The 268,880-nt window shown below is 44.7% G+C and overlaps 4 protein-coding genes across 7 annotated transcripts in view; 2 read left to right on the plus strand and 2 right to left on the minus strand.

Annotated features, from left to right (window-relative positions):
- Positions 1 to 8,042, minus strand: part of LOC144492721 (mixed lineage kinase domain-like protein) — a 58,801-nt gene extending 50,759 nt beyond the window's left edge. The window contains exon 1 of one of the 2 annotated variants that reach the window (XM_078211077.1): positions 7,890 to 8,042. The gene's annotated coding sequence lies outside the window, so the exon portion shown is untranslated. The remainder of the gene's footprint in view (positions 1 to 7,889) is intronic. The other variant, XM_078211076.1, reaches the window with a different exon arrangement.
- Positions 8,043 to 35,618: 27,576 nt separating this feature from the next.
- On the plus strand, positions 35,619 to 119,890 carry wdr59 (WD repeat domain 59). 2 transcript variants are annotated; one of them, XM_078211078.1, is made up of 27 exons: positions 35,619 to 35,720; positions 42,381 to 42,430; positions 43,784 to 43,919; positions 45,594 to 45,679; positions 47,710 to 47,790; positions 54,153 to 54,190; positions 56,280 to 56,368; positions 57,532 to 57,648; positions 57,742 to 57,819; positions 58,706 to 58,865; positions 61,362 to 61,441; positions 62,299 to 62,434; positions 63,851 to 63,978; positions 66,262 to 66,426; positions 67,712 to 67,807; positions 70,872 to 71,037; positions 73,657 to 73,726; positions 74,483 to 74,636; positions 78,078 to 78,134; positions 83,627 to 83,760; positions 88,694 to 88,775; positions 97,486 to 97,598; positions 99,600 to 99,747; positions 100,515 to 100,587; positions 111,781 to 111,904; positions 112,913 to 113,055; positions 116,108 to 119,890. In XM_078211078.1, exons 1-27 carry the CDS (start codon positions 35,667 to 35,669, stop codon positions 116,341 to 116,343), a joined length of 2,994 nt encoding a protein of 997 aa, XP_078067204.1. In that variant the 5' UTR covers positions 35,619 to 35,666; the 3' UTR covers positions 116,344 to 119,890. The 2 variants fall into 2 exon arrangements, with proteins under 2 accessions (XP_078067204.1, XP_078067205.1); XM_078211079.1 differs by lacking the exon at positions 78,078 to 78,134.
- A 2,867-nt stretch (positions 119,891 to 122,757) lies between these two features.
- On the plus strand, positions 122,758 to 138,738 carry slc7a6os (solute carrier family 7 member 6 opposite strand). Of its 2 annotated transcripts, none has more exons than XM_078211080.1 (5): positions 122,758 to 122,970; positions 131,302 to 131,577; positions 132,992 to 133,120; positions 136,497 to 136,715; positions 137,028 to 138,738. In XM_078211080.1, exons 1-5 carry the CDS (start codon positions 122,803 to 122,805, stop codon positions 137,202 to 137,204), a joined length of 969 nt encoding a protein of 322 aa, XP_078067206.1. In that variant the 5' UTR covers positions 122,758 to 122,802; the 3' UTR covers positions 137,205 to 138,738. The 2 variants fall into 2 exon arrangements, with proteins under 2 accessions (XP_078067206.1, XP_078067207.1); XM_078211081.1 differs by having other exon boundaries at positions 122,767 to 122,970; positions 132,995 to 133,120.
- Positions 138,739 to 144,662: 5,924 nt separating this feature from the next.
- On the minus strand, positions 144,663 to 239,548 carry LOC144492421 (Y+L amino acid transporter 2-like). Its single transcript, XM_078210429.1, has 9 exons — positions 239,140 to 239,548; positions 219,649 to 219,774; positions 212,374 to 212,515; positions 197,712 to 197,835; positions 181,582 to 181,685; positions 178,676 to 178,772; positions 166,492 to 166,641; positions 146,156 to 146,336; positions 144,663 to 144,769 (listed from the first exon to the last, which is right to left on the minus strand). The coding sequence occupies exons 1-9, from the start codon at positions 239,546 to 239,548 to the stop codon at positions 144,663 to 144,665; spliced, it is 1,440 nt and encodes a 479-aa protein (XP_078066555.1).
- Between the last annotated feature and the right edge of the window lie 29,332 nt (positions 239,549 to 268,880).

Below are 268,880 nucleotides of genomic sequence, written 5' to 3' on the forward strand. Positions count from 1 at the left end.
CGAGGATTCCTGTCATATATCTCGAGGGCATACTTATGGTCATTGACTATCCAGGGACAGAAAATCTGGGCCATCACATTTTTTGAAGAAAATTACATACTAAAAAGCTGTTTGATGATGATATCTGATATCTATCTGATGATCTTACACTTGATCGTATGCAAATAAGTTTGAGTGGAAAAATCACTTTGTAAAAAAAATGTAATTCTGAGTCTAGTATCCACCCCTAGTGGAAATTCTTGACTATTGTTCTAGATCATTGTTCTGTCCCGAACTCTTCCTGGAATTTTTGTTTGGGTTCCTCTGCTAGTCCACTGTTAAAAAGTTAATACCTCTCATTAAAACGTCATAGCTTTTGTACAAACTAGCCATATCTCCATATTTATGGATCCCCTCACTATATAATCTGCTATCAGAACGTTTATAAGTAACTCCCACTAGAGTCCTGCAGCCTTAGTTTGAATCATCGTGTTTCCACCACCAGATCATCTCTACTGAAATTCTTTCTATAGCTTTTATTGTATCTTTCAGTCCTATTATTGCTCTTCCTTTTCCAATTTTTCTGTCCTTTCTAAAGATCCCAGTATCTGTAATATTTAGCTCGCAGTCATGCCCAGCTTGAAGATATGTCTAAACAAATGATACCACATAATTTGAAGCTGCATTTGGGCTTGCCATTAATAATGCTATTTGATAGGAGTAATTGGGAAAGGCAATTCTCTCTGGTTGGTAAGTAACTAACCACATATAGGTCAATAATTCAAAATTATCACTAAGGAAACTACTTTATGTGGAAAATAGTTAGATCAACTGAAGGGAGTAGCTGAGACAAGAAACTATTGCTTCTTTTAAGAGTTGAGCAAACATTTGAAGCAAAGGAAAATATGGGACTATGGAGCACATGGATTAGTTTTGTCTGGTGAAGAGTCAGCACCAAGTATGATGGGCTGATTGGTCTGTATCTGTGCTATAATAAATCAATTCAGACAGAGGAAACTTGCATTATATCAGTCCAGCGTGGATTTGAATCTAAATATTAAACAGCATATAATCCATTGCACTGCCCATCCCCACTGCCTGAGAAAGCACTAATTCTCCTATTTTGAGTAGAATGTACTGGGGCTGGGGTCTCTCTAGCATACCTGGGTTGTGATGAATTGCTCAAACTGAGTTACCATCAGCTGCATTTTACAGTGAGGAGCAGATTGCTGAAGTTTAATTAAGAGTCTGATATAGGGATGCTGAAATCAGAATGCTTCAATAAGCTTCTGCACACTTACCTCAAAAATATCTGGATTTTAACTGTTGATCATGATTCTATAACTCTTGATTTAAGCTACTCACATGGCAGTGGTGCCCGGCCATAGTCAAACAGCTCACCTACTACTTCCCAGGGTCTTGTCTGAAGGATGCCTGGCCATCGGAGCAAAGAATGAGAAGGCTACCAGTGCATGTCGGAATATACCCCATTTTAAAAAAGAACAGGCCCTTTAGTGACAAAAAGTTGGGCGTTTCCAGCCCAGGCCAGTGGAGTGAAATTAATTTGTGCATGATTCCAATTTCAAGCAGGTCATCAGAGCTTCAGACCTTTTGAGGCTCCTGTCATCTCCCGCTCTCAGGATTCCCCAATAATAATGGCATTTAAAAGTCTGAACAACAGATGCTGAACACGTGCTTCAGAACAAGACAGCAACAACACTGAACTCAATATGCTTGGGAGCTTTAGTGAATGAATCATGGAGTAGCAACTCTTTACGATGAAGCCTTTTTCATCTCTTCTTTCAAAGCTGGCAGGCCCAAGGCACTCCTGAAAACTCAATCGTCTGCCCCCTTGCTTTGAGTGCATATAATCTTTCATCATTTGACCTCCTGCCTCCAACTGCCTCATCCCATCACAGAGCCTTACCCCTACCCACCTGTCAGTTAAATGCACAAGCATTCCAGCCTTTCCACCTCCTTCCCCCATTACCAATGTTGTTTTATGTAATAAAAGATGTTGAAAGAAAATGAAACAATTAACAGACATTAATCTGATGCCCTTGTGTTTTTCCCTCTTTCCCTGTGGACACCAATGACATGGAGGGATATGGAGATAGTGAGGAAAAGTGGCATTGAGATGGATGATCAGCCATGATGTAAATGAATGACGGAGCAGGTTTGACGGGCCGAATGGCCTGTTCCTATACTCCCAGTAATGCCCAAGAAATTGATCTTCAATTCCTAGAAACTCCCAGGATAACTAAATTAATATTTTTCATTGGTATTCACACAGGAGAGGGACAGTGTTGTCGAGGGGAGCACTGAGATGCAGGCTGTTGGACTGGACGGGATTGAGGTTCATAAGGAGGAGGTGTTAGCAATTCTGAAAAGGGTAAAAATAGATAAGTCCCCTGGGCCGGTTGAGCTTTATCCTAGGATTCTCTGGGAGGCTAGAGAGGAGATTGCAGAGCCTTTGGCTTTGATCTTTGTGTCGCCATTGTCTACAGGAACAGTGCCAGAAGACTGGAGGATAGCAAATGTTGTCCCCTTGTTCAAGAAGGGGAGTAGGGACAACCCTGGTAATTATAGACCGGTGAGCCTTACTTCTGTTGTGGGCAAAGTTTTGGAAAGGATTATAAGAGATAGGATTTATAATCATCTAGAAAGGAATAATTTGATTAGGGATAGTCAGCACGGTTTTGTGAAGGGTAGGTCGTGCCTCACAAACCTTATAGAGTTCTTTGAGAAGGTGACCAAAGAGGTGGATGAGGGTAAAGCGATTGATGTGGTGTATATGGATTTCAGCAAAGCGTTTGATAAGATTCCCCATGGTAAGCTATTGCAGAAAATACGGACACATGGGATTGAGGGTGATTTAGTGGTTTGGATCAGGAATTGGCTAGCTGTAAGAAAACAGAGGGTGGTGGTTGATGGGAAATATTCATCCTGGAGTTCAGTTACTAGTGGTGTACCGCAAGGATCTGTTTTGGGGCCACTGCTGTTTGTCATTTTTATAAATGACCTGGATGGATGGATTAGTAAATTTGCGGATGACACTAAAGTCAGTGGAGTTGTAGACAGTGCGGAGGGAAGTGGCAGGTTACAGGGGGACATTGATAAGCTGCAGAGCTGGGCTGAGAGGTGGCAAATGGAGTTTAATGCGGAAAAGTGTGAGGTGATTCACTTTGGAAGGAGTAACAGGAATACAAAGTACTGGGCTAATGGTAAGATACTTGGTAGTGTGGATGAACAGGTTGATAGGGTTGTTAAGAAGGCATATGGTGTGTTAGGTTTTATTGGTAGAGGGATTGAGTTTCGGAGCCAGGAGGTCATGCTGCAGCTGTACAAAACTCTGGTGTGGCCGCACTTGGAGTATTGCGTACAGTTCTGGTCGCCGCATTATAGGAAGGATGTGGAAGTGTTGGAAAGGGTGCAGAGGAGATTTACCAGGATGTTGCCTGGTATGGTGGGAAGATCGTATGAGGAAAGGCTGAGGGACTTGAGGTTGTTTTCGTTAGAGAGAAGGTTAAGAAGTGACTTAATAGAGGCATACAAGATGATCAGAGGATTAGATAGGGTGGATAGTGAGAGCCTTTTTCCTCGGATGGTGATGGCTAACACGAGGGGACATAGCTTTAAATTGAGGGGTGACAGATATAGGACAGATGTTAGAGGTAGGTTCTTTACTCAGAGAGTAGTAAGGGTGTGGAATGCCCTGCCTGCAGCAGTAGTGGATTCGTCAACATTAAGAGCATTCAAATTGTTATTGGATAAACATATGGATGAAGGGCTCGGCGACAGGTGTGAGGGGGGAGGGGAGTGAACAATTAGTGGTGGGGTCACCTGTGGTTGTCCCCCTCCAAAACAAGTATATTGTTTTGGATAGTGTGGAGGAGGATGACTCTCCAGGGGTAAGCCACAGTGACCAGGTCACTGGCACACAGTCAGGCTCTGTGGCCCAGAAAGGAAAGAGAGGGATTAGGAGAGCAATAGTGGTCGGGGACGCATCGATTAGAGGCACGGACAAGCTTTCTGTGGGTGCGAACGGGACTCCAGGATGGTAGTCTGCCTACCTGGTGCTGGGGTACTGGATGTCTCCGAGCGGATAGGAGGCATATTAAAAGGGGAGGATAAAGAAACGGATGTCATTGTACACATTGGTGCAAATGACGTAGATAGGAAGAGCAGGGGGATCCTACGAGGGCAATTCAGGGAGTTGGGAAATAGGCTAAAAAGTAGGGCCTCCAGGGTGGCAATCTCTGGGCTGCTCCCAATGCCTAGGGCCAGTGAGGCTAGGAATAGGGAGATAGTACAATTGAACGCTTGGCTAAAGGACTGGTCCCGGAGGGAGGGCTTCATATTCCTGGATCACTGGGAAGTTTTCAAGAGAGGAGGGCACCTGTACAAGAAGGACGGGTCACAACTAAATTGGAAGGGCACGAATATCCTGGCTGGGAGTTTTGCTAGTGCAGTTCGGGTGGGTTTAAACTAATATGGCAGGGGGGTGGGGATCAAAAAATTATGTCTACAAGTGTAGAGGCTGGGGACAAGCTTGGGGCCAGGACAAGGCTGGCAAAGAAGAAGAGCACTCTGGGGGAGGATGACCTCACTGGGCCTGGAGGTCTGGAGTGCATCTACTTCAATGCAAGGAGCGTAGCAGGTAAGACAGACGAACCTAGGGCCTTAATGCTTACGAGTAATTTGGATGTGGTTGCGGTGACAGAGACTTGGTTGAAAGAGGGACAGGACTGGCAACTGAATATTCCAGGGTACAAGTGTTTTAGGCGAGACAGAGGAGAGGCCAGAAGAGGTGGGGGGTAGCAGTATTAGTTAGAGAGCATATTACAGCGGTGCAGAGGGAGGACAATTCTGAGGGGTCGTGTAACGAGTCACTGTGGGTGGAGCTCAGAAACAGGAAGGGCGCAGTCACTATGTTGGGGGTATACTACAGGCCCCCCAACAGCCCAAGGGAAGTGGAAGAACGGACATGTCAGGAGATAATGGATAGGTGCAGGAAAAATAGGGTTGTTGTAGTGGGAGACTTCAATTTCCCTGGTATAGACTGGAAATCGCGTAGGGCTGGGAGTCTGAATGGGGAGGAATTTGTAAAATGGGTACAGGAAGGTTCTTTGGAACAATATGTTGACAGTCCAACTAGAGAGGGGGCTATACTGGACCTGGTACTGGGGAATGAGCCCGGTCAGGTCTTCAAAGTTTCGGTAGGGGAACATGTGGCGAACAGTGACCACAATTCTGTTAGCTTTAGGATCGTGATGGAAAAGGATGAGTGGTGTCCCAAGGGTAAGGTGTTGGATTGGGGGAACGCTAACTTTAGTGGGATTAGGCAGAAATTGGCAGCTGTTGATTGGGAGAGGCTGTTTGAGGGTAAATCCACATCTGGCATGTGGGAGTCTTTTAAGGAACAATTGTTAGGGCTGCAGGATAGGCATGTGCCTGTAAAAAAGGATAGGAAGGGTAGGATTCGAGAACCGTGGATAACCAGGGAAATTGAGGGATTGGTCAAAAAGAAAAGAGAGGCATATGTTAGGTCCAGGCAGCTAAAAACGGAGGGAGCTCTGGAGGAATACAAAGAAAGTAGGAAAGAACTCAAACGAGGAATTAGAAGGGCTAAAAGGGGTCACGAAATGTCCTTGGCAGACAGGATTAAGGAGAATCCCAAGGCATTTTATTCATACGTTAGGAACAAAAGGGTTGTCAGGGAAAAAATCGGACCTCTCAGGGACAAAAGTGGGGAATTATGCTTGGAGCCCAAAGAAGTAGGGGAGATCCTAAATGAATACTTTGCGTCGGTATTCACAAAGGAGAGGGACGTGTTGACTGGGAGTGTTTCGGAGGGGAGTGTTAACCCGTTAGAGAAAATCTCCATTACAAGGGAGGAAGTGTTGGGTTTGTTAGAGAATATAAAGACTGACAAATCCCCAGGGCCTGGTGGAATCTATCCAAGGCTGCTCAGGGAGATGAGAGATGAAATCGCTGGGCCTCTGACGCAAATCTTTGTCTTGTCACTGGACACAGGTGAGGTCCCAGAGGATTGGAGGATAGCTAATGTGGTCCCGTTATTTAAGAAGGGTAGGAAGGATAACCCGGGAAATTATAGGCCGGTGAGCTTGACGTCCGTGGTAGGGAAGTTGTTGGAGAGGATTCTTAGAGATACGATATATGCGCATTTAGAAAGGAATAAACTCATTAACGATAGTCAGCATGGTTTTGAGAGAGGGAGGTCATGCCTCACTAACCTGGTGGAGTTTTTTGAAGAAGTGACTAGAATGGTTGATGAGGGAAGGGCCGTGGATGTCGTCTATATGGACTTTAGTAAAGCGTTTGACAAAGTCCCTCATGGTAGGTTGGTGCAAAAGGTTGGATCTCATGGGATAAAGGGGGAGGTGGCTAGATGGGTGGAGAACTGGCTTGGTCACAGAAGACAGAGGGTGGTAGTGGGAGGGTCTTTTTCCGGCTGGATGCCTGTGACTAGTGGTGTTCCGCAGGGCTCTGTATTGGGACCTCTGCTGTTTGTGATTTATATAAACGATCTGGAAGGTGTAACTGGGGTGATCAGTAAGTTTGCAGACAACACGAAAATGGCTGGACTTGGAGATAATGAGGAACATTGTCAGAGGCTACAGAAGGATATAGATAGGCTGGAAATTTGGGCAAAGAAATGGCAGATGGAGTTCAATCCAGATAAATGCGAAGTGATGCATTTTGGTAGAACTAACGTAGGGGGGAGCTATACGATAAATGGCAGAACCATAAAGGGCGTAGATACGCAGAGGGACCTGGGTGTGCAAGTCCACAGATCCTTGAAGGTGACGTCACAGGTGGAGAAGGTAGTGAATAAGGCATAAGGCATGCTTGCCTTCATAGGACGGGGCATAGAGTATAAAAGTTGGGGTCTGATGTTGCAGTTGTATAGAACGTTGGTTCGGCCGCATTTGGAATACTGCGCCCAGTTCTGGTCACCACACTACCAGAAGGACGTGGAGGCTTTAGAGAGAGTGCAGAGGAGGTTTACCAGGATGTTGTCTGGTATGGAAGGGCTTAGTTATGAGGAGAGATTGGGTAAACTGGGGTTGTTCTCACTGGAAAGACGGAGGATGAGGGGTGACCTAATAGAGGTGTATAAAATTATGAAAGGCATAGATAGGGTGAACGGTGGGAATCTTTTTCCCAGATCGGTGGTGATGTTCACGAGGGGTCATAGGTTCAAGGTGAGCGGGGGGGGGGGGGGGGGGAGGTTTAACACGGATATCAGAAGGACGTATTTTACACAGAGGGTGGTGGGGGCCTGGAATGCGCTGCCGGGCAAGGTGGTGGAGGCGGACACACTGGGAACGTTTAAGACTTATCTAGATAGCCACATGAACGGTGTGGGAATGGAGGGATTGAAAAGAATGGTCTAGTTTGGACCAGGGAGAGGCGCGGGCTTGGAGGGCCGAAGGGCCTGTTCCGTGCTGTATTGTTCTTTGTTCTATATTGGAATAGTGTCGATTAGAGGGCTTTAGATTGGTTTCACTGCTTGGCGCAACATCGAGGGCCGAAGGGCCTGTACTGCGCTGTAGTGTTCTATGTTTCTATTTTTTCTATGATAATTCTAGGGTGTGGAGGGGATGGGGATTCACAATTTGGATGGAAGTCACTGACCTGATTTTGAGAGAGTGAAAGAGTCCTGATCCCTTCCTTTAGTCACTCCACCCGCTCCCTTCCCACCCCACAAGCCGGGATTGGAAATGTTGTGAAATGTTTCCTGACTCGACGCAAGAGTGAGGGGCGAATCCAGCCTGGGCTGATCTCGGCATTGTTAGGGAAGGCGACCGGGACGCCAGGATGCCGATAGATGACCAGATTATCTGTTGGAAGGCTGCTTGCTGGCTGAGCAATGTGTAACTTACCGATTCACTCCGTTCCCAGGATAACAGTTAGTCAACTTGCTGAAAATTATCTATTCCAACTGCCCAAGCGCTCCGCACTGCCCAGTTTTCTATTTCTGTTTTCTCTAGGTCACAGTAACTTTCTAGAACTTCGATTTTTTTTCGATCTCTGACAGAACACTTCCTTCCCTTACTCAGCCACTCCCCTCACTCTCCCCTGAGAACCTGCGAATCTGTCACTCTGCTAGCGGCTCTGAGCTGAGACTGGGAGGTTTGGGGATGTGAAACCGCGGCTGGTCACCACCATGGTAACCAAGCGTGACTGGAGCCTCCAGGAACTACCGGCATAAACTTGAAGGACACAACGTGCATTCACACTCAGCCACACAAACAATGAAATAGAGCAGGTACACAACTCACAATACAGTGGGCCAAAACAATACAAAAGCAAATAAACGGGCAAACAATACACAACTCAAAGGATATAGGGTACAAAGAAGCATACACCGATTCACATACTGTACAAAAATGGAAGACAACACAAACACACACTCAAAAGACATAAGAACAGAAAACACTGGAACTACAGGGCCAGACAACATGGCAGGAAGAAAAGCAGCTAACTTGTACAGCCCTGGGAGGCAATTGTGCAGCGAGAGAGTCCTTTACCGTCCCTGTTGCTTGGCAATTACACACGCTAAGTTTTACCCAACCTGTTGGCATTTTTAGTGTAAGTTGTATACAATGTTGAATATGGATTGGATGCAAATATGGCCTTTAAGGTATTGGGATGTAATCCCACCAGAGAATTAAGAATCAACACAGTAGAGGGAATTTTCTCTATTTAGTTGAAGACTGGAGATAGTGACCAGTTATTGGCAGCAGCAATATGAAACCTGTTTTCTGAAATATTTCCTGAAATGTTGGGTGGGATTTTCCGGCCGCGCTCACCCCAAAGCTGTAAAATCCCGCCCGAGGTCAATGGACCTTTGCATGGTCCGTGTCCAACTCGCTACGATTCCTGTGGCGGACGGGACGGGAAATTTCCACCCATTGTCTCTAGTTCAGGAGTTCCGATCTCTAGAGGTCTTTTCCTGGAGGTGCCTCAGCGAATGCACTGGGGGCTCTCCTGGAAGTCCTCATGCAAAGATTGTACTGGAAGTTTAAACTGTCAGTGGACAATTTCCCCACACTGGGAATCAGCTGATATTCTAATTTAAATCAGAGTTTTCAGATGGTTAGGAAAGCAGAATAGTTATCAGGAAAAGTTAGAAGGATTAAAACCACTTTTAACTCCTGGGTACTGACACCACATTCCCCTGCCCCCCCCCTTTCCCTAATCACCACCCCCCCCCCCCTTCCCCTAATCACTACCCCATCCTCCCGACTATCTTCCCAACCCCTCCTACCCTATATTCCCCTCAACTAATCCTCCCTGCTAGCCCTCCACCCCCAACTAGTCACCCACCCCAGATTAACCTCCTAACATCTCCCCCCCCGACTAACTCCAATCCCCCAACTACCCCCTCTGACTAACCACCCAACTACACCCCGAATACCTCCACCTCCACTATCTCCCGACTACCCCCATTCCCCTCCTGATCTCCGACTACCTTCCCCTCAATTATCTCCTGCCCACTAGCTAGTGCTGACAAAGGGAGTATGGTTTCCTTTCCTCTGATGTTGTTGCCCTGCACTGAAAAAACTCAGGAACCAGGTGCACTGCACTTTTCGGAACTTCATGCAAGAAATGGGCAGCTCCTGACTAAGGAAAGCAAAAGGTCAGGAGTGGCAATCGGATAGTGATTGTCACTAACAGAAGTTATGGCCTTCTGTTTTTCTCTACACTGATCAGCTGAGTAGTTCCATCATTTTTGTTTCAGATATCCAGCATCTTTCTTTTGTATTGACTACTTACAATCTATATTAATGAAAGAATCAAGTTAACCGTAGCCAAAATTGCTGACAATACAAAGGTAGGTAGGAAAGAAAGTTGTGAGCAGGATAAAAAGAATCTGCAAGGTATGTAGGTACACTAACTGTCAACATTTTTGCAGATGGAATATATTGTGGAAAAATGTAAGTTTGTCCACCTTGGTAGGAAGAACAGAAACATCGAAAATAGAAGCAGGAGGAGGCCATTTTGCCCTCCGAGCCTGCTCCACCATTCATTTGACCATCAAATTCAATATCCTGAACCTGCCTTCCCTCCATATCCCTTGATCCTTTAGCCCTAAGAGCTATATCCAATTTCTTCTTGAAATCATATAACGCTTTGGCCTCAACTACTTTCTGTGGTAGTGAATTTCACAGATTCACCACTCCCTGGGTGAAGAAATTTCTCCTCACCTCAGTCCTAAAAGATCTACCCCTTATTCTCAAACTATGACCCCGAGTACTGGACTCCCCTACCACTGGGAACATTCTTCTGAATCTAGCCTGTCTAATCCTATTAGAATTTTTAAAGTTTCTATGAGATCCCCTCTCACTCTTCTAAGCTCCAATGAATACAATCCTAACCAACTTAGTCTCTCCTCATATGACAGATCTGCCATCCCAGGAATCAACCTGGTAAACTTTTGCTGCATGTTCTCTATGGCAAGGACATCCTTCCTTAGATAAGGACACCAAAACTGCACACAATACTCCAGGTGTGGCCTCACCAATGCCCTGTACAATTGCAGTAAAATATCCCTATCCCTATACTCAAATCCTCTTGCTATGAGGGCCGACATACCATTTGCCTTCTTTACTGCCTGCTGTACCTGTGCACTTACTTCCAGCAACTGATGCATAAGGACACAAAGGTCTTACTGAGTATCCAACTCTTTCAACTTACACCCATTCAAATAATAATCTGCTTTCCTATTTCTGCTACCAAAATGGATAACCTCACATTTATCCTCATTATACTGCATCTGCCATGTATATGCCACTCACTCAGCCTGTCCAGATCACGCTGAAACATTCCTGCATCCCCCACCAGCTCACCTTCCCATCCAACTTTGTATCATTTGAAAATTTAGAGATAACATTTAGTTCCCTCTTCCAAATTATTAATATACGATGTGAACAGTTGAGGTCCGAGCACAGATCCCCACCAGTCACTGCCTGCCAATCAGAAAAATGTCCCATTTATGCCAATTCTTTGCTTCCTGTCTGCTAACCAGCTTTCTATCCATCTCAAGACACTACTCACAATCCCATGCACTTTAACTCTACATTGTAATCTGTTATGTGAGACTTTGAAAAAAGCCTTCTGAAAGTCTAAATAAACCACTTCTACCAGTTCTCCCTAATCAATTCCACTAGTTGCATTCTCAAAGAATTCCAGCAGATTTGTCAAGCATGATTTCCCTATCGTAAATCCATGCTGACTTTGATTATACCATTGCTTTCCAAATACTGTGTTATGAAATCTTTGGTAATGGACTCTAGCAACTTCCCCGGTACTGACGTTAGGCTCACTAGTCTGTAGTTCTATGTTTTCTCTCTACCTCCCTTTTTGAATAATAGTTGGCTTACATTAGCTACCCTCCAATCTGTAGGAACCAGTCCAGAGTCCAAAGAATTTTAGAAAAGGACTACCAATAGATCTACTATTTCTAGTGCCACTTTCTTAAGATGAAGTTTATCATTAAGATGGAGATTTATGCAACTTCAATCCCATTAATTTCCCGAAAACCATTTCCCCACTAACACTGATTTCCTTTAGCTCCTCGCTAAATCTTTGAAGACAGAAGCAAAGTACAAATTTAATTCCTCAGCAATTTCTTTGTTCCCAGTTATGAATTCCCTTGTTTCTATTATAAGGGGCTTACATTTATTTTTGTCAAGCTTTTGCTCTTTACATACCCATAGAGACTTTTACAGTCTTTTTAAAAAATGTTTCTCACTAGCTCACTTTCATATTCTATTTTCCCCTTCTTAATCAATCCTTTGGTCCTCCTAATACAACCTCCAATTTCCCTTGTAAGCCATGGTTTGGCCACAGTTCCCTTTCCATTCTAGCGCCAAATATAAATAAACCAGTTTTGGAGTTCACCTATTCGTTCCTTAAATGCCTGTGCGCTTACTTTCAGCAACTGATGCACAAGGACACAAAGGTCTTGCTGAGTGCCCACCTTTTTCAATTTACACCCATTCAAATAATAATCTGCCTTCCTATTTCTAGTACTAAAATGGATAACCTCACATTTATCCACATTATACTGCAACTGCCATGCATATGCCACTCACTCAGCCTGTCCACTGTCCTTCCTTTCAGTAATGTTTCCCAGACCATCATAGCCAACTCATACCTCATTCCATCATAATTTCCTTTACTGAGATTCAGGACCCCGTTCTCAGAATCAACTACCTCACCATCCACTTTGATAAAGAATTGTATCATATTATTGTCACTCATGCCCAAGGATTCTCTCACAACTAGATTGCCAACTAATCTTTTCTCATTGTACAATACCCAGTCCAAGATTACCTGTTCGCTTGTTGGTTTCTCAATGTATTGGTCCAGAAAACCATCCCATATACACTCCAGAAAATCCCTCTCTCTTGTACTGTGATTAATTTGATTCACCCAATCTATATGCAGATTAAAGTTACCCATAATCACAGATGTTCCTTTATCATGTTCTATGTTATATGCATCTCCGATTTCCCGTCTGATGCTATTCCAAACATTACCACTACAGCTCGGTGATCTGCGTACCACCCCACAAATGTTTTCTGCCCCTTGGTGTTTCTTAAGTTGACCCATACAGATTCCATATCATGTGGTAATATCTTTCCTCAATATTGTATCAATATCTTCTTTGATTAACAATACAACTCCACCATCTTTTCCTTTCTGTCTGTCCTTCCTAAACACTGAATAGCCCTCAATGTTTAGTTTCCATTCTTGGTCACCTTGGAGCCATGTCTCTGTAATCCCAATTATACTCATACCGCTTTCCATCAAACTGTGCAACTAATTCATCCATTTTATTTTGAATGTTCTGAGCTTTCAGATACAAAAGCTTAAGGCTAGTCTTTTTAACGTTCCATGTCCCATTCCTATTATTTTTTACCATGTTCTTATCTGATTCTGGCCCTTGATCTTTCTGCCTAACATTTGGTGTCTAGATGCTGACTCATGTGAGACCCTGGCCTGTAACTGACCAATATTCAGAAGGTTCATTCAAGAAGGTACTGAACCCATCAAGAAACTTTGTTGGGAATGTACAGTGGCAATGTTGGTGTGTTGGATGGAGTACACAAATCTCCAACAACCAAGTCCCACATGGCAGAATCTACAGCTCTGACAAAGAATCATTCAGACTTGAAACGTTAGCTCTGTTCTCTCTCCATAGATGCTTTCAGACCTGCTGAGATTTTCCAGCATTTTCTGTTTTTGTTTCAGATTCCAGCATCTACAGTGATTTGGCTTTTATCTGCATTGTACTCACCAATCATCTCAAAACCTATCAAACCGGAATGAAAACAAGTCATTCTCAATCCCAAGTGATTATCTAAGAGAGAGTTAGCTGGAAGCAGGGTGATGTCTGACTGCAGGGAACAATATCTGATTATGGAATACAGGTTGAAATGCCCGACTCACAGAGCTTCTGCGGGTGTCTGGTAATGAGAAAGCGACAATTATGCACGTAATACATCAACATTTTCTTAACCTCTATGTTTTCACTGGTGCTGTATGCCTCACTTTTTATTTCTATATTTCCAAGAAGTATATGGAGATGTTGAGAAATAATGAGTTAACATAGGAACTACAATTATTTTAGAAAATGGGGAAGCAGTGCATCCTTTTTGTTTCAATCTTTACACAATGGAGGAAGAGGTAAGGGTCAGTTAGATTTTCTTAAATACCAGCTGCTATGTTTGCTTTGCCAGATGTCTTGATATTTGGGTTTCAAACCAGAGAAATTCATATAATGGTCTTGTTCTTTTTTTGATATGGAGTGCATATTCTCTTCAGCACTAAGAGTAGACTGACCAACAGAGATGCCGGCTGGAACTCTACCACCTCGCCTGCCATGGAGGGCGAGGGTCCGACAACAAAAATCTCTGTTGACCTTGGGCGGCAATTTCCAGTCTCGCCCGAGTGAGGTCGTAAAATCCCGCCCAATGTCTTTCAGTTAAATTGAGGTCCTGCCTGCTGTTTCAGACGGATATAAAATATCCTATTTCTAGAAGGTTGGGGAGCTACACCAGGAAATTGGCTGTCATTTATCTTGCAGTGGAGATGCCGGCGTTGGACTGGGGTAAACACAGTAAGAAGTCTCACAACACCAGGTTAAAGTCCAACAGGTTTATTTGGTAGCAAAAGCCACTCGCTCCGAAAGCTAGTGGCTTTTGCTACCAAATAAACCTGTTGGACTTTAACCTGGTGTTGTGAGACTTCTTACTGTATTTATCTTGCACCCAATGCCATCAAAACAAATTTTTGAGCATCTATCTCATTGTTGTTTGTAAGATCTCTCTGTGTGATACACTAAAAACATTAACATTTACTGCTCCTTTACTCGGAGAGATATACTGAAAATATATACTAAACATTGGAACAGGAGCAGGTTAGTCAGTCCCTGCTCCCCATTGTTCAATTAGATCAGAGCTCCTTTGTATTTTAGCTCCATTTTCCTGTCTTGGCTCCAAATCCCTTATACACTTACCTTACAAAAATCAATCTCAGTTTTGAAAGTTTCAATTGACCATCTTCAACAGCCTTTTGGAGTGGAGATCTCCAGATTACCACTAGCCTTTGTGTGAAATAGTCCATCACTGCTAAAATAGTCTTACTCTAATTTTAAAGTAATGACCTAGTTCTGGAATCGCCATACCCACCATAGACAGTAGTTTCTCTTTATCTACCTCATATACTCCATTAATCATTTCAAACACCTCAATTAGCATTCAATCTTCTGTTAGCAGCAGCCCAATTGGTTGCACCCTCATCTCTGAAAACAAAGTTGGGAGTTTAAGTTCCAGACCAGAGCTCTGAGCATAGAAATCTAGTCTGACATTCCCATCCAGTACTGAGGGGACGCTGAACCATCAGAGCTGTGGTCTTACGGATGAGATGTTAAATTACTCTCTAACGTGGACATAAAAGTCCCAGTGATACTATTTTAAGGCAAGTTATCCCTAGAGTCTAATATTTATTACTCAATCAACATCATAGATTATCGGGTCATGATTAGATTGCTTTTTGCTGTGCAGAAACTGATGGCAACATTTCCCACATTGCAACAATGCCTACACTTCAAAAGTATTTTGCTGGCTGCAATGTGCTTTGAGACATCCTGAGGTCATGAAAGATGCTACATAAATGTAAGTCTTTTCTTTCTATAATTGAGGGAATACATAGGAACAGAGGTCAACCATTAAGTTTCTCAAATCTGTTTGACCACTTAATGAGATCAGGCAGATCTGCAAACTAACTCCAAGCACACATACCTTTGCTCCAAAACCCTTCATACCTTTGGTTAACAAGAATCTATCAATCTCAGATTGAAAGGTAACAGTTGATCGAGCATCAATTGCTGCTTCGGAGACTTCAATCCTCTACCATCCTTTGTGTGTCGATGTACTTCCTAATTTCATTCCTGAAAGGTTTTGCTCTAACTTTTAGACTCTGCCCCTAGCCCTAGACTTCCAACCCAGCGGAAATAGTTTCTCCTTATCTACATTATGAATTTCCTTCAATATCTTGAAAACTTTGATCAAACCTTCCAGCTTCCAGGGAATTAATTTAACCTTTGAAGTCTAGATATCATTCTGTTAAAACCTATGCTGCACCTTCCTCAAGCCCAACATAAGTTGTGGCATGCCCAGAACTGCTCATTGAACTCCAGCTCTGGTCTAACCCATGGCTTTGGATAACCATAGCTGAACAACTAACTCGTTGTATTCTAAGCCTTTAGATGTAAAGACCAGCATCCCATTCACCTCTTCGATTATTTTTTGTACCTACTTGATGGCATTTCATTGATCTGTGCACCTGCACCCACAGATTTCTTTGTATTGCTACTGTTTCCAACTTTTCACAATTTACAAAGCATTCTGTTCCATCCTAGGTCTAAAGTGGATGACCTCACATTTGCCTATAGTGAAATCCATTTACCACAGTTTGCCCATTCATTTAATCTATCAAGATCTTATTGTAATTTTATGTTTCCATCCACAATCCCTTACTTGTGCCTCCAGGTCGAGCACCTCCTTCTCCAACTCCTTGAGCCTGGATTTCCGCCTCTTTGTCAACCCCCTCGAGTACTCCTGACAAAGTAGAAAGGGTCGAGAGCTTCAGGTTTTTGGGTATCCAGATCACCAACAACCTGTCCTGGTCCCCCATGCCAACACTATAGTTAAGAAAGCCCACCAGAAGACTAAGGAACACTAAGCCCACTCAGAAGACTAAGGAAATTTGGCATGTCAGCTACGACTCTCACCAACCTTTACAGATGCACCTTAGTAAGCATTCTTTCTGGTTGTATCACAGCTTGGTATGGCTCCTGCTCTGCCCAAGACTGCAGGGAATAACAAAAGGTCATGAATGTAGTCCAATCCATCACGCAAACCAGCCTCCCATCCATTGACTCTGTCTACACTTCCCGTTGCCTCGGCAAAGCAGCCAACATAATTAAGGACCCCACTCACCCTGGACATTCTCTCTTCCACCTTCTTCCTTCGGGAAAAAGATACAAAAATCTGAGGCCATGTACCAACCGACTCGAGAACAGCTTCTTCCCTGCTGCTGTCAGACTTTTGAATGGACTTACCTTGCACTAAGTTGATCTTTCTCTACACCCTAGCTATGACTGTAACACTACATTTTGCACTCTCTCATTTCCTTCTCTATGAGCAGTATGTTTTGTCTGTATAGCGCGCAAGAAACAATACTTTTCACTGTATGTTAATACATGTGACAATAATAAATCGAATCAAATCAAATTTTGTTTTTTTTTATTCATTCGTGGGATATGGGCATCACTGGCTGACCAGCATTTATTGCCCATTCCTAGTTGCCCTTGAGAAGGTGGTGGTGAGCTGTCTCCTTGAATCGCTGCAGTCCATGTTCTGTGGGTTGACCCACAATGCCATTAGGGAGGAAATTCTAGAATTTTGACCTAGCGACTGTGAGGGAACAGCGATATATTTCCAAGTCAGGATGGTGAGTGGCTTGGAGGGGGACTTGCAGGTGGTGGTGTTCCCATTTATCTGCTGCCCTTGTCCTTCTAGATCGAAGTGGTCATGGGTTTGGAAGATGCTCTCTAAGGATCTTTGGTGAATTGCTATAGTACATCTTTTAGATGGTACACACTGCTGCTTCTGAGATTCGGTGGTGGAGGGATTGAATGTTTGTAGATGTGGTGCCAATCAAGTGGACTGCTTTGTCCTGGTTGGTGTCAAGCTTCTTGAGTGTTGTTGGAGCTGCATCTATCCAGGCAAGTGGGGAGTATTCCATCACACTCCTGACTTGTGCCTTGTAGATGGTGGATAGGCTCTGGGGAGTCAGGAGGTGAGTTAGTTGCTGCAGCATTCCTAGCCTCTGACTTGCTCTTGTAGCCATTGTGTTTATGTGGTAAGTCCAATTGAGTTTCTGATCAATGGTAACCCCAAGGATGTTGACAGTGGGGGATTCAGTGATGGTTGCACCATTGAATGTTAAAGGGCGGTGGTTAGAGTGTCTCTTATTGGTGATGGTCATTGTCTGGCATCTGTGTGGCACGAATGTTATTTGCCACTTGTCAGCCCAAGCCTGGATATTGTCCAGATCTTGCTGCATTTGAACATGGACTACTTCAGTATCTGAGGAGTCGTGAATGGTGCTGAACATTGTGCAGTCATCGGTGAACATCCCCACTTTTGACCTTATGATGTAGGGAAGATCATTGATGAAGCAGCTGAAGATTGTTGGGCCTCGGACACTACCCTGAGGGACTCCTGCAGACATGTCGTGGAGCTGAGATGACCCTCCACAACCACAACCATCTTCCTATGTACCAGGTATGACTCCAACCAATGGAGAATTTGCCCCTGATACCTATTGATTCCAGTTTTGCTAGGACTCCTTGGTGCCACACTCGGTCGAATGCAACCTTGATGTCAAGGGCTGTCACTCTCACCTCACCTCTGGTATTCAGCTGTTTTGTCCATGTCTGAACCAAGGCTGTAATGAGGTCAGGAGCTGAGTGACCCTGGCAAAACCCAAACTAGGCGTCACTGAGCAGGTTATTGTTGAGCAGGTTGTGGTGAACCATAGTTGGTTACCACTATGAGTGCTGAGCCATGGATGGTCAGCACTATGGGTATTTGTAGATATGTTACTGTTGTCACCGTTGGGGTTAGGGTTGGGCTGTTCTACCTGTTGATATTGTTCTGTGGTACACTCCAGTTGGCTCCGCCTACCTGGGGAAGTATAAAGGTCACTGCACTGCCTGGTGACCCTTTAGTCTGGGATTGTATTGTATATAGTGTGCTCCATTCTTGTTAGTAATAAAAGCCTTTATTTCCTGGGTACGATCCAGCCTCCCGAGTGATTTAATCGCGCATCACAGGTGCTGCTTGATAGCTTGTTGATGACCCTTCCATCACTTTACTGATGATCGAGAGTAGACTGATTGCGCGGTAATTGGCCAGGTTGGATTTGTCCTGCTTTTTATGTACAGGACATGCCTGGGCAATTTTCCACATTGTTGGGTAGATGCCAGTGTTGTAACTGTACTAGAAGAGCTTGGCAAGGGGAGTGGCAAGTTCTGGAGCACAAGTTTTCAGTACTATTGCCGGAATGTTATCAGGGCCCATTGCCTTTGCAGTATCCAGTGCCACCAACCGTTTGTATTTAATAGTTGTTTGTATTTAATCTCAGTTGTTTGGATTTAATCTCAGTTTGGTTGGATTTAATCTCAGTTGTTTGGATTTAATCTCAGTTGTTTGGATTTAATCTCAGTTGTTTGGGCTTAATGTCAGTTGTTTGGATTTAATATCAGTTGTTTGGATTTAATATCAGTTGTTTGGATTTTATGTCAGTTTGGGTTTAATCTCAGTTGTTCGGATTGAATATCAGTTTTAGATTTAATCTCAGTTTGTTTGGTTTTAATCTCAGTTGGAGCAGCCTGGGGAAGGTTTAAAAAGGGCTAATTTAAAAAGGAGGTTTTTTTTTCAAAACAGGGAGTAGGCCCAGGAGCAGCCTGGGGAAGGTTTTTTGGAGGGTTTAAAAGCAGGCCGCACTTTTGAGCGGGCAGCGTCTGGAGCGGGCAGCGGAGTGAGCAGGGGGCAGAGTGAGAGATGAAGGGCTTTGGCTCACAGGGCTTCGGCGGAGGCGAGGAAGGTTGTTTGTTTTTCTTCTGTTACACCCCCTTTTTTGTTTTATCTCCCAAAAACTAAAAAGGACATGGCTGGTATAAGTGGGAGGCCAGTATACTGCATTCGGTGTGGGATGTGGGAGTTCCTGGAGACAACTTGCCTCCCGGAAGTCCATATCTGTGCCAGATGTGTGGAACTGCAACTCCTGAAGGATCGTGTAAGGGAGCTGGAGCTGAGGCTCGATGAACTTAGTTTAGTTAGGGAAAATGAGAGATTAATAGATAAAAGTTATAGTCAGGTAGTGACACCAGGGTCTCGGAAGGAAGACACGTGGGTCACAGTTAGGAGGGGTAATAGTCAGAAGGGTGATGTGCCAGAAAGTACCCCAGTGGCAGTCTCCCATAAAAGAAAGGGATGGGCAACAGATGGGAGAAGGGAAGGGAGTGAGCAGTCTGTGGACGGATCCCCTGTGGTTGTCCCCCTCCAAAATAGGTATATTGTTTTGGATTCTGTGGAGGGGGATGACCCTCCAGGGGTAAGCCACGAGGACCAGATCGCCTCCACGGAGACAGGCTCAGGGGTCCGGAAGGGAAAGAAGGGGTTTAGGAGAGCGATAGTTGTGGGGGACACAATGGTTAGAGGCACGGACAGGCGGTTCTGTGGGAGTGAACGAGAATCCAGGATGGTAGTCTGCCTCCCTGGTGCTGGGGTACTGGATGTCTCCGAGAGGGTAGGAAGCATATTTAAAAAGGAAGGTAGTCAAACGGATGTGATTATACACATTGGTGAAAATGATGTAGGTAGGAAGGGCAGGGGGGTCATACGAGAGAAATTCAGGGAGTTGGGTGCTAGGCTAAAAAGTAAGGCCTCCAGGGTAGCAATCTCTGGACTGCTCCCGGTGTCTAGTGCAAGTGAGGCTCGGAACAGGGAGATTCTACAGTTGAACGCGTGGCTAAAGGACTGGTGCAAGAGGGAGGGTTTTAAATTCATAGATAACTGGGAAATCTTCAAGTCAGGATGGCAACTGTGCAGAAAGGATGGGTTACACCTTAACTGGAAGGGAGCAAATATCCTGGCTGGGAGTTTTGCTAGAGTGTTTCGGCAGGATTTAAACTAGTATGGCAGGGGGGTGGGGAACAAAATAGTAGGTTAGTAAATACTGAGGCTGGGGTTGAGCTGGGGGCCAGGGCAAGGCTAGCTAAGAAGAGGAGCACTCTGGAGGAGGATGGCCTGAGTGGGCCTGGAGGTCTGGAGTGCATCTGCTTCAATGCGAGGAACGTAACGGGTAAAACAGACGAACTTAGGGCCTTAATACTTATGCGGAATTTGGATGTGGTTGCGGTGACGGAAACTTGGTTAAAAGAAGGACAGGACTGGCAGCTGAATATTCCGGGGTATAAGTGTTTTAGGCGAGACAGAGGAGGGGCTAAAAAAGGTGGGGGAGTAGCGATATTAGTTAAGGAGCATATTACCGTGGTGCAGAGGGTAGACAACTTAGAGGGGTCATGTACTGAGTCGCTGTGGGTGGAACTCAGAAACAGGAAGGGTGCAGTCACTATGCTGGGGGTGTACTACAGACCACCCAACAGCCCACGGGAAGTGGAGGAAAGGATATGTCAGGAGATTCTGGATAGGTGCAGAAAAAATAGGGTTGTTGTAGTGGGGGACTTTAATTTCCCTGGCACAGACTGGAAAGTGCTTAGAGCTGGGGGTCCGGACGGGGAGGAATTTGTAAAATGCGTACTGGAAGGTTCTTTGGAACAGTATGTAGATAGCCCAACTAGGGAGGGGGCTATACTGGACCTAGTTCTGGGAAATGAGCCCGGTCAGGTCATCAAAGTTTCGGTAGGGGAACATGTGGCAAATAGTGACCACAACTCTGTTAACTTTAGGATAGTAATGGACAAGGATGAGTGCTGTCCTACGGGCAGGGTGCTAAATTGGGGGAAGGCTAACTATAGCCGGATTAGGCAGGAATTGGTGGATGTTGATTGGGAGAGGATGTTCGAGGGTAAGTCCGCTTCTGGCATGTGGGAGTCTTTTAAGGAACTATTGATAAGGTTGCAGGATAGGCATGTGCCTGTAAAAAGGAAAGATAGGAAAGGTAGGATTCGAGAGCCGTGGATAACCAGGGAAATTGAGGATCTGATTAATATGAAAAGGGAGGCGTACGTTAAGTCCAGGCAACTGAAAACAGATGGAGCTCTGGAGGAATAGAGAGAGAGTAGGAAAGAACTCAAACGGGGAGTTAGAAGGGCAAAAAGAGGTCACGAGATGTTCTTGGCAGGCAGGATTAAGGAGAATCCTAAGGCATTCTATTCATACGTTAGGAACAAAAGAGTTGTCAGGGAGAAAATCGGTCCTCTCAGGGACAAAGAAGGGGAATTATGCTTAGAACCCAAGGGAATAGGGGAGATCCTAAATGAATACTTTGCATCGGTATTCACGAAGGAGAGGGGCGTGTTAACCGGGAGTGTCTCGGAGGGAGGTGTTGACCCGTTAGAGAAAATCTCCATTACAAGAGAGGAAGTGTTAGGTTTTTTAGGGAACATTAAAACTGACAAAGCCCCAGGGCCTGATGGCATCTATCCTCAACTGCTCAGGGAGACGAGAGATGAAATTGCTGGGCCTCTGACGGAAATCTTTGTCGCTTCTTTGGGCACGGGTGAGGTCCCTGAGGATTGGAGGATAGCGAATGTGGTCCCCTTGCTTAAGAAGGGTAGCAGGGATAACCCAGGAAATTATAGGCCGGTGAGCTTGACTTCCGTGGTAGGGAAGTTGTTGGAGAGGATTCTTAGAGACAGGATGTATGTGCATTTAGAACGGAACAATCTCATTAGTGACAGACAGCATGGTTTTGTAAGAGGGAGGTCGTGCCTTACAAATTTGGTGGAGTTTTTTGAGGAAGTGACAAAAACGGTTGATGAAGGAAGGGCCATGGATGTCGTCTATATAGATTTCAGTAAGGCATTTGACAAAGTCCCACATGGCAGGTTGGTTGAGAAGGTTAAGGCTCATGGGATACAAGGAGAAGTGGCTAGATGGGTGGAGAACTGGCTTGGCCATAGGAGACAGAGGGTAGTGGTCGAAGGGTCTTTTTCCGGCTGGAGGTCTGTGACCAGTGGTGTTCCGCAGGGCTCTGTACTGGGGCCTCTGCTATTTGTGATATATATAAATGATTTGGAAGAAGGTGTAACTGGTGTAATCAGCAAGTTTGCGGATGACACGAAGATGGCTGGACTTGCGGATAGCGATGAGCATTGCCGGGCAATACAGCAGGATATAGATAGGCTGGAAAATTGGGCGGAGAGGTGGCAGATGGAGTTTAATCCGGATAAATGCGAAGTGATGCATTTTGGAAGAAATAATGTAGGGAGGAGTTATACAATAAATGGCAGAGTCATCAGGAGTATAGAAACACAGAGGGACCTAGGTGTGCAAGTCCACAAATCCTTGAAGGTGGCAACACAGGTGGAGAAGGTGGTGAAGAAGGCATATGGTATGCTTGCCTTTATAGGACGGGGTATAGAGTATAAAAGCTGGAGTCTGATGATGCAGCTGTATAGAACGCTGGTTAGGCCACATTTGGAGTACTGCGTCCAGTTCTGGTCGCCGCACTACCAGAAGGACGTGGAGGCGTTAGAGAGAGTGCAGAGAAGGTTTACCAGGATGTTGCCTGGTATGGAGGGTCTTAGCTATGAGGAGAGATTGGGTAAACTGGGGTTGTTCTCCCTGGAAAGACGGAGAATGAGGGGAGATCTAATAGAGGTGTACAAGATTATGAAGGGTATAGATAGGGTGAACAGTGGGAAGCTTTTTCCCAGGTCGGAGGTGACGATCACGAGGGGTCACGGGCTCAAGGTGAGAGAGGCGAAGTATAACTCAGATATCAGAGGGACGTTTTTTACACAGAGGGTGGTGGGGGCCTGGAATGCGCTGCCAAGTAGGGTGGTGGAGGCAGGCACGCTGACATCGTTTAAGACTTACCTGGATAGTCACATGAGCAGCCTGGGAATGGAAGGATACAAACGATTGGTCTAGTTGGACCAAGGAGCGGCACAGGCCTGGAGGGCCGAAGGGCCTGTTTCCTGTGTTGTACTGTTCTTTGTTCTTTGTTCTTTGTTTCTTGGTATCACGTGGAGTGAATCGAATTGGGTGGAGACTGGCATCTGAGATGCTGGGGACCACTGGAGGAGGCCGAGATGGATCATCCACTCGTCACTTCTGGCTGAAGATTGTTGCGAATACTTCAGCCTTACCTTTTGCACTGATGTGCTGGGCTCCTCCATCATCGAGGATGGGGATATTTGTGGAGCCTCCTCCTCCAGTGAGTTGTTTAATTGTCCACCACCATTCATGGCTGGATGTGGAAGGACTGCAGAGCTTAAGATCTGATCCGTTGGTTGTGGGATCGCTTAGCTCTGTCTGTCACTTGCTGTTTTTGCTATTTGGCATGCAAGTAGTCCTGTTTGGTAGCTTCAGCAGGTTGACACCTCATTTTTAGATATGCCTGGTGCTGCCCCTGGCATGCCCTCCTGCACCCTCCATTGAACCAGGGTTGATCCCCTGGCTTGATGGTAATGGTTGAGTGGGGGATATGCTGGGCCATGAGGTTGCAGATTATGCTGGAGTCTAATACTGCTGCCGTTGATGGCTCACAGCGCCTCATGGATGCCTAGTTTTGAGTTGCTAGATCGGTTCAAAGTCTATCCCATTTAGCATGGTGATCGTGCCACAAAACACAATGGAAGTTATTCAATGTGAAGGCGGGACTTCGTCTCCACAAGGTTGGTGAACCTATTGGAATCTTTTGCAGATGTTAACAAATGAATTGTTAAAGGGGAGTTGGCGGATTTTCAGAAGGTTTTCAATAAAGTCCCCCACAAGAGGTTGAGTAGCAAAATTAAATCACATCAGATTGGAGATAGTACACTGGCATGGATTAAGGATTGGATAACAGTCGGAAAACAGAAAGTAGGAATAAACAGATCTGATAGGAGATAAGGATTTACTCCGATTCCCCAAGGACGAAACAAGGCCTAGAGTTTCTTTGTTCAGCTGGTTATTTAGCTGGATATGCTAGAAAACTCACACCCATCCAAGATGGCCATGATGTGGAGATGCCGGTGTTGGACTGGGGTGGGCACAGTAAGAAGTCTCACAACACCAGGTTAAAGTCCAACAGGTTCATTTGGTATCACGATGAAGGAGCAGCACTCCAAAAGCCCGTGATACCAAATAAACCTGTTGGACTTTAACCTGGTTTTGTGAGACTCCTTACTGCGCCCGCCATCCAAGATGGAGCATGAATTCGCTGAAAAACTACAAACTGTTAGTTTTATGATGAAATAAATAGAGAGGTTACACCAGTCAGCAATTTACACAGTAGTGCACTGTTATTTCAGCCCAATTATGTCTGCCAAACTAAATTACTTCATTACATTCCAAATGAAAACGTGATTATATCATCCAACCACGGCTAATACTACATCATCCAATCACTACCAAGGCACATATACATTGTAGCATGTGACTACCTGTGGTTAATCCTGCCCATTTCTCTGTCCTGCTGGCTGTTCAAATTTCTTTTAACCCCTTCAAGGTCATTCTTGCATTGGCAGGCTGTGACTCATGGTGTACTGCAAGGATCAGCACTTGGGCCCCAGTTGTTGACAATATATATCAATGATTTGGATGCGGGCACCAAATGTAATATTTCCAAGTTCACAGATGACATAAAGCTATGTGGGAATGTCTGTTGTGAGGAAGATGCAAAACAGCTTCAAGAGGATTTGGATAGTCTTAATGAGTGAGCAAGAACATGGCAGATGGAATATAAGATGAGTGGTTAGCACTGCTGCCTCACAGTGCCAGGGAACCAGATTCGAGTTTGCCTTGGGTAACTGTCTGTGTGGAGTTTGCACATTATCCCTGTGTCTGTGTGGGTTTTCTGCGGGTGCTCCAGTTTCCTCCTACAGTTCAAAGATGTACAGGTTAGGTGGATTGGCTGTTACAGGGATAGGGCAGAGGGGAGGACCTGGGTGGGGTACTCTTTTGGACAGTCGGTGCAGACTTGATGGGCTAGATGATCTCTTTCTGCACTGTAAGGATTCTATGGATAAAGGAGCCAGGTTTGTGGGCAATGGGAGGCGATTCTGTGCATCAATATTGGCTATCTGAGTTTCAGGTCAGTGTTCTAGAAAATATTCGTAGGCCGCCAATAACAAAGTCCATCGCTGTATCCGAGCAGAGGCGATTGGGGGGATTGCCTTGTTCTCGTTGAAAAGGCCCAATAAAGGTTTATGGTCAGTAACTATTTTAAAAATCTACCATAGACGTATTGATGGAACTTTATCACACCAAATACAACCACCAACCACCACCAATAAGGGGGAAGTCATTTAGGGTCAAGATGAGGAGAAATTTTCTGACTCAGGAGGCTGTCAATCTTTGGCATTCTCTACCCCAGGAGGCTATTGAAGCTCAGTGGAACCCAGACCTTAAAGTCTGCATATTCACTGCCTTTCCTTCAATTCACATCAAAAGGTTTAAAATTAGTCAGATACTCAAATTGTTGCTTATTTTAAATCTAATTGATGAGGTAAGATAACATGAACAGTTAAAGAAACCAAGCCAAGTCAATTAGAGTGTTGCATACTCCAGAATAAATTAGCCAAGACCTTGTCAGTCATCAAAAACAAAGTCAGGCATCATTAATATTCAATAAAATTAAATGTCAAGGAATACATGAAATACTTGAGCAATTATTGGCCTGGGTTTTGTGGTCAGTGATGAAGCAAGGGTGGTGACTTCTGATCTTGAAGAAAACCACCCACAAAGATCTTGTAATTTCCCCTTTCACAATGGCAGTTTAATTCTGCTCCCAAGACAGGGATGTCTTGGCATGCAGCAGTAACAATGACAGCAAGCAGGAAAGATCTAATCATATTGAAGTATGCAAACACAACATATAAGGAAATTATTGTTCCCAGGATGATGGGACTGTCCTATGAAGAGAGAATGGGCTTGGACCTGCCCTTCTATAGTCAAAGGATCATCCTCCACTATTTTCGCCAACTCCAGCATGATGCCACCACCAAACTCAAGTTCCCTTCAACCCCATGTCAGTATTCCATAGGTACAGTTTCTCCATGGAAACATGGTCCATTCCTCCATCACTCCCAACTCCTCATCCCCTTCCCATGACTAATCCCTGGATGGATTTCAACTCTGTGGTGTTCCTTGAGGTTGGTGCTTCCTTGATGGCCTTTACTTTATCCTCTACTGGATGTAACCCCTTGCCATCTATTCAGTAGTCGAAATAAATTACATTGGCCACTTGGAAAATGCACTTCTCCTTTTCAAGTGAACGCCTGCTCTGGAAAATCTCTACAAGACTTCTTCTAGGTTGGCCAGGAGTTCTTGTTCTGAAGCTCCTGTCGCCAAGAAGTCATCTAAGTATACTGTTACCTTGGGTAGCTCTTGGAGGATGTTCTCCATATCTCTTTGGAAGATGGCACAGGCTGACAAGACCACAAGGTCAAATGGGTATGCTCCTACAGTCCCTTATGTGTGTTGATCGGTAGCACAGTGGTTAGCACTGCTGCTTCACAGCTCCAGGGTCCCGGGTTCGATTCCCGGCTCGGGTCACTGTCTGTGTGGAGTTTGCACATTCTCCTCGTGTCTGCGTGGGTTTCCTCCGGGTGCTCCGGTTTCCTCCCACAGTCCAAAGATGTGCGGGTTAGGTTGATTGGCCAGGTTAAAAAAAAAAATGCCCCTTAGAGTCCTGGGATGCGTAGGTTAGAGGGATTAGCGGGTAAAATATGTGGGGGTAGGGCCTGGGTGGGATTGTGGTCGGTGCAGACTCGATGGGCCGAATGGCCTCCTTCTACACTGTAGGGTTTCTATGATTTCTATGATTCTATTTCTGGGGGGACTCATCCAATTCAAGCTGAAGACTCATGCCCAACTTGGAGAATGACCCTTTTGACTTTGGACGCCCGATTTACTGTTAGTTCATAGTCCCCACAGAGACAAACTTATTTGTTGGGCTTCAGAACCGGGACTACATGCATGCCCATTCTGCAAATTGCACAGGCCTTATCATATCTAACTTTCAAGGTGCCTTAGTTCTGTTTCCATCTTCTCCAACATGGAGTACGGGACTGGTCTTGTCCTGAAATATCTAAATGTAGCATTGGGATCAACGTAGATCTTATTTTTCCCAAGCCCTCTTGAAAAACTCCAGGGTGTCTACTAATAACTTTGTACATTCCCCCCACGCCTAGCCTGAAAATCTCCAACCAGTTCAGCTGGATCTGCTGGAGCCAATCTCTCTCCATAAGGCTTTGTCTGTGCCCCTGTACAAAACTGAGTGGGAGACAAAAGCTGATTGCTGATGGTACGTTACTGGGGCCATTGTGATGCCTTTTATATATAAAGGTTCCCCAGGGTAGGTGTCTAGTCTGGCCTTCGTATCTTCCAACCTCAAGAATTGGATGCCCGTTTGGAGGTGCTTATTGGTCTGTTCTTCAAAAACAGGGATGGCAGCTCTGTTGTCTACCTCCATCTACAAGGGATGACATTCACTAGTAATTCTACCACTATCAAGGCAATTTATGTGTAATAATTTGATTCAGTTGAAGTGTCCCTGTTTCTGGAAGAGCATGGTATGCTCAGGTACTGGCCTCAGCTTCCTAGACAGCATGCATTTTGCTTGTTCCAGAAACTTTGTGCTGTTTCTGTGTCTTTTGACAGTGATTGTAATAATCCGTCATCTGGCTACTGCACCTTTCTGGAGCAAGTTCTCTGATACACTTGGGGTTGTCATTGCCTTTCCTTGACTGTCTGGTGGTGTCATTGGCATTTCTATATCAAAAGGGTCCCTTTTACACCTGACCTACAGAAGCACTCTCCATTGAGGACTGATTACACAAAGTTTCTCCCTCTAATTGGAGCACATTACTGCCTGATGCGCCTTGTAGTTCCAGAGCTCATTTTCCTAAGCTCTCGAGTGACAAGGCTACTTCAACAGCCTTTTAAAATACAAATTGAGTTCTGCCAACAGCTTCTTTTGGGTGGTTGGGTCATTTATGCCACATACCAATCTTTCTCGCAACATTTCATTAAGAGGCAGTCCAAATTTGCAATATTCAGCTAATTTCTGCAACCCTAGCCAAGAACTTAGCGACAGATTCCCCATACGTTCTCCCAGCCAGATTGTAATTCTCCAGAAATATCACTTCAAAGGGCTTCGGGTTGTAGTGGTTTTTCACTAGGTCGATTAGCCATCAAATGTTTTTGAATCGGGAGCATCCGGATAGGTCAGACTTCTTTTACATTGAAAATCGGAGCCCCACATGCTGTCAACAATATAACTTTTTGTTTTATAGAATCCCTACAGTGCAGAAGGAGGCCATTTGGCCCATCGAGTCTGCACTGACACCAATCCCACCCAGGTACTATCCACACTTAGCTACCCTGCTAATCTCTCTAACCTCTCACATTCTGGGACAGTAGGGTCAATTTAGCACATCCAATCAACCTAACCCGCACATCTTTGGACTGTGGAAAGAAACCGGAGCACCCGGAGGAAACCCACGCAAACACGGGGAGGATGTGCAAACTCCACACAGACAGTGACCCAAGTCGGGAATTGAACCCGGGTCCCTGGAGCTGTGAGGCAGCAGTGTTAACCACTGTGTCACCGTGCCGCGTGTGCCGTATTTTTCCTTCAATGCTATTAGCACAGAAGAAGTAACCCATTGGTATCATAGGGCTTGAGTTTTCCTAAAAGAGACATAATGGCCTTTTCTTACTGAAGATTCTTGACTTATGGATTGTTTGGAGCGAAGGATTGGAGAGAAACATCTTTTCTCCTCGTCGCCAATGTAGTAATTCAACCAAATACCAGTTTCCTGTCGCCAAAAGAAAGGGCTGCACCTGTGGCTTACAGTAAGGTAGCCTTTACCTCAGGATCTACAACAACGGTTCGGGTAGAGTAACAGGTTTAAAAATCCTTACTGACCACCTCCCATTGGTCTTTGAGATCATCATAACACTGTCCATGGCCCCAAACGCTCCTTTAGGTGAAGCAGCAATTCACTTGTACCTCCTTCAATTTAGTCTACTCTATCTGCTTCTCACAATACTGTCTCCTCTACACTGGGGAGACTAATCGCAGACTGGGTGACCATTTTGCAGAGTACTTTCGCCAAATCCACAAGCATGACCCTGACCTTCCTATCGCTTGTCATTACAACCCATCATCTTGTCCTCATGTTCACATTTACGTCCTTGGCTTGATGCGTTGTTCCAGTGAAGCCCAACAAAACTGGAAGAACAGGACCTTAATTCCTATTAGGCGCTTTACAGCCTGGACTTAACACTGAGTTCAACAACTTCAGACCACGAATCTTCTCCTATATTTTGATTGTTTTTATCTTCATTTTTTTCCCTCAATCCTCTTTCCCTCCACAGAGTCATCTGTAATTTGTTCTTCCATTTTGCATTCCCAGAACGCTGACCCTTGTTCTGCTTTAACACATTCTGCTATCTTACCTTTACATCATATTCTTTAGTCTTTAACAGTATCATTAACACTCCCTTTGTCTTGTGTCCATGACACCTTTATCATACCTCTCCTTAGCTTCCTCCTACCCCTGACCTTTATCATGGTTATCACTTAATGGAAAATATATTTATATTTATTCATCAACTGGACAATTTTATGAAGTCATTTTTTTCTTGTGCTGTTAAAAATGGGGAAATTCTGAACTAACAAATAGTTCAGCCAGTCACCTAATGCCTTGCAGTAATTTTCAGGTAACAATGGCGACGAGGAGTCTGGACCAGCTACCTCCGTGCAAAGGAAAACCCTCACAAAATGTAATCTCCCATAATGGTGCTAATGGTTAAAACGTCATCAGACCTAACACCCTGGTTAAACACAAGGAGTCCCAACTCCAATTAAACAACTACATTCCAACCATGAAAATATACATCCTGGGTCCAACATCGAGGAGGTGTCGCATGACTTCCTGCCCTGCAAGCTGCACCGTTGTAATGTCTGTTGGAACTTAACTCCGGCAGTTCCTGTTTGACCAGCAAAGTGAATGGCAAAAGTCTGTGCTGATAACTTGCAAACCAACATTCCAGTTGACTCATGATTTCGGGCTCTGGACACATGTAGAAACGATACTTGTATTTTTCTTGTGGTTGTGCCCAGAACCCTTTTATTTTCATCTTGCCTCAAATTTACTGTGCTAGTAATTAATAGAGAATTGGAATCTTTTCAAATTTAAGGGTTGGGGAAAATACGCCACCAATTATAAAGGGAGAAGTTGGAATATATGAAGACTTCTCTGTTTACGGATGGGTAGTGAGTGGGGAAATCAAGGCAGTTTAAATTGACTCCCTCCTGTCTATTACACCTTTTTGCTCTATTTTGCTCGACCTGCTCCACTCACTCTTCAATAGTATAAAACATTTCTACCTGTCTTCAGCTGAAAAAATTAACTCTGTTTCTTTCTCCACAGATGCTGCCAGACCTGCTGAGTTTTCCCAGCAATTTCTGTGCATATATTTTATATTATATAAGGAAATTAAATTTGCTGAATCCTTTTATTTTTATTTAAATTTTTAGTCAGCAAATTAAATTAAACCGAGATTAAGGTAAAAAATAAAGATAATTAAACTTTTAAATCAAGATTTTTATTTTAAAAATGTGGATATATTTTGATTATGGAGAAATTTGACATTCCACAAATATAAAATTAGCTTTTCAAAACCAGGCTGTGCCTTCTAGATCATAACAATTCCTTACATAATATAAATTCTCCAAAATCCTCTCTGACTCTTCTGCCATTTATTTTACCTCTGTATCTTTCGGTTATCGATCTACCCACTTCAAGTGGGAACAGTTTTTCCTCGTTCATTCTATCCAATAATTCATAATTATAAAACCCACTCTTAAATCCTGCCTAACCTTCTTTGTTTTAAGGAGGACGCTTCCAGCTTCTCTGATCTCTCCACAGAACGATGGCCTGGTGGTACTATCACGAGACAATTAATTCAGAAACTCACTTAATGTTCTGGGGACCAGGGTTTGAATCCCGCCACAGCAGATGGTGGAATTTGAATTCAATAAAAAAATATCTCAAATTAAGAATCTACTGATGACCATGAAACCATTGTCAATCGTCAGAAAAACCCATCAGGCTCACTAATGTCCTTTAGGGAAGGAAACCTGTCATCCTTACCTGATCTGGCCTGCATGTGACTCCAGAGCCATAGCAATTTGGTTGACTCTCAACTGCCCTCTGAAATGGCCTTGCAAACCACTCAGTTGTATCAATCACTCAAGAAGGCAGCTGAGCATGACCTTCTGAAGGGCAACTAGGGATGGGCAAGAAATGCTGGCCAGCCAGCGACACTCTTGTCCCACAAATGAATAAAACAACTGAAATCACTTATCCCTGCTTTTACATTAATTCTTATTCATCCTGGCATGTCTAATTACATCTACTTAATGTTTTAAAACACGATCTACTGGATCCTGTGCTCTATTTCCACAATGGTGAAATAAAAAAATTCTCTGCATTTGCTGTTAAAATTATTTCCAAACTTTTTCATCTTGTGCCGTTATGGGAATCGTATCCTCGTTGTTTTGGATGTTATTCGCTCTCTTCATAAATGTGCCTGCTCTATTTGAATAAAGCTCCAGCTTGTTCTTTTTGTCTGCTTTTGTCAGCTTGGGCTTTCCACCATGCTATACACATCTATGCTTTTTGTAAGTTAAATTTAGTCTCCTCTCTTTATTGAATAGGTCTGCACTTGGTTGCCTCCAAAGGAATCACAGAATGGTTGCAGCACAGAAAAAGATCATTCGGCCTGTTGTGTCTGTGCTAACTCCATGAAGGAGAAATTCACTGAGTGCTGCTCTCCTGCCTTCTCCCCATAGCCTTGCACATTTTTCCTTCTTAGATAATAATCCAATTCCCTCTTGAATGCCCTCATTGAACCTGTCTCCACCATACTCTCAGGCAATGCATGCCAGATGCTAACCACTCTGTGAGAGACTGTTCTCTGGTTCTGAATCCTTCCACCAATGGGAAGTTTCTCTCGTCCTACTCTGTTCTAACCCTTCATGATTTTGAACACCTCCATCAAATCTCTTCTCAACTTTCTCTTCTCCAAGGAGAATATTTCCAACTTTTCCAATCTAACTGGATAACTGAAGTTAGTTATCCCTGGAACCATTCTTGTGAATCTTTTCTGCACCCTCTTTAATGTCTTCATATCCTTCCTGAAGTGTGGACGCAATACTCCAATTGAGGCTGAACCTGTGTCATATACAGGTCTAACGTGCTTTTGTACTTTGTGGCCCTATTGCTAAAGCCCGGGATGGAATTTGCTTCATTAACAGCTATCCCAACTTGTCCTGTCACCTTCAATTATTGATGCAAATATACACCCAGGTCCCTCTGCTCCTGCACCCCCTTTAGAATTGTAACCTTTATTTTATGTTGTCTCTCTGTTCTTCCTACTAAAATGAATCACTTTGCATTTCTCAGTATTAAATTCCATTTGCCACCTGGCAATCCATTCCACCCACCTACCTATGTCCTTTTGAAGGTCTGACTACCATTCTCACTGTGCACAATACTTCCAAGTTCCATTTTCTTGATTTTTATTTTGTTGCCTGTCATTTCAAAATATAGGATAGGATTCTCCCCCAAAAAATTTAAGTGTTGAGTTCGTGTAAAAACTGGAGTAAATCCAGCTGGTTTTTTCAGCAGGACTTTCAAAATGCAGACTGCACTAGTGTGAATATCATTAAAAATCAGGGGGCAGGGCCTATTCCTGCTGAAGAGGTTGGCAGCAGAGCGCTGAGCGGGCCACTGCACATGTGCTGATCTGTCAGCGCCGAGATCATCTCATGCGTAGTAGCCCTGCACTGCGGGCCTCCCGATCGCCCTGCAACCCTGCAATGCTGGCTGTACGACCCTTCCCAGCCCCGATTGCTGGCCCCACCCGGATATGTCCGCATGTCTGGACCAGCCTTGACCCATCTCTTCCCCAGGCCCACCTTGATCTCCCACCCACCCCTGCAGTCATGATCTCCCGATCTCCCCCCCCCCCCGCCCCCCCCAATCCGGAGCCCTCCCCACCGCAGACCCGACCTCGCCACCCCGAAGGCCAGCACCGATCGCTGGCCTCCCTCCCTCTGTCACCGCCGAGTGCAGAGTGGCAGTGGGATGCTCGCACCCGCACTGATCTTACCCCCTTTGATTTCACCGCCTAGAAGCTCCACCCCTTTGTCACTGCTTGATGCCTGTTGGGGCAGTGCCAAGGTGCCTGCACCCTGGGCATTGCCACACTGTCCCTTGGGCAGTGCCAGGGGATCAGGCTGGCACTGCCAAACTGGCAATGCCCAGGGGGCACCCTCCTTACCCCCAACCTCCTGGGGGAGGGGGCCTCCATTAACTCCCTTCAATTCAGCGAGGTCGGGCTGTCAGCTCCCCGCAAGTGGCGGGGAGAGGTTAGCGGGCCCAGAGACTAAATGCAGACTGGGTGACTGCTTTGCTGAACACCTTTGGTCCGTCCGCAAGCAGAACCCAGACTTTTCTGTTGCTTGGCACTTCAACACACCACCCTGCTCTCCTGCCTTTTGCAATGTTCTTGTGAACCCCAACGCAAGCTCGAGGAACAGCACCTCATCTTCCGATTGGGTACTTTACAGCCTTCTGGACTGAACATTGATTTCAATCACTTCAGAGCATGAACCCTCTCCTCCACCCCACTTCCATTTATTTTATTTCATATTCTCCATTTTATCATTCTCCTTTCCTCTCCCCCCCCCCCAACCCCACCCAACAACCCCCCCAACCACCCCCCCCCCTTGTTTCTCATTTGCTGTAATGAACTATAACTGCAAATCATCTGTATGAATCAACAGCATACCTAGCAGTACATTCCACTGCATATGTGTTCTCCTTGTGCACAAGTAATAAAGCTTGGAAGTTTGAGTACTCTTGGTGCCATACTGTTGATTGTACCTAAATCAATGACAGTCTTGCAGAACAGTTGGATTGCAAAACCCTTTGGATTGATATTTGACTGCTGTCTAACAGCAACGTAGTTGATTCTTCCTTGTTCAAATTGGGATGAATGACAAATCGCAGTCAAGTGAGGGTACCCATACTCATAATCAACAGTGCAACTTGAACACATTGATTATGTGTCTCTAAAAATGAATAACGTCAGTTTGTCACATGTCTGTGGCAGATCTGCAAAATAGGACAACCAGGGAGCCTTAATGGAATAATCTGAAAGTTGATTGTAAATAGCTGAGCATATTGAGCACAAACTGAACATTTAACTGAAGTCTAGTATGTTTATATACTGTCAATGATTCAATACCATTATATCATTATAATATGAAGTAAGAAGTCTCACAACACCAGGTTAATGTCCAACAGGTTTATTTGGTAGCATGAGCTTTTGGAGTGCTGCTCCTTCATCAGGTGAGTGGAGAGCTGGGTTCACAAACAGGGCATATGTAGACATAGACTCAATTGCAAGATAGTGGTTGGAATGTGAATCTTTACAGGTACAGACAATATGAGTGGAGAGAGGGTTAAGCACGGGTTAAAGTGGTGTGAATTGTCTCAAGCCAAGGCAGTTTGTAAGATTTTGCAAGCCCAGGCAAATCATGGGGGTTACAGGTAGTGTGACATGAACCCAAGATCCTGGTTGAGGCCATCCTCATGTGTGTGAAACTTGGCTATCAGTTTCTGCTCGGCGATTCTGCGTTCTGTGATTCAATCACCAGGCAGGAGTGCTCCCTTCCTGTCGGGGAACACTTCAGCAGTCGAGGGCATTCAGCCTCCCATCTTCGGGTAAGCGGCCTTCAAGACACATGACAACGCAGCATCATCGAACAGAAACTGTTTGCCAAGTTCCGCACACATGAGGACGGCCTCAACCAGGATCTTGGGTTCATGTCACACTATCTGTAACCCCCACGACTTGCCTGGGCTTGCAAAATCTCACTAACTGTCCTGGCTGGAGACAATACACATCTCTATAACCTGTGCTTAACCCTCTCTCCACTCACATTGTCTGTACCTCTTAAGGATTTGATTACCTGTTAAGACTCGCATTCCAACCATTATTTTGCAATTGAGTTGGTGTCAATGTACGCCCTGTTTGTGAACACACTCACCTGATGAAGGAGCAGCGCTCCGAAAGCTCGTGTTTCTAAATAAACCTGTTGGACTTTAACCTGGTGTTGTGAGACGTCATACTGTGCCCACCCCATGTCCAACGCCGGCAACTCCACATCAATCATAGGAAGGTTGAAGGAAAGGCTTCAACGGGCGGACAGGCCGCATCTGGGCGGGGCCACGCTTAGCTTACGCGATCACGTCTGCCGTTTACGCACAGCGCGATGACGTTCCGTGTTGTTGTTGGTCACTGGCTCCGTTCCGTGACATGGCGGCTCGGTGGAGCAGCGAGAATGTGGTGGTGGAGGTTAGGGACTCGCAGGTAACTTCCACGCCCAGCAGTCGTGGCGGTGTACGGGGCTCAGAGATCGCTTTTGGAGGACGAACGCCAGTCGAGCGCGGGCAGGGGCGAGGGCTGCCCGAGGATTAGCCTCAGGCCGGGCCCCAGGCAAGGAGAGCGCGCATGCGCGGGGCCAGCACTCACTCCTGAAAGACCCAATCCTCTTATTGTGGCTCAGTTAATTTAAACTGCTCAGCAAACTGCACTTCCGCTTTTGGGCAAGATTTGAAACTTGGCTGATTGAAGCTATTCTTGTGCATGGTCTGGTGATATACTGCGGAAAGTGCTGATTTAGGCATCATTTTGCTGTTTTTTTAAAAACCGCAAACAGTAACATTAGGCAACCACTGGTGCTAGTGTTTCCAAATTGACCCAGTGCCCAGGAGACGAGCTGGGATAAAAGAGTAATACTGCGGATGCTGGCATTCTGAAATAAACACTCAAATTCAGGCCTGGCATCACTTGAGAGGAGAGGAATAGTTAATGTTTCAAGTCCAACATGAATGACTCTTTGGGACTGACTGAAGAGCTGACTTTTATTCATTTTATTTATTAGTGTCACAAGTAGGTTTACGTTAACACTGCAATGAAATTACTGTGAAAATCCCCTAGTTGCTGCACTCTAGCGCCTGTTTGAGTACACTGAGGGAGAATTTAGCAGAGCCAATGCACCTAATCACATGTTTCGGATTCTGGGAGGACATTTGAGCACCCGGAGGTAACCCGGGGAGGGTTACAATGGGGAGAACATGCAAGCACCACACAGACAGTGACCCAAGCTGGGAATTGAACCTGGGTCCCTGGCGCTGTGCGGCAGCAGTGCTAGCCACTGTGCCACCGTGCTGCCCTTAATGGCTTCTTAATGTGTACTCTCTGAGAAAATGCTGTGGAGTTCAGAAGTTGTTTAAGGAGGGGGTCTGAATATGGAAATACAATAAATTATGTACATAAACACAAAGCTAAATAAATAGATTGATGAGCTGCGGGTGCTGAATGCAGAAGAGTAACAGCACAAAGGAGGCCATTTATCTTATTGTGTCTGTGGCAACAACTGCACCCTCAACATTTTTCTGTAGCCCTGTATTTTCTTCCCTCTTCAGATAATTGTCCGATTCTATTTTGAAAGCCACAATTGTATCTGCCTCCACCACATTTGCAGACTGTGCATTCCAGATCCGAACTACTCACTGCATAAGTTCATTTCTCCTGTCACCTTGGTTCTTATGCCATTCACCTTAAATTGTGTCCACCAGTTCTTGACCCTTCTGCCAATGGGAATAATTTATCTCTTCTACTCTGTCCAGAACTTCCTGATTTTTAAAACCTCAATCAAAACTTGTATAATTTTTATTTTGAAGAAACCCCTAATTCTCTATTCTATCCATGTAACTGAAATTTCTCAATACTGCATACATGCTTGTTTAAAAAAATTGCACACTCTCGAGTGCCTTTGCATCCTTTCCAAAGTGTGGTGCCCAGAATGACAGAACCTATTTAGAGTTGAGATTCCATAAAGAAACCATTACTGAATTGAGTGTACGCGATGGACCACCAACTAGTGGGAAAGATTTAGAAGAGCACATTTGAAGGCAAATTATGTGGAAAGACTGTAGAGTAGTATAATACTTTAATTATCCTAATATAGATGAGGATGGTAATAGTGTAAAGGGCAGAAAGAGAGATGAACTTCTGGAGTGCTTCAGGAGAATTTTCTTGATCAATGTGTTTCTAATTTAATTATTAAAGAGTGTAAAGGCAGGTTGAGAAAGGCATGCCCTGGATTTGAGGCAGAGAATACAAAAGCAAAGAAGTTATGATGAACCTTTGTGATCCACTAGCTCGGCCTCAACTGGAGTATTGGATTCAATTCTGGGCACCATGCTTTGGGAAGGATGTGAAGACTTTAAGGAGGGTGCATAAAAACATTAAGAGAAAGATTCTAGGAATGAGGGATTTTAGTTGCGTGGATAGTTTGGGGAAACTGGAATTGTTCTCCTGGAGAATAGAGGGTTGAGAGGTGATTTGAGAGATGCACTCAAATCATGAGGGGTCCATTCAAAGTGGACTGAGATGAACTGTTCCCATTGAAGGAAGGATCATGAACCAGAGGACACTGATTTAAAAGCAAGAAAGACGTGCATTTATATACTACTTTTAATGATCACGTCATGTCTTAAAGCACTTTAGAGCCAGTGGTGTACTTTTTAAAGAAAAGCCAATAGCGACATGAGGAGTGGTTAGGATCTGGAACACACTGCTTGAATTGTGTGATGGAGACAGATTCAATCTTAACTTTCAAAACGGAATTGACTAAACACCTTGATGGAGCAAATTTGTAGTGGTGTGTGGAATGGGCAGGGAGAAGGGCTGAAAGTCTGCCTTGTGTGCTGTAACCATTCTATGTTTGCCTTGCCAGTAATGATCTCATATTTTATTTGATCATAATTATGTACTCCATTAACAATCCAGAGGGTTTTATATATATTTATAGTGATAAATGCAGAGGAGTGGATATTCAAATCAAGATGTGTAGATAAATTTTCTATTTGGGCAGAAAAAGCTCCATTTTTTGGCCCCCTCTTGAAAACTTTATAACCACTTATTGGTACCTTTTCTAGGTGGCCACTATTATTGTGTGAATCCTGGTGGGTCATTCAATGTTTGGGGTGCAGGAATTGGCACCACAGCTGAGTATTATTCTGGCATTAACCAATATCCCACGCAGTGTTCCTGAGTAGAATCCTTGTCGCATTTTCCCTTCTTAGTCCAAGTGATTCCCAAGGCCAGTTCCAACCCTGCACTGGAGTGGACTGGTTGCTACCAATAAACTTTGTATAGAATTGGAATTTAGTCTGGGATATTCCTAATTATCATCGAATCCCTACAGTGCAGAAGGAGGCCTATCAAGTCTGCACTGACTCTCCGACAGAGCATCTTACCCAGGCCCACCTGCGCTCTATCTGTAACCCCACGCATTTATCCAGCTAACACCCCTAACCTACATATCTTTGGACACCAAGGGGCAATTTAGCATGGCCAATCCACCTAACCTGCACTGGACTGTGGGAGGAAACCAGAGCATCTGGAGGAACCCCATGCTGACACGGGGAGAACGTGCAGACTCCACGTAGTCGCCCAACTTATTCTATAATGGGTAGGAGGTGTTGCACACGTCTCAATTAATAGACTGGGCTAGATTTTGGTTTCACGCAGTGGCAGAGGGGTTAGCACTGCTGCCTCACAGCACCAGGGAACTGGGTTCACTTACGGCCTTGGGTGATTGTGTGGAGTTTGCATATTCTCCCCATGTCTGTGTTTGTTTACTCCAGTGCTCCGGTTTCCTCCCACAGTCCAAATATGTGCAGGTCAGATGGTTTAGCCATAGTAAATTGCCCCTTAGTGTCAGGGGGACTAGCAAGGTAAATATGTGGGGTTATGGGGATAGGGCCTGGTGGGATTGTTGTGGGTGTCGGCTCAATGGGCTGAATGACCTCCTTCTGTACTGTAGGGATTCAATGATGATTCTACATCTGGCCAATACCAAAGTTTGAAAAAAAAAGCTATGCTAAGGGATGAAAAATTCCTGAGACTTTGGAAATTCACCATTTTACATTTGTCTCAGAGCTTCACCTCATCAAATGAGGCAGAACGATTGAAAGTCTTTTTGAAATTGAAAGTGTCAATCACAGTGGGAAAATAATGTACGTACAGAATTGTGATTGGAGGAGTAGCAAGTGTGGGACAGTCAAGAATCTGTGAGGAGCTGCTTTTCCAATCGCAAATGAGCCCCAGCTCATCCAACCACAGGTTCCTTCTCCGCTGCTTTTCCAGAGACAGAATCTGTGATTGGAGATGAGGAGCAGTTATTCTGGCTGAATCGTTGGCACCATGCAAGAAACGTTTGGCTGCGCCGTCACCAATCACTCCCACCAACTGCTGGGTGATGAGTCCAACCCATTTCACATCTTCAGGGAGGCTGAAGAGAAAAAGCAGAATAAAAGGAGGTGGAATGGGTCCACCAGCAGCTTTTCTGCCTTTGCCTCCAATGTGGCCAAAGGGGGAGAGTGTGTGAGAGAGCCTGGAAAATTCTTGTCAGTAATGAAGCTGGGAGCAGGCCTAAAGGGGGCTGCCTGGACCGTGAATGTTTTCGCGGGCAGCAGCCAGCAGAGTGAAGGTCCGTCCCCCAGACGTGCAACTGCAGTATTGGACAGGGGAGGGCTTTATCAAAATCTCTGTTAATGTTTAACATACCACCAGGAGTTCTGAGTGTGCTCACCTTCCCCCTGCAAGTCCCATGCTGTGGAGAGCAGCAGGCTGGCTGGTAAATTGAACTTTATTCTGTTCCCAGAGGTGTCTTGGTCATATCATGAGGTGTGCAAATGTGGCTCACAGTTTAATTTTTACAGAAAAGGAACCAATGTCAACACACTGTTTGTAAGGTGCAGCATTCAGCAATAGTCTGCAGGATGGGTGGCTTTACCGCGCCGGCTGTTGCTTTCAATGTGCTGGGCTTTCTCTGTTCGAAGGATCATCCAGACTTGAAACGTTGGCTCTACTCTACTCTCCGCAGATGCTGTCAGACCTGCTGAGATTTTTCAGCATTTTTCTGATTGTGTGTGTGCCATTATCTGCCTGTGTAGTCTGCTCCATACGTTCACCACATTCTGTTTAGAGCTAAATCTGTGTTCCCGTCCTTGTTCTGACCTTGTCTGCTAGTTGCCAACTGTCTTGAGGGCTGTTGCCAAAACAGTGGTTTGGAGAGACTGGGAGGAAGAGTAAAGCAGAAACTGGGAATTTTGAAAAGATTGTGGATGGGAACCTGGTTATCAGGTGCAGGATATTGCTTTAGATGGCGCATATCCCACTCCTGCTGTGTAAGGCACAAAAGCCATCTACCTCCTTACCTCGAGATCAAAAATGGACCTTCTCCATCAGGATGTGACGTACAAATCTCCAGGCAATAACAGTGGGTTAAATTCTTTAAATGGCGGATTCAATTTGATAAGATAAGGCATCTTATGAAATGTCAAGACAGTTGGGTAAAATGGTTTTGGCTTCAAGCACTGTGCTGAACTCGTACAAAGTAATTTATAAATACAGGAGGTTATGCGGCACATTAGGTAGCATCCTTGTCTCTAAGTCAGAAGCGCTGGGTTTGTTACCCAGCCCAGTACTTGATTGCCACATAAGGTGCATTCATAATGTGACCAAACAGGATGATCATCAACCTGCAAATCCTTCCAACACACTCCAATGGCAGTCGGTAAGAGCAGGAGAAATTCCTGGTCAGTCATGAGATGAAAAGAAAGTTGGAGCCTCGACCATCATTATCTATAGCTCCAGACTACAGCATGCATGTAAAAACCACATTGCCATGGCAATTCAGACTTCTTGAGTGATCTGTAGCGCACGTACACCACAGATTCAGATGAATGTTAACAAAATTCTGTAAGTGCACAAAGGATAAAAGGATCACTTGTGCTTGATTGAAATTTCTTATGGAGATATGATTGGCAGTGATATACTTTTTTAAAAAGTACATTATTCTTATTCAAGGATTAGAATTGAATAAGTATCTGGAGAAAAAAAAAAGCAGGGATATGGGGAAAGAGTAAGAGAGAGAAACTAATTGAAGACCTGGTGCAGATTTGATGGGCCAGATGATTGCCGTCTATGCTGAAATATTCTATGACTCTATCAGGACAGTTTGCTCAGGAATATGATGTAGTTTCATACATTGCTGTGTTTAGCTTGCTCCCTCAATGCTTTTATTGGGGGGTTGCAAACAATTGATTGTACATTACCATCGTTAACCATCCACACACCCACTAAATTAAATCAAAGCAGCACAATGTTGGCCAATGACTTTTAACTCGAACATGAATCAGTTACTGTGCAGGATCACAGATATCAATTAATTTAAAATCAGGTCTGGGTGAAAAGTGGTTATCCAATTTGCCTAAGTATAATGTTTTAAATTAATTTGTGTGACGAGTGATCTTGGCCAGCATCTAGCATATAAAGGGTATCCTGAGTGTTAAGATGGGCCTTGGTCATTCCTTCCAAAACTCATGGATGTATCTGCGATTGATAGATTGGCAAGGGCAAGTCAAGTAGGCTCTTCCCTTACTGCATACCGCAGGCCCTGTCTGGCAGTTATGTCCTTCAGGATATTGCAAATGAGAGTTCCAACCATGTTTAAAGAGTTGGGATATGAGAGCAATTCTTGGATGTGGTCTGGATAAGAAAGTAGACCTGAATCCATGACAAAAGTGTTGACTCGGAATCATGCCCCCCTCAATCCCTTCCTCAAGTGGTTGCTTATTGGTTATAATGCACAATTAATTGTAACCATTGCACAAACCTTTCAGGATGACAGTGACAGACTTAGTACAGAACCACATGGATGGTTTTAAAGCTATTGTATGTGGTCCATATTTTTTGTACTGCCGTAGGTTATCTAAGTTGCTTTTTGCTAGACCAACTAGTTGAGGTCCTGTTGGGACTGTGTGATGTGAGAATCTGCAAGATGAAACAATTTTGACACTCAGTTGATCAATTGCTTCCATGTTTATGTTGTTCAGTGAATTGTTTTGATGCACTTTTGTTTAAAATGTTAATTTGTGATTTACTTATTTCTAGGCAACTGCGATGTCTGTGAACTGCCATGGCCAGCTTGCAGTGCTCTCTGGGTAAGCAGCTGTTCTGGGATGGGCAGTAACTGAGTGTAAACCAGGTGTTGGTTTTCATCCATTAATATATCCTCAGTTTTGTTGCCTACTAGCCTAATTACTGTGATGTGGGAATATAAAGAAGTACAGGACGCTGCATCATTTTTTGTAGTTTACATGCCTCTTAATGTTCCTGTTACAATTAATAGTCATAATGGACCCAAATGTTCAGTCTTATGCATATTAGAAAATGGGGATGAAGGCTCTATTTAGACAGTACCTACCCACTGAACACTGAAAAAGTGCTAGTTTTGTGTACTTTCTGCCTTTGCTTCAGGTAATATACTCTGATTAATTAACTTTATGAAGCTACAAAGCTATTTGACACTGAAGGATTGCTGACCATTGAACGGCAAATCAATACTACGAGAAAAGTAAATTGATAATGGCGTGTCTCCTTTCAGGAGAAAATCAGTACCATCGCTGGTGTTTTGCAGTCCTTTAGCTGTTTCAGTTTATGCATGAAAATTGCCAGATAGAGATGACTGGAGAAGTTGTTTCCTAGCCTGCGTCCCTCTGGCATGGTATCCAGCACATTATTTTGGAATTGTTGACTGATGTACCCACGAGTAGCATCGTTGCATTGTGTGGGGAAGAACTATTGCAGTCTCTCAATCTATGTGGGCATGGGGAATGGCGTAGATTTTTAAGGATTTATTATTAGTACTCTAAGGATGGGAATGGTCCTTGTACACTGAAGGTACCCACTGCATCCATCCACTTTTATTCAAACCTCTAAGTACCCCTATTATATCAGTGTTGTTTTCTCATTCCTCATGCCCCATCTGAATGTGATTAAAAATTGTAGACCAAATTGTTTTGAATTTTGAATCATTGTGTGCTCTGGATCTGTACTGAATAAGAATTTCTCAAATTCGTTTCACCCAGTTGTGATCAGATGGGCAACCACAGAAGTCCTTGCTGACATTGCCACTCTGATGCAGCCACTTGAAGCTGAGTGAGCTCCTTTTCCATTTCTGCCTCTATCTGTTGGGAACTGCTCGAATCTATTGGGTGCTTCTGCAGAACAATGTGCAAGGAAATCGGGAGCACTGGGCCATGTTCCATAAATTCTCAGTGAAGATAGGAGAGGAGCTGGAAAGATTCAATATTTTCTATTTAAATTTCCAGCAAGAATGGGAACTTGCTTGCTGTATTTTCAGTCACTCTACTTGATTTTTAATGAGCATAACTGCACACAATAGGAACAATTTTTCATTACGGTTTGGCGGGGGTGTGTAGAGATGGCAAAAGTTTCCTTTTTATGGATGCAGCAGTATTGGTTTGTCACTGCAAATGTTTATTTCTTCACAGGCGCCGTTTCTTGTATGTTATAAATTTAGATGCTCCCTCAGAAGTACCAAGAAAGATTGCAAGACAGAGCAAATGGGACATTGGAGCGGTGCAATGGAACCCACATGAGACCTCCTCCCACTATTTTGCAGCTTCAGTAAGTATTAAATTAGGTTTAACTCATTAGGGATCCTGGCATATGAGAATAAAGATAAAAGTATCACAAACTTCCTTCATCTTTATTACTGAGATGAAAAGGAAAAACTGTAAGGATCGGAAGTCTCAAATACGAAAAATTGGAAATGCACAGCTGGTTGATTAGATTCTGAGAGAGACAACTTAGTGTCTTTGGCAACATATTAGATAATGTAGAAGATAGACTTCATGATGCCAGGCAGGATGGTGAAATGGGCAGAAGTGTGGTAAATGGAGTTCAATGGGGAGAAATCGGAAATGATGCATTTTGGGAGGGCTAGTATAGAAAAACAATATACTCTCAATAGCATGATTTTGATAAAGGTAGATAAACAAGGAAGCCTTTGTCTTAAAGGTGGCAGCACAAATGATAAGGTGGTTTAAAGGATCTCTCAAGGTTACATGGGTTTATAAAATGAGGGCTGGAATATAGAATTAAATAGATCATGTAAGAAATTTATGAATAAAAGTTTAGGCTTCCCCTGGAATACTGTGGACTCTTTTGGGCTTCAGAAAACATGTAAAAGCATTGGAAATGTTTCAGAGGAGTTTTACCAGGGTTGAGGGAATTCCGTTATGAGGAGAGGTTAGAAAACTTAGGGCTGTATTCCTTTGAATAGACAAGGTTAAGAATTGACCCTCATAGAATTTTTAAGAAAAAACTGTTCCTTCTGGTGAGTGGATCAATACTAGACAACGTTGGCAAAAGATGAAGAGGGGAGAGGAGGAAAAATCTTTTCATTGAGCTGTTGGGATCTAGGATGTTCTATCTGGAATGGTGATTTTAAAAGGGAATTACACAGGTGCTTGAAGTTAGGAAATTGGAAAAATTAAAGAGGAAAAATGGGTAGGGGTTGGTGGTGATGGAGCTAAGCATTACAAAAAGCATTGCACTTCTTCCAAAGAGCCAGCCTGAACTAAATATTTCTATGATTCTTTTTAGGTTGTGATTCTTAAGTGAATTCAGGCAGTAAATCACTAGAATTTGTAAAGTAAGACAATTTATTACAGTGTCTACTGTAAACCTCAGGAACAGAGAGAGAATAAAATATATTTAAAAAGAAAAGACAATTGGTGTCTTGATAGGTTCGCAAACAGTGGTCTTACAGAGTTGTTGGAGGTCCAGGTAAAGATACAATGTCTGGTAATAATGCAGTATGCTCGATTGATGTGCTTACTTCAGGACTTTAGTCTGTGTCTCTTAGTGTGAGGGTGCGATGCTTTTGCTTCAGCATGACTTGAGGTGTTTGTTCAGATCTGCTGTACAATAGTCCCAACATTGTTGTGATCATGTGTCCACTTGTCTTGTTCATTTCAGCCACATGAGAGTAACAGCATATATGTCCTTCTATTATCAGCAGTTCTAATGTCCCATTCTGACACCAATATTGTGCCTTTTGGTGTCAGTGCACCTACTAGAGTTTGTAAATAAAATGCACACACAAGTAGGATTGTTCAAACCCACTTGGAGTTTTCAGATTAAACATTAATATCTCACAAGCATAAAACTGTGGCCCTGATAGTTCTGGGGATGGTAGAATGGAGATCTAATCCTGACTCAGCTTGCTGAGGTAGTGAACTGATGAAGTTTCTGTTTTGTAGTTAATGTGTGGTGATATCTGGATATATATTTCAGTGTAACCAACGAGTGGATCTCTACAAGTGGCATGATGGAAATGGCGAGATCCACACCTCACTGCAGGGTCATACTCGTGTTATAAGGTATTTTGTTTAGAATTACATCTTCTGCATAAGTAATGTGGATATATTACACTGACTCTTACAGCCTTACAGATTCTGTTAAATAAATAATTTTGATTTGAAGCAATTGTTTTCTCTTTAATTCTAGATTGAGTAATAAACAGTCACGTTGACACTCCTCTTCAGCGAAGGTTCGCCTAACTAATTCCTGGGATGGAGGGATTTTTCTTTGAGGAAAAACTAAATAGACTGGGCCTTTATTCTCTGGAGTTTAGAAGAATGAGAGGTGATCTCATTCAAACGTACAAACTTCTTGGGGCTTGTCAGGATAGTTGCAGGAAGGCTTTTTTCCTGGCTCGGATGTCTAGAAACAGGGGGGACAGTCTCAGAATAAAGGGCAAGCCATTTAGGACTGAGATGAGGACAGATTTCTTCACTCATGAATCTTTGGAATTCTCTGCCCCAGAGGGCTGTAGAAGTTCAGTCATTAAGTATGTTCAAGACTGAGATTGATAGATTTCTACATATTAAAAATATCAAGTTGATATGGGGATTGTGCAGGAAAATGGGGTTGAAGTAGAAAATCAGTCATGATCTCACTGAATGACAGAGTGGGCTCGAAGGACTGAATAATCTACTCAGTCTATTTTTTATTTCTATTCTTATTCCTGGAAAGAGAGGGATTGTTTCTGTTCTGTTGGTTCCAGTGACTCTTCCTGTTGGACCTTGTTTTCAATACTAAATGTCTGTAATCTCGAGCAGCTTCTGACAAGGAACTTGGACTTGCAGACTACTCTGAGAGCCTAAAACTGCTGTCCCTTTCAGTATTTACATTTGTTTAGGAAGGTGGAAATACCAGGGATGGGATGAAGAGCAGGATGTTGATTGATTAATTGTTTCCATCCTGGAATGCAAAATTAACCCTTAGCTTCTTTTCCCCTCTCCCTCATCCCATCCACCCTTAGCTCCAATGTTGTGGGCATAACTGGCAAAGCCATCTCTAATTGTTCTTGAACTGAAGGGTTTGGTAAGTAATTTCAGAGGGAAGTTAAGAGTCCACCATATTGCTGTGGATCTGGAATCACATGTAGACCAGGCCACACTGGTGAGGACATTAGTGAACTGGATGAAAATCAACTTTTTATGTACAATTAACTTTATATTTCAGATCTATTTATTGAATTTAAACTCTACCAACTCCAATAGTGGGATTTTAACCCAGGTTTCTGGAGCATTAGCCTGGCCTCTGGTTACTAGTCCAGTGATGTTACCACTATGCCAACATGCCCCCCCAGACTTTACTTTCCTAAGGTGTTTCTGGTCTCCTTACCGCATTCTATACTGCATCAGGTTGAGACCATCCAAAACTCTGCTCCAACTCTCACCAGATTCCATTGAAAGCTTTACTCCTGTTCTCACTGACCTACCCCAATGATTTGACTTCAGAATTCTCATCCTTGTTTACAAATTCCTCCATGGTCTCGCTCCTCCCACTCTCAATAATCTTTCTGATATCTGTGCTCCTTGATTTTCGGCCTCATGAGCGTTCCCAATTTCAATCACTTCACCATTAGTCACCTATCATCAGCTGCCTAGCCCTAAGCTCTGGAGTTCCCAACACCTCTCCAACTCTCGCCCTTGCTTTCCTTCTTTAAGGCACTCATTAAAACCTAATTGACCAAACTTTTAGTCATCTGCCCTAATATCTTGTGTGGCTCGGTCTCATATTTTGTCTTATAATATCGCCAGGATATTTTAATACTTTTTGGTTATTATATAAATTTGTCTGTATAGATAATCAAGAAAAAAGGGTTATTCTCTCAAAATAGGATATACGTAATCAAAATATGTGCAAAGCAAAGAATCATGAAATGTATGATTTTCTTGATGCTAGAAGTGATATTTGGTTGCGATGAATGTAATTCTGTTTGAATTCACTTCAATCTGTTCTAAGATACCCGCTTGCGAGCATGTATGGTTCCCTTGTTCTTTTACTGACATGTTCTCTGCACATAAATTCTTCAATTTCTTTTCTTCGTCTGCCCTTCTAGTGATTTGGAGTGGTCATGGTTTGAACCGGAGCTGCTTGTTACGAGCTCTGTTGACACTTACATCTACATTTGGGATATCAAGTAAGTCGAGGACTTTGGGAGTGGAGGTGGGTAAAAATTACAAACCTTTGCTGGTGTCGGAAAGAGGGCAATTATTTCTTTTATGCTGAATTATGAGCATATAAATTAGGGAAAGATGTTGTACAGAATTAGGTGCGAGACGTACTAGTAGTCCACCCACATGGCAGTAATTGCGATTAAGATTAATTCATTATATTTGAAGAGATTATCTGAACTACTCTGTTGTGGTAAATGTTGGAAGACTGGTGGAGGCACCTGATAATCTGCTCAGTGATGGATGCTGTTGTAACTATCACAATCCTGTTTAGTAGTGGGAATGAAGATGTTGAAATCCTTCTTGTTGGCAGGACGTGGATCAAATTCTCATCGTGTAAACATGCAGAAGGAAGCTATTTGACTTGTGCAGGATCTTTGAAGGAGTTTTCCAATTAGATCCCCACGCCTGCTCTTTCCCAGTAGGCTGCAAATTTTTCATGTTTTGGTCGTGGATGTTGCCTATCTTTTACCTTAGATTGGGGAGGTTTGCAAGATAATGCTAGGTTCACCTTCAGTGAAATTGATTCATTACTTGTCAACACCACCGACAGGTCATATTCCATTAGAGTTGAGATGGGATCACTTGTTTGATTTGATTTATTATTGTCACATGTATTAACATGCAGTGAAAAGTATTGTTTCTTGCGCGCTATACAGACAAAACATACCGTTCATAGAGAAGGAAACGAGAGAGTGCAGAATGTAGTGTCACAGTCATAGCTAGGGTGTAGAGAAAGATCAATGTAATAAAAGGTAAGTCCATTCAATGGACTTTCTGATGTATTGTTGATATATAGAGCTCCTTGCCTATGAGGCACATAGGCAGATGATAAAGAGCAGATTGAGCTATTCAGCTCAGCAGACAATATTAACTTGTTCATCAAGCCAGAGGCCTATGTCACATGATTCCCATGTGTATCCATCATTGGGAATGTGGCTGGATTTTGAAGATTGCTAAATGTCTCAGCCATTATGAGTGGGGCTTTTTGATGTAACACGCTATCAGTCATCACCTGGCAAGCATGAGTTATCAAAAGCAGATGGTCTTTGTATAGTTCTCTTTGAACTTGGGCTGGGTAGTCTACAGTTAGGTTGTTAGTGACTCCTCAGAGATAACAAGGTGCGAGTTTCTCTGAAACTGCAACATAGCTTCTTTTGTTCAGGGGCTACTGACAGACGGAGGTTTAGCCATTTTAAAGATTTTTTCAGTATTAAATGTTATGAAATAGCAATGAGGATATTTATATGTATTTTATGAAAGTATACAGGATGAGGTTTTAGTACCTCAAATTAACACGGAAAGAGGATTGGTTAGTTAACAGGAAGCAGAGGGTAGGGATAAATGGTGAATATTTGAGTAGTCAAGTTGTAACTAGTGGAATGTCACAGGGATCAGTGCTGGGGTCTCAACTATTTACCACTAATATTCGGCTTAACCAACCTTTACCACTGGGGAGCCATATTTCATTTTTTTCCTCACTCAAAGAGCCGATGATCAAATTTCAGTAGGATAGGATTCAGTAGGGATGCATGCAACATTAAACATGAATTTCAAAAATATTAGTGTCAAAGCAATAAATCTCAAAAAAAGAGTAATTAACAGAAGTATCCATTAAAATGTGCCAAGCAGCAGAGTTCGCCAATTAAACCTTTACTTTTGCCTTTTTGCATAAGAAGCAGAGTTAGAGAGACAAACTAGGCCCCAAGGTCACTAGGGAAGGGGTGAGGGCCAGGCCTTAGCTAAGGAGTTAGGTTCAACAAACAGTGACCTTGCATTCGCCTCTGGTGGTGCACATTTCATGCTGGCCTCGGCAGAATTCTTATGGAAGTAGGTTTTAGAAGCGGGTTGCCTTTCAGCCTGGGTTTTCCTCCTCTCCCGACCTGCTTTGTGGTTGGTTTTTGGGGAGGGGGGGGGTTTCTCGCTGTTGCACAGAAGCACACATGCACACACACATGTGCGCGCACTCAAGTTGATTAATAGGTGGTGGCCAGGTACACTTAGTGGGCCTACCTGACCTCCAGCCGGTCTCAGGCCTGGCCGCATCCAGGCAGGCTGTGCTCCCTGGCTGATCCGCTGACCCTGCCGACTCTCACAACTGTTCCGCCACATCCCTAACCTCCAGCCGCTCTGCACCTTTTCCAACCCCTTCTTGATTGCTGAGCACTTGTGCACTCTTTTGCCCACCTTCTGGCCCTCAGACGCTCCACAGACTTTCCAGAGCCCCTCTTGATTGCTGGACACTTGTTGTTTCCTGCTTCCCACCCTGCTTATTGCTCCGCTCCCGAGCCCTTGCACTCTGCTTTTCTTGGCCTTGCCACTCACTCTGCCATCTTGATCATATGCTCCTTCAGGGGCCAGTGCCTTTGCAGGTGGGCACGAGAGGTGCACTCTGTAAATAAAGGAGCCGCCAATCACCTTTGCAATACTCATTGTTCATCCACTCAGAATCTGATTCCCTGCTGAATTTACTGCTGATAGGCTCGCTGATGAGCTGATCATCTGCAAACACAGGAGAGAATCAGTCTCTGTTTGCACAAGCAGATCCTTGCAGATCTTTCATTAATTTATCCATAATTTGAAGCCTGAGTTCGTGGGGTGGGTATAGAGGATTTGGATCTCGGGTTGTGTCTCCTGGAGGTTGGACAAGCCTGATTTGAATAAATGGTTTGGATGAAGGAACTGAACATATGGTTGCTAAATTTGCTGCTGACACAATGATTGGTAGGCGAGTAAATTGTGAAAAGGACATAAGGAGTCAGTAAAGATAGGTTAAGCAAGTGTACAGTTTTGATTAGATTTATTATTGTCACATGTATTGGTATACAATGCAAAGTATTGTTTCTTGCGCACTATATAGACAAAGCATACCACACATAGAGAAGGAAAGGAGAGAGTGCAGATGTAGTGTTACAGTCATAGCTAGGGTGTAGAGAAAGATCAACTCCATTCAAAAGTCTGATAGCAGCAGGGAAGAAGCTGTTCTTAAGTCGGTGGTACGTGTCCTCAGACGGAGGAAGGTGGACGAGAGTATGTCTGGGGTGCGCGGGGTCCTTAGTTATGCTGGCTGTTTTGCCGAGGCAATGGGAAGTGTAGACGGGAGTCGATGGGTGGGAGGCTGGTTTGAGTGATGGACTGGGCTTCGTTCATGATCCTTTGTAGGTTCTTGTGGCCTTGGACAGAGCAGGAAACATACCAAGCTGTGATACAACCAGAAAGAATGCTTTCTATGGTGCATCTGTAAAGGTTGGTGAGAGTTGTAGCTGACATGCCAAATTTCCTTAGTCTTCTGAGAAAGTAGAGGAGTTGGTGGGCTTTCTTAACTATAGTGTTGGAATGGAGAGGCCAGGACAGGTTGTTGATGATCTGGACACCTAAAAACTTGAAGCTCTCGACAATTTTGACTTCGTCCCCATTGATGTAGACAGGAGCATGTCCTCCTCTACGCTTTGATAGTCTATGACTATCTCCTTCATTTTGTTGACATTGAGGGAGAGATACTGTTGCCAGATTCTCTGTCTCTTTCCTGTACTCCATCTCATCATTGTTTGAGATCTGACCCACTATGGTGGTGTCATCAACAAACTTGAAAATCAAGGTGGAGGGAATTTGGCCACACAGTCATAGGTGTATAAGGAGTATAGTAAGGGGTTGTGGACACAGCCTTGTGGGGCACCGGTGTTGAGGATGATCATGCAGGAGGTGTTGTTGCCTATCCTTGCTGATTGCGGTCTGTGGGTTAGGAAGTTCAGGATCCAGGTGCAGAGGGAGGAGCAGAGCCCCTGGCCACGGAGTTTGTCGATGAGTTTTGTAGGAATAATGGTATTGAAGGCTGAATATACATTAAGAAAGGATATAATTCCATGAGAAACAGTTCAGAGAAGGTTCACTTGACTGATCACTGGGATAATTGGGAAAAGTTGGACAGATTGGGCCTATATCCATTGAAGTTTAGAAGAATGAGAGGCGATCTTATTGAAACATATATGATCCTGAGGGGACTTCACAGGATGGATTCAAAGAGGATGTTTACCTTTGTGAGACCAGAACCAGGGACATAGTTTAAAAATAAAGGTCGCCCATTTAAGACCGAGATGAGGATAATTTCTCTGAGGGTTGTTAGTCTGTGGAATCCTTTTCCCAATGAACAATGAAGGCTGGACCATTGAATATTAAGGCCGAGTTAGATTATCAGTTGATAAGGGAGTCAAAAGCGTAAAAGAAAATGGGCAGTGTTGAGGCCACAATCTGATCAGCCATGATCTAACCAAATGCTGGAGTTGGCTTGAGGGGCTGAATGGCCTACTCCCGCCCGTAATTCCTATGGTCATATATAAGGTACTTTATAAATGTAGGTTCTTTTTGCAAGCAAGAAAATGCTGGAAGCATCACACCAATTGTGGAGATGGCTATTTTTGCTGAGTTTCAGCCCTTGGCTTTGTGACAGGGATTGGCCTACTTAAGATAGCGATAAAATTAAAGCAAAATATTACAGATGCTGGAAATCTGAAATCAAACAGAAAATGCTGAAAAAATAGGTCATGCAGCAACTGTGATGAGAGAAACAGTGTTTATGTTTCAATTCTCAGATGACTCTTCAAAACTGGGGAGAGATGGGAATGTTATAGGTTCTATGCTGTTGAGTAAGTGGGGAGGGGCAGGCGGAATGAAATAGAACTTCAGGGATAGGTTGAAAGTCAGCAGAGATTAAATGACAACGATGTGATGGAACCCAAGACAAAGGGAGTAGTGAAACCAAAAGAGAAAATGCTGGAAAATCTCAGCAGGTCTGGCAGCATCTGTAAGGATAGAAAAGAGCTGATGTTTCGAGTCCAGATGCCCCTTTGTCAAAGCTGGTCACCTGGACTCGAAACGTCAGCTCTTTTCTCTCCTTATAGATGCTGCCAGACTTGCTGAGATTTTACAGCATTTTCTCTTTTGCTTTCAGATTCCAGCATCCGCAGTAATTTGCTTTTATTACAAAGGGAGCAGTAATGATAGTATTAAAGACTAAAGCGGGTGTCAACAGCAGAATAAAGGTCAGTATCTTCTGAAAACAAAATAGCAGAAAGTGTCAATAATGGAAAAAAATGTCAGTGCTGTTTGAAAGCAAAAATTGAGAACAGGATACAGACTGGCACTTGGGGAGAGGCGGGTGTGAATCCAAATGGTGGACAGAGTTTATAGTTTGAAGTTGAACTCAATGTTAAAAGCTGTAAAGTGCTTCATTCGTAGATGAGGTGTGTTCTTCCACCTTGTATTGGTTGTCATTGGAACATTGTAGCAGGCCGATGACAGAAATATGAGAGGAAGATTGAGAATTGAAATGGCAAGCAACTGGAAGGTTGGGGTCATGCTTGCAGACTGACTGAAGGTGTTCCGTGAAGCGGTCACCCAGTCTGCATTTAGTCTCCCCAGTGTAGTTCCAGCAGAACCGCATTGTGAGCAGCAGCGAATACAGTAAACCAAATAGAAAGAAGTGCAAGTAAATCTCTACTTCACCTAGAAAGAGTGTTTAAGGCCTTGGATGGTGAGGAGGGAGGAAGACAGCAATATGATTACTTACGTATATAAAAGCCTGAAAGGGACTGCATCCACCTTAATCCATTTGACAGCTTGTGTTTTATACAAAGCCCAGTCCACATAACCACGTTTGTTCATCTGGAAAAACATTTCTGATTTTGTGACGCAAAAATACTTTGATAATGAGTTGGAACTGCATTAGCATGCATTTCTTGATGACTTTTCACAGCTTTCCGCATTGAAAGAGGCCTTCGGTGCATTATTGTGATATCCATCCAAAAGGTAATTGTTAATGAGAAATGAATTAGGCCACTGCTCGACGGATAAATTAGTCCCAGCTGGATAAGTAGTAGGAAGCATTCTATTGTTCAGTGTTGGGAAGCTGTGCAGTTTAATCAGGTTAAACTTGCTTAACACTACCCCAATGCAAACTTAGGGTTCCTAAGTCTTGACTTTGTTAACCTTTTAACAAGTTCTCTGTACATGAGTATAAAGGATGTTCCCCACAGGGAGAGAGTATGAACTCCATGTTGGCCAAACAAACTGTGAAGTGGGTGTAATTTTCTTATTGGTTTGATTTGCAAACTTTTAACCATCATGATAGATTTCTGTATATATTAAAAAATAGGATCATTGTTTATGTGAAATTGGAGTTTGGGGTTCCTATTTGCTGGCATACTGGAGGGTTGAACATAAAATCACCTGTTTGTAAAAGTCAGCTTTGAATTGATGTTCCTGAACGTACCTGTTACTATTACAGTCAAGGATCAAGTTACCCTCACCAAGTGTTTTTCTGTCTCTTTAGGGACACACGGAAGCCGTCAGTGTCTCTGTCAGCTGTAGGTGAGTAGTGTGTATGAGGCTGCACTAGCAAAAGAAGCAGTGAACACATTACGTGTGTAGTTGCACTGTTTCATTCTGTAACATCATTGTGAGTGACGTAGATCAGAACTCTATTCATTTCCCCAAACTTGTACTCGCCCTTTCCATTTAGTTTCTCTTTTAAGCAAAATCCAACAAACATGCAGCAATCTTAATGAGAACTGAAACTGAGAAGAAAATCAGTAAACCTAGAGGGTGGATTTTGGAGCTAGAAAGAGCTATTTTATTCAGAACAAAACAATACCCATTTTTGCCTAGGTAATCTCTTTTAGCTTTATCTTTTTCTATGGTATATTTTCAAACCCTGGCAGCTCACTCATTAATACCTGAAACATGCTGCTATTCTCTGCACTGTCTCTGTTTTTTTAATATAAAGGCAAATACAATCGACTTTTCTCTTTTACAAAATCTGTAACATACATAACTGTTAACAATATTCTAACCTTTTAAAACTGGATTGCATTTGCTGCTGGCGCATCCGGCCAATTATATCATTGGTTTTCTGTGCATACAAGGACAAATACATATGCGCAGAAATGGATAAAAGTTGTGGGAAATGAGTCAAATGGTAAAACAGTAGCATCTCATGGAATGTGAAATTAGATTGAAGCTGATGCATAAAATGTGACTGATCAGAATTATAGAATTCCTACAGTGCAGAACGAGGCCACTTTGCCCATCGCGTCTGCACTGACCACAATCCCACCCAGGCTCTATCCCCACAACCCCACGCATTTACCCTAGCTAGTCCCCCTGACACCAAGGGGCAATTTAGCACGGCCAATCCACCTAACCCGAGGGGCAATTTAGCACGGCCAATCCACCTAACCCGCACATCTTTGGACTGGGAGGAAACCCATGCAGACACGGGGAGAATGTGCAAACTCCACAGAGACAATGACCTGAGCCGGAAATCGAACCCAGGTCTCTGGCGCTGTGAGGCAGCAGTGCTAACCACTGTGCCACCCTGCTGCCCCAGCATTTATTCTTTCTTGGAAAGAAATGGTGTACTTGTCTGTAAGAGCGTGTTCTTCCATACTAAAGAAAGTTTGCAGTCCAGAAAGGCAGTGAGTTTGTGCTGGTTCAGTTTCCAGTGTCCAAGGTACCACAGCATAAAACTATTCTCCTCTCTTTTGCCAATTACCTTAATATGCATCCTCCTGGTTACTGATCTTCCTGATATTGGAAACAGTAAGAAGAAATTATTAAAATGCTTCATGAGTTTGAATATCTCCCTTCTCTGCTCTGAGGAAACTAGCTTCTATAGTCTATCCACATAACCGAAGCCCCTCAACCTTCATACCATTTTATTAAATCTCTTCTTAAAGTGTAATGCCCAGAATCGGATGCACTGTTACTGCAGAGGCTTAACCAATGATTCATTTTCTTGCATTTGTACTTTGTGTCTCTATTTATAATGCCAAGCCTGCATGGTCTTTTAGCTATCTTTTCAACTTGTCCTGCCATCTTCAAGGGTTTCTGTATATAAACCCCCATATCTTTCTATTTCTGCAGCTGATATACTTAGTTCTACCAAATCGATTTGATGAATAACTTCAATGCATTACAACCCTTATAGGGTACGTAACTTATAACGAGTTAGTCATCAAACGTTTGAATGAACCATGCAAACCAACCAAACAGTTGGAAGCTCCTAGTCCCTGCTTGCAGAAGCTAGCCTGAGTATTGTATGAAAGTTAAATGATACATGAGAGGTTTATAGTCTTGCTTGGGTTTCCTCCCATGATTAATGCTAGCTGACCTCTACACCAAATATCTGTAATAACCCCATTGGAAAAAACCTCAAGTTATGTTCTCTCACAGCAATATAGCTGTTGCTTTGCTGAGGCTGTCCAGTAGAAGCATTTTCCATGGCTTTGCAAGATTGGTGCACTCTCTACTGCATTGTATCAAGGGGATTAGGGAAGATATTTCTGCGGAATTGGGTTAAACAATGGGGTTAAACAATTGACGAGTAAGGGATTGTAATTAACCTGTGTTGCACAAGTGGCCTGTTTAGGTTTCTTTACCTATTTTCTACATTGTGTAGCTGGAGCTTCTCAGGTGAAATGGAACAAAAAGAACTCGTGCTGCTTGGCAACAAGCCATGATGGAGATGTCCGAATCTGGGACAAGCGGGTGAGTGTTGCATTGGTATGGCTGAACTTGGACATTGTTATTGTGTGTACCTGCAGATTTATTAAAATAAAACATCTGAACCCTTTTGAATTAGTTTTTTGCCTAGAGTTCATAAGCAGCGAGTTATGGTTTGATCTAATTCCCAATGGGCAGAATCACAAAGCGCAATATTAATTGCACCTGACTAATTTAGTAATTTCTTGTTTTGAGAGAACTGTGAAGAAATTTCTCACTGAACGATGTTTTAGGCAGACATCAATTCTAAAGTATGGTCATGCCGCATTCTCCAGCATCATCCAACCTCCCTTTTGTAGGTGAACTGGAAGAAGGCTAAATAACAAATGGCTGTCAAAGAAAACCAGGGTTGGACCTTTTGAGGACAGTGGGTTTCTGGACAAAGCTCCAGCTATTGAAATTTTAATCTCTTCATTTTAGAATACTTAAACAGTTGGGGGGAAAATTGTGTTACCTTTTTCTTTGAATATTTGCATTTTTAAAAAATTGCCAAATTGTTGGCACTGATTCAGAAAAAGAAAGGTAGTAAGGCATGGAGTAGTATTTTTCTGCACTAGGGAATACAAATCAAGGAGGTTTCTCTAGCCTTTCGGGGGAATACATAACAGGAAAGGAAGAGGACCACTGGGGGAAAAAGAACTGACCTTTCTGAGAAAACCATGAGCATAGCAGATATATTTGTTTATATTGGCAGTTTGGTAACGTCAGCTGGTTGAAACAACCAAAAAATTGAGCAAAGAATAACAATTTCCCGACAAGTGTTCAACATCATGATTCTATTAATGTGGAACCAATCTAGGTGAGAATATATAGAATGCTTAAGTGTGGTTGCTAGCACTGCATCGGAAGATAGTTGGGGTTGTTATTGGTAATAGATTGAAGCCAGAAAATAACAGCAATGCTGACTGAGTTGATGGAATGGACAACTGTAACATCAATGGGTGGGTATAGTCTATATTTGTGTAGATGGAAAGTAAGGCATGCACATTAGCTTCTTCAGAACAGACAAGGTACATTGACAGTGATCAGGTAAGTTATGAAGCTGGGAGCAGGGTTGATCAAGGCTTAGTGATGTTTTTTGCCTCAAGCACAGTTTGTGCAAATGTTTTAATGTAAGATCTTGACAAAACTACTTGTTTATTTTCCAGAAACCTAACACTGCAGTGGAGTATATAGCTGCTCACTTGTCAAAAATCCATGGACTAGACTGGCACCCAGAGAATGAGCACATCTTTGCTACATCAAGCCAAGACAACTCTGTCAGAGTAAGTGCTGGGCCCTGGTTCTTAGTTCATATCTGTTAAGAGGAAGGTATACATCTACTGAACACAAATTATTTTTCGCCTTCTGGTCTCTAGTTCTGGGATCATCGACAACCAAGGAAATATCTGAACATCCTCTCCTGTCAAGTGCCAGTGTGGAAGGCACGCTACACGGTAAGCAGTTTTCCCATTTGGTGTTAGTGGGTGAAAGTTGGTTATCTTCCTCAGCCTTATCCCCACCCATTTAATTTTAGTATTAACTATATGTTTTGTTGAGTGTACAGCTTTTAAGAAATTTGCTCTTGATCTTGAATAGTGAGGAGCTAGAAAGGACTGCCTGTTTGTTTTGATCCAAGCACAGGTTAAATTGACCAGAAAATTAATAAGATTTTTATGATCTGTAACTCTTTTCCTTCCTCCACGTCTTCTCAACTGCGCAAAAATTAGGATAATTGTCTGTTGAGATGTTAGCTGTTTTGGGTCTGTCCAAGAGCAGCTGAGAACTTGATTTTCTTTTGCCTTTTCTCTGGTAAGCACCCAGCTTCAACTTCATTCCATCCTTTCAGAGCACAGCAGAAAGCCTAACTTGCCATATCCAAAGATGTGCTGGTTAGGTTGATTGGCCATGCTAAAAATTGCCCTTAATGTCCTGAGATGCGTAGGTGGGTAAATATGTAGGGATATGGGGGTAGAGCCTGGGTGGGATTGTGGTCGGTGCAGACTCGATGGGCTGAATGGCCTCTTTCTGTGCTGTAGGGTTTCTATGATTCTATGATATCCTATCAGATTGGTGCAATGCATTGCACTGGTCATGTGGTAAGTTCCCTGGGGATATTCTACTCAAGTTCTGACAGGACACTGAAATAAGTAAGCTTGATTAGTTGAATTACTTCATTCACTATGTAACTTTGATCTGATATTTTGGTTTCCTCCTGTTAGCCTGAAGTAGATACTGTGGTGATTATTGTTTTTGAAAATTAGGCATGATTTATTTTAAGAGTTAACTGCAGTTTGCCTGGCTATTGTAATTTGCAGTAGAATTGTTTCTTGTCCTTCACAGCCATTCAGCAATGGCTTGGTGACAGTGATGGTCCCTCAACTGCGCCGTGGTGAAAATAGTCTCCTTCTCTGGAATGTTTTAGACCTGAACGTTCCTGTTCATACCTTCGTTGGACACGATGATGTGGTGCTAGAATTTCAGTGGCGAAAACAGAGGGAAGGTAAGAGCCCCAAAATAGAAACAAGCCTTAAGTCCTGAGGTGAGGCCCAATCACATGCATGACCTGTGAGGTATCCTTCTGTTCTAACCTTAATCTGTGAATAAATTTCCCATTTTTCTATTCTCTACTTCTCTTCCAATCTGGGCGAAAAGTCTTAATGCCTACATAAAATGAATAGACTCTAACTTATAACTTATGCACGTTAAATACTTGCTGAGTTAAAAGCATTCATAGAAGAAAAGGATACTAAGCAGCAGTTACAGTTTTCACATATGGGGAAGGTTAACAAACCCATATGTTAAACTGGCTCATGCTTTATGACATTGAGTGTTCCCCTACAACATTGACCGGGCTAATCTGTTATTTCCATTAGGTATTAGGTTCATCCTAAAGGTTATGAGATTGATTTAATTTCTGTTCTTGCAAACTATCAGCATTTTCCTCTCAGGCCCTTGAATTTGTTGTCTCTCAGATTCATGTTCATATCTCCTGCAGCTGCTTGTTTGAATTCCTCCAGGTTTGTGTCTGAGGTAAAATTATGAATAACATTCTATATGTGGACCATTGTGCAACATTCCTCCTCTCTGCAGCTTTTGTTATGGTCAACTACACTATCCTCTTCCAATGCATCTTCTCTCTTGTCCAGTTTGGTGAGATTGTTTCTTTCTTGCCTATTAATTTATAGCCAAAGCATCTCTTGCGATAGCTTCTCTTCCCCTTCCTGCATTGTCAGCGCCAGAGGTAGGTAAATGTTGATTACATCAATCCCCTCTTGTTCACCATCTCTCTCAACTCCTGCACAGTGAAGAAATTTCTCCTCATACAAGTCCTAAAAGGCCGCGGTCTTATCCTAAAATTATGACGCTGTAGTTCTAGACTTGTGAGCCAAGAGAAATGTTCTCTCAGCATCATTCTGTCAAGCCCTCTAAGAATTTTATAGATGTATAGATTTGTTAAACAAAACCATGTTGACTGTCTAATCATATTTTGATTATCCAAGCTTCTATTGCCACGTCCTTAATATATTCTAGCATTTTATGTCCTACTAATGCCAAGCAACCAATTGTTCCTCATTTTCTCCCTCCTTCCTTTCTTCAGTAGTGACGTCACATTAGGATGACACAGTGGTTAGCACTGCTGCCTCACAGCACCAGGGACCTGGGTTTGATTCCAGCCTTGGATGACTGCCTGTGTGGAGTTTGCATGTTCTCCTTGTGTCTGCATGGATTTCCTCTGGGTGTTCTGGTTTCCTCCCACAGTCCAAAGATGTGCAGGTTAAGTGAATTGGCCATGCTAAATTGCCCCTTTGTGTCCCAAGATGTGTAGGTTAGGGGAGTTAATGCGTGAGGTTAAGGGAATGGGGCAGAGGTAAGGTGCTCTATTAGAGAGTCAGTGCAGACTCAATGGGCCAAATGACTTCCTTCTGCATGGTAGGGATTCTCTGCTTCTTTGATTTGCTACCTTCCAATCCACAGGATTTTGCTCAAAGGAAGAGTATTCTGGAAGATCAAAACCAATGTATCCACTGTCTCGACAGACATTTCTTTTAAAACTGTAGAATACAAGCATCAGATCCCAGGGATTTGTTGGCTTTGAGTCCCATTAATTTTGCCAGTGCCTTTTGTTTACAAATATTAATTACTGAAGTTCCTCACTCATTAGACCTTTGATTCCCCACAATTTCCAGTATGTTCTTTATGTCTTCTATTGTGAGGATAGGCAAAAAATATTTGTTAATTGCCTCTGTAATTTCTTTATTTGCCATTGTAATCCCTCCTGTTTTGTGTTTGAGAGTTCAATGTTTACTTTCATTAATTCCTTTTCCTATTGTAAAAGCTCTTCGATTGTTGTTTTTGTATTTCTTGCTAGTTTACTCTTTTTTTCTCTTCTTCATTGTTAGCCATCTTTGCTGATTCATGAAATCCTCCCAATCCTTGGACTTGCTGTTCTTTTTGGCAACTTTGTCGAACCTCTTTTAATCTAATTCTGCCATAACTTGTCTAGTCAGTTGTGACTGTGGCACGTTTCCACTGGAGTCTTTATTCCTCAAGGGGATGTGTGTTCGTTGAAAATTTTTTTTTTTTAATGTTTGCCATTGTACCATAATTTTTTAATCTAATGTCCCAGTCTACCTCAGAAAATGTGCTCCTCCTACCACCACAATTGGCATTGTTTAAATTTATGACCCTAGTTTTGTACTTAACCACATTACTCTCCAACCTAATGTAGAATTCTAACATTTTCATCGTTCTTTCCAAGTCGATCCTTGTTCCATTACACAGTGCCAAGTCTAAAATTGCCTGTTCCCTGGTTGATTCCTCATCATAATCCTCAAAACTGTCTCAAATCCTTTCCATGAGCTTCTTGTGCCCTTCAAAGTCTGCCTCCAGGTTTTTCCTTTTTGTTCACAGATCGTTTCACAGTGATTGTAAGGAATGTTTTAGACGGGACTGAAGTCTGGCTGTATTCTAAATCTGCTTTCCTGCCTTTTTGTAGAATTGAAGGACTATCAGTTGGTTACCTGGTCACGTGACCAGACTTTACGGATGTGGCGGATTGATATGCAATTACAGCGGGTAAGTGGTTTTTCACTTAATGTGTCATCAGGTGGTATAAACTGTTATTCCAATGACACTGCCACGTGTGCATCTCATGCCTATCTTTATCTTCATGATAAAATATCCTTTGGCATCTCTCTCAGTACAGGAACCTGTTCAGAAATAGTTTTGTGTAGAGTGAGGGTCATTCCAATGATGGCAGGTTTGCATATAGATCTCCTTCCTCAATCACTATTCATTTATATGCATGGCTGGGGAAAAAATAGGTTAATTTTAGAAGATATATTCCATTTTACATTCAATCATTTGAATGTAATTTTAGGGTGCGATTGACATTTAAATGGGTGAATGTAACTTCAACACATCCCTTCAACTAAACATCTGAAGCCTGGGACTGGAATTGATATTGGTTATATATGGTAAGTTTGTTCTGTGATGCATTAGGGTGTATTGCACATGGAGCTTTCTCCCTAGCTTGCTCTGTTTTATTGAGTGTATTGATTGCAGAAAGAAAGTCAGGAGATGTTGACACCTGTTTGAAGGGAGCCAAAGCAAATGAGAGTAAGTGAATGTCTAGTAAAGGTTCTTTTCTCCTGGGTGGGGTCGGTGGATGTTTATTTTCTGTTTATTCACAAACTGAGCAGAGATTGAGCTTGTTGAGGGAAAGCAGTGGCTGGTAGCAATTCAGTGAAAAAGTGTGTGGCTGTATGCGAGTTAGGGTGGTGAGGGTGTCCTTGTATAATCATTGAATGGGGAGGGATATAACTATACTGGCACTTTGGTGTGAAAGATGTGATTATTTGACTTTAGTAGTTTAGTATTTGACTTCTCAACGTTTCACTGGCAGAATGTTTTGATCAGTTATTTTGTTGCAGCTCTGTGCAAATGACATGCTGGATGGCGATGAATTAACTGATGGCGTTTCCCTGCTCCCAGAGACAGATAAAGCCCTTCATTCACAGGATACTGATCCTCACCCAGCGCTAAGTCATGTAAATGAGGAGGATGAAGGTAAAGTAATCATTAACTTAGACGCTGACTTCTGTTTCAGTAAACTATTGCTCAAGCATAAGAAAAGTGGAGACTGGGAGACCAAATGTTAGAATTGAAGCTGATGAAAGGAGTTTTCTGAGAGTGACAGCCATTTGAAGTAGCAGAACTTGAGGGCCTAATCTATAACATTTCCACCACCAGTCCCAGCCTTCCTTTACTTCCCAGGCAATTGTCACTGTTGCTCAATTCTTATTCAGTGTTCTGACACTGCATCATGTGGAAGTAAAAATGCTTTTCTTCTATTGGGAGGTGGGGGAGGATATTTGCCTTAGTTTACCTAACTCTAGCCTATTATCAGCCATTGGCCACCGAGAGGTCTGTCTCTGGTTGCTGCTGAGGGATTGGGGGGGAAATTGGGCAAAAATGCCAGCCATTTTACAAGTCAATATTATTTGATTTGAATTTGATTTGAATAGTTTGAATGGTTTTTGTGTCAATCCTGTGCAGTGTTCAGGAGTGTACAATCACCCTGAGGTATTAACATTTCAACTCAGGTGCACAATTGTTCATCCATATAGAACCATAGGCAGTGTTATTGCAATTTAAAAAGTAATCTTTCTTTTCCTTTCTACTTCAGTTACTCATGAAGTGATTCTGTAATGGCTCTTGGCAATGGAGTTTACAGGGCCAATACCTGTGACATAGATCTATAGTTAGGCTGGGGAAGTCACTTTTGGAATTTTGTAGCAATAACCTAAGAGTGTGGACTTAAAATAGAGTGGGTGCAAAGTACCCATCAAGGCACAAGTTGTCTTCTTGACCTTGCTTTGGTTTGGAGTTCATTTCTTTAAATTTTCAAATCCGATTTAAAACTGGACTATGAAAAATAGATTGACTATTAAAAGCCATTGCCTGATTCAGGCAACTTTTAGCCTGCAGGTTATTTTCATGCTTTTTGTTATCATAATTCAAAAAGGAAGGTATTTCCACTGCAGTTAATTTGGAGGCATATATCCACATTAGGTGTTTGTTTGTATTTGGTTCAGTTAGACTGATAATTTTAGCTTAATATTGGCTTCCATTTTGAGGGAGCATGTTTGATCTACCAGTGCACTCAGGAGGGAGGAGTGTTTTTGTAATAAGATCTAGGTGCTGAATGTCTACAAAAATATTTGCAGACCATATATGTTAGGGAGCTCTTAATGGGTATTCTCCATTTTTCAGATTAAACTTGTTTAACGAAGCAACAGGGCTCTGAGTGAGTCTTTATACAACCAGTCCTTCTCCCGCTGTATTTTATGTGATAGGCATCTGTTTTCCCATGCTTGTTGACATCCCCTCTTTCCCCTGCCCAAATATGTTTCCTTTAGACAAGTATTTGCATTGCATGAATTGCAAGTCTCACACACACTGCATGTCCTTTTTTTACAACAGTACTAAGGGAAGAGTTTCATAACCATGTCACAATCAGCTCCAAACCTGATTACCTTGGACTACCGCAGACATTGCAACAAGAATTCTCATTGGTTAATCTACAAATCCGCAACGTGACAGTTGATGAGGTAAGTGTGAATGCAGTGAATCACTAATCCAGTGGTTGGGCTACCTTCTTTTGCCCCCTTCCTACCTGCTCTTGAATACTGTTTTTGGTGATCATGTCCTGTATCATTGGGTAACAAGAATACAATTATTTGACAGAAATTATAAGTTACATTTTTCTGTCTTTCCTTTGTATTCTGGTTAATTGTTCATAATAATAGTTCCAAGGAAATAGGCCGCTAATGAAAAGAAAACAGAAAATGCTGGATAAACTCAGCAGGTCTAGCAAAGTCTGTGGAGAAAAACAGAGTTTTGAATCTAAATGATCCTTCTACAGAACTCTGAATGAAAATGCAGGTCTCGGTGGTACTGGGTTTGAAGTTGTTGCACATTACTATGTAATGTTGACAGTTTTGCTGTCGAATCGTAGCCTATCAGGATGCCTCAATTTTTTTTAAAAAGGAACTGGGGTCAGCTCTGTGGCTATGAATTGAACTTTGAGTTTAGAGTATCAGGTAATAGGAACTTCAGTCAGGGTTTAGAGGAACGGATATTTTTCACATGACTGCTGTGTTTTTCTTTCTCTTCCCTCTGTTTCTTCCCTCCACTATACATTGCTTCACAGAGCATCTAAATAAGGATGGTCACTTTATATTTTTTAAAACTGACTGCTAAACTTGGTAGAAATAATGAGAGAATTAGGTGTAATATGCCATCAGTATACCCACACCCAGGCTTGCATATTAAGTTACTTTTGAAATGTTATTTTTCTTCGCAACTCTCTAAAGATATTTAGCTACAAACCTGGTGCAAGATGAGTTCCATTTTACATAGAAACATAGAAAACTACAGCACAAAACAGGCCCTTTGGCCCCACAAGTTGTGCCGAACATATCCCTACCTTTTAGGCCTACCTATAACCCTCCATCCTATTAAGTCCCATGTACTCATCCAGGAGTCTCTTAAAAGACCCTATTGTGTTTGCCTCCACCACCACTGACGGCAGCCGATTCCACTCGCCCACCACCCTCTGTGTGAAAAACTTCCCCCTAACATTTCCCCTGTACCTACACCCCAGCACCTTAAACCTGTGTCCTCTCATAGCAGACATTTCCACCCTGGGAAAAAGCCTCTGAGAATCCACCCAATCTATGCCTCTCAACATCTTATATACCTCTATTAGGTCTCCTCTCATCCTACGTCTCTCCAAGGAGAAAAGACCGAGCTCCCTCAGCCTATCCTCATAAGGCATACCACTCAATCCAGGCAACATCCTTGTAAATTGCCTCTGAACCCTTTCAATCTTTTCCACATCCTTCCTGTCGACCAGAACTGAGCACAGTACTCCAAGTGGGGTCTGACGAGAGTCTTCTATAGCTGCATCATTATCCCCGGACTCCTAAACTCAATCCCTCGATTGATAAAGGCCAGCACACCATACGCCGCCTTAACCATCTCCTCCACATGCGGGGCCGATTTTAGAGTCCTATGGACCCGGACCCCAAGGTCCTTCTGATCCTCTACAGTACTAAGAGTCTTTCCCTTTATATTGTACTCCTTCATCCCATTTGACCTGCCAAAATGGAGCACTATGCATTTATCTGGGTTGAAGTCCATCTGCCACTTGTCCGCCCAGTCTTGCATCCTATCGATGTCCCTCTGTAACTTCTGACATCCCTCCAGACTATCCACAACCCCACCAACCTTCGTGTCGTCAGCAAACTTACCAACCCATCCCTCCACTTCCTCATCCAGGTCATTTATGAAAATGACAAACAGCAAGGGTCCCAGAACAGATCCCTGGGGCACACCACTGGTGACCGACCTCCATTTAGAAAAAGACCCATCTATACACACTCTGCCTCCTTTGGGCAAGCCAGTTCTGGATCCACCGGGCAGCAGCCCCTTGGATCCCATGCCCTCTCACTTTTTCTAGAAGCCTTGCAAGGGGGACCTTATCGAACGCCTTGCTAAAATCCATATAAACCACATCTATCGCTTTCCCTTCGTCAATGTGTTAAGTCACATTTTCGAAGAACTCCACCAGGCTCGTAAGGCGTGATCTGCCTTTGACAAAGCCATGCTGAGTATTCTTGAGCATACTAAACCTCTCTAAATGCTCATAAATCTTGTCCCTCAGGATCTTCTCCATCAACTTACCAACCACTGAGGTTAGACTCACCAGTCTAAGTCTGAGTTTAATGAGAATGCAATTTTCCCCTGAACACCTTTTGAATCATGGTGTCTTTCATCATTGCTGCAACTGTGTGAATGGTATCAACACTATTATGTTCTGTATGGTACAGATGGATGCTGTAAATCGCAACTGCACAGTCTCAGTGAATTGTGGCAATCTACGGGTAAAGATGGTTGTGAGGTTTCCAGTCCAATATCCAAACAATGCTGCCCCCTCTTTCCAGTTCATTAATCCCACCACCATCAGCTCAAGCATGAGGACAAAACTCCTTAAGGTAAGCTGATCATGTGTGAAAAATAATTAATCTTATGAGAACTGGTCACAGTAGAGTATTTTTAAAATCTTGATTGTAGAATGTTTTGTCATAATATTGGAAATAAATCTGTATTGTTTGGGTGAAATGTTCGGGTGAAATGTTAGAGTCAAAGAGGTCATAGAGGTTTACAGCATGGAAACAGGCCCTTCGGCCCAACTTGTCCATGCCGCCCTTTTTTAAACCCCTAAGCTAGTCCCAATTGTCCGCATTTGGCCCATATCCTTCTATACTCATCGTACCCATGTAACCGTCTAAACGCTTTTTAAAAGACAAAATTGTACCCGCCTCTACTACTACTTCTGGCAGCTTGTTCCAGACACTCACCACCCTGTGTGAAAAAATTGCCCCTCTGGACCCTTTTGTATCACTCCCCTTTCACCTTAAACCTATACCCTCTAGTTTAGACACCCCTAACTTTAGGAAAAGATACTGACTATCTAGCTGATCTATGCTCCTCATTATTTTATAGACCTCTATAAGATCACCCCTCAGCCTTCTACGCTCTAGAGAAAAAAGTCCCAGTCTATCCAGCCTCTCATAACTCAAACCGTCAAGTCCCAGTAGCATCCTAGTAAATCTCTTCTGCACTCTTTCTAGTTTAATAATATCCTTTCGATAATAGAGTGACCAGAACTGTACACAGTATTTTAAGTGTGTTAAATGTTAAATTGGGATTCCACCTACATGTTAATGAAGAAGAGTACTTGTTCTCCTGGTGTCTTGATAACAGAATTTCCTCGGCCACCAGCATGAAACAGATCAATTGGTCAAATTTATATCCATGCTTTATGTGGAATCTTGTTGTGCACAAAATGGCTGTTTTTATAGATCACAGCAGTCAGTGCAATTTGAAATAATTCATTGCGAAATGCCTGGAGATATTTTGAAAACAGATGATAAATTGTGTAAATTTGTGTGTGTGTGCCTAGTTTTATTGCTCTGAATCTTGAGATATCTAGTTATGATGGTATTTATCTGGCCGATTGTTTGCATCCTATATGTGATTGGTTTTGTTGTTCTGTATGGTGTGTATTATATTTGCCTGTTTGGTTGGTGTCCCCTGTTTATTTGGGCCTATGTTTGTATATGTGTATGATTGTGTGTGCATGTGATTCTATCTAGTGGATTGTATTTTGCTCTGTATGGGAATCTGTTGTGTATTTAGCTGTGTATTACAGGCTTGTTGTATGCAATACTTCTGATCTAATAGGACTTTTGTAAACTATTTTCATATTTGCTTCAGCTCCTGAAAGATACATCCCTCCAGAAGGTGAAACGAAACCAGAGTTGTCTGGAACCTTGTTTGCGACAGCTAGTGTCCAGCCTGGAGGCTATAGTGGTAAGAGATCTTCGCACCTTGTTACTGTAGGGCAGATATAATTCCAAGATGCTGCTATATTGGAAGAGAGTGGTGATGGAAAACCATATGATTGAGTAGTCTTATTTGCATATTAAATGTGACTGTTACTTAAAAATTATGTCATAATCAAGTTTTATGAACTTGAGTGAATTTTGTTTTGCACTGAGAATTGGAAGAAGTGCAGTTGATGAAAATCCTGTCGCACAACCTTTCATGAAGTATCTTCTTACTCATTTCCAAAGTTTTTTTTATAAACTCAGAAAATGTTGGAAGTCCTCAGAAGTTCAGGCTGTGGCGATAAAGGAGTTAACGTTTCAGGTCAATGACTTTTCATCAGAACTGGAAACAGGTTTTAAGCAAGATCAAGGCAGGGAAAGTGTGGGGGAGGAAAGAAAGAAGTTCAAGTACAGGGTGGAGGCAGAAGGGATTAAACGATAAAAGGGATGATGGTGCAAGGCAAAAAATGGGACAAACAAAAAAGAAAAATAGAATCATCAACAAACGAAAAGTTATTTTGCCTTTGGTTTGTTTTGTGACACTTTTATAGCACTTTTAGAGTCCATCCTAGAATTATAAGTAATTAATACTGTAATTTTTATTTGCAGAATGTAATATTATAGATTAGGTTAAGGCTTTGGGATGTATAACCTGTCAATCATAAATCAATTTACCATCACTTGCCTCGAAAAAGAACTTATTAAGATTCCAACTATAATAGGTAGACTGTGACGCTTGTGAGCTTAGAAGATTTATATTCAGATAGGATAAGTTTAAAGTTAGTTTATTTATTAGTGTCACAAGGAGGCTTACATTAACACTGCAATGAAATTACTGTGAAAATCCCCTAGTTGCTACACTCCGGTGCCTGTTCGGGTACACTGAGGGAGAATTTCACATGGCCAATGCACCTAACCAGTGCGTCTTTTGGACTGTGGGAGGAAACCAGAGCACCCGGAGGAAAACCATGCAGACACGGGAAGAACGTACAGACTTTGCATAGACAGTTACCCAAGCCGGGAATTGACACTAGTCCTTGGCACTGTGAGGCAGCAGTGCTAACCACTGTGTCACCGTGTTGCTACATAAGACTCTTGATACAGAAGTTCTAGACTGAATGGATTCGGGCAGCACAGTGGTTAGCACTGCTGCCTCACAGTGCCAGGGACCCGGGTTCAGTTCCCGGCTTGAGTCATTGTCTATGTGGAGCTTGCACATTCTCCCCGGCTGTGTGTGTGTTTTCTCTGGTTTCCTCCCACAGTCCAAAGATGTGCAGGTTAGGTTGATTGGCCATGCTAAATTCTCCCTCAGTGTACCCGAACAGGCGTGGAGAGTGGTCACTAGGGGATTTTCACAGTAACTTCATTGCAGTGTTGATGTAAGCCTACTTTAAATAAACTTTACTTTACTCTTCTAATTAAGCAATATAGCACCAAAGGTGAAATTTAAATACTTAAACTCAATTCTTTCCTACTTTGAGATGACACAATCTGCAGACTTAGGTGAACCCTAGTGATCAGTTATTTAAATTTACCACCCTTTCTGATATAACACCAGCTAGCAAAGATGTTGCTCAGAATCTCTACTTTTAATTCTTGAATTACCATTACCTCATCTTTAATCAATTCTGTTGTAATTATATAATTGGACAACATTGTTAATTTTATTGCATTTAGCTGTTTATACTAATTGTTCCATTGAGCAGACAGAAAGACAGTTCATGTTCTTTTATCAGAGTTTGGATAAGTCTCCATTCATATCCTTGCACTTCCTCATGACAATCAGGATAGTAACTGAGTCCTCTCTGTTCCCAAAGGCAATCGCAGTACATTTAGAAAAACTGCAGCAAATGATTGCTTTAAACTTCAAACATTAGTCTAGTATCAATCTTAATTAAAAAATAATAATAGGATAAAGTTAAAGGATTTGTATTTGAATGTCCATAGCATTGATGTTTGCAAAACTGTAAATTCGTTCAAAAAACTCTCTAAGTAATAAAAGTACCTGTTCAACATGAAACATCATGGGGAAAGTGTCTGTCACTGAATAGGCTTACAGTTGCTTGCTGTTTGCAATTTAAAGTGTAGAAATATTCAGGTAACTTTCAGCCAAAGTGATCTGCTTGGAATCGATTGTTGAATTTGGAAATGGGATATTTTTCCTCTTCTCCTGAATTAGTGTGGAGATGTAAAGCAGTCTCAAAAGTAAATGACCTCACCACAGGCAATACATCTTTGTGCACCAGTTCCACTGCACAAGGCAAAATGCTCATTAGGAAATCCATGTAAATCATAATATTTACTTGGTAAAATGCCAGTATTTAGCATTCAGAGCACTTTGTATGGAAATACCTGTTTTTCTAATGATATTTGGTGGGTTAAACAATTGAAAAATCACATTTTGTTGAGTAATATAATAGTTCGAATGATAAATTGTGCAATGTATTATTCATCTTAGAGCATTACTTAAAATTGAGCTTATGTTCTTGTCGCACCTATGTTTTGCTGAAGTGTTGGTTTTGTCTCAGTGCTAGCACTCTTACTTCAGAGACAGATCCTATTCCAAAGACTTGAGCACATAATCTAGGCTGATAGTCCATTCCATTATTGAGGGATTACTGAACCGTTGAAGGACTGTCTTCTGGATGGGACCTTAAATTGGGGTCCATGTACTCTCTCTTGAGCAAATGTACGTGGCTCTGTGTAGGAGAACAGGAAGCTCTCTTGGTGTGCTCCTAACATTCTTTTCTCAATTAATATTAACATGGTGGCCATCTTGTCAATAGAGCTTTGCATAATTATGACCATATAACATCAGTGACTACAATGACATTTCTGAGAACGTGAAAAGGTGTCTTAACGTGACAAGTTGTCCTATTTTCAAATTGAGTCCTTGCAGAATTCAAGTCTTAATTTACTTGTGGTAAAAATTGCAGCAGTGCAATGTGTGATTAGGTGCTGACAATCGGGGTACTTGCCTGTTCTAATGAAGCTATGAAAGCTGCCACTTTTGAGATGCCATACTTTTCATGTTGGTTGATTTCTAGAATCAGGACAACAGTGGATCTGCAAACTCCCAGAATCCATTTGTCCTCGGAAACTCTGTGACACCACCGCTACCAACTTTTCCAAGGGCCACTAATACGTATGGTTCCTACCAGGATGCCAACATTCCCTTTCCTCGCACCTCGGGGGCACGTTTCTGTGGAGCTGGTGAGTAAACATTTATGGGAAACAGTCATTCCAAAATCATTGCCTACTTCTTAATGTTTTAGCATTGGGTTATTTCTGTTGTAACTGGTATTGATTACCTGAATTTGAGAGGAATAGGGTCCTGGTTATCACTCAAACACTAGCTTGAGTGAAGTAGGTTGTAAAACAACCCCTAATTTTGCGAAGGATAGCTGCCCGAGTAAGGTGTATAGGTACGGTGACCTCTAGTAGATTTGTCAGGATGCATCTAGAAATTATTCGACAGTAATAAAGCATGAATTTTGTTTAACCTGAGAACTAATTTGCATTGATGTGATACAATGGACTTTCATTAGAGCCTTGGTAGCCACCTAACTTCACTGGTACTATAGACACAAAATTAAATACCACATCTTATCTTGCAACTCCTGACAATTGCACGGTGTGTGGGAAGGGCTATAAACCAGGCAGGAAAATGTATTTATAATCTTTATGTTGATGGTGACACAACAGTTATTGAAAATAACTTCCACATGATTTGTGTTTGCAGGAGGCAGGATGGACTAGGACAATGTTGCCCAATAAACATTGCTAATGAGCCATAGGCTTGTTTATGATGCTACTGTTTTATCCATATACACTTCCAGCAGAATAAAAGCCTTGCATGCACTCACAGACTTGCATATATTCATTTGTGTGAATGTTTCCTAACAAAAACCCCTAACATTCAAGAACCTAGGAAAGTGAAGCATGAATTTGCAGAAAACATTTACTTTTTCTTCTTGGGGTTTTGTCAGCCAACCCAGAGGTTATAGTACACATGCACACGCTGCAAATATCAATTCAGTACGGAGATCACATATCAGTGACATTATTACCTGTTTTATTTAACTAATCAGAAGTGCAATTCTGGATTCCTTAGGGGAGATTGTGTTTTGTGGTAATGTGAACTAAACTAGCAATCCAGAAGCCCAGGCTAATGTTCTAGGGACATGAGATCATATCCCACCACAACTGCTGGTGGAATTTAAATTCAATTCTGAAATAAATCTGAAATAAATCAGTAATGGTGACCAACTATCATTGATTGTTAAAAATCCATCTGGTTACTAATGTCCTTTAGGCAAGGAAATCTGCCACCCTTTCCAGGTCTGGCCTACGTGTGTATCCAGCAAAGTTGTTGACCTTTAACTGCTCTCTGAAATGGCCTTACAAGCCACTCAGTTCAAGGGCAATTGGACAGCAAATACAGGCCTTTCCAGCAACACCCAGTTCCCATGAAGGAATTGAAATAATGCTAACTGATGGCACAATTGGACAACATGGTAGGATGTGCAGGATTTCAGCACAGACTAACGAGTTACCGATTTTATTCATGTTGAACTCTTGTCTTTCCTAGACCGCTCGTGTATCTATCATAATGCCTAATAATTAGGGATGTACATTTCCAGTGGAATTTTTGAACAAATTCAGTAACATTTGCAAATTCAGAAGTGATAAATTTTAATGAATGTGCGCCTATTTTGAACTGATGTTGGTACCCAGAAACTAACCAGCAGAGAGCCTATTTTCCACGTGGTGCTTGGCTCTTATTACATTGGAGTTCAGGATACACAGGTGAGGATAGGATGAGATTAGCTCCTATTCTCAAGCCACCAATAGGATGTGCGGTCTCAGTACTTCTGCTGACAAAATTATCTTATCACTGAGTATCTGGCGAACCTCTCAGATCAGGAGAGGAACAAAGTTTGATTAGAATAAATTTGAAAAAGCTTAATTCTTTGCTGCGAAGTGAATCAACCCAGTTGATTGTTGATAATAAGTGAGACCTGTTTGTTCCAGTTGTGAAAACTGATATGAAAGGAAACACCAGGCAAGGAATGCACAGAAGTTCAGAGGGGGGTAGAAGTCTATAAAACTGGACTGTAAAATCGAGCGTAGGGAGCGTCTGGGCTTGATTTCTTCATTCACTCACCTAGAGCACAGCATGTTATTTGGATCCTATTCAGAGAAACTTTGATATTGATGAATTTCACAGGGCCTCTGAAATTCACAGGCCCCTGTTATTGATACCTTTCATTCCCTCTAATGTAAGTGGAATCTGTCTTGGGATTCTTCATGTGGAATTGATATTCTTGTTTCAATATCCACACAGCCAAGTGTTATGATCACTGGTGTTTTGTGTTCTCATCGAGGAAATTAAACTTGAGATAATTCAATTTCCTGGTGGCTTGGTGAGTAGTTGACTTACACAGTCTAGACGGATCTGGTCATGTTGAATTAGCTGATCTTGATCAGTTGCTACAGTTAATGCCAGTGTTTTTCATGTTGAGAGGGGTAAATCAGCCATCACTTCCACGTGGACAGGATCACAATGGAGCTCAGCTGTGATGACTCCCACAGTTGAATATTCTGCTGACTGTTTTACTGTTGAGATTCTTGCATGAGGAATGGTCACTTGACGCATCCCGTAAGGTACCCAACATATGTAGGACATTGCAACAGGACAAGTCGGTAAAGGAGAAAGTTGTCAGAATAAGGATAAACACGTGAATTCAACCTGGTGTGTAAATTTAAATCTAGCTTGTGTGGTGCCCCATATCAGGTGATGACTAACTTGAATGCATTGATGTTGTTTAGGTTACCTTGTGTACTTCATGAGACCGATGACTCTTCACCGGACAGTGTCTCCAACAGAGCCCACACCCAGGTAAAGAAAGGCTCATGCATCATCAGTGAGTTTACATTGGGATGGTTCTCTTCAGGGTGCTTTGCAGATTGAATATGCTTGTCAGTTTTGGGTGGCAAATAATCTCTCAGCATTTTAAGATTGTTTTGCTTCTATAACCAAATATTGGGGTATACTGATGGTCTGTTTTATCCACATTACTGATGGATCTCCTGTGCATTTTCCTATCATAGGGCGGCACGGTAGCACAGTGGTTAGCACTGCTGCTTCACAGCTCCAGGGTCCCGGGTTCGACTCCCGGCTCGGGTCACTGTCTGTGTGGAGTTTGCACATTCTCCTCGTGTCTGCGTGGGTTTCCTCCGGGTGCTCCGGTTTCCTCCCACAGTCCAAAGATGTGCGGGTTAGGTTGATTGGCCAGGTTAAAAAAAATTGTCCCTTAGAGTCCTGGGATGTGTAGGTTAGAGGGATTAGCGGGTAAAATATGTGGGGGTAGGGCCTGGGTGGGATTGTGGTCGGTGCAGACTCGATGGGCCGAATGGCCTCCTTCTGCACTGTAGCGTTTCTATGATTTCTATAAGTGAGTCAAATATTACACACTTGCCTGGGGGTCAGAAGAATGTGGGGCGAGGTTCTCACTGTGTTGTTAGCTATTCCAATTAATTTATCTTTAGTCTCTCTCAACATCATTTTTGTTGTTGCTACTGAGACTTGAGTGATGTAATTTATTAAGATTCATACAGCCCATGACTGATCACAATTCTTGTATTGTGTATTTAGATCTCTGTCAGCACTCTCTGCCTATCACAGTGGAGGAATCACCCCGATGAAGATCCGTACAGAATCACAGAGTAACTTGAGGCTGTACAGTGGGAGCCCAACTCGTAGCGAAAAGGAGCCAGTCTCCATTAGCTCCTTCTATTACAAGGAGCGAGTGAGTATAGTGCACTGCACAGTCCACCTGTAACCAACTACGCAATCCATTGCCTGCTGTCTTTATCCCAGGCATCAGTTTGTCCAATGCCACTTGCATAACAAATAATTCATTGCATTTTTGACAGAATTTCTCACATTTCTGCAAGGAGTGGAACTTATCAGGCACAGAATGATTAAACTTTCAGTGCAATGTGGCTGAATTCTGCAGTACATGGTCACTCTGCCTCCCAGAGTGGTTTCGCTCACTCTCCAGAGAATTGGTGCAGTCATGGTCTTATGCTTTTTTCCTGTTATCCATTTCGGAAGTCCCAGCTAGCCAGTTGCTATACAAATGCATCTGTGTGGTCATTAAACAATATTGGAGAAAGAAAAAAAATGAGATGGGATTTGTAAAAGTGCAAACAATTGATTAAAAAATATATAGAGTACAAAATTTAATTAGGCACAATCAGATAAAAAAGGTTTAATTTTTTATTTTAATATTCTGACTTCTGCTGATAGCTAGCTATTGTGTCACCTGTGTGCATGTGTTTATTTTGGTTTTAACAGGTTAACTAATGAACAGATACTTTGGTCAAGGAGATCGCAGCTCCAAAGAACAAGCATTCTCTCGCAGATGGGGGCTCTTTATTTATGTGGCTTTTCTTTTTGATTTAAATCTGATGCACACCTGGCAACACTGTCCCACAAACTGGAAAATCTATGTTTGACATCTTTTGTCTGTTAAAATGGCACTGGGATCAGCTTTAGATCTCTTCACCGTTCTTGCAGATTTTGTGTTTTTGTTGCTGTTTGGCTATGCTTGCATTAACTTTGTCTAATGTATTTGTCAGGTCCTGACCCAATGCTGTATCTTTGCTGTGACAACAGATAAAAACCTGTTTGGGCAAACGGATGGTGTTGGATTATATGGCAGGGCGGTTGTAGCTCCCTTTTCCCTTCTCATTGACAGTGCTGTTAATGAACAGCTCACTGCCTCTCTCACCATCCCCTCCCATCCCCCATGGTTTTGCTTTACTGCTGTTTCTGTGTCTCATGTTTCTGTGTTGTAGTATATGAACTAGATTGACACCTCCTTCATATGGGGACGCTTTGTTTTGCAGCCCGTTACACACTCTGCTTCACTCCCTGCATATGCAAATGACACAGTCCAAGCAGGCAACAATGATCTGCCAATGGATTCTCTGCTCATTTCTCCATGCCTTGCCGTCTTGTACTTTCCTCTGCAGTTGTTCATAGTATCTTGTTGTTTATTGGAATTGAAAATGAGCCTATAATACTAAGTAAAAGAATACATGAGGCGGTTTCCCATTGCCTTCTTCATGCACACTTGAAGGAAATGCATCTCCTGGTCTGAAGGATCCTTCACCTGTAAGCAGTCATTGTCCTTCGAGGTTCTAGTTCTCCTGCTATCACCATAAATTAGCTGGTTCTGCTATTAGCCATGGCTTATAACCCTGAGCATGGCACACCATGTGCTGTTTACAGTGTAACTGTTTGGATTCTGGTGAGAATTTGCAGATCTGACGTTAATGAGCAGTTTAGAAAGATATTTTTAGAATGTGATAGTCTATGATTAGTGTACTGGCTGTGAATGCTGTACTGGAGTTGGTTACCTGAGGAACTACAGAGGTTTTCCACAACTGAGGAAGTGCTGAGTTTGTAAATACAGAAGTCATCAATGAGCTAATTTTCATGCTGAGAGTCATGAGTTACCCTCTCTGTTCCCCATCCTTTTTATTACCAAAATTGTACATGTGATGATTGTTGCGGGCTTTGATGTCCAGCCTTAATTGATCACAACTTTGTTCCCTTCAAGTAACCAGACCAAGTCACGAAGTTCTCTTAAACAGCTGTTTGAATACAAGCTATAGTAAGGACCCTAGAAAGTCACAGGTCACAGTCTGCAACTAGCCAGAGTATAGAATCCAGGAATACACAAGTTATAATTTCAAATTTGATTACAAGTAATATATATTAATCAAGATACAAGTTACCTCTATCCATTGATAGCTATTGATTAAGGTTACATCATGCATAAAGTACGATATTAAAACTAATCACAAACATTGTATGCTTGCTTAATTATAATATCCAATCAGCATGTGAGGTTTAATTACAGTAGTAGGCTATTTTTTAAACTATCTTTTGACACCCCAACGTGTCTGAGTTTTAACATCGCAATCAATCCTCCCATGTCCAAATGTCTGGTTCAGTGGCCACTGCCAGCCTGAGACATAAACATTCCCACACTATAGAGTCTTCCTCCCTACATTTATCTGAAGGCCACATCTGTCATTAGGACAGTCTTTGTCTTCCCGTCTAGAGTTATCAGCGTACAATTTTGATATGCTTGTCTTTGCAGTTAAAACTGTGTGCAGGCTTTTGTACTCAGTTTGCCTCTTTTAACCCTTTCATTGGACAGGGTTATTAATATAGCTACTATTTTCCTTCATGATTATTAGTATGGATATTATTCCCCCTCAACGTTGACTCTAGTTTTAATTGTCCAGAACAGTTCTGATGTTTTAGGATGTTGCTGTAAGATGAGAGAAACTGCAGAATATTCAGGAAGTGACAAATATCTTACAGGATTTATAAAGAACCTTCAGTATCCTGTGTTAAAAGACAGCACCAATGAAATAATGAGGCCAAGAAGTGTGAGAGGCAAGTGAGGAGCAAGTAAGGGTGATGCAGTGCATGAGTGGTCACTGAGTGTGCTGTGTGGCTAAAATACTTGGAGTGTTGGTGCGGACTTGATGGGCTGAATCGCCTCCTTCTGGACTGTAGGGATTCCATGATTCTGTATATGTTGTTGGTTAATATATTTCACACAGCAATGCAGAAATTTCATCTTTCCTATGTTCAGTTGTCTCGTGGAATATTTTAATGGTGAATGGGAATAATCAGCATCAGCCTAGTGATAGGAGAGGAATAAAATTAAAACATAATACGAACAATTGCTTGATAGTGCAGAACTTGAATGTTGTTGAAGTCTTTTGTCTTTGACTCATTGGGACAGCACAAGAATGGCGGGTTTCAAATGATCATAACATTTCATAGTACAGGAGAATAGGGTGGTATAAATTGCGATTATTTAATATTTATCATTCTTGTGTATGTCCTGATGAGAGCAAGATGAAAAACTTGAGCAACATGTCTCCCTTTTCAACAATAAAAAGTATTTATTGACTGATATACGTGTTTGTCACAGGTTTCTATCTGCAGTTACATACAGCTTGGGCCCTAACTGTCTATTGAGTAGATGTTGAAATGGAGAGCTCTTTTCAGCCAGCTTCTCACTGAGTGTCTGCGAATGAAGTTTATCTTTTCTGTGCATGTTATTTTGGTTTGGATCTTTCTGTGTGCTTTTTTTCTGTTGTGATTTGATTTATTTTTGTTTTCTTGGTGTTTTCTTTGGTGTTGTTCATACTTGCAGATGTCTCCTCTCTCCACCCGGCGGCGCTGGTCCATTCAAGCCGTTAATGAGTTCCCGGTACTGTGCACATTACCCATCCTGCATTGGTGCCCTTGTGTCTCTGGGATGGCCAGATGCCCTGCATCAGTAACAATCTCTTCACCACCAGTCAGCTCCATTAACACAAATGGACTCCCATTCACTTTTTGTGGTCCAACTTCTAAAGTCACTGACCCGTGTTGGGAATGGGGCTGCAAGTCTCACTCTCATGGAGACCCCTTCCTCACGAATGAGCCCCAACAGTGAATATCCTGTCAGAAGGGGTACCACAGTGGGGGATGTCATCTGACATCCACACTGAGTTACTTGCCATTGGAGTCACCTATAGCCTTTGGGCAGGAACCCTGGTTGAGATCATGTTTTCCTTTGTCTAGCACAAGGTTCACTGAGGACAATTATAGCTGTTCATCTTCAGTCCAAGTTAAGATCACCAAATTCAGTACAATCAGAAATTCCTAGTCTATGTGAATTAGTATTTTTGTCTAGATTGGTCTGAGAAAAGGTGCAGCTGGCCATCTCACATCCTTTGGGCAGTTCAAAGAATTCCAATGAATGTTGCTTGATGCAATTTTAATTTCACTAGATGGTTACTAATGGCTAAGTAACTCCGCACAATGTGCATGCTACTGACTGTGAACTGGGCTTGTAGTATATGTGCAGCTTTTAAAAAATGTGCTGTTTCATTCACAACTTTACAGGAGCATTTCTGTGCCATGTTAATCCAGGTGACTAGGTTACTTCATATCCCTCAGTTCAACAGTTGAGTTTGGCTTCCATAGGCACCCCGACATTCTCTATGCTTGTATAAAAGCTCCCATGATCCTTGCACATGTACTCCAGTGGAATTTAAATGGTGGCTAAAATGTCAAACAATGGTTTATATGCAGAAGTTGGCATGACCAGTGTTTCACCTACTGCATTGTGAAAAATGGTCTTCTTTGTGCTTATCAGATCACTGGAGAAAATGGGTAGATATGTATGCATTATTCTGCTAATGTTGTTCAAACTTTGCTTCTTGAAAAAGCACAGAACCTTGCTGCATTAAACGTTTTACTGTAGTTGGAAGAATCTGATGCATTTTCTACTCCAGTTCAGCCTGTTAGCTTCTGTGCTTGATTGAGGACATCTGTTGGACATAGTGTATGATGACTGTCTGGATATCTATGTTGAGGGGGCAGCCTAGGTGTCAATTTATGTTCCTGGTAGACACTGGTAGGATGCTTTTGTAAATTGGGTATCAAAATTCATGTGCTGAGTAAAATGTTTCTCTACAGCATGTATCACCTGTGCGGTGAAGTGGGAGACTTTAGCAGATCAATAACATTTCTGGAGTTTCAGACCTGAAAAGGGCTTTACACTCTGTATGGTAATTTTGTCTAATCTCTGTTAGCCCTTTGCTGAAATCCTGTTTAATCTATACATTTCTGTAGATAGTAACTTGCTTTTCTCTTTACTTTGGTAGTCTCTAGAATTCTCAAATTAGGTTGAAAAGATTATCATTTGGTTTTGCAGGTACTATCCATTTGACCAGGCCACGTGAAATAAAATAGCCATGTATCAATTTAGACTAATAGTAATGACTTCATAAAGGTTTCGGATATTGTAGGAATGTACCTGTTGTAATGCACATTTTGTTGTCTTCTGTGCACAGAACCTATACTAAGCAATTAAGGTAACTCCCTGATCAGTGCTATTTTCTCATAAGCTGCCAACTGAGTAGTCACTACTCCTGTCAGTAAGTGATTGATGAAACAGTGATGATTCCCCCATGAATTGCATTCCAGAGCATCATCAATACAAAACAAACTTGGTGACATTGAGTAATTAATCATAAATAAACTTGAATCTATATAGTGCTTTCAGGACCACTGGATATCTCAAAGTATTTTACAGCCAATGAAGTAGCTTTGAAGTATAGTCACTGTTGTAAGTTTGCACACAGCAAGCTCCACAAACATAATCTAATTTTGTGATGTTGATTGAGAGATAAATAATGACTTTGATGGGTCTCAATGGGCCTTATCTTCAGCTTTTCTCAGTTCTGATGGAGAGGGTGCGTTTTCAAGTTTCACTCCAATGACTTAAGCACATAATCTAGTCTGATGCTTTATTCCAGTACTGAAGGAGTGCTGCATTGTCAGAGATGCTGACTTGCAGAGGGGATGTTAATCTAAGGCTTTGTCTGCTGCTCATATGTACATAAAATAACCTATGGCATTATTTGCTGAAGAACAAGGGAGTTCTTCCCGGTGTCCTGGCCAATGTCTATCCCTCAACCAGTGTTAGAATGGTCTGGCCATTTTCTTGACGGCACAATACTTCAGAAGTACTTCATTGACATTGTGCTTTTGGACATCCTGAGTTGTGGAGGACACCATATAAATCCATTTTTTCCCCTTTATATTTCTTATTCAGAAACCTTTTTACTAATTCACATCACGTTTGTATAACCATGACCTGAGTAGAACCAGCTAATTACACCAAAATTCACTTCCAATGGCTACTTCATCCACATTCCTCATTCCATATGCACTATTAATGAATGGTCTTTTAACAACCAGTTCACTTGCACAGAGAACACAATCCTTGAATCCTCTCAAAATCAACTTGTTTATGTGAACACACAATCCCTGCACCTTCTTCCTTAAAAAAATTGATATCCTGCTATCATTTTCCTAGTAACCAGGCCATAGATTCCATTCCTGTATCCTCCTTTTAATCATATGGACACACATTGCAGCCCTCCATCCTCTTCCTAATAATTATTACACACCATTCTGGCTTCCACCTCAACCAGCACGTACACTCCATCCCTACATCATCTTCCTAAAAACCAATGTACATGCACACACTCCATCCTCTTCCTAGCAATCAGCACAATCAGTTGCATTGTTTTAGTGCTTTTAATATAAAGACTGTCCCAAGTAGTTTTATAGAAAGTTATAAGTAAAATGACAAGCAAATCAAGGAAGGCGAGACCAAGAAGTTAAGGCTTGGTGAAGAAATTGATTCTTGCAAAGTTTTATGAGGAGGAATATGAGTGTACGGTGGAAAGGCATGGAGTTTTAAGGAGGATAGTACAAAGAGTAGAACCTAGGAAGATAAAGACTCTGCTACCTATGGTCGAACGATAAGTAGGGGATGCACAAGAGGTCGTGCAAAGGAACAAGAGTTTAAAGTCACAAGAAGAATATTGAAGAATATTGTAGCGATGGGATCAGATGAGGCCCTAAGATATATCATGACTTGGACAAAGATTTTAAATTTAAAGATGCTGGGCATGGGAGAGCCTATTGGTCATGGAAGCCATAGACATCTGGTAAAGGGTGATTGGGTGATGGAACGTGTGTGCGTGCGTGCGCGCGAGCGCGTGCGTCGAACTTTGTAAAGGAACGGAGGCCAACATAGAGATTGCTAGAATGATTGAGTCCGCAGAAATATATTAGGGACACAGTGGAAGGAGATGAATAGTGGCGGCAGATACATGGGAACACCAGCAAGTCCCCCTCCAAGCCACTCGGCGTCCTGACTTGGTAATATATCTCAATTCCTGGAATTCCCTCCCTAATGGCATTGTGGGTCAACCCACAACACGTGGACTGCAGCGATTCAAGAAGGCAGCTCACCACCACCTTCTCAAAGGCAACTAGGGATGGGCAATAAATGCTGGCCAACCAGCGATGCCCATGTCCCATGAATGAATAAAAAAAGATGAAGCGGAGGAAAGCAATGTTACAGAGTTGGAAATAAGTGGTCTTTGTAGTAAGGAGGATATGGGCTCTAAATCAAAGCTCAAGGACATGAGATCAAGATGTCAAACTTCTAAGTTGAATCTAACACAGCAGCTGGGTGAGGGAAGGGCATTAAAGACAATAGCTTCTTGCTGATGTTGCACTGAAGGGAATAGTTATTGGAGTTTGAAGATTGAACAAGTGCAAAGGAGTTAAGGAAAGTGGTGGAAAGTAGGTGTCACTGACAGTGTGCAAGGTTCTCCCATTATTGGATATTATGTCACTCTTGGGCATCATGCAAGTAGGAAGAAGGAGGGTTAGATCCATCAACTACAAGATAAAGAGAGGTGTTGGAAGGGAGCTGACATTGGTAAGTTGTCCGATGCCGAAGAATGAGGAGAAATGAAGTGTCACAATTAGTCATGCAGAGTGTCCTTGTATACCAACACACTGCACCCTACATTCTCTTTCTGATAACCAGCACACACACACCATCACTTTGCCCTTCTTCTTAGAATCAGTCTACACATGGCATCTGTGCATCCTCTTCCTGATGATAGTGATCAAATAGAACTGATGATACAAGAATCATGGTGACTGGCACAGTGCCACAGTGGTTAGCACTGCTGCCTCTCAGTGCCAGGGACCCGGGTTTGATTCCCGGCTTGGGTCACTGTCTGTGCAGAGTCTGCACCTTTTCCCTGTGTCTGCATGGGTTTCCTCCGGATGCTCTGGTTTCCACCCACAGTCTGAAAGACGTGCTGGTTAGGTGCATTGGCCATGCTAAATTCTCCCTCAGTGTACCTGAATAGGCGCCGGAGTGTGGTGACCAGGGGATTTTCACAGTAACTTCATTGCAGTGTTAATATAAGCTTACCTGTGATGCTAATAAATAAACTAAATTATATATACACCGCCAAAATGGAACAAAACTCCACATGTAACCTGCAAACTTTTGTCTTTTGATGATAAAATGTTACAGGCCATGCATACCTATTCCACATCTGGAGATCAGGATTTCATTTGTTTAATAAACTTCATGCTTGATTTGTTTCCTTTTCAGTGTCTTCCAGTGCTGTTATTTCAGTTTAAATGCCATTGGTTTGGATCACTGAGTGAGAGGTTGATAGCTCCATACCTGGTTTTAAATAACTACAAACGCTGTACCAATGTTAAGCTGTTAACTAGATTTTCCTAGTTTTGATCACAAAGCAGGACAATCAAATGGGTCCCCTTTGGTTTGCTGTTCGCCAGTTTGGACTGTTGTGGACTTTAGGTAAACACTGTCAACAGCAAAATCTTTCTATTTGGCAGGCAGATTGTGAGCTTGTGTGTTCATAGACACCTCTGCATTTGTCCCGATAATTCTGTAGGATGCATGGTTTAATGGCTCTTTTAGTTTATATACTCTCCAATGCTTGGTCTTCAGCTATGAGGCCTAGAGTGGTCACTGAAAATTCAAAGAAAGCATATGAGAACACAGCAATGATTTCATTTAGGCCAGATGTAGGATTGTCCCCATAATTGTAAACCTTGTTAAAGAAGTCAGTATAGTTCTGCAAAGAACCCACAAAATAAAATACATAATGCATGTGGGTTTAACTAAATTAGAGTAAAATAACTTCTCAAAGACCCCAGAGCATTCTTTAATTAATGACAATTTTGCTTTAATTTATGATAATTTTGCTTAATTTAGATCCCCTAGAATAAAACAACACCCTCCCCTTCCTGACGGTACTGACAGAGCACCAAAAACTAAGAAGCTTTTCCGATTCACAGAAATCACGTCGATGGAAAGGAAAGCGCGAAGCCACGGACTCAAACAATCGTCCAATCAAAGCTGCAGGAAAAGTCATCATCCAAGACATCTCCTGCCTCCTTCCTGTGCACAAAGCACTGGGTGAATTGTACATGTAAGTGTCTGAAGCACATTCACCATTACGTCTAATTATAAATGGTGATGTACAACTCTTTAAATCTTCATTCCCCAAAACTTAAGAGTATAAGAACAGGGAGGTTATGCTAATACTCTATAAAATACTAGTTAGATCTCAGCTATAGTACTACGTACAGTTCTGATCACCTTAGAGGAAGGGTGTGATCAAACTTAAGGGTACAGAGGAAATTTACAAAAACATTACCAGGAATTGAGAATTTTATCTATGAAGATAGATTGATAGACTGTTGTTTCCTTTGGAACAGAGGAGACTAAGGGAGAATTGTATTGAGATGTATAGAATTATGAAGAACTTCGACTGGACAGGAAGGAACTATTTCCTTAGCATTGAGGTCAATAACCGGGGCAATAGCTGTAAAGTAATAAACGGAAGGATTGAAAGGGAATTGAGAATACCTTCTTTCGCCCAGAGATTGGTTGGAGTGGGAGAGGGAGTGTGTGGACAGGCGGGTTCTGAAACTCACTGCCTGAAAGGATGGTCGAGGCAGAATCCCTCCTTGCATTTAGAAAACACTTGGATATGCACTTGTGTTGTAACTTACAGGGCTATGGACCAAGAGCTGGGAGGTTGGATTAGACTGCAAAGCTTTTTTGTGGCAAGTTCAGACACAAATGGCTTCCTTGGGTGCTGTAAGGCTTTCTGATGCATAATTTTTGCCACCACCCTCCCAAGGACAACTAGGGATGAGCAATAAATACTGACCTTGTTAGCAACACATACATCCTGAGAATGAACGAAGAAGTGCAATTGTACAGATAAATTTGTATACTTCAAAATGGAGCATTTCTTTCCCTAGGAGATGCAATATTATTACTCGTTTTCCTTCAGTGTCCAATTTTTCTCCCCTCCACAGTAACTCATACTACTGCGTGATTTAATGAGTGATGGCAGCATTCTGCCATGTTGCCTTCATGTAGATACTAATTTTTTCCAGAACCAGCATCTCTCATGCACATAGTGGTGGGGGTTGGGTTGTGGTTCACCAGATAGTTGTCACTGTTTACCTTGCTTCAATTGCAAACTTTATTTTTCTCAATTAGCCTCTGTCCATGAGTCTTTGTAAGCTGTTTTCTTGCCAATTTAAAAACCCTTTGTTTGATTTCCAGGGTGTTTTTCAGCTGCTATTTTAGTTTCAAAAGTTCAAAGAATGTCAGAAATGAATACTATACTGTAAAATCATAGGCAAATTTGAAAGAAATTAATTTTCATTTGGGTAGTGAAAAAAACCAGTGAGGAACTAAAAATGAAAAAGCAGCTAAGATAAATGACAGTCCACATTTGTTTGCACATTTCACATGTAATTACCCACCAAACACAACGCTGCCAGAGGCACCATATTTAAGTTAAGGAGCAGTTAAGATGCAGTGCAACAGAAATAGAAACAGATCAAATATTTCTCAGTTCTATGATGGCTTTTAAGTCATTTATAGCTGTATATTTGAGGTTTTTACAATTGAACACCCAAAAGCTTTTAATCTTCCTTCCATATGGGATCACTATAACACGAGACATAACTTCTACTTCCTGGTCTTTGATATCAGTTTGTATTTTATGAAATACAAGGACTTTATAACACATTATTTGAAATTTACAGTGGTCAGTCCAGCAAAACATAACAGATTTAATCAACCTATCACTTTCTTGAGGGCCCAATTCGCAAGGTTGATAAGGGGCAACCAGTGGATATTAATGGTCCTGATCTTGAGATGGCGAAGTGCTGATCATATGAAAAAGTATGATCCTACCTGTTCTTTAGGCTGCAGCAGGAACTTGCTCTCCCAACTGCAGCATAGTCCAACCGTGAACTGACTCTGGAGTGGCCTAGAGGTGTGGCACATTGCTGGTGTAACCACGCCCCTCCATTGTCATGAGCTGAAGATGCACCCTTTGAGGTCTGTGTTTAGCTAGTCACAGGTAAGTGTTTCTTTTTAACGATTTTCAGTTTGTGACAATACTGTGCCTTTACTGTATTTATATCATGTTCCTTGTGAAGGGTTTGTTTAAAACTTAGCTCTGTTTACGGTGCTGGTTCATCTGCTGCATGCAGCCCACATGCTGAGAATGCAAAAGAATAATTGATCCTAGAAAATGAGTATTTTTAAAATTTGAGCTAATGCATTTTTGTATATTTTAGGGTTTTCCGAGTCGGGTTTAATTAAGTTAATTGATGAGAGAGTCATATGAATGGGTGGAGCTAAGCTTACAGAGAAAGGCAGATAGTTTCTGTCTGAATCTGTAAGGAGCAGGAGGTCTCTCTCTCTCTTTGGAGTCTGCTGTTTGGGACCCACTAGAAAATATGTCTCTCTCTCTCCAGAGGTGTTCTGGAGGCTTGAGAATAGGCAGCCTGCATACCAGCATGTAAGTCTGTGTTGTTTGCTAACTGATTTTGAAGAGGGGTTTAAGTCTATGAGGAATATTGCATAAATTGGAACTAATAGAGATAGATTAGCCGTTAAGAATTGTACCTCGTCATGTTTAAGTATCTCCATTGGTAAAGGTTAAACTCATTCATTTTGTTATAGTTAAACGGTATTGTTAAATGAAGTTTATTTTGACAAAAGCTTCCTAATGTGTCAATAGAATCACACCTGGAGTGAAACACCTTATCCTCACACCAATGCCAAAATCAAAAAATAGTTGGGATCTCGTCTAATTTCATAATGTACCTTGGGATTTCTGATCTGGTTCCTAACAAGTTTTTTGTTTGGGGTACTTGAAATACTGCACCCCGCCCTCAGCACGTGCCAGCTCCTCAGTCCCAAAAAATGAATATAAAAAGTGGTGTAACTGCTGAACAATTAGCCCAAATTCCTACATGACAAGCCTTGATGGAACCAAGTTGCACTGCAACTTCCAAATTTGAGAATTGGTGGGCCCCTTGGACGTTACAGTACCATGGCAGCCCTCAATTACAGTGAACTTTTTGGTGTTTTCTGCTTTTGGGACTGAAAAATCCAACTCATTATATTTAGATTTTTAGAAGGCATTTGATAAATTGGCCACCCATGTGGTTGCAACACAAGGCAAGAGCTCGTGGGATTGAGGGGTAACATACCCCCCCCTCCCCCCCCATGTCCCTTGATCCTTTTAGCCGCAAGAGCTATACCTAACTCCTTGAAATCAGACAATGTTTTGGCTTCAACTACATTCTGTGGTAGTAAATTCCACACATTTACCATCCTCTGGGTAAAGAAACCTCCATTCTAAAAGGTTTACCCTTTGTCCTCAAACTATGATCCCTAGTTCTGGACTCCCCCACCATTGGGAACATTCTTTCTGAATCTACCCTGTCTAACCCTGTTAGAATTTTATGAGTTTCTGTGAGATCCGCTCTCACTGTTCTAAACTTCAGGGAATATAATCCTAACTGATTTAGTCTCCTCATATGACTGACCTGCCAGCCCAGGAATCAGCCTGGTAAACCTTCACTGTACTCCCTCTATAGCAAGGACATCCTTCCTCAGATAAGGACACCAAAACTGCACACAATACTCCAGACGTGGCTTCACCAACACCCTATACAATTGCAGCAAAACATCCCTATCCCTATACTCAAATTCTCTTGCTATGAAGGCCAACATACCATTTGCCTTCTTTACTGCCTGCTGTACCTGCGCGCTTTCAGCGACTGATGCACGAGACTCCAAGGTCTCGTTGAGTATCCACCTCTCTCAATTTACACCCGTTCAAGTAATAAATCTGTCTTCCTATTATTGCTACCAAAGTGGATAACCTCACATTTATCCACACTATACTACATCTGCCATGCAGATGTGCCCACACACTCACACTGAAGCATCTTTGCATCCTCCTCACAGCTGACCCTCCCACCTAACTTTGTATCATCGGCACGGTAGCACAGTGGTTAGCACTGCTGCTTCACAGTGCCAGGGATCTGGGTTCGATTCCCGGCTTGGGTCACTGTCTGTGTGGAGTTTGCACATTCTCCTCGTGTCTGCGTGGGTTTCCTCCGGGTGCTCCGGTTTCCTCCCACAGTCTAAAGATGTGTGGGCTAGGTTGATTGGCCATGCTAAAATTGCCTCTTAGTGTCCTGAGATGTGTAGGTTAGAGCGATTAGTGGGTAAATGTGTAGGGATATGGGGGAAGGGCCTGGGTTGGATTGTGGTCAGTGCAGACTCGATGGGCCGAATGGCCTCTTTCTGCACTGTAGGGATTCTATGAAATTTGGAGATAATACATTCAGTTCCCTCTTCCAGATCATTAATATATAATGTGAACAGTTGAGGTCTTAGCACAGATCCCTTTGGCCCCACCAGTCACTGACTGCCAATCAGAACAGGAACCATTTATGCCAATTCTTTGCTTCCTATCTGCTAACTAGCTTTCTATCCATCTCAAGACATTACCTGCAATCCCATGTGCTTTAACTTTACATAGTAGTCTGTTATGTGAGATCTTGTCGAAAGCCTTCTGAAAGTCTAAGTAAACAACATCCACTAGTTCTCCTTGGTCAACTCTACTAGTTACATCCTCAAAAAATTCCAATAGATTTCTCAAGCATGATTTCCCTTTTGTAAATCCATGCTGACTTGTCTGATTATAATACTACTGCCTTCCAAATGCCGAGTTATGAAATCTTTGATTTCCCCAGTACCAACGTTAGGCTCACTGGTCTATAGTCCCTGTTTTCTCTCTACCTCCATTTTTGAATAGCGGGCTCACATTAGCTACCCTCCAACCTTCAGGAACTATTCCAGAGTCCAAAGAATTTTGGAAAATAATGACCAATGGATCTACTATTTCCAAGGCCACTTCCTTGTGTACTCTGGGATGAAGACAGACTGGGGGTATTTCCCTCTGGAATTTCTTAGTGACATTTTCTGTCATGAATAACCTCTGATATCAGTTTTCTTCTTTTGTCTTTCAGACTGAATGTGAATGACATCCAGGATACGTGTCAGAAGAATGCTGCAGCAGCTCTGTCGGTCGGACGACGAGACCTTGTACAGGTACTAACGCCATTCAATTAGTCTATTCAATTATTCTATCTATGAAGATATTAAGGGGAGAGGAAAAGTGCTGATTGAAGATTAGTAATTGGTTATGAGATTGGGTAGAGCTCTCTGGATATTTTGACTTTTGAATAAGTTTCAGTCAGCTCACAGAATATACAACACTGAAACAGACCATTTGCTGACATTTATGCTCTGCTCAAGTCTGCTTCCATCCTTCTTATGTAGCAATATTAACTTAACCCTCTACTCCCTTCTCAGCGACTTATTTAGTTTACTTTTAAATGCATCTACGCCATTCACCTCAACCACTCACTGTGGAAGCAGGTTTCACATTCTCACCATTCTCTTGAATTTCCCATTTTATTTTTCTGACTATCTTACATTGATGGCTTTCAGTTTTGCTCTCCCCCCAAAGTTAGAAATGTGCTCTCTATGTCTATTTTCTCACAACCTTTCATAATTTTAAAGATCTTTATTATTATACATATACATATGCGTGGAGTCAGAGGAAATGGATGAGGTATTAAATGAGTACTTTGCATCAGTATTCACCAAAGAGTAGGACTTGGTAGATGATGAGTCTGGGAAAAGGTGTGTAGATAGTTTGGATCATGTTAAGATCAAAAAGGAGGAGGTATTGGGATTCTTGAGAAACATTAAGGTAGCCAAGTCTCCAGGGCCTGATGGGATATACCCCAGAATACTGGGAGAAGCGAGGGAGGAAATTGCTGGGGCCTTGAGAGAAATCTTTCTATCATCACTGGCTACAGGGAAGGTCGCTGAAGATTGGAGAATAGCCAGTGTTGTTCCTTTGTTTAAGAAGGGTAGCAAGGATAATCCAGGTAATTTCCCTACCAAGTTAGTGGTAGGGAAATTATTGGAGAGGATACTTCGAGACAGGATTTATTCCCACTTGGAACTAAGTGAACGTATTAGCGAGAGGCAACATGGTTTTGTGAAGCAGTGGTCGTGTCTCACGAACTTGATCGAGTTTTTTGAGGAAGTGACGAAGATGATTGAAGGTAGGGCAGTGGATGTTGTCTACATGGACTTCAGTAAGGCCTTTGACAAGATCCCTCATGGCAGACTTGTATGGAAGGTGAAGTTGCATGGGGTCAGAGGTGAGCTGGCAAAATGGATACAGAACTGGCTCGGTCATGAAAGACAGAGGGTAGCAATGGAAGGGTGCGTTTCTGAATGGAAGGCTGTGACAAGTGGCGTTCCTCAGGGATCAGTACTGGGACCTTTCCTGTTTGTAATATATATATATATATAAATGATTTGGAGAAAATGATAACTGTTTTGATTAGTAAGTTTGCGGACGACACAAAGGTTGGTGGAATTGCGGATAGCGATGAGGACTGTCAGAGGATACAGCAGGATATAGATTGGTTGGGGACTTGGGCGGAGAGATGACAGATGGAGTTTAATCCGGACAAATGTGAGGTAATGCATTTTGGAAGGACTGATACAGATGGGAAATATACAGTAAATGGCAGAATCCTTAAGAGGGATCTGGGTGTACAGGTACACAGGTCACTGAAAGTGGCAATCCAGGTGGAGAAGGTAGTCAAGAAGTCATATGGCATGCTTGCCTCCATTGGCTGGGGCATTGAGTTTAAAAATTGGCAAGTCATGTTGCAGTTTTATAGAACCCTAGTTCGGCCGTACTTGGAATATAGTGTTCAATTCTAATCGCCACACTACCAGAAGGATGTGGAGGCTTTGGAGAGGGTACAGAAAAGATTTACCAAGATGTTGCCTGATATGGAGGGCATTAGCTATGAGGAGAGGTTGGAGAAACTTGGTTTGTTCTCACTGGAACAACGGAGGTTGAGGGGCGATCTGACAGAAATCTATAAGATTATGATGGGCATGGACATAGTGAATAGTCAGAAGCTTTTCCCCAGGGTGAAAGAGCCAATTACTAGGGGGCATAGGTTTAAGGTGCAAGGGGCAAGATTTAAAGGAGATGTACGAGGCAAATCTTTTACACGGAGGGTGGTGGTTGCCTGGAACTCGCTGCCGGAGGAGGTAGTGGAAGCAAATACGGTAGTGACTTTTAAGGGGCATCTTGACAAATACATGAATTGAATGGGAATAGAGGAACATGGTCCTGGGAAGGATAGGTGGTTTTAGTTCAGTCGGGCAGCATGGTCGGTGCAGTCTTGGAGGGCCGAAAGGCCTGTTCCTGTGCTGTAAATTTTCTTTGTTCTTAGGCCACCCCTCCAGACTCACTTGAGAAAAGAGATCAAGACACAAGGGCCAAACGGCATCCTTCTGCACTGTGACAATGATGTTTATCCTTTCCTGATGTGTTTAACCTCACATTTCTGATATCGTCATTGTAAAACTCTTTTGCAACTTCTCCTGTGCTTCTCTACTCTTTATAATATGATAACCAAAATAGTACACAGTACTCTAAAGGTCTTTGTGTGCTATGAATTTATGGTGGTGAGGCTTGCAAGTCCTCGGGTATCTAGGAGCTATACTGTTGGAGTTTAGGCCCCTGGCAGGTTTCAGGTGAGGGTCCAGACAAACACAGCACCTGATCCTCCAGGTTGGGCGTGGGGCCAACAACTGCACCCTGTAAAGCAACATCAAGTTACAGAAACTGTGACAAATTCAACAACATCATCATGATAGGGAACTGCAGCCGACACGTCGGCAATATGGTAGCTTCAGATGAAAACCCAACCAGGGAAGTCAGGAGTTCAATGAGGAGTTTTCTTGGGCCCAAAACAACAGAGTGTCTAGGAGCATAGAATTTCTGCATTATGTACGAAACAACAAAGACGGCACAAGTTATCAGAGAGATGCAGAGGTAAAATGGGCAAGGACAAAACCTAATATAGGACTGCAGTAACTGAACTGGAAGTGATGGAGCTTACATGGGGCAAGGCACAAGCCACAGCATAAGACAGGGCCCGATGGAGGAACATTGCTGTGGCCTTATGCCCCAACTGAGGTGAGGAGGATAACTAACTCAAAATGTGGTCTAGCCAAGATTCAATGCAAGTTGAACGTAACTTCTCTACTTTTCAATTTACTTCTCTGGAAATAAACCTTAGTTCCTGATTTGCTTTTTTTATGGCCTTATTAACCTACTCTTGGCCTTATTATCCAAGCTCTCCTCATAGCTAATACTTCTATTAACTTGTGTATTTGTACTCCCACATCGCTTTGCTCCTCTCTCCCTTTTAGATTCTTATTTTCCAAGAAATATGAGATCTCTTTATTTTTCTTACCCAAGTGTTACACTCAGTTATCTTTATTGAAATCCATGTGCTAATTGTGTTGAAAGCAAATTACTGTAGATGCTGGAATATGAAACAGAAAATGCTGGAGGATCTCAGCAGGTCTGATAGCATCTGTGGAGAGAGAACAGAGCTGGATGACCCTTTGTCAGGGCTTTTCTTGTTGTTTTCAGCTCTGACGAAGGGTCATCCAGACTCAACGTTAGATCTATTCTCTGTCCACAGATGCAGTTAGACCTGCTGAGATTCTCTGACATTTTTTGTTTTTGTTGCTAATTATATGCTAATTTTCAAATTTGCTAATATCTTCATGTGATTTGATGTAATCCTCCTCAGTGGTGATGAACCCCATGCCCCCCCCCCCCCCCCCCCCCCTTATCCCTACTGTGTTGTAGCCTGCTAGCTTTCCATATTATTACTTGTCCTGTGATTCTGAATGCTCTAAACATGTCCATTAGTCTGTTATGTGGTACCTTACCAAAAGTCTATGGAAATCTAGATGCATGGTAACTACTGTACTAACCTACCCTATTCTTCTGCCTCTTCAGATAATCCAATTAAATTGGTCAAGTGGGACTTTCCTTTTTGAAACTCATACAGATATTTTTGGCTTCTAGGAGTTTTTCTGTTCTCCCCTTCATATGGAATTCCATTATTTCTCCTACTATTGGTGTTAAGTTGGTTTATAGTTCTCTGGATATATTTGATTTGCCTTCTTAAACATTTGTATAATCTGCTAGTCCTTTGGCACAACACTCTTTTCTAACTATCCATTGTATATGTGTAATAGTGCTTCTACTATCATTTACCTAGATACATGTGTAATAGTGCCTCTGCTGTCATTTACCTAGATTCTTCTAAGATGCAGGGATGAAATACACCTGGACCAAGGTTTTATCATCTTTAAGTTTGATTCGTAAACGTTTCTCCCTTTTATTTTAAAAGCAGTTGCATCATTTGTAACCTTGTCTTCTGATGTCACGTCTATCTGATCTGTGTCTCTGGTAAATACTGAAACATTCTGTTGAATATTGTTTTAAATGTTCCCACTGCTGTTCTGCATCATTGTTTGCCAATATTGTTGTCCATTTTATCTTTTCAAATTCTATTCTCGGCCCATCCAAATCAACCTTTCCCCAATCAGTGAACACGATCTTTGCTTATGTCCTTCTCAATTATTATCTTAAACAGTATTGTATTATGATCACTACTTTCTAAATGCCCTCCTACTTTTACTACTTTTATCTGCTCTGCTCCAGGAGCAAATCCTCCCTTGTTGTACTTCTGACATAAAAAGGGATCCTGTACACTCAGTCCCTAGTCCGGATGGATTAGATCAACGCTATTTGGAAAGAATCAAGGGACGAGATGGCAGAGGCATTACTACTAATATTTAATAATTTGTTCGAGAAAGGTGTGGTGTCAAAGGACTGGAGGATAGGTAATGCAATTCTATATTTAAGAAGGCAGACAGAGTTATAGATTCTGAATTATAGATCAGGGAATTATAAATCAGTCAGCTTAACATTGGTGGTAGGAAAAATAATATCCTATCTGAAGAAGAACATCTAGACATAAGAAATATAATAATGAAATCAGCGTGGATTTCAAAAGGTAGAAATCCTGTTCAATCTTATTTTTTTTAGAAGGTAACAGAGCGAGAAAGCAATGCTAACACAGTAGGTGTAATTTATTTGGATTTTCAGAGATCTTTGATATGTTGCCCCATAATAGACTAATGAATAAGGTTGGAGAATGTGAAGTCAGGAAAAATGGCAAGATAGATTGCTAGCTGGCTTCAAGGGAAAAGCAGAGAGTGGGCATAAAGCAGTTATTTAGAATGACAGAGGGTGAGCATAGTGATGCACGAGGATCAGTTCTGGGACCACTGTTAACCATGTACATTAATGATTTGGACTTTGGTATCAAAAATACAAATTCTAAATTTGTGATGACACCAAATTTAGTTTGTCAATACTGAGGAAGACTACAACAAATTACAGAAGAGCATTAATAACCTTGCAGAATAGGTAAATACTTTTACTACTATTATCTGCTCTGCACAAAAAAGAAGTATGCAAGTTGTACTAAACCTATATCAAACCTTGGCTCGACATATTTAAGCACTGTGTCAGTTCTGGTTGCCATATTATAAAGAGAATATAGAGGCACTGAGAAGGCGCAGAGAAGATTTATATGGATAACAGAAGTGTGTGGGAATATATATCAGGAAAAATTTGACAAGTTGGGTCCCATTTCTCTTGAAAAAAGAAGAGTGAGGAGTGACTTAATAGAGTCATTTATGGCACAGTATGGTCCGTATGGTCCATTTAGTCGATTGCTCTTTAATATTAAGGAAAGTTTTGATAGTGTGGAGACAGTGAATGTTTCCTCTTGGGGAAGAGCATAACCAGAGGCCATCAATATTAGATGGTCATCAGAAAATCCAATAGAGAATTCTGAGGAAACTTATTTACACAAGAATGTAAAACTCACCACTTCAGGGAGTGGTTGAAGTGAATGGTATGGATGTATTTAAGGGGAAGACAGACAAGCATTTGAGAAATTGCATTTTATTTCTGTTATACTGGTGGCTGTATCACACTTTTTATCTATTGCCAATCTCTATTAAATACAACTACATCTCCCCCTATCCTCCATCTTTTCTGAATATGCAATATCCTGCAGTGATTAATTCCAGTCATGATTTTTTTCTGTAGCTATGTCCCAGTAATCTAGACTCTAGCACCCCTGTTTTATTACTGACACTGTGTGATCTACTTGCTGTTTGATACTTCTTACTGCCTTAGCACATCTGTATAGTTTAAAGTAAGGACTGTGGAGAGATTTCCCACTTCTGCATTCCCAGGCAAGTACTGGAAGCACCAGGAAATTCTGAATTCTCAGTCTGCAGTGCATTGGTCACTAATTTTAAAGGGTGGAAAATCACCGGCATGGATGCCGAGCCCATGCCTGGAAACCTGAAGTAGAAAACCTTGTAACACCTGTGCCCAACCATTCTTTATTGTTTGAATTATCCACTATGTGTTATATGAAAATTGTTAGTTTACATGCAGGATGTTTGTTTGCATTCCTTTAGTGCTTTCCTTTTAATCTGGGAAGGTGAAACAGTTTGGATCACACAAAATTCCAAACTGACCTGAAATGACTGAATGATTATTTGACAAGCTTACTGAGGCAATTAAACCATTCCTATGTATTTCTGTCTCATTCCCAAAGGTGGAGCAATTGCCTTCTGCTTGGCACCTCCCAGTAGCTTGGTGGCAATCAAAAAGTTCTTGTAACAATCATGGATAATTTCAGTCACCCACTCTGATGGAGTTCACTGAAGCATCAACATGCTAACAGCCAATCCCCCAATTTAAGTAATTTAATCTGTAATAGTGGAACTGCCCTGTCTTGTCCTTTTGCTCCACCAATTTATTTATAGAGGGGGGATTTATAGAGGGGGGATTTATAGAGGGGGGATTTATAGAGGGGGGATTTATAGAGGGGGGATTTATAGAGGGGGGATTTATAGAGGGGGGATTTATAGAGGGGGGATTTATAGAGGGGGGATTTATAGAGGGGGGATTTATAGAGGGGGGATTTATAGAGGGGGGATTTATAGAGGGGGGATTTATAGAGGGGGGATTTATAGAGGGGGGATTTATAGAGGGGGGATTTATAGAGGGGGGATTTATAGAGGGGGGATTTATAGAGGGGGGATTTATAAGTGGAAAACGAGGAAATGGCTGAGACTTTAAATAAGTTCTTTGTGTCGGTCTTCACGGTGGAAGACACAAATAGTTTGCCGAATATTGGAGATCAAGAGTTGGTGGGAGGGGAGGTCCTTAATACAATTACTGTTACTAAGGAGGTGGTGCTTGGTAGACTAATAGGACTGAAGGTAGACAAGTCCCCGGGCCCGGATGGAATGCATCCCAGGGTACTAAAAGAAATGGCTGAGGTAATAGCAGATGCGTTAGTAGTAATTTATCAAAATTCGCTGGACTCTGAGGTAGTGCCGGCTGACTGGAAAACAGCTACTGTTACGCCGCTGTTTAAAAAAGGAAGTAGACAAAAGGCGGGTAACTACAGGCCGGTTAGCTTAACGTCCGTAGTTGGGAAGATGCTAGAGTCCATTATTAAAGAGGAAATAACAGAGCACCTGAATAAGAATGGTTCGATCAAGCAGACGCAGCATGGATTCATGAAGGGAAAGTCGTGTTTGACGAATCTACTGGACTTTTATGAAGATGTCACTAGTGCGGTTGACAGAGGGGAACCGGTGGATGTGGTGTTTTTAGATTTCCAGAAGGCGTTCGATAAGGTGCCTCACAAAAGGTTGCTGCAGAAGATTGGGGTACACGGAGTTAGGGGTAAGGTGTTGGCGTGGATTGGGGATTGGCTATCTAACAGGAAGCAGAGTTGGGATAAATGGGTGCTTTTCTGGTTGGCAGTTGGTGACCAGTGGCATGCCGCAGGGATCGGTGCTGGGGCCTCAATTGTTTACCATTTACATAGATGATCTGGAGGAGGGGACTGAATGTAGGGTATTCAAGTTTGCTGATGACACGAAGGTGAGTGGGAAAGCGAATTGCGTGGAGGACGCGGAAAGTCTGCAGAGAGATTTGGATAGGCTGAGCGAGTGGGCGAGGAACTTCTTCTCTCAGAGGGTAGTGAATCTCTGGAATTCTCTGCCCATTGAAGTGGTGGAGGCTTCCTCGTTGAATATGTTTAAATCACGGGTAGATAGTTTTCTGATCGATAAGGGAATTAGGGGATATGGGGAGCAGGCGGGTAAGTGGAACTGATTCACTTCAGATCAGCCATGACCTTGTTGAATGGCGGGGCAGGCTCGAAGGGCCAGATGGCCTACTCCTGCTCCTATTTCTTATGTTCTTATGTTCTTAAACCATCCTTTGACAAAGAACAAAATTGCATTCATATAGTCCCTTTTATGTCCTCGGATTCTCCCAAATCACTTCACAGCCAGTTAATTACTTTCTGGAATTATAGTCACTCTTGTAATGTGGGCAAACACAGCAGCCAGCTGAATCACAGTAAAATTTCGCAAACAGCGATGAGATAAATGAGCAGCTAACCCGTATTTGGTGGTTTAGGTAAAGGCTCAAATGCAGGCAGGACACCCGGAGAACTCTCCCGCTCTTCTTCAGCTTATCTCATTGTAGAGATCTCTTTGATTCCTTAATTTATTTTTTAAACTGCAGACATAGCAACCAATGGTGGGATCCGTAATGTGGAAGCAGTTAGCTTAGAATCTCTGATTATATATAATAAAGTGGAAAAATGGTTCTACCAGTTAACTGGTAGCCAGACTAACTAATCCTTTTTTCACTGTATGGCACATTCCAGCTCATATCTCTACATTTTCCTATTTCTCGGAACATACTAATTTCAGTATACACTTCCTTGTGTTTTAGGTGTGGTCTCTGGCTGCTGTTGCTACAGACTCCTTCCTCAGTCCCCATCCGGACCCTGACATAGAAACACCGTGGGCACGACATCCATTTGGCCGACAGCTCCTGGAGTCACTGTAAGATTGATTTGCGTAGTAACAATAATTAAGGGCTGTAACAAACTGAACAAACCAGGGCATGGTTTGTCTGAAATGACCTCCAGCCTGTCTCTGTGTGAATCTCTATTCCTTTAACTATGTTATGTGGAGATGCTGGCGTTGGACTGGGGTGGGCACAGTAAGACGTCTTACAACACCAGGTTAAAGTCCAACAGGTTTATTTGGTATCACGAACTTTTGGAGTGCTGCTCCTTCATCTGGTGAGTGATCCATCCACCTGATGAAGGAGCAGCAGTGCTCCGAAAGCTCTTGATTCCAAATAAACCTGTTGGACTTTAACCTGGCATTGTTAGACTTCTTACTTTAAGTATATGAAATGTAGGAAAAATCAAAAACTTAATTTTTAAGAAACTATAATTTGTACACAGAAAGCTTTCAAATATAGAAATGTAATAATCAGATCATCTATTTTTAGTAATATTGGCTGAGGAATAAATGTTGGCCAGGACACCAGTGATAACTCATTTATTTCTTCAACGTACTGCCACGGTATGGTTTCTGTTCAGTTGAGAGAGACCTTGCTGAATGTTGTGTTTGAAATATGGTACCTTGGAGAGTGCAGCAGTTCCTTAGATTTTGTACTCCAGTCTCTGGATCGGGCTTAAAATCACAATCTTCTGACTCAGACCTGAGAGTGCTATCTCTGAACCCTGACTGACACCATCATATCAATTTTGTCAGTACTGGAATACTATATTGAAACTAGTTTCATCATTGGTAGCTCAGATATGATGGCTCTGCTAAATGTTTGAAACTTCATGTTCTAAATTGCTTTTCTAATTTTGATTTACTTAAAATAAAAATCTCCTGAAATTCCAATTCTGTGTAATTTGTTTTTGGGAGAAAGTCCACAATTGTTGACTTAGCTTGCTGTGCAGAGTTGAATACATCATTGTTTCCACACCCGGGATGGGATTCTGTGCTGTTGCAAAGCCCTCCATCCAGGGGCAGTTGTTTAGAAGAGTGGCCACATTCAGTGACCCCACATTTTGTGCGTGTCCGATCTACTGCCAAAATCATCAGTCTCTGAATGGCCTTTGCTGCCTTTTGCTTTGCCATTTCAAGTCATTTAGGACTGAGATGAGGAGAAAATTCTTTACTTAAAGTTGTGAAATTTAAGAATTCTCCAATCTAGAGGGCTGTGGATGGTCACTCGAAGCATAGAACCCCAGAAAACTTGCACCATGGAACGATACCGTTCAGACATTCGTATCTTTAACAGCTGCAAGAGAGCTCTCAGGTCTAATCCCACATTCCTGTCGGTTCTGGCACAATCCACTGCTCCTATACCTTTGCTACTAAAGAAAAGTATCCTGTAATCCATTTTAAGCCTATTTATCTGTTCTGGCGCCTCAAGCAATCTAGCCATGCACTCCAAGATTCCTCTGTTCCCCTACAGTTCCCAGTATCCTACCATTTATTGAGTATTCCCTTTCCTTGTTTGCCTCATCTCTCACACACTTTTAGGTTTGATTACTTTAAGAATTGTGTGTCCTTTTTTAACACTGATTTTTATTCCAGTTAATATTCAGGCAGTTGAAATCCCTACTGTTACTGCCCTGTTGTTTGGTGAGTGTATTCAAAATTGAGATTGATAGATTTTGAGTACGAAGGGAATTGAAGAATATGGGATAGAGCAGTAAATAGAGATAATCTTTTTGAATGGCAGGGTGTGTTTGAGGAATCATATAGCTTTCTCATGCTTTGATTTATTATATTCTTGTACACCAAGCTTGGTTAACCCCTAACAATTTAACAATTGGAGTGCGTACATATTTTGTTCGTTTCAAAGGAAGGATGATGATTTTATTCAGCTGATCTGGGTTGTGTGCAACCTAGATAGTTTATCATGGTTACATTTTAAAAAACTCAAAGCTGTAAATGAACAAGAGATGCCTAGTTCCACCTCCTGCACTGCTTCATTGATCTATCTTTAACTAGTTCTGTGTTTCTTCACAGCCTGACTCATTACAGCACAATACATGATGTTCAGACTCTAGCCATGCTATGCAGTGTATTTGAAGCCCAGTCCAGGCCACAGGATTACAGCAGCTTAGGACAGCAGGTCTACCAGCGCACTTCTACCTCCACTCCTCTTTTACACTATGTAAGTGTATATTTGCTACTTCCACGGTCTAGGGTATGTACCACATTCCACTCCTACTTTTAATTGCATTGTACAGATGTAATGAAGTACTTTTCAATCCAGTGCTACAGCTGCTTGCTATTAACCGTAGTGGCTTGAGTTTGAACGAACCTGATAAAAATCCCATGACAACTATGAGTGATGAAAGAGACCAAGAAGCTGATGGGATGTCCTACAACTGATCCCAGCCTTGAAGTGTTGCTGATGTTCTGTGCCTGTGTTGCGCCTGCTTTGGGTTTGATCTTGTGAGGGTAACCCTGACTGTTGATAAATAATGTCAGTGGCTGCCCTTGTCCAAACAAATAGTTCCAGCCCATCAGACACATACAGACCTATCAGTTCCCCCGAAACAACTTAATCCAGGACCACAAGATTCCTGAAAGAGCAGTACTTAAACTTTCCCATTAAGCAATTGCATGTTCACGGTCCATTGTTTTTTTGGATGTGTTGGTGCATTTGTTTGCAAGGAGATAAGTAGGGGCAGGGATGGGTTGAATTCTGTTTGTAGGGTAAATATTAAAACTATGTTGGGATAGTGAAGGGTTAAATCACTAAATCTGTTTTGTTTGTGACAGGGAAAGAGTTCATTTTCTGTTTGATGGATTGAATGTGGTTTCATACCTGAATGTTGTCTGTGTCCTGAATTCAAGTTCTGATCAGCACTGAACATTAACAATAGTGTTTCTATTGCCCTGCTCTATATAATAATTAATTCCCTGTTCTTTCAGTCAGGTTATGCATCTTCAGGATCCTATTCGAGCACATCTGAAACTATCGTCTGGTCTGCTGGATGGAACATAGGTAAAGCAGTCCTGGAAGAATCGGGCAATATGAACAGATGGCATGGGTGTAGACACGTTCTGACCTGAGGGGGGTAATTGGACTGGATGGAACAGAGTGTCCATGGAGACAATTCAGTCCCATTGCTGCTTCCTGTGATGGTGGAAAACAGAAAAATAATTAAAAACACCACTCTCTACCCATCCGTATGTTATGATGTTATTATGAGAGGGCAGCACGGTGGCACAGTGGTTAGGGCAGCACGGTGGCACAGTGGTTAGGGCAGCACAGTGGCACAGTGGTTAGGGCAGCACGGTGGCACAGTGGTTAGGGCAGCACGGTGGCACAGTGGTTAGGGCAGCACGGTGGCACAGTGGTTAGGGCAGCACGGTGGCACAGTAGTTAGGGCAGCACGGTGGCACAGTAGTTAGGGCAGCACGGTGGCACAGTAGTTAGGGCAGCACGGTGGCACAGTGGTTAGGGCAGCACGGTGGCACAGTGGTTAGGGCAGCACGGTGGCACAGTGGTTAGGGCAGCACGGTGGCACAGTGGTTAGGGCAGCACGGTGGCACAGTGGTTAGGGCAGCACGCTGGCACAGTGGGTAAGGCAGCACGGTGGCACAGTGGGTAAGGCAGCACGCTGGCACAGTGGGTAGGACAGCACGGTGGCACAGTGGTTAGGGCAGCACGGTGGCACAGTGGTTAGGGCAGTATGGTGGCACAGTAGTTAGGGCAGCACGGTGGCACAGTGGTTAGGGCAGCACGGTGGCACAGTGGTTAGGGCAGCACGGTGGCACAGTGGGTAAGGCAGCATGGTGGCACAGTGGTTAGGGCAGCACGCTGGCACAGTGGGTAAGGCAGCACGGTGGCACAGTGGGTAAGGCAGCACGCTGGCACAGTGGGTAGGACAGCACGGTGGCACAGTGGTTAGGGCAGCACGGTGGCACAGTGGTTAGGGCAGCACGGTGGCACAGTGGTTAGGGCAGCACGCTGGCACAGTGGGTAAGGCAGCACGGTGGCACAGTGGGTAAGGCAGCACGCTGGCACAGTGGGAAGGGCAGCACGGTGGCACAGTAGTTAGGGCAGCACGGTGGCACAGTGGTTAGGGCAGCACGGTGGCACAATGGGTAGGGCAGCACGGTGGCACAGTGGTTAGGGCAGCACGGTGGCACAGTGGGTAAGGCAGCACGCTGGCACAGTGGTTAGGGCAGCACGGTGGCACAGTGGTTAGGGCAGCACGCTGGCACAGTGGGTAAGGCAGCACGGTGGCACAGTGGGTAAGGCAGCACGCTGGCACAGTGGGAAGGGCAGCACGGTGGCACAGTAGTTAGGGCAGCACGGTGGCACAGTGGTTAGGGCAGCACGGTGGCACAGTAGTTAGGGCAGCACGGTGGCACAGTGGTTAGGGCAGCACGGTGGCACAGTAGTTAGGGCAGCACGGTGGCACAGTGGTTAGGGCAGCACGGTGGCACAATGGGTAGGGCAGCACGGTGGCACAGTGGTTAGGGCAGCACGGTGGCACAGTGGTTAGGGCAGCACGGTGGCACAGTGGGTAAGGCAGCACGGTGGCACAGTGGGTAAGGCAGCACGCTGGCACAGTGGGTAAGGCAGCACGGTGGCACAGTGGGTAAGGCAGCACGCTGGCACAGTGGGTAGGACAGCACGGTGGCACAGTGGTTAGGGCAGCACGGTGGCACAGTGGTTAGGGCAGCACGGTGGCACAGTGGTTAGGGCAGCACGCTGGCACAGTGGGTAAGGCAGCACGGTGGCACAGTGGGTAAGGCAGCACGGTGGCACAGTGGGTAAGGCAGCACGGTGGCACAGTGGGTAAGGCAGCACGCTGGCACAGTGGGAAGGGCAGCACGGTGGCACAGTAGTTAGGGCAGCACGGTGGCACAGTGGTTAGGGCAGCACGGTGGCACAGTAGTTAGGGCAGCACGGTGGCACAGTGGTTAGGGCAGCACGGTGGCACAGTAGTTAGGGCAGCACGGTGGCACAGTGGTTAGGGCAGCACGGTGGCACAGTGGTTAGGGCAGCACGGTGGCACAATGGGTAGGGCAGCACGGTGGCACAGTGGTTAGGGCAGCACGGTGGCACAGTGGTTAGGGCAGCACGGTGGCACAGTGGGTAAGGCAGCACGCTGGCACAGTGGGTAAGGCAGCACGCTGGCACAGTGGGTAAGGCAGCACGGTGGCACAGTGGGTAAGGCAGCACGGTGGCACAGTGGGTAAGGCAGCACGGTGGCACAGTGGGTAAGGCAGCACGCTGGCACAGTGGGTAAGGCAGCACGGTGGCACAGTGGGTAAGGCAGCACGGTGGCACAGTGGGTAGGACAGCACGGTGGCACAGTGGTTAGGGCAGCACGGTGGCACAGTGGTTAGGGCAGCACGGTGGCACAGTGGTTAGGGCAGCACGCTGGCACAGTGGGTAAGGCAGCACGGTGGCACAGTGGGTAAGGCAGCACGCTGGCACAGTGGGAAGGGCAGCACGGTGGCACAGTAGTTAGGGCAGCACGGTGGCACAGTGGTTAGGGCAGCACGGTGGCACAGTAGTTAGGGCAGCACGGTGGCACAGTGGTTAGGGCAGCACGGTGGCACAGTAGTTAGGGCAGCACGGTGGCACAGTGGTTAGGGCAGCATGGTGGCACAGTGGGTAAGGCAGCACGCTGGCACAGTGGTTAGGGCAGCACGGTGGCACAGTGGTTAGGGCAGCACGGTGGCACAGTGGTTAGGGCAGTATGGTGGCACAGTAGTTAGGGCAGCACGGTGGCACAGTGGTTAGGGCAGCACGGTGGCACAGTGGTTAGGGCAGCACGGTGGCACAGTGGGTAAGGCAGCATGGTGGCACAGTGGTTAGGGCAGCACGCTGGCACAGTGGGTAAGGCAGCACGGTGGCACAGTGGGTAAGGCAGCACGCTGGCACAGTGGGTAGGACAGCACGGTGGCACAGTGGTTAGGGCAGCACGGTGGCACAGTGGTTAGGGCAGCACGCTGGCACAGTGGGTAAGGCAGCACGGTGGCACAGTGGGTAAGGCAGCACGCTGGCACAGTGGGAAGGGCAGCACGGTGGCACAGTAGTTAGGGCAGCACGGTGGCACAGTGGTTAGGGCAGCACGGTGGCACAGTAGTTAGGGCAGCACGGTGGCACAGTGGTTAGGGCAGCACGGTGGCACAGTAGTTAGGGCAGCACGGTGGCACAGTGGTTAGGGCAGCACGGTGGCACAATGGGTAGGGCAGCACGGTGGCACAGTGGTTAGGGCAGCACGGTGGCACAATGGGTAGGGCAGCACGGTGGCACAGTGGTTAGGGCAGCACGGTGGCACAGTGGGTAAGGCAGCACGCTGGCACAGTGGGTAAGGCAGCACGCTGGCACAGTGGGTAAGGCAGCACGCTGGCACAGTTGGTAAGGCAGCACGGTGGCACAGTGGGTAAGGCAGCACGCTGGCACAGTGGGTAAGGCAGCACGCTGGCACAGTGGGTAAGGCAGCAGGGTGGCACAGTGGGTAAGGCAGCAGGGTGGCACAGTGGGTAAGGCAGCACGCTGGCACAGTGGGTAGGACAGCACGGTGGCACAGTGGTTAGGGCAGCACGGTGGCACAGTGGTTAGGGCAGCACGGTGGCACAGTGGGTAAGGCAGCACGCTGGCACAGTGGGTAAGGCAGCACGCTGGCACAGTGGGTAAGGCAGCACGGTGGCACAGTGGGTAAGGCAGCACGGTGGCACAGTGGGTAAGGCAGCACGCTGGCACAGTGGGTAAGGCAGCACGGTGGCACAGTGGGTAAGGCAGCACGCTGGCACAGTGGGTAGAACAGCACGGTGGCACAGTGGTTAGGGCAGCACGGTGGCACAGTGGTTAGGGCAGCACGGTGGCACAGTGGTTAGGGCAGCACGCTGGCACAGTGGGTAAGGCAGCACGGTGGCACAGTGGGTAAGGCAGCACGCTGGCACAGTGGGAAGGGCAGCACGGTGGCACAGTAGTTAGGGCAGCACGGTGGCACAGTGGTTAGGGCAGCACGGTGGCACAGTAGTTAGGGCAGCACGGTGGCACAGTGGTTAGGGCAGCACGGTGGCACAGTGGGTAAGGCAGCACGGTGGCACAGTGGGTAAGGCAGCATGGTGGCACAGTGGTTAGGGCAGCACGGTGGCACAGTGGTTAGGGCAGCATGGTGGCACAGTGGGTAAGGCAGCACGCTGGCACAGTGGTTAGGGCAGCACGGTGGCACAGTGGTTAGGGCAGCACGGTGGCACAGTGGTTAGGGCAGCATGGTGGCACAGTGGTTAGGGCAGCATGGTGGCACAGTGGGTAAGGCAGCACGCTGGCACAGTGGTTAGGGCAGCACGGTGGCACAGTGGTTAGGGCAGCACGGTGGCACAGTGGTTAGGGCAGTATGGTGGCACAGTAGTTAGGGCAGCACGGTGGCACAGTGGTTAGGGCAGCACGGTGGCACAGTGGTTAGGGCAGCACGGTGGCACAGTGGGTAAGGCAGCATGGTGGCACAGTGGTTAGGGCAGCACGCTGGCACAGTGGGTAAGGCAGCACGGTGGCACAGTGGGTAAGGCAGCACGCTGGCACAGTGGGTAGGACAGCACGGTGGCACAGTGGTTAGGGCAGCACGGTGGCACAGTGGTTAGGGCAGCACGGTGGCACAGTGGTTAGGGCAGCACGCTGGCACAGTGGGTAAGGCAGCACGGTGGCACAGTGGGTAAGGCAGCACGCTGGCACAGTGGGAAGGGCAGCACGGTGGCACAGTAGTTAGGGCAGCACGGTGGCACAGTGGTTAGGGCAGCACGGTGGCACAGTAGTTAGGGCAGCACGGTGGCACAGTGGTTAGGGCAGCACGGTGGCACAATGGGTAGGGCAGCACGGTGGCACAGTGGTTAGGGCAGCACGGTGGCACAGTGGGTAAGGCAGCACGCTGGCACAGTGGGTAAGGCAGCACGCTGGCACAGTGGGTAAGGCAGCACGGTGGCACAGTTGGTAAGGCAGCACGGTGGCACAGTGGGTAAGGCAGCACGCTGGCACAGTGGGTAAGGCAGCACGCTGGCACAGTGGGTAAGGCAGCAGGGTGGCACAGTGGGTAAGGCAGCAGGGTGGCACAGTGGGTAAGGCAGCACGCTGGCACAGTGGGTAGGACAGCACGGTGGCACAGTGGTTAGGGCAGCACGGTGGCACAGTGGTTAGGGCAGCACGGTGGCACAGTGGTTAGGGCAGCACGCTGGCACAGTGGGTAAGGCAGCACGGTGGCACAGTGGGTAAGGCAGCACGCTGGCACAGTGGGAAGGGCAGCACGGTGGCACAGTAGTTAGGGCAGCACGGTGGCACAGTGGTTAGGGCAGCACGGTGGCACAGTAGTTAGGGCAGCACGGTGGCACAGTGGTTAGGGCAGCACGGTGGCACAGTAGTTAGGGCAGCACGGTGGCACAGTGGTTAGGGCAGCACGGTGGCACAGTGGGTAAGGCAGCACGCTGGCACAGTGGTTAGGGCAGCACGGTGGCACAGTGGTTAGGGCAGCACGGTGGCACAGTGGTTAGGGCAGCACGGTGGCACAGTAGTTAGGGCAGCACGGTGGCACAGTGGTTAGGGCAGCACGGTGGCACAGTGGTTAGGGCAGCACGGTGGCACAGTGGGTAAGGCAGCATGGTGGCACAGTGGTTAGGGCAGCATGGTGGCACAGTGGTTAGGGCAGCATGGTGGCACAGTGGTTAGGGCGGCACGGTGGCACAGTGGTTAGGGTGGCACAGTGGGTAAAGCAGCACGCTGGCACAGTGGGTAAGGCAGCACGCTGGCACGTGGGTAAAGCAGCACGCTGGCACAGTGGGTAAGGCAGCACGCTGGCACAGTGGGTAAGGCAGCACGCTGGCACAGTGGTTAGGGCAGCACGCTGGCACAGTGGGTAAGGCAGCACGCTGGCACAGTGGTTAGGGCAGCACGCTGGCACAGTGGTTAGTGCAGCACGGTGGCACAGTGGTTAGGGCAGTACGGTGACAGTGGTTAGTGCAGCACGGTGACAGTGGTTAGTGCAGCACGGTGGCACAGTGGTTAGGGCAGTACGGTGACAGTGGTTAGGGCAGTACGGTGACAGTGGTTAGTGCAGCACGGTGACACAGTGGTTAGTGCAGCACGGTGGCACAGTGGTTAGGGCAGTACGGTGACCGTGGTTAGGGCAGCACGGTGGCACAGTGGGTAGGGCGGCACAGTGGTTAGGGCAGCACGGTGGCACAGTGGTTAGGGCAGCACGGTGGCACAGTGGTTAGGGCAGCACGGTGGCACAGTAGTTAGGGCAGCACGGTGGCACAGTGGTTAGGGCAGCACGGTGGCACAGTGGTTAGGGCAGCACGGTGGCACAGTGGGTAAGGCAGCATGGTGGCACAGTGGTTAGGGCAGCATGGTGGCACAGTGGTTAGGGCAGCATGGTGGCACAGTGGTTAGGGCGGCACGGTGGCACAGTGGTTAGGGTGGCACAGTGGGTAAAGCAGCACGCTGGCACAGTGGGTAAGGCAGCACGCTGGCACAGTGGGTAAGGCAGCACGCTGGCACAGTGGTTAGTGCAGCACGGTGGCACAGTGGTTAGGGCAGCACGCTGGCACAGTGGTTAGTGCAGCACGGTGGCACAGTGGTTAGGGCAGTACGGTGACAGTGGTTAGTGCAGCACGGTGACAGTGGTTAGTGCAGCACGGTGGCACAGTGGTTAGGGCAGTACGGTGACAGTGGTTAGTGCAGCACGGTGACACAGTGGTTAGTGCAGCACGGTGGCACAGTGGTTAGGGCAGTACGGTGACCGTGGTTAGGGCAGCACGGTGGCACAGTGGGTAGGGCGGCACAGTGGTTAGGGCAGCACGGTGGCACAGTGGTTAGGGCGGCACAGTGGCACAGTGGTTAGGGTGGCACAGTGGGTAAGGCAGCACGCTGGCACAGTGGGAAGGGCAGCACGGTGGCACAGTAGTTAGGGCAGCACGGTGGCACAGTGGTTAGGGCAGCACGGTGGCACAGTAGTTAGGGCAGCACGGTGGCACAGTGGTTAGGGCAGCACGGTGGCACAGTAGTTAGGGCAGCACGGTGGCACAGTGGTTAGGGCAGCACGGTGGCACAATGGGTAGGGCAGCACGCTGGCACAGTGGGTAGGACAGCACGGTGGCACAGTGGTTAGGGCAGCACGGTGGCACAGTGGTTAGGGCAGCACGCTGGCACAGTGGGTAAGGCAGCACGCTGGCACAGTGGGTAAGGCAGCACGCTGGCACAGTGGGTAAGGCAGCACGCTGGCACAGTGGGTAAGGCAGCACGGTGGCACAGTGGTTAGGGCAGCACGGTGGTTAGGGCAGCACGGTGGCACAGTGGGTAAGGCAGCACGCTGGCACAGTGGGTAGGACAGCACGGTGGCACAGTGGTTAGGGCAGCACGGTGGCACAGTGGTTAGGGCAGCACGCTGGCACAGTGGTTAGGGCAGCACGCTGGCACAGTGGGTAAGGCAGCACGGTGGCACAGTGGGTAAGGCAGCACGCTGGCACAGTGGGAAGGGCAGCACGGTGGCACAGTAGTTAGGGCAGCACGGTGGCACAGTGGTTAGGGCAGCACGGTGGCACAGTAGTTAGGGCAGCACGGTGGCACAGTGGTTAGGGCAGCACGGTGGCACAGTAGTTAGGGCAGCACGGTGGCACAGTGGTTAGGGCAGCATGGTGGCACAGTGGGTAAGGCAGCACGCTGGCACAGTGGTTAGGGCAGCACGGTGGCACAGTGGTTAGGGCAGCACGGTGGCACAGTGGTTAGGGCAGCATGGTGGCACAGTAGTTAGGGCAGCACGGTGGCACAGTGGTTAGGGCAGCACGGTGGCACAGTGGTTAGGGCAGCACGGTGGCACAGTGGGTAAGGCAGCATGGTGGCACAGTGGTTAGGGCAGCATGGTGGCACAGTGGTTAGGGCAGCATGGTGGCACAGTGGTTAGGGCGGCACGGTGGCACAGTGGTTAGGGTGGCACAGTGGGTAAAGCAGCACGCTGGCACGGTGGGTAAGGCAGCACGCTGGCACAGTGGGTAAGGCAGCATGGTGGCACAGTAGTTAGGGCAGCACGCTGGCACAGTGGTTAGTGCAGCACGGTGGCACAGTGGTTAGGGCAGTACGGTGACAGTGGTTAGTGCAGCACGGTGACAGTGGTTAGTGCAGCACGGTGACACAGTGGTTAGTGCAGCACGGTGACACAGTGGTTAGTGCAGCACGGTGGCACAGTGGTTAGGGCAGTACAGTGACAGTGGTTAGGGCAGCACGGTGACACAGTGGTTAGTGCAGCACGGTGACACAGTGGTTAGTGCAGCACGGTGGCACAGTGGTTAGGGCAGTACGGTGACAGTGGTTAGGGCAGCACGGTGGCACAGTGGGTAGGGCGGCACAGTGGTTAGGGCAGCACGGTGGCACAGTGGTTAGGGCGGCACAGTGGCACAGTGGTTAGGGTGGCACAGTGGGTAAAGCAGCACGCTGGCACAGTGGGTAAGGCAGCACGCTGGCACAGTGGGTAAGGCAGCATGCTGGCACAGTGGTTAGGGCAGCACGGTGGCACAGTGGGTAGGGCGGCACAGTGGTTAGGGCAGCACGGTGGCACAATGCTCCCCCTCTCCCCCTCGCCCCCCCGGCTCCCCCTCGCCCCCCCGGCTCCCCCTCGCCCCCCCGGCTCCCCCTCGCCCCCCCGGCTCCCCCTCGCCCCCCCGGCTCCCCCTCGCCCCCCCGGCTCCCCCTCGCCCCCCCGGCTCCCCCTCGCCCCCCCGGCTCCCCCTCGCCCCCCCGGCTCCCCCTCGCCCCCCCGGCTCCCCCTCGCCCCCCCGGCTCCCCCTCGCCCCCCCCGGCTCCCCCTCGCCCCCCCGGCTCCCCCTCGCCCCCCCGGCTCCCCCTCGCCCCCCCGGCTCCCCCTCGCCCCCCCCGGCTCCCCCTCGCCCCCCCCGGCTCCCCCTCGCCCCCCCGGCTCCCCCTCGCCCCCCCGGCTCCCCCTCGCCCCCCCGGCTCCCCCTCGCCCCCCCCCGGCTCCCCCTCGCCCCCCCGGCTCCCCCTCGCCCCCCCGGCTCCCCCTCGCCCCCCCGGCTCCCCCTCGCCCCCCCGGCTCCCCCTCGCCCCCCCGGCTCCCCCTCGCCCCCCCGGCTCCCCCTCGCCCCCCCGGCTCCCCCTCGCCCCCCCGGCTCCCCCTCGCCCCCCCGGCTCCCCCTCGCCCCCCCGGCTCCCCCTCGCCCCCCCGGCTCCCCCTCGCCCCCCCGGCTCCCCCTCGCCCCCCCGGCTCCCCCTCGCCCCCCCGGCTCCCCCTCGCCCCCCCGGCTCCCCCTCGCCCCCCCGGCTCCCCCTCGCCCCCCCGGCTCCCCCTCGCCCCCCCGGCTCCCCCTCGCCCCCCCGGCTCCCCCTCGCCCCCCCGGCTCCCCCTCGCCCCCCCGGCTCCCCCTCGCCCCCCCGGCTCCCCCTCGCCCCCCCGGCTCCCCCTCGCCCCCCCGGCTCCCCCTCGCCCCCCCGGCTCCCCCTCGCCCCCCCGGCTCCCCCTCGCCCCCCCGGCTCCCCCTCGCCCCCCCGGCTCCCCCTCGCCCCCCCGGCTCCCCCTCGCCCCCCCGGCTCCCCCTCGCCCCCCCGGCTCCCCCTCGCCCCCCCGGCTCCCCCTCGCCCCCCCGGCTCCCCCTCGCCCCCCCGGCTCCCCCTCGCCCCCCCGGCTCCCCCTCGCCCCCCCGGCTCCCCCTCGCCCCCCCGGCTCCCCCTCGCCCCCCCGGCTCCCCCTCGCCCCCCCGGCTCCCCCTCGCCCCCCCGGCTCCCCCTCGCCCCCCCGGCTCCCCCTCGCCCCCCCGGCTCCCCCTCGCCCCCCCGGCTCCCCCTCGCCCCCCCGGCTCCCCCTCGCCCCCCCGGCTCCCCCTCGCCCCCCCGGCTCCCCCTCGCCCCCCCGGCTCCCCCTCGCCCCCCCGGCTCCCCCTCGCCCCCCCGGCTCCCCCTCGCCCCCCCGGCTCCCCCTCGCCCCCCCGGCTCCCCCTCGCCCCCCCGGCTCCCCCTCGCCCCCCCGGCTCCCCCTCGCCCCCCCGGCTCCCCCTCGCCCCCCCGGCTCCCCCTCGCCCCCCCGGCTCCCCCTCGCCCCCCCGGCTCCCCCTCGCCCCCCCGGCTCCCCCTCGCCCCCCCGGCTCCCCCTCGCCCCCCCGGCTCCCCCTCGCCCCCCCGGCTCCCCCTCGCCCCCCCGGCTCCCCCTCGCCCCCCCGGCTCCCCCTCGCCCCCCCGGCTCCCCCTCGCCCCCCCGGCTCCCCCTCGCCCCCCCGGCTCCCCCTCGCCCCCCCGGCTCCCCCTCGCCCCCCCGGCTCCCCCTCGCCCCCCCGGCTCCCCCTCGCCCCCCCGGCTCCCCCTCGCCCCCCCGGCTCCCCCTCGCCCCCCCGGCTCCCCCTCGCCCCCCCGGCTCCCCCTCGCCCCCCCGGCTCCCCCTCGCCCCCCCGGCTCCCCCTCGCCCCCCCGGCTCCCCCTCGCCCCCCCGGCTCCCCCTCGCCCCCCCGGCTCCCCCTCGCCCCCCCGGCTCCCCCTCGCCCCCCCGGCTCCCCCTCGCCCCCTCCCCTCGCCCCCTCCCCTCGCCCCCTCCCCTCGCCCCCTCCCCTCGCCCCCTCCCCTCGCCCCCTCCCCTCGCCCCCTCCCCTCGCCCCCTCCCCTCGCCCCCTCCCCTCGCCCCCTCCCCTCGCCCCCTCCCCTCGCCCCCTCCCCTCGCCCCCTCCCCTCGCCCCCTCCCCTCGCCCCCTCCCCTCGCCCCCTCCCCTCGCCCCCTCCCCTCGCCCCCTCCCCTCGCCCCCTCCCCTCGCCCCCTCCCCTCGCCCCCTCCCCTCGCCCCCTCCCCTCGCCCCCTCCCCTCGCCCCCTCCCCTCGCCCCCTCCCCTCGCCCCCTCCCCTCGCCCCCTCCCCTCGCCCCCTCCCCTCGCCCCCTCCCCTCGCCCCCTCCCCTCGCCCCCTCCCCTCGCCCCCTCCCCTCGCCCCCTCCCCTCGCCCCCTCCCCTCGCCCCCTCCCCTCGCCCCCTCCCCTCGCCCCCTCCCCTCGCGCTCCCTCGCCTCCCATTGCGTTGAGGCGCCGTGGCCCGTTTTCACCCTGAGCTCTATATATTTGTTGAGATGCCATTGGTTTGTACAAAACCTTTAGGCTCAGTAATGGTACTTCAGGGTTCCAGGCTTCATCCAGTGGGTTATTGCTGCACTGACCCCAGTTAATGAATAACATGTACGCTCACACTGTTTCAGTGAATCGGGAATCAGAACACCTTAACTTGTGGTGCTACGACTCACCAGATGACTTTCGTCATGGAAATCAAATCTACACTGATCCAAAGGAACGAGAGAAGGAGCAACATGAAAAGAACAAAAAGTGAGCAAATTTATTATCTGCCGTAAATGGAATAAAATGAATACGGGAAATATCTGCTCACTATTTCAGCATTATTTTTCAAAACATGTCCTCCATCCCTCTTATCTGCCTTGACTGCTGGGCTCCAGGAACATACTCTTAACCACTCAGTAACTTATCCAAAGATACTGGAAATCAAAGACTGGCCATAGTTCGCTATAATAACTATTTGAGTGAAAGGCATTCTATGAAATCCTAATCAGGCCCTCATGCTGTCCATAAAGTGCACTTTTCAGGAGGAGTTGCTAGTTATTATCCAGGTGCAGGAACTTTGGCTAAATATCTTCGAGCTCTTCGTGTTGTGGCCTTTTAGGTGTGTGGCAGAAAGAAAGATTAGAGACCCAATTGATGCATTGTGATTTAATTCTTGTCAATTTATATTGGACTGGGAATGCTTTGGTGGGAGGTAGATTGGAAGTATAAAAATAAGCCATGGGTGATGAAAAGAAGTTTGATCCATAATGGTGTCTTGCTGCTTCAGTGTATGCTTTTACCAGACTTTGTTAATTTTCAATTTACTAGATATTGTGTAATTCAAAGAACAAATATTAGCACTGACTATATCATCTTCCCCGTTTAATGACCCTGAAAGAATGCCACTTGTGTTACATTGTGAGTAACAATAATGTGCAGCAACATGGAGTGATGTGGAACATAGTTTGCATTGTGATCCCCACACCATGAAATACTTACCTCAACATCATCATTATAAGCAAGGACTGAAACCAAGAATATCTGTGCAGAGAGGGAGGGACGTCTTGTCATTTGTAGAGACCCTGGGATGTGACTTTTATCTTGTCAAATTTGCAATACAAGGGAAGATTCGGTTGAGGAAAGAGGAGAAACTGGAAGAGTGTAACCAAAGCACTGAATGGAAGATCTGGCAGTGTATTTCTCATGCTAAGATAATAAATATTGTTTGCAATGATTTTGAATTTGAGAGTTAACCTCCCTTCACTCAATCACCAGGTTACTTGACCCAGCCAATGTGCTGCAATATGATGACTTTAAGAAGTGTTATGGAGAGATCCTGTATCGCTGGGGTCTGCGAGAGAAGCGAGCAGAGGTGTTGAAGTTTGTTTCCTGCCCTCCAGACCCTCACAAGGGGATTGGTAAGTATAGATTGTTGAGCAATAGCCGAATTTTGGTCTGGATTTATACTTGTTGGTGCAATGGAGGTACATGAAACACAAAATGGTGATACGTCAGGACCCAGTATGAGTTTACTCTGGGGAATGCTATAGTGGTGTTTTTTGTTAGTTTGGCTCAAGTATGTTCAGGTTGAATGGGCTGTTCTACAAAAGGCCAGTTCTGTAATTCATAATGGGGATGTTGCAGATGCTTAAAGGTGAAAGACTACAAACTGTGAAGGAGCAAAGGATTTGGGTGTTCAGGTGTACAAATCACTAAAGATAGGAACACAAAAGATGAAGTAGGCAATTGGAATTTTGGCCTTTATTGCAAGGATGCTGGAATATAAAAAGGAGGAAGTTACGCTTCTGTTATTGAGAGTCTTGGTCAGGCATCATCTGCAGTAGATCCTTTTGGTCATCTCAGGAATAATATATTAGTCTTGAACGAGATCGAGTGCACATTCACCAGAATGAACCAGGACTTACAGGGTTAAATTATAAGGATACGTTGTATAAAGTTGCTTGAATTCTCTTGAGTTCAGAAAGTCGAGGCATGATCTAACTAAGTTCCAAAATAATGGTCTTGGATTCCTTGCATTTTGTGTTCAGAGAGGCCTGCAAACCAAATCTGCAGCCTAAGAGATCATAGTGTATTGGGAACAGGGAGCTGCACAGAACTGCAATACACCCAAACCTTGTCAAAATTTCACTATTGCCTGTGTGTCCTTCCACCCGAATGTCCAACCTCCGCAAATAAAATTTCTATGTCCCAGTTTACAGAGGTTCGTGTACAAAGATGGAAGTGTCAATTACAAGGGGGCATAGGTTCAAGGTGAGGGAGAATGTTTAAGGGAGATGTGCAAAGGAAGCTTTTCATGCAGAGAGTGGTGGGGGCCTGGAACGTGTTGCCAGAGGAGGTGGTGGAAGCGGGCACATTAGCAATATTTAACAGGCACCTGGATGGCTACATGAATAGAGGGATACGGACCGGGTAAGAGCAGAAGATTTTTTATAATTTAGTTAGGACATCATGATTGGCACAGGCTTGGAGGACCGAAGGTCCTGTTCCTGTGCTGTACTTTTCTTTGTTCTTTGTAATGTGAATGATGTTTGAGTCACTTGTGTCTTTCATTTTTGTATCTAAAGAAGGGACCTATTGTGTGAATTAAGCATTTTCCTTGTAATCGAACTTTGAGCATAACTTTATATTGGTCCAATGGGCACATTTTCAGCTTTAATCTCCTGAGTTGTGGCCACAGAGGAAATCCTCGGTCGATGTTTTGGTTTGCTGAGATGGATACCAAAAAGCTTTTCTCTTAGGGGGAGGTCCAAAACAAGGGAGAACAATGTTAAAATTTGAGGTAGGCCATTCAGGGCTGAAATTAAGAGGCTTTTCTACATAAAAGTCAATGGAAATATGAAATTTCTCCCTCGCCCTCCCAAAAAACACAGTTGTTGATGTTGTGTCGATTGAAATTTCCAAATCAGTTCCATTTATTTTGGGATTTTTGTTAGGCAAGGGCATTATTTAACTGTAGTGATCTTGAGCAATCTTGATGGACTGAATGGGGGGTTCCGGTTCCTGTGTAAAATAAAGTTGTGTATTTGGATTACTGAAAGCTACATTTCTGGAACTTGATCTTGTGATTTGGAGAGCTGAACTGTTGCTGAATAATCTAGCCAAATATCCTCCATCAGACACCACTAAATCATAGAATTTTACAGCACAGAAGAAGGCCATTTGGCCCATCGTGCCTGCACTGGTTCCTGAAAGAGAAATAGTTGAGTTTGTAACTGAGCTTTCATCCTCCTTCAATTAGGGATAAGCTCTACATTTAACATTTTCAAATGACTTTCGATGAAAGTAAATAATCCGCTTCAGCTCGCTGAAATGGGTACATAGGATAGATTATGTGATGGGGGTGAGTGCCCACAATGGTTTAGAAATACTGTTTTCATTAAGAGGTGAACAGTCTTTGTTCTCAGTGCCAGTACATATATTCAAACTGATCAGGTTGGCGCATGTTTGGCAGATGGATCATTCTGCTTTGAAATCGAAAAGAAAAGTGAGGTGGGATGGGAATTTAAAAAATTAACAATATGAAATGTTGAGCCATCAAATAAGCTTTGTCCTAAGATAAATCAAAAACAAATGCATCATCAGGTTGTCAGGAGTCCACTGCTCTTAATGTATCCATTGAAGCATAGGAAATAGTTAATATCTTAATTGCCTGTCAGTTGCGAAGGATTTATTTAATCATCAAATCAGCCTGCATTAATATCAAGGACAGCAGTGTCTTTGAGAGGCAGCTGAGTGGTCCCGAAGTAGCTGTTCACAGTGCTTCAGCTGCCAGAGGCCCAACAGTTCTCCTGAGAGATAATTCATTACGTACTTCCTCATTTGGAAACTAATAGAAATAACCAGGCCTCCAGGCCTTCCCTGTTGTTTTAAAAAGTTTTATATATTGTACAAGTTGGATAATGCAGACTGTTTCCTGTTGTGTCTTTTTACTTTGATGTGATTACCTTGCTAGTAAATACGTCTGCCCTTTAGGCTGAAAATAACAGTTTTGTCATGTAGTATTTGCTGAATAAAGTTGTGGAGTCTCCTGTAGTTTGCTGTGTGCAACTTTATAATTAAGGACATTTGTGAGTTCCAGCATGTGCTGTACCACACATTGCACATTTCCAGGGTATAGGTTGCAATTCACATGAGACTTTTTTCACTAATGACTCTCAATGTTGTGAGCTCAAGATAAAGATGTTAGGAGGAAACTAACAGAAGGGCATGTCAGTGCTGCTGGTGTAGGGAGAATGGTACTTAATATAGGGAGTGATGGTGGACTAGAATATTAATTACAGAGAAAGAATGGCGACCTGGATTGATTATGTAGATTATATTTATCCTATTTTCTGGCACAAGAAGTAGCTATAAACCAAGCTTAGGGTAGAACTATTTGGATAACAATGGGCTACTTTACATAATAAATGTTTTGGGTACAGTTAACTTTTTCTCTACTATCTCCTTCAGAGTTTGGTGTGTACTGCTGTCATTGCCGCAGTGAAGTACGAGGGACACAGTGTGCTATTTGCAAAGGCTTCACCTTCCAGTGTGCCATCTGCCATGTTGCTGTTCGGGGATCTGCCAACTTCTGTCTCACCTGTGGGCATGGTGGCCATACAAGTCACATGATGGAGTGGTTTCGGACCCAGGAAGTGTGCCCCACGGGCTGTGGCTGTCATTGTCTGCTCGAGAGCACATTCTGAAATAAGCCTACCATCACTGCTCACAATAAGAGGCCTTGAATACTGTTCCAGGATATCTTAATTGAAATTGTGACTGTCAATGGAACAGATGTGGAAACTTTAATCAGTAAGAGAACCTTGAGAGGCACAAGGACAAATTTTCAGACTTTCAAATTTTCTGAACTCTGCTTTCAAGAGTGGAGGAACATGGTTTGCACATATTCTCCAGCACAGCAACAATTCAAAAGCAAGACTTATTTATGAAAACGTATTTTTAAAATGAACTTTGTTTCATTGTTGACAGTAATCGCTGTCCAGCTGTTGATGAGGATTGTTGTCCAGCTGTTGACAAGGTGACCCTGAATATAACCATGTATGAACATAAGCACAGACTTGAAGCAACCGCAATTGTTCAAGCCATGATTGGTAAAACAGATCTTTTTTTAGAGGAAGTATTAACTCACTCAGTGGTTTGTGGACTTCCATTCCAGTTTTCATGGTTTGCTGCTGTTCTGTTTCCATACTGCTTGTGCGGTGTTTTACGAACAGCGATAGCTAAATTCAATAGAGGCATCTGTGGAATAGCCACTGGCTTCGCTCCTGGAAGCTGAATAAATATCCGGCCCAGACTGACACCTCTGTCCACTTGCTCTAAGCATCCTAATTGAAATAAGTTTGGGCACAAAATTGGGAATGTCATTCGTTGCAGAAAGGGTATTGTGAATAAATTGAAAAGTGTGTTGCATTAGTGCAATAGGGGTTTCTCTCTTAGACCCAGGGCTGAGGCACGTTACTGGATAGAATCGGGAGAGCTTTCATCTGTTTCTAACTGTGCAGCATTTAACCTAAAACTGCTACATTGTGATATTTGCTTGCTCAAAATGGAAAATGATCCATTTCTTAGCATTAATATCCTTCACCTCGAGCACAAAGTTCACAAGACAATGGAGAATTTCACTTGAGCAGTTCTTGAACCACATCAAATGCTCTGCCATCTTTTTATGGTAATTTGAGTGGGTCCTTCAGCAAAGTCGGCAGGTTCTGCTGGTCACTAAAGAACTGCTTGGTAACTAATTGGATGCTGAGATTGAACTAAGGTTTGAACATAAGTGGTAACCATAGTACTGAAATGTAATTTACCCAAGCTCTTTGCCAGCATTACTGGGGACAGAGCTCGCTTGATTTTGCAAGCTATGCACAGCTGTAGTGTAATTTCTTCTGTTTTACAACAGTAACTAGGAGTATGTTCTGCACTGCTAAGGATAAAGGACTTCAATTTCAGGCCTTCCATCTGCAGCAGCAACCTTCAGCCTTTTCTGGGAAGAGCAGGGTTGTGTTAATTCTCGATTGCAGTTTAATGAAAGTCATTGCACGTATATTCTGAAGATCTGGTATCCTGAGGAAACACTGAGCATATTTCCAAGGAGAGCAGCAGATTTCCAGCTCTGTATATTGGGGCAGTATCCATGTGACTGACATAGTAACTTCAGTTTCTAATGTTGACCGTAAAATGAATAGCAAATTCTTTATATATCCTGATTCGAGGAGCTACCTTGCTACTCCTGCTGTGTGCACATTGGCCAAGTTAAAGATTCACTCATGGATCATATAATCCACTAGTCCCATGAAAGAACTGAGCAACTAGAAGTATTATATGTGACAGTCATAGTATTACAGGCATTCAGCTATTTGCACATTTGTTTTTGGTTCAAATGGATCAGTTGTTTTCCCAACACTTCCCCACCTGCTTCCTGTTTTGGTGCTTTATAATTAGGTCAGCTAAGCTGCTGAATTGTTAATGCTGCATGATTACAATCCAGTATTGTATTTGTATGAAGTGAGCATTTTGCTGAAGTGCTTGATGTAAGCACCCATTTCTACTGTGTGGTAAACCAAGTGGCAAAACAGAATTCCCCCCACCCCCCCACTGATCTCCCACCGTCCTGGACTCACAACCTTTCGGACCCACCCTCACCCCATGGTGACACCTCCCATTCTCTATGTTAGCCCCTCCCTTCCCACAGTGACCTTTCATCATCCAATGTCCCTTAACTCTCACCCTTCAACCTTGCACAGTGTTCTCTAATTCTCTCACTGTCACTGCCCAGTGAATTCTGAGCCCTCAGCGTCCCTGCCCTGAACTCCAGCGCCCTGAGCAGTGATTTCTGATTCTCCACTGCCCCAGACCTCCTGCGCAGTGATCTCTGAACCACCCCCCCCAATTGTCCCAGTCTCTGTGGTTTCCATACAGCTCAATTTTCCCCTGAAACTTGCTGGAGCACAAAGTATAAACTAAAAATTAATTGCATGTTTTTAATGTGCATTGCTTCTGGAAGAAAGAGTTAATGCAAGTCATATAAAATATATGACATAGAGTGAAAAGATCAGTTGAGGCATTGACAGTGTGTCTCTGAGTTGATGGTTGAAACTGAAGGCTGAGGTGGGCTTGTGTTGACTCCACTATTTAATAATGGAAGAATCCATTGTACAGGAAGAGGAACTAGCAATCTGGCCATTCCATTAATGATAGAGAATGAAAAAGGAATGTGCTTTGTGCAGCATCATGAAGTAGGGGTTGGGGATGATTTGTTTGTCTTTACAAAGCTTAATTTTTATTTGCCTGCCATCTCGCCCTCTTTGTATTAGTCCATAGAGATACTACAAAATGGTGAGGGAGCTGCAGAGAAAAGCTTTTGGAGTTCTCCAGGTGGACAAATGTCTTCAGTGACCACCCAAGCGTCTGTGCTCATATCAGTTTTAATAACCTTACAAAAGTGATTATGTTTTTTAATCCCTATTAGTTGAATAAGCAACAGGCTGCGAGTCAAGGGTCAGGAGTCTAATTCCATCTTGTGTGGGCCATTCCAAAGCTATTAAGGGTGCCAGTTCTGGTTATACTTATTCCTGGAGGTTTTGATAAATGACCCAGTACCTCCAAATCCCCCACTTACCATGTTCTTGCCATTGATCACCCAACACACACATCCCCGTGGAGCACTGCAGTCTCTCACCAATTAGAACATGAAGTTTCCACTTTTTTTGATTGGTTGATTCTTGACTGTCAAGCAGCCATTTCTCTCCCAATCCCTAATAGCATAAGCTACTAAACCGAATTGTTGAGGGAAAACAAAAACAATACTTTTTTTAATACTCATATAATTTTCCATTTGGTTGCTCATAGCAATGTCCTGAAGATTCATTTTTAATTCCTTACGACTCCAGGACAATCCTGGAAGGTTAACAACCCTAAAAGATGCGCATCTTGATCATTTATCCTCGTGGTGATTTTATTTTTAGCCCTGCGTCCTCCTGAGGTGCCCCATTACACTTTTACTTGTATTCAGCTCAATGGGATACACCCCATTTCAGTAAGAATCCACTTAATGACTACATCATTCTAATTTTTGTCACTGTTTAAACTTGACATTGCTGCTCTATTTCTGTTGCAGGAACTGTATTGCTGAGCTGCTGAGTTCAGGAGCCGCAACTACGTTTTGTAACTAAGTTGTAAATTGTGTACAAAGATGACACTGTGACATACAATTCAAAGTAAACCTTTCTGCTATGATCTTGTTTTTGCTAACTGGCATTTGGTGACTTGACAGTACTGTTGATCATTATTTGAGTTCACCTTTGTTTCAAATCCATACCCTATCCAACAAATATATATTGGCTGTAGTTTCAATATTCATACATCATCCAAAAACTATGCGGGACCAGAAAAAGGTATCTTTGAGGCAGAAGGCATGGTGAAAGACGAAATGAATACATGACTTCATTAAACAAGAGGATGCTCCCAATGTCACAGTAAATGAGTAGTTTGTGAAGACATTGAATAAAAATAAATACACTTAAAAGGTTGGCCGCTTGTTGTACAAACATGTGGTAGGAGTGGGCCACACGTCCCCTCGAGCCTGCTCCACCATTCAATTAAATCATGGCTGATCTGATTGTAACCTCAACTCCAAATTCTTGCCTACATCTGATAACCTTTCCCCCCTTGTTAAACAAGAATCTTTCTAGTTCTGTCTTAAAAATACTCAAAGACACTGTCAAGGAAGAGTTCCAAAGCCTCAGGACCCTGGGAGAGAATTTCTCCTGATCGATCTTAAATGAGCGACTCCTTATTTTTAAACAGTTACCCTTTTGTTATCTCTCTCTCCACCACCTAAGGGTTCATGTTTTAAAAGAAAGGGAATCTAACATGTCAAACTGAGCCTAATGAGCATTGTAAACTGCAATCTTAAGACTTTCCTATCTTGCCAGTGAATGAAGTTGAATGTATGAATTAAAACATGATAACATGAACTTTTTTAATATTAGTTATAGAAATCCTTATACTTTAGGTTATTTCTTTTAGATAGCTCTCTTCCCGGGGAAACATTTTTATATTTTTAGAGCCTTGTTTTCTTCTTGTTAATTTTCTCCACTCCCAGATTTTTCTGCAATGTTTATTGCTTATCAGGCAACGGCTCCACTGGCTTGGCATTGTGTTGTTGGAACAGTGAAGCCAGAGTGTCATCGTGATCAAGTCTCAACCTGTTCTCTCATGTGCTTCAAATGATGATAACAGCATGGCCAAAATGAGTGGAAAACCTGAATAATTTCCCCAGTTGGTAGCTTTGTTTATTTAGGAATTGCTAACATTTATTTTCTCATTATCATCTCTTTATATAGGAACAAGATAATTAAAATAAAACATAGCTAATCTGTACCTAGGTCTCATTTATCCATCTTTGATTCACATTCCTATGATACCTTTAGCTAACAAATCTGTTGGTCACAGTCTTGGAGATTTCTGTTGACTCGGGTGATTTGGGAACCATAATTGCAAAGTTGCCTTTCTCTCCCAAATATGCTACATTTTACCACATGAATATTTTAAAATTTTCATACATTCTATCCCTGTGTTAATTTCTCATCTATCAAATGGGCGTTTACATGACTCATCACTGTTTCCAGCATTCCCCCTAGGATCAAGGAACCTATTCCACAGACTGGCCACTCACTGAAAGAAATATAGTTTCCTCCCCTTTCAAGGACAGGGCAAAGTGAAATAGTTTGCGATTGTCTATATTACCTAATCTCTTATAGAGTTTTAAAAGCAGCAATCATATCACCTCAGTATATTTTTCCCCAGCGAAAATGTGTACAATTTACAAAATCACAACCTACTGAGCCTCCTGTCAATATCATCTGCAAATTTGGATATGCAACTCTATTCCTTCATTGGCCGATGATATTATGTAGAAAGCTGAGGCGTCTACAAATTGCCTGACCACGTCCTGTCAGAATATAGTGTCTTTATCCCTACTCCTACCCTCAGGCTGTTTATTTTCATGCTTTATTGCCCTTGTGGCATTCCATCCTTCTTGGTGGATATGAATTTAAGAAAAAGGTGAGATCTCTTGTACCCTCCATAAAGTTTACACACTTAATCCTTTTCCATTTATTTGATAACATGTAATGTATATATCTAGATTTTAATAGATGCCTCATTATTTCTTAATTCAAAGACACAGCATTTGAGCACCAGGATCAATACAAACTTTGTCCTTGGTCAGCAAGGACCCCTTTCCTGTTCACTATATTTTTAAAATGTAGACAAGAATACTTGGTCTAGTTTAAGTTTCCATCATGTCCACAATCTGTCTCATTCAAATTAGTGCCTCTTTTCTTCTCTGACCTTGTTTTTTCATGCTTTCTATATTTATATTGTCATACCCAGGGTAGAGATATTGTGTTATGAACTTCCAATTAATACCTTTAAAAATAAATTGGTTGCAAACGTTAATGACCTCATAGTGAAGACACCTCGCGGTAGCAGTGATCACATGATTTAATATTGCATTCAGTTTGGAAGAATGGGTCTAATTAGGCTACAGGACAGTACTCTGTTTTTTGGGAAGGAGGTTGAAGCAGGCTGCTGGGGTTGAGGGACTATAAACTGGTGGAATCACCAACGAGCAATTATTCCCAGGACTGTGGCTGACCTCATTCTCTGGAGATCTTCATTTCAAATCTTAGTATTTCACATGGGAAGGGGGGAGTGATTGGGGGCGGAGTCAGTCTGTGGGGGCGGGGCCAGTCAGTGGGCGGGTCAGTATCTGGGGGCGGGGATCAGTGTCACGGATTAGGGGCGGGGTCAGCCTCGGGGAGGGATTGGGGTCAGTATCTGGGGGCGGGGTCGCTGTCGGGGCGGGGCCAGTGATTAGGGGTGGGGTCGGTATCGGGGCGGGGCCAGCGATTAGGGGCGGGGTCAGCCTCTGGGGGCGGGATCAAGGATTGGGGATAGTGTCTAGGGGCGGGGTCAGCATAGGGGGGCGGCGCCAGTGATTAGGGGCGGGGTCAGCATAGGGGGGCGGCGCCAGTGATTAGGGGCGGGGTCAGCATAGGGGGCGGCGCCAGTGATTAGGGGCGGGGTCAGCATAGGGGGGCGGCGCCAGTGATTAGGGGCGGGGTCAGTCTGTGGGTGCTGCCATGGCGGCTCCGGTGTTGCGGGTGAAGCGGAAACGCGGCGCCGAGCCGGCCGAGGCTTTCCTCCTCGCCTGTAAGCGGCTGCGGACCGGCGGCGAGGCCGGGGAGCCGGGCCCTGTGCAGCATGTTGTGCGCACCCTCTTCAGACTAGCGGCCACCGTGGGCGCTGGGGTAAGGCCGGGCCTGGGGACAGGGAGCCTGACCGGAATGAGAGTCTTTCCAGCGATTTAAACAAAACTTGTCGCTCATTAAGATTCTGTTTTTGGCAAAAAGAGTTATGGAAGAGAAACAATCTCTGCTGCCTCAGCTGTTAGAGCAGAGGGAGGAAATAGTCTGGTTTCCAGGAGCTGTTGGGTGACTGGCTGAATAATAAACTCCAAGCCGGATCCTACAGGCAGCAACGCCGCTGGAGGTTGGCCATATGGTGGGCTTGAACCCCACGCCCACCCCTGTCTGAATAGTACCAACACATCACCCCCTGTTCCCTTTTAAATTACAGCCAAACCTCAGCTTTGTCATGGACTCTATCTCAGGCTATAGAATCTATACAAAGAACAATACAGCACAGGAACAGGCCCTTCGGCCCTACAAGCCTGTGCCGCTCGTGCCCACTAGACCATTCTTTTGTATCCCTCTATTCACAGTCTGTTCATGTGGCTATCTAGATAAGTCTTAAACAATCCCAGCGTGTCCGCCTCAATCACCTTGCTTGGCAGTGCATTCCAGGCCCCCACCACCCTCTGTGTAAAATACGTCGCCCTGACATCTGTGTTGAATCTTTCCCCCCTCACCTTGAACCCGTGACCCCTTGTGTTCGTCACCTCCGACCTGGGAAAAAGCTTTCCACTGTTCACTCTATCAATGCCCTTCATAATTTTATACACCTCTATTAGGTCGCCCCTCATCCTCTGTCTTTCCAGGAGAACAACCCCAGCTTACCCAATCTCTCCTTATAGCTAAGACCCTCCATACCAGGCAACATCCTGGTAAACCTTTTCTGTACTCTCTCCAAAGCCTCCACGTCCTTCTGGTAGTGTGGCAACCAGAACTGGACGCAGTATTCCAAATGTGGCCTAACCATCGTTCGAGACAGCTGCAACATCATATGCCAACTTTTATATTCTATGCCCTGTCCAATAAAGGCAAGCATGCCATATGCCTTCTTCACCACCCTCTCCACCTGTGCTGCCACCTTTAAGGATCTGTGGACTTGTACACCCAGGTCCCTCTGTGTCTATACTCCTGATGGTTCTGCCATTTATTGTATAGCTCCCCCTTAGATCTACCGAAATGCATCACTTTGCATTTGTCTGGATTAAATTCCATCTGCCATTTCTCCGCCTAATGTTCCAGCCTATCTATATCCTGCTGTATTCTCTGACAATGTTCATCACTATCCGCAACTCCAGCAATCTTCGTGTCGTCCGCAAACTTACTGATCACACCGGCTACATCTTCCTCCAAATCATTTATATATGTCACAAACAGCAGAGGTCCCAGTACAGAGCCCTGCAGAACACCACTAGTCACAGACCTCCAACCGGAAAAAGACCCCTTCACTGCTACCCTCTGTCTTCTATATCTAAGCCAGTTCTCCACCCATCTAGCTAGCTCACCTTTTATCCCGTGAGATTTAACCTTTTGCACCAGCCTGCCTTGAGGAACCTTGTCAAACGCTTTACTAAAATCCATATAGACGACATCCACGGCCTTCCTTCGTCAGTCGTTTTTGTCACCACCTCAAAAAACTCAACCAAATTTGTGAGGCATGACCTCCCTCGTACAAAACCATGCTGTCTATCGCTAATGAGATTATTCATTTCTAAATGCACATATATCCTATCTCTAAGAATCTTCTCCAACAACTTCCCTACCACGGATGTCAAGCTCACCGGCCTATAATTACCCGGGTTATCCTTGCTACCCTTCTTAAATAACGGGACCACATTTGCTATCCTCCAATCCTCTGGGACCTCACCTGTGTCCAGTGAAGAGACACAGATTTCTGTTAGAGGCCCAGCAATTGCATCTCTCGCCTCCTTGAGGAGTCTAGGATAGATGCCATCCAGCCCTGGGGATTTGTCTGTCTTAATGTTTCCTAAAAAAACCTAACACTTCCTCCCTTGTAATTGAGATTTTTCTAACGGGTCAACACATCTCTCTGAGACACTACCAGTCAACATGTCCCTCTCCTTTGTGAATACTGATGCAAAGTATTCGTTTAGGATCTCACCTACTTCCTTTGGTTCTAAGTATAATTCCCCTCCTTTGTCCCTGAGAGGTGCGATTCTTTCCTGAACAACCCTCTTGTTCCTAACCTATGTATAAAATGCCTTAGGATTCTCTTTAATCCTGTCTGCCAATGACATTTCGTGACCACTTTTTGCCCTTCTAAGTCCCTGTTTGAGTTCTTTTCTACTTTCTCTGTATTCCTCCAGTGCTCCATCTGTTTTTAGCTGCCTGGACCTCATGTATGCCTCTTTTTTCTTTTTGATTCGACCCACAATTTCACTGGTTATCCACGGCTCCCGAATCCTACCTTTCCTATCCTTCCTCTTTACAGGCACATGCCTGTCCTGTAGTCCTATCAACTGCTCCTTAAAAGACTCCCACATGCCAGATGTGGATTTACCCTCGAACAGCCTCTCCCAATCAACTGCCATTAAATCCTGCCTAATCCGGCTGTAGTTAGCCTTCCCCCAATTCAGCACCTTACCCATAGGACAACACTCATCTTTTTCCATTACTATCCTAAAGTTTACAGAATTGTGGTCACTATTTGCCACATGTTCCCCTACTGCAACTTTGATGACCTGACCGGGCTCATTCCCCAGTACTAGGTCCAGTATAGCCCCCTCTCTAGTTGGACTGTCTACATATTGTTCCAAAGAACCTTCCTGTACACATTTTACAAATTCTTCCCCGTCCAGCCCCCAGCCCTAAGCGATTTCCAGTCTATGTGAGGGAAATTAAAGTCTCCCACTACAACAACCCTATTTTTTCTGCACCTGTCCAGAATCTCCTTGCATATCTGTTCCTCAACTTCCCGTGGGCTGTTGGGAGGCCTGTAGTATAACCCCAGCATAGTGACTGCGCCCTTCTTGTTTCTGAGCTCCACCTACAGTGACTCGTTATCTGACCCTTCCATATTGTCCACCCTCTGTACTGCTGTAATATGCTCCCTAACCAGCATTGCTACTCCCCCACCTCTCCTCGCCCCTCCTCTGTCTTGCCTAAAACACTTGTACCCCGGAATATTCAGCTGCCAGTCCTGTCCTTTTAACCAAGTCTCTGTCACTGCAACCACATCCAAGTTCCGCGCAAGCATTAAGGCTCTAAGCTCGTCTGTCTTGCCCGTGATGCTCCTTGCATTGAAGCAGATGCACTCCAGACCTCCAGGCCCACTGAGGTCATCCTCCCCCAGAATGCTCTTCCTCTTAGATAGCCTTGTCTTGGCCCCAACCTCGTCCCCAGCCTCTATGCATATTGACCTATTGTTCTGATCCCCACCCCCCTGCCACATTAGTTTAAACTCACCCGAACCACACTAGCAAAACTCCCAGCTAGGATATTCGTACCCCTCCAGTTTAGGTGCAACCCGTCCTTCTTGTACAGGTGCCATCCTCTCTCGAAGACTTCCCAGTGATCTACGAATTTGAAACCCTCCCTCCTGCACCAGTCCTTTAGCCACGCGTTCAGCTGTGCAGTCTCCCTGTTCTTAGCCTCACTAGCTTGTGGCACTGGGAGTAGTCCAGAGATCGCTACCCTAGAGGCCCTGCTTTTTAGCCTACTACCCAACTCCCTGAATTGCTCTCTCAGGACCTCCCTGCTCTTTCTGCCTACGTCATTTGCACCAATGTGAACAATGACGTCTGTCTGGTTACCCGCCTTTTTTAGGATGCTTCCTACCCGCTTGGAGACATCCAGGACCCCGGCACCAGGGAGGCAGACTACCATCCTGGAGTCTTGTTCACACCCACAGAACCGCCTGTCTGTGCCTCTAACCATTTCATCCCCCACTACTATTGCTCTCCTGGTTCCCCTCTTTCCCTTCTGAGCCACAGAGCCCGATTCCGTGCCAGTGACCTGGTCATACAGTGCAGAAGGAGGCCATTCAGCCCATCGGCAACACTGTTGTCTCCACCGGCAACAATCCCACCCAGGCACTATCCCTGTAACTCCATGTATTTACCCTTCTAGTCCCCCTGACACTAAGAGCCAATTTAGCGTAGCCAATTAACCTAACCCACATATCTTTGGAGTGTGGGAGGAGACCAGAGCATTCGGAGGAAACCCATGCAGACACGGGGAGAACGTGCCAACTCCACAGTCATCCAAGGCTGGAATGGAACCCAGGTCCCTAGTGCTGTGAGGCAGTAATACTAACCACTGTATCACCATGCTGCCCGAGTCAGCTGCTGTCACCAGGTGCCTCCTGAATGTTGATGCCAAATGCCAGGCCTTTTTTTTACTACAACATCCCATCAAAATCAGTAAGCACTTCCCCATCTGCAAGATTACCAGAGCAGCCAACCAGTGGGGAAAGCTCAAAATGATGGGGCACCATTAAAGAAGGAAATCTTTTTTTGAAAACTTTCTTTTTAGGTTGAGGTGTTAATGTGGGGAGTGGGGTGTTTACTGATTTTGATGGGATGTTTTATTGTGCGCTTTAGCTTGGCCACTATGCACCAATATGGAGCTACCTGACCCCATGTGGTTTGGTGGTTAGTCAGATACTTGACATGAAAGGGGTTTAGCATATTTATTTTGTTGTAATTTCCTTGAAAAAAGCACGTTGTGTATAGTCGGCAAAGGGCAGTTTTTGTTGGAGGAGTGAGAAAATGAGATGAGATCTTGAGAACGATTGACTAAAATTGCTGACGTGCATTTATTGTAGGTGAAAGAAAGATTTGAGGAAATATTCTTTGTTTTGTATTTCTCACTTTCATGCAAGAAAGAAGAGATGTTTGAAGCCACTCCAGCAGCATCACTGGAGGAGTAAATATCTAATATGTGTCCTGATGTGGTTTCATTTAAATGGACAACAGAACTTGTATCTTAATCCTTCAGGTCACCTGGATCCTGGAACCAATATTAATGACTGGGAATATACATTTCCAAAACATGACATTTTGACAGCAATATGAAGGTGGCCATGCATAAAATATTTTCTAATGTAAAATTAAAATACTGCTCAGCTGACAAAGAACAATACAGCACAGGAACAGGCCCTTCGGCCCTCCAAGCCCGCGCCGCTCCCTGGTCCAAACTAGACCATTCTTTTGTATCCCTCCATTCCCACTCCGTTCATATGGCTGTCTAGATAAGTCTTAAACGTTCCCAGTGTGTCCGCCTCCACCACCTTGCCTGGCAGCACATTCCAGGCCCCCACCACCCTCTGTGTAAAATATGTCCTTCTGATATCTGTGTTAAACCTCCCCCCCTTCACCTTGAACCTATGACCCCTCGTGAACGTCACCACCGACCTGGGGAAAAGCTTCCCACCGTTCACCCTATCTATGCCTTTCATAATTTTATACACCTCTATTAAGTCTCCCCTCATCCTCTGTCTTTCCAGGGAGAACAACCCCAGTTTACCCAATCTCTCCTCATAACTAAGCCCCTCCATACCAGGCAACATCCTGGTAAACCTCCTCTACTCTCTCCAAAGCCTCCACGTCCTTCTGGTAGTGTGGCGACCAGAACTGGACGCAGTATTCCAGATGCGGCCGAACCAACGTTCTATACATCTGCAACATCAGACCCCAACTTTTATACTCTATGCCCCATCCTATAAAGGCAAGCATGCCATATGCCTTCTTCACCACCTTCTCCACCTGTGACGTCACCTTCAAGGATCTGTGGACTTGCACACCCAGGTCCCTCTGCGTATCTACACCCTTTATGGTTCTGCCATTTATCGTATAGCTCCTCCCTACATTATTTCTACCAAAATGCATCACTTCGCATTTATCAGGATTGAACTCCATCTGCCATTTGTTTGCCCAAATTTCCAGCCTATCTATATCTTTCTGTAGCTTCTGACAATGCTCCTCACTATCTGCAAGTCCTGCCAATTTTGTGTCGTCCGCCAACTTACTGATCACCCCAGTTACATCTTCTTCCAGATCATTTATATAAATCACAAATAGCAGAGGTCCCAATACAGAGCCCTGCGGAACACCACTAGTCACAGGCCTCCAGCCGGAAAAAGACCCTTCCACTACTACCCTCTGTCTTCTGTGACCAAGATGTGGAGATGCCGGCGTTGGACTGGGGTAAACACAGTAAGAAGTTTAACAACACCAGGTTAAAGTCCAACAGGTTTATTTGGTAGCAAAAGCCACACAAGCTTTCGAGGCTCTGAGCCCCTTCTTCAGGTGAGTGGGAATTCTGTTCACAAACAGAACTTATAAGACACAGACTCAATTTACATGAATAATGGTTGGAATGCAAATACTTACAACTAATCCAGTCTTTAAGAAACAAAACAATGGGAGTGGAGAGAGCATCAAGACAGGCTAAAAAGATGTGTAGGTGACCAAGCCAGTTCTCCACCCATCTAGCCACCTCCTCCTTTATCCCATGAGATCCAACCTTTTTCACCAGCCTACCATGAGGGACTATGTCAAACGCTTTACTAAAGTCCATATAGACGACATCCACGGCCCTTCCCTCGTCAACCATTCTGGTCACTTCTTCAAAAAACTCCACCAGGTTAGTGAGGCATGACCTCCCTCTCACAAAACCATGCTGACTATCGTCAGTGAGTTTATTCCTTTCTAAATGCGCATACATCCTATCTCTAAGAATCTTCTCCAACAACTTCCCGACCACTGACGTCAAGCTCACCGGCCTATAATTACCCGGGTTATCCTTCCTACCCTTCTTAAATAACGGGACCACATTAGCTATCCTCCAATCCTCTGGGACCTCACCTGCGTCCAGTGACGAGACAAAGATTTGCGTCAGAGGCCCAGCGATTTCATCTCTCGTCTCCCTGAGCAGCCTTGGATAGATTCCATCAGGCCCTGGGGATTTGTCAGTCTTTATATTCTCTAACAAACCTAACACTTCCTCCTTTGTAATGGAGATTTTCTCCAACGGTTCAACACTCCCCTCCGAGACACTCCCAGTCAACACATCCCTCTCCTTTGTGAATACCGACGCAAAGTATTCATTTAGGATATCCCCTACTTCTTTGGGCTCCAAGCATAATTCCCCACTTTTGTCCCTGAGAGGTCCGATTTTTTTCCCTGACAACCCTTTTGTTCCTAACGTATGAATAAAATGCCTTGGGATTCTCCTTAATCCTGTCTGCCAAGAACATTTCGTGACCCCTTTTTGCTCTTCTAATTCCCCGTTTGAGTTCTTTCCTACTTTCTTTGTACTCCTCCAGAGCTCCCTCCGTTTTTAGCTGCCTGGACCTAACATACGCCTCTCTTTTCTTTTTGACCAGTCCCTCAATTTCCCTGGTTATCCACGGTTCTCGAATCCTACCCTTCCTATCCTTTTTTACAGGCACATGCCTGTCCTGTAGCCCTAACAACTGTTCCTTAAAAGACTCCCACATGCCAGATGTGGATTTACCCTCAAATAGCCTCTCCCAATCGAGAGCTGCCAATTTCTGCCTAATCCCACTAAAGTTAGCCTTCCCCCAATCCAACACCTTACCCTTGGGACACCACTCATCCTTTTCCATCACTATCCTAAAGCTAACAGAATTGTGGTCACTATTTGCCACATGTTCCCCTACCGAAACTTTGAAGACCTGACCGGGCTCATTCCCCAGTACGAGGTCCAGTATAGCCCCCTCTCTAGTCGGGCTATCTACATATTGTTCCAAAGAACCCTCCTGTACGCATTTTACAAATTCCTCCCCATTCAGAGTCCCAGCTCTCAGCGATTTCCAGTCTATATCAGGGAAATTGAAGTCTCCCACTACAACAACCCTATTTTTCCTGCACCTATCCTGTATCTCCTGACATATCCGTTCTTCCACTTCCCTTGGGCTGTTGGGGGGCCTGTAGTACACCCCCAACATAGTGACTGCGCCCTTCCTGTTTCTAAGCTCCACCCAGAGTGACTCGTTACACGACCCCTCTGAATTGTCCTCCCTCTGCACCGCTGTAATATGCCCTCCAACTAATACTGCTACTCCCCCACCTCTTTTGGCCCCTCCTCTGTCTCGCCTAAAACACTTGTACCCCGGAATATTCAGCTGCCAGTCCTGTCCCTCTTTCAACCAAGTCTCTGTCACCGCAACCACACCCAAATTCCTCGTGAGCATTAAGGCCCTAAGTTCGTCTGTCTGACCTGCTACGCTCCTTGCATTGAAGTAGAAGCACTCCAGACCTCCAGGCAAGTGAAGAGGATTTTTGACAGAAAGCATCAATCTTGGACTTTCCTCCCCCTTTAATGAGCGATTGATTTGGCCCCAGGCGATTTGAAAAATAGTAAAGTGTGAAAGCAGAGGGATTCACTGTGGTACTTTCTCTGTAGGATGACCTCGTTCAGAGGCACGTGAGAGAAGCCATCTCTAAAGACAAGGCCTTGCAGGCCCTTAAACCCTCTGAGACCAGTGCCCAACGTATCCAACTCTATGCAAGAGCATCTCGCCATGCGGCCAGTCAGGAGAATCGGTACAAAGTCATTGCTAGCCACAGAAGAGACTATTCTACAGAAGCTTCTGAATCTCAATCGGGTGTGAAACATGCACGCCAGTCTGGAACAGATACTTCTGGAGCTCAGTGTGAGCAAGACCAAGATAGCTGGAAGGTAATATTTACTGTTTTAACAATTGCCTGTCTGTGGTGAGTACTAGGTGATATAAGACTTGGTTGTAAATGGATATTATTGTTAACTAGTGATCTGGCAATTCGCTTCTCATATGATATTTTGAATTTATGATTTATCAGAAGCTCTGTTCTGTTTATCATTCTTCTGTTCCCCAGGTTTCTCCCATCCTCTCCTAAAGATACTGTGTTATACTGGAATACATGGATGGCAACAGCCTTCCAGCACCTTTACAAGCAGACATTCTTTATGTGTCAATGTGGGGCAAATTGTATTGATAAACTGTTTGACTGTGGGGGACATCTGAAGTTCCCAGCTGAGCTTGACTGTTTTTCATTCACCCATAAACTTGCACTCTTCAGCTTGAGAGTCATTGGATAGAAGGCAGAAGTAGAAGGCTGATCATTATTTGCTGCCCTCAACACCACCAATTCCCTAGCTTAAGGAACACTGCACTCTGTCAGCTTCCTGACTGAGATCAGAGCACAAACCATACCTATCCGTGCATTCACCCACTGAGCCATTGTAAAATGATGGTGACACAATAATATTATCAGATGTTTTTCTTTTTGCTCAGGAATTCACAGAGAAGGCAAATGAAATGTGATCATCTAGTTTGGGCTGTTGATAGATTAGCAGTTTAACTTGGACCAAAGCTGACGGTTAGATTCAGTGTTTAATATCATAAATCAAATTTAGTATCTTCGGAGCAAGGAAGCAGCAGGTAGTCTGATACAGTGAAGTCATGGTGGAGTTCCAGGAGACAGATACAAGGTTGTTCCTCAGTTTTCCCCTCCTATTCCAGTTCTTTAATGCAATGATCTAAGTTGTCCCTGAAAAGGAACTTTATAAAAGTGCGAACTATGTTAATGGCACGGAGAAGATTAATTTGGAGGATCATTTTAAAATATGAAAGGATACTGGACTAAGGTTAAAATTATTGAAAGGAATGTTTAGCACAAATGGGAAATAATTTATGCAAAGAATGACCTGCTCGTGGAATAATCTTCGGGGGCGGGAGGAGGGTGGTTTAAGGTGGAGAGGAAATGTTTGTTACTATTCAAGTCAGTTTGTTGATGTGATGTATCATTGTATGCCTTTAGTTCTGAAAGAATCAACTAATTTGGGGTGATTGGCTTTCCTCATTTGAATTGATCTTGTGTGAAAGGAGGGCCACAGGGACAGAGAGAGGAGAATAATGTTCTGTGGGAGAAGAGAACGATAGATGCTGTTCAGGTACAGTCCATGGAATAGGAAATGAGGCACTGAGTGATCTTCAGTCTTTCAGCAAGCTGAGATAAACCCAGCATTGAGTTCTTCCTGACTTGGGTGGACCTTGTTTTCACAAAGTTCATAAGTCTTTTAGAAGTTTATATTTCTGGTTCTTCTTTTAAAGAAGGCCTCCGCAACTTCTGGAAATAAAGATGGCACTGGGTCTGCAGCTGAAATTCAAGTGTTTGATATTGTCCAGCATGATGAACAAGTTGAAGATGATGAAAGAGGCTCAAAGCATAAAGGTTCTAAGGTAAGACCAGGAACCCGTGAAATTATCTAAGTTTTGCTTTCATGAATAACTGAATTATACAGCACAACCATTCTGCTCAATGTGTCTATGCCAGTTTGTCGAAAGTGCTATGTAATTTGTCCCAGTCTGTTGCTCCTCTCTGTTAGTCTGTATGTTTTTCCCATTGTCAAGCACTTACTCAGTTTCATTTTTAAATATCCTCCCATCACCCTTTCAGGCAGATCACAACTTTCCGAGAAAAAATCTCCATATTTACTCTTATCAAAACCATTATTGTAGAAACTTCTAAGTTTCACCTTCTCTGCTCTAGGGAGAATAATCCCAACTTTTCTATTCTCCACATAACTGTGGACTCACAGTCCTGACATTGTTCTAGCAAATTTATTCTGCATCTTCTCTGAAGCCTTGAGATCCTTGTTAATATCCTTGTGACCCAGAATTGGGCAGAATACTTGGCTGAGATATAATCAGTAATTTATCAAAGTCCAACATAACTTCCTTGCTTTTCTACTTCCAGTTATAAAGTTAATGATCGCGTATGCCTCATTTCGCTTCAGGCAGTAGAGTATTGTTTGTATGTTTTATGATTCCATTGGGTTGACTAGAGTGGGGCAGTTTCAGACCAATAGCTTAAGCCTAACATCGGTAGTGAGGAAAATTCTCAAATCCATTATCAAGGACTTTATAGCATTTAGAAAGCAGTGGCAGGATCAGACAGAGTTAGCATGGATTTATGAAGGGGAAATCATGTTTGACAGATCTGTTGGAATTCTTTGAAGTTGTAACTAGTAGAGTTGACAAGGGGGAGCCAGTCGATATGGTATATTTGGACTTTTAGAAAGCATTTGACAAAGTCCCGCATAAGAGATTATCATGCAAGATTAAAGCGCATGGGATTGGGGAAAGTGTATTGAGATGGATAGAGAACTGGTTGGCAGAGAAAGTTAAAGTTTATTTAATAGTCACAAGTAAGGCTTACATTAACACTGCAATGAAGTTACTGTGAAATTCCCCTAGTCGCCACAGTCTGGCGCCTGTTTGGGTCAATGCACCTAACCAGAAGAGGAAACAAAGAGTAGGAATTAATACGTCCTTTTCAAATTGACAGATAGTAACTAGTGGGGTGCCATAGGGATCGGTGCTGAGACCCCCAGCTAGTCACAATATATATTAATGATTTGGATGAGGGAATGAAATGTAACATCTCAATGTTTGCAGATGGACGGGAGGGTAAACTGTGATGGAGGATGCAGAGATTCTTCAGCATGATCTGGGCAGGTTGGGTGAATGGGAAAATCAATGGCAGATGCAGTATAATTTGGATAAATGTGAGGTTATTCACTTTGGAAGCAAAAACAAGAAGGCAGATTACTACCCGAGTGGCTGTAAATTGGGAGAGGGGAGTGTGCAGCGGGACTTGGATGCCCTTGTGCACTAGTTGCTGAAGGTAAGCATGCAGGTGCAGCAGGTGGCAAAGAAGACAAATGGTATGTTGGCCTTCATGGCAAGAGGTTTCGAGTACAGGAGCAGGGATGTGTTGTTGCAATTATACGTGGCCTTGGTGAGGCCACACCTAGAATATTGTGTGCAGTTTTGGCCTCCTTTTCTGAAGAAAGATATTCTTGCACTCGAGGGAGTGCAGTGAAGGTTTACCAGGCTCATTCCGGGGATGGCGGGACTGATGTATGAGGGTAGATTGACTAGGTTAGGATTGTTTTCTCTGAAGTTCAGACGAATGAGGGGCGGATCTCATAGAAACTTATAAAATTCTAACAGGGTAGATACAGGGAGCATGTTCCCAATGGTGGGGATGTCCAGAACCAGGGGTTACAGTGTGAAGATTCGGGGTAGACTATTTAGGATGGAGATGAGGAGCCATTTCTTTACCCAAAGAGTGATGAACCTGTGGAATTCATTACCACAGGAAGTAGTTGATGCCAAAACATTGAATGTATTCAAGAGACGGCTGGATATAGCACTTGGGGCAAATGGGATCAAAGGTTATGGGGAGAAAGCAGGATTAGGCTATTGAGTTGGACGATCAGCCATGATCGTGATGAATGGCAGAACAGGCTTGAAGGGCTGAATGGCCTCCTCCTGCTCTTATCTTCTATGTTTCTATGTATATTGACAATGGTGCTCTGTACAGCTTAGATCTGTTATCAGGGATACCTCATAGACATGCAGATTCTGAAGCAGGTATGTTCTTTGGTGAGTGTCTCATCTGTACTGAGGTTAAGATGGTCCACACCAAGATCAAATGAGAACCACGATGCTACGCAAGGCCACTCCTTATCTTGGGCAGAAAATACTTCTCCACAGAATTAAAATGCCAACTATCATGTGATCCAAGAAAGAGTTAGCTGCTGCCTTTCTGTTCATTCAGTAGGTTTTGAGGCTGATGTATGTTAAGATACTGTCTATTTTCAGGACTGGTTGTTTCATGCCACAACTCAGTGGAAAATAGTCTCCAGTGGTGCCTGATTGAGACTGAGTCTTTCAGCTCTGTGCATTTAATCATAAATAAAAAATCTTCCTGGCACCAACTAGTGCTGGTAAACTCGACATGAATACGAGCCGCATGCCATTTTTCTGTTTACCTAGCATGTAAGTTTGGCTAGAACAAGATATTTAATATACTTGTTTTTGGCTTGGGTCAAAAGTGGGCCACCTGACAGCTAGATCTCATTGGCCTGGTACACCATAGGAATAGAGATATGGTCCATGTATCTATAACAATGTCCTGAAAATGGGTCCTGATGTTTGAGGAAAAGGGTGGTCATTGACAGACATGCTTGCATTCATATTTCTGTTGGTGGAATAGTGTGAAGCTAATTTGGGAATTTAACCCTGATTTCCTTTCACAGTAACAACAGCAGCTACTGTTTTAGGTAGTGGGCCTTTTCTTATTTTGACTTTATCAGTCGCTTCTATTGTGGGGAGCTCTGCATGGTTCTGACCACAGCATTATTTCCTTGCTTACCAACTTTGAATTCTTGACCACTTTGCTTTCTGTCCTTCATGCCCTCTGTGGCAGCCAAACACTTCCTGTCCCTGTTGTTCCTTGTTTATGCCAGGTAAAATTTGATAATCTCACCTGTCTGGAATTTATGATTCTACTGCTGCTGGTTGATCTAAGGCAACCCTTGTGTCAATTGTGCAACCAGTGGCAAGTTGGCAAGCTGGGCCTGAGCCTGACTCTGTCATCGAGTTCTGATGAATGGTCATCAACCAGAAATGTTAAGAGTAAGAACAATATCTTCAGTTGATTTTTCTTTCTATCTAACCCAGTACCCCTATCGTGGCTAAGGTTAGTTGTGTTTTCTTCAGCAAATGAACTACCATTATCTATCTTGGAGGATTTGTTCCATTTTAGGATCCTGGTCCAAGGCAGGACGACCCCCAAGAAATTCTGTGTAATTCTGTACGAATGATTCGGGAGAAGCTTACAGTGTCAGATTCTGGTCTGGGGACAGAACACCGGGAGAATATGGAGGAGTACGTTTATGATATATATTGTACCGACGGCTACTTTACTGGAGGTGGAATCCAAGATATTCTCTCAGTGGTTCCATGTTATGAGGAGAATGAACTGGTGAGTTAGTAGTTGTGCACTCTGTCCTATGTCTTTTCTTCTTATGTGATTTTAGCAACAATTGAACATAGTCATTCAGTAGTTTTGCCTATTTGCTTCAAAACAAGGCAGGATTACACATAACTCTGAAGACTTGCAGGGTGATTTCAGGTTGTCTGATTAATGGTCCTTGGACCTAATATCACCAGAAGGCTTGAATTGAATATGCAGACTGATAAGCATCTTTGTGGCCTGGACATTGGTATGATAATGTGTTCTGATGGGCATATTCTTGGTACAATGTGTGACACTGTTACACTGCTTTTGTTGCAGGTTGGTGATGAAATGATTGCAGATGAAGTATATGAGGATGAAGATGATGAAAATGAAGAAAGTAATTGGCGGAATGATTACCCAGATGAGGATTCATTTGAAAATGACTGGAATAATGAAGAGGATTTGGCGGAAGATAACCACAGGCAATATATCAAAGATAGTGACTCCGATTAATTTCCATGGCAGTGACATTATATTTGTATAAATATCTTATCGTATGAATGGTGAAAAGCAACATTCAGTGCGTTGAAAATATTATTGATTTGTTTTGTGAGAATGACTGTTTTATCACAACTGTATATACTTCTTTTGTAAGTACCTCGCACCCAAAATGGGAGTATGGTTGGCTATTGTGAATGTTAGTAATTGAAGTCAGAAACCAATATCTGGAATTTCCATTTGTTCTTTGGAACTTTGGTGGAAGATTGAGGGAGCCTAAAGGAGCAATCAGTAATTCTGTTTCACTGAGGTTTCTACCAATAATGCGATGAAAGAGCTACATCCTCACTTAAAAGCACTGATTGTGTGGGGAGGCAGTTCAAAGAGTGTGGTTAGTCCTGTGATACCTTGCCCGTACAGTAACTTGTTATGTGTGAACATAGATATTAAATTCAACCATGATATTAAGTGTCATCATCACTTAATTATACACTAATTTTCCAAAATTGGAGTCGGAATGCTAGCTGCCTCTTCCTACCTTCTACCCATCTCGATTGTGAAGGGACCTTGAAGGCAGCTTTACAAATTCCAATGAGACCATTGCACTGAAGGGAGCAAGAGGACAGAATGTGCTCCAGCTCAGGGACTTCAACCATCACCAAGTGGCTCAGAAGCATCACTATTGAGTGAATTGGCCCTATGTTGGAAGGCTGTATCTGCCAGATAGGGTCTGTGGTGTGGCAGGGATTGAGAGGACCATCAAGAGGGAAGACCTACTTGACCTACTCAGCAAAACTGTTGCAGATGTATCTGCCTATGACAGTATTGAAAGATACAGGCATCGTGTAGCCCTTGTGGAGATAGATCGTGACCCTTTGAGCCGCCTTGGCCATTCAGTAAAATTATGGCTGATCCCATCATGGCCTTAACTCCACCTTGCTGCCCATAAATCTGTCTCATTCAGCCTTGCATATATTCAATTTCCCAGCCTCGGAGTAAAGAATTTCACTGATTCGTGACTCTCATGAGAAGAAATTCCACTTCGCCTCCATCATAAATGTGACCCCTTATTCTGAAACTGCTCGTTCAAAATTCTGTCACAAAAGGAAACTCCTCTCAGTATCCATCCTGTCAAGTCCCCTCAATGTTATGTTTCATTTCAACCACCTTCTGTTTTTGTATCATTAGCTAAGTGGAATACAGTACACTCAGTCTCTTCATTCAAGTCATTAATATAGTTTGTAAATAGTTGAGGCCCCAGTTCTGTTCCCCATGGCAATCCACGAGTTACAGTTTGCCAATCTGAAAATGACCCATTAATCCCAAATCTCTGTGGCCTGATGGTTAGACAATCTTCTATCCATCCTAATATTATTACCCATGAGCTCTTATGTGTGACCTCGTCAAATATTATGTGGCACCTTATCAAATGTCTTTTGGAAATTCAAACACGTTACATTTACTGGTTTCTCCTTTATCTATCCTGCTTGTTACATTCTTAAAGAACTCTAATAAATTTGTCAAACAAAATTTCCATTTCACAAAACAATGTTTACTCTGCCTGTTTGAATTATTTTCTAGATGACCTGTGACTACTCTAATAACAGATTCTAGCATTTTCCCAGTGAGAGATGTTATGCTAAGTTGCCCATAGTTTTCTGATTTCGGTCTCCCTACTTTCTTGAATGAGTGAGATAAAGTCTCATCTTTGCACCGGGAATACCAGATTGTAACCCCTGCCCAATTTTGTCAGACAGCTGTCGCTGCTGTTGATGGCCCACAGCACCTAATGAATACCCAGTTCTGAATCTATCCCATTTAGCTTGGTGATAATGTCACACAGTCATTATGAAGGTGAAGCCCCATCTTCACCCTCCATTGTGTGGCACCACAATGCTAAACAGATCCAGCAGCTCAAAATTGGATAACCATAAGGTGCTGTAGGCCATCAGCAGAATTGTATTCAACTACCATTTGTAACCTCGTGGCCCAACGTATCCCTCGCTCTACCATTGCTATCAAGCCAAAGGATGGATCCTGGTTCAATGAAGAGTGCAGAAGGGCATGCCAGGCGCATACCTAAAATTGAAGTGTGAAGTACTGCCAGATTTCATTCGTGAGTGGTGGTTGCCAATTAACTGGAGAAGGAATCTTCACAAATATTCCCATTCTCAGTGACATCAATACAAAAGACAAGGCTGAAGCATTTGCAGCTATCTACAGCCACCTTGGCCTTCTCCTGAGGTGCCCAGCTTCACAGATGCTAGCATTCAGCCAATTTGATTCACTCCATGCGATATCAAGAAACAGCTGAGGGCACTGGGTACTGCAAAGGCTATGGGCCATGACAACATTCCAGCAACAGCACTGAAGACTTGTGCTCCAGAACTAGCTTTAATTCTCGTCAAGCTGTTCCAGTACAGCTACAACACTGCCATCAACCTGACAATACGGAAAATTGCCCAGGTATGTTCTTTCCACAAAAGACAGGACAAATTCAGTCCTGCCATTTACAGGGGAGGCTGTGATGTCACAAGACTAATAATCCAGAGGCCCAGGGAAATGCTCTGGGGACATGGATTCAAATCCCATCACGGAAGATGGTGAAATTTGAATTAAGTAAAAATCTGCAATGAAACCACTGTCAATTGTTGTAAAAACCTATCTGGTTCACTAATGTCCTTTAAGGAAGGATATCAGCCATTCTTACCTGGTCTGGCCTATGTGTGACTCCAGATCCAGAGGGTGACGTGGTTGACGCTTAAATGTCCTTTGAAATTTCTTGCAAATCTTCAAAAGCAGCTAAGTGCTTTTCAGTTTCTCGTTTGTGTAAACGTTGTGCTCAAGAACAATTGAGGGGGAGAGGGGGTGGGCGGGAAGGGGTAATTTTGATGCAATCAACCGTGAAGGCAAAGATAAACTAACAGAGCAGGCTGCATGCTGTCTAAAAGCCATTAAACTGCCAATCAAAGGAGAATTAAAAGAACTGAAGTGAAATTGAATGGGAACAAGGCTTTTCAAAGGATCTGAAGGTATTTCGACAGCTTTCAGCTTTCTCTGAATGCAGTTGTGGAGAAAGATATTTGTGTCGTTCTCCCCTCCCAGTGAAAGTGACAGATGTTTGATGGTCAGGACTTGAAAGCCGTCTTCTCACACCTGCAGCTTCTTGGAGAAAAGGGAATCCTTTCTGCTGAATGGAGTGTTGCTGGGATTTGGAAGGTGTCCAGGGGGCATGGAGATTACAGTGACCAACCCACTTCAAGGTTTTCACAGTCCACAGACCAATCAACGAAATGCCTGAAATCACCATGCTAGGAATGATCTTCAGGTTTTCCAGGGCTAGAAGTGGCAATCTAGACCCCCATCCCAGGGTAGAGTGCCAAGATTCATCCCTTGGCCCCAGTGTGTGAACCCCAGGCTCCTTGGGAAAAACATCCCTCCGCAGCCTGGCAACAGCAGAGGGCACATGTGCACTGCATTTACCTCCTTGACCCCTCCCCACCCTGGGTCTAATGTGCCAAACCAAGGTGTCATTGCCAGATGGCAGTGCACCAATGGTACTGCTGAGAAGGGGGGTACCGGAGGGGATGTGGGACACCCTCATGCCTGTGTGGGGTGGGGGGGAGGTTGTCCCTCTTTCCTGAGAGGTTGATGGTGCTCTCCTGATCAACGTGGAGTTACCATTTCCACGGTGGGGGGAGGGAGGCCACTCTCTGAACATGGAGATTGGGGTATCCTTTAAAAATGGTGCCCCAATCTAGATGAAGATGGGCTGGCTGGAATGCCTCTCATTAGGCATAGTTTTACATGCTCAAGGTGATGGGTGAATCTGATTTTCCCTCTGCTTCTCCCCCTTAGCAATGGATTCTAGCGTTTTCCCAATGACAACATTGGTTGACAGCATGTTGAGAAGACTTATTTGATGAATAATTTAATGTTTTGAAGCAAATTCATAATTTTCAATAGGTGGCTCATAGAGATTATGGCCGGAATCTTCCCAAAAAATGCAGAGAGTGTTAGTTCAGGTGAGACAACCAGTGTGAAGCTCGTGGGCTACTCAGATGGCTTTTCTCGCTGTATTGAACTATGCAATTTCAAAGGAGAAGCGAGATTCACACCATCGACTGGAAGTGCGGGGCCTAAGAAAGCCGGCAATGCTGGAAATCCCAGGAGCGGGGGCTCCTTTTTTAAAAGATGCCCCAATCTCTGATTTAAATAAAAGACACACCTCTCATGGACCTCAACATCTTTCATGGAAATGGGGAACCCCTCCCCCACAGATATTCAGAGCCTGCACAGACACCTGCCCTCACACACAGCAGAAGGGCAACCATCCCCCACCCCACCCAGAGGGCACTGCCAGAGTGCCGGGGGGAAATGCCTAGGCATATTCCTCACCACCTGGGGACTATACTTACTGTGTGCAGGCGTGGTCATCTTGACTATGAAAAAAAAGATATTTGCACAGGTATGATATCAGGCAGGCTGGGTGGGTAGTGAGGGTGAGAGCAGAAGTGGTGTCGTCAAGACTGCTAATGTGATGTTAGTTAATGCAAATCAAATTCACGCCCCTCCTGGAGGAGGCGGAGAAGATCTTATTCCGAGATCTCACTGGCACAAATCCTGTTTGAGGCCTCTTGTGGGATTTTGCGTCTAATATGGGATTTGCACTCGCAGTCAATATGGCCAGTAGATCACAGCCTATCTTTCCAATTCAGAGGGAAATTTGAGAAATGCACAATATTTTTAAAAACTGATTATTCATTGTGGGATCATTTTTACTTCAAGGATAAACATTGTCAGTCATAAGGGGCTAGTTCTCTCTTGTAACCCTCTGGAGTGTTCTATTTTCAGGGATAGAGAGGAAAAATAGGTTGAGGTTTGTCCTGCTAGACATCTAGCAATATGAAATTGCCCTGAAATTTCTGTATAGACTCTTTTGTGTTAAAATGTAAGTAAGGTTCCTAGAATCTGTGGGAAGGAGTCACATGAATTATTTTCTGATCAATCAAGGATACACTCTATGTATTCCTGCGTTCATCTTGATGGCCTATTTGGAGGATGTGTTTGATTTTAAGAATGTGAACATAACAGGTAATTTTATTGTGCATTTTGACAGGCGCCTATATTAAAATCTAAAAGCTAGAACTCAGCATGCCTCATGCTTTCAGGAGAATAGTAAAGCAGTAAGACCAGAATTTTCATTTTTATTTAACAGCATTTTTTCTAGTTTTACAAAAGAACATAAACTTTCAGAGAGGAATAAAATACAGACCCACCATCTACACAATTGCATACCATGGAAGCCATGGATAGTTCTAATGTTCCTCAATAACATTAAAATAATTCAGACTAGCAATTTGAGAGTACTCTGTCTTAGACTTCTAAAAATATCAGTCCAGGAAGTTAACTATTTAGTAATAGTTAATTAATATGTTGTGCCAGAGCTTTGAAAGGTATACAAAGGACTGCAGTGGTTCATGGTGGCTCAACATCACCTTCTCCAGGATAATTCAGAATGGACCATAAATTCTGGCCGAGCCAGCAACACTTACATCTCGCGAAAGAATTTCAAAAGTATGACATTGCGAATAAAAGAACTCAGCTTTTACCTCAAAATATTTTTTCTTTTTTCCCAACTCTATTGTTTAATATGAGTACTTGCAGCTGGAAACCAGTACTGTATATCTAAGGAAACTGAGACGAAGGAAGTTCAGGGTGATTAGTGCTTGTGGAGTTCTGCAAAATTACATTGTCGCCTCACTTAACAAAATTACAATTTACATTTTTGACATACTTGTAGAAAATAACCTTTTCATTGAAGAAGTTCTGCAATAGCCTTGGTTCTTTCCTATGGGATTCAGCCGAATTAAAGTACGAACACGTTCCAAAGCAGCAACAATTATCTACAAACAACTGTTTGTAAGTGTTTTCGAAGTGCTGGATTTCCCCCAATTACAAGGGAAAGGACCATGTAGAAGTGAGAAATCAAATGTGGAATTTTTCCCAAAATTACTGAGTGTCATTTTGGGTGAGAAAACCGATCCAGTGTGAATCAGATCATGATCTTCCCACACTTAGCCATATTTTGGACGAGGGACGAGTTTTGCACCAGTTCTGAGGGCGGGGCCTAAACACGCCAACAAACCACAGAGCATCCTGATCTCAAAGTGAAATTGGACACTCCCCTCCCCCCACGTACAACTGGACCCCCAGCCCCTCGTTGAAGGTGTGTTTCCCCATCCCCTTCCCCAATATAGATCTCCGGCATCTGGATCCTCCCAATGGGACCCCTTCATGCCTCCCCCCCTTTGTGACCCCATTCATGTTCCAGCCACTTCATGACCCCACCCCCACACTTAATACATCCTCTTCGGGTCCCACCCCCTTGCCACTGCCTTTGATATTGTGGCAATGCATGCCCAGCAGTACACACCTGGCACTGCCCAGATATGTCTCCAACCACCTGGGAACAATGGCCTCCGGGACCCCCTGGCGTGGTCATCACAGATTCTCACTGGGTTCCCACTGCACCTGAGGGTCGGAGAATTCCGGGAGCAGGGTGAATCTGGCTTGGAAGAGACAAAGCATATTTAAATGCTTGAGGACAGCAACCAGATTACATCCGGGTGTGGTGGCTGGGAGAATCCCAATGGGAGTTCGGGTTGGTGCTAAACATGTTAGATCCCCTCCCCCGTGTATCTCTGACTCCACATTGCCCTAACGTGATCTGCACTGGCCACAATGCGTTGGGACCCTCACCCCCCCCGCGCCCCATCACCAAATCTGTGAACTGTAAGGACAACCAAAAAAATGTGACGGCTGAAATCAATGACAGCAATGGTTACTTTGTTGCTGTCCCATGCGCTTGCAAAGGTCGCAGTGTCATCCTATTTAAGTGCTGAACATGGAGCTGTTAGTAGTGGCAGTGTAATGAGGTAAAAGCAGAGTAAGTCAAATTAAAAACAGTGAAGGTAACTTTTTGGAATCGCGATTGTATCATGAATGAAAGTGGAAAAGTTGGACAGGCCAAATATCCTGGCATATTGTTACACAATAATAAAATACTCAGTTCCAGGACAAAGTGCTCAACTATTAAATAACATTCTATTTGGAAACTGCAACTTTCCCTTATAACTCAATACCTCATTAGGGAAAAGGTGAGCCACTGATATTTTAGAAGTATTAGAACATTTAATAGCTTTGACTGTAATTTACAATCTTTTCTCCAATGAACCTTTGCAACAAGTAAACTTACCAGACTTGCTTAACATTTGGCTTTAAAAAAAATTTGGAGGATGTTGTTAAAGTAAAACAAACTGCTTTTAAGATTCAGCTTGGAGAACCCTGGGTAGTTCACAGTGCAAAGCATTTAAATTCACAGATTTTATGTTGATCAGATTACTCAATCTGACCTCAAACTCAAACTCAAATTACAGGTGCTTTCAAGGGATGCAGTTGGTAATTTTCTTATCATTTCTGTTCCTTTGATATATTATCCAGCTCTGGTTTCAGCTCCGAGTCAGTCTTGTCAATCATGACACAGTAAAACATAAGCTGCAGGAATTTAACAGTTTTACCTGTGGAGGAAAGGAGTAATTCTCATTAAAGACCCAAAAACGGAGAAAGTAACCAAATTACTCAAATTTAAAATTGCCATCCCTTCCACATCTCTAATCTCTCTTGTACGCTCCTAAAACCCTCCAAAAATCTTTTCCTCTTGCTCAGACTTCTCAGATTTGTACTTGGTAGGCATACTTTAAGATATCTAGGCCCCATGCACTGGAATTTACACTAGAGACCTCTCTACCTGCTTTAGCGCCACTTCTTAAAGACCACTTTTCCTAAAGGTTTTTGTCATCCCTGCTAATGTCTCACCCTAAGGCTCAATGTAGTTTTCACTGAATATGTTTCTTTGAAACATCCTTAGGACCATTTTCAAAGTTAAAGATGTTATGTAAATGCAAGACATTGTAATTCTTTGTGGTGCAAGAATAGAATTAGACAGACCCCAGCATCATACTCCTTGCAATTGACACTGTTGTGCGTCAAATAGCTACTTGGTCAAGTAGCTAGAATGTGGATTATATGCAATGAAATTCTATCCAAATAAGATCTTAAGACAGATGAGAAAATTGATAAAAAAGGAAGACAAAAAGCTTGGGTGGTGGTGGTTGCAAACTATTTTAGTTCCAAACTATTTCATCTGTGGCAACCATGGAGGTTTTCTTAATTTTGCAATTACTTGAAACCATTTTTCTAATTTAGTGAATGCGCTCACTCTCAAATTCTAGTTCCATCTGTGATTTTTAAAACAAGAACTAAAAAGTTTATTACTGTTAAATAATTTCAAGGTTTTTTTTTGATTCAGTTGATGGCTTACATTTGTGAGAAAGATATTATTTGCAGGACGTGAGTGACAGCATGTACTCCATTTTCTCTAATCAGGTTATAAGTTAGTCTTCAAAAAGGCAACACTTTGTTTAACTTGCTGTGGAGCTTTGAAAATGGGAAGACTAGGGGGGTGGGGAGTGGCAGTCAAGCTTTGAATCATGTACAAGCTGCATGTACACTGGCTATTTTCCCCCAGTAGCATGACTAAAAGAAAGGTTTACAATTATATAGCACCTTTCACAACTGTTGGAAATCTCAAAGCACTTTACAGCCAATGAAGTAATTTTGGAGTGTACTGTTGTAACATAGGGCTCAGCTATGGCTCAGTTTGTAGTACATTTGCCTCTCAGTCAGAAGGTTGTGGTTCAAGTCACACTCCAGAGCTTGAGCATAAAAATCGTCAGTAACACAGTCTAAGGACTTCACTTGGTTGATGACTTTTTGAAATCAACAGTATGGCTGCAGGAAACTTTTGCTGTGAACATATTTAGCAAAATTAAGAGATGTAAGGAAACTATTGGTCACTAAAGAGCTCATTATTGGCAATCTTGTTGTTTAAATTTATAACCTACCTGTACATTTTTGGCAAATAAGCCATTTGAACTTTGACAAGAAGCTTCCCAAGGCATATATTGGTATTCCAGATAATGCAATTGCAATCCCAATCAGAGAATAAATACCATCAGTGTATATAGGCACTGCCATCAGGCCTACGCTGCATAGACAGTATATAATTGGGAAAAACAGTTTGATCTGATGGGAGAGCAAAAAAAGAGATCAGATTTCTAACAGCTACAAGAAATTTAATCAAGATAGTTACAACTGCATAATAAACTGCAAATTAATTAACTGCAATCAGAGAACTGGAATACTACATTAGTTCTGGGCTCTGCACCTGAGAGAAGATAAACTGGCCATGGAAAGAGTACAGATTCACTTAAATCATACTGAGGTTAAAAGGATTAAATCATGAGGGTGATTTGTATAGACTAAACTTGTATTCATTTGAGTGTAGAATATTAAGGTTGAGTTGTTCAAGATGATTAAGGATTTGATAGGATAGGTAGAAACTATTTCCTCTGGTGGGGAGTCCAGAAAAGAGCATGACCTTAAAGGTGGAGCAAAATGGTTGAAAGGTAAAGGCAGGGAACACTAAACTGGTGGTATGGTGCACTAAGACCATACGACATAGGAGTAGAAATAGGCCATCAGCCCATCACGTCTGCTCCGCCATTCAAAGATCATGACTGATCTGATATGATCATTCTCAATCCCACTTTCCCACCTTATCCTTGGTTCCTTTACTGATTAAAAATTTATGTATCTGAGCCTTGAACATTCTCAACAACCCAGTCCTCTGCAGTAAGAATTCCACAGATTCACTAACATTTGAGAGAAGAAATTCCTCCTCATCTCTGTCTTAATTGGGTGACCACTTACTCTGACATTATGCCCTCTGGTCCTAGACTCTCCCACAACGGGAGACAACCTCTCAGCATCTACCCTGTCAAGTCCCCTGAGTATTTTGTATATCTCAATAAAGTCAACTCTCATTCTTCTAAATTCCAATAATCACAAGCTCAACCTACTCAACTTCTCATCAGAAGATTCATCCATACCCAGGATCAGCCTAGTGAACCTCCTTTGGACTGCTTGCAATGCTAATATATCTTTCCATAGATAAAAGGACCAAAACTGTATTTCAGGTGTGATATAACTAGTGCCTTTGAACAAGACTTCCCTATTTTTATACACCTTTCCCTTTGAAATAAAGGCCAACATTCCATTTGCCATCTCTATTACCTGCTGAATTTTCATGTTAGCTTTTTGTAATTTATGCACAAGGACCCCCAAAACTGTGCAGCTCTCTGCAGTCTCTCCATTTAAATAATATGCAGCTCCTTTATTCTTCCCATCAAAGTGCATAATTTTACACTTTCCTACATTATATTCCGTCTGCCAAACTTTTGCCCACTCACTTAACCTGTCTATACCCTTCTGTAGACTCTGTGTCATCCTTACCACTTGCCTTTTGACCTATTTCAGTGACATCTGCAAACTTGGCAATAATACATTCACTTTCTTTGTCCAAGTCATTTATATATTGCAAATAATTGTGGCTCCAGCATTCCACTAGTTACAGGTTGCCATCCTGAAAATGCCCCTCTTATCCCAACTCTGTCTTCTGTTAGTTAACCAATCCTCTCTCCATGCTAATATACTACCACGAATACCATGGGCTCTTATTAAGTAGCCTTTTGTGTAGTACTTTATCAAATGCTTTTTGGAAATCCAAGTATAGGACATCTACTGGTTTCCCTTTATCTATCCGACTTATTACCATCTCAAAGAACATTCTTCCCCCAAAAGATGTTGTGGTTAGGTCAATGAAAATTTTAAAACAGGCTTTTGTTATTGAAAGAGTGTTGAACGAAATTGAACCAATAAAGTTAAGGTACACATCAGCTGTGATCTGGTTGAATGGTGAAACACATTTGAAGGGCTCATCAGCAAATCATGATAATATGAAAAATCAACAAAATCCAGTAATTGGGAATGTGTTCTGCTGGTTGTACTTTTTTAAACTATTTAAGATGGTACCTGTGCAATCGTAGAGTCAATTTGGCTAGATTGATGGAACTAGTGCTTTTGACATGTTGATCAGCCTAGCAACACTGTAAAGAGAGGCAAGCTGCTAACAACGGAGAATAGAATGTCAAAGCTTTGACCATAGATGTTAGAATTTGAAAGGAGCGGATGAGGTCTGAACTTCACAATTACGTTCTAAAAGGTGGACTCGTGAAATGAAGATAATTGGGAGTGACCTCTGAGGAGGTTAGTTTAGTTAAGGGAAAATCAAAATAGGAAACAGCAATTTCAACCTATGCAAGTTGGCTGTTTTGAGAACTCAGCCTGCAGCATGAAAAGCTGTGTGAACTTCCAGCAACCTGTGTCTGTAGAAACGCCTGTTTGAAAAACCAGCTGTTCTGCCCTACTTCAGAAGCAATCCCGAGAGATATAAGTGCTTGGTGTGGTAACTATTACCATGTTTTGCCTAGAGTTTGTAAAACCTTAAAGGATGTTATTTGGGAGAATTAGCTCTGAGATCAGGGAAATACAAACATTTGGAACTGGATAATATTTAAGATACTGTGTACAGCCATTGAATTAGTTAAATGTATTTCCGGTCAACTTTCTTGGTATATTTTATTATTTAATAAACCTTTATTTTGTTTAAAATAATCAAGAGACATTTGGGACGTCTTTCTCTTGTTCTTACATTTTTCTTCATGTTATACCAAATTGCAAAAATACAATTGAGTGCAGGTGTTTCAAGCATCCCTTCTGGGATTTGGAAAACCCTGGCAGTTGACAACAGCTATGTTCTTAAGAGACTGAGTGGGTTATTGGTGTTCCTACGACTACTTTCTGATTACTGGAAGCAGTTTCCTTACCATTATTTCAAAAAGATTCCTCAAACATTTCTTGAAATACAGCATTCCACTTCATGTTATAAGCCATTCACAACACAATGTCCTTTATATGAAAACAATTGACGAATCACAAAGAGAAACAATTGGCAGAATCTTGTGAGGGGCCAGGGGTCTTGCCAGCGAGCTGTAGAGCTGGCTTGAAACCTACGCAGCCACTTTTTGGGAAGGCCCACCAAATCACAAGCCATCTTACAATGGCAAGGCCACCAGCGGGCCTTTCTCTGGAAAAAGAAGCTGGGGCGGGGGGTCTTGCTTGCCGGGAGTACCTCGTCAGTCAGAGGCCAGCAGCTCTTGTGTTCAGCAGTGTCACAGGAGAGTGTTATAATTCAAGTCAGAAACTCCATGCTATTTTACGAAGTCAGCCTAGTCCATAAGTTTTGCACTTAGAATTCAGCTAGGGTAATCATACAAGCGTATGATGTTTAATTGCATATATGATTCAAATGACCCACTGGGGAGCTTTTATCAAACAAAATTTATTTAAGAATACAGTTAACACATAGAAAGAAAGTCAACAGTAACTTTTACCGATTACAAACAAGAAAAAAACCCAACTATGATTTATATACTTTAGTTGTATATTAACAACTAAATACACTGTTCCAACCAAACAAGCCCCATAAACAAACATCCTTTTTGGGATTAGAACAGGAAGCTCTTATGCTCATGTTTTGTTGTATTCTGCAGCTTTCTTGATACACATACACGGACAAGCAGACAAGCTTGAAGTTAGAACAGCTTCCCAAAACACCAGGGGGAGAGAGACAGAACACTGCATCCAGCCTTCTAACTAGCCAGCAGCCAAAAATTAGAGTAAAAGAACTTTTGGCAGAGAAACAAAATGGTCCCACCTGAGCTGTCAATCATTCTTCCCACAACAATTCAAAAGGTTGTAAACTCCCAGAAAGTGCATTAGGCCCAGAATAAAAATAAACAAAACCCCATTTAAAACATTTAAGCAGCAATAAAATTTAATCAGGCAGCTGGTGCAACAATTAAAAATCAAGCTGCTTATAACTGCAGAGAACATGACTAAAATGCATTAAAGGCACAGTAGTGTCACATCTCCCCCCTCCCCTTAAGAAAAAAATCAACCATCAACATTCAGAGATGGTTTCATTTTTCAAACCCTTTCAGTTTCACATTACTAATATCCAACAATAAATTTATATATACATTTTACAAAATCAAAACATGCAAACTTAACATTAATATGGTCCATTTCAGTTTTTGTCTTCCACCATCAAAAACTCCTCTTCCTATCACATTCATGACAAACTGCTTCATCTCCAAGACTCTCCTTCAGTTCTTAATCCTGCTTTGATTCCAAATCTGATCTCACTTTTTTGTTGTTATGATGACAAATGAACACTGAAAATGTCCTCAGAGAATTGGGCAGGATCAGGAGGAGAACACAATGCATCTGTGTGGTCAGGACCATTCAGCAAGGTCACTTTACCTCTGTCCCCTTTCTTGTCAGTTGGCCTCCACTCCAAGCAATTTGATTCCTTTGTTTGCTCTAATCTGCACCATCAATTCCTGCACATTCTTTGGCAAAGACACACAGTAAATTGTCTTCCTTGATGCCAGAACCCATTTCGACCATGGTTCCAAGCATCACTGTGGCACTTACGCTGCTGCAAAAACCACCGTAGGTTATTGGAACACCAGCTATGTACAGCACTATTTCACAAGACATCCACGTCAGTCCTGACTGTATGGACTCATTATGCCAGCAGTTCATTTTAGATGATTGTACAATATTGGCAAACAGTCTCATTTCATGTTGTTATTTGATCCATAGTAGTACCATACTTCCACTCCTCAATTTCCTTTTTGAGATCACACATGACTGATGATTCATCTACACTTCTCTTTGCATGGATGATGAGCTGTTTTTGACAGTCCTGCAAATGATGTTCAGGCAATTTGAACAACTCAGGAACAAGTTCTAAAACAGTAAACCTGTCTTGTTTCTGTCTCTATATCTGCTCACTTTCTTTGTTCAGGTTATTATCCAGCAACTGGTTCTCCTTCTCCACCTCCACCAGTTTTATGTGATTGATTGAGCCCATTGACTGCTGCATCTCAGACTGAGTAAACATCAGCTACTCCTTCTGAACCTGTGCCAACTTTAGAAGGTAATGGCTGCAAGGATGTTGTTTAATTGGAACAGCATTTTCTACAATTGCATCATGTATAACCATTCTAATACTTTCCAACTTATTCCCACATACTTTAAAGTTAAACTGTATTCATTAGCCACAAATAAGGCTTACAGTAACACTGCAATGAAGTTACTGTGACATAGTCGCCATAGTCTGACACCTGTTCAGGACAATGCACCTAACCAGCATGTCTTTCAGAATGTGGGAGGAAACTGGAGCATCCGGAGGAAACCCACGTAAACAAGGGAAGAATGTGCAAACTCCACACAGTGACCCAAGCCGGGAATCGAACCCGGGTCCCTGGCACCGTGAAGCAGCAGTGCTAACCACTGTATTACCGTGCCGCCTCATACTTAGCCATGTGAAATTAATAATTCTTTCAGGTCATTTCAATTTTCCTCTGGAAGGTAACTCAATAATTTATCTCAATTTTTGATAACTTCCTCATTATCCAATTTAATTTGAGGAAGGTCAAATTCAGAGTCAACTGGATTCATTTCTTCACAATAATTTGTAACCCCTAACACACCCTTTTTCTGGTTTCCTTCCCTATCAAAATGTCTTTTAAGCACATTCACATGATACACTCTGAGTTTTCCTTCTATCTGGTGTACTTATCAAATAATTCATCTCACTCAATTTCCTTTCAATTTGATAATGCCCACTAAACCTTACTTTTAAAGGTTCACCTACCAATAGTAGTAGCAATGTTAAGACTTTATCTCCACTAGCAAAACTATTAATTTTTGATTTCTTATCTACTTCCTGTTTCATCACATGCTGTGCCACTTTTAAATGTAGTCTAGCCAATTCACCTGCTCTATTCAACCTTTCCCTAAAGTTTGACACGTAGACCGATAATATAGTCTCAGAATGCTGAGACAATCAATTTCTTTTTAATCAATTTAAGTGGTCCCTTTATCTCATGACCAGAAACCAATTCAAATGGACTGAATTTGATTGACTCAATAGGTGCATCCCGAATTGCAAAGAATACAAATGGAATTCCTTCATTCAAATCCTCTGGATAACCTTGACAATAAGCCCTCAACGTTGTCTTTAAAGTTTGATGCCATCGCTCTAACGCTCCTTGCGATTCTGAATGGTACACAGTTGATTTAAATTGTTTTATTCGTAACCTATCTGTAACCTCCTTGAATAACTTTGCTGTAAAATTTGATCCTTGATCTGATTGTATTTCTGTGGGTAGTCCATATCTAGTAAAAAATTGAAGTAACTCCTCTACAATCCTTTCAGCTGTAATATTGCGCAATGGAATGGCCTCTGCAAACCTAGTAGATGCATCCATTATAGTCAATAGATATTGATGCCCACTTTTTGTTTTAGGTAGGGGTGATACGAAATCAGTTAAGTACAAGGTTCCTCAAATGCTGGAATGGATATTCAGGGTGCTGGTTTTATCATCGCTTGAGGTTTCCCCATCACTTGATATGTGTGACATGACCGACAAAATTTAACCATCTCTTTATGCGGTCCAGGCCAATAAAAATGTTTTTGTTTTTAAGCTTGAGTTTTCCTTACTCCCAAATGACCTCCTACTGGTACCTCATGTGCTACCCACAACACTTCCTTTCTATACCCTACCAGCAATACCACTTGAACTTCTGCCCACTTTTCATCCGCTTGAATATGTAAAGGTCTCCATTTCCTCATTAAAACATCATTTTTAAGATGATAACATTCTGGTATACACTCAGATTCCTCTTCCTTGTAGGCTTTCTGATACAACTGTTTTATTTCTAGGTCCTTCTGTTGTAACTCTGCCAACTTTCCCGAACTGAAAATATCCACCTCATCCTCCCCCTGTCCTTGTTCTTTTCCAATCGTCTGATCAAAAATTGTTTCTGATAATTGAACTTCAACTTTATTATCTCACTCTTTGATTTCTCCTCGTCTTAACTTGTGACTTTGTGACCTTGTTACTATACAATCAGGAAAATCTCAGGATATGCGTCCTTCAACAACTCGGTTGTTTGCTTCTCCACTGGCTTTTCAACCACAGTAGGCATCACTCCCACCTGTGATCCAGCTATATCGTTACCCAAAATAAACTGTATTCCTGGAAAAGGCATTTTTTCTATTACTTCTACTATCACTTCACCACTCTTCAGTGGACTTCTTTGCCTACTCCTCCTTTACCCACACAAGTAAATTCTTTGAAGAGATCTGGCACTTTCTTCTCAATCAACTCCTGACCAGGCTGTACATTCTTTTGCATCTCTTTAGCTTCAACTGGGTTTTCCTTTCCCACTTTAACAATCCCCACTGGCTTATCCTATTTTACCACATCTGTCTTCCCAGTGCTTTTCTTAAACCACCAACTTTGTGTGGCCTACTTTATTACAGTGAAAACATCTGAGGCTTTTCATTTCTCTTCCACCCTCTTGCATTTCCTTTATAACCTGAGGTACACTGTCTTTATTATCTCCCACAGGAAGTTAATTTTTAAACTCCTCCAAAATAATAATTTCTCTAAGATTTTCATATGTCTGGTCTGTTTTCAAAGCCATTATCCACTTATCAAAATTACTTTGTTTGATCCTTTTAAAAGTCTACGTACTTTTGATGAGGTTCTTTCCATTGATTGTAGGCTTTTGGCACTAGTTCGTATGCAATTAAGATGGCTTTTTTTACCTCAGCATTATCCCCAGATACCTCCTCTGATGGTGATGCAAACACCTTACTAGCTTTACCTACCAACTTAGTTTGAATCAGTAATACCCACATGGTCTGTGACCATTTCATCTGTTTAGCCACCTTCTCAAATGAAATGAAAAAGGCTTCTACATCCTTCTCATCACACCATGGCAATGATTGGACATATTTAAATAGATCTCCACCAGGTCTTTAACTATGATGCTCTCGCTCTTCCTCACTGTCCTCATCACTACTCTCAACTTATACCTTTCCCTTTACCTCTGCCAATTTAAATTGATGTTCCCTTTTTATTGCCAGTTTCCGAAGTTCAAATTCTCCCTCTTTTTTTTTCTCTTCTTCCCTTGCCTGCAATTCAAACAGTCACATTTCTTTTTTGTTTTGTAATTCAAACTGTTTCAATTCTTCTGCTTATTGTTTTTCCTTTCCTCTGACTTTTTCTGCTGCAATGGCCTCCCTTTCTTTGGCTTTCACTACTTTCTCTTTTACCTCGGTTCAAATTCAAGCTGTTTTATTTGTAATTGAATTCGAGTCATTTCCAATTATTCTGACTGCGTTTCTGGCAACTTTAAATGCTGAGCTATTGCCACAATTATCTCCCCCTTCCTTACACTATCAGGTAATGTCAACTGCAATGTTTGTGCCAATTCCGAAAGCTTTGTTTTAATCACCTTCTGTAAACCACTCTGCCTTCTTCCACCCCCAGGAACGTCTTAGCCTCTGGCAGAGCCATTATTCCCCAAGGCAGTCCCTATTTAAATCTGAATACAACACCTGAAAAGAAAACACAAATATGCTCACCACTCACTGGCTTTGAGTCCAATAATCCCAATCAATCAAGGAATATAGATTTGAAAGAGCCCCAAATTATTATAATTCAGGTCAGAAACTCCAAGATATTTTATGAAGTCTGCCTGGATCATAAGTTTTGCACTTTGAATTTGGCTATGGTAAGCATGAGATGTTTTACTTCCAGTATGATTCAAATGACCCATAGGGAGCTTTTATCAAACAAAGTTTATTTAAGTTTATTTATTTAAGAATACAGTTAACACATAGAAAATTAGCAATAACTTTTACCGATTACAAACAAGAAACAAAAACAGCCATGATATTGTATAAACCTTAACAACTAAATGCACTGTTTCAACCAAACAAGCCCTATAAACAAACACCCTTTTTGGGATTAACACAGGAAGCTCTTATGCTCACATTTTGTTGTTGGATTCTGCAGCTTTCTTGATATACACACAGACAAGCTTGAAGTCAGAACAACTTCCCAAAACACGAGAGCGAAGAACACTGTATTCAGCCTGAAGTCTAAACATCTTCCAACTTGCCAGCAGCCAAAACTGAAAGTAAAAGCACTTTTGGCAGAGAAAAAAAACTGTCCCACCTGACCTGTCAATCATTCTTCCCACAACAATTCAAAAGGTTGTAAACTCCCTGAAAGTGCATTAGGCCGAGAGTAAAAATAAACAAAACCCCATTTAAACCATTTAAGCAGCAATAAAAGGTCTTCTAATCAGTGGCAGACTGTGCCACAACGAAAAAAACCCAAAGCTGCTTATAATTGCAGAGAACATGATTAAAAATACAATTCTTGAAGGCATATAGTAGTGTCACAAGAGGGAGTAGATGCTGCAGCAAAAATGGGAGTCATCGAATCATAAAGTGCATCGAGTTTGCACCGACACGTGAGAAACACCTGACCTCCCACCTGATCCTATTTCCTAGCACTTGGCCCATAGCTTTGAACGTTATGGCACGTCAAGTGCTCATCCAAGTACTTTTTAAAGGATGTGAGACAACTCACCTCTACCACCTTACCAGGCAGCGCATTCCAGACTGTCACTACCCACTGGGTAAAAATGTTTTTCCTCACATCCCCCCAAACCTCCTGCCCCTCACCTTGAACCTATGTCCCCTTGTGACTTACCCTTCAACTAAAGGGAACAGCTGCTCCTTATCTACTCTCTCCATGTCCATCATAATGTTGTACACCTCAATCAGGTCGCCCCTCAGTCTTCTCTGCTCCAATGAAAACAACTCAAGCCTGTCCAACCTCTCTTCATAAACTGAATGTTCCATCCCAGGCAGCATCCTGGTGAATCTCCTTTGCACCCCCTCCAGTGTAATTACATTTTTCCTATAATGTGGCAACCAGGACAGCACACAGCACTCTAGCTGTGGCCTCATCAAAGTTCTATATAACTCCAACATGACTTACCTGATTTTGTAATCTATGCCTCAATTGATAAAGGCAAGTATGTCACCATCCTACTAACATGTCCTTTCACCTTCAGAAATCTATGGACAAACACACCAAGTCCCTTTGGTCCATGGAACTTCCTAGTGTAATGCCATTCATTGGGTCCCAGGATTGCAAAACAAACCAGACCACAGGTAAATAATGTGGGAGGGGTTTTGTGAGGCTGGGGTCATGGTATTAGCTGTCATACATGCTGCGTGGCAACAGGTCTGCCTGCAGTTGGGTAAATACTAGCAGCAGTGGGATGAAGTTCTTTTATCAAACAATGTTTATTTAATAATATAAAGAACAAAGAACAGTACAGCACAGGAAACAGGCCCTTCGGCCCTCCAAGCCTGTGCCGCTCCTTGGTCCAACTAGACCAATCGGTTGTATCCCTCCTTGGTCCAACTAGACCAATCGTTTGTATCCCTCCATTCCCAGGCTGCTCATGTGACTATCCAGGTAAGTCTTAAACGATGTCAGCGTGCCTGCCTCCACCACCCTACTTGGCAGCGCATTCCAGGCCCCCACCACCCTCTGTGTAAAAAACGTTTTTTATAGTTAACATTATAGAAAGAAAATTAGCAAGAACTCTTATCAATTACAAACAAGAAACAAAATAACCACTATAATATATAACCCTTAATAAGTATATCTAATGTGTTCCAATCAAACCAATCCCATAGACAAAAGACTCTTTTCACAGGTTTAACATACCAAAGACTAATGCTCACGTGATACTGAACTTGAGACCTTTGGTTAAGTCTGCAGTTCTCTGGATAGACTCAGAACAGTTTGAAGTCAGAACAGCTTCCCAAAACACCAGGGACTCTAGGCAAATCGCCAACAGCTGATTCCCCCCATTCAGAAAGGCAAGACCTTACTTTCAGCTAACCAGCAGAATTTCCAAAACCAGGGAGAGAGAGAAACTTCTTTTGATGCCCCTTCTAAAACTAAAACTCAAACCTGCATCTCCGAACTGAAAAAAAAACTATCACCTGGCTTTGCCAACCAGTTTTTTTCCTAACAATGCAGTCATAAACATTCCAGTAAAAATAAACAAACCCCTGTTTAAGCAGCAATAAAAAGACTCTTGTAGACATCCCGGCAACAATGAGAAAAACAAACTGAAAAAGATTGCTTACAACTGTGAGTACATGATTAAAAAAAAAAATTCTTTAAGGTACACTAACGTCACACCTCCCCCCTTAAGAAAAAAATGAACCATCAACATTCAGAGATGGTTTTATTTTTCAAACCCTTTCAGTTTAACACCACTAGTACTCTACAATAAATATACATACATTTTGCAAAATCAAAACATGCAAACATAACAGTAACATAGTCCATTTCAGTCCTTGTCTTCTACCATCGAACACTCCTTTTATCACATTCATGACAAAGCATCCTCTCCAAAATTCTCCTTCAGTCTTTACTCCTGCGTTGATTTCAAGTCCAAACTCAGTTTGTTGTTGCAATGATAAATTAGCTCTGGTAATGTTCTCACAGAACTAGACAGGATCAGAAGGATAACACATTACATGTGTGTAGTCTGGGCCATTCAGAAAGGTCATTTGATCTCTGTTCCCCTTCTTGTTCATTGGCCTCAGCTCCTCCTCTGTCAAGCAATTTGACCCTTTGTTTGCTTTGGATCTGCACATCACATTCTGCACACTCTTTGGCAAAGATACATGGCAGAATGTCTTTCTTGGTGTCTGAACCCATTTTGACCATGGTTCTCTTTATGCAGTCCAGGCCAATAAAAATGTTTTCATATTTTAGCTTGAGTTTTCCTTACTCCCAATTGACCTCCTACTGGTACCTCATGTGCTACTCGCAACACCTCCTTTCTGTACTCTACCGGCAATAACACTTGATGAACCTCTGCCCACTTTTCATCCACCTGAATTTCCTCATTAAGACATCATTTTTAAGGTAATAACATTCTGGTATACACTCAGATTCTTCTTCCGTGTATGCTTTCTGATACAACTGTTTTACTTCTTTGTCTTTCTGTTGTAACTCTGCCACTTTCCTGAACTGAAGATATCCACCTCATCCTCCACCTGGTATTCTTTTCCAACCATCTGATCAAAAATTGTTTCTGGATAATTGAACTTCAACTTCCTTATCTTCACTCTTTGATTTATCCTCTTGTCTTAACCTGTGACTTTGTGACCTTGTTACTACACAATCAGGAAAAATCCCAGGATATGTGTCCTTCAACAACTCAGCTGTTTGATTCTTCACTGGCTTTTCAACCACAGTAGGCATCACTCCCACTTGTGATCCAGCTTTATTATTACCCAAAATAAACTGTATTCCTGGACAAGACAATTTTTCTATTACTCCTACTACCACTTCACCACTTTTCACTGGACTCTCCAACCTTACCTTATATAATGGAACATTACTCTTCTCACTCTGAAGTCCACATCTTACTATCTTTTCTGGCAATACCCCTTCCAAACTACAACTCCTCATCTCTTACCATCAAAGATGACTTGCTCCTGTATCTCTTAAAATTTTAACTTCTTTACCTATTCCTCCTGGTACACATGAGTAAACTTTACCCACACAAGTAAATTTGTTAAAGAGACCTGTCATCTTCTTATCAATCAATACCTGACCAGGCTGTACATCTTTTGCACCCCTTTCACTTCAACCGGGCTTTCCTTTACCACTTCAACAAACCCCACTAGTTTATCCTGTTTTACCACATCAGCCTTCTCAGTGCTTTTCTTAAACCACTAACACTGCGACTTTGCATGTCCTAATTTATTACAGTGAAAACACCTGAGGCTTTTCATTGCTCTTCCACCCTCCTGGATTTCCTTTTTAACCTGAGGTGCACTGTCTTTATTATATTCTACAAAATCTCCTTTACCTTTACCACTTGAGTATTTCTCTTTTCCCCAGTTTCCATCTCTCACAGGCTGAAACTGATGTCAGAAACCAAACTTTGATTTATGAACTAATTCATAATCATCTGCCATTTCTGTGGCTAACTTCACAGTTTTAAGCCTCTGCTCTTCCACATGAGCTCTCACTACATCAAGAAGTGAATTTTTAAACTCCTCCAAAGTAATCATATCTCCGAGAGCTTCATCTGGTCTATTTTCAAAGCCCTTATCCACCTATCAAAATTACTCTGTTTGATTCTTTCAATTCTATATACGTTTGACCAGGTTCTTTCCTTAGATTTCTAAACCATTGTCTGTAAACTTCTGGCACTAGTTCATATGCACCTAAGAAAGATTCTTTCACTTCATCACAATTCCCAGATACCTCCTTTGATGGTGATGCAAACACTTCACTAGCTCTACCTACCAACTTTGTTTGAATCAGTAATACCCACATGGTCTGTGATCATTTCATTTGTGTAGCCACATTCTCAAATGAAATAAAAAGGCTTCTACATCCTTCTCATCAAACCTTGGCAATGCTTAAGTAGATCCCCACCAAGCCTTTGACTATGAAGCTCTTGCTTCTACTCACTGTCCTCATCACTATACTCAACCTGTACTCTTGCCTTTACCTCTGCCAATTTTAACTGACGTTCACTTTTGATTGCCAGTTTCCAAAGTTCAAATTCTCTCTCTTTTTCTTTTTGTTCTGCTAGGGCTATCCTTTCTTTTTTATCTCTGATCTGTAATTCAAGCAGTCTCATTTATTTTTCTCGTTGTAATTCAAACTATTTCAATTCTTTTGCTTGCTATTCTTCCCTTTCTCCGGCTTTTTCTGCTGCAATTGCGTTCCTTTCCTTGGCTTTTGCTATTCTCTCTCTTTCCTTTATTTTGAATTCAAGCTGCTTTAATTCTTTTTCATCTTTAAGCTGTTTCATTTGTAATTGAATTCTAGCCATTTCCAATGATTCTGACCGTGTTTCTGGCAATTTTAAATACTAAGCTATTGCCACAATTATCTCCCCTTTCCTTACACTATCAGCAATATCAACTGCACCATTTTTGCCAAATTCAAAAGCTTTGTTTTAGTCACCTTTTGTAAACCACCTTGCATGACTTCCTCCACCTCCAAAGACATCTTAGCCTCTGAAAGAGCCATTATTCCACAAGAGACTCTCTACTTAAATCTGAATACAACTCCTGAAAAGAAAACACCAACATGCTCACCACTCACTGTCTTTGAGTTCAATATTCCCAAATCAAACAAGAGATATAGATTTAAATCCTGGACAAGCCCTCAACTGTTATGGTTCAGGTCAGAAACTCCAAAGTGTTTTATGGCGCCTGCCTGGATCATAAGGTTTGCATCTTGAAGTTTGCTAGGATAAGCATGATATGTTTCATTTCAGGTGTGTTTCAAATGACCCATTAGGGAGCTTTTATCAAACAAAGTTTATTTAAGAATATAGTTAACATGTATAGAAAGAAAATCAGCAAGAACTCTTATCAGTTACAAACAAGAATCAAAACAACCACAATAATTTATAACCCTTAACAAATATATCTAATGTGTCCCAATCAAACCAATCCCGTAGACAAAAGACCCTTTTCACAGTTGTAACACAGCAAAGATTAATGCTCACATGACATTGATTGAGACCTTTGGATGAAGTCTGCAGTTCTCTGGATAGATTCAGAACAGTTTGAAGTCACAACAACACCCCAAAACACCAGGTTTTCTAGTCAAGTCACCAGCAGCTGAACGCCCCCCTTCAGAAAGGCTAAAACCTTACTTTTAGCTAACCAGCAGAATTTCCAAAACCAAGGAGAGAGAGAGTCTTCTTTTCAGCTTGATGCTCCTTCTAAAACTAAAACTGCAAACTGAAAATGAAAAAAAAAGCTCCCATCACCTGATCTGCCAACCAGTTTTTCTCCTAACAATGCAGAGTCATAAATATCCCAGTAAAAATAAACAAACCCCGGTTTCAGCAGCAATAAAAAGACTCTCGTAGACAGCCTGGCAACAATGAGAAAAACAAACTGAAAAAGTTTGCTTACAACTGCAGAGTACATGATTAAAAAAAACACTTCTTAAAGCTACACTAACGTCACAATAGTTTCATAGTCGTCAATACCAAAGCTAACTTGCACTTCTAGATTATTTTATTAATTAATTGAATTTAATCTCCACCAACTGCCATGGTGGAATTTGAACCCATGTCCATAGAGCATTAGTCTGGGTCTTTTATGATTATGCAGTGACATTACTACAATGTCACTGACTCCTTCCAATTTTTGCAACAAAATTCTCTTCATTTTAGCCTCTTCTCTTTCCAGGCATTTACTCCTTACTTGGGTATGGTTCTACAGTATCCTGACCATGACAGAAGCCTTGATCAGGAATGTCTACATGCTTTTCCACAGGTGCATCACAGTCAAGTCTGTGATGCACCTGTGGAAAAGCATGTAGACATGTTGTTTGGATTTAGTATCGGTTGTTTGGGTTTAATATCAGTTGTTTGGGTTTAATATCAGTTGTTTGGATTTAGTATCAGTTGTTTGGGTTTAATCGCAGTTGTTTGGGTTTAATCTCAGTTGTTTGGATTTAATATCAGTTGTTTGGATTTAGTATCAGTTGTTTGGATTTAATATCAGTTGTTTGGATTTAGTATCAGTTGTTTGGGTTTAATCTCAGTTGTTTGGATTTAATATCAGTTGTTTGGATTTAGTATCAGTTGTTTGGATTTAATATCAGTTGTTTGGATTTAGTATCAGTTGTTTGGGTTTAATATCAGTTGTTTGGATTTAGTATCAGTTGTTTGGGTTTAATATCAGTTGTTTAGGTTTAATCTCAGTTGTTTTGGGTTTAATCTCAGTTGTTTGGGTTTAATATCAGTTGTTCTGGGTTTAATCTCAGTTGTTCTGGGTTTAATATCAGTTGTTTGGGTTTAATCTCAGTTGTTTAGGTTTAATCTCAGTTGTTTGGGTTTAATATCAGTTGTTAATATCAGGGATTTGTTCCCAGGAGCAGGCTGAGGGTAAGAGAGTGGGTTTTCTGACTTTAATTAATTATTTATTTTTTTGTTTCCTTACACTCTTATTAACTTTTCACTGTCTTACTTGACATAAAGTGTCCAGTATGAGTGTGAAACCAGTGTGTTGTTCCCAGTGTAGGATGTGGGAGGTCCTGGAGGCATCTGGCCTCCCGGACATCCACATCTGTGAGGGGTGTGTCGAGCTGCGGTTCCTGAGGGACCGTGTTAGGGAGCTGGAACTGCAGCTCGAGGATCTTAGGCTGATGAGGGAGAATGAGGAGGTGATAGACAAGAGCTATCATCAGGTGGTCACACCAGGGCAACGGGAGGAGGCCAAGTGGGTGATGGCCAGGAAGGGTAAGGCTAGGGTGGTTGAGAGCACCCCAGTGGATTTGCCCCTGCACAACAAGTACTCCTGCTTGAGTACTGCTGGGGGGGACAGCCCGCCTGGGGGAAGCAGCAGTGGCCGTGTCTCCGCAGTGGAGTCCAGCCCTGTAACTCAGAGGGCTAAGGAAAAGAGGAGGAAGGCGGTATTAATCGGGGACTCGATGGTGAAGGGGACAGACAGGCGTTTCTGCGGAGGTAGGCGGGATTCTCGCATGGTGGTCTGCCTCCCTGGGGCCGGGATCCAGGATGTCGCTAGTCGCGTCCCGGAAATCCTGAGGTGGGAGGGAGAGGAGCCTGAGGTAGCAGTACATATTGGTACCGCTGATGTGGGTAGGAAGGGAGAAGGGGTCATGAAAAGGGAGTACAGGGAATTAGGGAGACAGCTGAGAAAGAGGAAAGCAAAGGTAGTAATCTCAGGATTACTGCCTGTGCCACGGGAAGGTGAGGGCAGGAATGGAGTGGGGTGGAAGATGAATGTGTGGCTGAGGGACTGGTGCAGGGGGCAGGGATTCAGGTTCCTGGACCATTGGGACCTCTTTAGGGGCAGGGGTGATCTGTATACAAAAAACGGGTGGAACTTGAATCACACGGGGACCAATATCCTGGCCGGTAGGTTGGCTAAAGTTACTGGGGAGAATTTAAACTAGATAGGTTGGGGGGAGGGGAGCTAGAAGAGTTGACTAGGATCAAGGAACTAATTGATGAGGTGGAGGATGCAGGGGTAAGGGGAATTACAAAATTAATGGTAGAGGAGAGGGTGCAAGTGAATGAAGGCGGTAATTTAGATAAGGGAGTAGAGGGAGAGGGTGTTCGCGACTCATCAAAGCGGGTCCAGATAAAAGCTGGAATAAGGACACTTTGCCTGAATGCACGAAGCATTCGGAACAAGGTATATGAGTTGATGGTGCAAATCAGCACGAGTGGGTACGATCTAGTGGCCATTACAGAAACGTGGCTGAAAGGTGACCAGGACTGGGAGATGAATATCCAGGGGTATCAGGCGTTTAGGAAGAATAGACAGGAAGGAAAAGGTGGTGGGGTCGCGCTATTAATAAGAGATAATATCAGGGTAGTACTGAGGGATGACATAGGCTCTGAGGAACAAAACGTGGAATCGTTATGGGTAGAGATGAGGAATAGTAGAGGGAGAAAGACACTAGTAGGTGTGGTATATAGGCCCCCAAATAATAATGTTGAGGTGGGGAGGGCTATAAACAAGCAGATAAGGGATGCGTGTAAAAACGGAACGGCAATAATCATGGGGGACTTCAACATGCACATTGACTGGCAGACTCAAGTCGGTAAGGGTGGAATGGAGGAAGAGTTCTTAGAATGCTGTCGGGATAGTTTCCTTGAACAGCATGTTACGGAACCGACGAGGGAACGAGCTATTTTGGATCTGGTATTGTGTAACGAGGTAGGTAGAATTAAGGATCTTATTGTGAAGGACCCTCTTGGGTCTAGTGACCACAATATGGTCGAATTTCTGATTCAGATGGAAGAGGAGAAAGTTTGGTCCCAAACCAGTGTCCTCTGTTTGAACAGAGGGAAATATGATAGGATGAGGGATGAATTGGCTAAGGTAGACTGGGAGAGCAGGCTGGCAGGTAGGATAGCTGAGGAACAGTGGAGGATTTTTAAGGAGATCCTTTTCAGTTCTCAGCAAAAATATATTCCAGCAAAAAACAAGGATTGTAAGAAAAGGGAGAACCAGCCGTGGATAACGAAGGAAATAAAGGAGAGTATTAAAATAAAAACAGCTGCGTACAGAGTGGCCAAAAATAGTGGAGAAACAAGTGATTGGGAAAAATTTAAGAAACAACAAAGAGAGACTAAGAAAGCGATAAAGAAAGGAAGGATAGACTATGAAGCTAGGCTAGCAATTAATATAAAAAATGATAGTAAAAGTTTTTATAAATATATAAAAAGGAATAGAGTGGCTAGAGTGAATGTTGGACCCTTGGAGGACGAGAGGGGGGAGTTAATAGTGGGAAATGAGGATATGGCTGAGTCTTTAAATAAGTTTTTTGTGTCGGTCTTCACGGTGGAGGACACAAATAGTTTGCCAAATATTAACGATAGAGGGTTGGCAGCAGGAGAAATACTTAATACAATTAATGTAACCAGAGAGGCAGTGCTGGGTAGACTAATGGGACTGAAGGTGGACAAGTCCCCGGGTCCGGATGGAATGCATCCCAGGGTATTGAAAGAAATGTCAGAGGTAATAGTGGATGCGTTAGTGATTATTTATCAAAACTCGTTGCATTCTGGGGTAGTGCCGGTTGATTGGAAAACGGCTAATGTTACGCCGCTGTTTAAAAAAGGAAGGAGACAAAAGGCGGGTAACTATAGGCCGGTCAGCTTAACGTCTGTAGTAGGGAAAATGCTGGAATCCATTATTAAAGAGGAGATAGCAGGGCATCTGGATAGAAATGGTTCGATCAATCAGACGCAGCATGGATTCATGAGGGGAAAGTCGTGCTTGACGAACATGTTGGATTTTTATGAAGATGTGACTAGGGCGGTTGATGGAGGAGAACCGGTGGATGCGGTGTTTTTGGATTTCCAAAAGGCGTTTGATAAGGTGCCCCATAAAAGGCTACTGAAGAAGATTAGGGCACACGGAGTTGGGGGTAGTGTGTTAAAGTGGATTGGGGACTGGCTATCCGACAGGAAGCAAAGAGTCGGAATAAATGGGTGTTTTTCCGGTTGGAGGAAGGTAACTAGTGGCGTGCCGCAGGGATCGGTACTCGGGCCGCAACTATTTACCATTTATATAGATGATCTGGAGGAGGGGACGGAGTGTAGGGTAACGAAGTTTGCAGACGACACAAAGATAAGTGGAAAAGTGAGTCGTGTGGAGGACGGAGAAGATCTGCAGAGAGATTTGGACAGGCTGAGTGAGTGGGCGAGGATATGGCAAATGGAGTATAACGTTGAGAAATGCGAGGTTATACACTTTGGAGGAAATAATAACAAATGGGATTACTATCTCAATGGAAACAAATTAAAACATGCTACCGTGCAAAGGGACCTGGGGGTCCTTGTGCATGAGACGCAAAAGCCCAGTCTGCAGGTACAACAGGTGATCAAGAAGGCAAATGGGATGTTGGCCTATATTGCGAAGGGGATAGAATATAAAAGCAGGGATGTCTTGATGCACCTGTACAGGGCATTGGTGAGGCCGCAGCTGGAATACTGTGTGCAGTATTGGTCCCCTTATATGAGGAAGGATATATTGGCATTGGAGGGAGTGCAGAGAAGGTTCACCAGGTTGATACCGGAGATGAGGGGTTTGGATTATGAGGAGAGGCTGAGGAGATTGGGTTTGTACTCGTTGGAGTTTAGAAGGATGAGGGGGGATCTTATGGAGACTTATAAGATAATGCGGGGGCTGGATAGGGTGGAGGCGGAGAGATTCTTTCCACTTAGTAAGGAAGTTAAAACTAGAGGACACAGCCTCAAAATAAAGGGGGGTCGGTTTAAGACAGAGTTGAGGAGGAACTTCTTCTCCCAGAGGGTGGTGAATCTCTGGAATTCTCTGCCCACTGAGGTGGTGGAGGCTACCTCGCTGAATATGTTTAAAGCGCGGATGGATGGATTCCTGATCGGTAAGGGAATTAAGGGTTATGGGGATCAGGCGGGTAAGTGGTACTGATCCACGTCAGATCAGCCATGATCTTATTGAATGGCGGGGCAGGCTCGAAGGGCTAGATGGCCTACTCCTGCTCCTATTTCTTATGTTCTTATGTTCTTATTAAGTCTAATACTGTTCTCATCCAAAGCTGACACATACATTTTCCAGCAGAGCTCAGTGGGTAATGATTTTTCTCTTATCCAGCAGAGGCCAATTGTACCTATTCCCATTTTAAGATTGGTGAGTGTTGCACAAAAGAAGATTAGGAATATCTTGGATCTACACAACTGAATTACTTATTGGATAAACCTTCTGAACTGTGGATTTTTTTTCAGTGTTTGTAGACCTTACCTTGAAAGGTCTACGTCTGTTTGGCTGCTTCCAGCGTAGATAGATTTGGCCAAAAATAGCCAGGCCCGTAAAGAACGAATAACTGAAGCCAAAGTAGTAAATGAGTTGAAATACATCCTCTACAATCAGGTAGATCAATGTTATTGTACCCTGCCAAGAGTGAACAGACACAAGTTAGAATAATAACAGCTATGAGGAATCCTTCATTACATTCCAAAGAATCCTTCATTACAGTCCAAAGATGTGCGGATTAGGTTGATTGGCCATGCTAAAAATTGCCCTTAGTGTCCTGAGATGCGTAGGTTAGAGGGATTAGTGGGTAAATCTGTAGGGATTTGGGGATAGGGCCTAGGTGGGATTGTGGTCGGTGCAGACTCGATGGGCCGAATGGCCTCTTTCTGTACTGTAGGGTTTCTATGATTTCTTTTCTATGATTCTTAAATTGGGAAGTTTAGAGGAGTATTTTTATTCAAAGAGCTCTCTGTTGAAAACAATTATACATTTAAAACATTAAGTGAAACAGGTTAAAATGCCAAATCCTTTTCTTCCCTATTAGGTTTCCTTGCCACTAGCACACTTAGAGACATTATTTAGGCAGAGGCTGTTCCTGAGTGGTTCAAAGAAATGCAAGCTGTGACTTTGGACTAGCCTTAGAGTTGATCTAGATAAACCCAATCAGAGCAAGCTATGACCCTTGCTGAATATTGAGTTGACAGCCAATGTTGGGTGACATGGGAGGTCAGCTGCTTGGCTATTTGAACTTCCTTTTGTTTGCAATGCAGGGATCCCAGTAATGCAAAAGACTAATTCCATGCACTGGAAGAAAAACTGCTAGTAAGCTCCCACCCTGGTTAGAACTGTGATGGACATTTTCCAAAGGAAACATTTTGGCTTAGAAATTCTTGAAGTTGGCGACAAGATAGAGACCCAGCAAATCTCTGGAAAAATGGACCAACCCTGGTTCTGCTGGGCTCTGTCCCATGCTTCATTCTGCCATTTTCCACAGGATATACACTGATCTTCTATCCATGCCCATTTAACAAAGGCTAATAAGATGCATCTGGGAAGTTCCCATTGAAACTTGCAAAAAGCACCAAACCTTTACGAGGGAAAGGTAAATGATTCAGAAGAAGGTTAACTATCTCACTTGCTTCACCAGGATCAGATAAGTTTCTTCAGCTACTTCTCTTCATAGGTGAAGCAGCATGATGTCACTAAGAATTCTTCAGTGATTCAGGGTGGATGCTAGTAAAGTGGTCAAACAAATGACGCTGTACCTGGCATTTGCAATCAACTTTCTGAAGAAAAGAAGGGCCTGCCTGCCTTTCACAACATTCCAAAATTCTTTAGAGACAATGGAGTATGTTTAATGTATCGATACTATTGTAATGTTAGATTGTCTGGCTTGGGAGTAGAATAAGCAGCTCTACACAGTACCTTATAGGGCTGGACTTTTGCAGAGTCAAAATGACTCTAGACCTTTAACAGGTGCGGAAGTCCTACCCTCATTTCTGACAAATCCCATTTTTGCTAGAAGGGAGTGGGCATGGATCACAGAGGTGGGGAACTCAATCTCAGTAGGACCATTTGAAATTAGCACTACATTCAACAGCCTTAACCCAGTGTGGGTGTCACAAATTTATGGAATAGATGTAAACACTCTCTAAGGACAGATTAGATCTGTTGAGGTGTCATAATCTGAAGTTATTTAAATCCCCATCCCTTTAACAATGGAAAGAAAAAAGGCTGAAGTTGGCAAAGATAAAAGAAAAAAACAATGGTGCTGGATTACTTTCATTGATAGGCCCATCTTCAGAGGTGTGGTGACAGTGACTGCTCTTGACACTGAGGCAGCATTTGACCGAGTGTGATATTAAGAAGCCTTGAAAAACTGCAGTCAATGGGAATGGCGGTGGGGGGTGGTGGTGGTTAACTGCTGGTTGGAGTCATACCTGGCATAAAGGAAGATGATATTTATTGTTGGAAGTCAATCATCTCAGCTCCAGAACATCACTGCAGCTATTCCTCAGGGTAGTGTCCTAGGCCCAAGCATCTTCTGCCACTTTATCAATGACCTTCCTTTCATCATAAAGTCAGAAGTGGGAATGGTTGCTGATGATTACACAATGTTTAGCAACTCTTCAGATAATTCTAATGTTCCCACTTGATGTTATTATTAGACAAGTCAAATCCCAGGATGGAACCTGGTTTGATAGATCCTAACCTATATTTTTTGTTTAAAGACGTGGATGAACAATCACAAGATTGCTGATGAACTTTTAACAAAATAATAAACATTAATTAAACAATAAAAATGTATAATACATTACTCCTTCACTCCAGGTATGCCTTCACAGATATACAGTTACAAACTCTAATGTTCTCAGTAAGCACACAGTCCATGTAAACCAATAGGCAAACTATGGTTAGACAAACCACATTCTGAAACCAAGTGACAGATGCCACCCAATACAACTTCTGCAGACTTCTCATCAAATCCCCCCCAGATGCTTGTTATACTGTGAGCCAACTAGTCTCACTGGAACTCTGGCTTTCACATGAGGGTTTCCAAATTTCCCTTTTGAAGAACACACTTTGGAATACTCCCCCACCTAAGGCTTTCTCTAGGATGCCTTTACCAAGGATCCACAACCATGGTTTCAACCCTACCTTTAGTATTCCTCTGCCTTGGATCTCCACGTGCCTTCATACTTCCACACAATCTCTCACGCACCTAGCCATACCAACAGAACACTGCTTCACAGGCTGCATCAAGGTGCCATCAACGTATGATCACAAAGGATTTACGGCTTCTCACCAATTGACTTTAAATCTGATTCATGTAGCTGTCTTTTTTATTGGAACCCTTTCTCTTTGATTTAACTTCATTGAACATGACCTTGTCCAGATCCCTATTGTTTATTCCCTTGACTCAACTGTTTTCCTGGGACATTCTTTTGTCCCCACTTTCTGGTCTATGGAACTTTCTCCTTCAGTTTTTGGGACTTGCTTTCTGTTCTCTAGATTGTCCTGCCAGTTCCAGCATTTTCTATGGAATGCTTCTCGCCTCTGAGTTACCTGGTTCCAAACTGAAAACTAAATCATACTTTCCAGTGTGATTATTTTACCTTGTTCTTGCATTATAAAACCTTAATTACAATGCAGACAAAATTTTAAGTGAAACTGAAACCTATAGACTTGCAGGCATTTTTGTTTAACATGAAGCTAAACTGAATTTTTAAACCTCAGCACACAAATACAGAAACACAAATTAAATTAGTACCTTATTCCTAACACACACAATTCAAGTATCAATTACTATTTCCTAACATATTGAAGCAGTCCATGTACAAATGCAATAAGACCTGTACAAGTCTTGGGCTGACAAGTGGCAAATAACATATGCACCAGAAAAGTGGCAGGCAATAACCATCTCCAACAAGACACAATCAAACCATCATCCCTTGACATTCAATGGCATTACCATCACTGAATGTCCCACTGTCAACATCCTGGGGTTACCATTGACCAGACACTGAACTGGACTAGCCATTTAAGTACAATGGCTCCAAGAGCAGATCCGAGGCTAGGAATCGTGCGGTGCATTACTCACCTCCAGACACCCCAAAGTCTGTCCACCATCTACATGGCACAAGTCAGGAAAGTGATGCCTGGATTAGTGCAACTCCAACAACATTTAATAAGCTTCACACCATCTAGGACAAGGCAACCCACATGATTGACACCACATCCCAAACATTCACTCCCTCCACCACTAGCATACATTGACAGCAGTGAGTACCACCTACAAGATGCACTGCAGGAACTCACCAAGGTTCTTTAGACAGCACCTTCTAAACCCATGACTTCTACCATCTGGAAGGTAAAGAGCAGCAGACACATGGGAACAACACCACTTGGAAATTCACCTTCAAGCCGTTCATCATCTGGACTTGGAAATATATTGCCATTCCTTTACTGTCGCTGGGTCAAAAATCCTAGAACCTTCTCCCTATCAAGCTCACCACCACCTTCTCAACAAATACTGGCATATCCAGTGACACCCACATTCCATGAATGAATTAAGAAAAGCTATTGTAGGTTAGAAAAAACCATTAGCTTCTGTTCCTCCAGTTTCAATAGAGTTCATTGTTGACATTTCCAAAATATTATTATAGCTAATGTTATTATGAACGGTTGGCTGAGTTACAAAAGTACTTATCTCAGCACGGATGCTGAGTTCACATTTTGACTGACAGTTTAAAATGGCTATGAAAGCAATTTGATGTAATTTCTGAATAGAAGTTTGAGTATTGAACACTTGAGGGAATTTGAAATATTTGAATGGGTTTCATAAATGAACTTTTTTCTGTATCAAGTATGTTGATCAAGTTAAAGTTTATTCATTTTCATCTTCATATGACTCTTGAGATCTGTCCATAGTGGATACTGGGTGAGTGGCTATGTTGGTAGCTAGGGGATATAAGGTGGTATGGCAGGTTGAGTTGGCATGGAGTGGGTAGGGCAGCAGCTAGGCTGGAGGGTATGTTGTAGCATGCAGGTGGCATGGAGGGGTGAGGGGGCATAGATTTGGGAGGGAGGCATGAGTTTGCATGAAGAGAGCATGGGTAATGGGTGGGAGGTGAGAGGGCGTGAGGAGGAGCGCAGAGGGCCTACCAATTATTTGAATTTCTGTTTATTAAGTTTTAACAACAATCATAATGAAAAACAGTACAGAAAATAGCAATAATTCAATAAACTTACATTTGGAAGAGAAAGAAAAGAGAATGGAAAAAAGAGGCAGGAGGAAGAAGAAAAAGGAAAGAATAGGATGGTAAAGAAATAAAACTTCCCCCAGCCTCCCCCAAAATAAGAAGAAAACAACAACCATGGGATACATTTAGGCCGGAATTCTCTGAACAAAATGTAAGTCCCAACGGCAGGGAAAATGGGAGAATTTCCCACCCGCTTTTTTGGGTGTTCATACCTGAACAATCTGCGACATTCTGTGCATCACAGAGTGCCTCAGAGGGATTCACACCGGAAAGTGGGGGGCAGGACCTATTCCTACTGGAGAGGCCAGAATCGGCATGCTGAGCGGGCCACTGTGCATGCACCGATCTGTCAGTGGCGAGATCGTGCATGCGCACTGGCCGATCCATCACCAGCCTCCTGATCGCTGGCCTTCCAATATTTTCCCAGGCCCCCTTCTCCCAGGTTGCTGGCCTCCCCATCCTGATTGCTGGCCTCCCGACCACCCCTTGCTCGCCGGCTTACAGGACCCCCCTGCACCCGGGCCAGCCTCGATCTCCCACCCCATAGCCAGCCCCAACGCCCCCCTCCCCCCTCCGCCCAGCCCCGATTGCACTCAGTCCCTCCTCCACCGATCCCATTGCAGAGCGGCAGCGGGTCCATGGCTCACCACTACCGATCAACCCCCCACTAGGCTCCCCTGTATGCCCCACCCCCTTGGCAATGCCCGGTGGGCAGTGCCAGGGTACAAGGCTGGCACTGCCAGGCCTACACTGCCCAAGGGGCACCTCCCCTTGCCGCCGACCTCCCGGGGGAAGGCCTCAATGGTCGCTGTCTCCACCAGCGGGGTGAATACACTTTTTTAAAAATTCATTCTTGGGACATGGGCGTCGCTGACTGGCCAACAATAAATGCCCATCCCTCGTTGCTTGAGGGCAATTGAGAGTCAACCACATTGCTGTAGCTCTGGAGTCGCATGTAGACCAGACCAGGTAAGGATGGCAGATTTTCTTCCCTAAAAGACATTAATGAACCAGATGGGTTTTTCTGACAATCAACAATGGTTTCAAGGTCATCAGTAGATTCTTAATTCCAGATAGTTTTTATTGAATTCAAATTTCGCCATCTGCCGTGATGGGATTCAAACCTGGGTCCCCAGAATATTAGCTGAGTTTCTGGATTAATAGTCTAGCAATAATACCACCAAGCCATCACCTCTCCAATTGGTGGGGAGCAGCTGGTGGGAACCTCTTCTGGGGGCGGGGGGGAACGCTAGCGTGCTCGGAGACTACCATCCTGGGCCCGCTAATTATATGGAAATAGCTCTTTTCACATGGTAATCAGTCCATGCCAATTTCCGATGTGGAGCTGATTATGCTGAAAAAAAAGGACCTCAGAGACTTACGATCGGCCGGATGTCGGTTGTGAGTCCTGCTAAAGGCCTCATGCTGATATCTCCTGGCTCGCTGCACTACTTGAGCAGTGCAGCAGGCTGAGAGTATCCCGGCCATAGTTTCCCATGATATGATGTATACAACATAATTAAGGTCAGCTATATGAAAGTAGAGAACTATAGTTCCTCAATAGTTTTTCACACAGAGGGTAGTGGGTGCCTGGAACGCACTGCCAGTGGAGATGGTGTAAGCAGGTGCATTAGCTATGTTCAAGGCTTGATGGACACATGAACAGGAAGTGAACAGAGGGATAGAAACCATATATGGGGAATAAGTAGTGGGTCTAAATAAGGATCAGAAATCGGCGCAGGCTTAGTGGGCTGAAGGGCTGCTCCTTTGCTGTATTGTGCTTTATTCTTAATATAAGCTAGGAATGGTTGCCAAGCTACATAAAATATATCAGTAGTTTCTTAGAATGTACTTTATTTTCTCAAGTTTGAGATTCTGCATAAGATCACGTATCACAGGGCAGACTGCTTCTCATTTAGTAGAATAATGCATCGAGCCAATAATGTTGATAAGGCAAGTGCATTAGTCTGAATTTTTGTAAGAGGAATACATTTGGTTCCACTCCAAAGTATGCTGCAATAGGAAAAGGTTCAGTGTTACTACTAAAGAGAGTGATGTAAAAATCTTTGTCCAAAACAAAGCCAATTTAGGACACTAACAGTACATATGAATTAACGAGGCTGGGCAGTATGGCATTTACAAAGAACAAAGAACAATACAGCACAGGAACAGGCCCTTCGGCCCTCCAAGCCCGTGCCGCTCCCTGGTCCAAACTAGACCATCCTTTTGTATCCCTCCATTCCCACTCCGTTCATATGGCTATCTAGATAAGTCTTAAACGTTCCCAGTGTGTCCGCCTGGCAGCGCATTCCAGGCCCCCACCACCCTCTGTGTAAAATATGTCCTTCTGATATCTGTGTTAAACCTCCCCCCCTTCACCTTGAACCTATGACCCCTCGTGAACGTCACCACCGACCTGGGGAAAAGCTTCCCACCGTTCACCCTATCTATGCCTTTCATAATTTTATACACCTCTATTAAGTCTCCCCTCATCCTCCATCTTTCCAGGGAGAGCAACCCCAGTTTACCCAATCTCTCCTCATAACTAAGCCCCTCCATACCAGGCAACATCCTGGTAAACCTCCTCTGTACTCTCTCCAAAGCCTCCACGTCCTTCTGATAGTGTGGCGACCAGAACTGGATGCAGTATTCCAAATGCGGCCGAACCAACGTTCTATACATCTGCAACATCAGACCCCAACTTTTATACTCTATGCCCTGTCCTATAAAGGCAAGCATGCCATATGCCTTCTTCACCACCTTCTCCACCTGTGACGTCACCTTCAAGGATCTGTGGACTTGCACACCCAGGTCCCTCTGCGTATCTACACCCTTTATGGTTCTGCCATTTATCATATAGCTCCTCCCTACATTATTTCTACCAAAATGCATCACTTCGCATTTATCTGGATTGAACTCCATCTGCCATTTCTTTGCCTAAATTTCCAGCCTATCTATATCCTATTTAAAACAGTTTGGATCATAGAAAAAGAACAGTACAGCACAGAACAGGCCCTTCGGCCCACGATGTTGTGCCGAGCTTTATCAAGCTATCCCACTCCCTATCATCCTGGTGTGCTCCATGTGCCTATCCAATAACCGCTTAAATGTTCCTAAAGTGTCTGACTCCACTATCACTGCAGGCAGTCCATTCCACACCCCAACCACTCTCTGCATAAAGAACCTTCCTGTATCTCCCACCACGAACCCTATAGTTATGCCCCCTTGTAATAGCTCCATCCACCCGAGGAAATAGTCTTTGAATGTTCACTCTATCTATCCCCTTCATCATTTTATAAAACTCTATTAAGTCTCCCCTCAGCCTCCTCCGCTCCAGAGAGAACAGCCCTAGCTCCCTCAACCTTTCCTCATAAGACCTACCCTCCAAACCAGGCAGCATCCTGGTAAATCTCCTCTGCACTCTTTCCAGCGCTTCCACATCCTTCCTATCGTGAGGTGACCAGAACTGCACACAATACTCCAAATGTGGTCTCACCAAGGTCCTGTACAGTTGCAGCATAACCCCACGACTCCAACCCCCTGTTAATAAAAGCTAACACACTATAGGCCTTCTTCACAGCTCTATCCACTTGAGTGGCAACCTTTAGAGATCTGTGGATATGAACCCCAAGAAGTCTCTGTTCCTCCACAGTCTTCAGAACCCTACCTTTGACCCTGTAATCCACATTTAAATTAGTCCTACCAAAATGAATCACCTCACATTTATCAGGGTTAAACTCCATTTGCCATTTTTCAGCCCAGCTTTGCATCCTATCTATGTCTCTTTGCAGCCTACAACAGCCCTCCACCTCATCCACTACTCCACCAATCTTGGTGTCATCAGCAAATTTACTGATCCACCCTTCAGCCCTCTCCTCTAAGTCATTGATAAAAATCACAAAGAGCAGAGGACCAAGCACTGATCCCTGTGGCACTCCGCTAGCAACCTGCCTCCAGTCAGAAAATTTTCCATCCACCACCACCCTCTGTCTTCGATCAGACAGCCAGTTACCTATCCAATCGGCCAACTTTCCCTCTATCCCACACCTCCTCACTTTCATCATAAGCCGACCATGGGGGACCTTATCAAACGCCTTACTAAAATCCATGTATATGACATCAACTGCCCTACCTTCATCAACACACTCAAAAAATTCAATCAAATTTGTGAGGCACGACTTGCCCTTCACGAATCCGTGCTGACTATCCCGGATTAATCCGCATCTTTCTAAATGGTTGTAAATCCCATCCCTAAGGACCTTTTTCATCAATTTACCAACCACCGAAGTAAGACTAACCGGTCTATAATTACCAGGGTCATTTCTATTCCCTTTCTTAAACAGAGGAACAACATTCGCCATTCTCCAGTCCTCTGGCACCATCCCCGTGGACAGCGAGGACCCAAAGATCAAAGCCAAAGGCTCTGCAATCTCACCCCTTGCCTCCCAAAGAATCCTAGGATACATTTCATCAGGCCCAGGGGACTTATCGACCTTCAGTTTATTCAAAACTGCCAGGACATCCTCCCTCCGAATATCTATTTCCTCCAGCCTATTAGCCTGTAACACCTTCTCTTCCTCAAAAACATGGCCCCTCTCCTTGGTGAACACTGAAGAATAGTATTCATTCATCACCTCGCCTATCTCTACTGACTCCATACACAAGTTCCCACTACTGTCCTTGACCGGCCCTAACCTCACCCTGGTCATTCTTTTATTCCTCACCTAAGAGTAAATGCCTTGCGGTTTTCCTTGATCCGACCCGCCAAGGACTTCTCGTGTCCCCTCCTAGCTCTCCTAAGCCCCTTTTTCAGCTCATTCCTTGCTAACTTGTAACCCTCAATCGAGCCATCTGAACCTTGTTTCCTCATCCCTACATAAGCTTCCCTCTTCCTTTTCACAAGACATTCCACCTCTTTCGTGAACCATGGTTCCCTCACTCGGCCATTTCCTCCCTGCCTGACAGGAACATACCTATCAAGGACATCCAGTATTTGTTCCTTGAAAAAGTTCCACTTTTCATTAGTTCCTTTCCCTGACAGTTTCTGTTCCCAACTTATGCCCCCTAATTCTTGCCTAATCGCATCATAATTACCTCTCCCCCAATTGTAAATCTTGCCCTGCCGTACGGCCCTATCCCTCTCCATTGCAATAACAAAGGACACCGAATTGTGGTCACTATCTCCAAAGTGCTCCCCCACAACCAAATCTAACACTTGGCCCGGTTCATTTCCCAGTACCAAATCCAATGTGGCCTCACCTCTTGTCGGCCTATCCATATATTGTGTCAGGAAACCCTCCTGTACACACTGCACAAAAACTGCCCCATCCGAACTATTTGACCTACAAAGGTTCCAATCAATATTTGGAAAGTTAAAGTCCCCCATAACAACTACCCTGTGACCCCTACACATATCCATAATCTGCTTAGCAATTTCAGAATGTGGATAAATCTTAGATAATTTAACTTTGGATAGATGAATACAGCATAAGATTTTAAGTTGTAGTAAGTCATGTCTTGCACATACAGATAAGGAATGTACATGAGAAAGAAGACTTCCAGTTATCTTCTGATAATTCTGAATCAAAATTTTGCTCCCAAACGGTTTTTAAGGTAGAAAGCAAAGGGCAATGTTGTGAAAAGATTAACAAATAACTTGGAAATGAACCCTCTAACAAAAGGATTTAGTTCTGATATAATTTCAATCGACAAGTTAGAGAACAATAAAGAACACAGCGATATATTTGCGCACAAAGGCTGTGATTCTCCCAAAAAAGTTCTAAGTGCTGAATTCATAGAGTCATAGAGGTTTACAGCATGGAAGCAGGCCCTTCAGCCCAACTTGTCCATGCCGCCCTTTTTTTTTTCTAAAACCCCTAAACTAATCCCAATTGCCCGCATTTGGCTCATATCCCTCCATACCCATCGTACCTATGTAACGAGCTAAATGCCTTTTAAAAGATAAAATTGTACCCGCCTCTACGACTACCTCTGGCAGCTTGTTCCAGACACTCACCACCCTGTGTGGAAAAACTGCCCCTCTGGACACTTTTGTATCTCTCCCCTCTCACCTTAAACCTATGCCCTCTAGTTTTAGACTCCACTACCTTTGGGAAAAGATATTGACTACCTATCTTGTCTATGCCCCTCATTATTTTATAGACCTCTATAAGGTCACCCCTCAACCTCCTACGCTCTAGAGAAAGAAGTCCCAGTCTATTCAGCCTCTCCTTATAACTCAATTCATCAAATCCCGGTAGCATCCTAGTAAATCTTTTCTGCACTCTTTCTAGTTTAACAATACCCTTTCTATAATTGGGTGACCAGAATTGCACACAGTATTCCAAGTGTGGCCTTACCAATGTCTTCCACAACTTCAACAAGACGTCCCAACTCCTGGATTCAATGTTCTGACCGATGAAACCAAGCATGCCGAATGCCTTCTTCACCACTCTGTCCACCTGTGACTCCACTTTCAAGGAGCTATGAACATGTACCCCTAGATCTCTTTGTTCTGTAACTCTCCCCAACGCCCTACCATTAACTGAGTAAGTCCTGCCCTGGTTCAATCTACCAAAATGCATTACCTTGCATTTGTCTAAATTAAACTCCATCTGCCATTCGTCAGCCCACTGGCCCAATTGATCAAGATCCCGCTGCAATTGGAGGTAACCTTCTTCACTGTCCACCATGCCACCAATCTTGGTGTCATCTGCAAACTTACGAACCATGCCCTCTACATTCTCATCCAAATCATTAATATAAATGACAAATAACAGTGAGCCAGCACTGATCCCTGAGGCACACTGCTGGTCACAGGCCTCCAGTTTGAAAAACAACTCTCTACAACCACCCTCTGGCTTCTGTCAAGAAGAATTTGTGGAAAACTGGTGTAAATCACGATTATTTTTTTCAGTGGGAGGTCACACTAGAATCTCCCACATTCTGCAATGCAGAGGCCACAATCATAGATCTCATTAAATTTCAGGCGCGTGGCCTTTTCCCGCCCCGGAGGCTGAAACCAGTTGGCCTCTGTGCATGAGCAGTGCCCCTGAACTGTCAGCCTCCCTCTTTACTGGCCAGCTTGATCGCTGGTCAGCCCGGGACCCCGGAATGTTGCTCCCCAACCCCCCCACGGCCCGATCGCGGCGCCCCATCCATTCGCAGGCCAGCCCCAACCTAACCCCACCCCGGAGCGCCTAGATCTCCAGCCCCTCTCAGATGTAGAGCTAGCCCTACACCATGTCCTATTAAAAAGCATATAAAAACACACTTGCTGCTGAAGTTATGAAGCATGTAAGTATTGTCAGTATTGAAATCCTGTAACTAACTCGCAAGTCAAACCTATTCATTGTGACTGCAGTTGGAGGAAAATGAAGCGTGACACAGTGGTGAGACCGAATTCTTACATTCATGAGCAGTGCTGCGACTGGTGTGAATCGGTTCACATGGATCATTGCCAGTATGTGAGGGAGGTGATGTTCACGGGCTGCAACAAAGTACAACCTAACAGGACAATAAGAAAACATACTTATGTTAAAGAATATACTTTTTAAAATTTGATTCTGTGGAGGGTATTGTGATTTCTTCACGCTTAATTCAGTCAATGGACAACTTAACATTGATTCTATGCTAAAACAAAATGAATTATCTAATGAACTGAATATAGCAATGTAAATTACAAAGGGGAATTTGGCACTAAAAATATCCTATAATTTGAGTTATACAACTTTGAATTGTGAATTGATTACTTGTGCTTCATAACTTATGTATTTTTAATATTGTAAATGTTCTAAAGCACCTCACAAAGGAAAAATAAATGCTGAGAAGTGTAGAAAATCTAGGTGTGTTGTCGGTTTGCACATATCTAACCCCTCTATAAATAAGCTGTCCCAGTGAAATAAGAAAACCTCACGTATGGCACACTGTTAGATTGTGTATTTATTGAATATTATAACAGTTTTCCATTCCATGAACGCTCTGCCCAAAGGCAGGTTTTTGTCTATTGTCTGTGGTTGCTTCATCCCAAGCTGTTTTCCTTGGCTGTTTTTGTAAGTATGGTTTACTATTGTCTTCCATTCTCTCAGGCAAGGCAAGTCCCAAGTCTATCTCAGCCAGAACAGGAACTGAACCTATGCTGTTGACATTATTCTGAACAACGCTTTAGCCATCTAAGCTAACCAGTCCTCTACTACAACACTTACATGAGCATGGCTTGTGGCCTAGATTTTCCAGGGTCAGTGCTTGAGTGAGAAAGTTTCTGAGGATAGAAGCCCTTGTTGCAAAATAAGGCATAAGCTCCAAACAATTTTCTCTCCAGAAAACCAATAAAATGAAATAGACATGAGATAGGACTAATCTTGCACTTTTTGTACAATTCGAAAGTGGAAAAGTAGGGTACATTCAGTTAAAAGTACACAAAACCAAGTGATATACTGGTTAGCCAAGGCTACAATAGAAGATGAGGAATGTATATTTGGGATTGTGCACTTACATATATTAAATACCATGACCAATGTGGAATTTGATCCTTTGTGTTCTCTCAGGGTATATTTTTTACATTTAATAGGAACGATCCACTAGTCTCATGTATTGCAATCAATTTTTGTCCTCCCACTTCATTCACAAAATTCTTCTAAGATAGCTTTAGTGATGTTGTTTTGGGGCCTTGATATTGAATCAATAAGTTGTCCAAGCTTCAGTACTATAAAGTAAGGTGGAAAACCACTGCCTATTGACTTTGAGTTTAGTGTTGGGTTCAATATCATGATTCTTGAAAATTCAAGTATGTAACTTACCATAACAGAACTAGCACATTATATTCATCAATTTCAGCTTTTTAGGATAGGTAGTGTAGTATAATGGTTTGACACATGTAAGGTTAATTTGTGACTGAGTACAGTACCGCTCACACGGTTATGTAAGTGAACACATGACCTACGTTCTAGTGTTGGACAGTTGTCTGTACCAGCAAGCATTGAGACAATTCCTGACTTAATCTTTTACAATATACATGTACATAATTCTTGTAGTTAATAAATACATACATTTAACCTACTCAAGACTACGGAGACTTCATTATAACCTAGCAAATGGTATCCAACACCCTACAACAGATTGCTTCTAACATTTGGGAATAAGGGAGTTTCCAACACTTCACAATTAATCTAAATTGAAGATGTTGGATTTGACACATTTAGTTTGAGTTACATCCAAGAAACTGAAATACCAACTATAGAGGGCATGATAATTTCACATAGATGATGAGGGATGGAACATGTTGTCATAATACCCAACTTAACAAAGAGGTGCTTTATTCAGACCTAAGCCTATGAGTCTGTACACATGGGGAAAAGGAAATGTTTCAAATCTCAAAGTCTCCATGAAGGCCTAGTCTATTAACATCGACACATGGGAAGTAGATGCCTGATCATGGCCAAAATGATAACTCATCATCAAAAATGGAATCAAGACCTTGCAATCAACAAAAGCAGCCATTCGGACAGTGAGAGAGATGGAAAGAGAGGATAGCTGTTCCAACCAACGATCTGCTGCCACCTCTATTGACTGACAACCAATGTCCTCATTGTGGGAGAGTTTGCAAGATTAGAATACAGCTCATATGCCATCTGCAAACTCACAGCCAACAATTATGTTTAATTTCCAGCCAACCATCTACGAGAAAGAACTGTCCTTGACATGAGGGATTGCTGATAAGGAGCAAACAATATTCCATAGTGACATTATACTGAGAAAGTAGTGGTAATGGAACTGGAACCAATGCACTGCTGTGCTTGCCCGTTGATTTAATATTTTTGGTGTGTAAGGTTAACTGTAGACCTTTCCCAATATACTGAGCTTGTGTGGGGAATGACTTGGTTAAAAAGTGGTAGCAGAGATCACATTGCCACTTTAGTGCAGTGCAATGTCTGGTTGATTAGGTCCATTTTAACTGTGAGTTTCCTGATGTTTTTTAATCTCTTTAAATTTCAATCTCTAAATTCCGTTGCCAATAAAAGTGTATGTGACCATGGTTAATCTTTTAAAACAGAATGTTTTCTGTAATGTTCAGACTTATGAAGAGGGTACCAGAAAAATGACCATGCTATGCAAAGTAAATTAAGTTCTATACAAATATCAATTTTAGCAATTGTCAAAAGAGGAACTTAATAGAACTAGTGAAGTACATTTTAAGAAAATAGGGCACTATTTTACATAGACCTATCAAAGTTAGACTACCAAATATGGATAAATTAAGCATACAATGGATTGAGATTTATTCCAGCATGTGTTGAGCCTAGGGAGTGGAGCTTACCTTGAAGATAACATAACTGATGAATGAAGAGAACTATAACATGACAGGCACACTGCAATTGGGATCATCCATTTCATTATTCCAAAGGTTTCTTCTGCAAATGTCTAAAGACAAAAAAAATGCCCCAGAGCACTTATAAAATAACTCTTATTCAGAAGTTTTATTTTTCTAAAATAATCTTACTATGAGAAAGAAAAAATCCATACAGATGACTTGTCCATCGTCAGTTTTAGTTTGAGCCTATTTTTTCTAGAAATATCCAATTTTATTAGAGGCCAAATACAGTTTTTATTCCAATCTCCTTCTAGGACATTTAAATCCCTCTTAAGACGTATTTTAAAACAGAGGAAATTGATTTATTTTCAATCACTGCTCCTCTCTATTCCTTAGTCTGGGGCTTTCAATACTTTTTGCTGACCATATTTTAATGCCTCAGGATTCATCTGACCCTAGAGTGAAAATCTGGGGGCTGGGTTGTGGGTGTTCGGATTTTGAAATGTAATGGGGTGGCACAGTGGAGCATTATTGCCTCACAGCACCAGGGACCCAGGTTCAATTCCAGCCTCAGGTGACTGTCTGTGTGGAGTTTGCACATTCTCCCCATGTCAATGTGGGTTTCCTCCAGGTACTCTGGTTTCCCCCCACAGTCCAAATACGTGCAGGTTAGGTGGATTGGCCATGTTAAATTGCCCCTTAGTGTCCCAAGAAGTGATGGATTAGCCTTGGTAAATGGGATAGGACGGGGAAGAGAGTCTGGATAAGATACTCTGTTAGAGAGTCAGTGCAGACTTGATGGACTGAATGGCCTCCTTTTGCACTGTAGGGATTCTGTGAAACCAGTTGACATATCTGGCCTTTTGTAGTCATGTAACTAGGCCGTGAGGCTTTCCCTGGAGGCAGATGTTTTAAGGGCAGTTCAATAAAGACTCTCACTGAGGCAAGGCACTAATGAAGATCTGCTGTCCTTCTGCTTGAAATATAGGGCCCAATTCTCCCATTGTGACCGGCAACTTTTCTGGTGGGTCCGGCCGGAAGAATTGCGTCATCGGCCTTTTTCCAGGATTTGCGCATGCGCCCGGAACACATGCATGTCTGCCAGAGCCGGAGAACAGTTGGAGTCCAGACCACACTGGAAACCGGCGGGAAGACAAGTTAGTCATTTGAATCTTTTTTTAATGTATATTAAATATGTTTTGCATGTCATTATCGGGAACTTGCCGATCCCGATAGAATCTCCCACCCCGCCAGGAGTACTTCATTCCGGCAGGGTTTAAGAGTAGCTCCCCACGTTTGGGGAACTAGCGGGAGACCCCACCAGAATGAAGGGGGGGGGGGCAATCGGGGCCCCCCAGAGGGTCGGGCGGCAGGGGGTGGTGCCCCCTCGGCATGGGCACCCTGGCAATGCCAGCCTGTGCCCCCTGGCACTGTCCAAGGGGCAAAGTGCCCATTCCTGGGGGGCACCTTGGCACTGCCCACCAGACATCGGGCAGTGTCAAAGGGGCAGAGCCTTTTGTGGGACGATTGGTTGGGATAGGGATCGGTCTGGGCTGGAGGGAGGCCAGCGATCGGGGCGGGCTGGGGGGTGGCCTCCCGGGGGGGTCTGACCCGTGGGGTTCAGCAGGGGGAGGGAGTTCTGCCGGAGTGCGGGGATCACCTCTGCTGCGGGGTGCGCTGGACATTGGGGCGCTCCGAGACAGGGGGAGGGGGGTTGGAGTTGGCCCAGGAATTGTTGTGGGGGCCGTGATCGGCTGTGGTGGGGGGGGGGAGGGCTGGAGGGGCAGGACTGCGGGGGTCCCGGGCTGGCCAGCGATTGAGCTGGCCAGCAAACGGGGAGACCGACAGATCAGAGCCACTGCGCACGCACAGAGGTCCGGAGCTGTCAGACTCTGGCGCGAATAGGCCCCCCCCCCTCCACCCGGGTTTTTAATGAGATTCATGACTGGGACCTCTGCAGTGCACAGAGTGGGGAGATTTGGGTGAGAAGTTAAACTGACAAAACAGTTGGGATCTAGAACAGTTTTCCCGCCAATTCAGCGCTTTTGGGAGAATCGTAGCCATAATGTCATGAATTGATGGAAAAATAGGTTATTGAACCTGAGATACGTGGAAGAGAAGACACTCAGAACTCAGGAACACAGAAAGATTCAAATCTGCAGAAAAACTGCAGAAGAGAGGACAGGAGGAAAAGTTGCAAGTAAAACACTAGCTCGAGAGAGGACACAGCTAAGAAAGGAGCACAGAAAGGTGCACAAAGATGCTGGAAAGGACTATAGCTGCAAGTAAGTATTTAGTAAGTAAAAAAATTGACTGCAGTAAATTTTTTCATCCCATCTCAGTAATATTGGATGCTGATATGTGGTAAAACTGGCAGTTTTTCCATTTATAATGGCAAAATTATGAAATTGTGACAGACTTACCTAATAAAACTGAACTGATAAGAGTAGCCACACTTATAACATTGCTAGGGAGGGACTGCTACAAAGTGTATCCCCCAACTAAATCTGACTAAAGAGTAAAGACAACAAATGGCAGAGATTTTGAATGCCTTGAATGCGCATTTTGAATGCTGAATGAATGTTACATATGAACATTATGGCCAGAATTTTACTGGAGTGGGCGAGGGGCGGACAATGGAAATTTCCATTGACCTCGGGCAGGATTTTATGGTTTCGGGATGAGCAAAGCCGTAAAATCCCGCTCTATGTATTCAACATTAGAGTTGAGAGTGAAAATGAGACCAGAGCACACAATGGGCCCAATTTTACCATTGCGTCGCGCCTGTTTTCAGGCACGAAAATGTGGTAAAGTCAGGCGTGAGGCCATTAACGCGATCTGTGTCCGCGTCTGCGCAGATGCCCACTTTACCAAGGCTCGAAAATGGCCACGATCTGATTCGCGCCCAAAATGGGCGCAACGGCGATTTAAATGCATTTACATGCATTTAAATTGAATTAATAAACTGCCCGCCCAACTTTATCAGCATTTCCCCCTTTACCATCACGTGCACGTGTCCAGATTGGGCGCGAAAAGACATGCTCGGCAAAAGTCTGTTTCGGGTGCTCCAGCTTCTGAAGAGGTGAGTTCAGAGCTTCCAACGGGTCTCTGACTCAGATCAGTGGTAGTGGGGGGCGGGGGGGCAGGGACAGGGGGGTCTGCTGCCACTCTGCGGGTGATCAGTGGGGGGCGGAAGGGGAGCAGAGGGTTGAGATCGGTCTGGGTAGCGGGGGGCGGGTGGGTGGATGGATAAGGGGGAAAGTCATGTTGTAGGGGTGAGGTGATGTCTGAGAGGGCCATCGTTCCCAGGCCGCTTTATCCGCTTTTTGCGGCCTGGGAGTGATGTGACAGGGGCGTTTTTCATATTTCTTTCCTCACTGCGCATGCGCAGTTCAGAGCTCCAATTGTTTTGGGCGCACTAAGCCCCGTCCACAGTGCCATTTGGACTCGCAATTTTCTTTTCAGGCTAAGTGCGTATGCGAGCGCCTGAAAGCAGATTTCCAAGTCGGATCTGAACTGCGCCTGATTCAGCACTTAGAATGAAAATGATAAAATCGGGCCCAATGAGTTACTTAGCACACCAAAACATTGTTGGCAGAACAGATCCTGGAGGAGCACAGAGATATGTTCACAGGGTTGCCTCAGGAGAATATTTTCTCGAAGTTGATGAGAGTGTGAGACCAATTCAGCATTTGTTGAGAAGAGTTCCAGCTGCCCTCAAGTCATACCTAAAAGATAAGGGGTGGAATTTTCTCAGACGGGTAAAACATTCTGTAGCACGTTTGAGGGAAGAAAATGGTGGAGACGGATCTCACACCATCATGTTAATGGGTCCCAATCAACAGAACGAAAAGTAAAACCAAAGATCCCCTCCATCCCATTCAGATGGGGTATCCCCTATCCATGGACACAGGGAATGCCTCTCCTCATGGATATTGCAGAGGAAGCCCCCCACCGTGGTACTGACTTGGCATTGCCCAAGTACCAGGGCATATCTATTTCCCCCTTGAGGGCTGTACTTAACTGTGCACCTTCACCAGGTTCACATTGGTCCAGACCTGTTGTAAACCTTGCTGATGTGACGCGAGATCCGAACGTGGAGGGATAATACAGTGATTAAAATGTATTTAAATTGGCTTTTAAAAAAATAATTTTATGGGACATGAGCATCACTGGCTGGGCCAACATTTATTGCCCATCTCTCGCTGCCATCCATTTCAGAGCGCATTTGAGTATCACAACATTGCTGTGGTTCTGGAGTCACATGTAGGCCAGACCAGATAAAGATGGCAGATGTTCTTCTCCAAAGGACATGAGTGAAGCAGCTGGGATTTATGACAATCGACATTGGTTTCATGGTCATCATTTGACTTTTAATTCCAGACTTTTAATAAATTCAAATTTTAGCACCTGCCATGGTGGGATTTGAACCAGGGCCCCTAGATCCTATTCTGGGTCTTGTTATAATCCAGGTCAGAAACTCCAAAGTATTTTATGAAGTCCACCTGGACCATAAGTTTTGCACTTTGAATTTGGCTACTGCAGGTATGATTCAAATGACTCACTAGGGAGCTTTTATCAAACAAATTTTATTTAAGAATACAATTAACATCATAGCAAGAAAATTAGCAATACCTTTTACCAATTACAAACAAGAAAACAAACTGCCATGATATTGTATAAACCTTAACAACTAAATACTGTTCCAACCAAACAAATCCCATAAACAAACACCTACTCAGGTTTAGCACAGAAAATAAGAATGCTCGTGTGATGCTGGAACTTAGTTTTTGGTTAGATTCTGCAGCTTTCTTGACACACACACAAAAACATTGTTGGCAGAACAGATCCTGGAGGAGCACAGAGATATGTTCAAACTGCTTCCCAAAACACCAGGGAAAGAGAGACAGAACACCGCATCCAGCCTGAAGTAAAACACCTAACTAACCAAAACTGAAAGTGAGTCTTTGGATTCCTCTGTGGAGGAACCACCTGACTTTGACTTGGCAATCAATCTTCCCACAACAAAAACCCCAGCAATAAAAGGGCTTCTAAGCAGACAGCTTGGTGCTTGCTTATAACTGCAGAGAACATGGTTAAAAAATATATTTATTAAAGGTACAGTGGCATCACAGTCTCTGGATTACTAGTCCAGTGACAATACCCACTATGCCACTGTCTCCCCTGGCAGGAATGTATGGTGAGAACCCCATTACATCACTGGGAGGGGGCGGAGAAAATTATATCACTGAGTATTGCTGGTGCAGATCTTGTTTTTAGCCTCTTGCGAGACTTTGTGCCCCTGTTGCCGTTTGTGCCCATGGCAAATGGGGACAAAATCCGCCCCCAAGATAGAAGAGCTGGAAAAGAAGGGAGTAATCAAAGAAGCGACAACTTCTATTGGCTGGATTAGCAGCCTGGTAGCAGTGAAACAACCTGGAAAGCTGCAAGTATGCTTAGTTCCAAAGGATCTAAATGAAGTGAAGATATCGCATTACCCAATGCCAACCATTGAAGGAATGTTACTGAAACTTGCTAAACCAAAGATATTCACTATCCTACTTACAAAGGATGGTTACTGGAAAATGAAGCTGGATGAAAGCAGCAACTTTCTAATGACATTCTGGACATTATCTGGGAGATACAGATGAGCATGCTGTTTGGCATTTCCACAGCTCCAGAAGAGTTATCAATGCAGACAACATAAGATCGTCCTTGAATGGAAGCCATAGGGGATGATCTACTCGTTTACGGATGCAGAGACACAATGGAAGAAACCACAGTCCATCATGGTCAGAATTTAACACAACTGCTGAGAGAGATGACCGGATGAATCTGAAACTGACCAAGAGCAAATTACAACTGAAGATGCCTGAAGTCAAATACATTGATCATGTACTGACAGCAAAAGGTCTTTGCCCAGATTCTTACATGGTGGGATCTGGAGCAGTGACACAGTAACCACCAGATGTGAAAATAGTGCAACAATTTGTTGGATTTTTTAACTATTTAGCTACATTTTTGCCTAATTTGTCAGCTAAGGAGGAACCATTACACAAGGTCACTGCCAAGGATGTGCTGTGGTATTGGGGAATAGAACAAGAAATGGCATTAATTAAAATCAAACAACTAGTGATAAGAATGCCAGTGCTGAAGTACAATGATGCTAATGTGTGATACCAATGAGACTGGGAGCAACTTCGATGCAGCAAGGACGTCCAGTCGCATTTGCATCCAGGGGACCAATGCAAACGGAATGCCGTTACACTCACTGAGGGTGCCTGCCAATTGTTTTTGCCAGTAAGCAGTTTTTCAGTACCTTCTTGGGAGAGACAAAGTAACAGTAGCGCTTGACCACAAAGCTCTTCAAAGCATTTTTACAAACCACTACAATCTGTTCCAAAGTGACTGCATAGAATGTTACTGTGAATGTGATATACAAACAAGGAAAACATATTTACACTGCAGAAATGTTTTTGAAAGCAATGCTCCCCATGAAGAAAGATGAGGAGGCTACAACAGACTGTGACATCTTCCAGGTTCAGTATAAAGTAGCAGCAAGATATGATCAAAAACCATCAACCCTGCAGAGACACTGAATCTGACAGACAAGCATTGCTCAAATCAAGCAAACTACGTGACAAGATGCAAATCTACAAGCCCTACGTGATGATGAAAGAATGGCTTGAGAGCATCATCTATGGTCACAAGGACATATTGGGCATATGAGATGAATTGACAGCCCAAGATGGTATCTTGCACAAAAGATATAGAATCTTCATCCTTAAGGTGATGAGGAGAGATGCTGAAGCTTATGCATGCAAGCCATCAAGGAACTTAAATGACTCAGAAAAAAGCAAGAGCTATGTTTTACTGGCCAAACATGAGTAATGAAATTAAGGATCACATTTGCCAGTGTAGTGCGTGTAACAAGTACCAAGCCAATCAAGCGAGAGAGCCATTAATGGCGCATGACATCCCAGACAGACCATGGATGAAGCAGGGAACAAACCATTTCACCTTGGCAGGAACTGATTGTCACTGTCAACTACTATTCTGACTGCTGGAAGTTAGACAAGCTGACTTCAATGACGGTGAGAGAAACAGGAGAATGCCCGAAAGCCCACTTCAGTCGGTTTGGCGTTCCAGACATTGTGATGAGTGACAATGGCCCTGTGTTCACAAGTGATTAATTCAGCCGATTCACAAAGGATTGAGAAATTTAGCACTGCATATCATTCTGCACTATCCCCAGAGAATGCAAAGACTGAGATGTCAGTGCCAAAGGACTTGACAAGAAATCAAACAAATCTAGCACAGGCAATCATATACAAGGCAATCCTTGAGTAGAGAAACATACCGACTGAAGGCATCGAAAGTAGACCTGTCCGGGGATCACTGCCACGCCACATGCAAGCTACTCTTCTAATAGCAAGAAAGTTACCGAAGCCAAAATTAATAACAGGTGTGAGTGAGAAGATCAAGGTAAAATGATAGAAAGCCAAATTTCAGTTTGAAAAGACTGCTGAACTATCGCCAGAGCTGAGCATTTGAGAGCCAGTCAGGGTGCAAACTTTCAATGGTCTCAACAGGAATCAGCCCACTGGAAACTTGGCACATGCATAGAGAAATTGTCAACTTGCTCATATGCAGTAGAAGTGAACAACCAAATATATCGGTGCAATTGTAGGCATATTGAACAAATAGCGAAGCTGTTCTTTCATAGCAATTGGGCTGTTAAGGAGGAGGGTTCTCACCAACTGTACTGAATACAGAACTACCATCAATCCCAAAGGTTTGCAACTTACAAATGCAATAGAACAATAACAGTCACCAAGGCAATAAGGGTCATGGGAATGGCATTCTCCAGACAAGGATCATCACCTAGCTGGCGTTCTAATGTGTCTACTGCCCTTGTCTTTCGAGATGATATAAGTCACAGAGTTGGAAGGTGCTGTTGATGGAGCCTTGATGAATTGTTGCAGTGCATCTTGTAGATGGTAGACACAGCTGCCACTGTGCATGGGTGGTGTGGGGAATGAATGTTTAAGATGGTGAATATGGTACTAATCAAGCGAGCTGCTTTGTCCTGGAAGGCCTCCAGCTTCTTGAAACGAGCTGCACTAATCTAGGCAAGTGGACAATATTCCATCTTGCTCCTAACTTGTGCCTTGTAGATGGTGGACAGGCTTAGTGGAATCAGGAGGTGAGTTATTCACTGCGGAATTCCCAGTCTCTGACTTGTCACAGTATTTATATGGCAGGTCCAGTTCAGGATTCAGCAATGATAATGCCATTGAATTTCAAGCTGTAATGATTAAATTATTTCTTGTTGGAGTTGGTCATTACCTGGCACTTCTGTAGCACGAATGTTACTTGCCACTGATCCTCTTAAGCCTGGATTTTGTCCAGGTCACGCTGCATATGGACACAAACTGCTTCAGTATCTGAGGAATTGCAAATGGTGCTGAACATTGTGCAGGCATCAACAAACATCCCCACTTCCAACCTTATGATGGAGGGAAGGCCAATGATGAAACAGCTGAAGATGATTGTGCCTCGTGTACTATCCCAAGGAACTCCTGGAAGCAATGTTCCCGGACTGAGATGATTGACCTCCAGCAACCACAACCATTTCCTTTGTGCTCCAACCAGTGGAGTTTTCCACTGATTTCAATTTTGCTGGGGCTCCTTGATGCCCCACTCTGTCAAATGCCGCCTTAATGTCAAGGGCAGTCACTCTCACCTGACCGCTTAAGTCCAATTCATTTGTCCATGTGTGGACTTAGGCTGTAATGAGGTCAGGACCCTGGTGGAACGCAAACTGAGTGTCAGTGAGCAGGTTATTGCTGAGTAAGTGCTGCTTGATAGCACTGTGAACAACACTTTCCATCACTTTGACTGGTAGTTGGCTGGACTGGATTTGTGCTGCTTTTTGTGGACAGGACATACCTGGGTAAATGTCCACATTGTTGGGTACATGCCAGTGTTACAGTTGTACTGGAACAGCTTGGCTAGTGGTACGGCTGGTTCACAAGTAATATTGCTGGAACTTAGTCAGGGCCCGCAGCTTTTACAGTTTCCAGTGCCTTCAGCCATTCTTGATATCACGTAGAGTGAATCGAATTGGCTGAAGACTGGCCTCTGTGATGCTGGGAACCTCAACAGGAGTTTGAGATGGATCATCTAATCTGTCCTTCTGGCTGAAGATGGCTGCAAATGCTTCAGAATTGTCTTTTGCACTGATGTACTGGGTTATCCCAGCATTGAGGCTAGAGTATTGGTGGAACCTCCTTTTCCAGTGGGTTGTTTAAGTGTCCACATTATTCCCGATTGGATGTGGCAGTTTGATCCAATAGTTGTGGGATCGCTTAGCTCTGTCTATCATGTGTCGCATTGTCATTTTCGGTGCCTAGGTTGATACCGGGTAGTCCAACTGGTTTCATTCCTTTTTGACTTACTAATAGTTTGATACAATTGAGTGGCTTGCTAGGCCATGTCAGAGGGCAGATAAATGTCAACTACATTACTGTGGATGTAGGTCTTGTGGCACAGTGGGTGATGTCCCTATATCTGAGCCAGATTCTTTGGGTTCAAGTCCCATCCCTGGACTTGATGGCCAAGAAAGATGTGTTCGTAACTTGGTCAACAGGTTGAATAAAATTACAATACCTTCCAATATGATAATAGCAGGTGGTGAGACTGGGAGAGACTCCTGGTCAGCCATGCTTAGCATGGAATGGTAGCCCTCAAGCCTCTGGTGACAGACTAGATTTGGTCCAAGTAAAAACTCACTAAGGGATCCCCACTAGGTGTGGGAAGAGAAACATTACTGTGGATCTAGAGTCACATGAAGGCTAAACCAGGTATGGATGGCAGATTAGTGAACTAGATTGCATTTTAGGGCAATTGACAATGGTTAGAACATAGAACATTACAGCACAGAATAGGCCCTTTGGCCCACAATGTTGTGCCGAGCTTTATCTGAAACCAAGATCAAGCTATCCCACTCCCTATCATCCTGGTGTGCTCCATGTGCCTATCCAATAACCGCTTAAATGTTCCTAAAGTGTCTGACTCCACTATCACTGCAGGCAGTCCATTCCACACCCCAACCACTCTCTGCGTAAAGAACCTACCTCTGATGTCCTTCCTATATCCCCCACCATGAACCCTATAGTTATGCCCCCTTGTAATAGCTCCATCCACCCGAGGAAATAGTCTTTGAACGTTCACTCTATCTATCCCCTTCATCATTTTATAAACCTCTATTAAGTCTCCCCTCAGCCTCCTCCGCTCCAGAGAGAACAGCCCTAGCTCCCTCAACCTATCCTCATAAGACCTACCCTCCAAACCAGGCAGCATCCTGGTAAATCTCCTCTGCACTCTTTCCAGCGCTTCCACATCCTTCTTATAGTGAGGTGACCAGAACTGCACACAATATTCCAAATGTGGTCTCACCAAGGTCCTGTACAGTTGCAGCATAACCCCACGGCTCTTAAACTCCAACCCCCTGTTAATAAAAGCTAACACACTATAGGCCTTCTTCACAGCTCTATCCACTTGAGTGGCAACCTTTAGAGATCTGTGGATATGGACCCCAAGATCTCTCTGTTCCTCCTCAGTCTTCAGAACCCTACCTTTGACCCTGTAATCCACATTTAAATTAGTCCTACCAAAATGAATCACCTCACATTTATCAGGGTTAAACTCCATTTGCCATTTTTCAGCCCAGCTTTGCATCCTATCTATGTCTCTTTGCAGCCTGCAACAGCCCTCCACCTCATCCACTACTCCACCAATCTTGGTGTCATCAGCAAATTTACTGATCCACCCTTCAGCCCCCTCCTCTAAGTCATTAATAAAAATCACAAAGAGCAGAGGACCAAGCACTGATCCCTGCGGCACTCCGCTAGCAACCTGCCTCCAATCCGAAAATTTTCCATCCACCACCACCCTCTGTCTTCGATCAGACAGCCAGTTACCTATCCAATCGGCCAACTTTCCCTCTATCCCACACCTCCTCACTTTTATCATAAGCCGACCATGGGGGACCTTATCAAACGCCTTACTAAAATCCATGTATATGACATCAACTGCCCTACCTTCATCAACACACTTAGTTACATCCTCAAAAAATTCAATCAAATTTGTGAGGCACGACTTGCCCTTCACGAATCCGTGCTGACTATCCCGGATTAATCCGCATTTAGGGCGGCACGGTAGCACAGTGGTTAGCACTGCTGCTTCACAGCTCCAGGGTTCGATTCCCGGCTCGGGTCACTGTCTGTGTGGAGTTTGCACATTCTCCTCGTGTCTGCGTGGGTTTCCTCTGGGTGCTCCGGTTTCCTCCCACAGTCCAAAGATGTGTGGGTTAGGTTGATTGGCCAGGTTAAAAATTGCCCCTTAGAGTCCTGGGATGTGTAGGTTAGAGGGATTAGCGGGTAAAATATGTGGGGGTAGGGCCTGGGTGGGATTGTGGTTGGTGCAGACTCGATGGGCCGAATGGCCTCCTTCTGCACTGTAGGGTTTCTAATGATTTCTATGATAAATCTTTCTAAATGGTCGTAAATCCCATCTCTAAGGACCTTTTCCATCAATTTACCAACCACCGAAGTAAGACTAACCGGTCTATAATTACCAGGGTCATTTCTATTCCCTTTCTTAAACAGAGGAACAACATTCGCCACTCTCCAGTCCTCTGGCACCATCCCCGTGGACAGTGAGGACCCAAAGATCAAAGCCAAAGGCTCTGCAATCTCATCCCTTGCCTCCCAAAGAATCCTAGGATACATTTCATCAGGCCCAGGGGACTTATCGACCTTCAGTTTATTCAAAACTGCCAGTACATCCTCCCTCCGAACAACTATTTCCTCCAGCCTATTAGCCTGTAACACCTTCTCTTCCTCAAAAACATGGCCCCTCTCCTTGGTGAACACTGAAGAAAAGTATTCATTCATCACCTCGCCTATCTCTACTGACTCCATACACAAGTTCCCACTACTGTCCTTGACCGGCCCTAACCTCACCCTGGTCATTCTTTTATTCCTCACATAAGAGTAAAAAGCCTTGGGGTTTTCCTTGATCCGACCCGCCAAGGACTTCTCATGTCCCCTCCTAGCTCTCCTAAGCCCCCTTTTCAGCTCATTCCTTGCTAACTTGTAACCCTCAATCGAGCCATCTGAACCTTGTTTCCTCATCCCTACATAAGCTTCCCTCTTCCTTTTCACAAGACATTCCACCTCTTTCGTGAACCATGGTTCCCTCACTCGGCCATTTCCAGGGACATACCTATCAAGGACGGCACCTAGGGCGGCACGGTAGCACAGTGGTTAGCACTGCTGCTTCACAGCTCCAGGGACCTGGGTTCGATTCCCGGCTTGGGTCACTGTCTGTGTGGAGTTTGCACATTCTTCTCGTGTCTGCGTGGGTTTACTCCGGGTGCTCCGGTTTCCTCCCACAGTCCAAAGATGTGTGGGTTAGGTTGATTGGCCATGCTAAAATTGCCCCTTAGTGTCCTGAGATGCGTAGGTTAGAGGGATTAGTGGGTAAATGTGTAGGGATAAGAGGGTAGGGCCTGGGTGGGATTGTGGTCGGTGCAGACTCGATGGGCCGAATGGCCTCTTTCTGTACTGTAGGGTTTCTATGATTTCTATGACACCCAGTATTTGTTCCTTGAAAAAGTTCCACTTTTCATTAGTGCCTTTCCCTGACAGTTTCTGTTCCCATCTTATGCCCCCTAATTCTTGCCTAATCGCATCATAATTACCTCTCCCCCAATTGTAAACCTTGCCCTGCCGTACGGCCCTATCCCTCTCCATTGCAATAACAAAAGACACCGAATTGTGGTCACTGTCTCCAAAGTGCTCTCCCACAACCAAATCTAACACTTGGCCCGGTTCATTTCCCAGTACCAAATCTAATGTGGCCTCACCTCTTGTCGGCCTATCCACATATTGTGTCAGGAAACCCTCCTGCACACACTGCACAAAAACTGCCCCATCCGAACTATTTGACCTACAAAGGTTCCAATCAATATTTGGAAAGTTAAAGTCCCTCATGCCAACTACCCTGTGACCCCCACACCTATCCATAACCTGCTTAGCAATTTCTTCCTCCACATCTTTATTACTATTTGGGGGCCTATAGTAAACTCCTAACAACGTGACCGCTCCTTTCCTATTTCTAACTTCAGCCCATATTACCTCAGCGTGCAGATCCCACTCGAAGTGCCTTTCCGCAGCCGTTAAACTATCCTCGATTAACAATGCCACTCCACCTCTTTTACCAGCTTCCCTACACTTACTGAAACATCTATACCCCGGAACGTCCAACAACCATTCCTGTCCTTGTTCTACCCACGTCTCCGTAATGGCCACAACATCGTAGCCCCAAGTACCAATCCACACCCCAAGTTCATTTACCTTGTTCCGGATGCTCCTTGCATTGAAGTAGACACACTTCAACCCACCTTCCTGTCTACCGGTACCCACCCTTGACCTTGATACCTTCCCCAATACCTCACCACCCTCAACACTGACTTCTGGACTACAACTCCTTTTCTCACTCCCCTGACAAATTAGTTTAAACCCCCCTGAAGAGCCGTAGCAAATTTCCCTCCCAGGATATTGGTGCCCCTCTGGTTCAGGTGCACCCCGTCCTGTTCGTACAGGTCCCACCTTCCCCAGAATGTGTTCCAATTATCCACGTATCTGAAACCTTCCCTCCTACACCATCCCTGCAACCATATGTTTAACTGCACTCTCTCCCTGTTCCTCAACTCGCTATCACGTGGCACCGGTAACGTACCAGAGATGACCACATGGTTGGTTACCATTTGACTAACTTTTAATTCCAGATTTATTAGTTCAATTTAAATTACACCAGCTACCATGATGGGATTTGAACCCAGGTCCTCTGAGCATTACCTTGGGTCTCTGGAATATTAGCCTCGTGATATTACCATTGTTGGGAGAAATATAAATGATAACAGTTGAGATTTTAAGGTTTAAGAGTTAATAATTAATCAGAAAGTAATGGGCAATGGTTCCAGATTCCTTTGCTGCAGAGAACCAGCTTTCTGCTTTGTTAAAAAGCTTAGCATCGAACAGGATTCTAGCAGCAGACAATTTAAAGGCAGCAGAATTTCCAGCTACGCTTAGCACCTCACAAAGACTGCATGAACTTTAGTAATAACAAAGTTTTGAAGTCAGACAGCAAGAACTAGATAGAGATAGGGAGAGTACTCATGCCAAGAGGAGTTGAATGGGTGCAAAGGTAAATAAAGTTAAAGTTTTATTTATTAGTCACAAATAGTCTTACTTTCACACTGCAATGAAGTAACTGTGAAAATACGTAACTAGTACAAGATGTGCCTGCTTTTGGTAAAACATAGAAAATAGGTGCAGGAGTAGGCTATTCGGCCCTTTGAGCCTGCACCACCATTCAATATGATCATGGCTGATGATGCACTTTCAGCATCCCACTCCTGCTTTCTCTCCATCCCCCTTGATCCCTTTAGCTGCAAGGGCCATGTCCAGTTCCCTCTTGAACATATCTAACGAACTGGCCCCAAAAGCTTTCAGTGGTAGAGAAATCCACAGGTTAACAACTCTCTGAGTGAATAAGTTCTTCCTCATCTCAGTCCTGAATGGCTTACCCCTAATTCTTAGATTGTGACCCCTAGTTCTGGACTTGCCCGACATCAGGAAAATTCTTCCTGCATCTAGCCTGTCCAGTCCCATTAAGATTTTATATGTTTCTATGAGATCCCCTCTCATTCTTAGGTACCTTTAGGTAAACTATAGGTATTGTTAGATTGAAATTTAAACAATGTCTGTGCATGTGCGAAGGATGCTACAAATATGTGCAGTTTATCTGTTAACACCAGAGTCTGCCTCGGAGGCCTTTCTCTGCAGTAGCACCCTCCCTGCATATGCTTGAATAAAACGATCGTAACCTGCTCTGAGTGTCCTGTGGACAATTCATAAGAAATCAGCAGTAACAATCTGGCATAATTAGCAGGATACCTGTATTGGAGCCTTGGGATGGCTCTGCAAAGGGATGAGTATATTTATCTACCACCCATAGTTAGTGCAGTAAGGCCACTTGGGAACAGTCCGGTTGAGTTTCAAAAGTTCCAATTAAACAAGTATGTAAAATTAAAAGGCAATTTGTTAACAAAGAAAGGGTTTTTAAAAATATAATAAAGGAAAACTCAGACCAGACCAGGATAGATAGGTGGCACCGGGAAATCAGATGGAGATGTGCTGGCAGGCTATTTAGCTGAAGCCACACAGGGAGGCCTGATCCCTTTGCCGGAATTCTACCACCCTGCCCGCCACGGAATCGCAGCGGGCGAGGGGCGGACAATGGAAACGTCCGTTGACCTCGGGTGGGATTTTACGGTCTCGGGTCGAGCAAAGTGGTAAAATCCCGCCAACCTGTCTGTGAGAGGAGGCTGGGCCGCAAAGCTAGGCTGCTGTTAGCAAGCAGATATTAGTTGAAGCAGGCAGATCAGGCCAGACCCCCTGTTGCCTAAAAGGCAAAAATAAGATTGTAAACAATGAGCGCAGAATTGGTCACGCAGAACTGAGTTTGCAGAATTGGTTGCAAATGATGAGTGAGCACAGGCGGGTTAATGTTCAGGTGAAGTCATATTGGCAAAACAATATCTGGTTAAAGCCGTGCAGGAAGAATTCACCCCTGAAAACAAAAGTTAAAGTCAACAAGAGCTGTGTCAGATTTGTACTCCATTACTGTCTTTTGTTCTCTACTCAAGACGGCCATGTTCCATTTCACCACTCTAAAATAATTTGCCTATGCTTGGTGTCTCCTGCCTCCCCCATCCCCAAACAAGTACAGGTTGCATTGGCCATGTATAACTGAGTTGTTAAACCTTTTATATATCTCTACCCCAGCCAATAATGTATTTCTCCAAGTATCTCCCTCAATTTGTAAGCAATACAACATATTTATTTTGCCTTGCTGCATCCATGTTAAACTCGAGCATTCCCAACACAAATTTAATTAATCATGACCCTTAGGAAACAAAGTTTTAAACTCTTGTTTCTAGCATTTTCTTCTGTCTGAAATATTTAATAGGAACGCTCAGAAATATTATCATAAACACTTACCATCGCTAAAGCATGACTGTTGATAATGGTATTTGGTTCTAACACACTGTAATAAGCCAACACTGTCAGAATGTAAAAGCTAATCACCAAAGGCAGCGCAATAAATATGGCAAGAGGGAGATTCCTGAAGAACAAAGAAAAGTAATAATGAGATGTGATCATTCAACAGAAATATCATTTCAATATATCAATAAGTACACATAGTTTGAATAATCAGTTTTGCAGGCTCAAAATATATAGTTCAAAACTGTGCTCAATTATTTGTTTTGATAAATATGACATTTTACATATATATTGCATTTTTTGATCATCTGTAAATGGTGTTTGAAACCAATCATTATAACAGGATATTTTTGTGATATGAAGGATATTTGTACAATACTTTAGTACGGTATTCCATTTGAATTATATTTGTGCAGTACTCCATTAACTGTACATTGATGGACAGCTTTGCTAAGTAAAACTGCTATACAACATGTGCACTTTTAAAAACTCCATTCAAGGGATGTGGTCATCATTAGTCAGCATTTATTGCCTATCCCTAATTGCCCTTGAGAAGATGATGGTATAACAGAGGTGATGTGGGGCTCTCACGGTTCTCCAGCCAACAGGAAAGATCCCTGTCAACAAAATTAAATTCTCCCCATGGCGTAAGTTTGCCACTTGCTTGGGCCCTGTTTGTTTCTGCTTACTTCTACTTGTCTATATCCAATTTTGTGTTCTAGCATCTGTTAATAAGATTGGCGGAAAGTTTATGATTCCCCCGCCATTGGGTCTGAAGGCAGGGGTCTTGTAAAATGCAGCACATGGCCTGCCTGGCCAATTACACCCCCTCCCTTGAACTATTTCCCATTTTACAGGGATTGGAGGCAGCAGAGATGTCATGCAGCCTGGCAGCCCATGGGTCTATTGAGCCTTTAGGTGGCCAATTAATGGTCACTTAAGTTCTTCATCTTGCCCAGGCTGTTATTTTTCCTTTGCAGGAGGCAAGCCCTATAAATTTAGCTGTGCGGGCTGGTGTTGGGCGGAGGGGATACCTCTTTCAAGGGCCCCTTGTGCCCATTGGAGGCACCCCTCTCCTCCAGAAATAGCCTAATTTAACCCTCTCCCATACCTCTCAAATGCCACCCCCTATCCTCTCACTCTCTATGCTGAGGCTTGCCAGCCAGGCTCCACCAATACCTCATTCTAACCTTCAGTCCGCCTCTATTAATTCCTTTTATGGGGACTGGCTGTAATCCCAACATTGATAACTGCTTGAACCGGTGCTGCTGGATCTACAGAACTGCTGGTCATCCAATCGGCCAGCAGCTGGCCAAGTCAGCACTTCCACTCCAGATGGGTTGGAAGCCAATTAATGTGCTACAGAATGTAAAATGGCTGCGGACAACCAGTGTCAATGGGGATAAGTTCCTCACCAAATCTTTGGATGGTAGGCTGGAAACATTGTCTTCTGTAAACTCCTGTCATATGTGTAAAGAGACCTTGGTAAAAGATCACATAAATGTGACTAATTTTGGGTCTAACATCCTGATTACACTGGCACAGGAAATTACATCAATGGTTACTTAGCAACACTGCAGAATAACGGTTGAGATTTACACTGAATCGATGGAGAAGATTTGAACTCATTTAAGACCCATCCACCTGCAGAATTAAAGTTTCGCTCAATAGGTACCATCATGGTGTTCTGTGTGCTCAGTTGTTGTGATGGATTTGCCTGATCTAATTGTCTTGTTTATGAAATTACAATAATCAATGAATAGCAATTCAAAGACAGAAACAAAGACAAAGTGATCAGTTACAGCAGCAAAGAAAATGCTATTGAGTTTCTTTATTTTTAGATTGGTTTCAGAAACCAGAGCCAGCCAGCCATTCTAAGTCAGTGTCGTTCAATAGATCAGCCATTAGTTAAGTATGGTGAACCGGAAATCCAGATATCACGAACTGCATTTCTGACTTATAACTTAAATGTAAGGAACAAACATCATTGTTTCCTTCACTTCTTGGATTGTTGAATGTTGGTAGATGGAATAATTTTCTATTTAAATCAGGGCATATGGCTAATAGTGTTGCTGTCTCCATGGCATGTCAGTGATTCCTACTACAGCAACCATTTGCACTTACGTGGCTATCATTAACATAGCAAAATATCCAAGGCACTTCACAAGAGCATTATCCATCATTAATCATCTCTGACATTGAACCTCTCAAGCAAGTATCAGGGCAGATGACCAAAACTTGATCAAAGAGGTAGATTTGAAGGCACATCTTAAAGAAGTAGAGAGCAGTAGAGAGTCAGAGAAGCTTAGGTTAGGAATGGGTTCCCAAACTGAGGTCCACGGAATTCCAGGGTTCCGCATTTGACCTCTAGGGGTTCCGCAGAGGTTCTGACAGCTGAGTGATAACAAGGCAATATTTCTTTTAAAAACCTGAAAGAAAAAGCGTGCAAAGATTCAGGGATCTGCAAAATGCCAAAATTAGAGGAACACAAATATCTCAAAAGGTTGAAGGCTTTACTTTGCCTCTTTAAATTGTTTTGTGCGGTCGCGCACGTGATATATTAAAGCAGTCAACTTGTGCATGGCCTGCATGAAGATCTTTGGGTTGCTGTATGGTTGTGTAGCTTAGAGGAAATATTGGTTGCTGTGCTGGAGGCAGTTACAGAAATTGGGAGGGGAAAGCCTTGAACAAATTTCAGGAATGAGAGTAGTCAAAAAGTTCAAAATATTAGTTGCTGAAGACAAAAAGGATTTTTTAGTGACAAGAAGTCATGTAGTTATAGCACTTTTTTTGATCTGCAATGAAATGCAAATATTTCTAGACCACTTCAAATGGGTGGAATTATTAGAGTTCAAGTGGGTAGAAACATTAGTTTTCCCTTTGATTATTGTCAAGAATGTAGACTAATGCATTTTTATCGAATCACCAAAGTGACTTCAGCATTACCTTGCTGACTTATGTACATGCGAAGCAAAGGACTATGGTAGAGCTTCATAAATTATTGTCCAGTGTGACCCCATTTAGCTCACCACCACCATTCCAAGGGCAATTAGGGATGGACAACAAAGGCTGACTTTGCTAGCAATGCCTATATCCCATTAACGCGTATATAAAAAGAAACTTGAAGTTTGATTTTGTTTATCCTGCCAGGTGGCAGGATAAACAAAATAGCAATACATCAGCCGAGTAACATTTGGCATGTAATTTTTAAAATTTGTGTTCTTCAGATTAATATATGATACTTCATATAAATATGAAAATCTGTGTTTTTAAACTACTTTGTAAAAATGTTATTTTATGTAGCTTTCAATGGGAAGGCTGTGGTGCAGTGGTACTGTTACTGGACTAGTAATCCAGAGACCCAGAGCAAGATCGGTACCAGGGTTCAAATCCCACTATTTGACAGCATGGTTGGTGCAGGCTTGGAGGACCAAACGGCCTGTTCCTGTGCTGTAATTTTCTTTGTTCTTTGTTGTTCAAAGCAGATGGTGAAATTTGAATTTGGTAAAATTGTGGTTTAAATGTCTAATGATGACCATGAAACCATTATCGATTTATGTAAAAACCCATCAAGTTCCCCTTTAGGGAAGGAAATTGTCATCTTTACCTGCCATCCTTACCTGGTCTGGCCTACATGTGACTCCAGATCCACAACAATGTGGTTGACTCTCAAATGCCCTCTGAAATGGACAGGCAATAAATGCTGGCCCAGCCAGCCAGTGATGCTCACATCCCGTAAAAGGAATAATAAATTTTGGCCAAGCTCTCCATACTTCAAGGTGACAGAAGACTTAGTGAAGCTCCTCTGCCCCTCATCCGCCCACACATTTAAAAAAATTCTTTCACAGGATGCTGAAATTGCTGGTTGAGCCAGCCTTGATTGCTAATTCCTAACTGCCTGTGAACTGAGTGGTTTGCTAGGCCATTTCCTACCCTGAAGGGCATTAGTGAAGCAGATGGATTTTTAGTTTCATGGTCATTATTACACATTTAATTCTGGACTTTTTTTTGTTGAATTCAAATTCCACTATCTGCCATGGTGGGATTTAAACTCTGGGCACCAGAATGTGACCTTGGGTTTCTGGATCACTAGTTCAGTGACAATACCATTATGCCACCGCAACTGGTAATCAGGTCCTTTGCGCCTACAATACACAAACACACCCTTAGCCCTAACCCATCTCACCCACACACATCTCCTTCTCAAATCCCCCCTCAATCACTCATCCCCTCCTTCTCCACTTCCCATTCAGGCAACCTTCCCTCCCTCTGCTCAATTTACTCAGCCTCTCATCATAGAACAAGCCTCTTATTTCAGGAGTCAAGTTAGTGATTTTTTGCTGTACCACCTTCAAGGAAGATCAGACATGAAGCCCGAAACAATATGCAGTGCTCTAGATGTAGTCTCATCAAAACCCTTGCACTCCAATTCTGTTGCAATAAAAGCCAACATGCCATATGCCTTCCTAATTGCTTCCTGTACCTGCAAGCTAACGTTTTGCAGTCCGTGCATGAGTAAACCCAAAATCCCTTTGAACGTCAACATTTAGAAGTTTCACACCTTTTAAAAAATATTTGGTTGTAACTTGAGCTCCAGGGCAGTGTAGCTGGGTGTACCCTAAAGATGCAGAGCGGACCCCCACCAGAAGTTCTCAGATAAGGTTTTCAGGGCAACTGCCTAGGAACTAGAAACATACCATGGGCAATTGCATGCAATGGAAACCATCTGAATTTGCAGTTTAAAGGGCAAGCTTTGGATGGTTCCAATTGTGTTACATTAGTAGGTATCCAGAAAAGGGGGGGGGGGGGGGTTGTAAAGTTTCAGAATGGCCAGAAAATGTAAGCAGGAAGGCTAAAGTGGGATTCACGACCAGCATCCGGACTTTTCTCGGCCATTCTTTATGACGTAATTAGACTCATGCCAGGAAACAGCACGAGGCTTATTACAATATTGAAATTCAAATTTGAATCCCACTAGCAGGGATTAAAGCTGGTTTCCAGCAATGGAGATCAGCTGTGATGGCCTCGCTGGGGGCAGAGGCCATTGTGGAACCCCAGGAGGCCGGGGGGCTGTGCCTCTTGGGCAGTGCCAAGCTGGGCACCCTGGCACTGCCCATTGGGACTAGACAGTGCCAAGGGGCAGGGCCTAAGGGGGGGCGGGGCCTGATCAACGGGAGGCTGATCAATGGTGGTGGTGAAGAGGGAGAGCCCAGCGATTAGTGGGGGACAGAGGGGGGGTGATCAGGGCTGGCCATGGGGGTTGGGGGGGGGTTAAAACCACTCCAACTCCTAGATAACTATGGTGTTGATCTCCTGACTCCCCTTACTGGACCCCCCGACAATCCTCCATGCCCCCACTAACCCTGACTTACCTCTTCAGCCACTTCAACCCCAGGTTACTCCATGTCCCTAACACTCCAACTACTCTCCGACTCCCCCAACACACCTGACCCTTCATAGCTATCCTCCACCCTGACACTCCCCAACTATACCCAGTTCCCCAACTACCCTCCCATCTCCCCAGCCTCCGACTACTCTCCACCTTCTCTATCCCCATCCCTCTTCCCAGAATGCAGTAGTTTACGTGCTTTTGTCCCATCTTATTTTCTCCTCCCTCCGGAGGGTTCAGGTCAAGAGGCTGACTGGTACCAGAAGTCACCGTTAAAGCCTGCTCTGCTGCAGTTTTCCAATCAGTGTGGACCAGCAATGGCTACAAGAGAGTGGCAAGTAATCAAATTGGGGATTGCGCAAGGGCAATATGGAGATACTTTCGGAGAGGGATCTTGAGGGGGAGTTGGAACTGGTCATCATTGGAAAGGCCATTGCTGAGGCCATAGGTAGCAGTGAATCCACTGAAGATGGCAGTATCCTTGTACCTAATTCTCCTTCTCGCATCCTATTTTCTCCTCATCCTGCAATCTTGTTTGGTTTACAAGCTGTAAATGGTGTTAAGTATGCACTTCTTATTCCTTTTCCCTCACTATAACCATGCTCCATTTCCTTTCAGATATCCAAGGCCTATAACCTGTTCAAGGCCCAAGAGAACAAAGTTGATGCAGACTCAGCACCATAACTTGGTTTCATATGTGCAGTCACCAGCACTGATACTGATACTGTCCATGTCTTAGAGCATAACATAGAGGCAGGATACGTACATGGTGAAAAACACAAGTGCATTGGAACAGGGAAAGGAACAAGGATAATGCAGCTGCTAGCTAGATGAAGGGTGAACAATAGTTCCGCTAGAGGACTCCAATAAGGTTTTGATGGGTCAAGCTACAGAAGACAGCTGATGGATGTATATATCAAAGTGCTTGGTGCATTGAGAATATTGCCGCGAAACCCTTTGTCCAATGTCAAGTAAGGAGCATGGAGGAGCCTGGCACCAACATAACATAGAGTTTGCACAGAGCTTGGAGCCCATTCTTTTCAGCATGGAACTGATCATCAACTTCATTAACACACTTGTTGGCCCAACTAAGCTGCAACAGCTGATTGCTGATATCTAAGCTTCCACTGTAGCACAAGCAACTTCCACCAAAAATCTGATTACTTCACTGGAAGCTCAAAATGATATAATACAAGATCAGCTTGTTATTACGGAAGGTCAACTTTTACCACAGAAATTCAGTCTGCTACCACCAGGGCTGTGAATACCAGTCTTCAAAGGGGTTTGTTGCATTCCATCAATCTGTGCTCCAACAGATTACTAGGATTACTGATGCACGACCCCGGAGGAATGGATGGCTACATGGGACACAAGCTTGCTGTGCTCTCTCAGGGCAATTCATGATTCTACATTTTCCACTCCACTGGTGCCCTCGTTTTTGCCTGCTGGCCAGCTAGCCCAGACAGCTGGTGTCCATAGGAGATGGTGCAGTCTGAGGCTGGACCCCTGAGGCACAATGCTGCTTAAGATCATTGTGAAAGGCCAACTGCAGTCGCCTCCATTCAAAGTTAGGAACTCGCCACTAGCAGCCATTGGGGTAGCCCTATGTAGCAGCATTTAGGTCAACAAAGGCCCATGAAAAACAGGCACAAAAGAAATGAACAAGGGTGTATAATAGGTTTAGTTCATAAAGTTGTTTTGGAATATGCATATTATGTTGGGTTTTATCTTTGCATTGTGGCCAGAACAAAAATATTATGGTCAGTGTCGGACGAAAAATAAGAAATAAGGGACTGTTGGCGATTGGGAAACTGGGGTTGAGGTCATTGGTATTGCACTCTTCTTCATGTAATTGGTTCATGCACATTTCAGGCAGAAAAAGGCAGCCTCTCCTACTCCTCCTCCTCATCCGCCAGAAACTCCCTCTTCTAGCACCTAATCCTGCTCTACATGGCCTCTGCTCATTTTGCAAGTCATGCCTGATTCCAATAGCAAAGCCTATTTGTGTACAGGAAGTCCCTGCTTAACGTCGAGTCACTTAACAGTTCACTTTAATATTGACAAAGCATTGTCAATATATTATTTGAATATTGCCAGTTTCACTTTAACATCGTGTGCCGACTTATTTTCTGTAGCCTGTCTGCTCACATGACTTTCCTACAGTGCTTCTGCCCTTGCCTTCAGTCCCTCTTCCTCCTGTTCCTGCCTTGCCTCTCTAGGCCTTGTCCACTCACACTCTTGCACCCCTCCATCCCCGTTTTTACCCGAGTCCTCAGAGTCCATTCTTCAGCAACTCTTGATTTCTGGCTCTGCTCCTGGGCTCTATCTAGCGGCAGATGTTGTTTGGTGCAAGTAGGCAAGGACTTAAGCTGTTACCTGCACCAAACAATGGCTGTCACTAGATGGAGCCTGTTCAATCTGAAAGTACTGTACTGAGGTGAATACTGTGGTGAGTACCGTACTTAAAAAATAATTTAATTGTACATTGTATTTCTTTTATGCATCTTAGTGATGTATTGTATTATGTTTCCTACAAAGCTGCGCATGTATGGTACAGCATTTCATTTTGTGCACTGGTTTTCCTGGGTGAGAAATGTCCGAAAGAACTTAACAGTGGTTTTTACATTGACTCCAAGAATCATGATTGTCAGGAACGCAACCACACTAAGTGAGGACTTATGCATCCATGTCCAGCAGTACCTTTGTGCAGAAGCCTTGAAAATCAGCAAAAAGTACTTCAGCAGCTGTTACATTATTCCTTAGAGTTCTGGAACTTGAAACAACTATAAAAAGTACCAAAAATGTGCAGAATTGTAGCACAGCTAGAATAAATCTAGCAGCAATTAATCTGTGAATAGTTATAGTCTCTTTAAGTAGTGCTAGTAGATCTTTCATGCTGCTTAACATATGTATTCAGCTGTACACGGTTAAGAGAGAGCATCAACTGGGATGTGGAGCTCCAAAAGGGCAATGCTGGCAATAAACTAGTATTGCATGTTGACCGATGTAATGACCTACCTGCTCTGTATACTTCCAGCGGATATCAAATGCGCACATGCTAACTCCATTCCTAATGAAGCCTCATGCTTCACATCATGTGCCACATGGCAGACTCTCTGGAAGCCAAACGGCACTCAGTATCAAAAAATCAATTGCTACCAAGTCTAATTTCTCTTCCACCGTGTTTTGAACCTAAAGACCTGCAACAGAGACCACAGGTTTCTGTATTAGTTACAACATAGAACATAGAACAGTACAGCACAGAACAGGCCCTTCGGCCCACGATGTTGTGCCGAGCTTTATCTGAAACCAAGATCAAGCTATCCCACTCTCTATCATCCTGGTGTGCTCCATGTGCCTATCCAATAACCGCTTAAATGTTCCTAGTGTCTGACTCCACTATCACTGCAGGCAGTCCATTCCACACCCCAACCACTCTCTGCGTAAAGAACCTACCTCTGATATCCTTCCTATATCTCCCACCACGAACCCTATAGTTATGCCCCCTTGTAATAGCTCCATCCACCCGAGGAAAGTCTTTGAACGTTCACTCTATCTATCTCCTTCATCATTTTATAAACCTCTATTAAGTCTCCCCTCAGCCTCCTCCGCTCCAGAGAGAACAGCCCTAGCTCCCTCAACCTTTCCTCATAAGCAGCAACCTGGTAAATCTCCTCTGCACTCTTTCCAGCGCTTCCACATCCTTCCTATAGTGAGGTGACCAGAACTGCACACAATATTCCAAATGTGGTCTCACCAAGGTCCTGTACACTTGCAGCATAACCCCATGGCTCTTAAACTCCAACCCCCTGTTAATAAAAGCTAACACACTATAGGCCTTCTTCACAGCTCTATCCACTTGAGTGGCAACCTTTAGAGATCTGTGGATATGGACCCCAAGATCTCTCTGTTCCTCCACAGTCTTCAGAACCCTACCTTTGACCCTGTAATCCACATTTAAATTAGTCCTATCAAAATGAATCACCTCACAGTTATCAGGGTTAAACTCCATTTGCCATTTTTCAGCCCAGCTTTGCATCCTATCTATGTCTCTTTGCAGCCTACAACACCCCTCCACCTCATCCACTACTCCACCAATCTTGGTGTCATCAGCAAATTTACTGATCCACCCTTCAGCCCCCTCCTCTAAGTCATTAATAAAAATCACAAAGAGCAGAGGACCAAGCACTGATCCCTGTGGCACTCCGCTAGCAACCTGCCTCCAATCCGAAAATTTTCCATCCACCACCACCCTCTGTCTTCGATCAGACAGCCAGTCTGGCACATGATGGCTAGGACAGTTTTATAAACTAGAGATACAGCTGCCTCTGTATTTCCCAAGTAATTTCTCAGTTTATTTTGTGAATCAACACCAATAATTTTGTGTTGGTGTTTTAATATTGCAACACTTTGATTAGATATGTACATGTCAAGTCAAAAATTAGTCAAGATGATATGTAGGTTGGTTTGGAGGAGCAGGTGTCCAGCCTCTAATGCATAGGGAGGCAACATTTCTCTCATTGGTCGTCCTAATAAAAGCTCATGGTTTCGGGGTAACCTATTGGCATGGATTGAAGATTGGTTAGCTAACAGCAAACAGGTCAGAGTTGGCGTAAATTGGGTATTTTTCTAGCTGGTAGGATCTGATGATTGTATGCCACAGGGATCAGTGTTGGGACCTCAATTTACAATTTATATAAATGACTTGGATGAAGGGATTGAAGGCAAGTGTCATAATTCTGCCACAGGCTGTTTCTGCTCCCGCAGCTTACAGAATAGTAGTCTTCACCAAGGGACCTACAACTCCGATCCTGGTAAAGTTACAGGCTTAAGAACTCCTGCTGGCTGCTTCCCATTGAGCAAGCTTCCATTTTCACAATAAGGCAGTTCATACTCCACGAAGCCCACAGGTAGATCTATCAACGATCCTCTGTGGCCTCTCCCCTCCAACCAACTTCTTAGATCCATGTCACTCGCCGCACCTCCACTGCGAGGATGTTCCTTGGGGTTGGTGTTTCCTTAATGGCCTTTATTTTATCCTCCACTGGATTGCCATCTACTTGGCAGTCTAAATAGACTACTTCGGCTACCTGGGAAATGCATTTCTCCCTCTTCATGTGGATTCCAGCCCTGGAAAATTGTTGCAGGACTTCTTCTGGACGTCATCTAAGTATACTGCTACCTTGGATAGCTCTTGAAGGATGTTCTCCATAACTCTCTGGAAGATGGCTCATGCTGCGAGACCCCAAAGACAAAGGGGTATACTCGTATAGTTCCTTATGTATGTTGATTGTCACATATTTCGGAGAGGACTCATCCAATTCAAGCTGGAAATAGGCGTGGCTGATATCCAACTTGGGAAATGTCTTGCCACCTGTTAACTTGGCATAGATCTTTGATAGGGTACCTATCAACTTTAGAGACCCGCTTGACTGTCTGTTTATAGTCCCCGCAAAGATGAACTGATCTGTTCGGTTTAAGAACAGGGATTACTGGCACAACCCATTCTGCAAATTGCACCAGACTTATTATATCCAAACTTTCAAGGTGCCCTAGTTTAGTTTCCACCTTCTCCAGCATGGAGTAAGGGACTAACCTGGCTCTGAAGTACCTAGGTGCAGCGTCAGGGTCAATGTAGATCTTGGCTTTGGTTCCTTCTATTTTCCTTAGGCCCTCCTGAAAAACTCCAGAGTATCTACTGATCACCTCATACAGCAGGCAAATGGGATGACAGTGGCACCGCTGCCTCACAACGGCACAGCTGCCTCACAGCGTCAGGGACCTGGGTTCAATTCCCAGCTGGGGTCACTGTCTGTGCGGAGTCTGCACCTATTCCCCTGTCTGCGTGCGATTCCTCCGGGTGCTCCAGTTTCTTCTCAGTCTGAAAGACGTGCTGGTTAGGTGCATTGGGCATACTAAATTCTCCCTCAGTGTACCCAAACAGGCACCGGAGTGCCTACAACTAGGGGACTTTCACAGTAACTTCACTGCAATGTTAATGTATGTCTACTTGTGACACTAATAAATAAACTTTAAAAGCTTTAAACATACAGTTCCCTCAAACCTAACCTGAAGATTTCCAACCAGTTGAGCCGAATCTGCTGGAGTCAATCTCTCCCCATAAAGCTTGAGTGGGAGATGAGCTGATTGCTGTTTATAAGTCACCGGGGCCACTGTGGTGCCTTTTATTTGTAAAGGTTCTCCTATATAGGTAGCTAGTCTGGCCTTTGTATCTTCCAACCTCAGGTGTTGGATGCCCAATTTGAGGTGGTTATAGGTTTGTTTTCCAATAACGGAGACTGCGGCTCCCATGTTCATCTCCATCTTCAAGGGAAGGCCAATTACTAGTAATTCCACTATTATTGGGGCAACTTTCATTGTTATAATACAATTCAATTGTAGTATTCTTGTCTTTGGAAGAGGGGATACCTGTATGGTATGCTCAGGTACCATCCTTGACTTCGTTCTTAGGCAGCATGAGTTTTGCCTGTTCCTGAAACTTTGCTGTGACTGTGCCCTTTTGACAGTGCTTGCAGTAATTCGTCCACTGGCAACTGCACCTTTCTAGGGTATGCTCTTTCATACTTTTAGTGTTGGCACTGCCATTTCTTGACTGGTGGTGACATTAGGGTTCCTATATCGAATGGGGCCCTTTAATACCTGACTGACACAAGCACTCTCCATTGAAGGCTGGTTGCATGAGGCCCCTCCCCCTAGTTGGAAGTCTTTGCTGCCAGATGCCCTTGTAGTTCCTGAACTCCTTTTTCCACATTCTGAAGTGACAAGGCTATCTCAACGGCTTTTTTTAAGTTCAGATTGGGTTCTATTAACAGCTTCTTTTGGATGGTTAGGACATTTATGCCATATACCACAGCAGTGCTTAGCACTATTGCCTCACAGTGCCAGGGACCCAGTTTCAATTCCGGCCTTGGGTGACTGTGTGGAGTTTGCACGTTCTCCCCATGTCTGCATGGGTTTCCTCCGGGTGCTCCGGTTTCCTCCCACAGTCCAAAAATGTGTGGGTTAGGTTGATTGGCCATGCTAAATTGTCCCTTAGCAGGGTAAATATGTGGGGTTACGGGGATTGGATGGGATTGCTGTTGGTGCAGACTTGATGGGCTAAATAGCCTCCTTCTGAAATAGTGTAGGTTAGATGGGCTTTAGATTCGTTTCACAGATCGGTGCAAAATCGAGGGCCGAAGGGCCTGTACTGCGCTGTAATGTTCTATGTTCTGTACTGTAGGGATTCTGTGATACCAACCTGTCCCATAACATTTCATTAAGATGCAGTCCAAATTTGCAATGTTCAGTTAATTTCCGCCACCCAGCCAAGAACTCAGTGACAGGTTCCCTAAGGGTTCTCCCAGCCATGTTGAAGCAATATTACTGGAGAATTACCGGGAGCTTCGGGTTGCAGTTTTTTTTGTTAACCAGTTCATCAAAATGGCTTTTGAGTCAAAGGCATCTGGATAAGACTTCTTATCACACCAAAACTAGGTGCCCCATATGCTGTTGCAATGTCACTTCATGCTATTAGCCTCTTTCAATGTTGTTAGCACAGAAGAAGTAATCTATGTACCCAGTGTATTGGATCCAGTCTTCCCCAATGGTGTCATAGGGCTTGAATTTCTTGGAAATGGCATCGTTTTTCTTACTGGAGAAATTCTTCACGTTCAGAGATTATCCGGAGGAAAAGATGAAGGAAGTAAATAATTTTTCTCTTTGCCGCCAATGTAGTAATTCAGCCACATGCCAATTTCTGTCACCAACACCCTTTATTATGAACCAAAGGAACCATGCAGCTTGTACTCCATGAGGCACATGGGTATTAATGATCCCTGTGGCCTTTGTGGCCGTCATAACAGTAAGATTGCTAAATTTGCTGATGAAACAAATATAGGTAGGAAAGTAAATTGTGAAGGGGACATAAGGAGGCTGAAAAGGCGACTAAAATAACAAAATATTGTGAATGCTGGAATCTGAAACAAGTACAGAGGATGTCAGAAAAAAATCATGACCCCAACCTTCCTGATGCTTACTATTTTAACTCAGCACCTTGTTCTCATGCCTACATGTCCATCACATTGAGATTCAAATGGCCAAGATAAAACCTGTCACCCCTTTTATTTTTGAAAATATGGCATTTCAACTTTAAACTGACTGGATATTGTGCAATTTGAAATGAGACACAAAATGCAAGGCCATGTCCCAACATGTAGGCAGAAAATTCAAAGAGGACACCCTCAGGGGAGTGTGAATGCAAAGACATTTCTTATAATTTAAGGATCCATGGGAACTCATCACTGTCCAAGGAAGAGATATTAAAATGCAAAGCGCTGGATATTGAAACAATAACTGTCAGACAGACCTACCTAAAACCCCATGGAAATATTCAATGAGTGAACTATAACAGGCCAGGCTGCAGATAGATTATAAGAAAGCTTTCAGCAGAGCAAATAAGCTGAAGGTTGCTGCTGTCTCATTCTTTAGAACAAGGGTAGTAACCAGTTTGAAAGACAACTTTACTAGAAATCAACCAGGGAACTGAGATCTTGTAATACTTGCAACATCTTCTACATGTGACTGCATCCACAAAACTAGCTAATTCAGAGTAAGTGGGGCTATCCTTTTGTTCTACTGAACTCCAGAACTAAGGCAGAAACCTACTGTTGCCAGCAGTAAAGCCACTGTGAATTCATTGCCAGAAATTTCCACCGTCATTGTTTTTAGGTAACCAAGCAGTAATCATCAGGCATGCAACAGTTTCAGCTACCATCTCAAAAATAAAAGTTACTTTTGAACTCTTTAGAAAATGTAAGTGCATGCTACCTCATTTGTAATCAGTCAGCTTTTCTTGTGTGTGTTTTGTGTGAATGAGTGAATGAGTGTTGTTGCGATTATAGTCTTGAGTGTTGAAAAAATATAGGTTTATTCTTTTTTTAAATTTAAACTTAGGAGAAAGTCTGTCTTCTGTCTGATTTTGAAAATCACAGCACTCGGGGAGGTTAAAACACCTTTAAAACATATCTTGTTGCTGGTGGTCGAGAGGTAGAATGAAGGGGAACCATCCTATCATCTCTTTTTATCCATGTCATTCCATAAAACCAAAACATAGCTCCGATAATCAAAAGTAGTCCTCAAGAAAATCTCAAGAATTCTTGAAAAAATTATTTTGACCCCTACCAGGAGTAATCATTCTGTACACTAGGATAATGTGTTTATCATTGTAGTTCTACAAATATAGATTGTGTATAATGAGTGTGGACCTACCTCTCACAATTATTAACCTCCTCCGTTACAAAGTTAAGTGTGTCCCAACCTGAGTAAGAGAACAGCACAAGATATAGTGCAAGAGATATCTTATCAGCATCCCATTCAGAGTCCTGAAATGCATGACTAAGGTCAGAATGTCCTGCAAAAAAGGGACAAACAATGATTGTGAAATAATTTTTCACTCTACTTTTAATACAGCAAGAGAATGCAAAAGTATCACCTCACTAATGATTTTTATAACATGTAACAATCTTCTATTTGCAAAAAAATGAACTAGACCAGCCACATAAATAACATGGCAGTTAAGGCTAGGGATTCTGTGGTGAGTGAATCATCTCCTGACTCCTCAAAACTGTCCCACAATGTAAGAAGCACAAGTCAGGATGATGGAATATTCTCCATTTGCCTGGATGAGTGTAGCTCCAGTTCTGGTAATGTCACTGGACTATTAATTCAGAAGCTTAATGCTCTGGGGATATGGATTCAAATCCCACCATGGCAGCTGGTGGAATTTAAATTCAGTTAATAAAAGAAATCTGGAATTGAAAGTTAGTCTCAGTAATGGTGACCATGAAACTATCATTGATTGTTCACTAATGCTCTTCTGGGATGTAAATCTGCCATCCCCACCTTGTCTGGTGTACGCGTGACTTCAGATTCACAGTACTGACTCTTAAGTGACTCTGAAATGGCTGAGCAAGTCACTGAGCAAGGACAATTAGAGATGGGGCACAAATACTGGTCTTGCCAGTGGTGCCCACATCACATGAAAGACTAAATGGGTCTGAACTCCCATCAGTATTACCAAGTGTTACACTATGGAGCTCAAAATGCTCTCTTCCCTATTCTTTGAGTATAGAAGGGCAGGATTTGTAAAGTTTTGTAAAGCCAAACAAAAGGCAAGCAGAACGCAGTAGTTCATTTCAAGAGAGACAGAATTGAAAAGCAGATTCTATGTTATATTTGTATTGAACCTTGGCCAGATCACACTTAAGAGTATTGTTAACAGTTAAAATTTCCATATTATAATAAAAGGATATAGGGACATGAGGCCAAGTGCAAAATGCCAAAGGTGATACCAGAATTGATAGGTTTTGCCAATCAGCAAAGAGTAAACAGACTAGAGCTCTTTTCTCTACTGTTCTGAAGATTTCTTTAATATTATGAAAGAGTTTGATGTGGTTGATGTAGGCAAAATGTTTCCACTTGTGGGGGAGCCCAAGAGTAGGTGCCATAAATATAGACAATAAGCAATAAATCCAATATGAAATTCAGGAGAACACATCTTTACCCAATGTGTCCAAAAAAGTGACAGTATCATTAGATTGCATTTTTAAACTTGCCCAAAAACAAGTCTGAAACTCATCTGTTTTCAGCCTTTAATGTTTGCCTCCCCTGTATTTATCCAGCTTCTCCTTAATTGCATCTATGCTATTCAATTCAACAACTTGTGATAGTGAACTTCTGAAGCCAACTGCAGGCTGCTCAGGGCACCACTGCACAGGTGCCCTGACCTCCCAGTGAACTGGGGGACTTCATGCCCCCCTCCAACACCGCCACCTCCCCCCCCCCCCCCCCCCCCCCAAGCATAGACACTGCCCACCCTTCCCCAACATTGGCGGCAGTGTAACTGCTCCGCCCTACCATGGCAACATGGGTTGCTAGCATCAAGTCCCCCATCATTCTCATCCCCCATTTTAAATAATTTAATTGGTGATAGAAATGTGAGTCAGTGGGGTTAAGTGCTGCACTTGTGAGATGTAGGAGATCCGTGACACGTCCAGTGTCTTGGACGATTACATCTGTAGGAAGTGCACTCAATTACAGCTCCTCACAGATCGCATTGATAGGTTGGAGCAATTGTTGGGTGTACTTAGGAGCACGAAGGTGGCGGAAAGCGTCAGTTTTAGCGATGCGGTGATACCCAAGGTGCAGGCAGATAGATTGGTGACTACTAGAAGGGGCAGTCAGTCAGTGCAGGAATCCCCTGTGGTCGTCCCCCTAACAAGTATACCGTTTTGGGTATCGTTGGGGGGGATGGCCTATCAGGGAATAACAGTAGCAACAATCAGAGCAGTGGCACCCACGGCTGGCTCAGTTGTTAAGCAGAAAAGGACAGAGAACACTAGAGCAATAGTTATAGAGACTCTATAGTTAGGGGTACAGATAGGCGCTTCTGTGCATGTGAAAGAGACTCCAGGATGGTATGTTACCTCACTGATGCCAGGGTCCAGGATGTCTCTGAACAGGCAGAAAGCATTCTGAAGGGAGAGGGTGAACAGCCAGAGGTCGTGGTACATATTGGTACTAACGACATTTTGATTTGATTTATTATTGTCACATGTATTAACATACAGAGAAAAGTATTGTTTCTTGCACGGTATACAGACAAAATATACCATTCATTGAGAAGGAAACGAGAGTGCAGAATGTAGGGTTACAGTCATAGCGAGGGTGCAGAGAAAAATCAACTTAATGTAAGGTAAGTCCATTCAAAAGTCTGACAGTAGTAGGGAAGAAGCTGTTCTTGAGTCGGTTGGTACGTGACCTCAGACTTTTGTATCTTTTTCCCAAAGGAAGAAGGTGGAAGAGAGAATGTCTGGGGTGCGTGGGGTCCTTAATTATGCTGGCTGCTTTGCCGAGGCAGTGGGAAGTGTAGACAGAGTCAATGGATGGGAGGCTAGTTTGCATGATGGATTGGGCTACATTCATGACCTTTTGTAGTTCCTTCCGGACTTGGGCAGAGCAGGAGCCATATCAAACTGTGATACAACCAGAAAGAATGCTTTCTATGGTGCATCTGTAAAAGTTGGTGAGAGTCTTAACTGACATGCCAAATTTCTTTAGTCTTCTGAGAAAGTAGAGGCATTGGTGGGCTTTCTTAACAATACTGGCGGCATGGGGGGACCAGTTCAGGTTGTTGGTGATCTGGACACCTAAAAACCTGAAGCTCTAGACCTTTCCTACTTCATCCCCATTGATGTAGACAGGGGCATGTTCTCCTTTACGCTTCCTGAAGTTGATGACAATCTCCTTCGTTTTGTTGACATTGAGGGAGAGGTTATTGTTGCCATACCAGTTCACCAGATTCTCTATCTCATTCCTGTACTCTGACTCGTCATTGTTTGAGATCTGACCCACTATGGTGGTGTCGCAGCAAACTTGAAAATCGAATTGGAGGGGAATTTGGCCGCACGGTCATAGGTGTATAACGAGTATAGTACGGGCCTGAGAACACAGCCTTGTGGGCACCGGTGTTGAGGATTATCGTGGAGGAGGTGTTGTTGCCTATCCTTACTGATTGTGGTCTGTGAGTTAGGAAGTTCAGGGTCCAGTCGCAGAGGGAGGTGCCGAGGCCCAGGCCACGGAGTTTGGAGATGAGTTTCGTGGGAATAATGGTGTTGAATGGTGTAGGAGGAGTGACAAGGTCCTGCAGCAGCAATGTAGGGAATTAGGGAGAAAGTTAAAAAGCAGGACCTCTAGGATTGAAATCTCATGATTACTCCCTGTGCCACGTGCCAGTGAAGCTAGAAATAGGAAGGTAGCACAGCTCAACACGTGGCTAAACAGCTGCTGTAGGATGGTTTCAGCTATTTGGACCATTGGGATTTCTTCTGGGGCAGGTGGGACCAATACGAGGACAGGTTGCATCTAAATTGGAGGGACGTAAATATTCTAGCTGGGACACGGGAGGATTTAAACTAGTCTGGCTGGGGGGTGGGAACCAAAGCAGAGGTGAATTAACCGAAAGGGGAACTAGAGAGTAGGCCCAGTAAGACTAAGAGGAAGAACAGACAGGGTGTAGTTGCTGATCAAAGCGGGTCTGGTGGACTGAAGTGCATTTGTTTCAATGCGAGAAGTGTAACTGGTAAGGCAAATGAACTTAGAGCTTGGATTAGTACCTGGAACTATGATGTTGTTGCTATTACAGAGACTTGGTTAAGGGAAAGACAGGATTGGCAGATTAACGTTCCAGGATACAGATATTTCAGACAAGATAGAGGGGGATGTAAAAGGGGTGGAGGAGTTAAGGAGAATATCACAGCTGTACTGCGGGAGAACACCTCGGAGGGCTCATACAGCGAGGCAATATGGGTAGAGCTCAGGAATAGGAAGGGTGTAGTCACAATGTTGTGGGTTTACTATAGGCCTCCCAATAGCTAGCGGGAGATAGAGGAACAGATATATCAGCAGATTTTGGCAAGGTGTAAAAGTAACAGGGTTGTTGTGGTGGGTGATTTTAACTTTCCCTATATTGACTAGGATTCACTTAGTGCTAGGGGTGTGGATGGGACAGAGTTTGTAAGGAGCATCCTGGAGGGCTTTTTGAAACAGCATGTGGATAGTCCAACTAGGCGTACTGGACCGGAATTGGGGAATGAGCCTGGCCAGATGGTCGATGTTTCAGTAGGGGAGCACTTCGGGAACAGTGATCACAAATCAGTAAGCTTTAAGGTACTGATGGATAAAGATAAGTGTAGTCCTCAGGTGAAGGTGCAAATTGGGGGAAGGCTAATTACAACAATATTAGGCAGGAACTGAAGAATGTAGATTGGGGGCAGATGTTTGAGGGCGAATCAACATCTGACATGTGGGAGGCTTTCAAGTATAAGTTGATAGGAATTCAGGACTGGCATATTCCTGTAAGAATGAAGGATGTGTATGGCACGTTTCAGGAACCTTGAATAACGAGAGATATTGTGAGCCTACTCAAAAAGAAAAAGAAAGCATTTGTCAAGGCTAGGAGGCTGAGGACAAGTGAAGCAAGTGTGGAATACAAGAAAAGTAGAAAGAAATTTAACCAAGGAGTCAGGAGTGCTAAAAGAGGTCATGAAAAGTCATTGGCCAGCAGGATTAAGGAAAATCCCAAGCCTTTTTATACATATATAAAAAGAGGGTAGCCAGGGAGAGGGTTATCCCAATCAGGGACAGGGGAGGGAATCTATGCGTGGAGCCGGAGGAAATGTGCACGGTATTAAATGAGTACTTTGCGTCAGTATTCACCAAAGAGAAGGACTTGGTGGATGATGAATCTGGGGAAGGGTGTGTAGATAGTTTGGGTCATGTTGAGATCAAAAAGGAGGTATTGGGGGTCTTGAAAAACGCTAAGGTAGACAAGTCCCCAGGACCTGATGGAATATACTCCAGAATACCGAGAGAGAGGCAAGGGAAGAAATTGCTGGGGCCTTGAGAGAAATCTTTTGTGTCCTCACTGGCTACACGGGAGGTTCTAGAAGATTGCAGAATAGCCAATGTTGTTCCTTTGTTCAAGAAGGGTAGCAAGGATAATCCAAGTAATTACAGGCCGGTGAGCCTTACATCAGTGGTAGGGGAATTATTGGAGAGGATTTTTCAAGACAGGATTTACTTCTACTTGGAAGTAAGTGGACGTATTAGCGAGAGGCAACATGGTTTTGTGAAGGGGGGGGGGGGGGGGTTGTGTCGCACTAACTTGATCGGGTTTTTCGAGGAAGTGACCAAGATGATTGATGAGGGTAGGGCAGTGGATGTTGTCTACATGGACTTCAGTAAGGCCTTTGACAAGATCCCTTATGGCAGACTGGTACGGAAGGTGAAGTTGCACAGGATCAGAGGTGAGCTGGCAAGAAGGATATAGAACTGTTTGTAATTTATATAAATGATTTGGAAGAAAACGTAACTGGTAAGATTAGTAAGTTTGCGGATGCCACATAGGTTGGTGGAATTGTGGATAGCGATGAGATACAGCAGGATATAAATCGGTTGGAGACTTGGCTGGAGAGATGGCAAATGGAGTTTAATCTGGACAAATGTGAGGTAATGCATTTTGGAAGGTCTAATACAGATGGGAAATATACAGTAAATGGCAGAACCCTTAAGAGGAATCTGGGGGTAAAGGTACACAGAGCGATCTGGGGGTACAGGTACACAGGTCACTGAAAGTGGCAACCCAGGTGGAGAAGGTAGTCTAGAGGGCATATGGCAGGCTTACTTTCATCAGCCAGGGCATTGAGTTTAAAATTTGGCAAGTCATGTTGCAGCTTTATAGAACCTTAGTTAGGTCGCACTTGGAATATAGTGTTCAATTCTGGTCGCCACATTACCAGAAAGATGTGAAGGCTTTGGAGAGGATACAAAAAAGATTTACCAGGATGTTGCCTGGTATGGAGGGCATTAGCTATGAAGGGAGGTTGGAGAAACTTGGTTTGTTCTCATTGGAATGATGGAGGTTGAAGGGGGACCTGATAGAAATCTACAAGATTATGATGGCATGGACAGAGTGGATAGTCAGATTTTTCCCAGGGTGGAAGAGTTAATTACTCGGTTTAAGGTGCGAGGGACAAGATTTAAAGGAGATGTACGAGGTAAGTTTTTTGCACAGAGGATGGTGGGTGCCTGGAACTCGCTGCCGGGGGAGGTAGTGGAAGCAGATATGATAGTGACTTTTAAGTGGCGTCTGGACAAACACATTAATAGGATGGGAATAGAGGGATATGGTCCCTGGAAGGGAGGGGGTTTTAATTCAGTTGGGCAGCATGGTTGGTGCAGGCTTGGAGGGCCGAAGGGCCTGTTCCTGTGCAGTAATTTTCTTTGTTCTTTTTTCTATCACAACCTCCTCCATGGCATCCCCCCATACGCCCCCTTTGGCGGCCAACCACCCCCATTTGCAATTACCCCCATCTCCTGATTACTCCAGTCTGATTACCCCCCCTTTGGGTAGAGCTCCCCCCTGGCCTCCCCCCACGAAGCTCCCCTCCTTGCCTCCCCACCTCTGCAGACTCTGCAGAGCTCCCCCCTGCATAACTCCCCTGAAGAGCTCCCCTGTTATTGCCCACCCCCCATTCAGACTCCATCCCAGTCAGGTCCCACCCCCCCAGCACAATTATGGTGTCTAGTGGGTGGTGCCAGGATGCCCAATGAGCAGCACTAAGGGGGCTCTTCCCGATGGAAACTGCCTGGCCATGACCCAACCACCAGGAGGCTTCTGCATGTCATTAATATACAAATTGACCTCACACTTCTTAGGTGCAAAGTAAATCTTGCAAAAATCTTGTAAATCTGCATGCGACTCAAAAACGGGTATGGACCCGATTTTTCACTCCACATGCAATCTTACCGGTTTGTCATGCTGGCCGACTGGTGTGACAAGCCGGTAAGATTGTGGCCATGAATTTCAAATGAATAGGGATACGCTGTTTGGGTTAGATGAAGAAGCGTGGGAGGAGAATTGCATATGCATAAACTGGTGTGGACCAACTAGGCGAAATGATTTGGTTCTTTTAAATTTCTTACCTTGGCCGATTGTAAGCAACCCTGCAATAATGATAACGAGAAGGCTGAACAATTTGGCAGTTGTGAACATAATTTGGACTCTTATTGCCCATTTCACATTGGCACAGTTTACAAAGGTAAGTAGACCTAGATATAAATAAGTACAAGCAGGTTACACTGAAGAAATTGCTGGGTTTTCAATGCACTTATACTCAAGTTATTACCTGATTTATTGGTCTTGATCTATTCAGTTTGCTTATTTACACCATCAGGTGTTCATAATTTCAACTCTACCAAGTTTGCCAAATCATAGTTTGAAATCGAACAGAAGGGGCTGTGGATCCATCATGTACATACCCTTGCAACTCGGACAACACTGTCTACCTGATACGCTGCAGGAAAGGATGCCCGAGGCATAGTACATTGGGGAGACCATGCAGACGCTACGACAACGGATGAATGAACACCGCTCGACAATCACCAGGCAAAGCTGTTCCCTTCCTGTTGGGGAACACTTCAGCGGTCACGGGCATTCGGCCTCTGATCTTCGGGTAAGCGTTCTCCAAGGCAGCCTTCACGACATACGGCAACACAGAGTCGCTGAGCAGAGACTGATAGCCAAGTTCCGCACACATGAGGACAGCCTCAACCGGGATCTTGGGTTCATGTCACACTATTTGTAACCCCCACGACTTGCCTGGGCTTGCAAAATCTCACTAACTGTCCTGTCTGGAGGCAATACACATCTCTTTAACCTGTGCTTAACACTCTCTCCACTCTCATTGTCTGTACCTTTAAGACTTGATTACCTGTAAAGACTTGCATTCCAATCATTATTTTGTAAATTGAGTTTGTGTCTTTATATGCCCTGTTTGTGAATAGAACTCCCACTCACCTGATGAAGGGGCAGCGCTCTGAAAGCTAGTGGCTTTTGCTACCAAATAAACCTGTTGGACTTTAACCTGGTGTTGTGAGACTTCTTACTGTGTTTACCCCAGTCCAACGCCGGCATCTCCACATCATGATCCATCATGGATCCATGGACAAAGAAATGGTAGAGGAACTGAATGAGTACTTTGTATCAGTCTTCATGGTGGAAGACACCAGTAACATGCCAGAACTTCAAGACAGTCAGGAGGCAGAGGTAAATGTAGTGGCATCACTTAGGGAAGCTGAAAGGTCTGAAGGTGGATAAATTACCTGAACCAGATGGACTACACTCCAAGGTTCTGAAAAAGATAGCTAAGGAAATTGTGCAGGCATTGGTGGTGATCTTTCAGGAATTACTGGAGTCAGGGAAGGTCCCTGAGGACTGGAAAAAGGCTATTGTAACAAACCTGTTTAAGAAGCTGGGAAATTATAGGCCAGTTAACCTGACCTCGGTCATGGGCAAGATCTTGGAGTCCATTATTAAGGATAAAATTGTGGAGTACTTGGAAATGCATGGTAAAATAGAGCTGAGTCAGCACGGCTTCGTCAAAAGGAGGTCATGTCTGACAAATCTGTTAGAATTCTTTGAGGAGGTAACAAAGAAGTTAGACAAAGGAGAGCCAATGGATGTGATATATTTGGATTTCCAGAAAGCCTTTGACAAGGTGCCTTACAGGAGACTGCTAAATAAGCTAAGAGCCAATAGTGTTAGAGGCAAGGTACTGGCGTGGATAGAAGATTGGCTGACAGACAGAAGACAGAGAGTGGGGTTTAAGGGGGGCCTTTTCAGGATGGCAACTGGTGACTAGTGGTGTTTCACAAGGGTCAGTGTTGGGACCACAACTTTTCACTATATACATTAATGATCTGGAAGATGGAACTGAGGGCATAGTTGCTAAATTTGCGGATGATACAAAGATATGTAGAGGGACAGGTAGTGTTGAGAAAGTGGGGAGGTTGCAGAATGACTTGGACATTTTAGGAGAGTGGGCAAAGAAGTGGCAGATGGGATATAATGTGGGAAAGTGTGAGGTTATGCACTCCTGGGCGGCACGGTAGCACAGTGGTTAGCACTGCTGCTTCACAGCTCCAGGGTCCTGGGTTCGATTCCCGGCTCGGGTCACTGTCTGTGTGGAGTTTGCACATTTTCCTCGTGTCTGCGTGGGTTTCCTCCGGGTGCTCCGGTTTCCTCCCACAGTCCAAAGATGTGCAGGTTAGGTTGATTGGCCAGGTTAAAAATTGTCCCTTAGAGTCCTGAGATGCGTAGGTTAGAGGGATTAGCGGGTAAATATGTGGGGGTAGGGCCTGGGTGGGATTGTGGTCGGTGCGGACTCGATGGGCCGAATGGCCTCCTTCTGCACTGTAGGGTTTCTATGATTTCTAGGAAGAATAGAGGTGTAGACTATTTTCTAAATGGGGAAAGGCTTCAGAAATTTAAAGCACAAAGGGACTTGGGATTCCTGGTTCAGGACTCTCTTAAGGTTAACATGCAGGTTCTGTTGGCAGTTAGGAAGGCAAATTCAATGTTAGCATTAATTTCTAGAGGGCTGGAATACAAGAGCAGGGATGTACTGCTGAGGCTGTATAAGGTTCTGGTCAAACCCCATTTGGAATATTGTGAGCACTTTTGGGCTCCATACCTAAGGAAGGATGTGCTGACCTTGGAGGGGCTCCGGAGGAGGTTCACAAGAATGATTCCAGAAATGAAGAGTTTGTCATATGAGGAGTGGTTGAGGAGCCTGGGTCTATATTCGATGGTGTTTAGAAGGATGAGGGGGGATCTAATTGGAACTTACAGAATACTGAGAGGCCTAGATAGAATGGACTTGGAGAGGATGTTTTCACTAGTGGGAGAGACTAGAAATCGAGAGCACAACATCAGAGTGAAGGGACGCTCCTTTGAAACTGAGATGAGGAGGAATTTCTTCAGCCAGAGGGTGGTGAATCTGTGGAAATCATTACCACAGAGGACTGTGGAGGCCAGGTCATTGAGTGTCTTTAACACAGAGATAGATAGGTTCTTGACAATAAGGGGATCAAGGGTTACGGAGAGAAGGCAGGAGAATGGAAATGAGAATCATAGCCCTTCTTGAATGGCAGAGTAGTCTCGATGGGCCGATTGGCCTAATTCTGCTCCTATATCTATGGTCTTATGCCTATTTCGGCTCTTTGAAAAAACTATCCACTTAGTCTGGTAAGTGGCAGGCTTTCAAAAGTGTGTTAACTAACCAGGGTTCAGGGTCAACACATTCCTCTTAGAGTTAAGGGCAAGGCTGGCAGAAGACGGGAACCCTGGATGATTCGGGATATTGAGGCCCTGGTCAAGAAGAAGAAAGAGGCACATGACGTGCAATGGCAGCTAGGATCAAGTGAATCTCTTGAAGAGTACAGAGGGTGTAGGAGTAGAGTTAAGAGAGAAATCAGGAGGGCAAAAAGGGGACACAAAATTGTTTTGGCAAATAAGGCAAAGGAGAATCCAAAGAGCTTCTACAAATACATAAAGGGCAAAAGAGTAACAAGAGAGAGAGTAGGGCCTCTTAAGGATCAACGGGCCTCTTAAGGATCAACAAGGTCATCTATGTGCGGATCCACAAGAGATGGGTGAGATCCTAAATGAATATTTCTCATCAGTATTTACTGTTGAGAAAAGCATGGATGTTAGGGAACTTGGGGAAATAAATAGTGATGTCTTGAGGAGTGTACATATTACAGAGGAGGTGGTGCTGGAAGTCTTAAAGCGCATCAAGGTAGATAAATCTGCGGGACCTGATGAGGTATATCCCAGCACGTTGTGAGAGGCTAGGGAGGAAATTGCGGGTCCCCGAGCCGAGATATTTGAATCATCGATAGTCACGGTTGAAGTGCCTGAAGATTGGAGAGTGGCAAATGTTGTGCCTTTGTTTAAAAAGGGCTGCAGGGAAAAGCCTGGGAACTACAGGCCAGTGAGCCTCACATCTGTGGTGGGTAAATTGTTGGAAGGTATTTTGAGAGACAGGATCTACAGGCATTTAGAGATGCAAGGACTGATTAGGGACAGTCAGCATGGCTTTGTGAGTGGAAAATCATGTCTCACAAATTTAATTGAGTTTTTTGAAGGGGTAACCAAGAAGGTAGATGAGGGCAGTGCAGTTGATATTGTCTACATGGACTTTAGCAAGGCCTTTGACAAGGTACCGCATGGTAGGTTGTTGCATAAAGTTAAATCTCACGGGATCCAGGGTGAGGTATCTAAATGGATACAAAATTGGCTTCTTGACAGAAGACAGAGGGTGGTTGTAGAGAGTTGTTTTTCAAACTGGGAGGCCTGTGATCAGCGGTGTGCCTCAGGGATCAGTGCTGGGCCCACTGTTATTGTCATTTATATTAATGATTTGGATGAGATTATAGGGGGCATGGTTAGTAAGTTTGCAGATGACACCAAGATTGGTGGCATAGTGGACAGTGAAGAAAGTTATCTCCAATTGCAACGGGATCTTGATCAATTGGGCCAGAGGGCAGACGAATGGCAGATGGAGTTTAATTTAGACAAATGCGAGGTGATGCATTTTGGTAGACTGAACCAGGACAGGACTTACTCAGTTAATGGTAGGGCGTTGGGGAGAGTTACAGAACAAAGAGATTTAGGGGTACATGTTCATAGCTCCTTGAAAGTGGAGTCACAGGTGGACAGAGTGGTGAAGAAGGCATTCAGTATGCTTGGTTTCATCGGTCAGAACATTGAATACAGGAGTTGGGACGTCTTGTTGAAGTTGTACAAGACATTGGTAAGGCCACACTTGGAATACTGTGTGCAATTCTGATCACCCTATTATAGAAAGGATATTATTAAACTAGAAAGAGTGCAGACAAGATTTAGTAGGATGCTACCGGGATTTGATGGATTGAGTTATAAGGAGAGGCTGAACAGACTGGAACTCTTTTCTCTGGAGCGTAGGAGGCTGAGGGGTGACCTTATAGAGGTCTATAAAATAATGAGGGGCATAGACAAGGTAGATAGTCAATATCTTTTCCCAAAGGTAGGGGAGTCTAAAACTAGAGGGCATATGTTTAAGGTGAGAGGGGAGAGATACAAAAGTGTGCAGAGGGGCAATTTTTTCACACAGAGGGTGGTGAGTGTCTGGAATAAGCTGCCAGAGGTAGTAGTAGAGGCGGGCACAATTTTATCTTTTAAAAAGCATTTAGATAGTTACACGGGTACGATAGGTATAGAGGGATATGGGCCAAATGCGGGCAATTGGGATTAGTTTAGGGGTTTTAAAAAAAAAGGGCGGCATGGACAAGTTGGGCCGAAGGGCCTGTTTCCATGCTGTAAACCTCTATGACTCTAGTCCCTTTGCTATCTCCCATCTGGTTCTTGTGCCAATCACATTAAATCTGTGTTCATAAAAGCAAATTACTGTAGATGCTGGAATTTGAAGCAAAAACAGAAAATGCTGGAATATCTCAGCAGGTTTGATAGCATCTGTGGAAAGAGAATGGAGTTAACATTTCGAGCTAGGATGACCCTTCGTCAAAGCTCTGTTCTCTGGTGAGCACCCCTTCTGCCAGTGGAAGCATATTTTCCTCATTTACTCCATCAAAATTAGCTCTATTAAATATCCTATTAACATCTTTTCTCAGAACAACCCTAGCTTCTGTAGTTTTGCCATATACCTGAAGTCTGTGGAAGCATTCTGGTATAGTTATCCCTTCTGCTACTTCTTTGGGACCTGGCCAACATTTTTGATGTGTGGTGTCCAGACAAAATATCCCCAGTTAGCATCTAACCAGTGATTATTAGAAACCTCCTTGTATTTTTACACATAAAACCAAACATCACATATACTTTTTTGTTTTGACATTTTCAAAGATATATGCACGTACACCATCAGGTCTCGTAGTTCATTAACCTACTTTAAAATTGCATCAAGTACTTCATATTGGCTCTTCTCATCCTTTCTATCAAAATTCATCACTTCATAATTCTCAGCATTAAATTTCATCTGACACTTGTCTGCCCATTTCAAAATTCTCCCCAAAAAGTTCTAAGGCTGGAATTTTATGAAAAAATTTGAAGTGCTGAATGAGCGAGAAAATGGGGGCTTCAGACTTGTTTTTTAGGAGAGTATAAGAAAGTAATCTTATGGTACTTGGTCAAAAAAAAGTGCCAGGATGCGATTCTCACGAGTAGGTGGGGGGGGAGGGGAGAGGGGGAATAATACATGGAGCCTAATCTTGCTGGTGAAGCTGGCTGCTGAGCTCTAGGGGCGCCATTGCGCAGGCGCTCCAATTTCCCAGAGTTCTGGGAGATTTCCTATCACTCTCCACCCCCTCAGGCCCAGCCCCTTGGCATTGACCCGGCACTGCCAGGGTGCACAGTGGGCACTGCCTGGCTGCACGGTGGGCACTGCTTGGTCCTGCCTTGAAAGCAGGGGGGCTTTCAATGACCTCCGGTCCCCCCGGCAAGGCCATCAGATCTTGTCCCTGTTGGTGGGGATCATACATGATCCTCAACAGTGAGGACATTGACCAGCGAGGGGGTAAGTGTCCGGGACTCACTAATGACATTAAAAATATTGGAATCGGCTTTGTGTCCTTTGTGGGCAAATTTTGCAGGCAAATCAGTGCTGGTACATCCTGGGAGGTGAAAAACTGGGCACAATCTTGATTTTTCGCCTCTAATCTGATTTTACCAGCAGGATGAGCTGGTAAGATTGTGGCTTAAGTGTCATAATGACGAGTATAAGGGTGTGATATGAACCAGTTTCTTTGCCGTGGCCTGCACCGCAATTCATTGTCACTTAGTGCACTGAAAGAGTTGCCATGTGAAACACACTGTTATGAAGTCTCCAGGTGAATGACTCACTTGAAGGGGCTGCAGCTATGCGCTGTTAACAAGGGGGAGCTGCACTTAAATGCCTGCCCTCCACTCACAGCCAGTCACGCAAGGAAAATGGCACCACAAAGACCAGCTCCATGGTTCACTGAAGGAGAGCTTGGATGGCTGCTGGATGCTGTGGAGGAGAGGCGGGCCATCCTGTACCCCCAGGAGGGAAGGTGACCCAGGAGCAGGGACTGCAGTGCGGCATGGAAAATGGTGTCCGCAACAGTCAAGTCTCCACGGCCTGACATGCAGGAGCGGTGCCCAATGCCTGAAGAAAATGAATGACGTCATCCTCGCAACAGTCCTGTCTGTCACACCTGGAATGTCCACTCTGACCAACACTCTAACTCCCTGACAACCCGACTGCCCAGCACCCTCCTCAAATCGCATTGGCAGCTGAGCCCTGCCTGGGCAAGGTACGGTGCCGATCTGCCCCATTTCCCCTCTCTCCACTCTCCCACCTTGGCCTGCCAGCCACCAAGCTTGCAATAATCTCCTTACATCTCCACGGGAGAAAAGATGGCACACACCCGCCGAGTGTGATAGAAGACCGGCGGCAGAACCCCGAGTTGCGACTTCTCAACTCCTTTGAGGAAAAAGCAATGGAGCTCACGGGAGCCACCTGAGAGGGCTGTGAGCAACTGATGTCGAGGTGCACCACAGGTGTGAGGATCCAAAAAACCTTGATCCATTTAGACCTTTCTCAAGTGTCGATTTGCCCAGATGTCTGTCCCTCCCTAACATTTACCCAGGTGTCTTCCCTTGCAGGAGCAATATCAGATGAGGTCGAGCCCTCCGGATCCGCCCCTCCTAATTCCCCCCCCCACCCTGCTTCCCCCCCGCCCCTCCCAACTCCTCCCCCCACCCTGCTTCCCCCCCCGCCCCCCCCAACTCCTCCCCCACCCTGCTCCCCCCCCCCCCACCCCTACAAGCACCTCGGAGGAAAGCTCCAAAGAAAGCATTGACAAGGCGCCACAGGCATCTGCCTCATAATTCACCAGTGCAGAGACAATACCTTGGTGGGTGGAATTAGCAGAAAAGCTTTGTGGTCACTTTCTGGTCAGCAGGACACGGCCACTGATGCACATCAGGAGGAGGGGAATTCTGAGAAATCAGGATCTGCTGGATCCAAGGACACAGCTGGCTCCAGGGCTGCAGTAAAAGGTTCTCACAGAGCTCCTGGAAATGCAGAAGCAGAAACGGAACTGAAGGAGGGAGAGTTGGAAACGTGTCAACAATTGCGAGCTGCTTGGCAGAGTCTAAAGCCTTCAGGTGAAAGAGAGTGTGCTGGCATTGCATGGTACCCAGGGCAACACTGCAAAAGCAGCAAATGCAGTGGAAAGCCCGGGGCAGGAAATGGTCACCATGGCAGGGTACAAGGCATGGCTGGGACGGCTGAGGACCATGGCTGAGGGCTCCATGAGCATGCTCGAGATACAGCTGGTGATTGCAGAGGGGCTCCAGAGCTTGGCCCAATCTCAGAGGGCAATGGCTGCAGGCATGGCCTAGTCACAGAGAGCACTTGCTGTGGGCTCCAGAGCTTGGTTCTGACTCAGAGGGCCATCGCTGAGGGCACGCACACCATGACGCAGACACAGTTGGGCCTCTAGGACTGGCAGATCCAGGTGACACAAAGGCTTCTGGAGCTCACTCCAGGTGCCCACCATCCCCTGGTATGCCCCAGGGGCTCACAAGCACCCGGAGGGAGGTGGAAACGCTGGAGACCGTGCCAGGGCCTTTCACTCAGGAGACCCAGGGCATCTGCAGCCCTTCTGAACCCCCCTCCCCCTTCCTGACACCAGTGCATCTCCTGGGCAGCAATGGCTGCATCCGTGACACTTGAATGTCAGCTGAGCCCCACAAGGTCCCGGCCCTCCAGGGTAAACTGCCAAGGGTTCAAAGGCCACAGGGCATGGAACACAGCTGATCGCCTCCACCTCCAATGTGCATCCTGGGGAGTCACTTAGATGTAGCGGCAGACCACGGAAGGTAAAGGATTTTTAGGGTCACCAAGAGGGCACGGGTGAAGGCAGATATGGTAGTTAGGGTAGTATTCACTGTAAATACTATCATTTAAATATTATTGCATTACAGAGCCATGACTCCTCTATGATCCGTCCCTCACAGGGAGCTTCATACTCCCACCCACACTGGTTGTACAGCGCAGGAGAGGCCCTTTGCCCAGAGCCCGACAATAACCACCACAGAAGTCACGTGAATCTTATTTTCCTTTGCCATATTTCTGGATCTCTGAGTGCTCAGCGGAGGGCGTTTTAAGGGTGATAAGGTAACCCACTGCTGTCCCAGGCACCGCATCCTAGATCTCTGCCAACTACTGGGTGCAGATGGTCCCCACTGATCCCTGAGACCCCTGCCCCGCGCCCTGAAACTGTGCCCACTCGTCATAGCCCCCAACCAAGGGAAATTACTACTCCCAATACAACCCAACCACACCGCTGATGAAGCCATTCATCCCAACATGTCCTCCCCACAGTGTTACAGGAAACGGTCAAACCTCGCCACCACCCCCCCCAGATATCTGTGTGCAGTTAGAGGACAGGCAGGAATCAGAATTGGTTAGTACCAGGGCAGCAGCACAGCTTGTCTCACAGTGAGTCATCATCACCTTCCTGCATGACCAAGTCACTCGCTGGCACGGTCAACACAGGCCTTTCACCCTGTGGTGATGTAAATGTGACCCTCTGGGGGTGGGGTGTGCCCTGTCGGGGAGTTTGGACGAAGGTTCAGGAGGGGAGTTGAAGGTCTCCTGGAAGGGGGTCGGGGGGGGTTGCAGCTATTAGACACCACGTCTCCTCATCGATGAACCTATGAGCAAAGGGGCCCGTGCTGGTCCTCCTGCCCTGCTGAACCATTACCACGGTTGCCATTCCAGCATCCTCTGGTTCCTCTGCTGCCTCATCCTCCACGTCCTCCTGGTTCGCCTCCTCCACCTGGCCATCCACTTGGTCCTCCTCCATGATGTCACCCCGCTGCTGTACCACAATGTGGGAAACCCTCTGGGGGCTGTAGAGCAGGGCCCACCAGAGCCATCCAGGAGTGGAACTACATCATAAGAGCATAAGACCTAGGAGCAGAATTAGGCCACTTGGCCCATTGAGTCTGCTCCACCATTCAATCATGATTGATATTTTTCTCATCCTCACTTTCCTACCTTTTCCCCACAACCCCTGATCCCCTTATTAATCAAGAACCTATCTATCTCTGCCTTAAAGACACTCAATGACCTGGCCTCCACAGCCTTCTGCGGCAAAGAGTTCCATAGATTCACCACTCTCTGGCTGAAGAAATTCCTCCTCATCTCTGTTTTAAAGGATCATCCCTTTAGTCTGAGGTTGTGCCCTCTGGTACTAGTTTTTCCTACTCGTGGAAACATCCTCTCCATGTCCACTCTATCCAGGCCTCTCAGTATCCTGTAAGTTTCAATAAGATCCCTCCTCATCCTTCTAAACTCCAACGAGTACAGATCCCGAGTCCGCAACCGTTCCTCATACGACAAGCTCTTCATTCCTGGGATCATTCTTGTGGACCTCCTCTGGACCCTTTCCAGAGCCCGCACATCCTTCCTTAGATATGGGGTCCAAAACTGCTCACGATACTCCAAATGGGGTCTGACCAGAGCCTTATACAGCCTCAGAAGTACATCCTGCTCTTGTATTCTAGCCCTCTCGACATGAATGCTAACATTGCATTTGCCTTCTTAACTGCCGACTGAATTTGCATGTTAACCTTAAGGGAACCTTGAACAAGGACTCCCAAGTCCCTTTGTGCTTCTGATTTCCTAAGCATTTAGAAAATAGTCTATGCCTCCATTCCTCCTTTCAAAGTGCATAGCCTCACACTTTTCCACATTGTATTCCATCTGCCACTTCTGTGCCCTCCTAACCTGTCCAAGTCCTTCTGCAGCCCCACTGCTTCCTCAATACTACCTGTCCCTCTACATATCTTTGTATCATCTGCAAACTTAGCAACAGTGCCTTCAGTTCCTTCTTCCAAATCGTTAATGTATATTGTGAAAAGTTGTGGTCCCAGCATTGTCCCATGAAGCACACCATCAGTCACCAGCTGCCATCCTGAAAAAGACCCCTTTATCCCCACTCTCTGCCTTCTGCCAGTCAGCCAATCCTCTATCCATGCCAGGATCTTACCCTTAACACCATGGGCTCTTAACTTATTTAACTGTCTCCTATGTGGCACCTTGGAAATCTAAATAATTTCCTTCTGGAAATCTAAATAAATCATGTCCACTGGTTCTCCTTTATCTAACTTCCTTGTTACCTCCTCAAAGAACTCTAACAGATTTGTCAGACATGACCTCCCCTTGACGAAGCCGTGCTGACTCAGTCCTATTTTATCATGTACTTCCAAGTACTCCGCGATCTCATCTTTAATAATGGGTTCTAAAATCTTGCCAATAACCGACGTCAGGCTAACCGGCCTATAATTTCCCATCTGCTGCCTCCCTCCCCTCTTAAACAGCGGTGTTACATTAGCTACTTTCCAATCCTCTGGTACCCTCCCTGCCTCCAGTGATTCCTGAAAGATCGTCACCAATACCTCCACAATTTCCTCAGCTATCTCTTTTAGAACCTTGGTGTGTAATCCATCCGGTCCAGGTGATTTATCCACCTTCAGATCTTTCCTTTTCCCCAGAACCTTTTCCTTAGTGATGGCCACTACACTCCCTGTGCCCCAATTCTCCTGGAGCTCTGGCATCCCACTGGTTCTTTCACCGTGAAGACTGATTCAGTTCTTCTGCCATTTCTTTGTTTCCTATTATTACTTCTCCAGCCTCATTTTTCAGTGGTCCAATGTGGGTGGTGGTTCATGTGCCAAAACTTGCTAATGAGATTGATATGCAGTCAATCTCATGCTAATAAGCCTGGCACCCTTTTGGGCGAGAATAGGCATAAACTGGTTTGCGCCATTAGAAAGGGGCTGGGAGAAATTGCAAACTGTTATCTGCCGGGCGCGTAACCAATTTTTAGGCTTACACACTATTCTCCGGCATTGGTGAATGGCATGGCGAGGTCAGAGGATCCTTGCCTATGTCCTCCTAAAATATATTATCCTCATCTTTGAGACCCCATCTGCCTGCTTGGATGAATGTAAAAGATCCTATGGAACTATTTCAATGCCCTATATAAATTTACTGAACATTATAGTGTCAACCAGCATCCTTCACATGTGTACCAGCAAACAATAAAAGCATTAAAATACCACTCGAGATAGAGAAGTGTTAAGCAGATTTCCCATTTTGTGTGTAACACTGATCAAAGTCATAGCTAACTCAGCTGAGGCAGATATAACACAAACAGGGAATTGAAGTGTAACATGAAGGGCCAGGGCAATGTTTTCACTGACGGTGCAGTCTGGAACAGTGGACGTATACCTTGACTGCAGCCTGATTAAAAGTGTATTGGAGGCTGTATTGCTGATCCAGAATGCATCAACAAGAAAGGAGATTGGTAGTTCGGGGAATGAATAGGTGTCTGTCCTTGTATATTGGAATGTGAAGCCTTGCCTCCATCTCACACTCCTCCCGTGTACAGTGATCCTGCTCTCTCGCAGCCCATACAGAGCTCCCACCCCTGATGCCTCACTAGTGTTTGGTGTCCATTGAGCTCTTCCTATGAGTATTTCAACACACTCAGCCCAGCACACACAATTACTTTTGGAGTTCCCCTCGTCAACACTCTCACACTGGCTTCTGAATGAGGGGCCAGAGCCTCTGGTTTTTCACCAATCCCAGCTCTTTGTGAAGATGAGCATTTCAATATGATTTGCGACCCCAAGACGGTATTCTCTGGGTCCGGTAGCATCTTCCCCCCCATCCCCGCTGGAAGTGGTACCCTCCAGCGGCGCTTTCGGCTGCTCCCCATTAAGGCGAACAGACGCCCAGCCCCGTTGAAGAGAACAGAGGCCACTGAGGCCCCACAGAGAGGTCCAGGGTATTGGGGGGGGGGGGGGGGGGGGGCGGCTGGCACTGCACAAGGGGCAAACTGGCACTGTCCACTAGGTACCGGGCAGTGCCAAGGGGTTGGGGCCAGGGCGTACTGGAGGTGGGCCTATTGGGGAGAGGGGACCTGTGTCACTGTGCAAGAGGATCCATGGGCGAGGGAGGGAGTGAGGGCAATCGGGGCTGGCTGGGGGAGGCGGGGGTAGCGAAGACATTGGGGCTGGCCGAGGGAGGTCTGGGAGGCCAGCGATCGGGGGGCTCGAGGGGGGGAGGGTTCGGAAGGCCAATGATCGGAGGGGTTTGTGGTGCAAACCAACAATTGGGAGGCCACTGCGCATGCGCCGCTCTGACAGATTGGCGCATGCACAGTGGCCTGCTCAGCACTATGCTGCCGGGTGAGAATTGGACTTTCCAAAGTGAATCCCACTGAGGCACTCTGCAATGCTCAGAGTGTCGGAGATTAACTCTGGTAAGTATGCTAAAAAAACCGCGGGAATTACTCCCATTTTCCTGCATGTTGGGAACTCGAATTTCTTTTTGGGAGAATCCGGCCCTTAACTTTTGTCAGCACCTTATCAAATGCCTTCTGGAAGTCCAGACATACTCATCTACAGGACCCCCCATTATCCACTTTGCTTGTTACATCTTTGAAGAACTCCACCAAATTAGTCAAACACGATTTACTCTTCATAAAACCATGTTGACTCTGATGGATTACTTTCCAAATGTCCTGTTACTACTTTCTTAGTAATGGAACAATCCAACAATTTTCCAACAGACGTTAAACTATCTGGTCTATAGTTTCCTATGTTCTTCCATTCTCCCTTTTTGAACAGGGGCGTTACATTAGCCTTTTTCCAGTCCACTGGAACCTTCACAGAATCCAGGGAATTTAGGAATATTCGACCAGATTCTCCAACCTCACCCGCAACTGATATTCTCTGGTCCTGTTGCTGTGAACAGAGATTTGGCTGAGCATCAAATTCTCCATTCTTGCTAGTGGCAGTGACATGGGGTGAACAACCGGTGAATTCCAGCCATTATAACCAATGCACCCACTACCTCTGCTGCCAGTTCGTTTAAGACCTTAGGAGGTAGGCCATCAGGCCTTAGGGACCAATCTGCCTTTAATCCCAACAGTTTGCTCAGTACCCAGTGATGGTGACTGTTTTAAGTTCCTCCTTTTCTATAACACCTGCATTACCTGTTGCTATTGGATGGTTTGAGAGTCCTCCAATGTGAAAACCAAGACAAAATATTGATTTAGTGTCTTTGCCATTTCTGTGTGCCCCATTATAAGCTCCCCAGTCTTGTCCTCAAAGGGGCTAACGTTGACTTTAGCTACTCTCTTCTTTTTGATAAACTTATAGTATCTTTTGCTATCTGTTTTTGTATTTTGCGCTAGATTTATTTCATAATTTACCTTTGCTCTTTTTTTAGTAACCCTTTGTTGGTCTTTTGAGTTTCTGAATCCTCCAGTCTGCCATTGTCCTTTGCAATATAGTATGCCTTAGTTTTTGTCTTTATGTTATCTTTAACCTCCTTGCTTAGCCATGGATGCATTTTCCTCTCTTACAATCTTTCTTTCTCTCTGGAATATTGGGAAGAATTGAATACTCTTTAAATGTCTGCCACTGTTCATCAACTGTCCTTTCAGTCTTTCTGCCCAGTCCACTAGGGCCAAATCTATCCTCATATCTATGTCATTACCTTTGTGGGATGTGGGCGTCGCTGGCTATGCCAGCATTTATTGCCAATAGCCTTACTGTATAAAAACTTCAGAAAACGTTACACTGCGTTGGATGAAGTACAATGTTAATGGAGCATTTGTTATAATCTCTGTTAAACAACGTCTGTGGTCCTGAAAAAGTAATTCTATATTTCTGCAATATTAACTGTCTCTATTCCTTATTAAAATGTATAGATTTTTAAATTGATAAAAAATAAATTGTTTATGTCATTACAGATTTTACATTAACCCCATGGAAACATCCTGATCTCTTATAGATGTTTCAGGAACTCCTCCTTCTCTTTGCCCTTTTCACTGCTATTTCCTAGTTGATATTAAGATAATTGAGGTACACTTGCAACACACTGTAGCATGCATTGTTTAAGCTAACTGTAATAAGTTCACGGACGTGAAAGTCCGTTCACCAGAATCCCTTTATTTACAATTCCAACAGTAGTATATAGAGTGTTGTCAGTCAGCAGGCTACCTTCAGGAGTACAGTAAGAGGTCTCACAACAACAGGTTAAAGTCCAACAGGTTTATTTGGAATCACAAGCTTTCGGAGTGCTGCTCCTTCATCAGGTTTGGGAGCAGTGCTCCGAAAGCTCGTGACTCCAAATAAATCTGTTGGACTTTAACCTGGTGCTGTGAGACTTCTTACTGTGCCCACCCCAGTTCAACGCTGGCAACTCTACATCATGGCTATCTTCAGGAGTGGCAGAGGAACTGACACTCCCAGTTACATACAAAATAAAGTCTCCCTGATTGACCCATCAATTGACCCCTTAATCAGGGAGTTTGTATTCCAACAGGCCAGTTTCAATGGTTTGATTAAAGTCATTACCCTCCTCCTCCCACCAAAGTCCGCGGAATCCCCATGGCCTGGACGCCTCACAGGCCTCTTTCTCTGCTTCAGCTCCTGGTTTGGTTCCTCCAATTCAGCATTGGAGGTAGGTGGTGTGTACCTACTGGGCGCCTGTCTCTTCCGCAGGGAGCGCCAGAGGGTCGGATCGCCCTCTTCCTCCCACCGCCAACCTCCGATTATGAAGGATAGGGGGTTTTAGTTCAGTGGGGCAGCATGGTCAGTGCAGGCATTGAGGGCCCAAGGGCCTGTTCCTGTGCTGTAATTTCTTTTGTTCTTTCATGAATTGGAGGAGCCAAACCCGGTGCTGAAGTGGAGGAAGAGGCCCGTGAGGCGTCTGGACCACAGGGATTCCACGGACTTTTGGGGGGGTGGGGGGGTGTAATGACTTTAATCAGGCCATTGAAATTGGCCTCTAGGAATACAAACTCCCTGATTAAGGGGCCAATTGATGAGCCAATCAGGGATACTTTACTTTGTATATAACTGGGAGTGTCAGTTTCTCTGCCACTCCTGAAGGTAGCCATGATGTGGAGATGCCGGTGTTGGACTGGGGTGGGCACAGTAAGAAGTCACACACCACCAGGTTAAAGTCCAATAGGTTTATTTGGAATCACGAGCTTTCGAAATGCTACTCCTTCATCACTCACCTGGCGGTAGAGGACAGCCACTGTTTCATCCATCGTGTCCATTTCAGACTCTGAGGTTCCGACCTGGGTGCTGGAGAGGCAGGGCTGACCTGTCGAGGAGGACCTTCCTCGGCCCTGGACTTGCTGGGTTGAGTCGGCTCAGGGATTGGGGATGTACTCGAGACCCACACCTAATCTAGGTGCTTTCTTAAGATGACCTCTCCCACGTGTACCTGGTAAGACTGGCCCTGTCCTGGACTCGACCGTTCCACGTGGGACCATTTGTACAGTTCTTCACCCAGACTTTTTTGCCCAGTTCGAAATGTCTCTCCCGATGACTGTTGTCATGGCCCCTGAAATGGGCCTCTTGGTGCTTTTCCACCTCCCCCACCCCAGGTTTGGGAATAGCAGGCTCAGTCTGGTGCGGAGCCATCTGGCCATGAGTAGTTCTGCTGGTGCTATTCCCCTGGTGGCATGTGAGGTTGTTCTGTAGTCAAACAACCAGCAGGAGAGTCTGGTGTTTATAGACGCCACTGGCTGCTTTTTCAGCCCAGCTTTTAACGCCTGGACAGGTCTCTCTGTGAGCCCATTTGATGCTGGATGGTACGCTGCCATCCTGATATGTTGAATCCCATTCGACTTCATGAATTTTGTGAATTCTTGGCTGGTGAAAGCTGATCCATTGTCCAAGACTAGTACTTCTGGAATTCCGTGCGTTGAGAACAAGGACGCAGCTTCTCAACGGCTGTCGTTGAGTTTGCTGGATTCACCCTGTAGACGTCCAAGCATTTTCCATTATCAGGAACATGGAACCCATAAACGGGCCTGCAAAATCGATGTAAAATCAAGTCCATGGCCTACCTGGCCATTCCCATGGGTGCAGCGGGGCTGCCGGGGGCACCTTCTGCCCTTGTTGGCAGTCCTGACACTGACCCACCAATGCTGCTATAGCTGCGTCTAAACCTGGTCACCAGACATAGCTCCTGGCCAGCATCTTCATCTTGGATACTCCTGGGTGCCCATGATGTAATTTGGCCAGAATGGCCCAATGGCCCTGACTTGGAACTATGACCCGTGCCCCCACTCTCCCCCCCCCCACCCCCGCAGTATCTCGTCTTCCATGGTGTTCTGCTCTCTTCTGCTTCAATAGAGGTGGAATTGCGTTTGGACTGGTCTTTCCAATTCCTCTGTTAATATCAAGTGTTTTACTTTTGCCAGTACCTGGTCTTCTTGTGTCCACAGGCGTATGTTGTGTGCGGCCACTGGAGGGTGTCCAGGAAGTTGAGTATCATCACCGTTTCTTCTACTCTGGGTACCAACAGGTGGGGTATCTGGTAATGATAGCCTGCTTAAGGTGTCGGCGTTTGCCACTTGAGTTCTTGGCTGGTGCTCCAGCTGATACTAGTATGCTGCCAGTAATAATGCCCAGCACTGGATCTGGGCTGATGCTATTGGTGGCACCACTTTGTCCTCTTTTAGTAAACCCAGCAATAGTTTGTGATGGGTGACGATCGTGAATTTCTGCCCATATAAGTATTGGTAGAATTTCTTTACTGCAAATATTATGGGCAGGCCTTCTTTTTCCATCTGGGCGTACTTCCGTTCTGCTATTGCTAGGGTCCTGGAGGCATTGGCCATTCCTCTCTATTTTGCCATTTATGTGCCAGAACTGCCCCAACGCCATATGGAGACGCGTTGCAAGTGAGCATCAACTCTTTCCTGGGGTCATAATGCGCTAAAACATTTGCTGAGGAGAGCTGTTGGGCCGGGCCTTGCAAAATTTTGGGACTGCCTCTGGATCGACATGTAATGTCACTTTCGCTCCTTTGATTGTTCCTAGCCCTTCTCGAAAGACCTTCGGGGATTTGAGCAGGACTTCGCTCAGGCGACCATTTTCCAACTGAAAAATATTTACCCAGCCTAGGATCTCCTTCAGCCAATTCCGTCCCAATAGGCTCGGTCCCAAACCTTCCACTACCATCAATGGTAAATTAACCAGTTGCTTCCCATGGGTTGTGCCCAACATTCTCGGCAGTTTCCCTGTATAAGTCCTCAGTCTTACCGAAGTCTCGGTTAGGGATAGGGGTTTGGGTTTTGCTGAACACTGTTTCCCCTACCACGGATACGGCTGCGCTTGTGTCGACTTCCACTACTATTGGATTACCATTCAGTCTTATGGATAATTTATTAGGTTCCGATTTGATAACTGCTATGCAAAGTGATTGTTCCTCGTTGGCGGTAGGTGGAGCTTCCAGGGTGCGCATTCTCTTGTACCCTGGCTACGTGTTGTTTTCCGAAATGTCGGTTTTGAAACTTTGTCTTTCTTTCCCGACTCTGGATACTGGCAACAACTGCAATATTTTGCCGGTTGGGATTCTGCAGGGGCTGCTGTCTGTCTAGTTATAATTTGGCCTTGTTTAGGAGTGGCTCTGCAGGCAGACCTGGGTTCCCTTGTAGCCGAAACTTTCTGAAGGAGGCTATATAGTTGCCTGCCCCGCAGTGGTAGTCCCTTAACTCGGTTGCACTGGTGTGGGCGTCTACCTCCATTGGAATACCCTGTAACTCATGCTCCGCTCACCGCTTTTTCCAAGGACAAAGCCAGCTGTAATGCTTGTTTGCAGTCCAGCTGGGCCTCTGCCAACAGACGTTCTTGTATGGTCATATTATTGATTCTGCATACCAATCAGTTTTGGAGCATCTCATTTAACATCAATCCGAATTCGCAAACCTCTGCTAGTCGTCTTAATCTCGTCAGGAGTGATTAGTAACTAGTGACTGACATCCCCCTTTTTCGGAATGCTGAGTAAAATCGGTACCTTTGCAGGATCAGAGGTGGCTTAGGGTCATAATACTCTTTTACTACGTCTGTCAATTCTTGGAAGATTTTTGTGTCTGGTGCCTCTGGAAAGGTTAAACTGTCCATAATAGCGAAAGCTAATGATCCACAAGCAGTGATCAAAATAACTCGTTGCTTTTCATCTGAGACTACATCGTTACCTCTGAAGAAATAACTCATCCATTCTACATACTGGGCCCAGTCTTCCACGGCCGGATCAGAAGAGTTCAATTTCCTGAATAAAGACATGTTTGCCAGGCAATGGCATACCCCCAATGTGTAGTGGCTGATAGTAAGCAAGTTCCTTAGGGTCGTTCATTTTTCCTCATCACCACTGTAATAAGTTCATGGAGACGGAAGTCTCTACACCAGAATCCCTTTATTTACAATTCCAACAGCAGTATACAGAGTGCTGTCAGTCAGCAGTCTACCTTCAGGAGTGGCAGAGGAATTGACACTCCCAGTTATATACAAAGTAAAGTCTTCCCGATTGGCCCATCAACTGGCCCCTTAATCAGGGAACTTCAATGGCCTGATTAGAGTCATTACACTAACAGTTGTCCAATAAGCAAACCATTGTTATTTTAATTTATTGTACAAAATAATTGGTATTCTTAATGCTTATTAAACTTTTAATTGCAATTAAAATATGTTATAATGTTCGGAAATAGCAATATTAGACTTACCGATGAGAGCAGCTGCAATTAGTCGTTCTGCTATGTATGGTGTACTGCAGTTTAAGAAGACAGGTTGCACCAGGTAGTTGCCAAAGGTGATGGCAGTAATGGCCTGTGAAGTGGGCTCAATAATAAGTATTGCTGTCCAAAGTTTAAGGAAGGCAACTGAACGACCAAATGATTCCAAAATGTATGCATAGTCGGCACCAGATTTTGTGATAGTTGTACCCAGTTCAGAATAGCAGAGGGCTCCAATCACTGAGATTATACCCCCAAGAGACCACATAATCAGGGATAGGCCATAGGAGCCACAGTGCTTCAGGACCCCACCTGGAGAAATAAATATCCCTGATCCAATTGTGTGTCCAACTATTAAACTGACACCAGCAACTAAAGAAATCTGTTTTTTTAGTTGCATTTGTGTTTGTGGCTGATCGTTTACAATGGTTTCTGAAGTGCCAATGCCTGTATTTACATTTGAGGTAGTGGCAATATTAGGTAAAATTGGCTTTAGCTTGACACTTTCCTCGACCATCTTGAAGTATAATGCTGCAGTATTAAGCAGCTACCTGGAAAAACAAAAAACAGAGGAAGTGATAAGAGAATTTGAGAATATTATATACTGTTTTATACATATGCTTATCACTCTTACACATCTGATCTTTTCTTTTAAGATTATGAAATGATCAATAAAAGGTCATCCAGACTTGAAACATTAACTCTGTTCTCTCTCCACAGATGCTGTCAGGCCTGCTGAGATTTTCCAGCATTTTCTGCTTTTGCATCCGTAGTAATTTGATTTCATTTAAGTAAATAGTTCCTGTTCTTATTCACATTGTTTTATTCTAAAAGTAAACTGGATTATAAACTAGAAATATGAATGTAACAGGCTAGTCTAGTGCTAATGTGCAGTGCAATCAGGGACAATGTCAAATTGGTACAATGATGAATGATACCATAACTTTTGCCATAATGACTCACTTTTTCAAAATACTTGTTTGAAGTTTATTTATTAGTGTCACAAGTAGGCTTACATTAAAGTTACTGAGAAAATCCCCCAGTTGCCACACTCCGGCGCCTGTTTGGGTACACTGAGGGAGAATTTAGCATGGCCAATGCACCTAGCCTTTCAGACTGTGGGAGGAAAACTGTATCCGAAGGAAAGCCACACAGACAGGGGGAGAACGTAGAGACTCAGTACAGACAGTGACCCAAGCCGGGAATTGAACCCGGACCCCTGGTACTGTGAGGCAGCAGTGCTTGATGACATTATAGTTCCTGAAACTACATGGCCCAGGGTTTTGCTCTTGAGGCAGGCAGTGTGAGTCAAGCAATCTGTCGGGCTGCAACCACCTCAGGAAAAACTCCTCTGAATGGAGAGATCTTGGTTGTGGGGGAAGAATGGGTGCGATATGAAGTTGGGCACGCCACCCCAAGTGGCTGTTGAGTGAAAAGGTGGGCTGTTTAAAAGGCTTGCCTTGGATCTCTAGGACATCATCCAAGATGTTCGCTTATATCCTTCAGCCCTCACACATTCCCCATGCCACCTTCATGACAATGTTAGAAATGCAGGTTCCTTTAAGAGTAAACCAGGTCCTGCTTCAGAATGAGCTAAGAGCAGGTCTTAGAATCTTAGAAACCCTACAGCACAGAAAGAGGCCATTCGGCCCATCGAGTCTGCACCGACCACAATCCCACCCAGGCCCTACCCCCATATCCCTAGATATTTACCCACTAATCCCTCTAACCTACGCATCCCAGGACACTAAGGACAATTTTTTAGCAAGGCCAATCAACCTAACCCACACATCTTTGGACTGTGGGAGGAAACTGGAGCACCCGGAGGAAACCCACGCAGACACGAGGAGAATGTGCAAACTCCACACAGACAGTGACCCAAGCCAGGAATCGAACCCAGGTCCCTGGAGCTGTGAAGCAGCAGTGCTAACCACTGTGCTATCGTGCCGCCCCTCAGGAAAGGTGATGCTTATTGAAGCATATACTTTAGAGCTGGGCTTTTCTCCAGCAAGGAGTTGCTTCTGTACAGGGAGAGGATCCAGACGGGTGGAGTGAAAACTATAATATGGTAATAAAACTTTTGTGAACCAGCAGAATGACCTTGATTGCCTAATTCGGTAAATGGATATTCACTTATTTAACATAGTAGCAGAGGATTGACTTTGATTCCTTCTAGTGGCAAGGGAAAGAAAACAGAAAGCAATCCCTGTTTCTAATAAAAGTAAAGCTCCTGGCTGTTTGTAAGGTGAAATGGCTGAGCCACACCGCAGGATCACAAAGTATGATTACTCACCAGTATTTTTGGCATTGGAAACGTATGAACCAGAGAATGCAAGGTATGACTTTGCCTTTACCAGCAAGAAGATTAGAAATAAAGGGCCAGATTCTCTGAACTCACCTGCAGCCGGGATTTTCCTGTCCCGCTGCAATGAATGGAGATTTGGCTGAGTGCCAAATTCTCCGTTCTCACTTGCAGTGGCGGTGGGGCATAAACAGCCAGTGAATTCTGGTCAGTATTTTCAGAACTTAATGTAACTGACTCAGATACTAAAGAGGGATTGCCAATTCTAACACAGTTTATGGACAAATTTACAAAAAAGATGATTTGGAGGCCCAGGAGGTGATAAATTTAAGAAGATGGGCAGTCAGTCCATGGGAGAATATATTATGGATTTTGAGCCGTTACATAAAAGACTAAAGAAATTCAATCCAGAAATTCCGGAGTCTGTACTTGCATTTAGTTATTACATTTTGCACGAATTTCACACATGAATAGACTTTTGGTTTTGATAGAGTTCAATTTCATGGTGAGAGCTCTCTTTTTGAACAAATGACTACTGCTCTAAAAGTTTTGGGGAAACAATCATTTCCAGCTACCTTTGCGAGAGATGTTGAAAATTATGCAGTGATACAGATGCAGTGGGCGGTATGGTGGCACAGTGGTTAGCACTGCTGCTTCACAGAGCCAGGACCTGAGTTCGATTCCTGGCTTGGGTCATTGTCTGTGTGGAGTCTGCACTTTCTCCCCGTGTCTGCGTGGGTTTCCTCTGGCTGCTCCGGTTTCCTCCCACAGTCCGAAAGACATGCTGGTTAGGTGCATTGGCCATGCTAAAATTCTCCCTTTGCGTACTCGAACAGGCGCCGGAGTGTGGCGATTCGGGGATTTTCATAGTAACTTAATTGCAATCTTAATGTAAGCCCACTTGTGACAAATAAATAAACCTTTACTTTAAGAGAATGGAGGACTCCAGAACCAGAGGTGGCAGTCTGAGGATTCAGGGTAGACATTTAGGACGGAGGTGAAGAGACATTTCTTCACCCAAAGAGTGATGAGTCTGTGGAATTCATTACCACAGGAAATAGTCGATGCCAAAATATTGAACGTATTCAAGAGACGGCTGGATATAGCACTTGGGGGAAAATGGGATCAAACATTATGGGGATAAAGCAGGATTAGGCTATTGAGTTGGATGATCAGCCATGATCGTAACGAATGGTGGAGCAGGCTTGAAGGGCCAAATGGCCTCCTCCTGCTCCTATCTTCAATCTTTCTATGATTGCTGGCTTAATGGCAGGTGTTCATGCAAAGAAAGGATTGCTCAAAGATGTCCTGAGGTGGGTGGGTTGTACTTTTAACAGATTTATGGATCAAGGCAAAAAGCTAGATTGGAGTGATAGCAGACAGTGAATCCCAGAAATATACTGGGAATAATTACTAGGTGTTTCTGGTGTGACTCTCAATATCACTATTTAAGGAATTGTCCAAAAGTCAAGTACTTAAGCAATTTACGAAACAAATGGTTCCGATGATGAATGTGACCAGGATGAATGGCAGGAAAATATTGTATTAGTGACTGTGAAATTTTGTGCGTTCCTCAAATCACCGACATCAAGAACTTCCAACAGAGACAGTTTATATCTGAGCTCAACAGCTACATACATTATTGTAATAGCTCAGGAGTCAGCTATAAAGGAACAGTGCTTAATTGCACAAAGTAAAAAACAGAAGCCTGTGGCAAACACATACAGGTCCCAACAACAATGAACCCACTCAGGGCCCTGCTTTATAAAGGGCTCAGGATATGAGTTCCACCTGTTAAGGTAAGTTATCTGTCACCCGGGAACTCGTATTCTACGAGTCCCATTGGGAGGTCAATTAGGGATCCCAATGTAAGTCCTGGGGGTTTTCACAAGTATTTGTGCTCTGCATGAGATCCCGGGGGCAACTTCTGTACCCCCACCATGTGATTTCTTATGTAGCAGTGTCATTACATTACTACGTGACCACTTGATCTACATCTTCCCCATTTAATTGGGACACCTGGGTGGCATCATATGCAAGTCTGCGCCACTGGAAACAATATACAGACCATTGTGTAACATGCAATAAAACAAATTGACAATGGGTAACTATTTACATATACAGAGAGAAGCATGGATTAGGCGATAGCAACTGGTACATCACCCATTGTGTCTCCTTCTCACCCACCATCCCCCACTCCTTTTCTGTTGCAAAGAAAGTTGAACTTTAAAAGTTAATTAAAGGTGATAAAGTCCTGAAATCATGTGTTCGGCCTGCTCAGGTGCCCTAAGCGTGTGATTACACCAGTAGGTGGTATTGGATCTTTCTATGATCAGTGTCCTCACTGGTAGCAACATGGAACGTTTCATCTGTGTTTGTCAAATGCAGGAGTAGCTGCGTAGCTGCACTGGTCTCTGTAGGACTCTGTGGGCACGATCTTATGGGTGCGATTTTATGAAACAAATTCTAAATGCTGAATGATCGAGAAAACGGGAGAGCTCGCGGGCCCGGGACTGAAATCTACAGGCCCACTTGCCTTTCCTCCCTCCCCACCAGGAGTGGTTCATTCCACTGGGGTTTAGTATAGCTCCCCACTTGAAGGGAGCTGGCGACCTGACCTCCGTTAGAGTGAAGGGGGGGGGGGGGGCATTGAGGCCCCCCAGAGGGTCAAGTACCAGGGGTTGCCCCCTGGGCATTGCCACCTTGGCAATGCCAGCCAGGCCCCTGGCACTGCCCAAGGGACAAAGTGCCAATGCCCATGTGGTATCTTGGCATGGCCCATCAGGCATTGGACAGTGCCAAAGGGGCAGGGCCTAATGGGGGCAGGGCCTGATTGGGGGGGAGCAATCAGTTGGAGTGGGGGGTCACGCTGCCACTCTACATTTGGGCTGAATGACAGAAGGAGGGAAACCAGTGATCAGGGTGGGGGGGTGAGGGGAGAGATTGAGGCAGACTGCCAGGGGGTGGTGGGGGGGAGGGGTGGGGGTGGTGGTGGTAGGGCCCAGCGATGCAGGGGCCGCAGAGCTGGCCAGTGATTGGGAGGCCAGCATTGATAGATTGGTGCATGCTGAGTGCTATGCTGCCAGCTTCTCCACTGGGAATAGTGGATTTTTGGACTGATTTTGGACTGATCCACTGATTTTTGGACTGATTTACGCTGAGGCACTCTGCAGTGTAGTGCGGGAGATTCATTTTGAAACTCCCACTGAAAAAACCAGTGTGATTTACTCCAGGTTTTACGCGAATTCGACACTTAGAATTTGTTTGGTAGAATCACCCCCTAAGAGACCATAACTCACTTTAATTACACATTTCGTTTTAAAATATTTGTAGAAACTCTTATTACCCGTTTTTATATTTTTAACTAGTTTTCTCTAGTACTCTAATTTCTCCTTCCTTATGTGTTGCGCATTTTTAAAATGTTTCCAATCTTCTGACTTACCACTAATTTTTGCAGTATTGTACACTTTTTCTTTTAATTTGCTGCTGTTCTCAACTTCCTTAGTTAGCCACAGATGGCACATCTTTCTCATATGTATTCTAAGAAAGACTATTTGCTGAGATTATGAAAAATCTCTTTAAATGACTGCCACTGTTTCTCTACTGTCCCACCTATTTTCCCAGCTCACTTTAACCAAGTCTGTCCTCATACTCTTTTTGACCTATATTTCTCACCCTCAACTGAATATGAAATTGCCACAATTACTGTTGTCTAGATTCCTTTACTATGACATTATTAACTAAGCCTGTCACAAGAATATCCTGCTCTAAGACATTGTCCTGACTATACTCTATGAATACATCTTCCAGGCCACCTTTGCCAATCTGATTCATCCAATCTATATAAAAGGTTAAAATCAGATATCATTATTGCAATACCTTTCTTACAAGTCCCCATTTATAGCCACTGTTAGGAAGCCTATAAACGACGCCTACTAAGTGTCTTCTTACTTTTGCTATTTCTTATCCCGAGCTGAACTGATTCTACATCTTGATCTTCTGAACTAAGGTAATCTCTCAATATTGTCATCCTTAATTAACATAACTACCTCACCATCTTTTTCCTAACTTCCTGTCTTTCCAAACAGTAAAATACCCATCAATATTCAGGGTCCAGCCTTGGCCACCTTACAAAAACATCTCTGAAATGGCAATCAATTTATATTATTTCTATTTGTGCTATCAATTCATCCATTTTGTTACTATTGCTGTGAGCATTAAGATACAGAGTCTGCATTTCTGTTTTTTTTAACCACTCTTGCAAACATTGATGTCATCAGCTAGTGGACTCTTAAGTTTATATCTTCGCAACACTCTGATTATCATTATCCATATCATTACCATGTTCTCTTGCCTTGCCCTCTTCATTTTATCTCATATTCCCTCATGAGATCCCTCATCCCGTCATGACTTTTGTATGTGGAACATTAATATCTAACTTCATCCAGTCAAATATATAGGAAGTCTTTTAAAGTAAGCAAAGACACAAGTTAAACTGACTGCCACAGGCCAGCTGATACATCTGCAATTACAAATTGGTCAAGTCTGGAAGTTTCCAACATGGATTACAACTTGGACATGCCAAGGCAAACTCCTATAGAATTTCACATGTGCTGGTGACAAGAATTACTTCAAAGATGAACTGAAGCTTGTAACTAGCTCCCACTATTTGCATTATTATAAAGCTGCATTCCAAGCCATTAGGCAGAGAGGGAGAGACAGAGAGCAGAATCGTCCCAGAAATCGGCAATGTCTGATGTCATGCGGACAAAGAGGTGTTCGACCGGTCAATGCCAATGATGGGTTTTTCATGCGTACTGTGTGGTACAGCAAAAAAGTGAGCAGGCACAGGTTTCAGGTCGTATCCGTCTGATTTGCCTGCCATGACCTCAGAGCTTTAGTAATCTGGGTGCTATATTTCAAGTATGCCTCACACACAGCTAGTAATCTTCAAGGAATAAGAAGCCTCTGTTAACCATTGGCTGCCAACTTCAAGAAGTATGCTGCTCGTAAATTCACTGAGGCCTTTCTCAAGTGCCTACTGGATGCAGTGGAGGCCTGCCACAATGTCTTCTACCCTCACTATAGGCGAAGACCACCAAGCAAGGACAACAATCCAGCATGGGGAGGCGTTGGCAGCTGTGGTTAGTGTCAACACCCTCCAAAAGTGGACAGCTTTCCAGTTCCGAAAGAGAATGAATGATCTCCTCCGTTCCACCAGGGTCACTCATCATTCTCTATTCACACACTCACAGACCCATCACATACCAACAGGGATCTCACTCAATGCCAGCTCAAGGGACACCACCACTCATTCTCCCACATATACCTTCATCTTCCCTGCAGGTCAGTGAATGCAGGTCATATCCTCATCTCGTTCATAGCCCCACTCATTCTCCACATATATCAGGCATCCTTATCATCTGGCTTGGTAAGTGTTCTGCTTATACTCTTTCTATTTGTCTTCATGCAGGACAAGCTGGCACACACCCAAAAAGGAGGGGTCTGAGATTGCTTGAAGGATGCCAGACTCGAGGTCCTTACAGAGTTTGAGGAATGAGTAATTCAACTGGCTGGCGATGATGTAGACTATTCGTGTGATGTCGGTGAGGTCGATGGCACTCAACCAAGTGTGGATCCAGCACCGCAATACCCATCAGCCAACTGCACTGAGTAATGCCTCCTGTTTCTCAGTCCCCTGTCATGCATGATGATCTCACCTCCCTTTTGTAGGCACATAGAACACAGAACATTACAACGCAGTATAGGCCCTTTGGCCCTCGATGTTGCGCCGACCAGTGAAACCAATCTAAAGCCCCTCTAATCTACACTATTCCAATATCATCCATATGTTTATCCAATAACCATTTGAATGCTCTTAATGTTGACGAGTCCACTACTGCTGCAGGCAGGGCATTCCACGCCCTTACTGCTCTCTGAGTAAAGAGAGTACATTGACCCTAGTGTCAGCGGGATTAGCAGGGTAAGTGTGTGCCGTAACAGGAAAAGGGCCTGGGTGAGATTGTGGTCAGTCGACTAGGTGGGCCGAATGGCCTCCTTGTGTACAGTAGGCATTCTATGAATCATAGAGTCATAGAGGTTTACAGCATGGAAACAGGCCCTTCAGCCCAACTTGTCCATGCCGCCCTTTTTTTTAAACCCCGAAGCTAGTCCCAATTGCCCGCATTTGGCCCATATCCCTCTATACCCATCGTACCCATGTAACTATCTAAATGCTTTTTAAAAGATAAAATTGTACCCGCCTCTACTACTACCTCTGGCAGCTTGTTCCAGACACTCACCACCCTCTGTGAAAACATTGCCCCCTGGACACTTTTGTATCTCTCCCCTCTCACCTTAAACCTATGCCCTCTAGTTTTAGACTCCCCTACCTTCGGGAAAAGATATTGACTATCTAGCTGATCTGTGCCCCTCATTATTTTATAGACTTCTATAAGATCACCCCTCAGCCTCCTACACTCCAGGGAAAAAAGTCCGAGTCTATCCAGCCTCTCCTTATAACTCAAACCGGTAGCATCATGTGGGGGTGAATGAACCAGGTCCTTAAATCCAGCCCCGGTAACACCCTGGAAGAGGAATCCATAGACACTCAAGACTAGTCACAACTCTCACCCACACTCTCCACCAGTGCAGAGACACGGGCCTCTAGTGAGATTTAGTTGTAGAGTAACCTCAGGGTCACAATCTGATGAGCACACTCCCCAGCTCCCTTTGGACACCAACACTTCCAAACCTCTCACCATTTAAGAAATATTCTAACTTTGTTTTTTTTACCAAAACGGCACGGTGACACAGTGGTCAGCACTGCTGCCTCAAAGTATCAGGGACCAGGGTTCAATTCTGGCCTTGGATGACTGTCTGTTTGGAATTTTCATGTTCTCCCCAAGTCTGCCTGGGTTTCCTCCGGGTGCTCTGGTTTCCTCCCACTGTCCAAAGATGTGCGGGTTAGGTTGATTGGCCATGCTAAATTGTCCCTTCGTGCCAGGAGGATTAGAAGGGTAAATATGAGGGGTTATGGGGATACAGCCTGGATTGTTGGTGCAGCCTCGATAGCTGAATGGCCTCCTTCTGCACTGTAGTGATTCTATGATTCTAAAGTGGATAACTTTACACTTATTCACATGATATTTCATCTGTCATGTTCTTGCCCATTCACTTTGTCTGTCCAAGCCTGCTTGAAGCCTCCTTGCAACTTTCTCACAACTTACATTCCCACCTGATTTTGTGTAATCAGCAAATTAGGAAATATTACAATTGGTTGCCACACGCAAATCATTTATATAGATTGTGGACGAGGGCAAAGCAGCCAAGATTTTGATGCACTCTAAGCCACCTAATTTTTAAAAAGGCTAGAAATGGCAATATAGTGGAGCAACATATGTTCACCTGTAGGTTCCCAACCGGACCGGTGAATCCGGGCTTCTCCTCCTCTGTCAGAGTAACTTTGGCAGAAACCTTGGCGATTCTCCCATCGCGACCCGCAACCTTTCTGTCGGATCGGGGTGGGAGACACGCGTCTCTGGCCTTGAACAGGGATTTGCACCGGGAACGCATGCGTATCTCCCAGAGGCGGCGAACAATTTCCAGACCACGCTGGAAACCGGCGGGAAGGCAGGTAAGTAATTTAAATCTTTTTAAAAATATGTTTTAAATATGTTTATTAGTTCATTATCGGGACCTTTCAGGTCCCCATTGAATCTCCCACCCCGCCAGGAGTACTTCATTCCGATGGGGTTCAGACTAGCTCCACACGTTCGGGGAACTAGCAGGAGACCCCGCCGGAATAAGGGGGGGGGAAGGGGGGGGCAATCGGGCACCCACCCCAGGCAGTAGGGCGGCGGGGGGGTGCCCCCTGGGCATGGGCGCCCCCTGGGCATGGGCACCCTGGCAGTGCCTGCCTGTGCCCCTGCCCAAGGGGCAAAGTGCCTATGCCCAGGGGGCACCTTGGCACTGCCCATTGGGCATTGAGCAGCACCACGGGGACGGGGCTTATTGTGGGCAGGGCCTAGGGGCAATCGGTGGGGGGTCCCACTGCCACTTTGCAGAAAGGATTGGTCTGGTGTGGAGGGAGGGCAGTGGTTGGAGCAGGCTGGGGAGGGGGGGCGTGTCTGCCGGGGTGAGGGGATCGCCACTGCTAAGCGGGTTAGGCTGTGCATCAGAGCGCTCCGGAATGGGCGGGGGTGGGTCAGGGCTGGCCCGGGAATTGCTATGGGGGCCGCGATTGGGCCACGTGGGGGTGTGCGTGTGTGTGGGGAGGCTGGAGGGGCAACACTGCGGGGTCCCGGACTGGCCAGCAATCGGGCTGTGCGCATGCACAGAGTTCCAGAAATGTCAGACTCTGCACAAATAGGCCCCACCCCCCTGGGTTTTTAATTAGATTCATTACTGAGACCTCTGCAGTGCACAGAATGCGAAGATTCAGGTGAGAAGCTGAACTGACAAAACAGTCGGGATTTAGAACAGTTTTGCCGCCAATTCAGCACTTTTGGGAGAATCGCCCCCCCTTATTTACTTTGTAAACCATGTTTCTTCTGAAGAGACAGCAGTGGAGCAGAAGAACCAAATAAACTCCAGGTGAATGAGTTTTTAGATTTGTTGCATTCTGATAGTTGGTTAAATGGGGGCATTAGTTTAGAGACTCAATAATTCAGAGACAGACATCAAGAAAGCTTTTGGTATGATGTCCAGCTTCTATCGAGTTAACTGAAACAGTCTCAGACAAAGTAAAGGACACAGCCACAAAATGTTGGTATTACTTACTAACTGCTATCCAAAATGTGAAAAATGTGATGTGTGTGTGGCTATAGAAATTAGATATGATAAGCTCTGTTGTGATGTCCTTTGTATAGCTCACCAACTTTCACTGCTCAGGATTGTCCACAAACAGCAGTTGGGCATACTGGAGTGTTACCAGTGGCTGTAGTCAGTAAACCAACATAATCATTCCTTACCAACAAATGAGGAAATTGAGGAAAAATGTAGGAGCAGGTTAATTGACTGTTCTCCAGAGGATGATGGGTACCTAAGAAAACAGAAACATAAGTGAAGAAAGAAAACAGAATTTCCAAGTGTGAAATCTTCAGAACTGGGCTAAATTTGTTTAATTAGTAATGACCCAGTTCAATTAAGTGTCCATATACCTGTCATTCAGTAGGTAAGTAGGTGGGAAAGATATAGGGGACAATCTTACCACACCTGTCAACCAGTATGGTGCGCTAAGATAGCACGTAGCACGTGAGGCCAAAAATCAGATTCGCACCTGGCACCAAACTGTTTGCTATCTTCCCAGCCCCATTTTATGGACACAAGACTTATTAGTAAGAAGTTGGATGCAGTTCAATATCAATAGGGAGGCCGACACGCTATCTCACCAACACCACTTCACCAACACCACCCCCCCACCCTGTATCAGATCTCATCACCTAACCAGCGTGACATTAAGCTGGCACGAATCAGTACTGCTCTACAAAAGTCTGGGCCAAGCGCAGCAGTAGCGAAGGGGAGCGAGGGGGTGAGTACCAGGGAGCACCAAACCCTGGGGTGCAGGGGAGGGGGGGTGTCTCAGCTGCTGCCATTGTGCGGAGGGTGGGGTGGGGGACTTGCACGGGTGCAGGGTTTTGGGTTGCTCATGCCAGTATGGGGATCCCCAGGAAGTCCTCAGAGACTGGGCCAAGCTCTCAAGGCATGCAGCCTTGATCCGCTGTGACTTGAGCATGCTCATGAGGCCCTCAGCCATCGTCTTCTGAGACTTGGCCACGTCTTGGACCCAGAATCCTACAGTGAAGAAGAGGCCCTTCGGCCCATCGAGTCTGCACCGATGCATGCAAGGCCCTGACCTATCCACCTAATCCCACTTGCCAGCATTTGGCCCATAACCTTGAATGTTATGGCATGCCAAGTATTCATCCAGGTACTTTTTAAAGGATGTGAGGCATTCCACCTCCACCACCATCCCAGACAGTGCATTCTAGACCGTCACCATCCTCTGAGTAAAAATGTTTTTCCTCAAATCCCCCATAAACGTCCCACCCCTCATTTTGAACTTGTGTCCCCTCGTAACTGATCCTTTAATTAAGGGGAACAGCTGCTTCCTATCCACCCTGTCCATGCCCCTCATAATCTTGAACACCTCAATCAGGTTGCCCTTCAGTCTTCTCTGCTTCAGAGAAAACAACTCAAGCCTATTCAACCTCTCTTTATAACTTATATGTTCCACCCCAGGCAACATCCTAGTGAATCTCCTCTGCACTCCCTCCAGTGCGTTCATGTCTTTCCCATAATGTGGCGACCAGAACTGCACACAGTACTCCAGCTGTGGCCTCATCGAAGTTCTATACAATTCCATCATGACCTCTCTGCTTTTGTAATCTATATCCCGATTGGTAAAGGCAAGTGTGCCATATGCCTTTCTCACCACCCTTTAAACATGCCTTTCCGCCTTCAGAGATCTATGGACAAACATGCGAAGGTCCCTATGTTCTTCAGAACTTCCCAGTGTCAAACCTTTCATGTCAAATTACTCCTTCCAAAAGTGCATCACCTCTCACTTTTCAGGGTTAAATTCCATCTGCCACTTATCCGCCCATCTCGTCTATATCTTCCTGTAACCCAAGGTACTCAACCTCGCTGTTAATCACCCAGCCAATCTTTGTATCATCGGCAAACTTACTGATCCTACCCCCCCCCCAGTCATCTATGTCATTTATATAAGTGACGAACAATAGGGGGCCCAACACGGATCCCTGTGGTATGCCACTGGTCACTGGCCTCCAGTCACTAAAGCAGCCATCTGTCACCACACTCTGTCTCCTACCGCTAAGCAATTATGAATCCACCTTATCAAATCACCCTGTATCCCAAGTGCCACCATGGCAACCATTTCCTGCCCAAGGCTTTCCACTGCAGTTGCCACTCTCGCACTGTTGACCTGGATACCACGCAACGCCGGTACCATCTCCTGCGACTGAAGGCAGTGGGACTCCTCCAAACAGCTTTGTGGTTGCCGCAGTTTTGCTGACAGCCCGTGCTGCATTCCCCACCGCTGCTGCTGCATCTCCAGCGGCTTCAGGATAACAGATCCCAGCAGCCTGGCACCTCGCTGGGGGCTAGCTGTTTCCTTGGCTGCGGCAGACCCCTGTATGCCCGAACCCTCAGACATGAGGTGCAATGCCAACTGTGTGGTGCTCACCAGCAAGTGCCCCAGAAGCCTCAGCAGTAACTTAACCGTAACTGTGCTGATGCCTGTGATGCCTATGCCATCTCCGAGGTGTCGCCCGGGCTCTCCATGGGGGCAGCAGGGAGGGGCGATGACTCCCATGGAGCCTGCTTCATCTGTGTTGTCTTCTGCAACACAAGACACATGGGTAAGTGCAACGGAGGGGCAGGTTTATGGACAGATTGCAGCTAACTTGGGATAGGTCATAATAATTAAAGTTTTGTGGCATCTCACTTCTGCAGTGCACTCCAACCTGGCTGTCAGTTACGGTTCTATCCCCCGACAGTTCCATGACTCGCTCATTGAAAGCGGTGAGGATACAAGGCACGGGGACTCCACCCCTGCTCTTTCTTTCCTGTTATGGGCTATCTTCTCCTGCAGGGACAGAAGTGGTGGGGGTTGGCGGAGGTTTACAGACTGATGGCTGGAAAGGCCGGGCTATCAGGGGTGGGGTTGTTTGGGTGGGGTATGTCTTGGCCATGCCTCAGCAGGCAGGTGTTGTTAAGGGCGTGGGAGGAAGGTGCTAGGGGGTCGGGTGCTGGGAGACTGCAGGGCGTCAGGGAGTGGCCTGACATAAACATTGCCGGTGCGACAGACTAGACTGATGTCAGCATGAAATGGACACTCACCTTTGCCCAAATTAAATGACTCATCTTCTTCCGGCACTGGCTGCTGGACCCCTGTGCCAATGTGTGGGCACTGACCGGTGCTGTCACCACCTCCCAGGCCACAGTGCCGGCCTGAACCGTGGCCCACCGGCCGTCTTGGAGAAACAATATTGCCCTCCTCTCCTCTACTGCATCCAGCAGTCGTCCCAGCTTCCTGGTAAACTGAGAGGCTGCTTTCTGGGGTGCCATATTCCTGGCACGACTGACTGTGTGCATCATTAGTGCTTTAATGGAGCCCCCCCCCCCCCCCACACTGTACCTAACAGCGCTCAGCTGCAGCCAGTGTAGGTGAGTCATGCACTTGAAGCCTCCATTCCGGCAAGAACCGTATTACGGATTTTTCATTGCACTAAGTGTTGAACAATGGTGTTGTGGGGCACGCCGAAAAGACCAGTGCAATATACTCCTGTTTTCAGACTTTTCTGACACTGGTGACACAATTCTACTACCTCGTCCCATCCGACTTTCAGTGAAGCGAGGTGGTAAGATTGGGCGGGAGACGAACAATCAGGTTGGCAGCTGGTTTTTTATCTCCTCTGAACGTGCTGGTATTGCTTTGCCAGTGAAACTGGCTTTGCATCCAAATATTAATGATATGATTTGCATGTCATTAATGAGTCACGGAATCTGACCATGCTAAATTCTCCCTCAGTGTACCCGAACAGGCACCGGAATGTGGCGACTCGGGGATTTTCACAGTATCTTCATTGCAGTACTAATGTAAGCCTACTTATGACTAATAAATGAACTTTAAACTTTATTGTCCGGGCTCACTTACATTTACCAGCTCACCAGCCAAGGTTCTCCCTGACAAGAATCGCATATGGTTCCCACCAAACGGAGACCAGACGTGAGGGCCTCACTGGAGGAGATTCGAGGCACCTGAAGCCCCCGGGTGGTCAGGGGATGGGCACTGCCCATCAGGCACGATGTGCCAGGGCAGTGTCAAAGGGACAGAGCCATGACATTGGGGAGACAAGCGGGGAGCTCCACAGAGGTGGGAGAGAAATCTGCAAGGGGGGGGCGGGGGGTGTCCTGATGTCTGTGGGACGGTTGAGGGGAAGGTTGGCAGATCTCTCAGTAAGCTTCCGCAATGGCGCCCTTAGAGCTCAATAGCCAGCTTCCCCTGAGGCTCCCCACCCCAACTGGTGAGAATGACATCTTGGCACTTCTTTTTACACTAAGTGCCATAAGATTGCATTTTCAAACTTGCCCAAGAAAGTGTGAAACTCTCCTATCTTCGTTCGTTCAGAACTTCAAATTTTCTTCATAAAATTCCACCCTTGGTTCCTTTTTTGGAAAGATCGCCCCCGAAATGTCTCCTTGTCTAGGTAGATGTTACTGACTCTCCCTCATTTTAAAGATAATACCTTCAAATGTGAAAGATCACCTTCCTACAACCACCTCATTTATGATGCATTTAGTATTTATAAGTTTGACAGCATGGCACTATGCTGCAAGCATGAGATATAGGCAAATCGGTTTGGAATTTGTGGACTGTTTTAGGTTGTCAGAAACCATGGATTGCTAGAAATCCTTTGCTTACTATTCCTGATACAGAATCACAGACAGTAATAATCTGTGATTCTGTATCAAGAATAGTAAATGAAGGGTTTCCAGCAGTCCATGGTTTCTGACAGCCTAAAACAGTCCACAAATTCCAAACCAATTTGCCTACATCTCATGCCTGCAGCACAGTGTCATGCTGTCAAATCGATAACGTTTTATAGGACTGGAAAATCTGCACCTGGTCCATTCCACCCCTTCAGTCCCTTGAAGTTTCTCGCGCAGACAAGCCTCTTTAGGGGGTGGTGACACCTGATTTATACTCAACAGTGGCCTGACATAATAACGCAGGATGGCGACGTTCCCTTTTTTTCCTCCTGCCATTTTAATTTTGTCTCTGCGTCGTCGGTTGGCTTCTAACTCCAAATGGTCAGCCCTTCATCTTGCCACCCAGAAATACCACAGGCACAAACAACGCCTTCTCTGCACCATCGCCCACCCGCTCCAGATTTACTAAGTCAGCAATATCTATATACAAGCGTGTGAGGGCCGCAAACACATTCTCAACCCGCTCTTTACCTGAAATCCAATGACCTCCTTAACCGCTCATGCTCTCCGCTAGCGCAGACTCACTCTCCTATCGACGCGCCCTCGCGCAGACTCATTGCGCGGCCGCGTGCTCCTGCCGCTGGTGCTGGAGCCCAGCTTTCCTGGATGGCGGTTGGACAGGGCGCCATCTTGTTGGGAGAATGAGGCACGGAACTGGTAAGTGATAAAGATACGAGACAAATTCGTGGCAGGGAAGGAACCAAGGACGGAAAGTGGGCTAAGGGTAGCGACGTCAGAAGGTTGACAGAAAAGGTTGGAGGCGATGGGCCCGCAAAAAAATCTGTACACTACACCCGAAATTGTTTGAAAATACACTGCGTTTGTTGATTAAGATATATTTGGTCAGCGTTGCTAGTCCAGCTTGCTATTTGGAAGTGACATTGTGCAAATAATGAATTTTGCCATTTCTAATTAAATTCACATTATTTGAGTATATAAAATGGACAACAAGAGAATCAAGCGTGAAAGGGAGGATCAAAGTTTGCAGTGGTATCTAAACTTTCCAATTGGTTGTAAGTGATCAGTAAGCCCAGGAAATGCAGCCCAAAGTGACAAATTGTGCTTTTATTTTGCTTTGCTAATTTGTTATAACCATCGAATTTTACAGGAGTCACTTGAGCTGTTGCATTCTGTGCCAGCTCCTTAAATAGCCGTCTAATTTAGGCCCACATCATAGAATCATAGAAACCCTACAGTGCAGAAGGAGGCCATTTGGCCCATCGAGTCTGCACCGACCACAATCCCACCCAGGTCCTACCCCCACATATTTTACCCGCTAACCCCTCTAACCTATGCATCTCAGGACTCTAAGGGGCAATTTTTTACCTGGCCAATCAACCTAACCCGCACATCTTTGGACTGTGGGAGGAAACCGGAGCACCCGGAGGAAACCCACGCAGACACGAGGAGAATGTGCAAACTCCACACAGACAGTGACCCGAGCTGGGAATCGAACCCGGGACCCTGGAGCTGTGAAGCAGCAATGCTAACCACTGTGCTAATGATGCTGCAAATTGGTCATGTTTAAATTTGAAGTTTTCCATGGAATTTGTTTCCACCACACTTTTTTTAGGTAATACATTCGAGATCTTAGTAACCCTTTGTGTGAAGAGGGTTTGTTCATTTCGCCTTTGCCAGTTTTATTAAATCTATGATTTTATTACCAACCACATTTAGAGAAAACAGTTTCTGTCAGTCTATGATATCAAAACCCTTCCTAATATCTATATTAGGTATCCTTTAACCATCTCCACTCCAAGAGGGACAATTCCAGCTTATCTGATCTAATTGCAAGACTTAAGCCCTTCATCCCTGGTATAAAACTGGTAAACCTCCTTAGTATTATCTCCAAACCTTGACCTCTTCCTAACTTGAGGTGCCTAGAATTATATCCAATGCTCTAGCTGATGTCTAACCAATGATTTGGAATGATTTAATTTGATTTCCTTATTTTTGTCTTGAATGCCCCTACTTTGCAAAGTTGAGTACCTCATACCCTTTCCTAACCTTTTATCAAATTGACCTGGCATCTTCAAAGATTTATGAACATGCACCCCAGTCCCTCTGTTCTTGCAAACCTCAAAATAATTTACATTATACTTCCTCTCAACGATGTGCCTCCCAATCTGCATCATTTTATACTTATCCACATTAAGTTGGATCTATTATGTGTCTGCTGATTTCATCAGTCTGCAAACTTCCGCTTATGTCTGGCAGTGGTAAACCACTGTTATGTTCTGATAACCACTGTTATGTCCTGATGACTGGACACACCCCTACCGGTGCTGCCTGTGGCTCCTCCCCTGTTCACTGGGGTATAAAGGAGGCTGTTCCTCCCCCTCGCCTCATTCTGGTCTGGTCCCTTGGTTAGAGTTACTGTAGAGTTAGTTCCCTTTTATAGTTAATAAAAGCCTATTATTCCAGATTCCATCTCTGGGTGTTGATAGTGCATCAATTTTATTAACTATATTAAAATTTTCTTGTGATGGAGCAACTCTTGAAGCCAGACAAACTCGAGTTGGACCCTCAAGCCGCGGGAGCCTCTGATAGTTTTGATCACTGGCTAAAATGTTTCCAGGCTTTCCTCGATGTCACCGCTGTCGTCCAGTCCGAGGTTGACAAACTCCACATGCTCCACGCACGAGTAAGCGCCGTCCTGTATGCAACCATCTGGGACACCGACACGTATTCGGCCGCAATCGAACTGCTAAAAGGCCAATACCACAAGCGGCCTAATGAGGTTTACGCACGACATCTACTAGCTACACACAGACAACAGCCGGGTGAGTCGCGCAACCAATTTCTGCACGCATTGCAGGTACTCGCCCAGGCCTGCAACTGTACGGCAGTATCAGCCACCCAAAACGCGGAGGACTTAATCCGGGACGCCTACGTCATGGGCATCGGGTCGAATTATATCCGACAGCGGCTGCTGGAGCTGGGTGGGCTGGACCTGCAGAAAACCGTGGCACTAGCCGAATCGCTGGAGCTGGCCTTCTGTAATCTTGAAGCTTACACCCCCGACCATGCAAGTGCATCGTGGGCACCGCTGCCATTACCTCCCCAGTACTCGAGCGGGGCCCCTGACCCACACCACGCCACGTGCAGTCCACGACTCTACCGCCGCGGCAGTCCCCAGTGGTCCGAAGTGCTACTTCTGCGGCCTAGGAAAACACCCCCGGCGAAGCTGCCTGGCGAAGGATTCGTTCTGCTCCGCGTGTGGGAAGAAAGGCCACTATGCGAAGGTCTGCCGGGCAAAGTCCACCTCAAGGTCCAGTAGCGCCGCGTGCGACCCGAAAGAGCCGCCATTTTGGATGACATCGGCCGCGTGCGACCCCCGGGGGCCGCCATCTTGGCCGACATTGGCTGCGTGCGACCCGCGGGGGCCGCCATCTTCGACACCATCAGCCGCGTGCGACCAGTGGGGGCAGCCATCTCCGACATCGTCAGCAGCCTGTGACTTCTCACATGCCTCGACAGTGGCGTCGATTACCCTGGACCAGTCCCAGCCTCACCAACTCGCCAGGTCCATAATGGACGTCCAGGTAAATGGCCACGTGGAGTATTGTTTGTTTGACAGTGGGAGCATGGAAAGCTTTATTCACCCTGATACGGTGAGTTGATACGCCTTTTCCGTGCGGCCCGTCAAACAAACGATCTCCATGGCATCGCAATCCCGCTCCGTAAATGTCCTCGGATACTGCGTAGTGACCCTGACGGCGAGGGGCACGGTATATGAGAATTTCAGGCTCTTCGTGCTGCCTCATCTCTGCGCGGCTGTACTCTTGGGGCTGGATTTCCTGACCCACCTGAGGAGTGTGACTATGATTTATAATGGGCCTCTTCCCCCGCTCTCCGTCTGCAACCAGCAGTTTCGAAATTGCCCACCGCGCACAACCTGCAGTCTCTCGACCTAAAATCACCCCTCCCTCTCTGTTCGCTAATCTTGCCCCTAGTTGCAAGCCTATCGCCACCAAGAGCAGGCGGTATAGTGCTGGAGACGGGGCCTTTATCAGGTCCGAGGTCCAATGGCTCCTCAAGGAGGGGATCATTCAGGCCAGTACCAGCCCCTGGAGAGCTCAAGTGGTAGTCGTAAAGTCTGGTGAGAAACACAGAATGGTCATTGACTACAGTCAGACCATTAATCGATACACGCGCTGGACGCGTATCTGACATGGTCAATCAGATTGCGCACTATTGGGTGTTCTCCACCATTGACTTGAAGTCGGCATACCACCAGCTCCCCATCCGCCTGGAGGACAGGCTATATACGGCCTTTGAGGCGGATGGTCACCTATACCATTTCCTTGGGGTCCCTTTCGGCATCACCAATGGGGACTCGGTCTTCCAGCGTGGGATGGACAGAATGGTGGACCAGAACGGGCTACGGGCTACCTTCCCGTACCTGGATAACGTCATCATCTGCGGCCACGATCAGCAGGACCACAACGCCAACCTCCAAAATTTCCTGCACACAGCAAATCTCCTTAACCTGACCTATAATAAGGAGAAGTGTGTATTCCGCACACACCGCCTTGCCATCCTCGGGTACATGGTGGAAAACGGGGTCATCGGCCCCGATCCCGAATGTATGCATCCCCTCCTGGAACTCCCCCTCCCCACTAGCATCAAAGCACTGAGAAGATGCCTGGGCTTCTTCTCGTACTATGCCCAGTGGGTCCCCAATTATGCGGACAAAGCCCATCCGCTGATCAAATCCGCCTCTTTTCTTGGGTGTTGATAGTGCATCAATCCACCATATTATTTACTGTGTTGCCAAGGTTAGTATCCTTTGTAGATTTTACAATTGTACTCTGTGTATTGAGGTCCATGATATTTACATATAAGAGAAACAATAGTTCTAATAGCAGCTCCTGGAGTACACTTCCCTCCAATCAGAAAAAGATCTGTTCATCACTACTCTTTGCCTCCTATCCTTTAGCCATATATATACTCAAGTTACCATTGTCCTTTTAGTCCCGTAGTTTTCCCCTATAAGTTTGTTATTTGGTATTTTATCAAATCGCTTTTGAAAATCTATAAATATAGCATCTAATGTCTTACTTTACCCTTTCTGTTACTCAGAACTCGATCACTTAAGCAAATCCATGCTGACTGTCACTTACTTCAAGTGAGAAGTAATTCTTTCCTTGACAATGGCCCTTAATAAACCCGGGGAGGCGAAACCCCGGAAGGTGAAGCCCTGGAAAGTTACAAATGACTAACAATGGACCCTATTCTCATTTGGAATGGGAGTTGTTTTTCTACTGTATAAAGGAAGGCATATTTGCTATTGGTATTGTGTTATGGTAGTGTGTGCTGCTGTATCAAGGATGGCATATTCATTGTTGACATTATGTTATATTGGTTTGTCGTTTTACAATTTATTATTGTGAAATTGTAATGTATTCTGGTTTGTAATTCATTACTGTGAAATTATAATGTATTTCAGTTTTGTATTTGGATGAATTGTTTTAAATAAAAAGATTGACAATGGTCCTTAGTCGTTTTCCCACCACTGACATTAGACTTATTGTCCTGGGTTTATCTCTCTTTTTTGAATAGGGGCATAAAATTTGTAATCCGCTGTTAGTTTTCTATTCATTTTGTGCAATTAAATGCAGATGGTGGGCGTTAAATGGTGATTCACTTCAAACCTTCTAAATGGACACAGACTGAAACTGTGGCTGTTGGGTTAGGAGGTATATGCTTGTAATGCATAATCTGTAAATAAATGCAAAACTATGTAAAGATTGGCTTCAGTTCTATCCTTTGCTAACTGGCCTTCTGGGGTAGAACACCTTCCAGTTCTCTGGTACCACATTCATTTTCAAGGAGTATGAAAGTATTGTAGTTGGATTTTCTGTTGTTATTATTCTTGCTAAGTATGGTAACCTAGGATGTACCCATCCAGAGCAGCTAACTTGTTAAGCTTGAGTGATGTCAGCCTACTTAGTTTAAACTTTCTGCCTCATTTTTATCCTATCCAGAATCTGAATTCTCTTTTTTTAATATTTCATCCTTTTTTATGTGTCACATTGTGAAGTATTCATTCTGCCATGTACTCTGCCTTCAAAAGGAGTTTTCCTATTTTGTCTTCAGTTAGCCCCACATTTCTCTAACCATCCTTTTATGTTTTAAAAGTTTATAAAGAAATTTTAGGTTCCCTTTTATATTACTTGCCATTTCTTTCTCTCCCCTTCTCTTTGTTCCACTTATGCTTTTTCAGTGTCTTCCTGCACTCTGTTTCTGCCTGGTTCTCTACTGTATTCTGTAACTTGCATGTGTCATAAATGTCTTTCCTTAGTCATCCAAGGAGCTCTCGCTTTGGATGCCCTATCTTCTTCCTCATGTTAATATGCTTGGCTCATACCTGAACTGTCCAACTTGAAGGCCTGCCGTTTATTGTTTTTTTTGGTCAGTCTTTGTTTCCAGCTGACCTGTGCTAGATCCTTTCTCAAATTACTGAAATTGGATCTTTTCCAGTTGGGTATTTTCACTTGGGCAGTATTATATGTTTCGGGAGTTTAGAATATAAGTGGAGGTGTGTGAAAGTTTGATTTTTGTGAACTGATATACAGAATTGTATAATTAAATGACCACTCGAATAATATTACTTATCATCTTTAGTTCTCACTTTTGTTGTTAGAGAAATTAAAATAATAACCAATCATTAGTGATTTAGGATTGGTAATTTATTAATTTAAACAGACAATCAGTGTTCATTGACATGAAACGTTGGGGGCGATTCTCTGGCCTTGCCTTGCCATTAGTAGGTCACGCTGACGCTGGAGCACAGCGTGTGAGCCCCCCTGGCTTATAAGGGGCTCAGGTTAGGGGTCGCCACTGAGTTGGGGTCATGAGGCGAGCATTCTCCCTGCCTGCTGAAAGACCCGCGAGGGGTTCCAGAGGTCGAAGTCAAATCCCACTAATGTCGCTCCCTCCACTCTGCCACCATCTGTGCTGGGAAGGCTCAGTGGTTTAGCGCAGACATTCTATCCCAGGCCCCGCTAACAGTCACAAGCGCCTGGCAGCTGTTGCCTCAATCAAGGAGATCAGCTGGTGTTAACAGCTCTGCACTCTGCGTGAATTCTGCAGTGCTTCCTTCAATGGCCACCTGTTGTCTGGAAGTTAGGCGGGTGCCTCCCTACTGTCCGTCTGAACTGCACGCTATATCTGAAAACCACTTTGCACCAAACACCCAGGTGGGTACATTTAGGTGTATGCAGAAAGAGTATCTCATTGCGGATCTTCCTACTGTTATATGTGCCAGAGCGCTAAGTCTGTCTCAAGCTGCCATCAATGGCCTGTAGTATCACGGGTTTGTATTAGGAAGGGGGTGGGGGGGCATTGCTCGTGTCTGCTGAGGCGATAATTTGGTAACGGTTGGCAGCCAAAGACTGGCAGCGATAGTTGCTTCTGCCGTAGCGGTTGACAGACGCTGCCGCCTGCGGCAAGGCCAACCCAGGCAGGACATTAGGGGTCCACTGTTCTGTGTCAGGACCTGGCCGCACATGAGCCCGAGGGGGAGGGCAGAAGATGGCGGAGGAAGGTCCCGGCCGTACAGGACATGCATGTGCGGAGACAGTGTGACACCTGTGCCACATCCTTGCGGACCTAGCACCTCATGGGAGAAGAGAACACCCGCTTCCGGTGGCAGTGAAAATGACGGCAGCCCATAACATCTATGCTACCAGGACATTCCAGTGCTCGAGCATGGACCTGTGTAGCATCTTGCAGTCATCGGCCCACAGGTGCATCTGTGAGGTCACAGATGTCCTGTGTGGCCAGGCAGGGCAGTATATCGCTTTCGATCCGGACCATGGCAAACAGGGCGGCACGGTAGCACAGTGGTTAGCACTGCTGCTTCACAGCTCCAGGGTCCCGGGTTCGATTCCCGGCTCGGGTCACTGTCTGTGTGGAGTTTGCACATTCTCCTCGTGTCTGCGTGGGTTTCCTCCGGGTGCTCCGGTTTCCTCCCACAGTCCAAAGATGTGCGGGTTAGGTTGATTGGCCAGGTTAAAAAATTGCCCCTTAGAGTCCTGGGATGTGTAGGTTAGAGGGATTAGCGGGTAAAATATGTGGGGGTAGGGCCTGGGTGGGATTGTGGTCGGTGCAGACTCGATGGGCCGAATGGCCTCCTTCTGCACTGTAGGATTTCTATGATTTTCTAAGATGCCCAGGCTGAAAGCTTCACCGACATCTTCGGGTTGCCTCATCCACAGGGGGTTATAAACGCCACGCACGTCGCCTTGCGGGTCCGATGGAATCAGAGTGCCATTTATCATTAGGAAGGTTTTCAACACCTGAACATGCAGATCGCGTGTGACCACCTTGCCAACATCCTGGAGGTGTATGCAGGCTTGCCAAGCATGCACGACAGCTACATCCTGGGGCACTTAGACATACCTGGGCTCTTCAAGTAACACCCCAGTGTGGCCAAATGGGCCATCTAAAATGGCGATGTGTAAAGCACTCTGGGACAATTGGGCAAGAACTAAAACGACAGGCTGCAGCCTAAAAGACAGAGATAATCAGGCTGCAACCCAGACGGGTGAATACACAGGATATGGGTCATCTCCAGAACAAAAGAGACTTTCTGGTCAAACTGGGTTGTTTACCAGACATAAGGGCGCCGTAACCCCTTATTTGGGAGGGAGGTGTGTATTCTACGTAACCCTAGCACTTGCAGACATGGCTGTTGGGGACACACCCAGAGATTGGTGTGGCAGCACCCGATTGGACTTTATCGACCAGGGTGATCAAGTCTTGATCGATTGATTGGCAATGGCCAAAAGGAGTGCGAAACCCAACGGGATATAAAGGGTGCTGCACAACCAAGAATCTCGCTCTCTTTCTCTGACCCCATGAACGAGCTACAACACCGTTGACCATCGCCAGCGACGACCAGCACGAGGAGAGCCACCACACCCGAGAAGGAAGGAAGACCAGAGCCAGAGTGCCAGACCAGACCAAAGGATCAGACTATGCAGAGGACGACCGAGACCAGCGCACAGATAAAGGCCAATATCTGCTTGGGTACTTGCCAGTCACGCAAAGTTAAATCAAGGTCTTGTATTGGACTTGAACTCCAGTATTTTCTGTAAAGATAGCTTGTTGTTGGTTGGGTGGGTGATTATTGATTGTGTGTCTTAAATAAATATTGGTTGTACTAACAAGACGTCTACTCTCAGTTATTGAGATTTGTGGGGACAGTCAGCACCTGGCGGTTTGTGGAAGTCTGGGATGCACTGCCTGTGGGGGCTGGTAACCTTCTGACCTTTACGATGTCTTCAGCTGAGCACTCTGAGAACCACAGCACCCAGGGATATGGCACAGATGCTGGGAGATGAGATTCATGTGACTTCAGTGGTAGTTATTGTTAGTGCAGACTTGGTGGGCCGAAGGGCCTCTCCTGCTCTGTATGACGCTCTATGCCTTTGCAGGTATGGGTGGGGGTACAAGGCTACCTGTGGGAGATGGGTCACAGACAGAAGAGTCACGGCTCTGGAGTGCGATACTCTTTAATAATATTTATGATATAATATATAATAATAACAGTGCATTCTACCCTTTCTAACTGCAGTGTCCGCTTTCACCAATGCCCCCCTTCTGTGGCCTGGTGCTATATCTCAGTGACCCCAGGATGCACATTGGATGTGAAGGTGGTCAATTGTGTTCTGTGTCACGTGGCCTTTGATGCCTTTGGCTGGCATTATCTGGAGGGCTGGGACCTGGGGTTCCGAGCGACTTTTGGGAGTCACAGTTACAGCCTTTTGCAATTGCCAGCTGTGTCTCGAGCATGCTCCCAACACCCTCAGCCATGGTCCTCAGCGACTCGGCCATGCCTTGGACCCTGCCACCCATGGCTGTCAATTCCTGCCCCACGCTTTCCACCGTGGTCGCCACCCTTGCAGTGCTGGCCTGGGCACCACGCAATGCCAGTACCATCTCCTTCACCTGATGGCTGTGGACTCCTTCAAACAGCTTCACAGTTGCTGGAAGGTCCCCGACACCCTCTCCTGCAGTCCCTGGCTCTGCTTCTGCATCTCCAGCAGCTTTGTGAGCACTTTTTCCAGCAGCCCAACATCTGGCTGGGGCCAGCTGTGTCCTTAAATCTGACAGACCTCTGCCTGCTTGATCTCTTGGATGTTTCCACCTCCTCCAGATGTGCCCCAGAGATCATGTGGTGCTCACCAGAAAATGACCCTGAAGCCTCTCTGCTAATTCTACCCACCGAGATCTGTGTCTGCGCTGGTGGATGCGTGGGTGATGCCTGTAATATCGGCTGGTACTCAGCTTTCCCTTGAGGTGCTGGCAGGGTCATGGGTAGGCCTGTGGTGGACACAGGGAGGGCACTGGCTCCGGAGGCCCTGGCCTCACCTGGTGTTGCTCCTGCAAGAGATGGATAAGTGCTAGGAAGGGACAGATGTCTGGGCAAATCGACACTTGACAAAGATCTAAATGGATCAAGAATTTTGGATCCTCTCTTCTGTGGCGATGCCAACATCACTTTCGCTCACAGCCCTCTTGGGCGGTTTCCCTGTGAACTGCATTGCTCATTCATCAAAGTGGATCAGGAGACTTAACTCAAGGGTTCTGCCACCCATCTTTTCCCATTCCCTTCATTGTGGGCCATCTTGTCTTATGGAGACATAAGGTGTTGATTGAGAGCTTGATGGCTGGTGGGCGCAGGGGTGGGGGCGAGTGGGAATGGGTGGCGTAGATCCGCACCGTGCATCGCCAAGCAGGGGTTGTGACTGGGGTTGGCAGAGGGATTTTGAAGAGGATGCAGGAGGATCAGGTGCAGGATGACTGGGACTTGGTCGAAGTGGATAGACAGACAGGACTGCTGTCAGGACAAGGTGGGTGGACATTCACCCTTGCAGCCCAAATTAGATTGTTAATTTTCATCCTGCATTGGGTGTCAGGCCGCGGCCACTGACTGCCGTGGCCACCGCCTCCCATATGGCATTGGACTCCCTGCTCCTTGGTTGTCTTTCCTCCCAGGCTACAGGATGGCCCGCCTCTCCTACATGGCTCCAGCAATGTTCCAGGTTTCCCTCACTAAACCATGGAGCTGATCTCCATGGTGCCATGTTCCTGGCATGACTGGCTGTGAGTACAGAGGGAGCGTTTAAATGCAGCTCCCTCTTGTTAACGGCACAGAGCTGTAGCCACCTCCAGCGATTCACACGCCTGGAGACTCGATAACGGCATTATTCACGTGCCGGCTCTCTAAGTGAACTGTGGCGGTGGATTGCGGTGCAGATTACGCAGATATGACTGGTGGAAATCTCCACTCCATTATTCTCTCCATAATGATAAATTCCGCCCAATGTGTCTCGTTGTCAAGATGATATACTTTCTTCTACCACATTCTCTTTAGTACCAATATTAGTTTTATTGTTTGGAAGTGCACTTACTATTGAGAAAACTGTTATAGGTATCATGACAAATATTTTGTTTAATAGATATTGCCGTTTTATGTATACAGTGATTTTGGTTTAAAGATTGCTGTTTACATCTGCAGCCTTACCAATGGAGTTTATGATTTTAAGTTAAAATTTAATCCAGACCCAAGCAACTGATTTTCAGTGATTTGCTAGTAATCAGTAGCTCTGACATTTGTGTACAATTTAGACCGCAAAAGATAAAAATTCAACTTGAAACTGGATTATTGATCGAACTTCTTTTTTCTGGTAGGGAGCCTTCCCAAACATTGGGACGGCACGGTAGCACAGTGGTTAGCACTGCTGCTTCACAGCTCCAGGGACCTGGGTTCGATTCCCGTCTTGGGTCACTGTCTGTGTGGAGTTTGCACATTCTCCTCGTGTCTGCGTGGGTTTCCTCCGGGTGCTCCGGTTTCCTCCCAGAGTCCAAAGATGCGTGGGTTGGGTTGATTGGCCATGCTAAAATTGCCCCTTAGTGTCCTGGGATGCGTAGATTAGAGGGATTAGCAGGTAAAATATGTAGGGATGTGGGGGTAGGGCCTGGGTGGGATTGTGGTCGGTGCAGACTCGATGGGCCGAATGGCCTCTTTCTGTACTGTAGGGTTTCTATGATTTCTATGATTGGGGCCACTGATTTGCAGTGACTAAGTGAAATTGTGCTTTAAATTATGACAGTTTATGATTTTTACTGATGTTGTAAGGATCTAATTATATGTTTCTGTGAAAGCTGAACATCTTATCACAGGTTCTGAAATATAGCCACTTATCTGATGTAAGATGTGGTAAATATGTGTGAGTGAAAGGTCACTGTTATGTCCATGGCACTTTTGTGAGTGATGTGACCATATCTGTCACATATATGACCAAAGATGTGCGGTTTAGATGAATTGCTTATGCTAAGTTGCCCCCTAGTTTCCCAAAGTGTGTAGGTTAGGGGATTAGCGGGGTACATACGTGGGTTATGGGGATAGGGTGGGGGGTGGACCTGAGTAGGATGGTCTGTTGGAGGATCGGTGCAGACCGAGTGGGACGAATGGCCTCCTTCTGCACTCTAGGGATTCTATGATTTATATATGAAACAGCCATGTTGACACCAAAAAAGGTATATATCACACTTACTAAGCAGCTGCCCAAAACTTACTACTTCTCCTGCTGCATTAACCATTGTCATTAATACCAAAGGAGAATGTATAGATTGACTAAACCCACTAATACCTGACTCTGAGGGATGGTGATGGGGAGGGGGAGTCTGAAAGCAAAAAACAGGATTCAAACCAACTGATGGCAAAAATGCAGGACCCCTCGTATAGGGAGGTGAGTTCTTTGGTTTCAACCTACCTTAGAAGTATTCTGAAGACAAAAAAACCTTTGTGAAAGTCAACAGAAATTACAGTACCACAACTAAGCTTACTTAGTAAATGAGTAAAGCATATTGTGTAGACAACATCCATGGTCCTTCCCTCATCAATCATTTTTGTCACCTCCTCAAAAAACTCAATAGCATTAGTGAGGCATGACCTCCCTCATACAAAACCATGCTGTCTGTCACTAATAAGACCATTCAGTTCCAAATGTGTATAGATCCTATTCCTAAGAACCTTCTCCAACAATTTCACCATCACTGGCGTCAAGCTCACTGGTCTATAATTATCCGGGTTATCCTTGCTACCCTTCTTAAATAACGGGGCAACATTGGCTATCCTCCAATCCTCTGGGATCTCACCTGTGCCCAATGAGGAAACAAAGATTTCTGTTAGAGGCCTAGCAACTTCCTCTCTTGTCTCCTTCAGTAATCTGGAATAATGCTACCTGGCCCAGGGGATTTGTCGACCTTAATGCTTTTTAATACACCTAACATTTCCTCCCTTGTAATGATGACTTGCTCTAGAGGGTTTACGTACCCCTCCGAGACACCATCAATCAATGTGTTCCTCTCCTTTGTGAATACCAAAGCAAAGTACTCATTAAGGATCTCACCCACTTTGATTCTACGCTGTGGTGACTTTAACCAGGCTAATGAGGTTGGCTTGTTAGAGTATGAACTGCCTGATGAGTCCTAATTGATGGTTAAATCAGGGCGTCTCATGCTCCCTATTTAAAGCAGGTGTGTCAGACTCCCAGCCTGCATTCAGCAGTTCGCAACTGTTCGAGCTGGCTGTGCCTGGATCTGGAGAAGGTGATTCCTGTTGCTGCTACTGCTGCTGCTGCTGCTGCAAGGAGGAAAAAAAGGAAAAAGCTGGGTGAAGGGTCCTTCTTTGCCTTCATCGAAGGATTTAACCAAGGAGGAGGACAGGAGGAAGAGTCATCAGTCCCCTGAAGCACCTGAGGCACCCAGCCAATAGCTGTGCTCTCTCCTTGGGCGAGGGGAGGGAGAGAGGAAAAGAGAGTGTTTCATCTGCAGGTGGGAGGACAGCACTCAACAAAGAAGAAAAATATACCATCAAAGGACTGAGTTGTGG

This window comes from Mustelus asterias, chromosome 4 (genome assembly GCF_964213995.1).
Source record: "Mustelus asterias chromosome 4, sMusAst1.hap1.1, whole genome shotgun sequence".
NCBI lineage: Eukaryota > Metazoa > Chordata > Chondrichthyes > Carcharhiniformes > Triakidae > Mustelus > Mustelus asterias.

Bases quoted from the DNA above. Each gene is read 5' to 3' on its own strand.
- wdr59 (XM_078211078.1), top strand. From the start codon at position 35,667: ATGGCGGCTCGGTGGAGCAGCGAGAATGTGGTGGTGGAGGTTAGGGAC. The intron at 71,038-73,656 runs GTGAGTAAACAT...GATGTTGTTTAG, and splicing joins GGCACGTTTCTGTGGAGCTG to GTTACCTTGTGTACTTCATG. The intron at 111,905-112,912 runs GTGAGCAAATTT...CTCAATCACCAG, and splicing joins CAACATGAAAAGAACAAAAA to GTTACTTGACCCAGCCAATG.
- slc7a6os (XM_078211080.1), top strand. From the start codon at position 122,803: ATGGCGGCTCCGGTGTTGCGGGTGAAGCGGAAACGCGGCGCCGAGCCG. The intron at 133,121-136,496 runs GTAAGACCAGGA...GTTCCATTTTAG, and splicing joins CAAAGCATAAAGGTTCTAAG to GATCCTGGTCCAAGGCAGGA. The intron at 136,716-137,027 runs GTGAGTTAGTAG...CTTTTGTTGCAG, and splicing joins GTTATGAGGAGAATGAACTG to GTTGGTGATGAAATGATTGC.
- LOC144492421 (XM_078210429.1), bottom strand. From the start codon at position 239,548: ATGCAACTAAAAAAACAGATTTCTTTAGTTGCTGGTGTCAGTTTAATA. The intron at 197,836-212,373 runs GTAGGTCCACAC...TTTGTTCTTCAG, and splicing joins GAGGTTAATAATTGTGAGAG to GAATCTCCCTCTTGCCATAT. The intron at 178,773-181,581 runs GTAAGCTCCACT...TTGTCCTGTTAG, and splicing joins TCAGTTATGTTATCTTCAAG to GTTGTACTTTGTTGCAGCCC.